We start from the raw sequence: 288358 nt of genomic DNA, 5'->3' as shown, positions 1-288358 counted from the left end.
AAGTTTAGATAGGTCTGCTGTTAAGTCATAAGAGTCATGTTCACAGGAAAAGAAACACTGTGCAGCCACTCAGGGCAATCTTTGCCCAAGTAAATATTTAGCTCCTTATGCAGGAGCTGATTTTAAGAAGCTATCCATCAGAAATAGAGGCCTTGTCTGCCTATGACATGTTTTGCATCTCTGAATTGTAATTCTTTGCAGGATCTAAATAATCATAAAGGAGGCAGAACACAGAAGAACAGTGTTGACACAAAAAACCCACACACAAATTGGTCTTTAATATATTTTGGCTGAAATGATGAAGGATTATTTTTTAAAGTTTCCTGCTTAATTTCTCACAAGTGTTATGTGCTGTGAGTGCCTCCAGCAGCAGCACAGCCCTGCCTTGTTCTATTGGGCCCACCCTGGGCACAGAGCATGTACCCAAGGGTGCGGTGGTGATGAGGGGCTCACACTACAGAGTGATCTCAGCTCTGTCCCATGGCTCAGGCTTGTTGCTCATGTGCCCCATGGGAAGCTGACACTGGAGCAGGCTCTTGATAGCATCTGTGACTCCATGTAGAGAGGAGCCTGGGCTGGAGGAGGTTTGCTGGCAAGATTTGTGACCCTGAAGGGTCCCCATTCCTGAAGCAGTCTATTCCTGAAGGACTGCACCCCATGGAAATAAGGAACCCACCCTCGAGTAGTTTGTCAAGAACTGCAGCCCATGGCAAGGACTCAGCTTGGAAAAGTTGGTGGAGGTCTGTCTCCCATGAAAGGGACCCCATGCTGGATCAGGGGAAGAGTGTGAGGAGGCTTTCCTTGAGGAGGAAGTAGCAGCAGAGACAATATGTGATGAACTGACCACAATCCCCATTCTCTACCACTGCAGGGAGGAGGTAGGGATTTTGGGAGTGAAGTTAAGCATGGGAAGAATGGAGAAAGACGCTTTTAAATTTCATTTTTATATCTCATTATTGTATTCTGTTTTGATTGGTAATAAACTAATTTTCCCAAGTTGATTCATCTTTTGTCTGTGATAATGACAAGTGAGTGACTTCTCCATTTCCTTATCTTGACCCACAACCCTTTTATTATATTTTGTCTTCCCTGTCCAGCTGAGGAAGGGCATGATAGAGCAGCTTTGGTGGGATCCTGGTGTCCAGCCAGGGTCAACCCTGTATTCCAGTAAATGCTGGGAGATGTGCAAAACTAATAACCTCCAGGTTCAAAAGTGAATTTTCTGTAAATCTTCATGACTGAGCTGGAATTTATCAACTCTGATAAAGTCCTGACAGAAATATTTAATTTATCCAGTGGATGGGATTTTTTTAGTTAATCACCTTTACTGTGCTGTTACTCAGAGCTGTAGGACTTTTAAGATTTATCAAAATAATTGCAATCTTAATCTGGAGCATGGATATATGTTGCCATCACTCCTTAGCAGGCTCTTTTGGTTGAACTGAAAGCAAAGTTTGTGCACTATTGATTTATTTATGTGGCTAGTTTTAAAATACACAAAGCAGTTGATATGAAGAGCAGCAGGAAAACATTATCAATATGCACATGTGGCTTTGAAGAAAGAAATTTGTGCTTCTTCATTTAGCCCTAATAGGAAAACTGAGTCTAAACTGGGACAGCCACAATCTGCTGTTAGAACAAATGATTCTCTTGAGATGGCCTATTTTCTTCTAGACTTTGATTTACTTGTTGTTTAAGAAATCTGACAGAGACATCTATGAGATCTCTGTCATACATGTGTGCTCCTGTGATTGATGAGCTATGTAGCAGTCTGCTCCTTACTTGGGCCAAGATTAGGCCTTGCCCCCTACCTGCATATAATACTTGCAGGAACTTAATTATTGAAAGAGTATTGTTTTTTGCCAGGTTTGGCTGAAATCAGGCAGCAGGTGCAGAAGCTACTCTGCAAAGGAGAGAGAGAGACAGACAGAAATATGGATCTAAATACACATTCACACAGAGACACATTGGAGTCATAAGACTGACTCCAATGGGAAAGGAGTGTAAAATTACTTTTATTTTACTTTTCTATTACAGCACTAAAATTGAGAGACAGAAGGATTGAAATAAATCCAGCAATAATTTGACATAGCTGCTGATGTAGAAAGTCATAGAAGCAAAAGGAAGATATATACTCCATTTTGACTTTTGATACTCATTTTTTTTATGAGTGGGGCACCAATAACCCAAGTAGTTGGCACATGTTAATAACTGTCTTGTTATGGGACAGTGCCCTGCTACCATTAAAATTTAACCCCTCCTCAAAGTAATTCTGCTATTTTCTGTCTCAGCCACAATGCAATGAGAGAATTGCAATGTCATTTGTTCACACAAGGATGGTATATTGCTGCTTATGACTCTTCTGCCAAGTTCATTAATTAGTTCAATTAATTGTCCCTCAGTAAATGGAACTGTAAAGAGGGGTTTCACAATGTGGCACCTAGCAGGCAAAGCAAGAGTAACTCCTCCAGCTGTCACCTCTAAGAGACAGAGATTCTGCTCCTCTGGCACACAAATAGGTACATTCAAGGCCATGAGTGCCAAAGTGTATGGACAATAAGTTATGGGACACTGATAAATCAGTAATGACACTATGACAGCTGATTTTCTACTTCTAGCAATGGGCAGAGAAAGGCATAGGGTTTCTGCTTAACACTGTACAGCAGATTTTCCAGAGGAGGTGACCTTCCCATATGAATTAAAGCTACTGGAAATAACTCCCTACAGACAACCTCAAACCACACACAGCTAGTCCTGCAGCACTTTGTGTATTTGATATTGAACCTATTTGATATAATTTTAGGGTTTAGGTTTGCACGTCTAGCATGGAAAATCAACTTATTTTGTTTTTTTCAGTAGTTTTAAAATATTATTTTCATTATTGACCTCTTTTCCTTTCAGAAAGACATCAGAAAAAAGGCCTTACAGACAACGTTTTGATTCCTCCTACATATTGTCACTCTTTCAGAAATGGCTGCAAACTTTTGGTGCTAAAATAGCATCTGAATTATCCAAATAAAATATAATTTTAATCCATGTTAAATGGCTCAGAGCATGAAAAGATGCATTTCCTAGGTCATGAGAAAGTTAATTGTGTGTGGATGCTGGCCCTACTTGCCGAAGCTCTGTTGTCTTCCAAAATACCATGTCAGGCTGAAAATCATCTTTTAATGCCACTCATCCTGCATGGAGAAAAAAATACTGCCTTTTCTTGTTCTTTCTAGTTTTGTCTTTGTAGTTGCAAAAGTATTCTTCATGTGTGTCTATTTTTCTTTCTGATTTTACTAAGAAACTTCTAAAAATTAGACTCTAAAATCAAAGTTGGTTTGGTACTTGCATAAATAGTATATTAAACTTACTGGTTTTTATATGGCTCCCCTTTAATTATTTTTCATTCTTTAAATTTTGGAAAGACTACATTGCTTTCTAGCTATTGTTATTTTTAATTCTGATGTCCTACTTCCTTTCACTTTCCAAACAAAATAGTTGTAGCATATTTAATCTTTCCCCATATTGAGGTCTCTCCAGTTCCCATGACTTTAATTATTTTTGTAACTTTTTCTTTGGATATAATCTGCATATTAGGCTTAAGCTCTAAAAAAATCAGTCATTGCCTTACTAACCTCTGCTCAGTTTCCAGTCCTTCTTCAGATGCTTTCTCACACTTCATTAGGCCAAATCTGGATGCAAAAACTTCAGAGGAAGATTCTCCAAGCAGAGCTTCCCTTTTTATCATATTAACTGCCTTTAACTGCAGCTGAGGAACATACTCCATTGTCATACTCCTGCTCTTCCAACCCATGCACTTCCCTTCTTTATCTTTCATTCCACTCTTTACTCCGCAAGGTACAGGGAGTGCTACTATTTTTAGCACCTGAATACATCATTTAACATTTGCTCACATTGAAAGTCATCAACTATTTCTTCAACCATTCCCTTAATGTGTTTAAATATCACAGAGAACAATCTATACCACTTAAAGTATTAGTGTTACTTAAGATTCTGCTTTCATCAGCAAAGTTTATCAGTGTATAGAAAGATCATTAGGATCAGCTGCTGACGCCTCTTCCCTGACAATACAGTGAAGTGATGGGCTCAGAAATTTACTGACTGATAGTTAACAAGAGATATCTGATGTAAATTAAAGAAAGAGCAATTACCTCTATCATGAAAAAGAAATGCATCTGAAATTTATTATAACCGCAGAAACAAGCTGGTTATAGTTCTAGTTCTAGCTTTATAGTTGCATCCCTCAAAGTTTTTCATCAGGCTGTTGAGACAACCTGAAGTAACTGTTTTGTTTCTTGACCAAGAGGATTGAAGTTGTATCCATCTGTATGTAAAGCTGTAAGCTCAGAAGGTGAATGTTCTATAGGGGAAAATTCAAGTAAAGGAGTGTGTGTGTGTGTGTGTGTGTGTGTTTGTGTATAGAAATATCTACATGTACACAAGGTAACTTCTTTTTCTCCATCCTAGAACTCTACCTTTACCCACTACTGCTTTGATTCGTATGGTGCAAAGCAGCATACAAATCTTTCTTCCAGAAGGTACACTCCTACACAGCTCTTTTCTAACTGCATTACATATGAGCATCTTTCTTTCATTCCCTTCTAAGTAGATGCAGAATGTTACGTAGATGATGCAAAGCTGAATGCATTGTGCTTGCTCCAGGGCACTTGCTCCCAGATGTGTTCCAGCTCTCTGAGCAAGGTGCTTGATTTTCAGAAGAGACACAGACACCTGTGGACAGGCATGAGGATTATTTCCCTTCAGGCAATAAATGTGGGAAAACATTGAGCAGCATTTTAAATCTCAGTATTTGCCAATATAATTTGTCCTCTACTTGTGATCCTGGTACAAAATCTTTTCCTCGCTTGTTTTTATAGTCAAAAAGAACAATATAATAGTTATTTTGAAAAATGAGCAGGTGAGAAAAGATTAATGGACACAGCTGATAATTAATATTCTAGCTACTGAGGCAATCATATGAGCTGTGAGTGGTCCAGAGCTTCAGATTCACCCTCTTCAGCTCTCACACATCTCCCTGAAATGTTCCATGAATCCAGAGACTGTTTTGAACCTCACATCTTCTGTTTCCTGTGTCTACTGCATAGGAAATACTTCTCTGATGAGGCCAAAACAAACTCCTAAGAGAAAAAGTGCATATTCCACCTAGTAGGAGTGCAAATCTTCTGAACCTTTGTGAGGAGTTTTAACATAAAATGAAGAACAAATCACCAAATAGTTGTAAGAAAAAGCGGACCCAGAACTAGAACTTTGCTACTATGTACACTCTGAGTGACCTAACCTAATTGGTGAGGAGCAACCTATGTGCCAAATTGCATACAATACATGCAGTGACCTCACAGCCAGGGTTTCTTCTGTAGAACCTTGGATTTTTGTCATTAAAGACAATAGAATCTGGCTGACTGCTCTGGTCTTAAAAAAAAAAAAAGACAATTTCTTCCATCCCAGCTAACCAATATAAAAAAAAAAAATCAATAATTACTACAACACTTCATGCAAAATTCTCATTCATTAAATATACTTAGAAAACTTCTACTAGCTTGAATTCTTAAAGACACTTAAGCAGATAAGCTCCTGTTTATAAGTGTCTACTGGGTGTCAGTACCTAATTTGAGCAGTGATACCTGAGGAAGTTCATGAGAAGTTGGAGAGTTCTCACTTGCAGAGTGAGAACATGGAGAATTTGAGCAGAGCTGCAGAGCAGTAGGGTCTTTATGGTAGAGCTATTTTCAAGGCTAGAATTTTGAACATGTGATTTTGAGGAACACCTAGCAACATGTTCAAATCTTTTTCAGGTACCTACATGCTTTTCTGAAGCAAAACAAAAGTCATACTAAAACATGTCTGGTTTTTGCATGTGAAAAATAAATGTTTTCCTTTGGCAAATGTTATTAAATCATTTACTACACAGTTGCTCATCTGTTCCTCATAGGGTAGAACAGCCTTTTATTCCCTAAGACCCTCGAGATTTCTAATGTAGCCACTTTTTTCCTCACCTTCCCATCTCGATTTATCTTCACAATAATTTAAATGATCACCCAATATACTACATCTACATTAAAAACATCATGTTAATAAATAAAAATCTATCTCCAAAACCCAAGCAAAATTACCAGACTTTGCCATGTAACTCCCACAGAGCTGGATTCAGTGCTGACTATTGCAAATTGATTAGCAGACTCTTAATGGTTATTAAGTTATGAACAAAGTATGTATTGATTTAAATAACAGCTTGAATTTTGAAGGCTGCATGCATGAAAACAAATACAGTATGCCATGATTCAGAAATGCAGGGCAATTAATATCGAGACCTAGGGGACTAAAATCTACCTTGAAATAGCCAAACATATAAGCACTACTAAATCAAGGCCTTTATTTTCCTGCCTTTGTCTCTCCAATGTTTAGTTTCACAGTAAATGAAAGGGCTATTTGAAGTGAGGGAGAGAAGAAGACAGGTCTGTGACCTCTAGATAGACCGTGGAGATCAAAGGCAGTCTCCATATGTGTTAGATATTATCTTTTTGAGGCAAGTGGGCATGATGTTTTGTGATGCAGCAGTGTGGAAACACACAAATAACCTGGCTAGTGACTGCTGAGAGAAGAATGATTGACATTGTGTTTGAAAAGCAGTAGTAAAACCATGGAAAAAAGATTTAGCTTTAGTTTACAGAAGGGTCTTTCAAAGCTCTGTAGTGCTCAAAAACTGGTTTAATGGAAAATTCCTAAGCTTACATAAATATCATAATTTATATGTTAAAAAGAATAAGTTGCTACAACTAACAACATTTGAAATTCAATGTCCTCTATAAATTTATTCGTTTAAGGTACCTATCAAACTACAGTTTCAGCACATAGATCTTTTTGTTGGTTCGTTTTTTTCCTTTGAAAAATTAAATGCACAGTTAGACTGTATCTGCTTGAAGGCAGTTTACTGGTTGCATTACAAAATGAGCAGTGTCAGTAGAAAATGACAGAATTACTGGGAAAAATATGATTTTGTGGTCAGAACAGTGGATCAATACAGCAAAGCAACTACCCCATTGCTGTAAACACAGAATAACATTCTCGTGTGGGCATCATGTGGGGCACATATGTCCCACTGCATAGAGATGTCAGTATAGTTAGGGCTTTACCTAGATGAGGCTCTAGCTCAATTATGACCAACACATTTAATCTGCCCCTATTGACTTTTCCTCTCTGTGTAGGGGTACATAGTAGTATTATTCCCTGAGAGAGACCATGAAAATTCCTTTGTGTAGTTTTCCAAGTCCACTCTGAAATGAGGGCAGTAAAAGTGAAAAGGATTGCTGCAAAGGATATTCTATTAGACTAAAAACTTTGACAATTGCTCAGGAAGCCATGCTGCAAGAGAAAACCTCTTTGTTTTTGTTCTGTTTGCCAAGTATGTTAAGAGGAGAATGTTGTCAAATAGCTGAATATCATCAAAATCAGCTTAAGAAGCCTTAATACCTCCCTGTCTGCACAATGTCAGTCACCAGTCTGCGCTTTTGAAGTTCCTCAGTTCAAGAGCAAACACAACCAAAGGTGAATATTGTTACAGACCCAAAGTTGAACTTGACCTTTAAGTAACTCTTTCACTTTTCCCTGCTCTCCTTTCCAATTTGTCATTCATTTTGCAAAGCTGGAAAACGCATTGTACCTTTTTATTTTCAATATGACTTTTATTGGTGCTATTCTGAACTTTCATTTTAATCTTCATGTTATTTTTCTTTAAAATATATGCTTTTTAATCCAGGACACCAGACATATTGATTTGATTATATTGGTTATTATACTTTTGGTATATCCAGGCTGCCCAAGCACTTGCGAATTCCATTTTTTGTAGTCACAGAGAATTCTGAAGTTCCCTTTAAGAATGTATAGAAATAGCTGTAAAGTATGTTCCTTTTTAATATCTCTGAAAATGAACATTGAGGTCCTCTTAATAATTTAGAGTGAGATGGAAAATACAGAATGCTGAAACCATGAATTATGTGGAATGCAACACACATTCTTTAGTAAATCCAAAAAGAACAGAGAACAGTTCATAATCTTTTTACACTAAGAAAAATCCAAGAAAGCCTTGTCATTTTTGTTGACTTGAGTTTTAAGAGGCTGATGCATCCCATACTGCAGTGTTCAACCAAAATTTATCCATAGGACATGCCTGCAGGATATGCTTGGCTCTACATCAACTCTGCTTTCTGTACCTGTTATATACTTTGGGCAAGGTCAGGCCCTTTTACAAGCAAAAACCACATGCCTGTACAGAAATGCCTAGCCCTCAGAGAGGATGTGTGTTCCCTCCTTAAAGACTATGTGGATGGAAAATAATGGAGTGAACCACAGAGAAACTTGGCCTGTAGTCAGTCACTCACTTGCAAAAGAGCAGTAGCATTTAACAGTTACCACATCTCATCAGTTTATCATAATCCTTCACCTGAGATGATTACATCTCCTTGTGACAGCTCTTCATCCGTCTCAGCACAGAGTCAAAAAGATTAGATTAATTCATTGCTGAGAGAGATTTGAGCTGACTGATGTTATTTGCACTGAAACAGAGCCAGTCTGTACTTGGCCTTTGCTAGAAGAGTGTTAATTAACAAATAAAGGATGTAAAAGGGCACCTTTAGCACTGAAATTTTGCCTCTTCAAATCTTATTTTCATAAGAGTTGATAGTGGCTATTTTGAAAAATGACAGGGCTTAAATTATTCATTGAGACACCAGGAGTGTCTCCTGTGAGACTTTCAAAGACAAATAGATATTGGCAAATCAGGCCTTGGTACCTGTCCAAAGTTTCAATAGCGGCAGAGATATGACCACAGTTTCATCCTCTGTCTTTAAAATACTGGACAGAATATTGTGAAGGAAAACAGCCACATACTTCAGCATCAAGTGTTTTAGCTAGTGCATGGGAAACCATAATTCTGCCAAATGTTCACTAGAGGTAGAGATACTTCAACTTGTTTTGTTCAACAGCATTGTCCTCTGTCAATTAGTGAGATGCATCAATGAGTTCTCAAGGGAGAAAGCTCAACAAGCTCTTAGCATCCACAAGGATGATTGTCACAATAAAGAAATCTTAAAACTGAAGACTGGAGTAAAGAATATTCCCCTCAGTGAGAATAAAACAAACCACTTTATACATATGTACATATATATATATATATATATATATATATATACATATATACGTATATATGTATATAATACACCCACAGCAGTATTGAGGTTCATTCTGTGTAATATGTTTCTAGGGTACAGACAGAATATGGAATTATTTTCATTAAATGCTACATAAGGTCTATTTTACCTTCTGTGAAAATATTTAGAGTATACCCGTTCAAACTTTACAAGCAGCAATAAATAGCTCACAGAACAACAAAGTGTGAACAAACACATCAGCTGGTCTTTCATGAAGAAATCGACTCTGCAGAATTAGTTCTACAGGAAAGACTACAACAACATAAAATGAAAAAGTACCTAGCTACAGGAAATTTTCAGAAGCAACTGCTGATTTTTTAACCAGGAGCATGACACTTCAAATTCATTAGTAAAGTCAGTCTTGCACTTAACAATAAAATTGATATCCAGCCTACTATGAAGGCAGCCAATAATCTATTTGCAGAGAAAATTCTCTTGGCATAAGCAAAAATTCTCCTTTTTCCATCATGTTACAGTTCTACAGAATGACAGGCCGGCTCCAAACCTTCATTGAAACACCTTTATTCAAACATCTTTAAGTATCCTGTTTCTTGCTGCATGTTCATGACAAACTTTTTCTGCTGATATAAATTCTGGATAATTACATTGAATGTGGATTATTTTAGATTTATGATTAGGTAAGTATGAATCTTTAATATCAAGCCTCTATTAACTCTAGGCAAGATGTCATTGATAAGGTCAACATTGATGGTTGACCTTATTAGAAAAAGATTTTTAGAGTGAGGCAAACAGATAAATAGATACTAAGTTTTTCATCTTAATACATAGAAAATATTATTAAAGACTTATACAGAAATGGTGAATGGAAAATCCCAAGCAATGCAAGTCAGCAGTTTAAGAACAAGACAGAGGTATGAATGAGCTTTATGTTCTACAGTTTGACATAAATCTTTAACTGAAATGTGAAGGGAAATACTAGGGAGAAATGGAAGAAATTATGAGACTGTGTCTGAAATTTCCACATCGCCACTTGAAAAGCTTCTTGATAATTTTGGTGTGATCATCTCTCTTGTATAGTTCATATTTTGGTCCTTTCTTCAGCACTTTTGTACTTGTATTTATTTAGGAAGATCATGTTGGTCAAGTCTGACAGACAACATGTCCCAACCAAAGTGCTATGTGGAATTGTGGCCTTGCAGTCTGACAGTGACAGGGAAAATCTTCTGGCTCAGGTTTAGTGGCCCTCTAAGCCCTACAGAGAGGAGGGAGTGTGAAGCTGGTTGCACTTAGCACAGGCAATAGCCAGCATGTTTGCAATGAGATTGCAAACTAATTCCAGTTTGGCAGTCCCTCTGTCTCTGTTCTACAATCCGTACCATTCCTGGAAAGGGTCATTCACCCTTGCTTTGTAGTTCACTAGAAATTTAAATAGACAAATATAATTCCTGCTATATAAACAAATCAACATAAACAAACTATTTAAAAGATGACAACACATTCCTGCAAATAATCCTAATGGCTGTAATATACTTCACCTCCTCCACCCCACTGCACTTCCCTCATGTCTTTGTGTTTTAATCCTCTGGTCACCCTGGAAAACCTTTTTTCTCTATGTTGTGGGCAAGTATTAATGTTTGGGTGGAATTTTTTATAATTGTGTCTGTGTTGGTAATAGTTTACTCACTTTAGAGAAATTATTATTTATCAAAGCAGGTCTGATAGTCCTTTCTTTGCATCTAAGTAGTTTATAAACAAGGCAAACATGCTCGGACATCAGGATATAAAGAGGAAAAAATCTGCTCTAGCTGCAATAAACTCTCATAAATAGCTTCTCCCTCTGAGTCTTCTTTCACAGATGCTCTCCTATGAAAACACTGCAGTTTGGCAAACCTGCATTCTTCAACAAGCCCTTAATTAACAGAGAGTTAGGCATGTCCTTTCCCAAAGCCTGGAATGCAGTATTATTGGCCTGCCACACAAAGTCATCACATAACTTAATGAGCCATTGGCACTTTAATTTTATAACACACTTCCCCAATTAAGCTCTCTAGATCCCAGACTTAAACAGCTGTCCACAGCTGTTGGAAAGTGATTTATCATTGTCAGTCTTTGCAGCCAAAACATTCAAAGGTAAAAGTTTTCAATATCATTCAGCAGATAAACTTTTGTCTGTTTTCATTCATTTTAATGCTGTTTCAGTAAACCTTTGGGCATCAATTAATATAATTTTTGTATCTATTCTATAATATGCAGATCCATGTTAATTGTGCATTCCCTTCATGTCTCCCCAAGTATGTCAGGGAATACAAAAAGACATAACCTCTAACAGTGTTTTGCTTCTGTTTCTAAGTGTGGAGTGAAAAGCTCCAAACTTTCAGTATGGTTGGTCATACACAGGCACGCACTCTTGAACACGTGTTATGAGCAAACATTTAGACTCTAAACATATACAAATGAAGTTTTGCTGCAAAGTGCTGACCTTTCCTTTTTGAGGCAATCTTCTAGTCATGTGATACTGTATTATAAAATAGGCTGTAGAGCTTCCTGAAGAAAAAACCTAACAAATGGACTTAAAAATTCCAGTTGGCAGGATTCCCTACAGAAACATTCAAAAGAGTGGTCATTCTGGATATTTGATTAGACAAACATTCAACTCTTCTCATCCATTTCAATACTGTTGCAATGACATTATGAACATTAACCTCACTTTTCATATATATCTTGCCTTTTCAACTTTAAACACAGTATGATTTTTTTCTGCATTCTTGTATACTATACTTTCATATAGTTGGTCACATTGATTTGGTATGTTACACTCTACATCAGGGTAAAGTAGAAGATATTTTGATTGGAGTAGGAGATAAGTGAAAGAGGCTACTTTATCTGGCTACCAGAATTTAACACAAATAGAAAAGGTCTAGTGTTGATTTTAGCAGGTAACGTTATTAGAGCCAGTATTGATTTTTCCATAATGTGACTTAATCCTCTCAATACAGGTACCAATATATTGATAGTATGGTAAAGAGTTACACCATTGCTGCATTCTAGTTATGTGACTTTTCTTAAATTAATTCTTTAAATTAATTCTTTTATTGCCTTCAAATTCAGAAACAACAGAACGAATATAACTCTGGAAGTAGACAATAATCACCCTCAGCACTGCCACTACAGTTGAAAACATTTGTCAATAATGCTTGGGCAGTGTGTGGGGTTAGAGTTAATGGAAAACTTTTTCCAGTTCTAAATGCTGTGTGGCAAAAAAAGCATAGAGGACAGACAACTGGACAGTTTTCAAGATCTGCAGAGAGAAATAAGACTTGTTCCTTGCACATCTCTAGTATTTGTCAGTCATTAGTCATTGTGTTGAGCTAGTGGGTGGTCTGGTCTCAGTTACAGGCTAGGCATTTACCAGTGCCATATTACAGAGGATACCCATAAATGTAAGGTTTTATTCCAACACATTTACAGTAGAAGAGTTTCTCAAATAGTAACTGAAGACATTTCTTATACACTTACATTCCTTATACATGGTCAACAAATCAGTGTTTGGACAAGAAGCAATAGAGTTTTTACAAAGAAAGACACATTTAATTCTTACAGAGTTGGTGACATCAAAAAGAGAGACTTGACACAGTGATGCCTACTAACAAAATGTCATAAACAAAGAAAAATCTGTTTCAGCAGGAACTTTTTTTTTTTTTTTTTTTTGAAAAAACCACATAGAATGGCCCAAGCAGAACCAAAATATTCAGGTCACACCAGCCTGAATTGTCACAAAGCCATTGCTTGCCTTTGGAGGTGGGATAACCTTGAAAGGTGGGGAGGAATTGTCTTATTGCCCATCCACTTTTCAACCAAGAAGACTGGGGAGAGGTGTAGATTTCTTTCACTCTGATGTCTTTAGGAGGATGTTCTGCATTTCAGATGATAAAATTAATTTCTACAAGGGATTTAAATACCGGATTATGATCTTGCAAGTTCAAGGATGGATCATTTAATACGTCTGTGATTGCAAAGGATCTCTGTTGCTACTGTTTAAATTGAGGGCTGGGCAACATGAAGTTTCCTTCCATTTGCATTTGCTTATATATCCCCTATCTGTTAATTTATAGATGCATACCAGGGCTATGGGAATAAAGCACAAGTTAAAACTATATGTGGAATTCAAGGGTAGCTTTCAAACAACACTGGCTGGTAGAAGCACATCAGGCTTATTTTCTTCTTTCCAGCGTGCCTTCCTGATGCCAAAAATTGAGCACACCAAGAAAAACGACCAGTCAGAAGTTTTAAAAGAAGCAATCTCAAAAGAATTTTTTTTGTGTTCAATTACTGCAGGACATAGTAAATATAAAAAATATGAATATTTTAATATCTAGATGGAAAAAAAATGTGCATAAAAGTCTGTCAGCAGTTCCTAAGTACAACAATGCAGATTCAACTTTCAGCTCAGGAAATTCCCAACCAGTAAATTTCCAGAAGCTGTAAAAGAGGGACTAGTATCATGTGAAGTAACTTTCTATACTGGTGCCATTTCTAAGTATTCAACTCTGGACAGTTTCCAGAAAGCTAGAGGACCCAGTAGCCACAGCCATTAGTAAATTTAGCATATCTTTGATGTGATCCACACAGACATCAAGTTCCCACAGACTACCCAGGAAAACAAAGATACATTATTTCAAATGCTCAGCACATATGCATAAGCTTTTTAGTAAGCTTGTTTCCTTATATCTCAAGCACTGCTTTGCACAAGATGATTGCCAAGAAAACCATATCTCAAAACTCCATAATTTCCTACATAGGAGTAAAATTCATCTGCAGATAGAAGAAAAATCCTTTCAAGACTGCAAAATATGGCCCTACTGTTCTACTTACCTTCAATGCAGCTTCCTTCAATCTTACCACAATTAATGTCAGAGACACAGTCTTGTGTACAATGAAGCAAATAAAACCATACCCAAAAAATCACTCTGTGCCTAAACTTCTCTTCCTGAGAGAAAGCTGAAAAAGCAAAGTAAACACAACATCAGCCAGTCAAGGTACACAGCACATTTCTGGGAACCACTTCATTGAAATGGCCTCAACAGTGAACTTCATTATGTTCACAGTTGTGTTCCAAGTAGAGAAAATGTCCTGGTTTGAGCAAGGTTCATTGTCCTGCTTCCAGGAAAGGGACTATCCAAGGCAAGGCAAGGTGCAGAAGCTGGAGTGAGAAAACCTGATTTCTAAAAGGAAGGAAATTTTTTTCTGGAAGAAAGTTTCAATAGACAACACTGACAACATTGAATGGCATAAGAATTTTGATCTCATGTGGTAGAAGTGGATGCAGTGTGGTGTTCTAGTAAAATGAGCATTGCTTTAAATATATCTCAGGGTAGCCCAAAAACTGACAAAGTGAGAGTCAGACTCTATTGAATTTGGTGTCTTTTTAGTATGCTTTAATGCAAAGTTACCATGAAATGTATGGATCTTGGTAGACAAAATTAAAATAAATCTGCTCTGTTTTTTCAGTTTTAAAAACAGTCTTTCCAACAAAATTTTCCTCAGCTGTAGAATTAAGATGAATCATAGCAACATTTTATCACACATGCTTCCTTCCATGTAAAATTTAACATAATCCACTGAGAGTAGTAGACTAATATCAAAATTTAATTTTCAGTTCTACTCTGTGTTTTACAAGATATTATCCTTTTTCTTCTTTAGTCAGCTGGCACCTCTGAATGACATTTTCCCACTGAACTATTTTTAGTTGAAGTAAAATCAATATTAGTTTGAAAAACTGAGAAAGGAAAAAAAGACTTCAGCATTTTTCGTTAGCAGATGTTGGAGAGATAGGGGGAAAGTTTTTTGCTAACATAGTGTTTCTCAAGGATAAACAATGATTCAATAACACATTGATCTAAAGCAAATTTTGCTGAGGAATTTACAGTATCTTTATCACACCTATTTAAGTTACATGTGCCTGAGGTGAGACACTGCAGCCGAGAAGTACGGGTGACTACCCTGTACAGGAGGAAGCTTGCTGTAGACCTGCATTCAGTTTTCTACAGCTTTAACCTGGTCCTACCAGGACTGAGGGACTGAAAACTCTCAACAGTGACTGAGTGGACAAATGAGTAATGTAGGAACACAGCTACCACCTTTGTCTTGAGCCAGAGGTGATCACACAGGCAAATACTCTTGCAGCACAGCCTCATAGTGTATGGGCTCTTACATCCTCTTAAATATGACACATCATTTGCATCTTGTGTGGCTACCTCAGATTTAATTTCTGAATTTTCTTTTTCACTTGAGAAGAAGGATATGATATGATTCTATGATTCTATACTAGAATCCAATTATTTTTGTTAACTTCCAAATAGCATGCAAAGTCCCTTATCCTTGCAGACAACGGCCAAAGAGCAAAGCAAAGATTTATTTTTTTTTTTCTTCTCAGAGAACTCTGTACCTCTTTGAGCCAGGACCTAACTAAAAAACTCCTTCTTCAAATTTTTCCTTTGTCAGCCACTTTCAGGACTTGTTCTAGCTCTCTTTCCTGGCCTTATAAGTTTTTCTTCTCTTTGTCACATACAAAATGTCACCCAACTGATATACAGTCATGCTCGCTATATCCTTGGGTTTTGAATCAAAATTCAGTAAAACATTAGTTTGCACCCTTGGCTGCACTTTTATGTGGCCTGTGATTTTAGTTGCTATTTTTTAATTGTTTCCTCATTAATGAAAGGATTTTGACTGTTGCTTAAATGACAGATGTACTGTTTGCCTGCTTGAAGAGAACCAATTTCTTTCAGGCTCTGCTCTCTACCCTCACATGACAGAAAAGACTTTTATGCCTACCTTTCTCAGAGAAAGACAGAAAAAGACAAGAATGGCTGTTATTTTCCTTACACTGGTCTGGAAATTACTTTTGTACCTGTAGCCAGGTCTCCTAGGACAGGGTCCCAGTTCTTGCACAGCTCACCTTGCACCATGTCACAGTTACTTCGTATGATTAATTTTTCAATATAAAAAATGTTTTCATCATGATGTTACAAGTTTTCTGCACATTTGCAAAAAAGTATGGAAAGGGTGGCTGCAGCAGTCAGACACTGCTAAGTAATGCTGTATTCATTTTAATTAAGAATTCATTAACCATCAGTTCTATTTACTGAATCTAGGTTGGGATGGCTCAAAATTTCTTACAGACTGATGCAAACAGGGAAAAAACAAAAAGACATTTGGAATTCATATGAATTGGCTAAAATTTAGGAATGATATATCAAATCCATTAGAGATTTAATAAAATACTTCTCTGTTGGCCATCAAATCAATTAATATTTAATTATGCTCAATCAAATGAATTATTTAAGCATGTAAAAATTGCAACATGTGAGACTTGGCCTTTCTTGATTTGTAAAATGGTGTGTAGAAGCCTCTGAGAAACTTCTGGACTGTGAGTATAAAAGTACTGTATTCCTCTGCACAAATACTCACTCGCATGAACATTTGTGGAATCTGAGCTTTTCCTTGTAGATTTTGGCTCTTTGTGAACATCCATAAACTGGGATTCCAATAATGCAAACACTTGCATATCTGAGTTAACAATGTGCATATGAATAATCTAATTGAACTCACATGCACAAAATTATTCACATATGTTTGTAGGATTGTGGCCAAAAGAATATTGATTCCTATGACATATATTTATTTATTTCATTTCATTTTAGATGAGCCTGAGCCACAAATTGCTGGCTTAATGCTGCATCTTCTCAAAGTGTGGGAGTGTTCTGAACAAAATCTTGGTCTCAAACCACTTCTTGGACAATTAACATTTTATATATTTCATTTTATCACTTTATTGTCTATTCTTTTTTTTTTTTAATTCATCAGAACATAATGTCCAACTCCAATTAGTAAACAATGCCCAAATTATTTATCTCAACTCCTTATGGTTAAAGAAAACATAAATGTCTATACCCCAGTATAATAAGAAGCTCAATTTAGTAACTTACTACCTTAGTGTAATGACCCTTTTCCTCTGAGAACTGGCTTTTACTCCAACCTAAACTAAGGCAGAGGAAACTCATTTTGACTGTAATGGCTACATGTATAATGAGATTAGGCTGACAGAATCCTGTTTTCTCTTTGCAGACCAAAGGTATTCAATTCAAAACCTCCCTCTTTGCTTGGAGGGGGAAGGCGCTAACATTGGACCTGCTGGTCTCTTACCAGTCTACTCAAAACACATTTTCTTTTTTATTCCATCAAACTGAGTACAGTAATGAAAAATACTTTACAAAAAAATTTATCTAATGCTAAATCTCTAGATAAAGTTGTCTCCTTAATCAATAAACTCTGTTAAGCTTTCTAAGAAACCACAAAGAACATGCTGTTTTATGGTATATGAAATTAGGGCCGTAATCTTTCATTTCCTGGAATTCATATATACTTAATTGACTTATTAATTTGGTAACTTCTACCCACCCCAGCAAGCATGAATGTAAGAGAAAGAGAAGAGATTTTCAGTCTAAAGTTGGAGAGTGTATGTAAAATTTTAAGCTTCTGCAAAGCATTTTAACAAAGAGGGTTGCAGAGATGCAGGTGTGTAGCACAGCAGCCAGACATTGTGCTGAGACACAGGGTAAAACTCTTTTACTCTGTCCCAGTGTAACCTTTTCTCCAACTCAAAGAAGCAATAACTTTCAGGACAAGAAATGCCCATTTTGGTAATTAATTCTACTTCTTTGACCTAATTATTTTTTTGCACCAGAACCATCCTAGTTTCAGTTGCAGCCTCACTTTGTGAAATACATCTTACCCTCAATTAAAACTTCAGTATTGAGGAATCAGCCATGCATTGAGAGGGATTGTTTCAATTCTTCCACTTCAAAAAATACTCGTCTTTTTGACTGTAGCAGTAGAAATCATTGTGCTTTCTCTGTGGGATTAGATAGCTGTAGGAGAAATGCTTTTCACATCAATACCTCTAAATTGTTGTCAACAATTGCCGTAAAGACTTGTGATCCAGGGCTGCAGTCAGTGCATCATCACATTTCCTTGGGACAACATCATACTGTCACATAGTATTACAGGAAAGGATTTTTCAATTTTGGGACCAGCTATTTTAGCAGGTTTCTATCACACCTCTTTTAGTATTTAATTAGGACCTTTTTTTTTTTTTCCAGTGGTTTTACATTATTTAAAGAATGATCATCAGAAAAACACGTACTCTTTCTGCATGAAAATGACTTTTTTATTTTGGTGAAAAGCAGAGCACCACTATTATCTTAAAACAAAAACTACATATTTTACAAAGAAATAAAGTACAAAAAATCAAAATACTACAAGCTTCCCCAATTTCCTTCAGGAAGAAACATGCACAATGGTTGCTGAATCTGTCAGTTCCTGTGTGAAACAAATAGGAGTACTGTTCAGTATAGAAATTCTCCAAGCACTAAATCCATCAGACAGAACTTATTATTCACAGGTTCAGATTTAACATGTCGTGAATCTCTTATACTTCCCAACATTCTTGTTTCTGATCTCCTGTGATCAGTGTTGCTTCTTAACATGGCCTGTGGTGCACCACAGACACCATCACAAACCTGCTGTTAAATCAATCACTGGGTGGCACCCAAGAGCCAGCTAAGAGATGTATTGAATTGCAGACACTCTCTAATACACATATTTTAACAATTTCCTCCGTCTTCAGCGAAATTATGCTAATATTTTAGTTGAGTTTCCTTAAGTCTGGAACTCAAATTAAGTCTGTCTGTTTCGTTTTTATGATAGTGCTTGAAATCACTTGCAGACAAGGGGTTGTTGGACCATGAGATTTATAGTGACAATGCCACAAAGGTGAAACACATCCTGAGGAAGAGGAAAGCAATCTGTATAGCCAGTGTTTTCACTGCAGTAAAGTTTATAGCAGTATTAAGGGAATAGTTACAAATCAGTTTGATGGTGTTGATTTCATTGAGAATAAGTATATTTACACTTGCAAGCTTTCTCTTAATAATTTTCAGTATGTTTTACACAATGGGGTTAGTGAAGGTTGAATCTGAACATATTTCGAGAGTGACAAAATCTGTTTTTCTTTTTCCCACCCATCCTCTACTTTACTTCACAAAAATGGTTTTATAACAGATCCTAAGGGGCTGAGTCAAGGTTCAGATATTTTACTGAGGCTCACTGATATTTCTGAAGATGCTGCAGAATCTTTTATGTTCAGATGCTTTTGGTTATGATGTAGACATGTAGAAAGTAAAATAAAGTGCATGAGTACCAAAAGTCATCCACTTCCTCTATTGGCTCCTTACCACCAATTAATTACCTGGAAGGCTGGGGTTAGATTATATGATCTCCAAACATAAAACTTTCTAAATGATGCAGGTTATAATAATTTTTCTTCCCTGCTGGCAATTGAACTGTTCACACCTCATTGTGCCTCTATAGCATGCAAACTTGTCACCTGCAGAATATCTCTAAATTCAGTCACTTTGGGGCAAGGGGGAACCCTTAACACATAAATATGTAACAGATGTGCAAGTGTAGTTGGGGATGATTATATTAGGTAGGGACAATAAAACAGATGACTTCTTCAGATAATATTCCAGTTAAGAGATAATATTTCTCGAAGGACACTTGGGTCTGAAAATCCTTTTCAGAGTAAATGAAGAGCTAGCAGCAGCAAAACCAGAACCATGGAGTAAAAAAAAAGGAAAGGTAGACTTGCAGTGGGGGTTTAATTACTATTTCCAGCAATGGCAAGAGAAGGGTACATAAAGGGGAATTATGCAACAGCAGCTGCACCCAGTGAGAAGGGGCAGATGGGGAATACCCATTACTTGAGCAGGGATGCTGTTCAGCAGGCAGAAAAGGGCAGTGGAAAACATCTGTCAGATACCCATTTTGAAGGTATGTTATCTAAAAATGCATCAAATGGTCAGGGCTGTGTGCCCTGGACTGCAATGAACGTAAGCCCATTTTCTCTCTCCTTCTCTCTTCAAATCCGTCAAGAGCTGTTCTGCAGCCAAGAATTTTACACTGTAAGTCCTTCAAAAATTGGCTGTTGTTGTGGTGTCCTTGCACATCGTGTTCAAAGTCTGCCCTCAGCACAGTCCCAGTCCTGAGCAACACAGATATTACACTCAGCACTTCCCACTAACCACGTACCCCCCCTGGCTTTCCCCTTGGCTTTTCCTCCTGCTTCCTTCACATAAACCCAATTTTTGTCTCTTTCCTTTCCTAACTAAAACAGGCTTCCAATTAATGTTTGCCTTTAGGATGGTGTACCCTCCACAGTGTGGAGCAAGGCAAGGTCACGGACCTCACTTCCTTCCTTAAACTAAGTAAGTGCAATTGTACGGCCACACAAAGATGACTGTCCTTGTTCCTCCCTGCCTTTGTTCATCCATGCAAAAGATGCCTACAATCCAACACTGAAATAGGAAGGCTAAAACACATCTGAAATTATGACAAAATCATTTTTGACACTTATGAGAGGTCTGATTTAAGATATAGCCACCACATGCTTAACTTCTGTCCCGAAATAACGTGTAAGAGAAAGTTAACATGCCTGCTCATACACACTGTTTGGAGTATATTAAATAGAACATCAATAGCCTGAGAAATGAGAATTCTCTAGAGATAAAGAGGTTAAGTCTTTTCATATAACAAATTAAGCTCCTATATTATTCTTAAGCTTTTTTATTTCAAGGGGTAGGAAAATGGTCTAGTTTTAGAAATTAAAATACTTTAAGTTAAATCCTTTCAGTGATTTTCTTTATAATGGAAAAATATTGTACTTTTATAGAGAGCGATGAATAGTTATGGTAGTTGCCTTTTTCCTCTGATTTTAAAGAACAATAGGTCTATTCAAGAAATGTGTTTTTGTTCTTTTTATTGAGTAATTTAAATATTCTAGTTTCCAGTTTCTTTATTTTAATGTTTGCTCATTCCTTGGAGTAGAAAAGCAATACAAAACACTTATTTCAGTATCACAACTTGGGACATTATTTTTCTTCGTATAATCTTTTAAGAGTAAAGCAATCATAATATAATGCCTTTATATTGAAGAGATTTCTTCCTGTTCCAGCTCTTACAAAAATATAATTCATAGTAATGAGAAGTATAATGTCAGCCTCTGTAAAGTTTCTGTGCCTCTGTGCAATACGGACTCAAGGTTGGTTTTTGATCGGCAAAACCGGACTGAAACAAGAAAAAAAAGTTATTTTTCATTCCTAGAAAAAATGCTTAAGCCACAGGGATGTGGATGTCAATTGTGCATGCTCATCTGTGGAAGAGTAACTTTGCTCTTACCACTGTAGAACTGTGTATCACTGAGTTTGGGTTTATTTCTGACTCATACCCTCCTGGGTGACACCAGAGCCAGTGCAGGTTAAGGACTTTAGAAGTGAATTAGAATAGGAAGCGCAAAGCCTGAGTATATGTTTGACTTTGGAACATAAGTGCCACTTACCAAGGTATGGTAATACCTGATTCACTCATATATGCACTTTCCAGGTATGAGTTAAATACAAATACGTTTTTCTACACTATTAACTTGAAACCTGACTCTGGTCTGACTTCAAGAGTGCACACTGCCAGATCACAGTAGGACTGTATCCCTAACATGAGTATCCCAATGTACCAGTTTTCTGCAGCTGAGGAACTGGCCTATTTCCTCCAAATTCATACTTGCAATGTGGCAGTGAGTGGTGAAAAATCTGTACACGACACAGATGTCCTTTATGTTGTGATGTTTTAATCAAATTTTAATTAGCCATTGGCCAAAAGTTATTGTAGTTTCTAAGTTCTTTATTTGACACAATGGTTATGATAAAGATGGAAGAGTCAAATTAACAAAATCCAAGCATTATTTTCTTGAAAACTTACAAGCACATTTGAACCTGACTTTAACGTGCTATAGAAATTACTGAAAGCAATAGTTTTAGTTATTTCTTGGACTGCAGGACTTCATTTTCTTCCTTTGCTTACTGCTAAGGAACCACATGACTTGTGAGCCCTGTGTGGAGTCAGAGCACACTGTGCCTTGAGGAACAGCAGAACAGGAAATCTGTCTGGAGAGGGCTCTTTCCCTTAACACAACAGCTGCTTCTGTTCAATGTGTTTGTTCAACCTTAGTCAGATCTGGTCATTTAAGAGGTTGCATCTTACTATGATAACAGGTCCAATGGCATATTGTCGTGGTTTAACCCCAGCCAGCAGCCAAGCCCCTCAAGCAGCTGCTCAGTCACTCCCCCACCAGCAGGATCGGGGAGAGAATCAGAGGAGTAAAAGCTAGAAAACTTGTGGACTCAGATAGACAGCTTAATAGAGAAGCAAAAGTCATGTGTACAAAGGGAAGAAAAACAAAGAAATAATTCACTGCTTCCCAGGGGGCACTCAGGTGGTCAGCCATCTCCAGGAGAGGAGGGCTCCCTCATGTGCAGTTGTTACTTGGGAAGACAAACCCTGTCACTCCAAAAGTACCCCCTTTCTCCTTCTTCTCCCAACTTTACATACTGAGAATATTGTCCGGAATATCTGGTTGGTTGGTTGATTGGTTGGTTGGTTGGTTGGTTGGTGGGTTGATTGATTGGCGTAACCTGTCCTAGCTGTGTCTCCTCCCAGTTGCCTATGCATCTGTTACCAATAACTATTTTCAGCAATAAATTACTCATTTCTTCAATGAAATTACCCATTTCTAACATTCAGTTCTCATATTTGTCTCACAGATGTCCTTCAGTGATGCCAGATTTCCCCGTGACCAAAACAAACTGTATCTGCCTCTGTAGTACCAGTTACATTTTCACCACATTTAATTGAACGCTCAGACCTTCTTTCCTCTCCACCTCTGTGTTAATTCTGCACTAGATATAATAATAGCATTGATCTTTTCCTATTTTATGTAGACAGATGTTTTTCTATCCCATTTCTGTCTATTAGAAGAGTCTGGCAGGGGCATAAGATTCTTTTCTCCCTTAGGAAGTCTAATCCATAAACTCACCATCCAACTCCATGCCAAGAAGTAATATATCCTAAGCTTTTTTGTCTAAACTGCAGTCATTCTGCCATCTGCTAGCCTATACATATCTAGCACTAGGCCAATTATATGGAGAAGTTCCAAGGCTACCACAATATTTTCAATATCAGATTGGAAATATTTTATTTCTTACTAAGCCAAAATAACATACCAAGAGTACCCAGTTAGTAGCCACCAAAGAAAATGTTAGCCCTCTTCTAACTGAGCTGAGTAGAACACCTGTTTCTCTCTGAATGTCCACTTCTCACCTTACAGCTGCTCTTATCTCAATGCTCTTGTTTAGGCTGGAAGACTTTTAAACCTCTGCTCCCAGGTATCAAAATTCATTTTTGTTAATTTACATCACCTGCATGTACCTAGCAAGCTAGGTTTTTTCTGGGACTTTAAAAGGAACCACATGCTTCATTTTGTCTGCCAGTCAGGTTAAATAAAATTAAGGGAAATAGTTCAATACTCTGTGATTTCTGTGGAGACAATCAGATGCTCCTTAAGTTGCAGTAGCTACTGGACACTCCCTCTCAAGATCATGTCTAACCTTAATGCTTTATTTGTATGGCAGTTCTAATAGGCTGTCAAAATTAGCCAGATAGCCAAAAGTCATTCAAGCTCTCTCTTTGGTTGTTATAATTTTCTTTCCTCTAGCCTAGATAATGCATAGTGCCATCACAGCTTTTTGGGATACCTTGTTGTTTTAATCAGTTTAATTAAGACCTTTGAGTGCATAAACTCTTCAATGGGGTTACTCACTTCTATTGAAAATATATGAAAAAATAATATTTACCTTCCCTTTCAAAGCCATCATACCCTACTTCCAGCCTACTTATACACCTCTTTCACCACTAAATTGAGTACTTCAGCAATATGCAATTGTAATCTCATCAGTCAGGGACATTTTAAAGCAAATTCTATGCTTTCTTCCAGAAACAGCAAAATTTTGCCTCCATTTCCCCATAAGGGTATCTTGGAGTCTTTCCTCAAAGATCTTATTTTCTGGGATGGCTCCCAGAAGTGAGCCATGTAGTTGGACCTCATTTACTGTTGTCTTGCAGTTGGACTGTGAGTTCTTTAGGGCACAGAGAAAGATAGGGATTCCTCATATAATGCAGTTATAGTCATTGTTCCTAACTGCTTTGATAGCACAAATAATAATTCAAAATAGCAGCTGCAATAGCATCAAAGATTTGAAGCTGTCTAATTTATCGAAAACACTAAAGGATTTTTCAACAAGGCTTTTCCAGTTGTGAAATTCATCATGAGTCACCATATCAAGAGTTTCTTACTGTTCTGGTCACACAACAAAACCATTCAACCAGCTGGATTTTAGAAAGAATGTGTTGATAGGATAGCTTTATTGTCAGGTGATTTGACAGATTATGAACAGTCTCATTTGCATATTTTTATCTTAAATGTTTGATATGTTTATAAATGGCTCAACCTTAACTAGATCAGGCATTTTTCATTTTAAACAAAAACATAAGTGATTGAAATGGAAATAAAAGCTTTTTTTTCCATGAAGATAAAATCAATACCATATATGATGCCTTGAATATTTCAGGAAAACTCAGAAGAAAAATGTACACAGAAGAATAAATGTGCTACATATAAAGGCATACTTGTTTTGGATGTTGGCATTCAATCTGTATTATTAATTTTCCATTGCTGGTATAGGTATTTCCATAGTAAATTTTACACAAAATCATGAAAAGCTTCTATACTGAAATACCAGATTATTAATTGATACAGAAATTTAAAATTCACTTCGCATCTCTCCTTATGGTGTAGATACTCTAATGTTCTTTCCCCATTACTGGAGATTTTCATTTTACATTAAAAGAAAAATCTAAGGTTTTTTTTTTTTTTTCCTCCAATATTCTTGAAAAGTGAAATTTCTGATGTTACCATAGTGTTCATATAATCTATTGGGGAAAAAATAAAGTAATAGGAGTAGTTCAAAGTCAGTGTGAACTTTCTGCAAGGTAGCAGTGCTCTCCTTCTCTGACTGCCCACTCTTCAACTGTTTTCTTGTCCTTGAAGAGCTCAGACCTTTCCCTGTAAGACCTTACCCCATGGTGGGTGCTGCAAATGAAGGTGGTGCTGAAGTCCCCCACAACTCTTCCAAGCTATGACCCTCCTCACCCATCCCTCCCACAGGACCCACAGGCCCTCACTGACTCTGCATGTGAGAATGACTGGAAGCAGTGATTCTCCAATATTCATCTGAGGAAAAAATGAACAAAAATTCCAAGCTGTTTTTTTTCAATAAAGATGGAGTAAAAGCCACAAGCTGGTAAGTCTTTTGGTAAGGTATCACCCTGCCTGCAACCCACAACACCTCCAAACCTGTCGCTTCTTCCAACTCCAAGGAGAAAGAGTTGCTTCCTAAAAATGAATTTGTCTTTGATCAAAGCTAATACGTCATCTGCTGCCTACATCCTCCAGGGGCTTGTCATGCAACATGCTCAGGAAAACTACTGTGACTGGTGTTCACACAGACTCAGCAGACAGATCCAGCTTCCTCCTCACAGCTGCATCTGTTACTGTGGACAAGAGAATTCACAGTCCATTTGGATCTCTCAAATTCACAGGACAACTTATTTTGTGAGCAGAATTACTGAATACATACATTATGAATGAATAGTTTCTAATTGTTTAGGCAGAAGACTGCTGCCTGACAGAATTTCAAGTTGGTAAGTTACATTTTGCACCGCTTTTCTTCTCATTTTGGAAACTAAGCAGAAGTTTGAATAGTTACAATTGAAGCAACAATGTGATGAAAAGTATTATCCACTTTAGATCTACTTAAACTTGTCACATTCAGTAAACACAGTGCAGAAAGAACAGATAGGAAATTTAAATGGCTTTGCAGTAAATTTATATTAGTCCAAACTGCTTTGTCAAATAAGGTCAGTAAGGTGCATTTTCCATTTAAGAGAGCCATCCAGACTTAACAGAAGACATTATGCACATGTTGGATTTTTCAAAGAAGAAAAAACACAGTTGGCAGGCAATTTAAACAAATACTAGGTTGTCAGTTAATCCTTATAACTTCATAGCAGATATTTATTGCAAAGTAGGGTTCACATTGTTTAGACCTGATTTGATATTAATGTTTTTAATATCAAAGTAGTACTGGAACACAGACTGGAGTGTATACATAGTACTTATCTACCTAAGGATCTGTCAAATTTTGGGGTAGGAAATATGCCACTACTTCCATTCTGCTGTTAACTGTGGGTGGTCAAACAAAAGGCTTGGTGATATTAATGCATTTAAAATTAAACTGTGGATAACAATCACTAATAAACATGTACAGTCAAGATATTCACCCTCACACTGGTGTAAATTTGGAATAGCTCCACAAGTTTAAGTGTGTGGCTCAAATTCACAGCACTAGAAAGAGAAGCTAAATGCAGTCCTGGTCTTATCATAAGTAAATTAAGAATCTCTTGCTTTACCTTCTCCTTACCACAAAGCATTTCCAAATAATACCTCCTGAGATATTAAAAATAAAAATTTAAGCTCTCTACTCTCCTGTCACAGCTGACCATACACTGTGACTGCCTTCTCCTCTATGGCTTGCAAGCAGTGACAACAATTTTATTAAGCAATGCAAAGTGGAATACCAAAATGGAGAAGCACACAGAGGTGATCTGATGTGGCAGAGTACAAGGAGAGTAGCCAAAGAAAGTGTTACAAGAAGAAGAAATGCAGGCAACCTGTGTTCTTCCTCTCTGTGCATTTTTAGACATGCCCTGTGTGAGTGGTGAGAAGTGAGGATGAAGGGTACTGCCAGGACAGATGGCTGCAGGAGAGAATGAGGAAAAGCAAGATAATGTCCTGGGGCTGCCTGCAGCAGTTTCCAGCCCCTGAACACCCAAAGAATACCTTACAGTGCAGGAATTTAAAAGTAAGGAATTTTAGCATGTACAGCTCAGTAGTTCAGTGAGTTGTCCTCAGTTCTCAAGTTTTCCTCTGGGGCTCTGCAGGTCTTCCTTTCGTAGGGGCAGCTGCTAATTGCTGCCTCTTCTCTACCTTCCTACCCTTTATATGTGAAGAGTTTTCTAACCATGTTTAATCCTATCTTGTGTTAGACAGAGGAGTGAAAAGTTATGTGAATTGTGCTTCCACAGGAATTCCCACAGTGAGGGAGTGATCAGTGCTGCATAGCTGTCTTTTCATGCTTTATTAATAGATATTTATGTTCCATAAATACCATCTCATACTCTGCCCCTTTCCTACAATACCACCACTTTACTGGGAAACCTAAAGCCCCATTGGTCCTTTAACTCCCTTTTTACTCTGAATCCAAAGTAAATAGCATTGCATTGAGAAAGATTGTTTGAAAGATTAGGTTACTCAATTAGAGGGATTTATTCTACCTTACCAACTTCCTTATAAACATTTTCATTTGAATTTTCAAGGGCAGGAGTCCATTCTCATAACAGGCATGGGCCAGGCTCCACATACCATCTGACATTTCTTCATGTGGTTTTTCTTAATCAAAATTGAAAGCTTCTTTTATCGAGTCACATGTTCACATCAGCATGGACGTAGGCCACTACGGAAAGCTCAGAAAATCAAGGTCTCTGTCAACACATTTAGACATCAGCTGATGCTCTGCATACATGGGAAGAGTGGGTGCTGCTATTATCCAGGGAGGTTATAGGTAAGTATTGCTACTCAGCAACTAAGATACAAGAACAGAGATATGAGCATCATAGAGTCCCTTACTAAATTTCTTCCTGGGAGACAGCCATCATGTCCTAGAAACAGCAGTATTCAAAGCTCAACAGCTCTGACCCACACAGAACTGTGCATCCAGAGTTCCCTACACTGGTTAAGACTCCTAATAATGTTAGGAAGTGTTCTTTACAGGTTTCACAGATTCACAGATTTCAAGGACAAAACAAATCCAACTTTCCTATGCAGTGTGGGCTACCACCCTCCCCTGAAATTAATTAACTGGAGCAAGTGGAAGTAACAATCTCTGTTTGCACAGTTAGGACTCAGTAAACAATAAAACACAATATCTACAGTAGATGATGCAGGAAACCAGGAGAGCTGAGCTCCATCCCACTCCCCCTGCTGTGACCCTCCTAAATGCCCACCATGTTCAGTCCTTTGGCTCTCTCTGCCACAGGACACTGCAGTGCTCCCCCTTATTACAGGACCCTTGCACGCTTGCAAATTTCACTTCAGACTTCAAAAAGAAGATACCAGGGAGACACAGAGCACTCATTTTCAAATGGTGTGTTTTTCAGCCACATTCAACAGGCTTCCAGTGAAAAACTGACACTTTCTCAGGAAGAAACAGTGTATTCTGATTTAAATTATGGCACCTTCTAGTCACTTGCAATGCAGAGTAGCCAGTCATAGTAATGGACATTTTTCCCATTCAAATAAAGATTGTGTATTCAGATTGCCTTTTACCTTTTTATTTTCCTTATTCTTTTACCAATAACACATTCATTGACACTGATTTTTACAATGTACATCATATCAAGCCCACAGACCCTTGGAAAGGACTGAGTAGTATTTTACAGAGCAGTGCCAAAATATTCATGAAGGTATCAGTGTGAGTTTTTAGTGTGAAATGTGCTATCTTCTGCCCAGAAGTTTCCACCCTCATAAGAACTAGCTACAGAAGAGGCTTTATGAAAAGTACAAATATTCTATTACTGTGTGACAAAAGGATTGAATAGATCCAAGCAAGGAAATATCATGAATAACCACATGAGAACCTGTGGTTCTCTAGGAAAAAAATGGCAAGAATCAGCAGGAGCCCTGTATATTCCAGGGTCCTGCCTAATTTAGAGGTCTGCACATTCATGGATTTGTTACAGTGCATCTGGGAAAGAAAAGACAGAAAGAGACAGACAGAAAATGGAGACAGAGACACAGGCAAAAATGGAAGATAAAATAAAATCCTTTTGCATCGCTAACCAGCCCGATAGTTAAACAAAGCTTGCCTTTGCATCCCCAAAATCATTTTTGTTTTATCAGTCAAGTAAATAACATCATTTGCATTCTCATTTGGTTGGCATTGACACAGTCCTGCTGCTCCAGTATTAACTATCCTGGAACTGCTATTAAGAGATTTTGATTAGAAAGGTTTGTAGTAGATTTCTTAGCCACTGAAAGACCGTTGCATAATGGCCATCCACACGTGAGATTAATGCCTATTTTGGGCTTACTTAGAAACAGAGGCCAAAGTTAAAAGGATAAAAGCAGATATATTTAATGAAGGACCTTCAGGTACATTAAGGGCAGACGAAGCTTCCCCAAGGGGCTACACCCAAAATGGATAATGGTCATGAGGTTTTTAGACAGATACAACTTTGGTCTATTTGCATATCAGGGGTTAATTCTCCAATTACAGCTTCAGGTAATGAAGTCATATATCCCCAGTTTGCTCCTCCCCCGCTTCACTTTTGTTTTGACTTTTCAGTAGGTCTGAGGCAGAGTGTGTTCTTGGGTCTCAGGCCCAGAAGGATTGTTCTGTCTGATCAAAATGTGAAGAGAGCTTACTAACACTCTATATGGACTTTAGAGTTATACACTAATGCATTACTGGATCTGAAAAATACAAAAGCTAAATTCTTAAGGCATCAAGATATGTCCACTTTACACAGAGTTGAAAGGGAAAGCAGTGAACAGCATATCAACCCAGCACAGGAAAAGAAAGATATATGGTTCTCAAGAGAGCATCCATATGATTAAAGCTGAGCATGTGTATAACATTTGCATAGTCAGAAGCTTACAGAGGGAAAACTATTATTTTAAAGTTAAGATAGGCCACCCACTCAAGGTTAAGCTCACCTGTCACAAGGGAAAAAAAAATGTATGCTATTTTTGAGATAGCATTTTTTCTCCATGACAGCATGTCCATTTTCGCTTGTCCATGAAAAATACTTTTTAAAAATTGCTGTTGGTTTTACATTTTATGTTCATGACTTATTTCAAAAATTCATTCTTACACCCCACATCCTTCCCAGAAACAGGAGACTTTTTCTCTGTTTTTTATTACTGAAAGTCCACTTGAGCCCAGCGCTGAATCTTTAATGGCATTGGTTACAACAGGGAAAAGTGTGTAGCACAAGTTTCAGGAAGCAATCTATCCCTTAGTACACTTTCATAATTTACTGGAAATGACTGTTTAGGAGTTTTCTGAGTCTGCATTTAAACATGAACAATAGTATCTGGACCTATCCCCTAGGAACTTGTCTAGTCCCTTTGTGAGCCAATTCAGGGCTTTGGCCTTCTCAACATTCTGCCCCAATGAGTTTCATCATTTAACTGTGGTTTAGTCCAAAATATTACTTCTTTGATTTTCTTGAAATGCAGTGTGTAATAATTGCATTGAGTGCATTGTTATTATAGAAAATAATCATCCTCTCTTTGTTTTTCCATACTATTTGGTAATCTTACAGACCTCTATCAGCCACTCCTCTCATATTTTTTGGGAATTCAGACACGATTCTTTTCCCAGAAGAAACTCCTACCCTACCTTTCCTCTCACTTCATGGAAGTTGGTGAACCACTCTTGTTTAGTGCAACAGGGTGCCAGAATGCAAAGGGTATTCAAAAGATGGAAATGTCAAGCTTTGGCATAATTGTGTTTCTTGTTTCTAATTCTTTCTCCACAGTTGTTAATATTATAGGGCTTTAAGACCAGTCCTGGACACTAAGCTGGCCAATTCATCTAGCAAATTATGACTCACAAACATCTCTTCTGACTGGTCAGATCTAATCTGGAGCTTTTGTATGGGACCATTCAGGTTGTCTTGTTGAGTACAGACAGTCTCTGAATTGCTTTAGTTTTTATCAGCCTTGCTATCAAGAATAAGACCAGGATGAAGGATTGAGGCATTATCACTCCAGGAATGGGAACAGCAATTCAGAAAGGGAAGATAGGAAAAAGCCTTTGTCTCAAGCAAAGAGGATATAGGATAGTTACCTGACTGATCTGCTCTTTTTGAGACCTAAGATGAAACATCATTTTGAAAACACTGTAAGATATCAGAATGGGCCTCAATGACACATCTGTCCCAGTCACTCTGACATGCCATACTATTGCCAAGTGTGTGTGCCAAAACACACCATACCCCTCTCCTGCAATGATTACATTCTTGGGCTTAGCATAGTCAAAGCTGTTGATCTTTGGGACACATTATAAGCCTATTTTATTCATAGTCATTAGTGGTTTTCTAGGGAGCTGAGAGCAGTTAAAATGGTAGGAATGAGGAGTATTGGTGGGTTGCCTGCTGTATTTTTTAATGTGGATCTTGGTTACTTCAAACTGTATTTTTGTTATTTTTTTCTATTCATAGGGGTGATATTTGAAAATTTCTAAATCACTTGGAACCCCACAGAGGCAATTCTTTCTGGCTAGAATAGTAGAAATAAACAAATAAACATAATCTAGCCTGTTGCTTCCCTCCTTTGTTTGACATCTATGGCTGGAGTCAGCAGGCACCACACCAGTGCCCGGTGGTGTTGACCATCCTGATGCCACCAGAGCCAGCAAGTTGTTTCAGAGCCTGAGCCAGCAGAACTGGCATCAGGCACCATTTGCAATCTCTGCTCTGCCACATCCCTGAGGGGTTCCTAACAGAGTCCAAAAGTACAGTTCTTTAGTAATACATCATCATGGTGATGAATGTAAAGTCTTTCTTCACTTGAACAATCCCCTATTATCTAAAAGCTCCATGTTAAAAAGAAATATTTGTCTTGAAGGAAAAACATTTTACTGTTTCTCATCTGTTTTTACAAATCCACACTTAGTCTGGCAAAGATATCCACTGTCATTATAAATGAAAACTGACTGAATGTTACATCAGTTTAAAATTAACTCATACTGCAGTTAGAATTTATTGTAAGGCAGATGGTTTTTATTCCTATTTTTTGAAGAGAACATATGGATTATGACAGAACCTATTAAATATCTCTGGAGTGTATGTGGGAAGCTGTGTCATTTTACTCTGAACTCTATCACTGAATTTCTGTCTGAACATCTTAGTCTCCTGTAGGCTCCCATCAAGTTACAAGAAGATAGAAACCAGAAAAGAGTTTTGTAAGCCTGCCTGAAAATAAAACTGGGTGAATGGAGTTTTCTTTCTAAGGCTTTGTCTTACTTGCACAGCTGACATTTGAAATAAGTCCAGGCTGTTCCTTTCCTTGCCACAGTTAAAAAAGATGAAATGTGCTCACTTGAATGTGTGAATTGGGGATCATCAACTTTTCACCTCAAATCTGCATTATCTGATATGATGGATAACCTGTTACACAGCAGTATATTTTGCAGAGATTAATGGCCTGGTTTACCAATGCTTTTATTAGCTTACTTGCTATTCCTAAACTTTATGGCAAATATATTCCTGCCACTTTGTTCATTTTATTGTGTTATGGTAGCAGTGTTTTCATATTCAGTAAAGCAAGAGAGCATTAAGACAGAACACAGCTGTCAGCCCATGCCTGCAACGCCCTCCAGCAGCTCCAGTAAGAGGCTGAGTGAAAATAGCTTACTCAGTGGAAGCTGGATGGGTGATTTCTAGGCAGACAATTACCTGGCTGGGAATTTGTGGAGGAAACTGTGGTGAATGCCCCTCCTCTCCTGAAAAGCGTGGGATCTTTAGCAACCACAATGGTCAAGATTTCAGGGTTTAGTTTAATTATGGGGAGACGCTCTGTACCATTAACACAGAGGGGGAAGGAGGGGTAGAGTTTGGTATGTATAATGTGTGTGTGTTTTAAATGCCATTTGATAGCCTTTAAAAGCTCTATGCTGGAGCAGCTCAGATGCTTTCTTGTTTAGAAAACTTATGAAGCAGAAATTCTGTTGAAAGAAATTTCACTAGAGTACATTAAGATCTTTCATTTGTTGGCAGCTGACATGAATCTTACTGGTGTTTACAAAGAAGAAAATGTAATGTTTCATTTTATTAAATTGCAGAATTAGTCTTACTTGTTGCACTGTTGCAAACTTCTCAAGTGTTTTGCTCTGCTTTTTTTTAAAGTATGCCTTGTGTTACTACCTGGTAATTAAGGCACTGATTCTATAAACAATGTCCCTGTGAGTTGCCGCTGCCTTCCTTGTCTGTACATTTTAAACACAACATCTGCTGACACTAAAGGCAAATATTCATTATTATGAACTGTATGGGTTTTGACTTATAAGAATTTATAGAATCCTTTGTGTATGAGAGAAAAAAGCAGAGTTTGACCATTATGTTCAAAGCTATTTTCAAAACTGGGATAACAACATTCAGGCATAAAAACAGGAGCCCTTTTATTTTATGTTTCCAACAATAAATACAATATTTCTGAAGGAAAACGCATTTTTCCAGCATTGATTTTCAGCAGAACAAATCACCAATTCATCTTAAGAAAAGAGATGCTTAAAGAAATACAAAGAAGTTAGAAGGAAATTAAATTATTTGAATACACTAAGATTCTCTTAAGGTGAAGCATTAGTGAAAAATTTCATCATGCTGACATATCCACCACCACTTTTAGCACTGATCACACATTTGTGGCTTAAACTCAAGACATAAATCAGACTACTGCTGACAAATCCAGTTAAATTTTGTGATCACAGAAAAGCTGCATATCTTTCTGGCACAATTTGAACTTAAAACAAGAAGGCAGAGAACCAGCATGTCTGGAAACTTTTGCAAATACAGCAACATGCTGCTGCAGATCTACAGAGTAGGAATAATTCTTAAATTTGCATGAAGAATAGCTGCAGAAAAAGCTTTCCAAGGGAAAAAAAAAATTGTAGGAATGATAGTCTCGGAAACTGGTGTGCTAAAAAGGCATAAGGCTCCAGTGTACTAAGCAATCCATAGTCAGTGAAATTTATGTGGTGGGATGAAGTCTGTAAATTGCACTATTCACTTTTAAGGTTTTATAGTTCAGAGTACTGTTCATATTGTTTCAATATGTAACTGTGATGAAAATAACTTTTCTTTGTTTTATCTGCATAGGAAGCTTATTTTCCACAGATATTCCAAAAGTCAGTTTTATCCTTTAAATATTTCCTACTGTGCATCCTTTTTTCTCCAATATAAGTGATTCAGTGGTTTGAATAAAAGCCCAACAGACTGAGTTTCACCATGAATACAGCAGTTGGTGATCCCCTCCACACATGACCAGGAGATGGAAAAGGATCAAACCTTTTATAATTGTAAATCATACAGCCTCTCTGGAGAGGCAAGGGAACCACTGCAAGAGATACAAAAGGGTAAAGGAAGTGCTTCAATTTGCATTTTGCAGTACTACAAACACATTCTCTTGTCCACAGCAGAACATCTGCTCTCCCACCACCTTCAGTAACAGACCAATTACCTCTGAAATCAGTCCTGCTGTAGTGGAAAGACAAGGGCTCTTTGTAGTCAAAATAAAAATAAAAGGTAATGTATTTCATGAGTTACGTTTTTAATAAATCCAAAAGTGCTAAAATATTTTAGTAGAACACCATTGAGTAATCCAACCACTGAATGCATCTCCAGTCCAAGATCACTTGGGCTTGCAGAAGGGGGCAAGAAGTGGGCTTTTTGCAGTCAGTCCACTTTATTCCCTCTTCCATGAGTAGAGCATTCTCCACTAATTAAGGGTGAAGGAAACTTCAGAAAAACAAGGGGAAAACCATATCACAGCTCTTTTGAACTGCCTTTGGACCAATGAGAAATAAAGTTTTGAAAATTTCCTTTGTTTCATCGAAGAATATAGTGCAGTCATAGTCTTGCCCATTCTTTAACACTTATCTTCCATAAGTCTTTTAATTTATGGGGATGTAAAGAGAGAAATAGAAAAAGATTGGATGGGTATCCATTAGAATATGAACAAAGGAGCATTTTATTTCCCCAGTAAAAGTAAATTCATTCTCACAGAATCATGGAATGTTTTGGGTTGTCAGAGACCTTAAGGATATCTGGTTCCAACTCCTTACCATGGGCAGGGACATCTTTCACTAGACCAGTTTGCTCAGAGCTTCATTCACCCTAGTCCTGAACACTACCAGGGGTGGGGCATCCACATTTTATATCTAATTTAAACCTACTGTCTTCCACTTTGAAGCCGTCCTCCCCTTGTCCTGTCACTATGGCCTTGTAAAAAGACCCTCTCTCTCCTTCTTTCTTGTAGGCTCCCTTTCAGGTACTAGAAAGTCCCATTTAGGCTACCTCAAAGCCATCTCTTCTCCAGGCTAAACAAACCCAATTCACACAGATTTTCCTCGTATGAGAGGTGCTTCATCCCTCTAAGTATCTTGGTGTCCCTCCTGTGGACTTGCTACCACAGGTCCATGTCCTTCCTGTGCTGGGGACCCGAGCTGGACACAGTTCTCCAGGTGGGTCTCACAAGGGCAGAGTAGAGGGGCAGAATCCTCTGCCTTGACCTGCTGACCACACTGCAGTTGATGAAGCCCAGGACATGGCTGGGTTTCTGGGCTGCAAGTGCACAAGGCTGGCTCCTGGCCAGTCTCTCACCCACCAGCACCCCCAAGAGCTGCTCTTGATCTCTTCACCCGCAGCCTGTACAGAGACCAGGGCCTGCCTTGACCCAGGTGCAGCACTTTGCAGTTGGTCTTATTAAACCTCATGTGATTTCCATGGGCCCACATCTCAAGCTTGCCCAGTTCCCTTTGGATGGCATCCCATCCTTTAGGTATGTTCTCATTAAATTACTCTCTAAATTGCTTTAACTCACTGCTTTACAGTGCAGTTTTGGAGAAATTTGTATTAGTGTAGAAACACATTTTAATTTTTTTTTTCTTTGGCAGCTGTGAATGAGAGTAGATGACTCTGCAAGGCAGACAGATGTGTGACTATCAGTTTCTGAGGCTGTTTTTAATTTTCTCCTTAATAAAATGTTTTCTTAGAAAGACACTGAATGAAATTCAGCCTTACTGTGGCAACAGGAATTGCACAAGTGCCAAAATGAACAACTTGAATTGCAAATGATAATTTTTCTATTTGTGGGTCACAATGCATGTACTATATTTGGGTTTCCCCTCTCCACTGCAGATTTAGAGCTATAGTTGGATATTCTCCTAATGGTGGTGCGCTTATTAGATGCAGTCTGTCACCCAGACCATCCTCCCTACCTGTAGATTATTGTGGATCTCAGGAATTTCTCTGAATAGTGGATAGGAATTTCTCTGAATAGTGTGAATAGGAAAAACAGATATTTTGCTTGCAGACTGTATTACGCAAATTATTCTCCTTTTTAGGCGTGATGGAAGTTTAAAAAGGGTATCAATAGGCCTCTTAGGAGTTTTCATCTCAATCCAATGCTAAGCTTAGCTGTTGTACTTGCTAATTCTCAGGGCAAAATCTCATTTGTTCCACAAGACTCTTTTTCTTGTTTGACATGTGTTCTCCAGTGGGAATTCCATCACCCTTTGATTTAATTCTTCCAGATGTTTCATGCATCCTATTAAGAGCCTCTTCAAAGAAAGAATAGTCATTGGTCTAGAAACCAGTTTCATTTTCATTGTTCCAGGGAAGGCAATAATTTTATGCTAGGAAACAGGAGCAAAAAACTGGATGGGTAGTTGAACATATATGTGTCTATATGTATATATATAAATCAGTAATGAAGAACTCCCTAAAATCTTGTCAGTTAAACCCAATGGAAATATACTACATTTAAGCAGTAAATACATACATAAAAAAAAAATACATTCTATCTGAAGGTAACAGTATCCTTGGGAATGGAAGATTTAGGGCTTTTAACTTCTCCCCTTTCCACATAATGATTTGCTTTGTGTTTATAAAGGGGTGTTGTTACAAAGAGGGGTAGTTTATTGCACCTGAAAGCCATAATGCCCTCATGAAAGACTGTAACTAAACAGACATTTGTAGAACAGATTTTACATTTTGGTACTTAAGGCATTGTTACACTTCAAATAAGAAAAGTCAAAAGCATGGCTGAATCTTTGTGCTCACTCAGAACTTAAAGGTTGTTTGTATAGTAATTATTCTGTCAATGTTTCCATATTGGCTGTTTGTGTTACTTCCTGTAAGCAAAATTACTGTATACATCATTCCACTCCTATCTTAATGCTTTTTCATCTTTGCCATAAAACTATTATTCAGGGATCATTACCTTTTTTTTTACCTTTTTTAAAAATTTATTCATGATTTTTAAGTTCAGGAGCAAGGGTTAATTAGCTTTGTTTTTCAGCACTTTTGACATAATGTTATGCCTTTCCTGTTGCTCCAAAGAAAACACCCTTTCATAATTCACTAGACTGACTACACAAGCTCAGATCACTGGGTTATCAATTAATTATTTTTCATGAGCCTCTTCAATTCCAGCTACTTTTCCTTTCAGGTATTCTGGAAAGGCACAAATTTCAGAAAATGCCAAAATTTCTGGTAGAAATTTATATAATGAAAAACAGTCTAAAAAGTACCTTTGCTTTATCTCAAAATTTAAAAAAAAAAAAAAAAAAAAAAAAAAACACTAATCAGGGAAAATATTTGGTATCATAGGCTGCGTCACCAAGTCCTGTACCTTTCCAATTTTGGCTCTTCATCTCCAATAATTTGTCTCCAGATAATATATGGCATAATAGTATGTCCTGTATAATAGGACAGATTTTGCTGTCCTGGGGTTTCACCAATAAATCAGGTGAAATTGCACTGATTGCATGAGATTACAATTAGTCATTGTTTCAGCATTCCTTGTGACCTGACTATTGTAAGAGCAGAAGATGTTTCCCTCACTTATACATGGTACAGTGAGACCTGACCTGTAATGACTGTAGGAAAGATGTGCTGGCCCAGCTGTGCTCAGCCTCCATGCTGCTATCCACAGGTCACCTGGATCTTGTCCTTTGGGTTGCAAGGAGGACCCACCTTTCCATTAGCCATGTAAGAAGGTCTAGAGCTGAGAATGCTCAGTATCCTATACCGGAAGAATCACCCTCAAACCCAAAATACCTGCAGAAGAACATCAGAGCCACACATGGATTTTTTTTTTTTAGTGCCATAAATGTGTGGAAAATTGAACTTGGTAATTTTTGCTCAAAGTGGGCTAAAATACATTTATCAATATTTCTGTGAACTTCATGTTATGAATATTAATCTTTCTGAAATTGAGTATATGTGCCAGACATATATTTGTCCCTGTAGAAATATAGCAGAAAGAAACATTTGTATTTAACTAATTTGAGAGTCTTCCCAAAACAGCAGCTAGACACAGCATCTTCAGACAATCACATCAAGGACAATGTTCCCAGGTCCTACAGAAACTGCAAAAGCCTACAAGCATCAGCATTTTTTCCACCTTAGTTGCTGGAAGATCTCCAGTTTCTTTGCCATACAATTTCTTTTTGACAAAAGTGGAAATATTTTAGAAAATCTGGGTGAGTGCACCCTGTGTCAGCAATAAGTCAAAGTTTCAGCTTGACAATTATTGACTTAGGTACAGAAGGAGACGACTGAAACCTTCCATGTGTGACTGGCAGTTAGGTTGTTATGGATTATTAGGCTCACAAAAACAACTAGATCACAATCTGTAATTACTTGCACATGGCAATAGGGACCTTTTTGGTTTCTAATACTAGAACATAATGCAATCTAATGGCTACAGGTGGGACTAAAATTACTTTTTAAGTGTGTAATTGTTCCCTGAAGCAAAATAATTCCTTATGGCCTTTGTCACTTGAAGCCTTCCAGATGAAAACTCCTCTTCATTCACAAGTTACTGAGTTTAATAACATTCACTAATTTTGAATCTGATCCAATCACTATCAATAAGGGTGACACAAGGAAATCAGTTATTTAACAGGAAAGAATGAAAGCCTGTGATCTGGAGAGCTCTTCCAAATAGGCTGGGTTAACACAATAGTCCCTCCTGAACGAGAAATTTATGGATGCAGCCCATATTCCCACTGCCTTATCTGAAGTCAAGTTTATCCTTAAGTCTTTTTAAATATATCCTATGTTCACTGAATATGTGTGTTTGTATGGGTTGTTTATCTCTTCAGGTTAAAAAAGGTGTAAGATATTGCACTAGGGTAAATAATGTCAGTCTTTAGCTCCGATGTTTTTATCTCTTTTCCAAAATAGGAAGGTTGATAGTGATTAGTGACGCTGTAGATATGAGGATCCAAGTATTTTATTGGGGTACAGTCTGAAATTAGTTCTTCTTATTAACTTTTCTTCATATTTACTCTTCAAGCCTTACCCCTAATGATACTGTTTTTATTTAGCTCTTAGGAAAATAATGTGATACACTCTGGAACGCAACCATCTCTGAATTATTTGAAATACTATTACTTACAGCTTATCCATGTCCTGAGGGCCAAACCATATTTGGGTTCCATTTTAACAGATTAGAACTTTTCTTAAAGAAGGGTATGTTAGGTTAAATGTTGAGTGAGCATAACACACACTGGTAGGGTAAGATGGAAGGGAGGAGCACCTAGGAGGAGAATGTTCCTACATAGAAACGAAGGAAGTTGTATCTCACATGAATGGCAGGTTTCTTTCTTGAGAAGAGCAGATCAGTAGCAGTGGTCCCCAGCCTTCACCTGCACCACACGTACCCAAGGCAGTGACTCCTGATTGCTCTTTTTTTGTCAGCAGAGGTTTTACTCCAACTTGGAAAGAAGAGAGATGACCCAGTGTGAACTGAGTAGGGGGTAAAATGAGTGAAAGAAGGATTCAGCAGTAATTCTGCATTTCCTTGATTTTGTCAGTTTAAAGTTGACCTCTTAGCATTAACGTAGATTTTGTCATTTATTTTTTATGCCTGGCGTATCTACCTTAATACAGGGACAACAGTTCATGCTGAGTGTTTTATACATAATTTATATCCAATACTAAAACCCTTTGTACTGCTTTAAGGGGTTATAAATTCAGTGCAGCTGAGTGGATATGTTAATGCAAAACTCCTGGCCTACACATTTTACTTGATGTGAATTGCCTATGATTTTCCACCCTAGACATTTTGCCAGCAATATACATTTTTTAAAAAGTTACAGAATGTATCAATGAACAATAATAAAAGCTACCTTCTTGGGAATATTCACATCTCTAATAATAATTATCCAACAACGTTTGGATCAGATATTCATTGTTCACATTATTTTATTATCCACAAAGCAGTGTTATTTCCAAGACTTGTACACCATCCAAAGTTGTGGTTGTAGAGAAGTTTAACAACACTATATCCAATTTTATTGTGCTCCATTCATATCAAGTTAATGAAATACTGAGAGTTCTATTTTTTCTTGTTTGTTTACATTTTGGCTAAGATGAGATAAACCCACTATTATGATACTTAAAAGTCCTCCTAAGTGTATTACATTGTATTCTGTGAAAGTAATACTATAAAATACATCCACTTCATCCTTACTGCTCTATTTATTATTGGCCCTTCTATCTCTGCACAGTGACATTAGTGGTTAAGATGCTTCCTCGATGCAACAAGCATAGTCCATTCCCACCAGAACTTGAACATTTTGGGAGCTGTTCTAGATTATGCCCCTTATACTTCTTGGGTTTCACAGCTTGCAGGACTAAACATTAAATTATGATGTGACATAACAAAATAGGGAGAGAAAAGTAGGGAAAAAAGCATATGCAGAGCCAAGACAGAGCAGTGTGTGCTATTTAAAGGAGCTGTATTTGCAAGTTTGGAGTTCTGCTCTAGGTGTTGGCACAAATCAGTGTGCATGGATAGGAAATACCATGTCTATCATGGGATCGATACTAAAAGGAAAACACAATAGGACTGTGTGTTTGTTTGGAACTCTCTGGTACTGCACTCTATATGTGTGCCAACATGGTCCCTCCACCACCTAGAGGGTTCTTTCTTCTCGTGCAATCTCCATTCTTTGCATGTCTACAGTGGAGCCCCTTCATAAAGAACATTCCAGGTGGAGACACAGCCATGCTGTAAAGCTGGTGTGGAAGTAGACAGGCAGATACCAAAGGTAGGTTGTGGTAAGAGCAATACAAATGTAGGAAATTAAGCTGGGCCACATGCAGCCATTTTAGACTCTCCTTTTGCAGCAGGAGCTGGAGGAGATCTCCTGCTGCTTTAGCCCTGCTGTGGCTAAACAGAAGAGGGTCAGAATACTGCTATTAAATCTCTGGGTCCACCAGTTTCCCCTTCTTTCAATAGCAGCTCAATGATACACAGGATCATGGCCTCTCTGAGTCCAAGAAAGGATGGCTTTCTCCCCATCAAAACTCCAGGGGAATCCATTCTGTACCACAGAGCCAGCTTTCATCTCATGGAGAGGGAAAAGTAATGAATCCAAGAAAACTGTAAGGGAAATTCAGGAAGCCAGAGCATCATTATTGATGTTATAGCTTCTCATGAAAGGCTGTAAGGGATCTTCAAGGTTTAAAATAAGCTTTCAAAGCTTCAGTTTTACGTTCAAATAAAATAAAACAAAACAAAAATTAAATGAAAGAGGGATTTCCTTATAGACACAACTTCACTCGAAACCACACAGGAACTTTGATCAAGCACAGAACCTTGAGAAAATGTATTGTAATATGTACAACATTTTCAACAGCCCCCAAACTTTTCTTTGCAGCCTCTCATCCAGGTACTTAACCAAACCAAACATGTCTTTAATTCATCCAGTCCTGCAGTCTCTCGGTCCATCCTCTTAAGAGTACAATCCTTTAAGAAATATATAAATTTACTCTGTAAGTGCTGTGGAAACATGTCCAATGTGCCTTGTAGTGAGTGATATGTACACAAAAAACTGTCATCCCACATAGAGTTGAAGCAATACTCCCTTTCTTGTTTGCCAGTGAAATTGTTTGTTTGTTTTCCTGAAGGGGAGCACAATTGCTCAGACTATTGTAAACTGAGTAAAAAGATATTTCAGCAAAGAGTTACATTTCAATGAATTATTTGTGACAGTTTTGATTAATTGCAGATGTGCTAATCAGATTTTTTCAATCTCTTATTAACTACAGTACCTTTTTTTTTTTTTTTTTCAGAACCTGATTTTCCTTCTTTGCTGGTGATAATGTAAACCTGACCTGAAGGCTGGCTTTGGTCCAGCCTTGGCAGCTTTCAGTCACTGCACAGAGCAACAGGTAGCCTCTGGCTCTTTGTTTGTTTTAAAATTTCTGTGATGATTGTGATCTGGCAGAAAGAAGACAGATCCAGATCTTGTTTTAAACAACTGTTGTAACGGGGAAGTTTTGTAAGATCCCTTAAAGCCAGTGATGAAAACAGGACAATGCTCCTCTGTCATTACACTCCACCAAATGTCAGAGATCAGAATCTGTCCTGTGTATTTAGGAAAAACTCCCCTTGAAAATTAATTAAGACCTTGGGTTTTAAAATGTCACCAATATATATATATATTTAAGAGATAAAAGGAAAAAATTACTTTGAGGTTACAATCAACACTTGAGTTAATATAAGTCAATTCTGTTTATTTTACTTACAGGCAGCAAGCAGTATCAGATTTCAACACATCACACACCTGCATCTTCAGGGTTTATTTGCTTTCCATCCCATAACTGCATTCAGTAGACAATAGTAACAGTCAGTAAAAGCACAATATTTTCTAGGCTAAAATGAATGAAAATCCACATCTGAGTTTCTAGAGTTTAAGTAAACATTAGAGACAGTAGGCGAAATTTGGGATATTGCAAACAGCCCACGGTTGTGCCCTCAGATTGCACAGAAACCACATGAGTTAACACCAAGGCATGATCAGAAAGTGCTGATGTTTGCCATTGGGCTGCTGCTGCTGCTCCTGCAAGTCAAGTTGTCACCTTTAGGAGTTTGTGTACTCCTACTTCAACATGGAATTAATGAATAATTCAGATTTTTTTTTTTCAGGGCACAAAAATGTCAGCAAGAACTAATAGGTTTTTTGTTTCTCTTTCCTCAAATTGCTTATATATGAGTCTTGACCTCCTGAAGTCAGTAAAAAGACTTTGTTTTTATGAAGCTTTGGATCTGCTCATTAAGTGCACAAGGGCTTTTGAACAGGAGGGCAGAGCACAAAGGTCCATGTGTGGACATCTCTACAGCAATGTGCCTGTGTATACATGCAAGGGGCTCAGGGGGAGAATGCAGAAATGCTCTTGGGTTTGGGGGTTTTTTGGTTTTATTTCTTTTCCTCAAGGAGAGAGAACTCTTCAGCCCAAATGTAATTTATCAGTTCAGCTTTTAGAGCAGAGTTACATAAAGAATAATGAAAGTTGTGATAAAAAATGTTAGCTTTTCAATGCGTCTTCTGACTTTTTGTAAGTAATTGAGGCCTATTGGGAGGAGACTTTCCTCTATTTATCTTCCCTTCTTAACTTGAGGTTAAGAACCTAATAAATCTCTCCAAGTAGTGCCCCTTCACCCCACAGACATCTTGAGCAGTACCACTGAGTTTCTGTGGCATGCAACCAGAAACTACCACCCATTGCGGCTACTTCATAAAATTACGTGCATGCTGTCTTTCTGCTTTTACTGTTTTCCCCTTAAATTGGTTGGAAAATGTAAAAAAAATAGCTCAAAATAGAAAGAGACCATGTGGTAAAAATGTGGACTATTTGACTGTAAAGAGCACCCAAGGCACTGGAAAGAGTTTCCAGAAAAATACATAGGAAGCACCCCCATCTTGGGTTTGTTTTTAAATGTCTTTAAGCTGGGGACTTTAAGATGAGTGCCTTCTTAAAAGAGAAAGATTTGTTTTCTTTCAAGAAGGGCAGGAGAGCAAGTCCTTTAACACCCATGAAGTTCAGGGATCAGTAGGGCAAAGCAGCTAAAACCTCCTCTGGCTTCCACATGAAAAGCTGCTTGACTTCAGACTCCCCTGACAGTTGGTATCAAGGTGTTCTCCAGACATGTTGCCACCAGGCTGTCAATTTTCTGTAATATGCCATTGGAGCTTCCTGCTACTCCTGCTCTAAAATATTCTTTCTTCTCCCCATATGAGGCTCTTTTCTTTGTGGGGCTGCTAGCAAGCATCTTGGAAGAGGATGTGTGTTCAAGAGCAATCCCTTGCACATCTCCTCCTGTGATGGATGTTCAGAGATTTCCTTTTCCTCCTACTACCATGAATTCTTCAGTCCCTGAATGTAAGGGTCACAAAGAGAATACCATTATACAGAAGTGAACTTCAAAAGCAGAATTATTAAACTATGTTTTTTCTATATGAACTTGCCATGATTTGTATGGAAGATATTTTCATTTCCCAAAACGAAGAACAAAGGAGACAAGAGGAACAGTTGCAGTGAAAATATACAGATAATTTTCTTACTGGCAACCTATTCTGCCTTTCTGTAAAACTGAAACATTTGAGAGACTCATGTTTTCTGTCTCTCTTTTTCTCTCTCTCTTTGATTTTTCTTGTCTAAGCCCCTTTTATTTTTAATCTTCATTTGCTATAGCAGGAACATTTTCTGCAGTACCCCCAGCTTTGTCAAGATGAGATCAGTGATGAGGTCTGTGAGATCAGATCTGGCTCCTGATTGCTAACACCGGCTGTTGCTACCAAGAAACCTGGGGACTTTTCAGGCGAGGTGTGGCAGATTTCAGCATTGTGCTTTAGATATTGAATCCAGTACTAGTTTAGACCCTGCTGATGCTCAAAATGCAGAGTTGGAGAGGACTATTTATCTAAACAAGAAGTAATTAAAATATTCAAATGCAGGATTTTATTTTAGTCATCCCCACTTGAAAGTTTTGACCTGATAGTAGAAAAATCTAGTCCTTCTTTAATCCTCCTTCTTTCGTATGTTTCTTATGGCAGAAGAGAAAAATAAACATTTTGAACTTTTCTTACCTACTCCACAGCTAAATTTCTCATGTTGGAAATTTGGCTTACAGGTCATGTAGTAAGACATGTAAAAAAAAAAAGAATAACCTGAATAATAGAGGATACTAAAACTATTTATATCTGTAGAGAAAGACAGTTATTCTAGTTGCCTGTAAAATGCTTGATTATCATTTGATTATTAATCTTCTATTTTTATTCCTAGATCACCTAATGTTTCTGTGCCATCAGTGATGGATGATATTTTTCTGCATTTCTTCTGCTGCTGCTATGTGGTGAAGTTCAGCCACTCTGTACAAAGGTTAGACCCAGTTAAAACAGCCTGTTAATTATTTATGAGACAGCAAGAAGACCAATGGGACTTCCAGTTGTCCTTCTGGAGCAATAATGAGACCATTACAGTCTATTTAACACCATGAAAAACAATATCCACAGGTGACCTTTCAGAATCATTGCCAAGTTGGATTTATGGCCATCATGTACTCTTATTAAGGAAGAATATCAAAAAGGGGCTTAAAGTTAAATTGGCACTTCAGTTGGTAACTGTGTCCTGAGGTTTGACAATACTAAAATCTCTTCATTTTCCTTAATTTTGTTTAAGGGAGGGAATGGATCTCACAGATAGAATCTGATAGCTGGTGTTGTTTCTTATAAGTTCTGGGAGCCTACCGAATACTTTGGGCATGTGCTGTGATATGACATAACAACAACAGTGCTGAGATATTTCTCTGTCTGTTTAAATAGTCAAAAACATCTGTATGCAGAGAATAACATCAGCACTCCATTCCTTCAGCCACACAGTCCCTGACAACAATGCTGGATATTGAAAGATTAAAACATTTTTCAGTAGTGGTCAGGACACTGATGTACAAAATCTGAATATCACCATCATCTCCCAGGGATGAGAATTAACTTAAAAATAAAAAATACATTAAAAAGTTTGTTTTCAATTAGTAACTAAATCAAACAAAAAATATGGTTTGCCTGTCCTTTATGTTAGCAAATTATACTGAGGTAGATACAATTTCAGTCCTGATCCCTAGGTGGGCTTGAAGGGACACGTACATCTCTCAGAATGGTGGCTATAGAAGGAATTAAAGATTTAATCTAAATGCTGTCACTGAACAAAACAGCAGTGTGTAGGACACATACAGCTGCGAAACTGCAGATGGAATAACAAGGAAACAGAAGCTAACTGCATGTCTTGAAACAGATGTGAAGCAGAAGGGGCATGTTCCAAGCAGCTGATTAAAAAAAAAAAAAAAAAAAAAAAAGCTGCATTCAATGAATTATTGTATCTGATTGCTTATCTAAAAAGAAAAAAAAAATGGAGATAAACAGTTTCAAAATATAGGCTCAGTCCTTCTCTAAATGCCTGCACAACAGCATGGCTGCAACTTCTTCATGTGGCACAAGAGCGTGACCCACAAGTGTCAGTGCCATGAGAACTGACAGAGAAGCCAAGCCTGGCACTCAAGGAAAGCTGAACTCAAGCAGAAGATACAAAAGTAACAAGATGTTTATTCATCTTCTGTCATGAGCATCACACTCAGGGTCAAGGAGGTAACACCTTCCACCTTCTGTCTCGTCTGTCTATTTTTCACCAAAGGACCGATAGTAATCTTTTCCTCCCCTACAGAAAGGGAACAGGAAGACAATAGTATTCTTCATTATAAGGATCTGCTCAACTCCTTTAGTCATAAGCCATTTCTTCATGTTGTCTCAGACTTCAGATATGAGCAAGACTGACTCTTTTGCAGAGCTATACCCAAGAAGCTTCCTCCTGTGTCCAATAATCCATCTGCCGATGCAGCTGCACAGCCCCAGCTGTCCTTGCTGCTGCTGCTGCTGGCCATTGTGTTCCTAACTTCTGTCCCTAATTCCCTTCTGCATCACCATCTACCTCTGCCTCCAAACAGTCCCTTTCAGCCTATCAGAAAGGGTTGCAAATCTCAAGCATGTATCTTCTCACTAGTGCCAGAGCCTTTAACCAGTTCCATAAATTCCTGTTTGTGCTGCCTAATGCTGTAATGGTAATATACATATTATCTATAAATAATTATGCAAACTTCCAAGGCTGAAGTGACTGCAGATTCAGCAGAAAATTTTGTGACTCTTTTCATATTGAATAGTTTCAAGTCCCTCACACCTTCTGGAAAGGAGGAGTTTATTGAACTCCTAGTCAGAAGGTGCTTCACAAGGAGCATTCTGAGGGTAGAATTACCAGATTTTGCTTTAGGGCAACAGAATCTGTATTCCTTTTTGCCTTTCACAGTCCAGATGCTAGAATGACTGCATATCCTCCTATAACTCATTAGCTGTAAGGAAATTGTAGGATTAAGCATAGTATAACCTCCTTCTTCCACTTACTTTTAAAATCCTTGAACTTCATAATCTGGACTTCTTTTCTTTTGTTTTATTTTCTTTTCTGTTTTTCTTCCTTTCTTTTTTTTTTTTTTTTTTTTTTAATCCCACAGTATATTAACTGGAGACTATTCACAAGTTAAATATTAAATGCTCTTACATCCAAGATCACCTAAATCCAAGGAACAATGTTGGCTGCTTTCCAATTCAAAGGCCCATAATCTGTATATTTTTTTCCAGTTCACTTTCAGAGCTCTATTTAATTCAGTGTAGTATAGTGGTCGTCTGCAATTCAGTATTTTAAAAGTCAACTGACATTTTGGAAAAAAAAAAAAAAAAAAACAAAAAAAACCTGAAAAGTAATATGCCTATTCTTTTGAGGGTTTTTACATGAGCATTGTATTTGTGGTCTGCTCTTAAAGGCCTCCCAGATTCATCCACTTTTCCATCTCTTTGCAGAACCTGATACACCATGTCAAAAGCAGAGCCAATATTTGAGGAATAGAGTATCTGTCCAAATGGTTTCATCTGAGTTTTCACTTTGGATCTGTAGAGTACCTGCTGACAGGGAGCAGATTCCTCATTTCCTGCTGTTCTACATACAACTGCATCATAGCAGCAGTTGTATGGAGCTCTTGACATTGTCTCTGTTACTAAAATCGGGCCACATCCTCCCATCAAGTGATCTCTTCCTCTGGTGCTCATTTATCACCTTCATATTCCACTTTGAAAGAAACCAAACTTCCAGGGAGCAAAGTACCAGACAAAAACAATCGGGAGAGGATGTTTGGGGAGCAAATTATCCACACAGACCATCAAGTTTTGTCTATTCATTTTTACAGGTTCAAGAGAAATCCTGATTAAAGGCTGCTTACTCCCTACCCTCAACCCCCAAACTACAGCAGAAACAATTTTTAAAGAGAAATTGATTTTTGAAAGATTCTGCTTGTTTGTTTTGAAAGGACCACCACAATGTGTGAGTTCTTCAGAGGCCACTATTCTTCAAGGCAAGTTGCTGCTTTGCTTTTCCAAACTAGTGTTCTCACCAAAATAAAATATTGTATATTTTTGATCTGCCAGAGTTTGCTTCCAGAGCACAGGGAGCTGTTCTGTCTGAGCAGCAGCAGTCACCCTTTCTTCCTGACTAGCAGACACATGCTTTTAGTAATTGAATGCAGCTGTTCTCCTCTCTGCCCCTTCTTAAGCTTTTGAAGGAAATCCTACTTAGAGAAATGCCTGTGCCTCCAGCAGGGATCCAGAACACAAGGGAACACTGACTGGAAAGACTACATTTGCAAAGGGCAGGTACCAGCTGACCCTGTTCTTAAATCTCTGCAGAGAATTTGGGATGTGTGATGTCACAGTATAAGTTCAACTACCTGTATTTTAGATTCTAAACAGACAACTGGCATTTCCTTAAAAGAATTCCACTAGTGAGATATCCTTCTGGTGTCTTGGATGGAGGTGGCAAATTACTTTTGCAGTGAGATAACACAAAAAAAGACTTCTGTAGGCATCTATAGACACTTCATCTATTACCTGTTTGCAAAGTTGCACTCAGAGAGAAGTCTAGGGAGTAGAAAAATCCTCAGTCATGGAGCCTTGGGTCTACATGGCCTCTCCCATAGTATCATGAAATTATTGATGCAGGTGAGCCACCAAATACAGCCATAAAGAGAAAGGACTGAAATGAACTTTAAAACTTCTATTTGTTATTTGTAATGTCACCAGAAAACATAATTTTATGTTTATACCTTCACATGTAGATGAGACACTAAATGAGGACTTTGGACTTTCATAAGTAAACAAATATTTCAGCATTGCAAATTTTGGAAACAGGCTTTTAGAACAAAAAATTTATTTTCTATAAATACAAATGAATATACTGTGACAGCTAATGGAAGGCACAAAATTAATATCAGAAATTAAGTCTCAGGAGAGGTAATAATAACAATAGCAAGACCTCAATAAAATAATAGCTTTATTTAAATTGTGCAATTCTTTAGAGATATGCCAATGGAAGCATGAGTGACAAGGGCAGTGGAAGTGCTCTAACTTTTAAAATGGATTTTAAATTAGGCACATAGTTTCATTCTCTCAGGCTACAGACACAGGATCCAGTAGACAATGCTCAAGCCATAAGCCCAGATCAAATCTTGCTGAAGCAGCAGTATAAAAAGGAGCATAGAACAAGCAGTCAAAAGCCTGCTGACCATCCATTGAAGTGAGGGCAGTTGAAAGCCCCTATTTGCTTTTGTTTCAGCCAGGAGTACAGTTCTCAGCTTATGGGTGACGCAAAAATAACTCTTGTGGGTTGTGTCAAGCATCCATCCACAGCATTTTAAATAAAGATGGGCTGATGTTCTAGAGATTAACTGCACTATAAGCATGTCTGCAGTACTCTGTGGAGTTAGGTGCAGTGTTTCCTGAGGCAGGGTTAAAATGTTCTTACTCCTGCAAAATTACATATCAGCCAAACTAGTGAACAACAATGCCCAAAGTGACAACAAAATTCTACTCTGAACACGAGGAAGGCAGACTTCAGGCTGCTCAGGGAATTAGTAAGTAAAGTCTCCTGTGAAAATGTTTTTTGCAGATGCTAGGGCCCATCAGTGTTGGTCACTTTTTAAACATCACCTCCCGAGGGCACAGGAGCAGGCAATTCCCAAACTGAGAAGTCAAGCAGGTGAGGCAGAAGACTGGCTTGGTTGAACAGAAGTCTTATCTTGGAAATAAGGTGAAAAAGGAAGGCATATGCCCAGTGGAAGCAAGGTCAGGTGACATGGGAAGAATACAGAGACACTGCTCATGCTCACTACTGCTGGGAGAAAATTCATGTGACCAAAGGTCAACTGAAGTTGAAGCTGGCCAGAAATATGGAGGACAATAAAAAGAGTTTTTTCAAATATTCTGGCAAAAGGCAATGTAGAAACAGCATCTGCCCATGACAAGATGGGGACAGTCTTCTCACAAACAGGGACAGATACAAGGCAGAGGTATTTAATGCATTCTTTTATGCCTGTCTTCAACCAGAATGACAGACTGAGGTGGTCTCAGTGCCCTGAGCTGGAGGACAATGACTGTGAGAATGATCAACTACCAGCCAACCCTGAAATTGTGTGAGATCTGCTGCTTCATCTGGATCCCTACAAATCTATGGGACCTGATGGGGTTTATCCAAGAATCCTCAAAGAACTATTTGATATTATTCTAAAGCCTCTCTTGATGATATTTGAGCTGTCTCAGGATTCTGGAGAGGTCCCAGCTGACTGGAAGCTGGTTAACATTGTCCCAGTTTTCAAGAAGGGCAAGAAGGAGCAAGAAGGCAAGGGCACTGGAACAGGCTCTCCAGGGAAGTGGTCACAGCACCAGCCTGACAGAGCCCAAGAAGAGCTTGGAAAATGCTCTGAGGCAGATGATGTGACCCTTGGGGTGTCCTGTGTAGGGCCAAGAGCTGGGCTCAATGATGAGAGTCTTTCAATTTAGCATATTCTATGATTCTGTGATTTTTATAACACTGAAGTAGGACTGGCTTGGGCACACCTACATCATCTCAAAAGGCATTAGCTACTGTACACAGGCAACATGTATCCATAGTCCTAAAGAAAACCTTCCACAGGTAGTTACTGATAGTTTTACTACGTTAAAAAATCTGTCACGGTGCTTCACGTGACTCTGGCTGAATTTTGCCCTCTGACTCTGGTAGCAAACTCTTCTGTAATTAGAAATCCAGGAAGAATTAGGGCAGCCTCTGAAGTATGAGCAGTTCTTAGAGGAATTGTTCTCATGATTTGATGAATATCAGTGAGACGGCACAGCTCTAGGAGGATAGGTCACAGCTCTTGAATAATTATTTATGGGAAGAGAGGGAGAATCTGTTAATAAAACAGAACTTCTTGGCCTCCACTAAAACAAATGTTCTCAAAAGCTGAGAAAAATGCCAAATTGCAGAGGCCAGAATTTCTTGAGGGAAAATAAACATTTTTCCATTGTCTTTTTTCTTTTACTCCTTAATTTTACTTTTTGACAACGTTTGAGAATCTTTTGGCTGCAGCAGCAAAACTGTCTGCAGGAAAGAAAAATAAATTACTGATTCCTTCAATTTACACTCTGGCATGAACTTTTTAAACCTTGACTGTCTTTATTGCATCCTGAATTAAAGCATTTCTGCTGAATGTGGTGATTTATTTATATTTTTGTTGTTTCTGTTGGCATTTTTTGTTCATATATTTTTGAACTACTTAATATAAAATAAACTCACATGCTGATAACTTTGGATCAGTGCAGTATTTTTAAAACCATATGTTTACAATAAAACAGTGAGAGCTTTGAAATCAAAGATGAAACTAAGAAAAATGTTAGAAGGGTTTCTGTGCTGATGAGTCTGATTCTGCCTGAGTTGGGCCAAAATTCTTTTCTCATCGAAAAGTACTCAACTCTGCTCTTTCCCCAGTAAGTCGGTGAAGATACTTCACATATGCTCCTTTCAAGGAAAGCAGAATTCAGGCTTCTGTCTCCCCTTTTGGTCTAGATAATGAAAAACCCCAAAAGCTGAAGAAATTGAACCATGTGGATAAAAGACTGCCCTGTAAGACCCAAGGTTTTAATTCTTTCAGTCAAAATGTGAGTTTTCTCCCTCTACTCTTGATTTTTTAAATGCTCTTTGCATCCTTTTACAAGCGGACTTTGAAAGTTGGGGGAGAGTTTAAATAAAAGTCTCTTACTAGCTGCATTAAAAGTATGAAATACATTGTATCACATCAACTCTGACCTGATATGCAACAGCATTTTTCATCTTTACATTTCTGGTAGATTTGTATTGTGTTTTGATGGTGAGAAAAAGACCAATAAATGGCAAAGGCAAAAACATCACTCGCTGGTAGCCAGACCTTTTCTGAGAAAATATAAACTAAATTAATGTTCTCTGAAGATTTCATCTTGCTTTAATTATAACTTAATAATGTTCTGGCAACTTAGTTTGAGAAAGGTAAGAAAAGTTAGGCATGTATCAGCTACAAAGATGTCCCACACTTTTAAAACTCTAATTTTATAACTAAGAAAAGGCATTTTTGGTGTGCAATTTGTCTCATTTTTAGTTACTGGTGTCTGGTTCACTGAATTTCAAGCTCTGTGACTGCAAGCTTGGCCTGTGCTTTCTGTTCTGACCACTTGAGGGAATCATTCTGTAGCTGTGGTCTATATTTTTTTTTTTTTTTTACACTAAGGAAGTAAGAAAAATTATATTTGTCGCAGAAAGTTTTCCAACTTCACTTCAACATGAAAGACATCACAAGGCACCGGCTCAGAAATAAATTACTCCCTACGTACTAAATATCCAGGAAGGGAAAAAAATGTTGATAAATGAGAGTCTTGGGAGTTGCTAAGTGAGGTCCCTGCACACAATTTATGATCATGCACTCTTGGACTTCAGAATGATTAATACAGCTAATTCTCAGTAGAGTAAGAGCTGTTTTAGCCCAGGAGAGAACTGTATGCTATTGTTTATAGAAGCAGATAACATCAAAGTGGCCCACTGCTTGTGTTAAGCAAATAGAGAATTCTGGGTCAGTGCAAATTAATCCTAAAGGAGTAAGAAAAAGTTCTTAATGACTGTTAGATCGGTGTGTTATCACTTTTCATACAACCAAAAATGGTAGAACTGTTAATGAGAATTACAAATGGCCTTGCTGGCCACAGCGTGCTGGCAGCTGTCTATGAGCATGGTGACCATCAAGACCTCTGGCAATCTGTAAATATGACATTTGCTAATGGAGTGAAGAAGATTTAGGCAATTCTCTGAGATATTTATGTGATTTCAAAATGGTCCTTGGCAACAAATACATGAAGTGCTTTCCACTGTAATTAGCAGAGTGGACCGAAAGCCTTAAAACCTTTAACTTCTATTCATACAGTAAGATCCAGTTTGCAGAAATAAATTAATTGAATTTACACATGTAGTAACTGTGGGAAGAAAAGAAAGTCTTATTGGCTGTGGCTCTTAAGATGTGTTTTCAGACAAAGGTAAGTGAAGCACACTCTTCATATTTGTTTAGAAGGAATTGGGACTGACAATATTGCAAAGCTACAAACTGCCTTAGAAGCATTGTTTTGCTCCCTTAAAGCACAATTTAACAGCTTGACCACATGAAGGTCTGAAAAATAAACATCCTTTTTATGGTTTTGTCAGATGGTTTGGGTTGGTAATGATTTCTGCACCTCTGAACATATCCCAACATATTATAATTCTGTTTCAGTCCTTCTGACATGATCTATGCACCACATTACAGGATGTAGCATGGCTGCTGACAGGTAAGGAGTGAGAATGGGCTGTAAGGGTACACTGGCCTTGTAAGCTGTGGGCTCCTGAGCTCTGCTGGCAGAGTAGAAGGGCAAAAGTCTCCTCAATTCCAGTTGGCAGGTTCATACCTCTTCACAAGTCATCATAAAACAGTATGAATTTTGTAATTCAGAACTCTGTAAGTTCAATTACTACAATTTAACTCTCCCGCTATTGTCACCAGAAAATTATTTGTCTATTAAATTTGTTTTGAAATAAATTGCCTTGTTTCACACAGGATCATTGCATCAAGAAATTATTCACATAGTTATTAGGTCCTCTGATATATTGCCCTCTGGTAGGGTGGTTTTCACTCAGCAAAGTTCGCACATACATTTCAGTGCTTTGCAGAATATTTGACCCATAAAGCAAACCCTTTTCAGAATGCAGTAACAGCAAAAATAGGCTTCACTGCTTGACTTACAGCTTTCCTTTCTACTGCTTCACATCTGGGGTGCATTTTTGCATATGGAGGTATTTTCCAGTGTAAGCCAAGGATGTGAAATACCCCTCTGTGGATACGCAGAGGGAAAATGTCCTGCACAGGACACCAGATCTTTTTCTTCCTTACATTGATACCCCTACACGGGAGAGTTCTTTGTTCAGGGCATGCAACAGAGCAGAGCTGTAGCAGTCTTGTTTTATTCTAGTATCAAACTTCCCTGAAGGCCTCTAAGCTCTTTTGTACATATCTGGATGGGGAGGTAACAGAGATCCCTATGTATCCTGTGTGGAATAAATGAACCAACGTTTTAGCAACAGACAGAGGAACTCAGATATTTGCCAAAAAACTTTGGTGGGAAAAGTTGCTGACTTGCAAAATGAATAGCCTCCCACAGGAGACTTTATTTAGAAGTGACAAAAATCTCCCTTACACAAAACGAAAATTCATCTTCTGTTCCTTTTTTTAGACCTTCTCACTTAGTTTGAGGAAGGTAAGCAGCTTTCCCTCTTATCCATGGTAAATCAGTCATCTAACCAGGAGGTAAAATTGCACAGCCAGTTTTCTATGTCCTAGGGAAAATGACTCTAGGTGTCTCTCATGCCCACTGTCCCATCAACGCTTAACCAAGCCATTTGAATTTAATTTTTCTAGTCTTCTCACAGGAGTTTGTACATTCTGCCATCAATCAGATTTGATGTTTCTCTCTGAATTCATTCCAGTATGTCTATATTTTTTTGCTGGAATGTATCTAGAACTAAACATAGTGTAATGAGTGCAGAACAGAGCTACAGTGTAATGGGCACACAGAAAAAACACAGCTCGTTTTGGACTTGGGTAACCACTGTCTAGCAGTCAATTTACAAAGTTTATGTCTGAAAAGGCAAAATGAGCTATTTTTCATTTGCAGATAAACTTCTGAAATCTTCCACTTCCACTCTAATAGAAAAGAGAGGAAAAAAAAGAAAGCAACTGCTTGTGATTCATCTCTGTCTGGCTCTCAGAACACTGTGCACAGACCCCTTAAAATACTGTGCAGACTTTCTTGGTGCCTTGCTTGTCCTGTTCACCCTTCCTAGCATCATCTGAGAAATACACTGTGCAACTGGCCAGTCCGACAGCTTTCATGATGCTGAAGTTTATGGCAACTGTAAATCTATTAAGCCACAATTTGCACTTAATAAAATGAAACAGCAAGTAGTTAAATGAAAGCTCAATCTTAAACTGGACAACATTTTTCAGGAAAAGTCATTGAGCCTGCTGTTGCTACTGCTGCCTTCCTCTGAGAAATTCAATCGTGCTGATTGAGGAAACCTGGAGAGAGCCGGCTATTCCTTCCTTTGGTTTGTAATTGCTCCGTAGACCATTTAATCATCTGTAGATGAAACAAAGCCTGTGCTGTGGAGTCCCGGAAGGGCAGGCATGCGCTTATCAACTCCTTCCTACCCACCAAGCAGAGCTGGGAGCTCATCCTGATGCTCTGAGCAGCCCTGCTGTCGAGGCAAGGAGCTGAGAGCAGATGGGTTCTTCCTGCTGTCACTACGCCAGCCTTCCTGCCTGCCTTGATTTCATTACAGCAAAGTCTGTACAAGCCAATTTTTCAGGACTGGGGTTTGGATCACAGAATGAAGGTCTTTCTGCCTGAGAAGGCAGGCAGATACTGAGACACCCGACAGGACAGGAGCTGCTTGATGCTGTCTGGACGAGAAGAGATAAGCACTGAAAGTTAAATAAGATGAGCAAGGATTTACTGGCTCCTGTAAAACACATTCCACTGTCAATCTTAAAATGTCTTTCTTCATATCACTGACTCTGAATGTGGTCCATACTGCATTGCTGCTGAGTGACCAAGTGGATGGCCCTGTTTCACAGATGAATAGTCTGGTCAGAAACCATAGCCCCAGTTTCATTAACTTGAAGAAAAAAAAAAAAACTGGCCAGAGAAGGCACTGAGAGTGAGCTGGAAAACCAAAAACCACATCCATCATACTAATTGGTTTGGAATATTAGCCTTTATTTGAGATTTGAAATCCATTTCCTCCTGAATATAGGTAATTTGCCTAACGGCTCAGGCACTACACATAACCAGGTAAAGCTTGACACTGCCCTCGGCTCCTAGCTCATATTTTTTGTACTACAGCAAGAGAATGCAGCACTTAAAATAGTTACAAGGACTGACTTCTCCTGGGAGGGCATTTCTGGGCACATATCTTCCCCCTTTCCAAAACTTTTGTCAGTAAGGATTCTTACGAGGATTTTTAATTCACAAGAAACACTCAGTGCTGACTAATGCTTGCCAATTAAGTCAGCCCATTGAATCAACAGTTTCCTGTTACCTGTTCCTTCAGGTAGAACAGCGGCTGATACCCCTGCCCTTTCCCAGGCTTCTGTGCAGGGACCTTTCCTGCCTGAAAACAGTGGGGACACCTGTTTTCTGAGCTCGGAAGGCCAGCACCTGAAATCCTAGGAATGGGCCTGCTATTGAGTAAAGGGTGCTTGATAAGGCAGCCACTGTGATAGGCAGCGGAAATTTGATGATGAAAGGAGATGCCTAATAGATTAATCTGGTGTGATTTGCCAAAACACAGGGTTTTCTGGAAGATTATCCACACTCGCAATAGGAAGCCCTTTGTTTGGTAAAAGTCCCCACTTATCATGGTATTCTTTATCTCAACAAGAAACATAATGGTTTACTTGTTTACATGCATGGCAGATATATTCAGAGCTGGGCTTAGGAACTGTGAACTCCTTTTCATTTGAAATGCTTCCAGCAGGCAGGTTATTAGCTGAGGGGGAACAAGCAGTTGGACACACATAAAATTTAAATCTGCCTTGCTTAGATTGGCAAAAATGAATGTTATTTCATCCACTGGGAAAATGTTTTACTTCCTGCTCAGATACTTTTGGAAGAAAATCACAAGCTCATTTGTAGCCATCATATATGTATGTATATATTTTTTTAGAGTTAAGTGGTATGTCTACAGAAACGTATTTGTTACTTTATACCAGTTATTTTCCACTAATATTAATTATTTTATTAGCTTGTCTTTACTTCTTCAATTTTGCTTTGCTTACTGTAAAATGTGACTGATGGTTTTACATTATTTATACTGAATGTGTGGCTGGAATCTAGCCCTTGATGTACCTTGGATAGAACTGCTTTGGTTTCTGGAACTGATTTTTAAATACCTTACACATCCGGAACTGCAGAACTACCAAAGCACTGTGTTCTTGAACTCTGAAAATAAACAAAAACTGCCGTGTTAGAAAACTGCTTTATTAAAGCCTTTTTTAGCAATCTTATGTTCCCAAAGCCTTTCATAGCATGCAGTATTAAGCTTGCTGGATACACAATGCACATGCTGCACAAAGAATGCACATTTTATTAAAGGAGCAGGAGCACAGGAGTCTGAGGGAGTTATTTTCCTGTGCTCTTTGGTGGTAGTGTACTGTGTGTACCATATAGGATTTAAATTCACTGCAGAGGCAGCCAGTTTCCATATCATACTAAGTACAAGGTTGGGGGGGTCACTTCAAAGAGGACTAAAAGAAAGAGAAGGCAAGTGAGTGAAGTGTTCACCCTGATGCCTCAGGATTAGTTATGTGGACCTACCTCAGCAATCTGCTGCAGCCAGCACAAGAGTGAGGAAGGAATAGAAATTGCAAAGATGGGGAAAATGGGTCTGCAAATCTGATAAATCCACCAAGAGAATAGATGTGCAAAGATTTTTCTGTCTAGACCAGTGGACGGCTACAAATGGGGGTTAGTAGCTCAGGCAAATGGATACAGTGCAATGAAACATGACAGAGTAATGTTTGGCATAGACAGAGGATTTTATCTTACTTATAGGACATACTCTATGGTTTATGAAGACATTGGAAGTCTACTTTCTGTTTTCTTCTTCCATGTTCATAGTTTACATTACTTATTTTACAATGTGTTCAGGCACACATTGTACTTTTTTTCTGTCTGCTCCAAACTTTCCTATAGCTGAAACTGTACTTAAAGCCAAGCCCTACAATTCAGCCTAGTCGGTGCACAGCTAAAACTGAGGAGTACAGGGAAGGCCTTCAGAATTTGTTTGAAGAAAGTGTGAAATAATCACAATCCTTGCAAAATTTCTTCTTTGGGCTCATGGTGTCAATATATTGTCCATAAAAAAAAAACTCAAAAAAAACCAACTTTCTAATGTCATTTCCCACTGTTAAGTTTTGCACTATTTTCACAAAAGTGTCTGAATAAAGTCACATGCTGGAATATAACAGCATCTTCTGTCCACAATCAATGGGATGCTTTCAGAGGAAAGCTCTTAGCAAAATGAGTGCAAGCCATACTGAACTGTGGCAGTACAGACAAAAAATAACTTTTAATGTGTTTCTTGGCACTTAGTTCTTTCTTCACATTTATTAAAACAATTGCTTCCAGTACTTTCTATATTTTTTTATTTAATGATTGAAACATTCTAAATCATTCTGGTGATTAAAACATTCTAGTAAAGTTGAGATGATTAAACATTTTAGCCTATTAAAGCATGTACTTCCACTAAAAAATAAAAACACCTCTCATTAGGGTAAGTATGGTCAGTCTTATTTTCACACCCCTCCCTCATCTTGAACTTTTCAGTGGAGGCTTCTAAAAGGTTCCTTGATTTTTTTTTCAGGGGATGGGGGTATTGTTTTGTTGGGTTTTTTTAACTGGTTGGTTTGTTTGTTGGTTTGGGGGTTTTGTTTTGTTTTAGTAAATGCACCACATCCATTTGCTTGTTATTAAAAGCTTATGGTTACATCACCAGACACTAGAAACAGAATATTTCCTTTTGTATAGATAGTAAAAATATTTTGTCTGACTAGGACATCTCCTAAAAAGTACCTTCTGGGTTAATCAAGTTTCTGCATGCAAGTCATAGATAGTCTATGGCTTTGTAACCCAGCCCCAGGGATAAAATTTGCCTGGTGGTGTTAGAGTGTACTCAATTAAAAGATAACTTCTACACGTAACTTCTGTCTTGTTATTGTGATGCTGGAAGAAAAAGTGTCTTTCTACATCCCAAGTCACCTGCAGGAACATGTGGTTCCTTGAGAAAAGGAAATACAATGATGAACTGAAGAAGTGCTGCTGCACCATGCTAGAGCACAGTGCACTCCTGAGGAATCTGCAGCAGTGCTACAGGGCAGAGCAGAAGTGAATTTTTGAACAAACCTCCTGGTTGTTCCCATTCACTGCACTTTGGTTCACAGCACAGAGTGGGCTAAGAGCACATTCCATAAACATGTTTTGGATGAAACTAAGCCAGATGTACTCCAGGACAGTACCTAACTCACTCCAATAGCTCACAGGTAGCACAGGTCCCAGACCCAGTCACAAGCTGGACCAAAGCAAATCCTCTCTGACATGCCTGGTCCTTGGCATCAACAGATTTGCTCCACTGATCTGCTCATACCAGCCTGTACTACCTGCTACTGTACACATAATGTGTGACCAGCACTAATTCTGCCATATGGAAGGATGTCTATGTGAATGAAAACACAGCAGTGGATTTCAGAACAGGTTAAGATCTCCTGGCACAAAGAGAAGCACTGCGTCCTGAACAGGGTGGTTTGCTGGGAGTCAAGGCTTCAGCTGAAGCAAAACATCTTAGTAGATGCATGGAAGAAGTCTTGACAGTCCTGCAGTCCTGACTGCACAAATAAAAAAGCTCTGTTTCAAATCACTGCCCTGGGTTGTTATGAATGTCCAACACAGGAAAATACCCTAAGGATGCATGGAAAAAAATTACATGTATAATGATAAGGTGGCAGGCGATGGCCCATCTCTGGAGAGTAACACAGGCCCTTCAGTATTTCTGTTTGCCATTAGAGAGGGACAAGACAGACCTTTGCTGCTGAAGCTCATGGACTGCTTTTTTGCTTTGTTGCCCCAGTTAGGTCTAGTAAAAGATAGGCTCTGCTTGCAAGCCTTGACTCGGTTGTAAACTTAGATCATCCAAGCTACAACAACAAAAGGACAAACTCCACATAGTGCAAATGTAATTTGCAGGGTCAGCATGAAACTGATCCTGCCTCTTGGATGAAGAGAGAGCTATATATGTTGTGTCACATCCACGGAGCTGCCAGCACCTGCTAAGAATCTTCAACACAAACTGAAGCCAAAGTGAGCTGAGGTCACGCTTCAGGCATGCCAGGATGGATGAAGTCATTGTGTTCAGCCACTCTGGCTAAATGCAGTGGCGATGTATACATATCACACACCCACGGTCCTCTGCCCATCCTGTTCCAGTTGTCCTTGGTCCTGCATGATGGAGGCTATGCAGGAAACGTAGCCTCTTGGCTGTATGAAGCAGCTACAAAACTTATTTCCACAATGTTAGATTAGGTACAAACATTATATACACAGCCAGAATTTAGGCCATCATATTTTCAAAGTTTTCCAGAGGATATTAAATATGGCTTAAATTCATCTTTGAAACAAGTGGGTGAAGTATATAGTATAATAGTAATTTAGTTCTACTGACATCCCTAATGGAAAGACAAATGTTGCAGAAATCTTTACTAAACAGAATAATGATTTTGGCATGTCAGCTCTCCATCTCCATCTGAGGAAACAAAACATTTATTGTTTCCAGGTCTCTGAGATTTAAAAAAAAAAACAATCTTGGACTTTTGGCAGCTGAAAATAAGAGCTTTCAATTCAGACAAAAGAATTATTGTTTCTGATGCTCATCCAAAAAATTAAACACAAAATATTTCTGTCTGTACCTTAATACCGATGAAGTGTGTGCTCTAGTTTTCTACTCATCTTTATTCATGGATAGGTTTGTCTTCTTTTGCTTTGCTCATCTTCCCTGCATCACAAGAACACATGATGTATGACATCACTTCATCATTTGGCTGCACACATCCAGGAATTGACACTGTAGCTAAAGGTCATCAGAGCTATAAAATTAGTATGGTCTTCACACAGAAACTCACACTCTTTCATGTTAAAGGTACAGCTTCTATTATGCTGTTTGGTGTCTAGCATATCATAGAAGTAAATGCAGCTGTTTAATTTTGGAGCCAGTAGACGGTTCCCACAAGCAGCAACAAAATGACAACTGTTAGACTCACACTATCTGCTTGTCCCCTCCATGTGTTTACTTTCCTATTCCTGGCCTCTGCACCCTGCCCATGGCTCATCACAGCCTGCAAAACTTGATGGAAATGTGCTCAGTTCTCTCCTCTGGAGAGGAGTCACCTTCCTAGTGTCAGCCTTGCAAGGCTCTTCACTTAAATCCAAACCACCACTGGAGAGAGACCCCTCCATCTCTTCTCTATCCTCCTGCACAACACACATGGCAGAAGGATCTCAGTTATCCTCTGCCAGTTCAAACAAAGGCTGGTCAGGAGGAATGAGCATTGCCATTGCCAAGCTTTTCTACCACACAAAGGATGATCATTTAGAGTAATTTACAATAATACAGCTTTGGAAAATGTATATTGGAGGGGAAAGTGTTGTTTTAAGAACTACACAGAATTTTCAACATTCAACTAAGAAAAGCACAGTCAAATTTTAGTGGTAAATTATTTAAATCCCTGCATTCCACGTGAATGATAATGATTTGTTGTGTCACCATAGCAGCTACACATAAATATATACAGTCTAGTCTGACTTCAGAATAAAGTAAGCTTTATCTTTATTACCTGGTACACCACCAAGAATAGAAGTATCCCTTTTGTGTTCTTGTCATACAAGATCCAAAGTTTGCCTATTTTTTCTTTCACTTAAATAGTGAGAAAATTTCAGTGTAAGCTAGCCAGAAAATGTTGGCAATTGCATGTTGGATAGACTTGAGGGGTGAAATATGAGAATTACAGAGACAAAAATGAAGGATGTTGTCAAGAACAGAAATTTAGACTTGGTAGCCACCCTCCTGGAGATGGTAAAAAAAAGTCATGAAAATAAATTAAGTTTCCAAGGAGTGAGCTAGAAAGGGAGAAAGGAAGCAATGAAAGAAGAAAGCCTTGAGACACCATAAGAGGAAGAGGAGAGGCAGTAAGTGAAATGAGCAGAGGAAGGAGGAAGTAGAGTGGCTTCAGAAGCATTAGGAAATCAGAGCTGGGAGCAACTCAGTTGACCAAAGGAGTGAGTGACCACAGATCAAGGAAAGAGAAGCAGCAAGAGAAAGCTCCTTGAGGAACACGAAAACACTCCAGGAAAGCTGGTGTGGAAAAAGGCATATGAAAGGGCAGCCCCTGAGACAGGGAATGAAGAGGAGATAGAAAATGACAGAACCCATGAGGGAACCTCTCAGTCCTCTCTGCATGTGGCCATGCCAACTCTGCCCCTCTGGCCTGGTCTGGGAGGAGATGTGATGGCAAGTTGTATGGCTGTTAAGGTAGCTGAAGATCTTAATTTCCTTCTCTCACAGAGAAATTTTGTTGCTTTAGGTACATCTTGAGGGGGGGAACAAAACCTTTTCTTATATTGTTGTGGCTGTTTATTTCATGCTGACAGCAGGGTCAGAATGAGCTCCTTTTCCACTTAGGCTCTCTACACCATTCACCTGAAAGCATTTAAGGGTAGTGTCTAAGCTGGGGGTCAGGTCACTCCAACTCCCACACAGCCAGCAGAACAAGAGAAATTGCTCCAGACTGCAAGTCAGGACTCCCAGCACAAAATTCTCTTGACTTCCCTCTAGCCTGTATAGAGGACCTGAGGAAGACAGCTCCCAGAGGGATCCCCCCTCTGAATGATCAAGTGAGGAACCTGATCAGGGTGATTAAGCGTGGAACAGATCCACCACCAACTCTCCCAAGCCAGCTCCAGATTTCTTATACTGAAATCAAAAGCGATAGGCAAAAAGTAGTTAAAAGCTTAAACTTGTATGTCTACCATGACTCTTCTTTTTACTTTTTTTGAGCGTGTCATTTCTTAAACACTCTTCATTGGATTAAAAATGGTGATACATCAATTGCTTCTAAATTTGAAAATACTTAAAATAAATATACAAAATAATAGGAAGCTAACTTTAGTCACTTAAGTAAAGCTAACATAAGTATTTTGTGGCGTAAAGTTTAGCATGTTGTCCTTTAAAAAAACCTAACATTGTACACATTGGTGTAAAAATATCATAGATCTTGTTTCAATTAAATTACTTCATTGAAAAAACCATAGCATGAAGATTGAATGCTAGTATTTATTGAAAGTGATAAATTGTCCAAGGATTATACTTTATAAACATGAGACTCAATGTCTAGGAAAGAATGTAATAACTACTTTAAGTATATTTAAGAAACAAGCTGTTCTGTGAGTAGTTAACAGAGCCTGAGCCCCTGCATGTTTGTTTCTTATATCCTCTGCACGTTCCTACTGTATTAACCCTACTGATCTCTCACATCCCCACCTGACAATCCCTTTTGGCAAGAGAGAGAACAGCCTGAAGCTGTCCCAGAGCCCTGGGTGAGCTGGCTGATGAGCGGCCATGAGCATTTGCGTGCACCCAGGCACTGCCAGGCAGAAGCAAAGCTGACTTTGCCAAACAGCGGCCAAGTTACCTGGAAAACAAATATCCTTCTTCTCTGCTATCCAACAACAAATGTTCATGGCAGTTATTGGAACTTAATGATGTTTGGGATTTCTCCTCCTTTCTCAAATGTGGTTGAAATTGGCCTGAATTTTTCTGAGGAGATGAAGGGGTGGTAGGAGGGAGAGAGTGAGAGAAAACTGGGCTAAAAATAACAATGTTTGGATTTTTCCAGATCATTTATTCTGAAATATTAGAAAATGAAATATGTCAAGCAAGACCTTTTTTCCCCCACTAAAAACACAGAGTAACAGATACAAATGGATTCTTTTTGTTTTGATCTAGGAATACATTTTCATATAAAATTACATCTGCATTTTCTTCAATTCAGAGTACATACACTTTGAGGTCTGTATTTTTCAACTTCTGAAATGATGGAAAACACTCTAGGAAGCCATTTGGACAGTGGGGGAAGACCACTGTCCAGTGTGTGGATTATTATGGATATAAGCCCATAGCTGTGTGAGGAGCACATTAATAGAACCACATCTGTTTACATCAGCTGAGGATCTGTAATTTATCTGAAACCGTATGTTTCCCAAGACTGCCTAAATGATTTAGATTTAATACTTGATTACATGGTTATTTTAATAACTCTACAATGGCCCATAAGAAAAAGCCTGCTGTCTTCAGCAGTCTTGTCTAATTCATACTCTAGGTTCCACAACTCTTACTGATACTATGTCTTTACAAACTAAAGGGACTCTTTTTAATAGTCTGTGCCATGGTGCTCACACTACCCATCAGTGAAACTAGCTACAATTTTGGGGAGTTAAAAGCCTTTATTTAAAGTAACCATGGTCAAAGGCTGGTGCATGGGCATAACTGACAGTAGTAGGGCTTGAAATGAAATTCAAGTCCTATATACTTGATAATGTATAATTATGCCAAATAATAATGCCAAAACCAAGATAGGGTAGGCTCAGGACAGCCCTGACTGCTTTTGACATTCTGATGCCATAAATAAACATCAGTTACTGTTTGTGAGAATATTACCTTCCCTCAAGGTCATACTTTCACACTAGTTTCAATTTGGCTACTGCCTCTTCATTACAAATCTGTGTTCTCTTTTCCATGCCTGCCTCCATGGCTCTGATTGAATGTTACAGAGGTGCAACACACCAAATCAGCATGCCGTGGATGAGATGCAGATGCATCTAGCAAAGGTTTTGATATTCTGCATGTTGTAATTTATAGTTTTCACAAGTGTCATTTTAAAGGAAGATATTTACCCCCATACACATTTATTTCTGCCTTTCCTCTTACCACACCACCTCCTGTATTTCTTTACTTTCTTCTTCTGATTTAGTATCTCTCTATTGTTTTGCTGTCCTTGTGTCCTTACAGAATTTTATACATTTAGATGTCTATGGTGAAAAAAATGCAAAAGAAAATGGATCAGTATAAACATTGGCTTTGCAGAGACCTGTAATGGGCAAATGGCCAAGGAAACTGCTGCAAAGAAAGTGAAGAAGCCAAAACATTTAAATTTCACTGCCTTCAGTACACATCAGTCTAAAGTTCAATTCATCAGGAAAAATATGGATGACTTAGAAATCTAATTACATTGACCTTCAGGGGTGTTTTTTACTTGCTGTCACTCCAAAGTCAATAATACAAACTCTCAGAATATGATCTTAGTGCCCATAGTCCCTTGCTCTCACTTCTAAAAATTAATGACAGTGCATCTGTCCATAGTCCAGGTCTCAAGATGCCAAACTTTTATTCTCTTTTGTGTTCCCACAGGAATGTTGCTGGATGCATGGATGGAGCTGAGAGTTTTCTTCAGATCAGCTTTTTGTGTATGCACTGTTTCACACTGAAAAAAGTTAAGAAACGTATGTATGGAGAATTAACAACTTTATAGGGAAATAATGGTTTTGTCTGTTCTTGATTTCTTACATATATGTCTGTTCTTGATTTCTTACATATATACATATATATACATATACATATTGTATATTTCTTACAATATATCAATACATATATTGATTTCATACATATATGGTTACTTTCTGAATATATCATATGGATTATTGTACTCCAAATGCACTTTGGTGCAGACATCTACCAACACAATAATCAGTAGTGTTTACATTACAATCAGACTTGACTCATGCCTGCAAATTCATCCCTTTTTTTTATTGTATTTACACACAGATTTTCTCCCCACTTTTCCCCCCAACAGACCACATAAAATGCAAGGAATGGTTCATAAAATCTAAACTCAAATCTGCAAAAGTTGCAAAATACCGGGATAAGACTGCTGCTTAAGGTAGAAAAATAACTGGGATTAGGAGGTGGTCACCTGTGGAACAACTCTGGAGGAAAATCTGGGGTACTCTCAATGTATTTGAGCACTAGAAACAGAAAGAAATTTGAATGGTGACCCTCAAGCATCCCACACCTCAGTCCAGATTGTGAATCAGCCAAGATAAAACGGGCTTTTAAGAAATGGCAAAAGAGATCAAGTATCCACTGACATGGCATTTTACATAGCGGGTTAAAATCACTTCAGGGAAAAGTAAGGCTTGGTCGTGCAGCTTTGGGAGCTACAGCTACCTGTATTCCAATTCTCATTCAGTTGTATTTCAATGTGTGGAAATGACAACTGCAACTCTTGCTCTCTGTGGACAGATTTGCTCTTGAAATTCTTTAAAAGATAGGAGATTTTGAATAGCAATTTTTAATGAAATCTGGATGAACAAAAAAAGAAGGATCAGAGACAAGCAACTAGACCAAAATTATTTAAGGCAGAGACACCATTTGAAGCACTGAAATTGCCTTTCCCTAGTCCTGCCACAGTTACTGTGTGCCTGGTGTGGAGAATTGAATTTCAAATAGATCCAAAACTGTGGAAAACACATTGCACCCTCAAACACGTCCCAGTCTATCTGGAAGGCCAAGTGACTTGACCCACAGTACAGCAGTTTATGAAAAAGCCTGCACCATTGGAAGCACAAACAGTCTCCTGATTCGAGGTAAAGCACTAGGACGCAAAATCATCAGGCAAAGATCACAGGTGTTCACAGGAACATAAATTCAATGAAAATTACCCAGAGGTTGAATTTAATTGCTGGCAATCACAGCACTGTTTTGTCAAGTCTAATAGTGACTCACCATGCTAAAAATCTAAATGCAACGGTACAGCAAAATAATAATAATAAAAAAATATGCGGTCAGGAAAAGCATCATCAAAACCTCACAAGGAAATATATCTGGCACAAAAGTCTCAAAATAAACACTTTGCCAAATACTTGTTGGCAAGGACAAGTTTCCATATAAGTTTGTAAAATTACAAAAAACAATCTAGAAACTATTATTTGTTTTCTGTGTAAACTTTGCCTATATGAAAGGTACCATGCTTTTTCTTTATTATCCGTTTAAATTGGTGAAGTTTAGATTTTGTTCCACTCTGAAATTATCCTGAAACATACCCTGCACCAGAAGAACTGTGGATTAAGAGTAAGCATACAGAGTTTAATATCACAAACATCACAAAATGTTAATTAATTTATGTAAAATTCTATAATAAATGCACATTGTAAGATTGCAGCATTGTAGTAAATACATTTCTTTAAAAATTAACACTCATGCTGCAGATTATCTTTTTTTCTATATTCTTTAAATGTTCTGACTTCAAATTTCAAAACGCTTTTCTATGTCAATGACAATCTTAATAAACTACAATTAGTTCCACAAGGCACTTTCTGATGCACAAGCCCCTGGCTTGATTGCGGTGAATGGTGGGTATTTCCTGTGTTTAAGTCCACATATGGATTGAGTAAGGCAGTGGCAGAGAGACTACTGTTTTCCTTCACTACATCTTCATTTCTTTTTCAGAGGGTAAGCCTTTTTTGTTTTTCCTGGCTCTGTTGTCAAAACATTGACCAGAGTTTTGGCTCATGGTATTGGAATACGAGGCCAAAACAATCCTCTGAAACACAGTGAGGCGAAATGTATTTTAAATCTATACATTCAACATTCAACCATGGGAGTAACCACGCCCACTGCCCCACTCTGTAGTTTAAAAACAACATGGGTTTGCCCCCAGAACGGTTTGATTTATTTGACAAGCTTTTTCAAGCTGGGTATATCAACATTTAAACTGTTCTGAGGCTTGGCTTCCTACATCACATGTACAGCAAGTATTAAAACACACTCTAATCATTTTTTGCCTCTATTAAACTAGACAAGGTGAATGCATTGTGCATTCTGCAAGATTTCTTTGAAAACCTGTCAATCTCTCCAAAGACAGATAAGCTAAAGTGATTTTTTTTTTCTCTGAAACTTACAACCAGGACCTTTCAAATATTATCTTTATTATAATAAAGATATATAATTGTAATATTATATTACATCCTTTTTGGAAAATACATTGTTATGATTAATATGTAGACCTGTTTTTGACACGCTAAATTCCAATGCAAAACAGTAAAAGATTACACATTATAGAGAGTTCTTCATAAAATGTAGCAGAATGCAGAAGTACACTGTGAGAGTACAAAATATTTTCCTGCATTATTAGAGCAATTCTCTTTCCTCGGGGCTCCAAGGAATACAAACAAAAACTTGGATGTAAAAATGAAATCAGGACAAGACCAATTTTGCACACATGACTGGGAAAATTTAAGTACAGAGATGGTGGGTGGTAGATTAAATAATCTATCCAAACAGAATCTAATATTCTGAGTATTGGGGTGTTATTCCCCTGAACCAGAATTCTGGTATAATTTACTCCCAGGGTTTTTTTGTTCTGTTTTTTGTGGTGGGTGCCACATAACTGAACCGGGCCTCTGTTGGTGTTGCTCACATGGACATTATCTACTTAGCAGTCACAGAGAGAAATATATTCATAGACATGCAACAATTAGCCTAAATCTAAGGTAAAGTGGTGGCTCTACCTTGAACCACCTATAAATGATCCGTGTGACACTTGAACCAAATTTAAATATCCTGCCGGAATTTACTCCCAAACGGCACGGCGGGAAGGAAAGAGCAGGCCAGGAAGCGCCTCTCGCCGTTAAATCAAACATAAACTTCACAGCCAAACCTGTTCCGCTTGTGCGTGCTGCAGAAAGCTTTACAAGGGCTGGCGGGGGGAATATGTGTGTCTGTGAATGCAGCGACACGTGTTACGGCTCCTCTGCCGCCCGCCCTCCCTCTCTCAGCGCAGGGCTCCCCGGCCCAGCCCCGGCTGAGGGCAGCGCGCCGGGAAGCGCCGGCCCTAATTGAAAGAAAAGCAAAAGCAATTAGCCCGCGGGGAGGGCACTCCGCTTGATTGGCCGCTGCTGATGGATGTCCCTCCGCCCCCGGAGGCCGCCGCGGCCCCAGCCCCGGCCCCGGCCCAGCTAAGCCCTCGAAGCGGCGGCGGTGGGACCGGCCGGTCCCGGTCCCGGTCCCGGTCCCGCCTGGGGGTGCTCGCTCATCTCTGCGCGCTAATTCCCTGCCCCCAGCGCGCCCGTCTGTTCCTCCTGCAGCGGATTCCCGACGGCCTTCCTCACGAAAACCGTAAAATCCCAGCGCTGCTTAAAAGAGAGACCTAAAGGGGAAAAAAAAAAAAATTATATATATATATATATATATATATATAATCCCAAGATTCGAGACCTAGACAGAAGAGAAAGGGGGAAGTTCGAAAAGCTGAAAGTATCAGCGGGAATAGCAAATAGCTTCGTTTTCACTCCAGACACCATAACTTGTTTTACGATTAGTGATCTGTTTAAAGATTTGTCCTGGAAGTACTTGATATTGGGTTACAAAAGGTTACGTTAATTGCATTAAGCCATAATGACCCATGAAGCACTGCAAAGGCTTAGAGAAATCACGCTTCTTCCTTAAAGAAATAAATGTAAAAAATAAAAAAATAAAATAAAATAAAATAAAATAAAATAAAATAAAATAAAATAAAATAAAATAAAATAAAATAATCGCAGCAGGGCAACGGGGCGGGACTCCCGGCCGAGGCAGCAGGCGGGAGGCAGCGCCCCAGTCGCGGTGGGCTCCAGCCCCGGCCCCAGGAGCCCTCCAGGGTGCCCTCGCCCCCGCCCGGCACTGCCCCGGCGGGAGGGCGTGTGTCGGCCCTGGGCGCAGCCGCCTGCGTTATGGTCCGGAATTAAATGTGTCTACTAATAATCTATAGTCTCGCTCGCCGGGGCAGAGCAGACAAACAAAATCGTCATTCCAAATGAAAAGAAAACACTATTTCTTAGAAGTGTTTAGAAGGGTGCACAGCAGGGCATATTTTCTTTCTTACTGGCAAGAGTTTGTAACTGGATCCCTTAACATTACTGAGAACATGAAAACATGAAACAAAAGTATTGATCCAAGAATTCGCCGAAGAAAAGTATCCAAGTACACACTGGCTTATTTGATTTTTTTTTTTAAGGTTACATCAGATGTTTACGGGGGAAGTCCAAGCTTGAGATACAGCCCCTCCGTGCCCCATTCAAACATACGCGGAGGAAAGTGTCATTTGTGTTGTTAAATTTACATTACGTTCACTTTAATTGCATCAGCTCCTAGATAGATCTAGGAATAATGGCATTTAAGAGGAAAATAGCAATCATCTTCAGAAGACTGCAGCATAATGGAGGAACCTAATTAATTTAACTTTGCAGTCTTCCATAATGGCTGCACTTTATCACTTCCACAGATGGAGCTTGAAGGAATTAACAATGCTGTTTATCCCAGCAGACGTCTCTGACTGTGGTTAGCCAATGGCAGATTTCCCACTTAAAGATGCATTTCTTCACTTGAGGGAAAACCAACCCGAGCCCTGGCAATAGCTGTTGAAACTTGCTATTACTATATGTGTGTGGGATATTGAAAACCTGAGAAAATGCACAATATGTGTCTCTTTATGGTCTCATCAAGTCACGCTGGAAGAAGACAGAGTGTTTCCTCGCTTACCAGAGCCAAGGTTTTTCCAGTACCATTTCGGTTTCTCTTCCCTTATTTTCCCCTTCACTAGGTTTTTTGGTGGTTTTTTGGTTTTGTTTTTGTTTTTTCTTTCTTTTCTTTACAATGTATCCTGCAAATCTATTTTTTTCCCTTTAAAAAATCAGTGCGCGTCTTTTTCTAGACGCGTAGAATTCAACCCTTCTCCTAGATGATTTGCAATGTTTACAGGCATTTAATGCCTGGGAAACCTGAGTAGACTTGAGGTAAGCACTCCTCCACACACAAAACACAGTAAAAACCGGATTATTTGAACAAGTTGATCGTTTATTATTTCAGGAAACAGTGCATTTTCTACGCTGCCATATCCTAGGGTGCACATATCCTCACGCCCTCCAGTCACCCGTGGGTGTCAGAGCCCTGAGAATCGGAAGGGAGAGATACCAACCTAGGGATGACCCACAGCACTTCAATGCTCCACACTATTACCCGCATAGTTGGGGTATTAAAAAAGTATTGTTTGGCACCTTTGAGAGGGGTATTTGTTACCCCAGCAGCAGGGACCCGGGGAGTCAGCCACAGCAGTGAAGCAGTGAACCAGACGAGCACATCGTTGACACGATTGTCTCTACCCGCTCCTGGTCAAAGAGAAACGTTTTGCGGGGACTCGGAGCCAAGGATGGTTCTGCGTTCTATGTGCTTATGTATTCGAGGCGGATCTTAAACTGTACTTTTTTTTTTTTTTTAATAACGTTTATTGGCATCCGGGGTTTATTGTTGCTGTTGATTTGGGGGAGGGAGTGAGGCGGGGCGGAAAAAGTCAGGTTTGCACACTTCCAAGTGCCTGGCAAGCAAAACTCCCATCCTTGAACTTAGACCTTACCACTGCCCAAAATTACAATCTCGTACCGTTCTTACACCCTGGCAGAGAAAGTGTCTTTTCCATCCCTCGTTTGTACTCAGCAGCGTCCAATTGAAAGCGCCTCAAGCACGGAAAAATCCAGGGCTGCTGTTAAAATTCATACAGCTCTCAGTTTTATAAAGTAAAAGTGAATGGCATGGCAGCCCAGGAGCACACCTTGCGCTGTGTTATTTAGGAAGGCAGGTTTGGATGCAAACCTGAATTTGTTAACCTGGCAGGTATCTCCACCACCAGCCAGTGGCGTAACAGTGAGTATCTAAGTCATACTGTCCTTTCTCTCCTTGTCAGGATAAGTCCCCGGCTGCTGAGAGCATGGAGGGGAGAAGCGCCTGCCTTTCACCCCCATCTCAGGGTTCCGTCAGGCAGGTACGGCAGGGAGAGTGCCGGGATTTGAGCTGGTGACGTGCGCCGTGACGCAAACCCAGATAATAAGGAGATAGTGATGCCGCTTCGCTAACCGGTTTGAAGTCCTAGGTACTGGTCATCTGAAAACAACCTGGCACATCTATGTGTCCATACTTCCATTGGGAAGATGAAAAAAACTTTAAAAATGAATGGAAAGAAGAACGTGCACAGGAAGCAGCGCAGAGGACCTCAGGCTCCGGCTGGCGCATAGCTTAAGTCGGAGCGAGGGGCAAAACGTGAGGTGCAACTACGTGGAAATCAGTTACACCAGAAAAAGGGAAAGAAAACAAACAAACAGCAGCCAAAACTCGGGGGGACAAAGATACTAGACACGGCCGCACGGTGAATCCCGCAATAGCACGGCAGCGCCGGCGAGCCGGCTGCACCTGCTCTGCCCGCGGACCCCCCCGCGCAGTCCCGCCGGGCCCCGGGGGTGCACACAGGCTGTCGGGGCCCCTGCGGCGCTGCCGAGCCGAGGGGGAGCTCGGTGGGGACAAGGGTGGGGATGCTGCCGGGTGTCCGTGATGCGATGGCTGCGGGTGGTTGTTTTGCTTATGATGTAGGATAACGCCGCTGTGGGACCGTGACTCTGCAAATCCCGCCCGTGTTCCAGCCCCTTCCTTACTCTGTAGTCACATATTCCCAGTGAAACTGATTTCACTGAACATATAGTTATTGTTTTGTTTTTGTTTGTTTTTGTTTTTGTTTTTGTTTTTTAACCGGCAAAGTGTAGCTGTCAAAAAGAAAGAACACAAATCCCAGCGGGAAGCTTTCCCGCATGCTGCGGGTTCCCATTGTCCCCTCGGAGGTGCGGGAGGGCCGCGACGGCTCCCGCTGCCCCCGTGTCCCGCACAGAGTGGTGGACGGGAGAGGAGCGGCCGAGGAGGGAGCAGAGCAGGGAGCGGAAGGTGACCGCTCCTCCCCTCGGCTCGGGGAGAATCGCCTGGGAATCCAGCAGGACTTTCCTGTTTACCCGGCCCCAGTGGCCCCCGCTGGTGCTACCTCTGGTGCCGGCGCCCCAGGGAGGGGAACAGAGAAGCGGGAGCACGGGGAGGTTGTGTCGGCCATGGTCGGCCAGGAGAGGGGAAGGCTGCAAGGCTAGTTGCTCTGTAGCTGGGACCTGAGCTGTTCTTGTTCTGCTCAGCCAGGGAACGGAGCTGCTGTGCGGAGGCAGCAGCATCCTCCCCCTTCCTTGCCTGAACAGTCGGAGGCCAAACCTCCCTGGCGTTCCCGCAGAGCTGATCTGCACCTGGGTCATCAGGGCCGGAGCAGAAGTTCTGACGCGCCCTCCGGTATCACATTCCCCCGTTTTCCTCACTCATCCCCCTGCAGCTCAGGCTCCCTCCGGCTCCATTCACAGCGCAAGCCGCTCCTGCAAAGCGGCCGGGCTGGGGCAGGGCTGGGCCGGCCCCAGGTAGGCGCGGAGCAGGGCGGCTGCCGCGGGCGGGGAGCTGCGAACGCCTCCCCCGGTGCTTCCCGCCGCCGAGAGCTCTCCGTCCAGAGTTTAAAACGGGGAGATCATGTAAATCTTAAAATCTCCTATGAAAATTAATAAAAACACACGAAATCCTAGACAGTTCATAGCAACTGATTTTTATCTACCGTTTTACGCGCTTCATTATCCACCTAAATATAACCACCCCGTGATTTAATGTAGTTCACGGAGACCACAGGCATTTTTGGCTTCTCTTAGCCTTTTTATTCTAGCGTTGGCAGTGGTCTGAATTCAGTCTTCTCTCAACATCTGACTGTGTTTGGGGGTTGGGATAAGACCAAGGAACAAGAAACAGACTGCATTCTATGTGTTTGTCTCGGTATTACTTCCAACCAACTTGGGGAACCCCTAGCGCTTCAAACCCTGTTTTTCGGTAATTGTCCCCGTGCCTTCGTTTTCTGTCACCGTTATGTCCCGACGAGCAGTTTCTTTGGAAGCTGGAGACCCCGGTCGGGCTTGCTGCAGGCGGGGATTGGCTGTAATCAGCGTAGTCAGAGAACCAGAATCAGGTGTGGATTTGTTTCAGGGCATGTTTGCATCAATCAGTATTTTCGTTACAATCTTGTCAACAGTTTTAATTCAAAGCGTATGCTAAAGCCGAAGAAACTGAGCCATACAAGGGAAAGAGTTATTTTTAGAAAAATATTGTTAAACAAATTGGCATGAATGAAATATTCTGATGGTACTAGAGGCTAATGTTTTTTTTCTTAGCTATATCAACAACGAGATGGCTCGATGCTGTGTGGCAGGGTGGTCTGTCATTTTGGCGAGCTTCGACCGTGGCCTGCCAATCCATAGCAGCGCATCCTCTCCTGAACATTTCCCTGTCCGTCTGTGCCAGGCGCAGATAGAAGCCTGCGCCTGGCCCAGCACCAGGAGCGGCAGTGCGAGCACTGAGGGTCTGCGAGCGGGGTCACAGCGGCAGCTCTTGCGCGCCTCGGGGCGTTCCGCGCCGCCCGCACCCCCCTTCCCTCACCGCGCCCTCCCGCGCAGCGCCCCACATGCAGCTCCCCGGGGACCCGCGGCGTCACCCCGATGCTGCGGGCAGAGAGGGGTGGGAGCTCTCATGGGCTGCCCAGGCTTTGCGCGGCAGGCGGCGGAGAGGTTGTACGCGGGTTTGCGGGAGCAGCCGATGCCAGGCGCGGCTCTCCGCTAGGTGCATCTCCCGCGGAGCCAGGGCCGACTCAGCCACCCCACCGCCCCACTCGGGAGGTTAAACTCACCGGATTAAAGGCTAACCCGACGGAGAAGCGCTCCTAGCTGCGCTGTATTTTTGGTTTAGCTATTTGCGTGGGGTAGTGGGGCCCGGCTGCGCGGACGCCCTGCGTGTGTCTGGCCGGTTCTTTTCGCTCCCGCTCTCCGGCATCCCCAGCTCACTTTTCACATCAAATAGGCCATTAACTTTTGATCCTGCCTGTTACATTCCAGGTTTCCCAGTGATGTTTCCTGCACACTGAGTCCCCCCCACCCCCGTTCCCCCTTCTCTCCCACTTCGCTTTTAAACACGACCCGGTAGATCTGAATTTCTGTCGAAAATGTAATTTTGAACATATGCACTCATTCGTCTCCCCGCTTGGTCTCACACCGAAGTCCCCCTCGGAGGAGGGACCTAACGTTTTAGATGCCCCATAAGAGCGTTGAAGTTTTGGCTTGCTTACATCTTTCAGCGACCGAGCCAGAACGAGACCGATTAAAGCACTGACTAATGCCTGCGAAGACAATATCCGTAACTTCAAAGTCCTTACGCGACTATTGGCAATGGCTGCGCTCAAGCGCTGCGAACAGCCAAAGGGATCAGCGGGACATTCTCTGCTCCCGTTTAGAACGTTATTAAGCGGGGGCAGTGACTCAGACTTCAGCCGAATAGGTTTTGCGGTTTTTTCTCCCCCATATGATCTCCTAGTTTCCTCTTTTGGCCGTAAGAAAGCACTGGAGTGACCGAACAGAGTTGGAGGAGCATCCCTTGGGTGCCACAGGAGGTCACCTCAGCGAAACAGGGGTCGGTCCATGGTGGGTGGAAGGGGATGATTTCACGCATGGTTGCACCCTAGTCCCGGCCGACCATCCGGCTTCCCCCAAACCTCTCTGCGGGGGACCGAGGCGGCAGACGCGCCGGGTGGGTTCCTGCCATGTCCTTCGGAGAATCATTCAAGGGCTCCACGTCCCTCGTGAGACCTCAAGCCTGGAAAGTCCCACCAAACAGCCAGGGAGGGGAGTGTTCAAAACACTGGGCTCAGCATCCCCTGCCCGGCTCCGCGCTTCCCTGGGCCCTGGAGGCGGAGCGGGGCGGGCGGCGAGCGCAGCTCGGCTGGGGCAGCTGCGCCCGGGAGGCACCACTTCCCCCTGCTCCCTGGTTTGTTCCTAGCACGTTTGCACTGTCGAATTTCATCGTGGGAAACTATTTACTTAAAATTCGCCGTTTCGTTAAATTTTTAAACCAAAAAATTCTCTTTCTAGAGAATTTAAATCATTTCCCAGTATTTCCTGGGATCAGAAGGGACTTGAGCAAACTCGGAGATGGTAATCTTAAATTCAAACATTTCTCCCCAGATATCTAAGGATGATACTTTTTCCTATTAACCTGTCAGAAATGCGTTGCAATGCCTTCATATAATTTTACTCATTAAAAGAATACAATTTTTTAAAATTTTGTCATCATTGCAATAAATATTTGCCTTATATAAATATTTAATGTTTTCTTCGAAGACATCTGAACCTGTTACAAACACTATTTTCCTCAAATACACTAAGAAATTTTCTTTATTGAACCTAGTGAGGATACAGGTAATGACAGATAAACGAGACTTTAACATTGTCAGCAAAAAAGATTAAATTACATAGACCAGCCTCTTGGACTGCTGGGAGTTAAATCGAGTCATAATGTTCTAAAGGAAAACAAAGAATGTGAAATACATAACAGTTTCCCAAGACTCCATTGATTAAATTTCTGTACCTGATAAACTGCACTTCAAAATTTGCAGTAGTGACTGCACTTAACTACTTTTACGAACGGTTTTATGTTAAATAATGCACAAGTCCATGTTGGCAGAATACGACATTAAACAAGCGGCTTGTCACTCTGAATAGTTCAGCCTCCCGTTAGTACCTATGTCAGGTACACAGGCTTCTGATTTCAGGCCTTACTGCTGAAAAACCTCATCTGGAGTTGTGGAGAGAGCAAGGTTAAGGGTGTTCTTTCACTGCACATGGAGTATTCAGTTTTAAGATCTTAATGAGCTAAGGCATACTTAAAATTACCAGACAGTTTAAAATACAGGATTTCATTGAAAATTTACTCTATAATCTGGTTTTAGCCAGTTATTTAATGGAGTAAAATGCTGTAAATTCATGTATTCATAAATAGTTCGGTGGGTAGTTTCACTAAAACGTGTCTACATTGTTAGACCTTAGCATCCGAGATTAATTTTCAGATACCGAAAAAAAACCAGTGCTCAAAAGTCATTGGAAGTCAGAGGGACTTCTCCCACTGACCTGGAGACGTGGGAAGTTTCTATCTGCAGCGACACAATTAGCAGATTATGAAACTGGAAGACGATCTTATCTGCTCCTCCACACAATGCTAAACGGCTGCTTTTCCCACCTACCTCCATCTTCATTAATTCTAGAAAACCACCTATCAAAAAGATAGCGAGAAAATAATGTATTATTGGGGGGATGGGGTGGGGGATGAGCAGCATAGCAGAGGGAAAATATTTTAAATTATATTTAAATCATCCAATCACATGGAAGATAACAAAGATTGGAGCTATTGAAAAATAAGCATCACATATGAAAATGGTTTCTTTTGAGGAGTTTAAATAAAGTATAATCAAGAGTTAGAGGATGAGACAGATTAACATTTGAATGGACTATTTGTTATTTGTCTTCTCGTGGGACCTTTTAAAGGAGTAGGTGATCTGTTGTCACATGTGGCTCACCAGCACGGCATTATGGGTGCCAGTTTGTACTGGATTCCAATAGCATCTGTCTCAGAAATGTTTCCAGGTTCTATTAGAAGCCATTATGCATCATTTGAATATTGTCTTTTTTCGTAGTAATAAAAATCTTGCTTTTAATTACATCTACATGTAGCTAAGGACAGCATCTGACCCTGGAACTGAAAAGCTGAGTTTTCTTTATCCTTTGCATGGATAAGTCAGGTTTATACTTATGGCAGTTCTTTTGTTTGTAACAAAACACCCATCGGTGACTGAAGGAATCAAAGTCTGAAAAGACTTTGAGAGAGACAAAAGAACATTTACCAATTAAGGAAGTCCCATTTTATACTTCCTTTCTAGTATGAAACTTAAGTGAAACATATTGTAGAAACTGAATGTAAGCTTGAGATGCTTCTAGAAAGTTAAACCCGAGTGCTGGGGTTTTTTTAACTCATCAGGGCAAGGTAGCAGCAAACAACAGTAGACCTGATTCAGAAAGAAAATGTCATACAGATAGGACACAAAAAAAGTCCCTGGAAATGAACTCGAATCCTCCAGTCTCTTAAACCACACTGTATTCTTGCATGATGAATTTTGTGTTTGGATCCCTTGCTTAGTTGAAAGAAGTGTAAAGACAGCTCCCTACTGGCAAAGTATCTGAGGAGGTTACAGAATGCTGTTTATTCCAGCTAGTGTCTGGAATAAATTATGTTCAAGAAATTGGCTCCTGATACTCCTGTTTCAGATGAGAATTTGTACAGAGTGCTAAGTCCTAACACTTCTGGCCAAACCATGGGATTCATTAGGATTTGCCATTCATCATACCTGCCAGAAGTTCTCAGATTTGGAAAGGTGCTTGTTTTGAGGAGTGAAAGAATAACAGAAAAGAAACTGTTTACCTTGGCATTACTGTCAGTTCTCAAAGGCACCGGTCTTTCAAATTTCAGGGCTATGAGTTGTCAGACCTAATATGCTTTCTTACTATTCCTACTGAAATTCATTAGCTACATAAGGAAGACCCACACCAGTTTTAGCTGACATTATAGGTCGAATAAACCACTTAACATTTCAGAGGTTTCTATTGCAGATAAGGGGATAAATGGCAGCAGGTGACCTGACAGCTCTTGGGGTGGGAGGGAGTTTTCACAACTGGTTTTTAATCCAGTAGCAACAGCAGATGCTTGACAACTCATTAGACTGGACTCTAGGAAGCAGGATGGCAACCTCACTGCTATTGTAAACATTTTGATTTATAAACCATGCTTACCAATTTCCTATTGTGAAGGATAATTATGCTGATTTTTTACTTAGTGCCTAACTATTATATAGGCTTCACTTGATTCTTCTCACAACATTAAGAGTTCAAAACCCTGCAGAAAAGGAAAGCTAACAGAAATACTGCTAAGCCAAATCCAAGACAGTCCACATCACTTACCACCACAATGTCTAGGGCTTCCCGTAGAAAGGCGGTCCACACTTTTATAAGCAAGTTGAGGACTAGCATGGTCCTCCTTGGAGCTGTATTGCCAGCATTCTCACATGCCTGTGCAACAATTCTGCTCATGCTGCAACGGACATTGGCATTTTATTCTGAGGTATCCAACAAAAAATTAGGAGCACCTCTGTGGAATTAAATGTGCTCTGGCAGAGACCTTCTTAAATATTTTAATAGAATTTTTAATAGAGATTTTTATAGAATCATATGTGCTGTTCTCCATTACATATTCCACTGCAAGAGAGTAAGTGGATCTGTGACTTTACCTTTCTTGAGTCTTTCTCATGATCTGTGAACCAAAATTTTTACAGCCTATAGATCACTTTCTCACCTCAGGTATGCTACAGCAATTTAATCTTTCCTGCAGTGTAAAAGTCCATTATCCCATTGTTGTGGGTCAAGGTGCGTTTTGGCTACTGGATTTAGTGGGAATTAAACTCGGTTTTGTGCTTTAAAATTATATTGAACAAGAAATACAATGTTCGAGTAATACAGGTACAATGAAAATTAAAAAAAAAAGAGATATAAACATCTCATATTTGTCAAGTCAAAATACAGCCTAATGGATTCATTTAACTTCAGAAGAGTGTGGACTCCATCTCTGTGAGTATTTTGTATATGGCCACATGTATGACTTTTTAATTAGCTCTCACCCTTTAATTTACAGGACTGGAAAAGAAACATGTGGAGGAAAAAACCCTTAAAATTGTTAAAAAGTTAAAATGGATGTGATTTGCATCCTTCAGGACAAACATTAGATAGTCTAGTGATTTAAATGGCATTACTTGTATAGCTACAAAAATGCTTGTGGGGACATAATTTCATGTTCTTTAAAGGTAGAGATACGTTTTTTACTTTCTGAAACTGGCATAAAAGCACACCAAGAAAGCTGGGAAAAGAAAACAGTGGAAGAGTATGTACTCAACACAAAGAAGTGGAATGGAAGAACTTGAAGCAATGCCAACTTTTTTTTTTCCTTTCTGGTTTAAGGTAGAAGAGAGGGAGGAGGAGAAGGCCTGGACTGCAGTGTTCATATTTACAACTATAGGTAAAAAAACCCCAGCGGCTCTGCTTGCTTCAGTGTCTGGACCAGGTTGCCAGACTGCACAGGGCTTTCATCTGTGTTATACTAGGATGCCCGTGCTATACACCTTATGCAGGGTCTAAGTTCATGCCTCTGTGATGAGGAAGTGAAGAGGATGTTCTACCACTGTTCTGCAGTAACTTTATAACTGAAGCATAAGACATATGGAATCTGACCCGTGCTTTCTCTCTTCATGGCTAATGAGGAGGGGTGGATGCGTACAAGCTCGGATTTTAGGGATGATCCGAAGTCCGTAGGGTCAGGTGCTGCATGCCTAGCACAGCTTCTCCCAGCGCAGCATTCCCATGCAGACCTTGACGCCTTGACTCATTCTGTGCCTTCAAGCGATGGCTTTACCCACAATGGTGAGGAGCGGTGTCAGACAAGCCCCTGGGGCCGGGGGATGCTGCCGGTACCTTTCCGACTGCCCACCCTGCGGGTCCGGCGCTGCCAAGACAGCGACGGAGCTGCCGGCTGGGCTCGGGGTGTGTAACCGGCAGCCGTCCCTTACCTCCCGGCAGCGCTGCAGGAAGCCGGCATTCCTCAGGGCCCATCCTTCCCTCGCTAATAACATCTTAATTCTTAGAAATAAAAAAAAAAAAAAAAAAAAAAAAAAAAGAAGAAAAATAATAATTTTAAAAGCGTGTGTTGGTGGGGCGGGAATGGGGGGGGGGCAGCCAGCGGCGCTCTCGTGTGTGACGGCGGGCCGAGAGCGGCGGCAGCGGGCGGCGCGGCCGGGCAGGCGCGGTGCTGCCGCCGGGCGAGGCGGCGGCGGCGGCAGCGGGAGGAGGCGGAGGAGGCGGTCGAGCCGCTCCAGGGAAGTTTTCTCGCCGCCGCCTCCTCGAAACCCCTCCCCGCCAAGCGCGGCTCCGCGCTCCTCGAAACTTACCGCCGGGCGCCGCTCCTGGGGAGCCGCCGGGCCCGCGCCGCCGCCCCGGAGGCCCCGCGGAGTAAGTGCGCGCCGGGCCGGGCCGGGCCGGGCCGAGCCGAGCCGTGCCCGGGCGGCGGGGCCGCGGCCGCCGCCCCCGCAGCCGGGGGGTGCCGGACACGTGGGGCCGGGCGGGAGGCGCCGGCTGAGCCCCCGCTGAGCGCCGGGGGTTGCGCGGGCGCGCAGTGGCGCGGGGCTGGCGGCGGAGGGAGGGGCGAGGCCGCGGGAGCCCCGGCGTGGGAGGGGAAGGGGCGGCGGAGCGCGGCTCGCCCGGCGCCGCGGGAGCCCCGTGCCGGCCGGGGCCGCCGGGCGCTGCGGCTTGTCGGTAGCGCTGAACGCGTGTTTTTTGTGTCGGAGGGTAACAGTGTGTGAGACGCTTCGCCGTGGTGTGAGCGTGTCCGCCTTCGCTCCGCTCCCCGGGGCTGCCGGCTGTGGGTACGGCAAGTGTCAGGGGAGCGAGGAGCGCGCAGCTGCTCTTCCGACGGACGGGGAAAAGACACCGGTGCCGCGGCACCGACGGCCACCCCGCCGACCGCGGCCGCACCGCTGGCCCGGGCACGGCCCCGCTGGGCGGCCGCCTCCCCGCCGGGGGCCCGCTGCCTGCCTGCCTCCAGCGGGTCGGGCACGGAGGGATGATCTCCGGTGCTCCGCGCATCCCAGCACCTGGAGAGGGGAGTGCTGAGCAAGGGCAGTGGAGAGGGGGTGCACCCACAGGTGTATCCTGCCTCAGTTCGCTTTCTGGGGTTCTTACTTCTCCCGCCGTACCTAAGACCTTCAAAGAGATGGATGGATATAGATACTTATGAAATGATTTTGGTCTCTGTTGTCCATCCTAGGAGATAAAGCTTTTTTTTTTTTTTTTAGGAGATACTCTGTTCTTTAAGACTACACTCAAATTGGCAGTTTTTCTATAACAAAGTCAAAGCTCAGAGTTTTCTTCAATTATGAAAATATAACAGTAGGCTTCCCCCTTCACTCCCCCCCCTTTTTTTTTTCCCTATGCTCGTAGGAGCATAGTGTTGTTTAAATTGCAAGGAGTAGTTCCCATTGACTTTTAGTAGCAAAACACTGTTATTGTTATATATGTTCCAGCAAAATGCAGTATGAATAGCAGCACCAAACAGTTGCTATGTTTGAAGACTCACACTTTCCATAATACTTTAAAATAAAAATATGGTTATAAGAAGAGAAAATGGTCATTCAGTGCTGTCAGAAGTTCTTTAAAAAGAGTGGTGTGTGGAAAGTCCCTATGAATCTGCCAAAAGTTGTGTAAGCATGAACCGTAATGAGGGTAGTTGTAGGATCATGGAGTAGGCACGGAGCAGGTAGTCCAGCTGCAAAGTAAGAAAGTAAGAGACAGAAGGGCAATATGTATGGAAATGTCCCTAATTGAGGACTGCAGCTCGTGGAGGTAGTTGGCACATCTTCTGAAGGCTAGTCTAGATACCTTCCTCCCAAACCTTTGTTCTAGCTTGTACACACCTTGTTCTACTGTAGATGTAAGTGTGATATAAACCACAAGTATGCGTGTTCTTCAACAACCTTTTAAAATGTATGAATTACTCTTTCTGAATGGTTCACCAGTCCTCAAAATTTTAGAAATTATAATAGCATCAATAAAAATATTTATAACCATCTAAGTAGAAACTGAGTCACTGGTTCCTTATGTGACCATAAGCAATGGTTACCAGTAGCACCAATAACTGGTGTTATTCATTCCAAGCTTGATGTTTCATTACCAGTTTTCTTCATTAGCTTAATCTTCCCACGTGAACTGAATTACAAACAGGGTAGGAAGAGAAAGGAGGAAGCAAGTCACTCTTTTTTTTTTGTTGTTGTTGTTTTTGTGGCTCTGTCCTCCTTGTGCTGCAAATCTTGTTGCCATGGGCAAAGTGAGGGATGGACTCTGGCAGGAGAATTGTAAAATCTTCAAAGGTCATTTGATCAGTTTCTCCTAGTCAGCTAGAAACTGGGGCCTTCTGGCATCCTGCGCATTTTTAGAATTTTACATTATTTTCTTTGTTTCTCTCATTCAATTGCTTAATTATAGAATCCAAAAATGTTATTGCTCAAAATAACCTTTCCTTCTAGATTTAGAGAGAGGGAGAGTGATGCAAAATTAAGAGTTTAAATTGAGTTAGGAGGCTTGAGATTTTTTTCCTTTCTATCATTATTACTCTCTTTGATTGTTTAATCTGATATACCAAACATCATAAGATAATGATTTCTCAAATGTCTGGAGACTTTTAGTGCTTTTTTTTTTGCTTTTTTTTTTCTTTTTTTTTAACTTTTTTTTCTTTTTCCTTTGTGACACAGAGTATCTTCTCGCTCTGTCTGATACTGCTAATCCTACTGCATGGAGCTAAGAAGTAAAATATGAATTTACTGTTGAGTTCTGTGATATGGTCAAACTACCATGGAAAGGCTCTAATGGTTGGACCAAGAAAAGTTTGTCTGGATTTGATGGTGTGACAGTGAGCTGTGGCTGCCTGGCAGTGCCACCCAGAGGGGCAGTTCTTGGGGGAGCCTGGGGGCAGCTGCTGTCCCTAATCAAACCCTGAGCAGGGGCTGGGGGCGTGGGCAGTGCAGTCAATGCCCCAGTCTGCCCACGGCCCCACTGTGCCGGGCTGCCTGGAAAAATCACGGAGGTCAACTCCCACCCTGTGAGGTGGGTCTGCATTTTTGCAGCTCCCACTATAATGAAGTGAGCTAGGAGAAAGCTCTTTTTATTTATAAGAACGGAAATTGTGTGTAAAGTCCTTAAAATCAAGGAGGCCACAGCTGGGTACTTCATATGCTTTTAAAAGCTTTTCCAACTCGAAGTTGTTTCTCTGTCCTTCCCATGCTGTTTCCATAGCGAGTCACACCTACTGCTACTTTAGGCAATTGGCCTAATTCCTGAAAAATTTGAATTTTAATTACTCAGCTCAATAGCTTGATCTCTTTATCATCTGAATATTGAAGGGGATTGCATGGTGTTGTGTGAATAAATTTTTCTTTTTTTATGTTTTAGGTTGTATTGTTCTCAAAAGAAAGTGAAATATTCAAAATGATAGTGTAGTTAATTATTCACTTTTTCCTTTATTATGATATATTATTTATAAGAACTTAGCTATGGCATTATTTGATAAGTTAAACTATTTTTATAATAGCTGCAAAAATTATGTTCTATAGATAATAACCATTGTCTGTTCTGTTCTTCCCACTTAATATATTGCTATAGTCAGTAATGTTTAATAATAATTAAAGTTTCACCTGGACCTGTGATGGTGAAAAAGATGGCAAGACTATTAGGATAAGCAAACACTTAAGAAGTGTGCCTGTTGCTAGAGGACAGACTGATTTATTTAATTACTTCATTTCTACTGTGTTTTGCTTTTGAGTGTTTTGGTTTTTTTCATTAATATATATAAAGTTCATTCTCATTGGTAGATAGAGTTTTGAGACATGGAGAACTGAAACTAAATATTGTTGTTTGACTAGGTGCATTTTTTGCTGACAAAAACCACAAAATGCATCTTTGTGTAGTTGTGTAAGCAAAACCTATTTATCAAGGTTCCAAATCCTTACGTTTTCAGTTTTTCTTATGTTGAAAATGAGGAGTTACTGAATCCATTTTCTTGAAAGCATAGTCTGGAAGGAATCAGAGGAGAAGGATGTCATCTGTCAAGCACAAGTTATGACAAAGTAGAACAGAACAGCATTAAAAAACAAAAGTGTTTTAGCATTGTTTTGCAAGGAATTGGGAGTCCTGTAAATACTCCTACAATAATTTTCTTCTTCTCCCCTGTAATATTCCAATGCTAATTGTCCAAATTTGTCAACAATTTATTGGTGGGGTTTAATTTCATAAGGAGTGACTGCTGGCTAGAAAAGAGAGAGAGGTCCCAACCAGTGCCTCCTTGCTTGACACACTGACAGCAGGGATGATCCCAGAGGGAGCTGGGCAGTGCCTTCCCTGGGATTACTCCTGAGAGGCAAGAGCTTGAGGATGTAGAACAGAAATGCGAAGGAAGGTTAGCATCATTGTTAGGTAAGAACAGTATCACTTCTGCCTTAAAACTAGTTTTCAGTTAGTGAATTGTGGGTATTTCTGGTCACCATGGGCCGGGCTTCCAAAGGGTATTTAGGTGGCTAAAGGTGTAGCTGGACCTTTACTGTAATTCACAAGGGTGCTTGCAGTATAAACCAACAGACAAACAAGGAGCTGTAAATGGCTGTAGATGCTTAGGCTGATGTGGTGCCTTTAAATAACCCATTGAATTTCACACTGACAGATTTGACAGTTCAGTGGTACAGCCTTCTGGTTTTCTCAGTATTATTACCATTCATGTTCTTTCATTTGGACTTAACAGAGGTTGAAAAAGATCCCATTCTCAGAAATGAGTCCAAATGAAGAAAATAGACTACTTGCACCTACTAGTGAAGCTCATCCCAATTTCGAGTAGGTACCTCTACTGCATGAAGAGAAGCAGAATTATTTGTAGATATTGATCTGTTGTAAATACAGAAAATAAGGTGCTCCTTGCAGTGTGTGATTGTTGTGACTTACCAGTGAAAATTTTGGTTGACCTCAAGAGACAGGGAAATTTTCTTATTGTAAAGAGGAGAGCAGCATCCTTAGCCTTACTGCAGAAGGTGTGAGAAAGGTCACTGCTATGTGCATTTGGTGGATGATCTATTGTGAGATCTGCAAGTGGCACTCCCATAGAGGCACCAGAGGCATGGCTCTGAGCCACACAAGGGCACCTACACAGCTCCCAGGGGCAGGGGGAGTCCAGAGGCAGCTGGGTGATTCTCAGAGAGTGTAGGACCTCAGCGGGCCCTGACACAGCACTTGGGTTCCATCTCACTAGGAGATGCCAAGACTTTGGCCTCTGTGTTTCCTGGTTGAACATTATCTTTCTACAGCCTGGGTGACTCCCTTGCAACCATGCTTTCTGTAACCCATCTGTCTGGATTTTTCTGCTCTTGGGGATGCTGTGGCACCCACTATTGAAAATACTGCTGGTATACTTGAATGCTTTTACCAGCTTGGGGGAAGCCTAGGTTTTAATGAAGGTTGTTACAACTTCAGACTCAAATTTTATCTGATTTATTTGAAAAAAATAATTAAAACTTTAAAAAATTATAAAATGAAGACATTTCACCTAGAGGAAAATTACTTTAATTGCTCTGTGTAAACCTTAAAACCTCTACATGTGACCTGTATTAATTATAACTAGCAGACTTTTACCTGTTTGCACTGAATTATGCAGAAACAGGACAAGTTGCTTGTTGTTAAACCACAAACTTTTATAGACTGCATATATTTTACAAACTACTTTAAAAGCACATGTAAAATAATAAGCAATGCCCTACCTTTAATCTAAATTTATAATAGGTGTAGAAAGGCTTCTTAAAGCACATATATAATTACTACATTGTACAGAACCACACGGGTTGAAAGAAAGCTTTGTTTGTAAAGTATCTTACACTTCTTTCCTGAGCTAGGTAAATATTCCAGTTGCAAGTTATGATTCGTAGCTCAACAATTTTCTTGTACATAGTTCATATACTTTATTAACCATGACACTTAACCTAATAGTGATAATCTGTTCATCCCCCCCCCCACCTTTTGTAGTCTGTTTGACGCATAGAAAGCAGAAAACAGATTTATTGCTCAAAGACATGATGACAAAGGAATTGGCTGTTGCATTCTGGTTTTATTCTTTTTTAATGATACATAAATAAAACCAGGGAAATTCTAACTTTTTGATGATAAAGATCCTATGGAATGCTATAAGAGAAAAGCTGTTTCATCCTTATTCGAGGCAAAGTTCACCTTGTAAAATGTAATTTTATTAATTTTTAAAAGCAGATTTTTTATGTTTTCACCTTAAGAATATTCTTTATTTCCTGTCCTAAACTGTTAGAGTGTTTTTCTGCTGAACAGTTTCAACCTACATTTCAGATACAAATAAAGTTGATCCCATTGTGTAGTTTAAATGTAGTATTAATTTTGTAAGTAATTTAGAAAAGAAATTCTGGCAAGCAAGTAACCAGTATAATTTTTACAGCTTGGCTTTTGTGTCCATTTAGTATTCAATGAAAAATATCATCTTTTGCTATGTTTGGAGAGCTCTGGTTTTAGAATAACATTATTGCTTTAAATTTTTGTATGTGTATGTCTCCCACTTTAGACTTTTGTGGAGCTTCCTGACTGAGGCTCCCTGTTGGGTGTTTGTGTGAGGGAGATTGAACTTAGAAATCTACCCATTGCAGGCACCTGAAACACATACCAGGTCCTAATTCCTGTTCAAAACCATTCCTGACCATTTGATGCGCGAAGCAACTCAGACTTCATCAAGACAGTTTTTGAAACAGTTATATTTCAGGTTTGGATCTTGTAAAAGCAATGGCAAATTATTTACTTCATTTTTTTCCAGTTTTCCAGTCCTATTACCCTTCTAAATTTTGAACAGTACATCATCGTCAGGCATCTGTCTCCACCTCAGGAGAGTTTTCTTTGTATTTGACCATCTCTTCCAATGCTGGGAGACCAGAGAGCTCTTCTGAGCTTGCTGAAATTAGCAACCAGGAGATTCCCATAAAAACATGCCAATATCTTTTGCCCCTGATTGTTTCTTCAGGTTGGACTTTTCTGTTATCCTCACTCCACTCTCCAAAGGTCTCAATAAGTATGCTAATCAGGCAGAATAATTTTTGTAGATTTCTTCCACTTGAGGTGAATAGCAAGGAGAGTGGTGAAGAACTGCTTAAGTACCTTATGAGACAAGTCAGTAGACAATAAAATGACAACTGAAATTCTGCAGCTATAAATGTGAACTGCTAAACCTCAGTTAAAATGGTTGTAGCTGTACATGGAAACTGATGGCACTGGGCTGACCCTTTCAGAAGTGGGGTCTTGGCGTCTAAGATAATACCAAGTAAATTCGTTCAGTTCTCAGTAATTCCCCCAAAAAATGAATGTTCAGAACTGCTAGGAACCAAAAAAAAAAAAAAATTACATAGGCTTCAGGAGGAGAATGGACAAGTACTTCAGAGAGTTGTACTGAGGATTGCTACACAGATGAACTCCATCTGTCTCAGGAAACCCTCTGAGCTGAAATAGCAGGAAACTGGGAAAATGCCATGAAAATGGCATATGCTTGTTATGTTCTTGCTCTTCTGTCCAGTTATGGTTGTTGCTGGAGACAGCATCAGGAGGATTGTTGGTTTCAACCAGTATCGTGGCCCTTGTGTTCTCAACACCTTTTTCATGTTCAATTTAATGGTATATGGGAGAAATGGGGCACAAACTCTATTGTTGAGTAGTTCCTTCAAGACATACTTAGGCTTACAGTGTGATAGCAATTTTATAAATGTAATCAGCATTCAGAAAGTAGCACAGATGTATTTCTGAGACTGTCACTGATATCATTTGCCTGTGATATTTTTTTTTTGTGCTCATAGTGCTTCATTTCTATCGTCTTTCTTGCTTCCTTTTGCTCTTGAGTCTCCTTGGTTATTCTGGTCCAACACCCTGTGAGATTCCTGTGTAGGCAGATGAGACCCCATGTTTCCGTACCGGAAATTTAACTTCTCAGTGAAGTTAAAAATGTTAGGGAAATACCATAGTTTTAATCTTTAAAATAAAGAAAAGTGATTACCTAGCTAGCAAAACAAAATTCATGATACTAAATTTATATTATTTACTTCTAAAGAATGAGATTAATTTGGTGTTAGACCTAGACCTGACAGTGAGTGTAAGAGCCATGGGTTTTAAACATGCCTGTTCGGGACATCAGAGTGCTTGTTCTATTTTATATGAAGAACCTTACCAATAACACTGAAGACTTTCAGCCCCCTCTCCCACAGGTTTATTTCAGCCACAAGTCCTGACACTCCATGTATTTCTGCTTGATGATAGTGGAAAAAAAGGTCTGTTGAGATGAACGTGGATGTTTATTGGGATACAGAAATAGTGACCTACCCTCTGTGGTGTTGTTCAGTTTGTCACCTACGTGCTGCATGGCCACAGAGTGGTCTGGGGGTTTGCACACCCCCATAGTCTGTGTCTGCTCAGTGTCAGCGCTGCAGTTGGTGTGGGATGCCTTCCAGCAGATGTGCATGGTAAGTTCCACACATCTGGGCACCTATCTGTTTTGCTGGAGTCCCTGAGGCTCACTGGAAGGCAAGATACTGTATTGCATCTGCAGGCGTTCCAGGCTGAATCAGAGGTGGTCTTCAGTCACAGCTCTGGAGTTAATTGTTTATAAAGCTGCTGAAAGGTCCCTACCAAATTTCAGTTTTTAAAAATACCTTTCCCTCTTCCATTTTATTTCCTTCCTCTTTTTTTTGTTTTCCTTTCTTTTCGGTTTTCAGCTGTTACACTTGGCAAGTTTCTTTCCCAGCATTTGGAAATAATTGTTTTCTAAATGCTACCCAGGTTATCTGCCAAATTTAACACCCTAAAAGGAAGCGGGGGTGGGGGACAAGAGACCTACCTGGGAATGGAGTGAATGTAGTGAGTCTTTAGAAAGTGCTAAAAAGGAAATTTACCAAATATAGCACCTAAAATCAAAACTATTGAGTTCCCTCACATTAACTGTAAAATACAACATGCTATCATCTACAGGGTAAAAAAAGGCTGTTTCACCCAGCTTCATAAACTCTTTTTTTAATTTTCTCTACCAAAAGGTAAAGCACGTATGGCTTTTTGGGTTCTTTTTCCTCTAACAAATGTGTATAGTTTGGGGGGGATACAATTTTTTTCTAAGTGTTACTGGAAAAATCCCATCAGTTCCTGAGAAAACATAAGAAAATAAGAGCAAAGCAGAAAGCACTGATGGCACTAAAAATGACCTTATCTTGGAGACTTTGCAATGGCATAATCAGCCGGGAGGTTGTAAGACAGGATTGATTTTGCTGGTGGCACAGGAACAGGATGAAAAGTTTAATTCCTTCTCCTTGGTGATGGAAGGGCTAAGGTAGCCCAAGGTATTGTTGTGTTGGTGCTGTTTCTGATCACTGTGAGTTTTGTCAGGGGCCCAGTGCAGCTGAAGGTGTGTTACAGCAGCCCTGGGACAGCTCCAAGGTGTGGATTAGTGGCAGTGGAGGTCTTGCATGGGAAATGCACAGCTTTTATGAAGAAAAGCTTGGCAAGCATAAAGAATCAGGTTCCTTGTCCTTAAATGTAGGTGTCTAGGTGCGAGGGTCAGCCGTGGCCAGTTACCTTTTGGTCACCCTTGCGTTTGGTACTCTCTCTCTGCACGTGTTCAGCCTCTGCTGGTACCTCCCAGCCCTAAGAGAGTATTTCTCAGTGACTGTGTTTAACATCTGCTTCCCGGCTGATCTGCCACTGGCTTTTGCCATGTTTTCAGGTGGGTGCTCAGATGGGGACAGGGGACATGGGCACTTCCATGACAAGGAGCTCGTTAAAGCTCCTGCCACCTCCACAGCGTGGCTGGGAGGGGCTGGCAGCCACGCTGTGCCTGGCGGCAAAGGCGCGTGTTGAGATCCGCGTGCGTGGGGAAAATTGCACGGTGTTGGCTAACGTTTCAGAAAGGAGGAATAAAAATCCCCCATAAACCACTTTCTGTGCTTCTCTGTGGGCTTTTTTATTCCCTTTTAAATGGTAATAGCTGCTTGGAAAAGAGGACTGCTGGTCATTATGCCTGGTACAACAGTACTCTTTTAGCTGGTGGGACTCTTAATACTGTTATGTATTTAATGCTAATAATATTTTACAAAACAAACAACTTCCAAAGAAGTAGAGAAAAATAAAACAGGATATGTGCTTTCATGACTTCCCTTCAATTTAGATTTTGTCTTTTTCAATAAATTGAATTTTTGTCCTACTCATATTTGACAGCATATTTTGCATATAACAGCTTCTCTGTAATAGATACTGTGTAATTTGGATATATTTTTTGATACATTAACAAGTCAAGGGAATTCAATTAGTTTTTGTAAAGATTTACTAAAAGATAAAAATAACCTAAGATGACAATTAGAATCAGGATAACTTAAGTTGCTCTAGTTTAAAAGTTGAATTTTTCAAAATTAAAATGACTTAATTATTACTTAATTATGGATCAGCTGTTCTGTATTAACATCTAAGCCCTCATGTTACTGTGACTTGATTCTGCTGCCAGAAGTCTCTGGTGTCTTCTGAGCAAGACAAGTCTTTGCCCCTAGCAGTGTGGGTGGGTGCCCACATATATAGGAGCTTTTTGTAAACCTTTTTTGCAGTGACATGAAGTGCAGCATGTGTCAGAGCAGAAATTACAAGAGTAGGCTCTTTTAAAACTGGTGTGTCATAGGAATCTTTCCCAGAGAGAGAAAATATTTGCAACAGCAGCTCCTGCAAGTTAGGTCCCCTAATTACGGCTGTACTGTAATATACACTAAAACATACATGCTTTTTCCTTCTGGGCTTCAAGAGAAAATCACCAGTCTTTGTGAAGTTTTCTTTCCATTAGTAAAGAGAGCACTGCTGATCTGAAAATCCATCAGGTCATCCATACCAGCATTACATCAATTGACTTTTGAATATTTTTCCATTAGAAAAGGCTCCATTTTATTCCCTCGCTCAAGTGGCAGACTTTCAGTTTGTGCGGTTTTTCCATTTATTGAATTTTGCGATAAAAGAGTTTTTGAAACAGATGTCAGTCATTGCTTAGGAGTGGGGTATTGTTAGAGGGCTGTTTTCTTCTCTGGTTTTGGTTTTTGTGGTTTTTTTTTTTTTTTTTTGTTTTTTTTTTTTTAAGTTATTAGAAAAATCTTTTCCTTTCCCTCCCTAACTTTAATTGTCACTTTTTAAAGCCATAAATAGTTTTCTAACCTATAATCTGGTGTCAGAACAAATATAAGCACCAAACCCTGATTTCACAGAAATATTGCAGATTGGCCATTGTTCTCAGCAGGAGCAGGACTGGATTTGATCTCTCAATTGTAAACCAGAAAGAAGGGAGTGGATGCATTGCAGAAGCATGGTTCATATTAGCATCTTCCTTAGGGTGTGGAGTGGACCTGTTAACACTTTCTTAATGCTTAGATTTTATAGAAGTAGCCAAATGTATGCAAAGAATAGTGTCCAAAAAACTGGGTTGGGAGGGATTTTTTTACTTTCTTGCTAGAGTCTTATCCAGGTAGAAAGATAAAGAATAAGATTTTGGGTCCTGATCCTAAATTATATGTATTTCATATACAGAGTGGTTTTAGGACAAATTGAATTTCTTCAGACCATATTGTCAACTGTCACAGAAGAGCAAAGTGCTAGTCACGTTTCTGTGTATATAAAGTGTATATATATCTATATATATACCCACTTAAAAAAACCCAGATTTTAGTTTTTATTTTTTATTGACAGCATCTTCCCCATGTATTTAAAAAAAAGCACCAGTTTTTTCTAATGAGGATTTTAGCTGTGTTTGTTTAAATTACACCAATGAATAATTCTGAGTTTTAAGAGGTTTACAGCATTTTATTCTAAAGGAGGAAGGAAACCATATTTTGGGTTGATATCTGTTTGGTAGGGTAAGCCTTTGTTGTTTCGTCTCAGTACTTCACTGTTACTTTAAACATCAAAGAACACCCTTTCTGAAGGTGAGAGAACACAAAGCATCCCATATTTATAATTTATGAGGCCTAAGATTGTGACCTAATGTAAACTTGAAGAGACTAAGTACAAAAATATCCTTAGCTTGAGGGCAACGTTTGAAAACTTTGTGGATTTTCTTTTTTATCCTGGCTCTGTCTACAATCATATTGCTTTGTTATTATTTCCTCTTAGCATTAAAGTACTATTGACATTGATAGATATCAGGGGAAGGCTGAGCTTCCTAAAGGGGAGAGAGAAAAAAAAAAAAGAAAAAAAAGAAGAGATGTGTTGTTGGCACAGAAATAGTGGCGGTAGAAGTGTTTGTGGCTGCCTTTTATTCTTCTGCAGACAGTGAGCACAACGGGGCTCTCGCTGCCTGCTTTTGGCTTGCATGGATTCTCAATAAACAGCTCAGCTGTGTGTTTATTTTCAAGACTGATTCAATTCTTCAAAGACAACTGCTCCCAACTTGTGAATACTTGTTAGTTGCTGGAAAGTTGCAGAAGTGAAGATCAGCTCCTAGTTTCATGCCAAAAAATTAATCCGACGATGTGGTGCTGTCTTTTCCACAGGTGTGTGTGTGCTAGGACTGTCTGAACCTCCCTGTAACTAATAGCCCGTATATAATTTGGAAGGAGAAATCTTCAATGGAAGACCCCGAGGGAATAAATGGGAAGTCTGTAAGTAAACAACTTGTCAGTCCTGAGGAAAAAAGTTGTGGCTTTTAAAGTGGCAATTATTTTTGTGGCAACCAAGTGAATTAAAGTCTTAGAGAGGTACATGCCCTTTTAATGATTGGAAGGAGCAGGGAATGATGAAATTAATTGAGAGATGGAGGATTATGCTAAAGCTACAGAAAATTAACTATGGCTTTAAAAATATTTGTCTTCAGTGATTCATATTACAAAATGATACTTTCTCTAAGAAATATTTGGCCTATTGTGTTTATGTTGTTAACATTTTTATCTGTTAGAGAGTTTTCTTCCCATTATTTGAAGATATTTATCTTTGCCTGTGTGAATGTATGCAAATACTGCTTCTGGGAGAAGTGAGTGCAACTCCTAGCTGCAAAGTCTTAAGAACAGTAGCAAAAAAATGTTGTAGCATTGTTGTTTGTTGTAAATGCCTGTTTTAGAGTCACAATAATAAGAAATTTTGAAACTGTCAGGCACAATTAAGAATGTTTCATCCATGGTCAAATGATTAGTTGTGTGTTTTGGATTTGTCAGTTTAATTAGTGACATCATTCTTGGTACTTGGTGAAATTCAAAATGCTACATATATGTTTTTATTCAGAATTGTTACACAGAAAGTGTACATATTGAGATTACCTTATTTTTACCAGTTGTAAAATAAATCCGAAAGCTATTTAGTAAATTCAATTAGATTTATTTTCTGCATTTTTTCCCTCATGTGTTTATTTTCTACATTTGACAGTAGTCTATTCTCTCTCACTCTTCTCTTTGTATTTTATGTTTCTATACCCAGTTTCCCTGATGCTTCCATTTCATGTAGCAACAGAGTAGACAAAACCAAGCCCTTGATAATAAGCCTGTTGTGTTGTGTGTTTTTGTTACACTTCATGTATAGTGTAATTTTTGCTGTCTGAAGCAATATGGCTTTGATTATTTTCCAATGTTCATTTGTTCCAGTCTTGTCTCTATGTCTATGTTTGGGTATTTATCCATCTCTGCTACCACCATGTGTGGACAGGACCAGTTAACTCTTAGGGAAAGAGTGGCCATGGTTACCAACAGGCACTAAACAGGGATGGTTCTGTTTGCAGTTGCAGTGCCAGAGCTTTCAGCACCACCCAAGCTCCTCATTCTATTTGGAATCAGGCTTTCCTCCATGCATGAAAAGCCTTTCCCTGAAGCTGTCAGGATTTTCTGTGGCTTCCACTGCAATGCTGCACTCTCTGTGCCTGGCATAGCCTGGGCTTCATGTGCTGTGGAGGGTTTGGGCTGGGTAATTGTGTTCTGGGGCTCTATATAATGACAAATGTAACTGTCGCTTAACAGGAGTATTAAGGGAAATATTTGTTCATGGTTTGGCACCACCAGCACTCCTGTTGGGGTTATTCATTCCATTCCTTCTTTTCACCACTTAGTCCAGAGAGCCTGTAAAACACTTCATCTGCTCAGAGTTTCCCTTCACATTACCCAAGTGGGTGGTAGTTGTTGATGCTATCAGGATTATCAAAATCTAAGCCAGTAACTGCTGAATAGACCCACTGCTCTGAGCAGCACTCAGGCTGCTGTAAATGAGGACTGAGGTGCCCAAAGGTACATGACACAGGGCAGGGTGTGATTTTCTGACTACAGTGTCATTGGAGAGGTTTAAAATTGGGGTATTAAACCCTGGAATCAGATCCTTCAATTAGGTCTCACTTGAAGTCATTCATAACTGGACAGTCTGCTGTGTTTGCATCAGCCACTTGACCAGCAGGGAGATTTCCTAAAAGCAGTAGTCAGAAAGCAAAATAGTCTCAGTGAAAATAAAGATGATGGCATAAACATTGTTTTTGTTTATTTTGCTCTGTGTGTGTGCATAGAAAGAAAGAGAGGGTGAGGGATAGATTAGCACTCTATAATTAGAAACCAGAAACCAAAACCTGTTTGGGATTTAAGATCCCAAACACATGTAGTGACTTTGAAAACCTGGTGCTAGTCCATAGGAAAAGAAGAAAACTTCCCTACACATACCAATTGAAAGGTAATTTAATTTTGCAGCTGGCCAGTGCAAACTATGAGGTGGAAGCAATTTCAGGTACATGTGGATAAGGGAGGAGCTTTATTCAACAACTGAGAAATGAAGCTGGATAATGTTTTAGGAAGACAGAGCTAGATGGACAACAGAGAAAATACCAAGAAAAGGAGAAGGTAAAGGCAAATGAAAAAAGTTGTCAGACAACAGTATGAGAGAGTAGATGAGGAAGTACTTTGCCATTGTCTTTGGCCAAGATTTTTCTTTTGAGGAAGAGGATGGTGCTGCACATGCAAATACAGCCTGTCAGTGTTGATGTGTACAGAGGTTATCATAATAAGCCCAGTAAACTCACTTCTGCACTTCTGTTACACTCACACAGCTGAGAGAGTATTTTAGCCATTTCCTAATCAAGAAATGGTTCTAATTGTACTAATTATCATGTGCTTGCTTTGCATTCTATAGGAAATTAATTTCAAACTTGGGCTTGCAAACTTGAACATTACCTCTGCCCCTGCCCTTCCTTTGCTATGTGCTTGAGAGAGAAGCACAACACAAACCTGAGGCTGGCTGGGCAGAGGATATCAGTGTGTTATCATGTCTGAAAATTTCACTGAAGTTCTGTTGCTTTCTTTCTAAGTCCAAAAAAGACTTTGAAGCTTGTTTACTAATGATATATGCACCTACCAAAGATGGTTCAGTCATGTTTCATCAAGCTAAAACAAATGGTTGGGTTTTTTAAATTAGTATTTTCTTCACTATCCTGAAGGGGCTTTTCTGTCTGCCAGTCATTTGCAACAAGTCCCACTGTTCAAATATACTTGAGAAATAAAAAAAACCAACTTCTTGTTTTAATTGTTTTTGAGATGAAAATGTAATTTTGGGTGTTAGAGAAATTCTGATTGTAAGGAGCCTAGGGCTGTGTAATAGTACCTCTTATACCAAATTGATTTTAAAAAAATTATGCAAAATTATCATTGCTTGTATTTGTGATAGGCTAAGTCTACCAGTTCCAAACTTGGCATTGGCATGAATCTATTGCCTTAGAAACCCTCTAGAAGCCCTAAAAACATGACAAAAACTGATAAGATTCAGCATGATAACCCAGGTGATTAGAGGTACCCTGATGATGACTTCTGAAAAAAACTCGGAAAGGGCAGTGTAGAGGTCAGCAGGTATTTTATTTCATTTGATTTGCCTGTGATTTTTTTTAAATGCATGGGGTTTATTTATTTGCAAAATTCAGCACAAGAAAATTTTCACAAGTAAATACTGGCATGTTTTAAGCAATTACTATATGCTCTGGGGATATTTTGGAGGGCTTTTCTTCTATAACTCTCTCTCTGGTAGCAATATTAAGTTATTATATAACAGAAAATAATTTTCATTCCTACCCTGTCCAGGCTCATAATTGAAAATTCTCATTGCAAAATTGCACACCAAGAAGTATTTTCAGCATCGAGTGGTGTTGATGATGGAGTTTGCCCATCTGGAAAACAGAGCGAAGACTCTGAGGCCCTCAGCAGTCAAGGTAGATCCAAATAGTGTGTACCCAGTGAGCCAAAAAAGGAGGTGCTCTTGGTCCACTCCAGCAGTTAATTTTTTCTGATTCCCCCCACGGCCCCCAAACCTCAGCTTTCAGTCAGCACTCTGAGCAGCCTGGCTGCCTATTTCCAGCTTCTTTCTCCTCCCTGCTGCTCACTGGACACTTCTCCCATGCCACGTACCGGAGAGCGGCACTTTGCACCGAAAATTCACCTCCTACCTCTGTTAGTGGAAAGACACAGAGCAAGTAGCTGGTTTCAGCAAGAAAGGGGGAGGGAGAAAATAAAAACCCAAACCAAAAAACATCCAGCACCTGGCTGCAGCAAAATAATGAATTTTGCAGCAAACATGCGAGATTCTGTGGAATCTTGGAAAAATGCCAGACTCCACGACCACAGAAATGCTGAGTCCATGGGGCCCAGAGAGAGATGGCTGGGGCAGTTCACATCTCTCTGTCTTTGTTTCGAGCTCCTTGCAGTCTTACTGAGGCATCAGATTACACTCTCTTCACATTTTCAAGGTTATCTTCACTACCAGAAGGGCTAGAAAGTTCATTTTGTTTCAAGGCGAGCCAGGATCCGGCAGCACAACTCCTGAGCTGTTTCAGAGGCCACTGCCACGGTGGTGGCGTGGCTGTGCCTGAGGGCATGGCTGGTGACCTGCAGATTTGAACAGCATCATCAATGACATGTTTGTCCTGCTTACTCACATTACCTGTTTGTCACATTAGGGAACAAAGTCTATGAGGAGGAAGGGTGAAAATAGAAGTATTTTACCTTTGGTAGAAAACTTAGAGCATTGTCACTGTGGAAGTCATGCATGTGCTGCCTAGTTTTTCTCAAAGACTGGCAAAGTTCTCCTCTCTGTGTTCCCCTCCCGTTCTGAAGAAATGCGTGACACGCTTCCTTTTTGGAAAGCTCTGCAAGGCAATAACCAACAAGCACCATGCAATTGCAATCTGTAACTGAGCCTATAAAATGTAATTGCCTGCACCCTTCCCACTCCCCTTCCCCTCTCTATCTGCAATTGGTAGAATATTGGAAACATAAGCCACAAAACCCACTTATTACACTCAGTAAGTGTCAAAAAGAATGAACAGCCGGAACTAGCTGATGTATTTAAGTTCCCCAAATTGAAGTGAGCTGCTGCTAGGCCGTCTATAGCAACTGCTCAATCAGTTACTATTGAAAGAATTGTTTCTTTCAAAACATTTTAGTGAAAATACCCTGAAAATTGTAAGCTGTTTGTGGACAGTTTGAAAACATTATTCGCTACAGGCTCTTCATTCATCTGTGTTTGCAGTAACACCACGGAGAAATTCTTGTCACTAAAATGACTAAAATTTCTATTTTCCTCATTGGTGGCAGAAAATCAAAGGTGCCATAGGCAACAGTGCTTGGAGCACTGACAGAAGTACTGCTACCCACAGCTTGTAGTGTTGGACATACTCCTCAAGATCACAAAGACCTTGCAGGGGTTTTGTTGGGGTCCATCAACAGATACCACACTTATCTTGGTTACAAATCCTTGTTTCTTCAGAGAGGTGGAACTTTTGCTTTGTTACAGTGTGAGGCATTTTTAGATGACTTGTGAAAACAGATATATGAGAAATACACGATCCATCTGACTTTTTCCAGCCACTGTGTGCCACTGTTCAGCATGGAGTCTCTTCTTGAAAGTCTTGATGAAGTTGTAGCTTAGCCCTTAACAGTAAAAAGCAAACTGCCAGTGAAGTTTATTTTCTTTTTTATTAGGTTTTCTGGACCATTGTTCCGCTCGAGGAGCCATGTTTGTTAGTTTTGGCTCTCTGACTTCTCTTCCTTAAGGATAAACTCTCCTTAGGCAGTTGTACAACTATGCACTGAAAGACTGCATAGCAGTTTATTCACAGCCCAAGCTCTAGCCGAATTCAACTGTGTGACTTCCTGGCTTAAGCAGGGGTGCATCCGTAATGTAAATACCTACTTGATTCTGTGGAAAACCAGGAGGTTTTTTGTTTGTTCTTGTAAAAGATTCCTGCGGGAAGCTTAACTTTAAAGTTGGCATCCAGCCTTCTCTGCTGTGACTCGGATACTGATCTGATTTTGTGCTTTCGTAGACATTTTTATATTTGAAAATTTTTAATTCAACATTAGCTTTGCTTACAAGCTACAGAGCAGAATAAAATCACATTACAAACATTGTAGTATTAGATTTTATCACCATTTATTTCTTCTCGTCTGCCCAGGGATTTCTACATGTTCGGTAGAACTAATTTGCAGTCAGACACTGAGGTCTTCTAGAAGGCCAGCAGGCTCCACAAACTAATTTATCCAAATAACCAATCCCTCATAGGCCAGCCATAGAAGGACACCAAAATGGCCTAAGCAGGCAAAGCCCCCTTTTGAAGTCTGGAATGTTTTGACTGACTTGAAACAGGCGGCAGGAATGAAGGGATAATTTTCAGTGACCCATGGGACTTTTTTGCCATTTTCAAATATTAGGTAAAACAAAGAGAAATTGCTTGTTCTAATTTAGAAAGACTTAACAATCCGGAAGGTAACCAGACTCAGAATTGAGTATTAAGGTATAGAGCTGAAGTTTACTTAATGCATTGAAGGTTTGCATCTGGGTATATGGTATTTACACACCCACACATACACAGGCTGCTTTACTTAGACATGCACATACCTAAACTGTTTTTTGAATTTGACTTCTATAAAAAAACTTTTAGTACAAAGTATATTTATGCAATATTAAGTGGACTACCTGAAATGCTTTTTTAAAGTACATACGATTTTTGTCGAAATAATAATTTCTAATTAAAAGGACGTGTTTCCGTTGCTGCTTCAAAAGCTGGGATAGTCACTCAGATGCCAAGACTTCCATGCCATCCCCGTTTTCTTCTACCCCCTGTCCTGGTGCCATTTGAGTAAATGTGGAAATGAATACAATTTTAAGTGGGTTTTCTAGTCTAAAGTACTCTTGCAGATACAAAGAAGTATTTTGATGCATCCATAAACCCAAAATTTTCTAAGAATACTTCTAGGGAGAAAGAGAGAATGTGAATATTTAGAAATAAAATGAAAACTTTACAGATCAGGTATTTCATGTTCAGCTACTTGAATGTGCATTTTAAAGACAGTAAGGAGTAATCACATGGATTTCAGCAGATTTTTTAGAGGCATTCTCTTGTAAATTTGGTCTCAAGTTTACCATGCATATTTATGTGATAGGTCGAACCCTGTATTTAGCAACACTAATGGCAGAACAACTCCAGCACTCACCTTCATGTCCATGACATTGACTTGTAGGTAAGCTGGAGCTTCCCAGCAGAAGGAATGTTGTCTGTAAGAAGGGTCACTAAGCTGGTAGTGAACCTGCTCTACCTGTGCTTAATAGAATTATGTTTCCTTAAAGCAGTGGGATATTGAAATATAAGTTCCTCCCAATTTCAGATTTCTCTGAAATATTCATTCTTACTGTTGTCCTATGGTAATAGAAAATACAATAGAATGACAAAGAAATCCTGTTTAAGTGCAGTTTTCAATCCTGTATATACTGACCTCATATTAGTGGATTTCAGAAACATGATGTTTAAATTAATGTTATTTTGGTGTGAGTTTATATATGTGTGTCTGTGTGTGTCTGTGTGCATGGAATGTATTAGATTAAATTAAGTTACGTTCCAGCTTTTACTTGTGGAATATAATTTTGTTAGTAGTTAATAATGTTAATGCCATGATTTTCTCATATTATGTTTACGTATATGGCTACAGTAAAATCAAATTATATTTGCTGGGGGTAAGATTAGTCAGTCAAGGAGCTGTTTACAACAGGAGAAATTTAAATTCAGACCTGGTAGGAAAGAGATTCTTCTCTATTTCTGTCTGCCTTGCTGTAGCTGTACTGTCTAGACTCTCCTGGAAGTTGTAGACTCAGTGGCCTCGTGGTCCATGCACAGCACAGCAGCAGAATCTGGCAGTGAATAGAAAGCTTCATAGGGATTTCTCATCAATCACATAGAATTTGTCATTTCTGCTTTTTTGGCATTCAAAGCCTTATATTCTGCCACCACCATTCACATGGGGTGGACTTTCCATTGTACTGACAATGCACCTCTACAACTGTGTAGTGTAGCAGATGGGAGAAAATTTCTTCCCAGCTTCTATGGAGGTCAGCTCCTACCCCAAAGCACAGGATTTGATTATCCTGATTATAATTTACAGAGCTGTAAATGCTGTTGGTGGTCATGAGACAAGGAATGAAATTGCTTGAAGAGAAAAAAAAAAGTTATTATCTTTTTTCTCGTTCTATTTTAAAAGAAGAAAATAGAAGAGTAAGGAATTTCAGGCACACTTTCATACTTTCCTTATGCCGTGGAGTAATTTTAAAATATAGTCTAGGTGTAGCATTTGCGCAAAATGAATGGGAATTCAAAGAGTGAGAGCTTTTAGAGTAAGCACTGCTTTGGTGCTCATAGATTCAGGAATTTGCTCTTGCTGAATGTGTGTTTAGTACTGTAGGTATTTTTAGAAAGTAAGCATGATCTATTTCTTATTTTATTTTTAATAATTGGACATATTTTTCATGTTTGACCACCCTTTTAGGCCTGTAAATAATTTAAAAGATCTAAAAGTATCTCAGTATTCAGAATCAACTAGTTAAATGCTTATATGCCTGGCTTTCACCTTCAGTTATATCTACTTGAAGAAAGAATCTAAATTTAGGCTTGCCTTGTTCCACTTCTATTTTTCTACTCTAGTTTAAAGCATTCATTTTTTGGGGGACAAGCGAGGTGTATTTAGTGGTAGGCTGATGAGTACCTCAGACCTTTGTCCTTTTCAACAATACTTTGAAGAGGGAGAAGGTGCAGGGTCTATGTTATATTTTTCTCTGTTTTTCGCAAGGCTTTGTAAAAGCTAAGTGGCACATCAAGCAGGTTTCTATAGTGCAGACACTGCACAAATCCTCTGCTCAGTCCCTGTAAGGGCTGTATGCTGCCATTATGCTTTCTATAAACAGAAGACAAGCACACTGCCAAATCCTTGCAGCACTGGGCATCAGCTCTTTCTGTTCTTAGCTTGTTTCGTTTATTGATGCTCAAAGACTGTCTTATTTGCCAGTATTGCATCCGCTTTTGATCATCAGGAGCAAAGAGTATCATGCACTTCTTGGTAGCTTGGAATCTCCATCTTTGCAATTTCTTCTCCATCTGCAGTTTTTTAAATAAAATAATTACCTCTGATGAGTGTAATTAATTTGATTCTGTATTTTGGTCTGACTAGTGAGACTTAAAGACAAAAACTACTCAGAAGCAAACACTTTCAGGGCTGGACAGAAAAACAAGAGCCTCGTATGACAGCTTGAAGAACCTCAGACTAGGACTAGCAGAGAAGAGCAAGAGGTAAGTGCCACCAGATTGGGATAGACAACATAACTTAGCCTGGTATTCTGGGACTGGTGGCAGACAGTTAATGAAAGTAGGAGAAAGAGAGCAAATCCTGCTTGTGAGAGGATGGAGGATACATCCAAAATATTGTGTTTAATGCTGTCCTTCATGAATTTACTTTTGGCTATGTGTGTGCTTTGATTCTCTGTAATGGTAAGTTCCACAACTTAATTATGCCTTCTCAAAGATGCCTTTTCAAAAGATGCCTTTTCAAAATAACTGCAGCAAAAACATGGGGTTGTTAAGTTTTCCTGACATGAGAAATAATAACTTGTCAATCTCTGTTCACTTCCTGCAGTCTCTTTCCTGATTTGGTAGAATTCTCTTGTTTTCATGACACAAAGGTGTCTCTTTCAAGCTGAAGAGGCTTGTTTTTTCCTGAGGCTGCTGCTGAACTTTGTGTGAGAGATTCAAGATATGAGCAAAGCTTTGTGATGTTTTCTATTTTACTCTGTGTTTCCTTCCTAATAAGTTTAAACACTACATCCACCCTTTTGACTGCCATTGGCCACTAAGACCTTGTTTTCAGAAAATTATTGGCAACAACTGCAAGATCTCTTCCTTGGGAGCAATAGATAATTTAGCACTTACCCTTGTCCATTCTCAGTTTGAGTTGTCTTTTACTTTGCATTTATCAACACAGAATTTCACCAGCTCTTGTCATGTGTGGTCACCATAAAATCAGTTTTCTGTAGGCAGATTTACTTTGAGCTGACCTGAGTTATGTAGCAAATTTATAGCCTTGCTGTTTGTCATCTTTTCCAGGGCATTTATGTTTAATAGTCCAGGTCATTTTGCAATTCTACTAGTAACACTGTGAAAACTGCCCACTTACTCAGTTCCATCCTTTAAATAGTAATTAATGACAGATCTTTTATTTTACCTTATGACAAAATTGTTTAAGAGCTTTTGGCTTGTGAGAGCTTTTCAGAAATCTAAATATACTACATTAACCAAATCATCCTTGTCCAAATAATCATTAACTCCTTACAGAAACGCTAGTAATCTTGAAGTTATGGCTTCTCTTTACAAAGCCATGCTTTCTCTTCCCCATTACATCATATTCCCATGTGCCTACCAATTATCTTGTTTATTACAGCAGCTGATTTGATCATGCTTCCATTGTTTTAGAGCTCTTGGGTGAACTCTTGAATCTGGCTGGTTTGTGTCTCTTCATTTTGTTAATCTTTCCCAAAGCTTCTGCTGATATTTTTTTTTAGAGCTGTCAAAGTCTTCTCTCCTTGGATAGTGAGCATCATGCAAATAATTAATTTAACTGTTTCTGCAATGATCTTGTCTTGACTGAATTTTTCTTTGTTACTCAGTTAAATGTTGGCTTTTTGCATATTTTTAAGGAAGTTTTTGTATTAATCTGAGACAATAACAAATGGTTCTTCAGGGTTGGGGTATTTTTTTGGCCTATGTTTTCCTGTGTTTGCATTTGAATCTACTGAACATGAGCCCTTTTCCAGTTTCAGGTATTTAACTGTAGTGTGTGGCACTCAGCTTCTGTAATGTCTCTGACAGACATTCAGAACCTTTCTCACTGAAGCTAATCAGAAAAAAAAAGTCTTGGAAGCTAAAACTCTGTATGAACTTGTGATGAATTAGGTTAAATAGTTTTTGCTAAAAAAAAAAAAAAACAGAAACTGGGGGCACTGGCATCAGTTGCAAATCAGGAAGATATGATTCCGCCCCCTCTTCACTCTGTTCTCTGGTGATGGTACTTTGGGATGTCTGCCCTTGCCAGAGAGTTTGGGCCGGCGGAGAGAGGTGAATGAACACCTCGCCCTTACGATCAAGTGTTCCGCCCACTGGGCTACAGGTGTGCAACTTCTTCAGACAAACAAGAGGAATGGTGCTTTCTTGGAGGAGCAGTTTGGATTCTAGCTCTAATCAGGCAGAAATGTGGTTTAAGCTCTCTTTTACATTCTTTGACTTGTTAAGATAGAGTTGTAGGAAACACCTGCCTCAGCCACCTACCCCCTCTTTCTATTACCATCCAATCTTTTTGTTAAAAGCTCTGTCTCCAAAACTTTCTTCTCCCCTTGCCAGTAAAGTTTCTGGATAGTTCTGATTTATGGTCTGACTCAAAAGGAATAGACAGATAGGTTTTGGGAGAGTGGGAACATAACTTTCCAGAAGAACTTGCATATGGGAGTGTATTTTGCTTTCATTTTGGAACTTGCATCTCGCTGACCAAGAAAAGATACTGCTGTGAAACATTAAATTATTTATGTAATATTATTTTAAGGTAAATTAGTAGCTTTGTGAGTTTCAAAAAATATATGTCCTTTATATGTAGCAGAAGATCAAAGACCTATTCCGGCAGGTGGCACAGAGAGAGGAAAGAGAAAAGCAAGCTGTCGCCTAAAGAAATTGTGTGTTTAGTTTAGAGCAACATATGATGGAAGAGTAAATTTTAGAGTTTAAGCCCATCTGTTCTAAAAGCAAATTCTGAGAGTTTAATTACTTAATTTATCTTTTTAAAATACTATATTTTTTTAATGAAAAATGAATTTATTCAATACTGTTAATGAGTAATTCAGTGACTTCTTTTTCTTATATTTTGGTTGAACAGATACACTATTTGAAGATTGACTCTTATCAGGGCTTTGTCCCTGTTGTTAAAGATCAGTAACCAATCAGATCTATTGAGACTCAGGATCCAGGCAATTTAGCACCCCTGGCTTCAGTGGGCACTTGCAGCCAATGCCTGCTGCAATGTTGCTGGACAAATCTTAGAGCTTGGGACCAAAAAGACAGTTGCATCATCACTCGTATGCACTGTGGCCAAATCCCAAGCAAGTCAGTTGGAGCGTAAAATGTGTGGTTCTGCTCTTATCTTGTGCTCTTCTTTCTCCACTTTATCCCTCCTCTTTCCCATCTCCGTTGCCTTCTGTTCAAGAAAAGTGTGTCCTAATTAACATGCATGATTCCTCTAGCACATGAGTTGTTAATCCTCAACTGGCAAAGGTGCTAAAACCATACCTTACACTGTCTGGTACTAGCATAGTTTGTAGATCTGAGAGCAACTGATAAGATCATGAGCCCAACTTGGTCAACATATTACAATTAAAGGTGTGCAGGTGCCAGAAGCTGTTTCTATTTTAATTATATCTCCTTCTACTCTTGTTTTTATTGGGCACCAGCAATATAGCAGCTCCAAATCCCTTTTGCTGTCTCTTCCTAAGCTTCTTCCAGGGAAGAGTTAATCCAATGACCATTGGATTATAATGGCATAACAAAGATTTTATCCACTTGTTGACCTCCCCATTAAATGTTTTGGCATGTAAGTGGGAAGAGAACAAGAAGTGTTAGCAGAAAGAAAGCAGTTGTAATACCTTAAAATTCTGAAAGCATTAATTGCTTTTCTTTATTAAAGATTTAGACAGTCTCTGTGTGGATCAATATGATGGTGGCGTGTGATGACCCCTCTGTACTTGAAATGCCAAGATGTATTGACTGCTTGTCATCATGAAGTGAGAAGGGTCATGCCAGCACCTTTGAGTCCCTGGGCCTTTTAGAGCATCTCCTGTGTGTTAGAGCTGTTACCTGCATGTTATGCCATTCAGTGTATTGTGCAGGAGGAGGCTGTGCTGAGCAAAGGTAGGGAGGAAGGAGGGAACTGCGCTGTTTAGTGTAATCCAGGAGCGGGTAATAACATGCTGTGGAAGATACTCTGAATGGTAAGTGAGGCAACTAAGTTAGGGAAAAAAAGAAGGATGTCATTTGCTCCTTCCTTTTACCTCCAGCTGAAAGTACTCCTCCACTTACTTGCCTTTCCCAGCCTTTGATTTCTCATCTTTGTTCTCATGTTTTACTGGCACAGAAAAGTCCTTTATTTCAGTTGACTGAGGATCATAGCAGCACATACCTGAAAAATTATTTGTACCTCTGAGCTCTCCCATCTTTTATAGCCTGCCATGAAAATAAAAATGGATGTTAAATATTTTTCCAGCATGACTTTGAGAGTTATCAATTATGTACTTCTGCTGATGAACATTTTGACTGTTTGCTTACTTCATACTAATGCCAGATTTACACTGATGCTGTTTAGGTCATCCTGACTCCTTTCCTTAAGCACTGGTACACCTTTGGCTTCACTCCCATTGACTGTCAGCTGGTGCTAATAATAAACTGCAGACCTCAGCTGTCTTTGCTGAAAAGCCAGTGCTCTTTTGGGGACTTTTTTTTTTTACTCTGAGCTCATCTTATTCAACCACTGATGTTTTGTGCCACTCTAGTTTCTCATTGTCAGTGGCTAAGTAGGAAAACATTATTCGCTGCGAAGTGTTCACAGGGCACTCAGCATTAGAGACAGCTGCTAGAAATAGAAGTCCTGTCCTTCTTGGTTTCGCTGAGCAGTTGAGGATTGTATGTGTCAAAAGAACTCAGTGGGAGATTTTATGTTGTTACTGCTGTTACTTAGAGAGGATTGCAAACTCTTGCCACATTTTTTTTTGCGCATGGCTTTTACTGTCATGGACGTCTTAGTATTTTTTCTTTGTACAGTATTGCTTAGCAAATGTTTCATGCTTAAGTATCTTTCATACCAAATCCTTGTGAAATACTAGTTTAGAGGGCATTATTATTCTTCCTGTAAGCCTTGCACCCTGCTGGGAAATTGAGAGAGTTAAATTTATAAGTCAAAAAGGATTGTCAGAAACAAGTGGTGCTGAAAAACACAATGTGTTTTGTGTTTTAACATTTGTTTTCTGTGAGTAATTTGTAGGTATAAAAGTAACATTTGAGTAAATTAAGTGATAGGAGCTGTTACACAGGACCTGTGTAGGTCTGCCAAGAAAAATAAACATGACTGTGATGAAGTGTGTGATGGTGGTGTTAGCAGAGCTGTAGAGGCTCTTGGAGGGATGCTAAACAAGCATCATTGGGATCATAAACAAGCTGACCACGTGAAGTCCAGGAGCTGGGCTTCTAAAACAGACACTCTCTAAATCCACCACAACCTTTCATTTTACTGTTCATAAAGGAGTTTTAAAACTTTGTTATTTTTATCGGTTCTGAATCAGTCAAAATTGGAGGACTAGATCAATTGTAACATCTGATGTGTTTAATCCAAGATTTTTGTGTTAGCCTAAACTGTCACTAAAGGTTTCATGATTGCTCTGCTGACACTTTTTAACCATTTAGGACCAAAGTAAGGAGGAAATGAAATTTCTCTGCTTTGAGATCTCCCTGTGTAATTGGATGTAATGTTCTGGTAGTAAGAAGGGTTTTGTCATTAAGACATCGATCTGACTTTGGGAAAAGAATCCTCTCCACAGCTGTCCTGCAAACTGCTTCTGTGACTGTGATGCCCTGTAGTTTGTCTCTGCCTATTCTTTGTCTGCAAAATGGGACAGTAATGTTTTCTTTCTCATCATATTAGTCTAAATAATTTTAGCTAGTTGTGGTAAGTTTCTGTTATGTATAGAGGTTGCACAAAGCACTGTCTTATAGTACTGAGCATTGAATTTATCCTTTAGAAAGAAGAGTGCCAGGCACAAAAAATGAGCTACTTTAAGCTTTTGCTTTCAGTAATCAAAAGGATGAAGCTCAAAATATTCCTATGAAGATCTCTGTGTAAGTGCTCACAGCAACTATATTCCAGTGGACAAATACAAAACACACAGAGACTAACCAATATGGTTTTGAAGTGATGAAGAGCTGAAGTCTAGATTTGAACGCTGTATTATCTGTCCCTATGGAGGGAATGGGAACTGTGTGTGCAGGGCTAAAGCTGTGAATTTGATCCAGAACTTTCTTCTATATTCTGTAAATGCAGTAATTTCTCTAAAGGCATATTATTTTGTATGACTTCTTCCTCTTTGTGAGTGCACACACTTTTTATCATGGTTGTTATATTGTTTATGAAAAAAGGTATGCTTTGGTGCTATTTAAATGCTAGAGCAATTCTTTTCTATAGCAGACATCAACATTTTAAAATGCTAAGCACATTTTCAAGTGACACTATTCAATTCTTTCACATTGCTGTGTTCTCATCTGGTCAGAATATAGTGTGGGAATATTCTGCAATAACCCAAATTATAGAATATATTTAGTAGTTTTTTAGTATATAGAGTAGTTTAATGCGAAGTGATACTGAGAGGCAAATGAAGAAAATGCCAGCATAAATAAAGCAAATTTTAAATTTTTTCTTTAGCTGTTTTTAAGATCGGACAAAGTTAGTAGTCTTACTTTTAGTTATCTGCTGTTGCTACTGTGTACAAATGATACTACATGAACAGAGGGCTACGTGATGCAATTTTAATAGCAGCAAGAATCTATTCTCTTGTTACTTGATTTTTTTTTAAGCAATGCAAATTTTAGAATCATTATTTTTAAATTAAAAATATAAAGTTAGTTGCCACATATATTTCTCCTATTTAATTTATATTTAACTGTGGTTGGTCTATTAATCTTTGTTTCGAACATTAAATGCCTTCCTCATGGCAGCTGTCCATTCACTAGTACCATGACTACTGGCATGTTAAGTTCAAAGTGGAATGTCTTGGAGAATTCAGATAATATATTTAGTTCCTGTCACCAGACAGCACAAGGCACCAGTGCGTCTCCTTCTCTGAAGAGAAAGCCAGATACTTTCTCTGCAATGTTCCCCTTCAGTTGATATAATTTGGAGTGGTTTTTTTTTAGCAGAAGTGGTAATCAAGTCTATCAGCATGATTTTTGTTTCTGTAATCTTTGGTGTTATTAATACCTGGAAGAAAGTTTTAAACAAAATAATTTTAAAACCAGTGACAGGGAGAATATGAAGGAGATTATATGGGTTTTTTTTCTCAATACTTAAATATATCTGTGACAAAAAAATAAGCTAGAAGTGGAGTGGATGCAGAACTCTGGGTCTGAATGATCAGCCATTTTAAAACAAATTATAGAAGCTTATAGAAGAGAAAACTTTCCCAAGAGCATATTGAAAGGCTTAATCCGTATTTCTAGAAAATTGCAGCTGTCAGGCTTTCTTTTATTACCCTAGCAAAATGCTCTGTCAGGTGTTACAAAGAAGTTTGGCCATGCATTTAGAAAATTAATAGCTTCCTTACATCAGATGTGTTAAATAGAAACATGTCTGGTTGCACAGCTAATTGTCATATTTTGATGTTCCTACTGAAAGTTATTTCTTTCACTGTATAATTTATGGTCAATAATTCAGCTATAAGGAAAGAATCATCTTCATGCATGTAAAAAACATTTATAGGATGAGACCTTTCACTATGCCAGTCTTGCTGCATAAAGTATCAGGTGCTCCTGAGAGTGTGCCATTCAATCACAGGGAATGCCAGTGTGGAACAATAAAGAATTGCAAATTTACCACAAGGGAAAAATTGGTATTGACATATTCTTATGTATCCTTATAAACTGTGTTCATTTTGTCCAAGGAACAAATTGACAGCCAGTAGAAGTATCTTACAGTGATGCTCTGAGAATTAGTGATTAGCATATTGAAAACTGCACTACTCTAATGGTGAATTTTTTTCTTCTTGTATGTAATTTCCCATGTTGAAGCTGATGTTTATTGTCTCTTACCTTGTCATTGCACACCTCCAAGAGGAACCAGGCTTCATCTTCTTATCTTCCTACTAGGAAAAAAAGGAACAGTAAGATCAAAACCAGTTCTCTCAGCCTATTCTCATAAGGAATGCTCCCCCTAATCTTGATAGACTCCTGTCAGGCCCTTTCCAGTGTCTTATACTGGGAAGGCCAAAACTAGACACAGTAATTCAGATGCAGTCTCTTAAGTGCCAAATAGAAAGGGGGAAAACGTTCTATGATTTGCTGCTTGCACTCTTGCTAATACAGCCCCGTATTCTTTGGCTTTCTTCACTTCTCATAGCTCATGTTCAAATGCTCTCTCATCCTTTCATGCTTTTCTGTAAATCTGCACCCAGTCAGCTCCCAGCCTGCACTGTTGCATGGGGGTATTCTGTCCTGGCATGGGACTGGGCATTTCCCTTTGTTGAACTCCATGAATTTCTTACAGACCCATATCTCTAGTTTATCAATGTCCCTCTGATGAACTGCAGCTCTGCCCTACCAGAGTGGGAGGGCAGAGCTGCCAACTTGTAAACTTTGGACTCTACAAGCTTGTTCAGAGTATACACCACCCCTCTCCCTGCTTCTTTGTAAAACATTATGGGCTGTATTATCAATGCCTGATAAGATGACACTGGCACCTACCTGTCAGATGGCCTTTACGTGGCTGATCACAAACCTTCAAGCCCAAATGTTTAGCCAATTCTCCACCTGCCTTGTCTTCTACAAATTTGTCTGAAAGGATACTGTGATAGACTTGCAGACTCTCATACACAGAGCCAGTTGTTTCATCTTGCAAGCAATCAAGTCAGTTAAGCACAAATCATCCTTATTAAATCCATGCTGGCTATTCCTTTCTATCTTCTTGCCTGTCCTTTGCCTGAAAATGATTTCTGAAAGGTTTTGTTCCATAATCTTCTTGGAGACTGAGGTTAGCTTGACTGGCCTGTATTTTCCCAGAGTTTTCTTGTTCTTCTTGATGATGATATTGCATTACTTTTTTGAAGTCTTAAGGAATTTCCTCTAATCATTGTGACCTCTCAGAGATGCTCAGTGATGCTGCTTTTCTGCCTTTATCCTTACACACTTATGCTGTGTCTCTATACTCCTCGTGCGTAGCCTGTTCCTGCCTCCACCCTCTATGTTCTTCATTTTTGTGTTTAAGCTGAGTCAAGGATGTCTTTTTCATCCATGCTGGCCTTTTGCCTTTCCTGCTCAGATTCTTACGTGTTGGAAAGGCCAGAGCATTGGGGAGGTTGTTGTTGAGGGTAAACCATCTTTCCTGGGCCCCTCTACTCCCATGGGGTCCTGCCAACAGATCCCACCTGCTCTTCTGAATGATCAGATGGGGGAGTGGGGCTGTGCTGTGTTCCTGATCTTGCCCATCACTGTGCAGTACCCAGTGCTGAGTCTGCCAAACCTGCACTGCATTCAAACCAGGAGGCTCCCTACGGCAGCTTCCTCCCTGCCCTGATAATGGATTTGAGACGTACTCCTTTCTCCCAGGAGGAGAACAATTTTTCAAGGCCACTCTTATCCCTAAGCTTCAAAGGAAATAGCTTTGAATAAGCAGGCATTTGCCTAGAAATTGGCAATAATTAACAGTGGCTGCCCATTTAAGCAAAAAAGAAATCAAACAGTAAAACATGAGTGTAGATTGTGGATGTAAACCATGGCTGGTTAGGTTAGGAAATTGATCTAAGTGTGCTCTTTTCTGTTTTTTTTCCCCTTTGAAGAAGAATGCAAAGTAATTATTGTATTTTGAATGACTATTGTTCCTGTGTAATGCTTATGGCATAAACACACTCCTTGACTTTTGAGAGCATGATAGAATTTTATCAATTCCTGAGGGAAGTTCTCGCTTTTGAATGACCAGCAATTTTCTGTCGGTTTATCTAATTGATAATGTTTATGCCTGTACAGTGTACATAACAGAAAACTGCTTTTGTGGCAACTTCTAAAAGCTGAAACTAGGCTACAAAATTTGATAACCACAAAAACTATTTAATGTAAATAAACACCAGGGCTGAAATATTTTCCCTTTATGTAATGCTCAAAAAAAGTTCAATACCCACAACATTAAAACAATGCTTTTCCCTACTTCCTGGGATGCCTCCAGTTCCCTGCCTTTTATATTGAGGATTTTTTAAAGTATTCAATTTGTTGCCCTTGTCTGCAGAGAAGAACAGTAATCACTAAATTAGTAAATTTGCTGTTACAGTGACAAAAAGTCGTACCTGTCAGTGGACTTATCTTTGCTCACATTGTGAGATAAGTTATGATGAGGAATACAATACTGAGTTGATGATTGAGACATGAAGCTGAATGTTGCAAAGACTGAATTATGTAGATACAGGTGATAAAATGTTTGCAGTTCCTCTGCCTTTTCCACCTTATCCACTTTATGCTACTGAGTGCTAAATGTAACATGATTAATTCTGAAATTGTTCAGGAGGTACTTCAAGAACAATTACCAAAAACTAGTTTAAATTCTGTTGTCCCTTCTGATTTGCAGTCAGGTTTCCATCAAGTAAACTGCTGCCCTGTTGGCCTTAAGCCTGAGGGTATCCTTAACACAAAATGCTATTTGTTAAATTATAAAATCTTAGTTTTATAAAGTAGCTTGCATTATGTAGGGCTTAAAGTGGGTTCATCACAGATTCTTCCTTTAAGGTCTTAAATTTGTTGAACCTATTTCAAAATAACTTTATGTTCTAAAATATGCAAAAATAATAATAGTAATAATAGTAATAGGCCTGAAGTTTCATCTCTTCTTGATCCTTTAGAGGTAAAAATTAGACTTACTCAGTGATTTCTGGAATAGTTGTGGTAGTTGAAACTCTATAAAGCAACTCAAAGACCTTAATAAATGAGCAGGTTTAAGAAGACTACTTAAGTTACAAATGGGTGTTACTGATGGATTTTTGAAACAACATTATGCCGAAATTTTTTTTGGTATCCCTTACAGTTTATCATTAATAAAATTTATACAACTATTCACAAAGGGAAAAATTAGGCATGTAGTTGAATATTAATGCAGCTGTTTTCAGCTGTGGTGAAGCTGCAGTTCAGCAGTATCCTTGATGAAGTGGTTGATTTTAAAATTTTTGTTCCAGTGACTTGCCTTTTTCTGTAAAACACACCTGAATAAAACGTATGTTTTGGTACATGTATATATAATTATGTTACATAAATACATATGTGTGTTATTTATTTTAGGTAAACTGGGAAGATGTTTAGACAACTTCTCAGTAGTACTGTAAGTGTAACTATCATCAGTAGAGAATGGATCTCAAGTTTACGTAAAAGAAAAACAATCTATTAAAGCAAATTTCATTTTAAAAACGAATTGATTTTTTTCAAGAATTTATCCCTAATCCCTTGCTTTAATTCCTTCTGTATTATCTTTTCATCTCAGCAGAAGCAAAGTGTTACAATCACAAAACCTTTCAAAGTTAGTACATTGCATCTCCCAAAAGGAGACTTGTAAAAGGGGACTTTTACACTTAACTTTTCTGGGTATCTGATTGAAAAAAAATTATTGAGGAAACTCTGCTAGTGCCAAAGCTCATTTTTAAGGTAGGTGACATTTCTGAACGCCAGCCAAGGTGAAGATTAGGCAGATCATCTGTCACGCTCTTTGATTTTGCTTGATTTTGATTGTGAGCTTTCAGGTTATACAGGGAAGATCTTCAGAATGAACCAAGTGTAAGTGAAAAATTTCAGTGTTACTATAGATAGTCCTATGAACAAACAGTGCTTTTGCAGACCTGTTCTTCTGTTTATGACCTATTGTTACTTTGTCATAATACAAACAACATACATGCTGTTCAGCCTGGTGTCTAGGGCTCTATTCACAGACTGTGTCTTTCTAGGTAAATGAAGATATATGTATTTATTTTTAATGATTGGAACCTAATGCAGATATCATGAGAGAAACTACGACCATGTCGAAATCAGCAAGAAATCATTGATTTCAGAGGGATGAGCCTCCCAATTTTTTTTGCAAGTGTCATTTTTGCTTACTTGAGATAACTCCATGGCCCAAATTCCTCCCTTTATATGTATGGCAGTTTCTACTAGTTGATAATTGGTTTGTAGTGGATTAGTCTATTAGTCTGTTGTGCATTTCAAAGAGTATTATTTTGAATTCTATCAGATTAAAAGTAGACCTTTGGTGCAATTTATGAAGCTCAGTTTTCAGTAGCTGTCTCCTCCTTGGATTTCCTATTATCTAAAATCTGACTAAGGTTATGAGGCAGACTTTCCACTTATGGGGAAGGATCTCTCGTCCACTTAGGCATCTCTGTCCCCTAGCACTGTAGAAGCTGCCCTCTGTCTATCAGATTCAAATGTTACCAAGCAAAGAATGACAAACACATGGCCTGTGTGACAGAAAAATACTTGGTGGTTTTTCTTTTTATGTGAAGTTAGATTTTTGTTTGCTGTAGAATTGAAAAAAGAGTCAAAGTGAAAAAACATGTTAAGTTTTAACATATACCCTTTAACATAATAACCTTTCTCTCATGTAAATATAAAATATAAGTAATAGGTATGTCAAAGTAAACCTTTAAACATCATCCTGTGTTGAAAAGATACCTCTGAGGAAAATAAATTAGATGTCAAGTAGCATTCCATAGGATCTTTTTAAAATTCAGCTCACATATATGTTAAAAGGAAACTTTTAAAAGGAAAGGATCTTTTGCATCATCGGATTATGAAATTGATAACTTGGATAACACATCTTGGGAAAGCAATTGTAAGCTGTTTAAGATCCTAGAAGAAGTAAGATGGGGAATGAAGGAAGGTGTAATCTCCACTGTGTGACTTCTGTGTGCTACATGTTTTGGTGGGAACTCATGTAGAACTTCTGTGTGTACCACAGCAGCCCTGAAAGTGAATTACCAATGTAATAGCCAACAGTAATAGTAAGAAAGAAATTTATTGATGTCTACTCACTGGAAAGTGACTAAGAGCAGAACTACTCATAATTAAGAAAAAAAAAAAAGAACAGGTCCTGGCCAACACAAAAGTGATGCAGAACCATAAAAATTTTGGATATGTTTTAATGTTTGTTTCCCTTTTTGTTATACTAAACAGTGCTAATAGACCAACAGACTTTTAAAATTCATCTGCAACTGTAAGTGCTAGTTAAAACTGATTACACATTATCCAGATATTTGTGGGTTATATTCTCACTTGCAAGTTGCCCCATTTCATTATGCACATTCCTGAAAATTAATGTACAACATGATTGATTTTATTTTATAAGATTTGCTCTTCCTTTATAAACACTCTATGTGTTATGTAGATAACAATGTCTAGGGGATTTAGATGAATGTGCCTGGAAGACAGTTTTAACCATCCTCTTTCAGATGAACCAGAGGGGACAGGCTGACTGTCCTGAGGAACAGAAAATGTTTCTATGTCTAGTCAAGACATAGAAATTTAGAGGGATCAGTGACCTAATTAAAGAACATGAATTCTTCTAGTGTTGACGCCTAAAGTTCAAATGTCCTTTTTATACAGGAAACTCGCCTGCCTGGCTGCTACACAAATATTAAAACAACTCTGTGTGAGACCAGGTTTTTTGAGCATCTGGTCTGCAGCACTATGAGACAGTAGCTAAATCTTTGCTATGCAAGACCTCCTTGTCAATCTTGAGCCTAAACATAGTACCCAGTGTAATAGAATGTTTATTAGCGGAAACAAATAATTAATGTCTTGAGATAAACTCCTAACAGAGACTACATTCCTCCTGCAAGTTGCTCTAAAATGACTACTGTATTTTCTTCCTGGCTATATTCCTTTCAGGAAGAGACTCGGCATGCCTGCTAAAGTCATTTGTAGCCTTGTCTTCCATATAAATGAACGTCAAGGTTGAATAAGATAACTAATGAGTTGGACGACTTCATACTTGAACACCAGAAGAGATGCAGCTCCAAGTTTCCTTCCTCTAATCCTTGGTGGCTTGCTCATATTCTCATAACTTTTTCTCCCAACCAACCTCTCACTGTGTGTTTCTGGAAAAAAATACCTTATCTAGGGCTTATCCAAATCAAATCTACATCATTACCACATTCACCTTGGGACAAAAGCCCTTGCTAGACAAGAGTAAAATATGGAAACAGTGGTTTCCAGCTGTTCTAAATCTTTACATTTTTATAACTCAATATTTAACTGTCTGAAATATAACTAATAAATTGAAAGCTTTCAAAATCACAACCAGGAGGTATGCTGTACCTTATAGCACATGTTTTAAAAAGGAAATGACTGAATAAATTAAAACATAGGAAGACAATCTGAGTTACATAATAGCTATATGTATTAAATCATTCAGGAGAAGTTGCAGCTGAACTAACACTCTGTAAAAATGAACTCTCTGTGGTGGACTCTTCACTCACTGAACTTATTTAAAATGTAACAGAGATGAGAGAATGGTTGTACAAAATGGAAAATTGCTGCCATGGAAGAGATATGTTCAGATTTATTCCTTCCAGAGGAGAAGATGATGATTCAGTTACATACAAAGGAGAAGCAATTAACTGTATCTTTCAGTTTGAATCTGATGCTTATTTGAAATTACATTTAACCCCTAACCAATTCTTTCCTTCTTATCTAAATGCTGATCTATAAAAGGAAGAAAGCATGATCTATTCATAGAGAAGGCATTGTGGATGTAATTAGAAATTGTTTACGGTCTGCATAAATGCCAGGTCTAAATGCTTTCCCCATAAATGCTCATTTAAACATCCCATTGATCATTTTTTTTTCTCAAAATGTTTAATCATGTTTTCGCTTCAAGTACATGACATAACTACAACCCAGCTAAAATTAAAGTCTTGATAGCCTAATATGCAGTCCCTTACTGGGGCCCCCTTACAGACCAACCAGCCTTATGAATTCAGATCGTACTGTTTTATCTAAATTAGAAGCCAATGAGCTGGAACACATAATTTAATTTTATGATGCACTGAAAGTATTTCAGTAAGTAGTCATACCAGACTGCTACAACACTCAATCTCAGAAGGACATTTTACAGGTTGCCTGTATCATAGATTTTAAAGGACAAAAGTTATCTCTTATCAGAAAATGTAGAAATATTTTTAATCTGGCAGAAGGGTACCTTTATTGTTTATTAAATAACTTAGTTTGAAAAATACTTTGCATTTATCAGAGCAAAACACTCCTGTTAGTGTGTGGAGAATGAGCTCTCTTCTTCTCTTCTCTTCCTTTTTTTCAAAAAGGATACTTGTCAGAGCTGCTTTCCAGTAATCTTCCTTTTGTAGCTGGTATAAAAATATTAACTTTTATTTTGTCAGAGAAAGAAAGATAAACATACATCCTATTCCCTATATTCATATGCTAAAAGCATTAGCATTTCATTTTTGCACTAGAACTTACAAGTTCAAGAGATTGTCCACCCATACATCCTGGAAAAATGAATCCCCATACCAAGATGGATGCAACTGGTAATTCTATAATGTATAAAACTATTACTACAAAAATTACTTTAACTGAATTTACTTATTTAGAAGAAATGCACAGAAAACAGTAGTATTAATTGGAAGGAACCCATTGTATTTTCTATCTTGCTTTCTAATCAGTAATTTAAATAAAATCAGCGATATTTTGCTGACATTTCAGGGAAGAGCTTTACCGTGTGAGATGGCTTCAATGGTTGCTCCATCTCCTTCTGGCTGTATGCTGCAGCTGGGGCAATGTCAGTGAAGAAGGAGAGCACAAATGCAATGTGTCCTGTATGTGAGGAAGCAGCCGAGTTGAATCTGTTGCAGTTAGGCTTGTGAGAATGTAGAATTGGCTGAACTGTGAATATTTAAGTTCATTTCATTCAACAGGTCTCCAAATTTTAAACCAGGGATGGACAGACTTCTTCACTGTAGGACCCCCATCCTAAAATCCCTAGGGATAAAAAGCTGCCTGGGGTCCATTGCATACTCAGGAGAATCAAAGAGAGAAGGAGTGTGATTCCCAGTAAGAAGTGAAAGAAGTGTCCCTGTGCTTCTTGCTTCTGAAGCCCAAAGCAGCCGAGAGATATCACCTTTAGCAAACTGGACTCTCCTGGAAATATGGATTACTTGGCAGCCCAACTAAAACCCTTCTGCTTGCCTTTCTATTTAGCAGGGAAATCCTTTGAACATCCATTTCTGTCTAGCACCACATCTTGGCCAGCCTTATCTGATTGCTTTAAGAATCTGAGTCAGCTTAAGCATTAACCTCAGGAGTAAATGGTCTCATTATAATCAGTGCAGCTACCAACAGGCTAAACTTATGGTTTGTGATTTAGGACCCTCCATTAAGGGATGAATAGAGTGGATTCTAGTGGTTCCATATGTCCATTCATTTTTTATTTATTGAAGGGTACTGCATCAGCCACAGTTCAAACCAAGTGGCTTTACAACACATTATTATAATCTATTTGAGCAAGGAACATACAGTATGTTGTGAGGTTAGACACAAGCCTTGTTCATTTGAAAAAATACAGTTCATGTGGGAGTGAAGTGAAAACATGTTTATTGAATTTAGAACTCCTCTATGTTCCATTCAAGGATTGAAGATTATTTATTTTGCTAAATTTTTGTAAGTTTTTTCTACTAAAATCAGTGCTTGAAATTGGGATTTACTATTTTTAGAGTTATAGAAGAGTTTTCTTTAGAGACACTTATCAGGAATGGGACTACTCTGTTATATAGAAATCCAGGGAGGATAAAGTCCATTCTTGGCTGATACAGTAGTTTAAGTGGTAATGCTAAATATAATACAAGATGATTCTTAATCTTGTTATCAATACTTGCTTTACCATTTATCTACAAATAACATTTGTTATACATGTATGTATATGTATATGTATATATATGTGAGGTCCACGTGAGACTAATTATCTTTGATCTATGAATAAAATAACTCCTTTTAAACTTTTAATGGACTTTTTCTTTACTACATTGCATACCACCATTTAAAATATGCTGACTATAAAATGAATAATCTTGATAGAAGCATGGATGAGAAATTCAATAGATTGTTTCATCTCTCACTGTCTCTGAAGCAGAATCAAACATCTTAATTGCCATTGTACCACTGGGGGACACTTATCTAACATGATGGTGGAGTTTGCTCCATTCCCATTTCACAGACAGTAATTCACTGCCTTTGTGGGAGATTTTTAGGAATCAGTAATGATATAAATCACATTCTTCTCCTCAATTTCAATTTTCTTTCTAGATCCACCAACCCTAGATCCACCAAGCCCAGTTCTTTGAGTGATTCCTGATAGCTCATGTTTCCTCAGCTTTATTGTCTGTGTTGCTTTTTGCAAGGTTCACCTGCTAGGGAGGATTACTTTGCATGTCACAATAAGATAAACACTTTTTTTACACATATTGCTTATATTTGATTTTTGATCTGCTCCAAAACCATTTCTCCATAGCTGCAACTTATGCAGTAGAGGCTTTCTCATATCTTTGAAGCTTCTTGTTTAGATGTTGTAGTTGTTTCATATTAAGTATAATTTTAGTTGATGATAATTAGAAGAAATAAAAAATATAAGCTCAATTTTCTGACCTGACATTTAGGGAATTCTAAAAATTTTCAGTGAGAATCTTGAATTTCAACTTTTGTTTTTATTTCACTTGATTTTTGTATTTTATCACTGTTGTTGAATAAATGTTCAATACAGTAGAGCTTTACCACACCTAGAGTGGAATCACTCATTCTGCATTTGAAATGGTTACAAGTTGTATATATTTTTTTAAATGTAGCTATATTACCAGTCCTGTTTTACTGAATTTTTTAGTGGAAGAATTGGAAGGACATTTTTTTTCCTGGTAATTTCTAGACTTTATTTATTTATTATTTTATTTTATTTTATTTTATTTTATTTTATTTTGTTTTGTTTTATTTTATTTTGTCATCAGCTCAGGCATAAACTTTTGTTTTTGATTATGTTCTATATCACTGCTTTCTTAGACAATGTTCTTGCAGATATGCATTTGCATGTACCTAATGTGGTTGACTTTGAGGTGGCATACAGTTAAACAGGTGTTTGCATCTTTGGAGAACTGAGTCTTTACTTTGAGGTCTCCAGGGAAGCAAACCAGTCTGCTTTCCTCCCTAGGGAGTGTCTCCTGCATTATAACAACAACAAATAATATGAGAAATGTGTATCTTTTTTTATTCCAGCATATTATTCAAGTGCCTGCAGATTTCTTTGGCAAATACTTTTGTTGTATGATGACCTTTCCATCATTAGTATGAATTTCCCTTCAAGGCAGGCATTTTTCAATCAACAGTAATTTGCATATAATTTATCAAGAGAAAAGAAAAGCAAAATAATTTTATTTAAAGATTTCCCTTTGTTTTAAGTGTCATTAGCAGTTCTGACTAATCAGATTTTTACAATCTCATCAGACGCTTTTAGAAATTCTCTATGAACTCATCTAGAGGATGCATTTATTCCTAAGTGTCCTGTATTGCATTACAGCACAGTAACAAGTCACCGACTGCTACAGATGTTTATGTGAAATGCAATTAACACTCTGCCAATTTAGTTTTTATAGGGACACAATCAATTTTTATTCATTTTAAAGCTGGAATGCTTTATTTTATTGTGTGCTGCCTCTCTGCTGATTATATAGCTAAACAAATTATTCTGTTTGTAGTAAATGGGGGTGTTTAGACAGACAGTACTGTGCCATGGATCACATATAAGATAGGAATTAAATATTTGGATTATGTAGAATGTGTAGGAACTAAATGTATTTAAATACATTTAAGTTATCTTTATTATTTTAAAAAGTCACATACAAATGTGATTGCTGGTATTTAGAAACAGTTTCTTAATCCCAGTCTTGGTTCTCTGATGTGCTTAGTGTCCAGAACTGCCGTGGCTTTCATTATTTGGGAAATAGGAAACTCAGTTTGTTCAGGGGCTCCTTTAACAATGACATTTCGTGGGTGCTTGACTTAATTAAAGTGTTTGCAGTGAACAATACTAAATTTTTATACAATAATCTTTGCTGCATAAAGATACCAAGAGTAAGTGGTATGCTCAGGAAACATGGGAATGTTGTTGTGGGGAAGGGCTTTCAAAGAGTTGTGGAGAACGGAGTTTTCTGGATGGTCTCTGTTGGGTAATATTTTTTGGGTATTAAGGATGATGTCAAATCAAGTAAACAGAAGTCAAAGAGGAAGACTGGAGGTGGTATGAATGTAAGGAAAAATTTTTCTTAGAATGAGTTATCTTCTGCACTTAGCAAAATTATTGGTAAAATTGGCTTGTTCTCATGCAGAAGACATTTTTTTCTAGGTAATGGTTCCACCCTAAATAAATACCTCTTATCCTGGCTTTAGTGATCACATGCAAAATCTGTAAAAATAGCTCTTTCTTACTTTAGCCGCATGCCCATATTACTTCCTATCCCTTCCTCATGCATTCGTTTGCTTTTCTTCCTTGACTGTTGGGATATGTTGAACTGCTTTTATGAAAGCTTTTCAAAGAGTTGACCCCTGCCTGTCCTCAGTGTGTCGAGCTGTATCACCGAGCTGGCCAGGGAGACACTTCAGCCAGGCTGCCCACGGCCACCTGCAGGCGGCTTCTGCTGGGGAGGGCAGCGGTTGATCCCCTGGGCATCCCCATTGTGTCTACTCCAGCAAGCAGTCTCAGCACTGTCCTTCTGCCAATAATGGTGTCTCTTCCTGAGTAGATCCTCCCGATCACTCTTCTTTCTCATGGTTGGTTCTAGTGTTCATTCCCACCGTGTTCCCACATCTTGTTCTTTCATTTTCCAACCCCCGCATCGCCGCATTGCCCCTTACAGCCTTGCATCCCCATCTCCTGTCCTTACTAATCCTTACTAATCCTCTACTCACTGGTCTGCCTGTTCTTCATGCTTTCTCAGCCACAGAGCTAATTTTCCCTCTCATCTACTCTTCTTTCCCTGCATTTGAATCAACTTCTTTCTCTGTCCTTTGTAAACACTAGATAGAGAATGAAGCGAAAAAAAGATCATTAAAAAGAAGATAAATCTCATTCCTGACCTAATTTTATGAGACAGCTCTCAGAATTCCTCCAAGCATGCCAAGTGTGAACAGATTGGTCCATAGGACTGACTTGCTAAAATGTGATATGTTGTCAAGTCTCTCCCATAAGCTGCCATTTTCCAGGGTTAACTATTTTTTTATGAGATTCATAGTAAAGTTAATAATTGCTGCCCTGAAATAAAATTCACATTCCTAATGTATTGCTCAACTTAAAAAATTATAATTATTTTGAATATGGGTGGAATTGCTTTCTTTCTTATGATTCTAGAAACGGCTGAACACTTTTGCTTGACATTTTATATCAATCAGTTTGATATTGGGAAGCTGCAGATTTGTTGTTGAACTTGTTCACCTAGTAGTTAAAACACGTGTACACTTAAAGCTTTCTAGGCTTCTGCCAGCCAGGCTGGGAAGTAACTTGAAAAGCCATTTCTTCTGCAACTGCTTTGCTACCCTTTCCCTGTCAGGCTGCAAGGCTTTTAAGTGTTTTTACAGCCTCTGTCACTCAGAGAATGCTTTTATTGTGCCTACTGGCAGAACCACCTCTGTGTAACCTGTGTAACTATTAAAATACTTTTAGTTTCAGAGAACATAGTAAGCATGTGCATGCTATATGTGTTTAAACCCCATATTTACATCCTGTGAATTTTTGCTTGCTGTGCTGTACCAATGGTAATTTACTTAGGATGCAGTACCAGCATGTTGCTGAATTTTCTTGACCTCAAGCACTGAGACAGAAATGTAGCTTAAAGCACAGAAGTAGTTTTCTTAAATTTAAACTGTGACTATAAATAATGCGCATTCTTTTGTGCAATTAAATAATTGATATTTCCCTGTAAATTTAAACTACTAAAGTTAAATTTTTAAAGGTAAGATTTCTATAAAATGCATCTAAGAACTTTATAGAGGACCAGAACACAAATCTAAAGAAAGCATTTACAGTTTATATTAAACTCTTTTACTTTAGATTGATCATATAAGGGTGTTTATGTGTTCAGAGAAAATGTACAAAGGTTTTGTTTTCTTTTTCCTGTGTTTTTCACCTGATCTGGCTTTCTGTGACAAGTAACAGAATTAGCACCTTTGGTGCTGATACTAATAACTCTCAATGCAGAGTTTTCTGAGGCCTCCCTGCAGACAGCATGAAGGCTTCTTGTTTCACTTCTTAAAATTTATTAGTATTCAAGTTCAGTGAAGCCTAGATGAATAATTGCAGAAAATAAACACCCCTAGGAAGTATGAACAAGGTGAGTTGTGGAAGCTGCTCTTACACTGAAATCAGATGAGATCTGCATTTGGTTCTTTCATGTTTCTCCTGCAGTTTTTCAAAAGGAAATGGTACAATAACAATGACCATTTTTAGTAGTGCGTTGTAATTGCCAAAGAGTTAGGACACAAACTGTTGTGAAGCAAGCAAAAAAAAAAAAAAAAAAGGCTGAAAATGACCAACAAGGACACTTTAATGAACACTTCATTGCACCTCAAATGAAAACCAGATGTTCTTTGTTAACTTCAGCAGCAAGCCTTCTGTTCTGATGGAGGAAATTGTACCTTCATATTTTTTTGTAAGTTTAATAGATAATATGGCAGAGGTATGTTTCTCTACCTTTCTGAACCTTTATGGCATATTTAACATTGCTGATATAAATAACAACCCATGGTGCTGGAATTTTATCATTTGAACTGTACAGTGCTTTCTTTAAGAAAGCCCTGTAACACAATTTGCGTAGCAAATGGAAAATATTTCTTCAAAATCACTATTGAAAAACTACAAAAAAGGACTATTTCCTTACCATTTCACTGCACCAGAAGGGATAATGCAAATAAAATGATGATGTAAATAGATTTTCAGCATAATTTTGATTTAATAGGTCATAAATACGATTTTTCTGAACATTCTCCAGGTTCTAGTGGGACTGCCTAGGTCTGGCAAATCAACTGCTGACAGGAAACTAAAAATTCCTGGGAGAATGAATCTCAACTATTTATGTGTATGTGTGTATCTATATCAATACATGCCTAGACATTCAGAAATAGATAACATTGCATATAATCCCTGGACTTTAAAAGCATATTGGCTTGTAGAGCACCTACAACTGCTAAGTCAGGTATTAGGTGTTTCAGTTACCTGTGTAAGCCCGCAGTTCTACTGCAGACACAGATTCAAGGACACTGCTGGAGCCTGACAATGTTAAATCTTCAGCCTTTAAGGAAAGGGCTTAATCAGAGATGTCCAGAACTGATTCTGGAAACCCGTAGCATTTTAAAAGTTCACCTCTTATTTCTCCTGGTCTTCAGGTTGTTCTGCAGGACATGGTATGTGGCCACCTAAATCCTTAGTAGGTAGTGAGGATCCTGTCCCTGCCCAGAAATGGTACAGATAATTTTCCTGTACCATCTGTTTCCTTTCTCATCAGGAAAAGTGAAACTAGAAGGACAGAGAGGTCATGGTGAAACTATCTGCAAGTTTCATTACTTGTTGGACTGTGCTAGTAAAGTACAGGGTGGGCTGCTGTTTGTTTTAGCTGGAGGTGAGGAATGGAGAAGAATAGTCAGCTTCTTGGAGCTGCCCCTCTTCACTATGTTTGAACATAGTTTTAGGATTATGTATATTGTACTATTTCATGAATTACTAATGTAATATGAATCATTACAATCTGACAATCAAGGCCTACTGAATGGAAATGTACTGTAACATGCCAAGATCAAGTGGGAGACAATTTAATTTATGGCTTATTGACTAAGATTTGTTACCATTTTCTTTTGAGCTTTTAATACATGCTAAGTAAGGCTTTATCAAGACACTTGTGTAATAAGTGGTGTAGGAAATCTGAAAGCCAGCATACAGTGGCTAACACTAAGCAATATACTAGAGCTACATGTTCTTGCTTTGTGCATTAACTCTTCTGTAATTAATATTTAATTATTTAGCCATTTATCTGTTTTAACAGTTAATAACTTAGGATTATAGGAAGATTCAGTTTGGAAGGCAATCCAGGAGGTCCCTCATTCATCCTCCTGCTCAAAGCAAGATCATCCATAAAGCCAGACCAAGTGGCTCAGGGCTTTATCTAGTCCAATCTTGAAAAACCTCCAAGTTTTTAACCTCAGGGTGAAAAAGGTTTTCCTGTTATACACTCTAAAACTCTTGAGTTTCACCTTGTGCCTGCTGTCCTGAATCCCCCCACCAGGCATCAATCAATGTTAAGAGCCTGGCTCTTTTCTTCTTGATGACCTTCTTGCAGGTACTGGAAGGCTGCAATTAGGTTCCCCTTTACCTGCTAAACTCGGTAGATTTTGTGTGATTTATTCCACTGGCAAAGCCACATATTATTTTGAGAGATAAAGACCACATTTTAGCTTTTAAACAACTCTTAACAGTTCTCTGTTGGCACGTTTAGGTCCTCCAGATTTTTTTGCCCTCTCCTTTATTTGTTAGGACCATGCCCTTCCCTGCTGTACCAGTGTTGGTCTGACATCAGTGAGTAGTTGTGAGTGTTGTGCCCAGAGGTTCAGTTTAGGAAGAACTGAAAGGTTGGGACGGATATTTAGGTTGTGGATACGCAGAGCACTGTGTTGCATGCATAAGTTTTGAGTGCCTCTTCACATGATAGGACTAATCTGGTGTTTATATTAATCCCACAAGGTTCCTCCAAAGGTCAGGTCTGCTCTCTTCTACTGTTCCCACTTAATCTATTCAGAAGGACATTGTGCCTTGGCATCCTTTTTTGCTTTCTGCCCTTTGATGGGATTTTAAACTTTAAAATGAAAGTCAGATGTACAAAGCTACTGGGAACACAGATTTATCTTCAGAGTACTTCTGTTTTGCTGATCTTCACCAGATTATACCATTTGACTACTACTTAGTATTTCATATAACTCATAGGACATCTGCTCCTTGATTGGTGTCTGATTTGCTGTGCATTTTTTTAGCACAGTTAATTTTCAACACGAGGTGTCTCAAAAATATTCATACTACGAAAAGTGGTTCATCTGCTTTTATGAACGCTTAAATTTTTTTTGCAAGTGAATGAATCTCAGCCTTCTAAGGATGTATTTCAAAGTTGTCATCAGCTGTCTTTGTTACTTTGCATTCAAGAATGTTTTGTTTATGTGTCTGGATTAAGACTGGACTTAAGGGAGTGGGTGGGGACATTCCCATACATGCTCAAAGGGCATGTCTTGTATTTGTTTCAAAGAAAAACGCAAAAATAGAGAAAACATAAGCATTTAATGTATCAATCACATTTCTTACATTTCCCATTTGAAAAAAGAGATCCTGAGTATGCCTAGAGAAAGAAGTGAAAATCTGGTACTTTCCAGCCAGTAGTTTGAGAATACAGAACTGACCTGTCCAGCTTTATTAACAAGCTTGCATTCAGCAAGTACAGCACACCAGAAATTGCTTTGTGTAAGGTGTTGGAAAGACCAGATTCATAGATTTTTTTTGAGCCTTGCTCATCTCTCACAACTTTTTGCTTGGCTCCAATGTTTCTGTCCTTATAGGGCTGCTGAGAACTTGTAGCTGGTTTGTGTGAAGCTGAGGCTTTCATAAAGTCTTAATGAAATATATCCAACAGATAATTTCCAGCACAAACTGTTGGCAGGAAACATAAAGAGTTCCCTGAGATTCTCTGATAGTTTTATGCTTGGTGTCTAGATTTTTCCCCCACAAAATGTGTTATTTCTGCTGTAAAGACTCAATTTACAATGGTTATGTGTAGAGATAGAAAGCTTTTCCTTTTGATTTCTTTCTTTATGGATATGAACAGCAATTTAGAATTTTGTTCTCATCCTTGGAAGACTTGTAGGAGATTTAGTGCCACCTGATACTGTGGAGAGATGTACTAGATGGAGGGAGAGAAAAGCATGAGGCAGGAAGGGAGCAGATCTTCGTGTCCTTCTGAATATCAAAAGTTGTGATCATTTGGATTTGGCAACAGCTACTGAATTAACAGGATCAATGTATGGATAGATTGACAGTTTGCTCTTTGACTGGATTACTTGAATTCTGTCTGATTCAATCCCTGCAGTGCTTTGGGAAGGGTTCATTTAGCAACATGTAAGCAATCCAAGTTCTACAGATTTTGGCCAGTTTTACCAGAGAATCCCTCCCATGCTGCAAGCAGGAAAAATATTAGTGTTTTGGTTTCTTCCTATTTTAAGTAGATTTTTTTCTCCGGTGTAACTGAAGTTTTGTTGTTCATTATGCCAACTAGTATGTCACATGGAGAACTGAGGTAATGGAAATCGGCTGGGGAAGGACTTCACAGCGGAAGGAAGGAGTCCAGAAATGGCAGTAAAACTGCGATTTTTCATTTGGTTATTGAGGCCCATTAAATTTATGTTTAACTAAACAAACTTACAAGATATGGATTGATACACTGAGGAAAAAAACCTCTGGGGTCATTCCTGTATTTCAGGTTGCAGTAATTGAAAGTGTAAATTCATGTGCTGTTTCTTGGATTTTTTATGTAAAAGCTAGGCTAAAATAATGATTAATGGGACTTGTGGAAATAATAAAATACATACTTATTTGGGAAGTCATTCTCAGGTTAAATTTATAAATTTTAAATAGTTCCTGCACAGTTTATCCCAATGTCATCATAAAAGAGATTCACTTCTTGAAGTGATAATACTAGAGCAAAATTATGTTCACAGAAGTAGATTTCAAAAGAAACATTACCTAAATCAAAAAAACCCCAAATGCACAATAACTTAGGTACAGATGCAGTTTTAGAAATGAGTTTTGGTTTGCCTTTAAAAGGGCCATATCACATGTATTTCTTCCGTTGCCTCCTCATTCTTGTGCTTTCAGGTTCAGTAATGCAGGCGTGCAATGAGCAGAGCTTCACAAAGGCATTAACTGGTGCCAAGTACTGACTCCTCACTAGCAGATGCTGATGTGTAGAGTCAGGTTAGAAAACAAACTGCTGATGCAGCTCAGTTACAATATTTCCATACTGTACTGTGGTGATTTGACTGTTTTAGAGTACACGGTGCCACTATTCTGCCACATGTGAATGTTAAATTCTGCAAGTACTGGAGTATAGTGTGAAAACTCTGACTGCCAAAGTTTGGACTTTTAGGTGGCTGACAGGAATTTTCTTAAAGAAAAAAAGCCATGAAAACAGAAATTTTTCTTCTTAGGTAGATTGCTATCAAAATATCTCCATGTCACTTTCTTATTTGAGTATTTTTTCCCTTTTATGACTTATTGGAATTTTATCATACAGGCTGGGGAAGCAGGAGCAGATTTCTACGAGTAGAAATCATGGATTACAATTCAAATCTATGGTATGATCACTATTGCAACATCATGTGTAGAAGGCTGCTGAGGTTTTGGGGTAAGAAAACTACTTCCTGGAGGCAGGGGGAATGAACTTTGTAACTTAATAAGAAAAATAGAAGTCCCACTCTTAAAAAAACAAAATTCCTCTGCCCCGAATGCCTTAAACTTTGGATACCAGTCAGCATATTTCAGCATTGAATTTATGCTCCAATAGGACATTGTGGAAATGCAATCTGAAAAAGGAAATAAAATTACTACTGTATTTGTCCTGTATTTTATATAAAACAGGGGAACTCTCAATTTTATAATGCCTTGTGTGTTTTAGCTTGGTTTACTGAGGTCTCTTTTACTGGAGATCTCCTTAGAGAAGATGGGAAGTAGATGGAGAACTTCATTAGTTCTTGAAGGACTATAATCATCAGAGATCTTACTTCCCAGTCATTTGAATTAAATAATCTGTAATAAAATATACACAAATTATTTAAGTAGATTTAAGTAGATAACTGATATTTAAATAGATAACTGTGCCTGAAGAAGTTTGTTTATAGAAAAAAAAATCTTAATTTCAGTACATTGTCTCTGAAACTTCTTTCATAGACACCAAGTATATCTAGCACTCATAGAAATCAAGCTACTGAATTGTGGGCACCTTAGACAGAAAACACAGCCACTTTCATTTTCTCAAGACATGTATATTTTTGTTTGTTTGTTTGTAAAGAAATAGATGCAAGAGGGTATCTTATAAATAACAAAAAATATTTTGTGATAATTTTTCTTAGAATCCTTTTGCAAATTCCCACTAGAATAAAAACCTTTTGTATTCCAGTTATTCCTTTTGTAAAAGCCAAAACATTAATCAGTGAGGCTATTAAACTGTAACAATCTAAATATTGAGAAGGAAAGAGGCACTACATCTCTGTAATGACTCGTGAATGATTCATTTGTGTTAGTGTAAAATTAAACACCTACTTTTTATACAAAGTGAGGAACTGTTTGTGTTTTCAGTGCTGAAGGAGGTGCTAAACCAAATAACAGAGCAGCAGCAAGAAAGCCAAATGGCATTGTATTTGTTCAGCTTAAGAAGGGGGTGGTCAAAAAACATGAATAACAATACTGAAAGCACTGAGACATATTTTTGTATGAGGTAACCAGTGAGTGTGGAAGTGTAAATCCCTCAGAGAACATGTGTGAGACACAATGAGGTTTCTGCATTCTTTACGTGAGTCACTGAGAAGGTGAACAAAAACCAGACAGATACAGTGTATTTGGATTTTTCAGGAAAGGTTCAGATTCTCACAAGAAATAATTCAAGAAATATGTTACTGCTAAACTTCCATGTGGATCGAAAAGTGTCTGGGAGATTAAAAAACAAATAGAAATAGGAGATTGATATTCATCATGCAAAACCTTCAGCATCTATAATAAAAGTACTTTGATTAATGTACTTATTAATCAACTAAAAATAGGATGACTGGAGAGATGGCAAATTTAAGATAAGATAATGTAGGTGAAGATTAGGAAAGGCTGAAGAACTCCTGTGGGACCTCATGTAACTGGCAAATATGATGCCAACTATTTGGTGGGACCATGTGAGCTGCTGTAGTCATATCTCCTAGAGACATTTGAACATCATTTTGTGTAGCTCTTTGCCACTTCTACTCATAGCACAGCACCAAACAAAAATTAAAATAGTTTCATTGATACTAGAAAATATTTTCTTTGTGTAAGTAATAGGCCTGTGTTACTGGTAGAAGAAAAATCACTTTTAAGGTTCAGAAAGATTTAGAAGGGTACTAACAAAGGTAAAACCAATAATAAATGCAGTAATAAAATTATTTCTTTAGGTATGTTACATAATCCTTTTGCTTCAGAAGGCAAAATCATGGGCAACTGTATCCCTCTGTTTTTCTAAAAGAGTGATTGTTATCTTTCTGATAAAAATGTCTGGTACCATCAGACAAACTGCAAGCCTGCTGAGCTACAGTGGTCATTGTATTCCGGGTCTACTAGTAAAGATAAAAGTTTCTAAATGAGAATGCTTGTGAGTGTATGGTCGTTGAAAAGTGAAAGTTCAGATTGCAAACTCATCCATTTAGCTTTTGGGTCTTTCACATTTATTGTGTGCAAGGTGACACTTCTGTCTTATCTGTAAAGATATAACCTTCAGTATTCATATTAATTCATAACTGATCACCTCCAAATGAGCTAACTACTTAGACTTGTATGGTTTTAGTATCCTACCCTAGCTAAGTGCTTCTGGAGACTTAAAGCTCAAAACTCAGCCCACTCAAAAAGCTTGTTAATGGGTCCCACGTGACACAGCTATCAATTTTTTAGTATCAGATATACATGCTGTATCCATTATAACTTTCACTTAGGGGCAGGCTTGCCCTAACTGTACAGAAGCTTGTAAGGCTTTGCTTTTCTTTTTGGTCTGAAAGAAGGAAAAAAATTAACAATGCTAGATGAGAGTGAAGCTGCATATTGCAAAAGGCAATGTTTGCTGTGTGTCTGGCAGACAGAGGGCCTGATGCACTGCAGAGGCTTGCAAGATTCTCTCTCTGTTTTTAACATTTCCCAGGTTGTTTAAATGTGCATTGTAAGCAATGATAAAATGACAAGTTATCATTGATCTGTCCTTTCCTCCATCTCAGAGGGATTCGTTAAATAATGCATGTACCCATGTGAATTACCCTTCTTCACTATACCATCCCCAGACCATTAGCCAAATATAGCATCAGCAGCATCTTTCAACCCCTAAGAACCCTTTGGCTTTCATTTAATTAAATTATCCCATTATGAAAACTCTTATAATGAGATTAAATTTAATTATTTATTAGACACTTATTTGCACTAGGGAACCTATCAATTATGCATGGTTGTGCTAAACATTTTTCAATCCATCACCTTTCCTTTTCATGGAAGGTGCAATTTATTAAGTGCAACTGAAGTACTGTAACAGAAGAGCTGGAGCAGAAATGTGCATGCCATATTAGTTCAATTAATTGCAAATGTAATAGGAAAACAGAAATATGAAAATGTATCCTCTCTCCTTTTGAAATAAAGAACATTGACAGTATTGCATATTTTGCAATTATTTGGTAGATCTCATTTTTACATCCTACCTAATAAAATTAATGGACAGTCATTTTAAATCATGATTTTGGTTGTATTTTCTGTGTTAATGGTTCCTAATTGCACAGAAAATTCAGACGTAAAGCACAATTAGAATAGTTCAAAGAAATGTTTGCAGCACACTGTGACTTGTTGTTAAGTGCATGCAATAATTTCTTAATTGTTTATTGAAGACTCTAATGTTCTCTTAATATAAATTACACAGTCATAAAGATTAGATTTTAGGCAACCTGTTAAGTCATATAGCCATAAAACATTGTCAGTCACATATCTTCTTGATAAGCATTTGGATATGAAGGCAAAAACTCTAAGCTACCAATAATTGTTTCAAGCAGTATGACATTTTGTAATGAATTTAAGAAGAAGATATAAATGTCAATACAGCTCTGAGCTTTTCTTTTATAAGACCTTGTCAGTGTGTAATTAATTATTCAGCTAGAGTTCTGTGTGGCTCAGGGCAGCATTTCAAAGAGTTTTCTTTTATAAATCGCAAAGTCATCATAAGACTGCTTTTAATTGATTCTTCTTTTTTCCCATTTAGAAATTGTGTGTGTATAAAAACTCATGGACACCTGTGAGGTGGCATATGCAGTGCAGTGATAAAGTGAGGAGCAAGAGGCTTTTTAGTAGCAGTAGGCTTCAGCATATGCTTTTAATACATTGCAAAATTCTGCCTTGCTTTAAAAGTGCTTGTGTTTCATGTTCAGATTTGAATGGGGGTCAAACAGAAAGATTTATTTCCTTTTTTTTTTTTTTCCTCACTTATGCATGTAAGAGGATGTTTGCTTCATTAACTTTGAAATTCACTGGCCAAATAGACTGCATATTTTAGAGGATTTAAGTAAATGTGCCCCAAAGTTCACACAAATTATTATAGAGCATTTCAATCCTCATCTTGAAGGAATGAGACATGATGCATCTGTTAATAAAAACAAAAGAGTATTGCTTGTATTTGGCAAAACAGTAGTATTTTGTACTTAAGACTTTATCAATGTCACCTGTTGTTATTATTTGGTACTTTCTTCCTGAAAGTCAGGATAGTTAATTAAATCTCAGTGTACCCTAGTGGGTTTGATAGAATGGCTTTATTCCTGTGAGGGAGATTACATTCATTAGGACAACTTTCCAGATCACATTCAGAACTTAAGTTTGCTTTTTGGTATGCTGCTTTTGCCAGCTGAGAATTTAGCTCATATTTTGCAGAATAACCACTCATCTCCCACTTGGATAGATATGGTCATGTGTAAGATTAAGATGTAGTTACACAGAAGTTGTTTCTTCTGTTAAAGTACCAAGATCTTATGTGAAGCAAGTGATGGTACCATAACTGGTAATTTTTGGTTTCCGACACTTCCTCTGCAGAACCAAACCTCTGAATGAAGCTTAAAAATAGTGTCTACAGGAAAACCTTTGCAACATTACAGGACAATGAGATTACCATCTGCAAATCCTTGAATAGTGAAAGGGTGAGTTACATCTACATCTTCTCAGCCTAAAAGCAGCATTTTAATATATTTTTCAGCAAGTTGCAGCAAAAACTTCATTTAAACTTTGGCAAAGATTTCCATATTTTGCATTCTGAAACGTTGTTGCTGCAGTTAGCTGTGGAACAGCCCATCTTTGTCTGTGTAGGGGCCTGGTAAATTGGCAGTGGTTATTTTCATTTTTCCCACTGTATAATCAATTGGCAGCTTTGAACTCTTCTTTGAAATCTCCTTCAAGGATCATGTACACTACACACTACAATATGTTAGCAAATAATTTTAAATGCATACTTGAGACATGAAAATGAGATTAAAATAAAAATGAACATGAAAAGGCATGCTTGAGATATGACATCTGTCAGCCACCTGCTTAAATTATAGCTATCCAGTCAGGCCAGATGTACTGGTAGGTGTATGCAATTTTTACACCTATATTGCACGAAAGTTTCAGTGTTTGCAAATTGACTGTGGTTACAACTCTCTATATACTCCTTTCTTCCTTTTACATGTGATGATACCTTTTTTTTTTTCAGGTGAATAAAAGTGAGCTTTCTAAGAGCTTCAAAGGCTGAAGCATTACGTGAACCCTAAAACGAGCTTATGTTGTGGAGCAGAGCTTTTTTGATACATCTTCTCAATACTTTGAATACAAGTTTTGACAGTTTTACTTGAGCAAAGACATGGTCTATGAGGAAAAGTAGAATTTCAGTGATGAATTCATCATTGGTATGAAAACCTTGTAGGCAGGCTTTTTATTTACATCTTGCTAATGACTTAACTTTCTTCAAAATCCCTTATCTTTTGCATTTAATAAAGACCACAATTAATAGAACAATGCATAGATACCAGTGTCTTTAAAATCTACTGATTTCAGCTGTGTTCAGCTTTTGAGCTTTATTTTTAATGCTGATGGTGAAAACAAATTACATGGTCGAGTCTAGTTGGTTATAATCTTTGGTCACTTATCTTTATTAATAAAGGACAGAATCAATTTAGTATGGTTCTGAATTAATATAATTTAAAAATGTTTTTAAAAAAGATATTGAGTTTAGTACTAATATTATTTAGAGGTGTGAAATTTTCACCTTTGTTGCTTGTTTAGCGCTTTCCCCTTCCATTACTGTTTGACTAGAAACAGGTTTCTGAAGAGGAGTTAAGATAGTTGTAAAAATAATGTTGTATGAGGGAAATGATACTAAAAGAGAAAAACTTGTAAAAACCAGAGGGAACCATGGGTTTTCAGAAAATTGCACCATACAGTAAATTTTTAGGACATTCTAAATGCAAAGACTTTTCAACTTTTTTTTTATTTTCACACCTTTTAAAATATTTTTGATAGTTTAGGTAAAAAGATTCCTGAGTTGAGACTTGCTTGTTTCCAGAAAAAATCCTTTTCTACAAAGCATTGATAATTTTCCCGAATCAGATAACTCTAGCTGGAAATCATCAAAGCATCAGGTCATTAAGCGAGGATGAAAGACTCTTGCTTCACCTCTCCCTGATGCAAAGCTCTTTCCCACCATTTTAGGCTCTGAGGTTGCCAACAGTCTTCCCTTTTGCTTTGAAACAAGCTGACAGCCTCAGGCATTCCAGCAGGCTGTGTAACAAAGCCTTTTCAAGACCTACTTGGTGGAAAATCAGGTTATTCATGAGCTCATACATGGTGTCCATTGTTGTTGGCTTGTAGTTCTTTTCTGGTGGTCTCATCCTTCCCTGCATTGCTATAGTGCCTTTGATTTTATATTTTGGTACCCATCAAAGTAGACTGAAAGAATGGGTGAAGAAAGATGCTCTTCATTGACATCACTCTTGCTTATCATCTGCTGCTATGTGGTGAAGAGGAGAAAGTCAATCTGACCCACATACGAGAGAGGATAGTCCAACTGTTAACAGCACCAGGTCTGAGACTGAAAAAAAAAATTCAAACAATCTATAATATAAATAAGAAGTGACTTTTTGGTTGCAGCCATAGCTGGTCCCTGAAAGGAAGCAATGCACAATTTTTGTCTGTAGTGTTGTTTTCCTTCCTTCACCAGCTCAATAGGATGAACCTGATTTCTTGAGGTACAGTTTTACTTTTGTAGGTAGGGACTGAAAGGCTCTTGTGTGACAACTGACAGATCTTACCCTCTGGGGAACTGTCTTTCTATGTAAAATGAAGTTGCCCTGTCAGCAAAATCAAAAACTTCATTAAAATAGCTGAACAGAACTGTAAATGGAGATCAGGCAGTTCTTGTTATAACTTCCAGGCAGTTTCTTGGTATAACCTGGTTTCCTAAAGCAAAAAGGCTTTTGCAACCACATTCTTTGTATGTGTCTGTCTAGCTGCATGTCTCCTAATAATAACTTCTCAATTTCTTGGGAAATCTCAATCCAGTCTGATGGAAAGCTAGCCAACCTCACACATGTCACACTCCTTTAAGCTTTAGGAAAAGACAAAGATGGATTGTGGAGAATGTGTGGAAGTGCCCTTGGCTGATGAGAGGCTAAAGACAAATTTGTCTTTGGGTGGACACCTGTGAAACTCCAGGATAGGGCTGCTGTGTGCTGATGATGGTATGGTTGGAGGCATGCCGGCCTCCAGTGCAGGCAAGCTGCCTTTTGGTCCTGAAGGTGCTGTTGATGACACAACCCCTGTGTGTCCCTCTCCCCAAACTAGGGTGTTGGTAAGAGGTACCTGGTTGGTCTGTATCAACCCCAAGCCATTGCACCCTCAGGACTTCCAAGCCTAGAGAATTCACTTTTAAGCACCTTGCATCCCAAAAGCCAGACCCTTTCCTCTCCAGAACTAGACCAATCTCATCAGCAAACCTCTCCTTCTTCCCTGCCACTTGAGTCTCTTCTCTTAAGCCACCCCATGATCTTCTCTTCGGGTTTCCCAACACGGAAGCTCCAAAGCCATTGCAGCTGCTTCACCACTAGATTTCAGCCTGCATCAAAGCGCTGCTTTGAGCCAGCTGCGCTGCTGCTGGCTGCCCATGTTCATTCCTCTGCCTCCATGGGTGCTGGATCTCTTGAAGTTATCTCTGTTGGGAAAAATGTCCTCCCTTCCCCCATTCTGGTTTTCAGGAGATGAAAAAACTGGTTAGAAGCAGCAACTGTGAAAATTGAAGCCTGTGAGCTATAAAACAGAGGGAATCTCTGGCAAGGCCCTGTAAGTAACTCTAAGCCTGTAATTCTCTCTACTCACAGCCTTGCTCTAAAATACCCTGGCTGACCTTCCTGGCACATTGTGGGGAAAGTTCAAATATAGTCAAATGCAGAAATACTTCATTTATACTAGCTGTCATTAGCTTCTGGAATGTCAAAGCACAATTTCTCGGACTACTTGATGGGTTACAGGTTGATTATCTCTTATTCTAGTTTTAGTGGTTCTTTTGATCCTTTTTTTTTTTTTTCATAATTGTACTTCTAATTATTTTAGAAGTTCCCAGGATACTGATACTCTATGCATCTAAAGGGCATTTCAGGAAAAATAATAATGGGAGTATCCTTAGAGATGAGGATTAGGAGCAGCACAAGGAATAGAGTAACTCTCATTAGGCTGCAGACTTTTTCTTCTGGGTATAAAATGCTAATGGAGCATCCTGTAGTATCTGTATGAAAAGACTCTATGTTCCTTCTGTATTTATAGATTGCAGAGTGGGAGATGCAGACAGTGCATACCCAGAATTAGATAGTTATTTTAGATGGTGGAAAGCAGGAGGGAAATTTATGTGTGAGAACATAATCATGTGACTTATTCAAATTAATAGAAATTGCATAGTGTAGTCTCTATGCAGCACTTCGAAAATTTTCCTGGGTGTTTTTATGCAATCAGAATAATATGCAGGCAATGAAGCAAAGCCAATGTAAATACAAAGTGTTCATATAATTTTGCATGTTTTTAATTATTGACATAAACTCCACTTTTCTCCAGAAATAAAAAATACACATGAATGAAGTAGGCAAACACAAAAGAAAACTGTTTCAGCAATTATTTAGAATGGAAATATTTTTAAAATTTACTTTCTAATGAAGTCACTAAACTTGCTTGCACATTTAGAAAAAAATATTTAAAATCTTTACTCCCATATAAGTATAAAAACCCCCAAAATACAGATTATTGCATCACTCTAGATGGGATATTTATGTCAATCACCAGGTATCAAACAACCTTCTGGTAATGTATCCAGAGTCTTAATTTGATCTCAATATTGGGTTAAATTAATTCTTTGTGTTCTGAAGACTAGCTGCACTGCAGGATGATACGAGAAAGGTATGGGAGGTAAAAGGAAAGGCTTCTGCATTTGCTTCAGAATCCATCTATCCACTGTGTCCTGTGTCCAGTTACTGCTGGCTTAGTAAAAGACAAGTGGTGCTTATCATTAATTAAGCAATGAATGGTGTTAATTTTATTATCCACTGGGCTTTCATTCAACATCATAAATCCAAAGGAAAGCTCATGGTTTCTGATTGTCAGTTCAGTTCAGGGAAAGAATGAAAGATGAAGCTGTTATGTCTGAGAGCAAATATCATATGGTGTCTGCATCCCCTCCAAAACTCAAGAGTCGCAGAACTAATTTCAGCTGTTAGTAAATTGCTGTACCACCTTGGCTTTCCCAGGACAGATGCAGCAGGTCAATGCCTGTAAAATGAGAATAATTCTGAATCAATATAGCCTTTAAAAAACCTGGCATGAAAAGTAGGTATTCTGCAGCTTTCCCTGTCTACCAAGTACTTTTCACATTTTGAAGTCTTGTCAAACCAAGCAGTAATCTTCCACCAAATAATTCCATCACCAATTAGTCTGTCATGGGCTTTGTCAGTTCATCTTAACTTCTCTGCCCTATAGACTGAATGCTGGATGCAAAAGATCAGAGAAAATAAATGTTTTGCTTTCTCTCTGTATAACACAGCTTTAACCCAAAGATCCTCAACTGCTGAAGTTGTGAAGCAACAAAATTCCTTCCAAGACCCCAAACTCAAAAAAGAAACAATCCCATCTCCAGCAGAACCAAGAATCTCACACCCTTCCTAGCAAGATGCGGTGTAGGAATGGTTAGAGGGGTAAGGAGGAATAAATAACAAATTGATCAGTATCAGAGAGAGTGATTCCCTACATGTCACAAACGAAATAGAAACACCTTCTTGATTCTATAGAGTATCTAAGAGAATAAATTCCCCTGGCAAATACGTGTGGGTATTCCCCCAGAGAAGGAAATTTTAACAGGCTCATGTAAAGAAAGACAAACTGTGCAAATTGAGTAATGAAACAGTAAATTGTGAGAGCTGGAAAATCGTGCAAGGTGAATGTGTCATTGTCAGCTGTTGCTGGCAGCTCATGAACAGATGGAGAGCAAAACCTTGAGCCACCCAGCTTGTGATGCCACAGGAGTGTCCCCACTGCCAGTATAATTCAGAATATCAGTGATTCCTGCTTCAGGGGTTCAGATCAAGAGAGATGAGAGACTGAACACAGAAATGATCCAATAAATACATCCACTCCTTTCTCTTATCTGCAGAGTCAAGAGGAGGGAAGTAAGCATGTGACATGCCATAGGGCAGTCACCCCTGCGTGACAAAAAACTCCTAGGAAGGCATCTGTAATGAGCTTAGGGGCGAGACACCGGCGTGTTGGACAATGCGTTGACTTCTGTGATAAATGTGTTCTGAAAAGTAATTTCCGGAGCTAGCAAGGAATTATGTAAATGGAGAAATAATCAGATAAGGTGATCAAGAATGGAGAAATGAAACAGTCTTTCAGGGTTCAGTTATGAAAAGATTATTGGAATGCATTCAGCAGTATTCAGCTAATGAAGTTAGAGTTGTAATTGCAGGCAGGTGAGGAAACCAAACAAATTTTAAATGATAAATCAGTATTTATGTTTTTTAGACTTGGAGGAAGTCAGTTCAGTTTTTTTCATTTTTTTAAATTTCTATTTTGTGAATCCATTTGCACATTTCAAAAGTACATTATTTGGGATTTTCAAATAATGGAGCTAATCCAAGATCAATTCAAGTGACGAAAATTTGCTGGATTTATGTTTTTCAGTAGAACTAACCCTACAGAGAAGTTAATTTGGATAGCAAGGCATTTGATGCTAGGCAGGGAAGGATGCTGTGGCTTATTAGTTCTTCTGGGATGGAAGGAAAGAAACACATTGCCAAATGCTAAAGGAGATATTAACTGTCACTCCCCTGAGCACATGACATCTATGTGGAAATCTTATGAAGTCTGGGTATCACTATTTTTATTACATATTAGGTTATCACATTTCCACTGATGTCTGCCCATGTACTTTCATGTTTATTGACTGTTAGATGACATCACTGCTTTCTGATTGCAAATACTTTGTATTACTACTAGTTCTTAGCTATTTGAGGGAAGATTTATTGGTGTTATCCATGGATCTTTCTAGCAGGAGAAAAGCTACACATGCTTAACAGCACTAAATTTGGAAATTTGGCAGGTATCCCTAAGCTGTGTAGTACAGTTTTATTAAACCAGAGAAACTTACATCTTGCAGAGTTACAAGCAAGCTCAGGTGAGTGTAAAGATTTGGCAAATCAGTGTCTCAAACCAATGTCTTAAATCTCTGTGATTTATTGGGTTTTTATTCATAGTCATGATTTTCTAAACCAAATGTAAACAGAAGTCTTCAAACCTCTTATTCAGGCTCTCTAAAATCTACTTCTCTTATTAATTATTAGGGAACATTTTTATTGCATATTAACTTACAGCTATTTTCTCACTGCCATTCATTTCAAGTAATTTTATTTTACCCATTCAAATTTTGAGGAACTGGTATCTTGGTGAACTTCAGTGCATCCAAACATGATGAGATAACTAGACCTGTTTGCAGCAACATGGACTGTGAGGATAGGCTCCAGCCAGCAGTACACAGCCCTCTTGAGGTCAGAAGGACAACTGATGGGGTACCACAGTCCACCTTTGGACTGCGCTGCAGGGCAGTGGCCTGGGCTGAAGCAGGCCCCAACACTGGTTGACAGTAACCTTGTAATGTAGGACCTGCTCAAATGCATTTCATCCTGCACATTCGTCAGATGGTAAAAAAATTTTAGGCAACCCCACGTTACATTGATGTGAAAAAATAGTTGACCTAAAAGTTGTTGCTTTAGTACACATGCTACATAACTATATACTATTATTTACTTATCAGAAAAAACAGAGGCAAATCCTGTAATTAATCAGCTAGTAGAGAAAGATTTGTATGAGCTTCCTGCTGTGCTTGGTATACCACATTTGCCTAAGACCAATTGCTGTGATGCTGATTCTGTTTTAATTCAAGTTTTAGAGATGCATACACAATATTTTATAGTATTTTGAAGGTGAAGATATTATATTAAGAGTGTTTTCTCATTAAAAAAAAAAAAAAAAACAAAAACCAAAAGAAAAAAAACAAAACAAAACAAAAAAAACCCAAAACCCAAAACAAACTATAAAAACCCCAGCTGAAAACAATGAGTATTTTATGAGAAAGGAGACTAGAGAAGAGAAATTAGGGCTATCATTGCTGCTTTGTGGCAGCTTTTTTGGGGTTTCACAGAGGAACAAGAGCCAGCTGAGGGGCAGCCACTCTCCATCCCTTGGATTTTCCATTTTCAATGGTTCCTGAGACCACCACACAGTTCCTGAGACTATTTTTGAATTCAAAACTATTCTAGATACAGATTAAGGTTCAGGAGGGGTAGTCTTCATTCTGGAGGCTTGAGGGGTGGGTAAGCACTTCATCAGTGGCTGCAGGGGCTGGGGATGCCTTAGTGTATGGCCAAAGCCCATTGGGGCTTGGTGGAGCAGGAGATGTCCTCAGCCAGGGCAATGAAGCCCATGTGTCCCGGGCACCATAAGGCATCACATGCAGCATTCAGTCTCCAGAAGTTTAATTCCGGGTTTTTTTCAATAACCAGTCATCTGCAGTGGAGTACATTGGTGGAATATATTTCAAACTATTGCATTTTCAGGCTACTAACACTACTAAATTTTTCAAGGTGTCTCTAATTTTGGCTTTTGTGCTTTCCAAAAGAGCTATTAAAAATCAGCCTGATTACAAAAAATATCCTGCTTGTAATTACAGTGGCCCTAGATTCAACGAAAACAAATAAGCATTTCTGAGTTGCACTCAACACATTCCTTATACTAATAGCAGACAGATTGCAATTCTTTAAAAATCAAATTATAGGAGTTAAAACTAGGTTTTTAACTTTGCTTCAAGTTCTTCATGCAGTTGCCTGCTGTTGTGTGTAGCTGTGTGTCCTGTTCTCCTTATGATATTGCATTCTTCCAGTACCACTGCAAGAAAAGCATTCTGCCTCTGCCCAGTGTGCAGCACCCATGCTGTGTCTCTCAGCTCATAAACTGGCATCCAGTGCAAGATGAACTTTCATTTGTCTGGGCCTAGTTTAGCAACACTGTTTACTGGAGGTGGTTGTGCGTGGAGATTCCTGCATTGTGCAAGGCAAGGCATCCCTAAAGATGCATTTTCAGAACTTTCTCAGGTGAATAGCTTGGGTGGATATGAATGCTTTGCTCTTTTGGGCATGCAGATGTGGTACAAGACAGAGGTATAGGATTTAGTTTTTTAGGTACTGGAATCACAATTTTGCTTGTTCTTAATTCTTGTGAAACTCACTTGAATTTTTTTTTAACCTATTTCCCTCTTAATTAGTGACAGGTTTGCAGGGACAAAATTTCTGACTGTTGTCTGTGACTTTTTTTCCCCCTTGAGCCCAGGTTTGAAAGGGATCTATCATCTTCTGGTTTTTGGCTCAAAGTATAATTATGAATAATTGGTTTAAGAATTAAATATTTCCTCAAAGGTATATTTTAAAGCAGGATATATATGTAGAAGATCTGTATAATGCCATTAAAGTAAAAAAAAAAAAAAAAAAATCCTTAGTAGTAGCCTGGAAGTATCCAAGCAGTAAAAAGACTTTAAGCTTTGTTTACATTTTGGCTGCAAGAGGTGCCTCTCTTTAAGTATTTAGATAAACAAACCAAAGCTGCTGTTTTCATTAACATGTAACACAGAGCCCAGTTTCCTTACCTGAGAGAGCGTTAAACTAAAATTCAGTGGCAGAAAGCAATTTGATCTCTTGCAAATATAAATCTTGATAAACCTTATGCTATGGAAAAAAAACCCAACAAACCAACCTTCAAATTTTGTACCTATTGACATTGCTTAATAAAAACATCTCGAGTGCTGGTGCTTCTGGGTGTGTTTCCAATAGCAATGTGATTGCAAGGCTCCGTGGATAAAGTTACCAATCCTTTGAATTCTGACCTTCAGTCTAAAACAGCTTTAGAGGTTACTCTTTTTCCTTTTTGTGAGATTGCAGAGAAAAAATTAATGCTGCTGGAAGGAAGCGGGGGAGGGAGCTGGGCTTGGAGATGAGAACTGGGTCTTTGAAGCCATCTGAGAAGTTTTCCTCTGGCCTTGATTTGCAACAACAAATATTGGCAGTCTGAGTCAGTAATTATGCGAAGTTTCAAAACAGAGCCGAATGCTCAATTTTGAAACTTCTGTGAATACAATTACTATTGAGACCAAATTGATTGTAGGGGAAATTGTACTGTTGGGTTCGACAAAGTCTGGATTCTTGGGGCAGCTGTAGCCACCAAAACCTGAGAGTATCTTAAGTCCATCATCTGTGTCTGCAGGGAGGGGACACCTCAAAACTGAGTTCCCTGCATTGACTGGAAGTGTCTCTTCTCTGAGGATAAGGGTTTGGATGATCACCTTTGACTAAATCCTTAATTTTAGATGATTACATACAGGTGAGAATCTAGCTTCTGCTGAACAAATGATGCTCATGATATAATTACTGTAAGGTTTACAAGAATTTACTGTGTTAAATTACCTAAAAACAGTTTCTGGGAGAAACATTGTTGCAAGTATAAAATAAATCACAGGACTATTTTAACTTAGACTTCCACTTTGTCCTTTTCTTTACAAGGCCCACAGTGGGGAATATTTATGCATGTCACTTTTAGAAGATACTCAGATCACCAAAAGAAAAATTGTGTGACTGAATGCTTCAAAGTTAAGGATGTACGTATTTACTGCATTCAGCTAATGCAAGGTTTGTAATTTGAATGTGTATTTATGAGCCACTTATATTAATCATTAATGCAGGTTTGTCTTAATAATATGTCAAAGTGAGCTTGGGTTGCTGTTCTTTCAATATTTTTTCTAATTCAAAATGCTTTAATCAATAATTATTTTCTCTATATAATAATTTAGGGTTTCTTGTGCAACCTTATATGTCAGTAGCTGAAAAATTATGTAATAATTGGCATAAATAACTAAAATACTGTAATGATCCACTGCTCCATCTACTGTTGAACAGTGACATGAATAACACTCCAGAAAAAAATACAAAATGCATTTAGGAAATAATAACAAAATGGAATTTAAAACAAAAAAACTATTGTTTCTATGGTTAGAGAAAAAACATCTTTTCCTAGCAGACTAAAGTATTCTGACTTTCAGAGTTGAAAAACAGAGGAACTTTTCATCTTCTTTTTCACCTTATAGGAGGTGCTGAGAAAACTTTTTGTTCATGTTAGTGGGAAAAAGTTGGAAGAAAGACAGTCTAATATTACTGAGCTGACTCATGTCATACAGTGCACTGTATTTATATCACTGGCAAAAATGTAAGTTATTGCTGTGGAAAAAAAATTTGCAATGGTTTCTAAGTTCTACCTTTATTCTGGTAGCACTAAATGAAAGATGAGGAAGGTCTAAGCAGTCGTGGGAGGATGAACTATGGAAAAATGGCATGTGTGTGAAATGATGTGTTTTATAGTCTTTACAGAACAACAGGAGTTGATTATTTTGTCAGCTCACTGGTAATCTCTCATTTGCAGTGTGCTCTTCCTGCAACACAGTCTTCCGAGGATCTACTGATTATAGCTTCTGTCACCCCTTAGAATGCTAGCAAGCTGCTTCTCATCATCAGTGGTGCATTTGATTTGAATTGTTCATTTTTATAAGAAAATTATTATTCCCATATCACAGTGAAGGATGATTATTTTCAAAGTTTAGGTAGTTATGTTTCCATGCTGAGCTGGAGTAAAAGCCTGAATGTCAATTAGAAAAATTAGCTCTTTCTTAAGGAAGCTCATAGCTTGTAATTTATTCCCTTCATTCACCCCCTATCTTGTCAACTGATAATTCTTCAAATAACTTTCTTCAGACACATATTTGTTGTCTTCAGCAGGACTTCTTTTATAAATAGCTACGTATTTATGTATCTTTTGAGCAGAGGTTTTTGTGCGGCAAATAAAAGTAACACTCTACTGATTCTTAGGTACTGCAGAGAGTATTAAAAGTCCCCCTGTAAAACTCTTGAACTTTATTGGAAAATGGAAGGTAATTTTCTATAGTTCAATTTGAAAGCTGAGACATTGCTGAAATGAAGACTGTTGTATCTGGAAAAGCTACATTACTCTTAAACCTGGAGTAGATCTCAGAGCTCTGCCCTCAGGATGTCACAGACCCGGTGTCTCAGTCTTTAGGGAAAAGCCATCACTTTTGGGTAGAACATCTACTTCAGATGATCTGGAGACAAAAGCTTTTTAGTATTTTTGTGTGCCAATCATTGCCTCCATGAGATTTCTAGAAGAGACAAGTAATGTAGAGTGCTAAAAAATACCCAAATGGGAATGATAATATTAGATACATTTAAAATTTAAGTTCAGCTATGAAACCTTTCCTTTACCCTGCCAAACTACTTTTTTATTTTGCGTTTGGAGTACTGAGTATATATATAATTTACACTACTGGTGCTTGTAAACATATATATATACATAGATATATACACTATTTTTTTCTCCCTTTAATACAGTGCTTTTAGGATGCAAGAAATCTACTGAAAAAACAAGCATAGTTTCACTCTGGAGAATGAAAAAGTGAGATACACTAAGGTATTGGCTTTCAAACTAGACTTCGAACGCTTTCTGTGGGCAGTCTCTGCATCTGTTTATGTCATAGCTGTCAACTATTTCAGAATCATTTGTAAGTCATGCATTCATTCACAAAGCTAAAGCAGCATATACTAAAGATTAATAAAGATTACTATTTCCTATTTTTAATTATACTAAATGGTTCTGTAATTTGTACTGAAGTGATGGATTGAAAACAACTACAATTGCATGCAAACTAACAAAACCAGCAAACTGGGGCCAGCAGTTCATACATGTTTTGGCTAAGGACAAACACAGTACATACCTTTTCTTATAACACATTGCACACAGACCTTAGTTCAATATGAATTTTATCCAATATATCTTGAAAGAATATAATTAAATTGTTCTTAGGCACACTGATAGTTTTTGGACAGAACACTTTAAATGGTTGATTTCTGTCACTTTTTTCTGTTTCTATTTACCAAGGTCTTTCTGCTTTCGCTCACATGAGTAGCATGAGACAATATGGGCTCCTGTCAAATGCTGCAAACTTCTGTTCCAGCCAGGGATGTCTCCAGGCAACAGCTGCTATGTGTAAGATAAAACTTGTATGGAGGCATAGGAGGGACAGTGCTGCTTCAGAAGGTTCTGACGTTGCACTGCAGTTGTTATGGGAAGAGCCAGGTGGTGGCTCTCAGGAGCAATGGGATACATCGCTTGCTTTAGTGAAGTGTGGTCTTCCTAGGCCTATTTCTGATATTAAATATTTCAGTAGTATTTCCTACTTGGAGACAAACATATGAACATCCCACTGTTCCATCTTACATCTAATTTTTCTTAATTACCACAACCGTGGCACCTAAGCACCAAGTAAATGTTGTGTTCCAGATGGACCCATTTTACTTGTGCTAAAACAAGTGTGTGACACTGCATATGAAGTTAAAACCATATTGCATGAGTAATGGTTGTAGTAATATACCCAGTAGCTTGTTGTGCATTTGATGTTATGTAATAGGCCCGGTCCTTTATTTCTTAGGACTCTTGAGATGCCAGCTGCATCACTGGGAATGAAGAATTAGGACAAATTTAGGCATGATGCAAATCCCACTGAAATCTCTGTTCCAAAACCAGTGTTAGTGCAATTGTGGTTTGAAAATGATGTTGGGTGCCAGTGACCAACAACGCACCCTGCACTGATTTGGTATGTAGTTACTGGGAAGAACAAACCCCAAAAGATAAGTAAATAAACCTCTTTTAAGTAGATTTCAAATCGGTGCAGTACTCAGCTGTCATAATTAGATTACCTATGGAAATAAAAAGAACTGCACTCAAACCAAATGAGGATCTGGTCCATGGTATCAGCTGTAGGATAAGTTCATAGGTTAGACCCTATCATGGGGTAATGATATACACTGATCTGAAGTCCAATCTTCAGACATCAGATAAAGAACTTTAAGGCACTCTTTAATGGCTGTATAAACACAGAGGACCCTACTTTATCTCATATCCCCCATCTAGATCATTTATATGGCTTCAGTTCCCATACTGCCTACATGCCATACTACAGAAGAGATTAAAAATTCAAAGCTGATTCTTTTCTTGCAATGCATTGTCAACACCCTTTTTCTGATCATCTTAGCCTCTGTGTAATTTATCCCATGTTTATTCTCACATCATCAAGCTCTCTACGTGTGTGTGGGGATCTGTCTTACTTTAATTAAATACAGAGACTGGGCACACTCCTGAAGTTATTACTTAGATATAACTCCCAGTAGGGACTACAAACTAAGCAATAATAAGCCTGTTTTAGTCATCTTTGCATTTAAAATACTCAAATTTATTCATTTATTTGTTCTATTTGATTTTGGTTTTTCTTTTCAATAATGGAATGAAATAGATTTATGCTAAAATTTGCATGTGTCATTGAAATCACAGTCTTCTTTTTAAATACTTTTTTATTTCCATACCATCATTTAAGTATCACTATTTTTGAGAAAGGGTTTTGAGTTACATTTTCCAGTGTTAGATTGTATTTCAAATCAACAACATGATATTATTTGATTTCTTCTAGAAAAAAAATGAACTTCTGCTTTGTTAAAGTGTGTGCCTGATATTATTCTTTTAATAGATGTAGCTCCTACAGTCAGTGAAGCAAGATGTGTCTTTATATCAGATTGGGTAGGACTTTGTAAAAAATGATCTTATTAACACTGGTAAAGAATTCAGTGGTAAGCCTTTTCCAGAAGATCGTGCCTGTTCCAAAAAAGCACATAGTTCAGAATGATTGCATAGCCTTGTGCTTCAGGGTTTCAGTGACTGTTACCTGACAAAACTGCGTGGCTCCATAATAAGTAATTTGTATTTCTTTCACAGTTTAATATAGAACACGATAAATAGTTTTCTTGGCGTGAGATGTGGTTTGTGACTCCGAAGAAGTGATGGGATTGTGTTTGTGCTGGCTACGCAGACGGGCCCAATCGAAAGCTGCTTATGTTGACCTGGGTTCCCATATATGGTGTGTGACTGTCCCGAGATCCCTTTTCTCCGCTAAACAAAATGAAATCCTAGGTGCGTTTTCAGCTCGAGGTTGACTTGTAGCTTTGCAAACCGATCTGCTTTCCTGAAGTATTCCCAATGTACTTGCTACAAAATAATGTCTCACTTACTGGGATGTAGTAGCCAGAAGATATTTCTCCTCTAGAAGTATTGCTTTCACATTCACAGATTAGTTAATTGAAGGTAAGGATATATGAGCAGTGAATAACCACAGGTTTTTGTAAAGAGAAAAAAAGTTCTGTTTCAATCTGTTTGTACAGTATAAAGTCGGGGGGGTTGTTGATTTTTGGTTTTGTTTTGGTTTTTTAAAATTTAGTACTTTAGACCTGGCATTGTATTAAGACTTCTTTTTTGGTACTACAAATAGTTACGCTGTTTTCCTCATCATATTTGGATTATGCGCACTGAAAAACAGTGTAGAAAAATTAGTGTTACATGAAGTGAAAGATTCTGTCTGCATAGTGGAAATACTCTGGAGAATGCTGGTCAAATTTAGTTACTATGTATGTTATAATGTTTTTTAACATAATGTATATATTTTTGAAAGAGGTTTTTTTTTTTTTAATTATGAGCAACTAAAAGTTCTGTAATAGAAAAGCATCATAAACCCATTTCAGTTTAATGGCTTACTAATTAAATTACTTAATTACCTATTGATTGGTAAAAGCTAAGGTTACTTAATGCACAAATTTAACTCTATGCAACCATCTCTCCCTTCTTTGGAAACATTTATACGGTCTGTGGAAACGGCCTTTATACAGTTTCAAATTTTAAAAATTTAGTAAGTGATTAGTAATAATTAAAATACAAATTTGACTATATTTACAATTGTTTTTAGGCATACAGATGTTTAATGGTTTAAGTGGTTTAAACCATTTTAAAAGTTCCAGATATGTTATTTAATAAATACCCTTAAATTGGAGAAGGCTAGCTTAAATAGTTTTAGCAGACCCTTTCTTTACAAGGTTGCAAGAATCTCAGATATTTGAGAACAAATCTGTTACATATCCAATCAAAACGGCATGTCCGGACGTGCACGCTGGTTGTATGCTTAAGAGCCTCTATGAGTATCCCTATTTAGCTTCTCTCATTGATATAATGTTGGTGTAATTCCAGTTATTCTATTAGGACGGCTTTAGCTTAAACCCAGTTTAAAAAAGGGGACGCATCTACGGACAATTCAACTTTCTAAATGAGGAGGGACCCGAGGGATTTTCAGGAGTTTTTCTGGGGCGAGGCTGAGGAAGGTGCAAAGAAGGGGGGCCCTGCCGGCCGGGCAGGGGGCGGAGGGGGTGGCCGGGGGCCAGGGGCGCGCAGTTTCCGCGGCGGAGAGCGGCAGCCCCGGCTGCGTTTCACCCGTGCAGGAAGGCTGACTTCAGACCGCGCAAGCCTCATTGCAGTTGTTGCTTTTAAACCAATAAGGTTGGGACAAGAGAATAGCTGCGGTTTGCATTACAAAAACAAAAACAAAACCCAAAGGGGAAAAGAAGAAAAAAAAAATACAAAAAAAAAAAAAAAAAAAAAAAAAGGCGAAGGGGAGTGAGAAGGAAAGCGGGCGCGGGAGCGGCGGCGTGCCCCCAGGCACTGCCTGGGCAGACACACACGGCTGAGCAAACAGACGGCGGGGCTGCCGGCAGCCTCCCTTGGCCGCGCTTTGTCTGCCCAGCCCCGGCCCGGCGCGGCCCGGCCCCGGGGCGCTCCTGCCCCGCCGCGCCATGGCAGGCGCGGCCGCCGCGCTCTGACCCGCGGAGCTGCGCGCCGGCACCGTGAGTACGGGGGGCACTGACAGCGGCCGCGGGGCAGCGGGACGGGCGGACCGGGAGGACAGCACCGGGGAAAGGGGGCCGCTGCCGCAGCCCGGCTGCCCGGGAGCGCGGGGTCCCGGGCGGCGCGGAGGGGCAGCGGCGCCTTCCGCGCCTTCTGCCGCTCCGGAGGAGAGCGGCGCTCAATTCTAAGTCACTGGGTGCAGCAGTTAATTTTGGCCGTAGTTCAGGCTGGGGTTTGTAGGCTTCCCACAAAACAGATGTTAGGAGATTCTGTTTATTGTGATCAGCCAGGTTTGGGGATTCTCCTGTTTGATTTCCGAGTGCTAATGGTTCGGCAGATAGGAGTAACGTGATGGGGAGATGTTAAATGGGGAGTGGAAATAGGCACGTACGGTACGAAACCAGCAGCCCTTGTTGAAAGAGACATGAGAGCGTGAGAAAAATAATAAAAAAATTGGGAGGAAGAATGCCTGACAGAGATTTTGACAGTGCTTTCTGAAGCAGGAAATCCTTTTGCTTAATATGTTTAAATTTTCCAAACACCAAGGAAAACATGCAGATCCCCACAGGAGAACTTTTCAAGATGACAGAATAAACATCTACACAACTGAAATATTTGACGTTTATTGACATTTTAGGTGGCTTATTCAGAACGGTGAGCTTAGAACAAGGAAGTTAAAGACCTTCTGAAGTCTCGTTAACTTTACATCTTCCTTTTGAGCAACCAAGACCCACCAAACATTCTCTTGGTGTTTCAAACACCAAGAGGAAGGACTGGTCTTTACAGTGCAAGATTGATTCTGGAAAAATAAAGGTGTTAGTGCACTTAAAAATGCTTCTTTGAGGGTGGTAGGGGTTTGGTGTGTTTTTTTCTTTCTTCTGTAAGCAAACATTCAAAACCAAGGTAAGCGGAAGAGATAAAAGCTTTCCAGGAAAAAAAAAATGATAGTATGTTTCATGTAGTTTGTTTAAATATAAAAAATGAGCACCGGGGGGAAATTTGGAATAAGAAGTGGAAATTTGGTGTAGTGTATCATTGGAAGTTTTTAACATTAGATACCATGTATAAAGATTATTTTGTTTTCCAACCCATACCGAGATGGTTCGCAAAGCATCTGCCAGAGCACCGGCTACTGTTTTGAGGTGTCAAATAAATTAATATTATTTCTATGGATACGCATTGGTAAAAGTACATATATGTGTGTGTAAACATGTTACAGAATTTTAGGTATATAAACACGTACGCACACGGAGTTTTCATGTTGCTCACAAACCTATGACATGCAATTTTTAGCCAAGCAGCTTGCTGCTGTCAGAGTTTTCCCAGGGCTTGGAAGGGTCTGGAAATGAGTAGCCATCCCCTCTCAGCAGTTCTGTGCAGTGACAGACAGCTTGAGTCATGCTTCACCTTAGGAGAAAAAAAGAATGAGTAATCATTTTGTTTGAATTGCAAAAGGAATGAAATATTTCTCAGGAGCCAAAAAAAATCTTGGAAAAGCAGAAAGACATTCTTAAATGGCTGGTCATAATAGAAGCATTGTCACATTGTAGTATTTCTTTCTTAAGGGGAAGAAAGTGTTGGGATTTCAAAATGTTTCATTCATGAGTGTATGAAATGAGCACACAGGATAGCACTTTAGAAGAATTTAAACTGGCAATTAAAAATTTAATAACTGCAATTACTTGCTTCTGCTTTAATAAGTAAAATTTGTCTTTGATGTGAATATCTAGTGAAAAAGCCCAACCTCTTCCCTTGGAGCCCAGCAATATATGATTATTGGAAGAGTGAAAGTATTACCAAGTTTCCTGGGTTGCCAGCAAGGTGCCTTTCTGCAGCCAATTCGCATTTTAGTTTTGTAACCTTTTGGCTGTTGAAGCCATTATGTCGGTAGATACCGACTTCGTCGTTCTTTTAGGGAGGTAAAGAGTGCTCTTGGGAAAAAGTCCCTTTCCCTCCCTCCCTCCACCCCTTCCTAAAAATGACAGATTTTTTTTCCTAAGAAGGAACACCCTCGTTTGAAAACTGCCATTGTCTTTGAAATTTGCTTCTTTAAAGCAGAACTGTATTTTAAGAGAAAATGTGTGTGCTGGCTATAGTTTTCTGGGTTAAATTCTTATTTTCACTTTGAAAATTTCTTTTCAGCTGGAAAAATGTTTTAAATTATAGCCATTAAAAAAATTGCTCCTAGCAAGCAAAAATACTGTGGAAAACCTGTAATTTAGACAAGTACCTACATTTTATTTGCTCTATGCTGCTGAAATTTAGAATCTCTTCCCATTTACAGTTTACTTTTCATAGAACATTATTAACTTTTTGGCTTCATACATGATCTTCTGTCAGATGCTTTTGATTTGTAATTTAGCAAAGTATAATAAACAGTGCAAAAGTCATGAATTTTCCTCTGCATCCTGAGCTCTGTGGTAGGGAAAATGTGATAAAATGTGTACCTTAAGTCTTGTTTGATGATCTCTCAAAGCAAGTTTGCCTTCTGGAAATAATTTCTGGGGTTGAAGAGCATGGTATTAACAGATTTAATGTGGCTATTCAGTGGATTGGTGGAGTACTATGTGAGGTTTAACAAAATGAGAGAGACAAATTGAACATCAACAAAACCTACATCTGTGAAGAATTATAAATTTAATTAGAAAAAAGGGCAAACTTAAAAGACCTCATTAACTAATCAGAATTTGATGTTACTGATTTAAGATTCTTAAATGGATGAATTTTAAGTAGCTTTGGTATCATTGTCCTTTTTTTCTCACCATGTACTACATAGTGCCCAATCTGCAGTCTGTATTAAGGAGAAAGATGTGAACGTTGCTGACAAAAATCAAATTATACAGAGTAATATTTTTGAAGTATTAAGAAGGACGTGTATGCCATTTAGCCTATAAGGCATTTTTAGTTTAAGCAGAACACTGAGTATGAAGGGGGTGTGACAGCTCCTTTTTTTTTATGTGACCCATTTCTGTCTGGATAAGGCCAGGCATTTGGGTTTTTTTTCCCCCACTTTTTATTTGATATGTGAGTTATGTTGCCAAACTTCAATTATCCAGAAACCTGTTGACAAAATGGGAATATATGAGAGAAAGCACAAGCACACACCACCCAGAAATGTTTTTATTCTATGAATTAACTGGTCGTCATAAGTGTGGTTCCTTACTACGTTGTAATTTTGTACTGCACATAAAAAACTGAAAGCATGTGAAGTGTAGCATTTTGTAAACTGTAACTAATTTCAGTCACATCTGTGTCTAATTGTTGTCTGCATTCGCATTCTTGAGAGTAGATTTATTTTTCCTGGACCACTCTGTGGATTCAGCTGACCAGCCTAAGTGAGGATTAGTTGTTTTAAAGTTATTTTGATTAAAGAGTCATTTTTAAATTTGGTAACGTGCAACACATGGTTTAAATAATCCTTGAGACACAAAGGAATATATCTAAAGTATGTCTAATGAAAATGAAAATTGTGGATATGAACTTTCACAAATCACAGAGTGTTTGAGGACATTTAAGGTATATATTTAATTCACTGTGAACGAGCTGGTTATTTTTTTTGCCCTGTCCCACAAATACATAAATGAGATCTTTCATGCTATGCACGTACATGAACATGTATCTATGTATATAATGTATATATTTTCAAATGTACAGAAGTTGCTATTTTTGTAAAAATTTGGTGCTTAAAATAGTGAGGATTGCATTTTTTTATTTGAATCAAGTATTAATAATTGTGTAGTGCATGTTGGAAAATATCGGTTAGTTAAAGCATCCATTTGAAAAAGGAAGTTTTTTCTATTATAAAAGATGGGTTTTATAAGATCCTGTGCAAGAGGGAGTGAAGATAGCTCTGTAGGCAAACTTAGTTCTCACCTATAATTTTTTCCAGGTGTTTAGAAGTAACAGCAGAAGCATATCCTAAGGCACTCTGCAGCAGTTTCTGGGGTAAAGAACTAAGGGGAAAAAAATCCTTAAACCAAAATGCAGAGTTTTGACTCTATCTGCTAGTCTGGTTTGATTTGGCATGCAACGATGTATTGAAAAGCGTGTTATGCAGTACTTTAAGTACCCAGTTATAAAAAGATTGATGTTCTTCAGCATGCATTATTGCATGCTTCTTGACATCATTTGTAATGTTCTTCCTTGCCTGACTGCCCCTAGCAGTTGTTTACTCTTGCTAGTAGTAATTCTGTCTGTGATTAAAAATAACAAAAAACCCACCCTACAGACACATAAGTAGGATTTGCTTGGATGATTTTTATGGCACTTAAAATGCCTCATCTCCCTTGTCTTTGCTCTGTGATCATTTAGGAGATGTCAGTTCAGGTTGAATGGAAACGCACAAGAAAGATCCTCACTGCAGACATTAAGAGAATATATACCTTGCCCAGAGAAGCTTTCATGTGCTTTTAAGCTAACAGTGTCTAGGAGTATATTTCCACCTGAATTTTATCACCTGCTGACAATTGTTACTGCCTAGAGTTTGTTAGTGAAGCAACAGCATTTTTCTGATGGAATATGAAAACTGTTACTCACCTGAGTTATAAAAGGAATAATTTAAACGAAAAAATATTGGTGGGCTTTCCAGTGGAAAAAGATTCCTTTTCTTCATGAGCGACCTCAGAGGTAAATTCTACAGCTTCCTCCCATTTATTTAGCCAGAAGTGTCCTTTTAAGTAATTTTATCAGAAATCTCATTAGCAACTGGAATTTTTAGGAGTAAGACTATGCAATAACTCGTGGAGTTTTTATTTTAATTTGACCTGGTTGGAGATGGGCTTCTTTTAGAGGTGGTTCTGTTAGGCTGTGTGCTGTATAGTGAAGGTCTTTACCATGGGTAGACTCGCCCCTTGCTATTCTCTACCCCTCCTCCCCAAAACACAACATCAGCGTCTCCAGCTTGCCTTTGGGGTGAGCTTGACTTGTGGGTTCCCTGTGGCCCAGGCACAGAGGAAGAATGGCGAAGAGCAAAGGGAGAAGAAAACCGGTATGATGAGGGCAAGAATCTGTCAGGACCGAAGGAGAAAGGAGGGATGAGAAGAGGCGAGAGGATGCTGAGGGGCCCGGGGCAGGAGCAGCTGGTGCTGCCCTTGGCGGGCGGCGCGGCGGGGTTACCTTTGCGGGTGCAGGCAGAGCCGAGCCGAGCCGAGGCGAGCCGGGCCGGGGGAGGAGTGAGCCCCTCTGCAGCTGTCACGGGCCCCTGATGAATCACTATCCCGTCACTTGGCTGCCGTCCCCTGGCGCGGGGAGGAGGGAGAGAGACCTGCCGGGGAAACAACAGTTGAGCCTTCAATTTAAAGACAATATGCCTTTCAGGGGCACCGCGCCCTCCTCCTCTCCCTTTGGATTTAAAGGACAGAATTGTCATCCATAGTGATATCCTTTCTTTAAATTAAGGCCTCATAGTAAACTGGAGTAATAGAAGCTTCTGTTTGTTTCCCTGGTTTACAGGTGCAGAAGTCCCAAACCAGTTCAGATGTTGCTGTTTCCTCAAGCTGCAGGTAAGGATTTGACCGAAAATTGCTAATTTTTTGCAAGCCTTCTATTGCTGGGGATTTTTTTAAACTTCAAGTGATAAGTAAAATATTTATTCTTTTTTCTCACATTAAGCAGATGAGTAAGTGCTGGAGCATAGCCTTTACGTGTGTGCAACCAACCAAGTCTGTAAACCATGAGCATGTAACTTTTCCACTAAATTGTTCGAGTTTATATTTGATGCAGGCGTTTTGAACTCGTCGCAGTATCATCTCCTTCTTTTTGTCTAGAATGTTTTAGGTAAAGAAATATTAAAAGAAGGATCTGTATTTAGAGTCTGTGATAAAATTTCAGTTAACATACAAGAGCTTTGTACCTGAAATGACACTTAGAATATTTATACCATTACTGCAGGAGTAATTTTATATATAATTTTAATAGTCTTTAAAAGAGCCTAAGAATTTCTTTTAAACTGAAAAATTGCTAGTTCACATGCCTTGGAGGCACAGTAACCTATGAAGTTTCTACTGGGAGCAATTACTTAGAAATAAGTACGTCAAATAACAATATCAAAAGTTTTAGGTATAAAGGAACAGAAGGATAGGGAACTTCAGTCATAAGCCCAGACAAGGGATATGTCATAGTGGTGATGACTGTTGGCCTGTTATTATAGGGCTATTGAAAGCACAAATCTTAAATATTCAGCTGCTTTTGTGCCACTTAAACATTTAATTTTTGCTTTAGATGGGAGTTGCTCTTTTCTCATTTTGACTAAGCGACAGCTGCTGAGGTACAGCAGAGTGCTAAGGCACACTGACTAACACCTCTATGGACTCACTGTATGTCGGTCAGATCCCTTTCCAATTGGGCACGCTTTATGTAATCCACAAAGCAAACAAGTGAGCAGACATAATAATGTTTTAATGCTGCATTTGTTTCAAAGGAAACAGAGGAACAATTAAGTAGTTTGCCAGAGTAAACACATACATCAGGAATATCTCATTCCCTGTCAGTAGATGATAGCTTTCCACAATTGCTTCAAGTGTTTTATTTGTTTTGGAGGCCCATTATATTGCCACTGAGTGGTAAATCTTGAAAAAGCAGAGTGTTAATTTGTTTTAAGAGAATATATGTCTTCATGTGTTGGTGATGCCATCTTTGTACATATTTTAAAAATACAAGATTGCATCAATTTTGAAAGTGCCGTGCTTGGAATCTAAGTTTTATTTAGTTGCAAACTGCGAAAATAATTACAGTAGCTGGCCACTCGTGTGGGGCTACAACATGAGTTAAGCACCGGAAAAGATCAAGTTGGGAAAAGTAGTTAATTTTTTTACTAAGTGTTTCTGGGATGTTGGTAAATAGCAGGCTGCATCTCATAAAGGCAGTTCCTCTGTAATTCATGTTGACTTATGTCACTAAAACAAGTTGCATCTTGTTTTCAGGTCTATGGAAATGCAGGATCTAGCCAGCCCACACAGACGACTAAGTGGTAGTAGTGAATCCCCCAGTGGTCCAAAACTTGATAACTCCCATATAAATAATAATTCCATGACACCCAATGGCACAGAAGGTGAGCCAGACTTTTTTTTTTTTCAGTTTTTCTTAATTTGTTTTTTCTGCTTTTTTGCTTTGGTGTTTTTTCATAATGTTTTACTATTTTAGGTGTTCTGTGTTTATTCATATGGTACATAAAGGCAGTGCTCAATGTTTATCAGTAGTTACTATTATCAAGTTTCAGCAATAGTTTTCATTAGGTTTATGTTTCTTTCATGGAGTTAGAATGGACTGAGCAGGTAGTATGTGCAGAGCTTAAATTAAAAAAAAAAAAGTCCAAAAACTGAAAAGGAAGTTTAATGATGAGAGCAAATAAATAGTTGTTTACAATTGCCATAGTACAAAATGTAATTTTTCAGTCTTTTTTTACTTTTTGGTATTTCTTTATGTTCTCACTTTTTGTAAGCTCCTAAGGCTATGAGAATTTTGTCAAGTAGGCTAATAAAACTGAGTGTTGAAAGTTCCTCAGGCTAGCTTGCTGCTCTGATGGAGTGGCCAAAATTCAAACAGGTGTAGTAATTCAGTGGGGGAAACTGATACCTATTTCTCAAGAAGCAGTCAGGCAGTTGATAAGTTATGTTTGTTCTCAGTAGAATACTAACAACAACCTAACAGCTTTGCCAGTAATATAATACATCTATAATACATATAATAATACATATAATGAAACACAGAAGGGTTTATGCAACAAGCATCAAAAAATGCTCTTTCCTGTAGCATTTCTATGGCAATAGTGGGAAAGATCATACATGACATTTAACTGGCTGTGTGAACAGAGACTTAATACATTACTAGAAAAGACAGTCATGCAGATTCAGTATTGCTCTTCAGTATAAATGTTTAGGTAAACTGCTACAACAGTTGTAGCAAAGATATGCCTTTTTTTCCTAAGGATTGGGTTGTAGTAATGCTGTCAAACTCTTTAGGATTATGGACATGCATTACATTTTTCCAGGAAAGGCAGATGTCAGTCAAACAGATGTTGTCCCCCCTCCTCAATTCCCCAAATATCTCTGTTATTCATTGTAATTGGAGTCCTTGGTAGTGAGGACAGTTTATGGGTTATCAGATTAACAGGGACTTGTGCCAGACTTGTGTGTAATTTACTTTTTGCTATTGCTGTAAAAGTATTGCTTCAATCGAATATTAAGTATTTTGAAAAAAAAAAAAAAAACCACCTTTTTAAATGATAAACAAAGTGCTTACTGTGCTCATGGAGTTAAGCATGAAAATATTTTATGTCCATAAATGAATCTTTTTCCTTCAAAATATACAAGTATGTTATTATATTTTTATATCATATTACCAGGTATATACCACTTTTGGTATAGAATAAAATTGCCCTTTCAAATTAAAATTCCTCTAGCTCACAGAAATCTTTGTTGTAAACTTCATGAGTTTTTCTACCTTCTATAACTTGAAGGTTCTTTCATAGCAAAAAAAAAAAAAAGGGGTGTTCCTTAAAACACTGAAAGATGTTCATCATCTGACTTGATTTTTTGTTCAACATGTAGTGCTGTGTGCATCCACTCTGAGAAATGCTTAATATTACTTCATCAGGAAATGAGGTATATGTTTTATCTATTAATGCATTGATCTCAGGTAGCAAATAATTTTGGAAATAATATCTCAACTTCTAGGTAGGTATCAGAGTTTATTGAAGGAAGCCAATTAAACCATGGTAACTTCTTTGTCTGACACTAGAACCTTTCAGTTTAAAAGCATTTGGAGTGAATTCTACCCAGAAAGCTCTAACTTGCAATAGATCTTTGCCTCCTGAGATGAAGCCAAACGGTTTTCTTTTGTTTGCCCTTTTCCCTCAGGTGACATGACCCTCCTCAGCACTGCAGACTGGTTGCTCAGCCCTAGCACACAGAGCCCCACAGGTTTGGGTGCTGCAGTGGGTGCAGCAGGCGTGGGCACTCAGCATGCGATTTCGGATGTTGTTCCAAAAGTGTCCTGAGAGACAGGACACTTGTGCTTGGCGGTTCTGCTCTGAGCTCTCTAATTTGAAAATTCCTGTCTCTGATTGCTCTTAAGTGACAAAGAAGGAAAAGTTTTTCAAAGAAACTAGTAGAATCATTTATTTCTGAATGAGATGTGTGCCAAGAGATAAAATTTATGAGTGAAGCAGATGCCTGAGATTCTGAAGGTGGAATTTTTACTGCTAATCTGTTTTATCTTGAGAAAATGTTTTGTTAGGCTCCTTGAGCTGCTAAAGAGTCTTAAGAAGGAGTGGAGTGAATGAAGCAAATGTTTCCTATTTTTTTTTAATGAAGGGTGAAGTAAAATTATTTTTCCTGGGATTCTTGAAGCAGAATCCTGCTGAGACACAAGTGGCTGATTGTAAGGATGCGGTTGTAAGGGCTCGCCAAACACCTCTTTCTAGATGCTGCAGTGTGGTTTGCTTGTTTGTTGCACATGGAGTGGAGATGTGGGTTGCTGAATCTTCACATGTCAAATATAATATGTGAAACCAGCTTCTGGTCTACCATGCACACATTCTCACTAATGTGAAAGAGCCCTCCTTCTCTAGCATAAGAGATCTTCATATGGCCGAGCAGCAGGGCCTCTAGGTATTTGCATGTTATAAATATCTTGTAAAGATATGTTAAATTTGATTTCACTATGGGTGTGATTTTTGACAGGTTTCCATACCCTGAAGCACAGGATATGTTCACTAAATGTGGGGAGGGGAAGAAGAAAGAAGAAGGGAAAAAAAATACCTGTCCCAAAGTGAAATGGCTGCATTTCAAACAAATGTTTATTAATTCCTCTAAGGCACATTTTCAGACTTGTCTTCTATTGATGTTTTTCTGCAAGAGGATGTGGTTGGAAGATACTTCACTTTGTTAGCTAATATTTTTAGCTTCACACTTAGCTGAAAGTTTTCAAAGCACTGAATGGGGATTTAGTTGTACGATTGAGTCTGAATTTAATCTCTACATGCAGCTTATATATAATAACTCTTTGTGTGTTTAATTTCACCTTGAGAGAACAAAATTCTTCTCTTGGTCTGGCAGCATGGTCTTCACTGATGAGGAAGTAACAAGGAAATTACAGGCCTTGACCAGACAGAAATTTCCCAGGATCAAATGCAGAGGACTAAAATGTCTGGCTAAAGGCACTCAGAAAAATCAGGCCTAGTATGCCAAGGTGATGCTGACTATATGAATACTACAGTATTTGAGGTTTTTGTGTTCTCTTTAAGTGTATTTCCACAACATACCCTCTATTGTAGAAAAGAGCAGGCGCTGGACACTATAAAAATTATGGCCTCGTAGAAGTTGCCAAAGAAAATATCTTAAAAAAATTATTGGAGCAGGGATTAAAATGTTCATAGTTTTGCCTTATCTCTAATCTTCCTTTGTCAGTGAATTGCCATGGTGGGTTGATACTGAAGGAGTTAAAGGAACAATAACAACAGAAGCTCATAAAATTGCCATTCATTAAGTTTTATCAGACAGCTGGTGGCTTTTCCAACACAGTGCCCACTTTGGTAGATACCCTTTAGAAGGGAAAGGCCGTGAGTAATCAGTAAACTTGAAAGGAATAGGAAATCTGTTTTCCATGGCAGACAACTGCATCCAGTTTCTGCCTACGGTGATCTTTACTTTTATCTTAAGAATGTAAATCAAATCTGATGGATGGCATAGAGTGAGAAACAGAAGCCTGTGGCCCATCATGATGATGTTTTATGCAACTGGAATGGAAAAGAATAGATGAGGACTGGGAGAAGGAGCTGTTATTTTCTGAGCAACTACTCTTCATTCATTTAAGCAGTACAGACCTGCTACTGCCCTTTTATTTGAGTGTTCAAGAAGGAAGGTGGGAAGGCATTGTCATATCAAGTGGGAAGGGAAAGTGGATAACAAATTGAAGATCAGATTTTCAAAGATACATAGGAAGGGAGGCTTCAAAGGGAGTTGGACATCAAAAATCCTTTGGAAAAAAATGATTCTCACTCTTTAAGTACCTGCTGCAACATGAGAATGAGATCTGACACAAAGGCAGTCAGAGCTCTCCACTATGAGACTATCTGATTTGTGGCCATTAAAAAGGTTGTTTTAAGACTGGTGAACATAAATCCATCTTTGGGGTTTCAAAAGGCAGCACTGTGTGGTATGTTTGCTGTCAAGTTGCAGTATTACAGAATGGAGAAAAAGTTGTTTTCAGTATTTCCTAAAGTAATGGGAGAGTAAGATGTTAAAATCTATAGAAAGGGTAGAACTGGTTGTTGTTATGGCATGTGATGTAGATTTCTCTAAGTAAATTATATTTCTATAAATTATATTTCTTGAAATTCTAGCAATACTTTGTAGCACTCAAAATAGTCTTTCAGTATTGCAATTAAGCAATTCACATTAGCAGTGAATGATTTTTAATTTATTCCTATTTTTTTTACATTTCTTGGTTTTTTGTGTGCTTTGGGATCCAAAGTTGTGGTAGGTGATAGTAATCAGACAAAAATATTCTTCTTTTGGTGATTCTGGTTGGATTCCAGTACCTTTTAATTACTCATTTCTGGAGTTCCTGCTAATTATGTAGGCTGAAATTTCTATACTTGTGTTTGCACTAAGGAGCTTGACGGTATGAAACTTGTAATTGATAGCTCCGTATTTAGACATCCTGAAATAATAGCATACTAAAGGTAGATGTAATATTTGCCTTTTAGTCAGGTACTAGCATCAAGAGCTGTGGATGCTGGTTTCTTTACTCATCCCAGAAAAGTGCAAGGGGACCATTGTTTGGTCAGAGGCAAAAACTGCAGAGGTGCTGGGCTCCCAAAAGCAAGCTGGGGGTCTGTAGAGGCTAGTAAGAATCTTCCACCTGATGTCTCTTCTGGAGGATAAAAATCAGGTGCAGCTGATTTATGTGAAGGCAAGGGGCTGAGTTGGACTATCCTTTCTTTCCTGCTTTTCATCTTTTTTTTGTTGCTGTATTACACTGGCTTCCTTCCAGACTCTGTCTTACCTGTGCTTTTATTTTCCTGCTTCACCAAGAGTCTTTCTGTCCTGAGCACATGTAGCATAATGCTCCCTTATTCCTCTTTCATAGGCACTTGGCCAGTGAAATAACTTGTCCACTTCTCTGCTGACTCAGTCAAGCAACTCCTGTTGCAAGATCTTGGGGAGGAGATGGGCTAATAAATATTTATTTACTTACTGTCTTTTCTATATGTGTGTGCATCCATTTTTGAAAGAGTCTCTATTTCAGTTTCCTCTGTAAGTTTTTCCTGAAAGAAAGGACCTCCTTTAAGTGATAAGTTAATGGCAATACTGGTTCCCACAGGCATTTGAGGTAAACAAAATACTCCAAATGACAAATTACTTAAAAAAAAAAAAAGAGGAAAATCTTAGAAGCACTATTATTTTAATATCATTTATTTTGAAAGCTTCTTATATAGATGTTTACAACATAAGCTGTTTCAGACAGTGAATGAAGGGTGGTAGTGTGAGAGCACCCTCTGAGTGTGTCCAAGGGCACCAGAGCTCCACATGCACAGTGATTGTGCACAGGCTGTGGGGTTTCAAGGGCCTCTAAGGATGTCCACTTCTTTTCTGAAAACTAGCCAACAATACATCATTCTAGGGGTGGTGTCTTTCCAGTGGGACCAGCCTGTTATGCACGTGTGTGTACAGTTGTGTGATTCCATACAAAAATGTCATATGAAGTGTCATATGGCCAGTAATACAGATGAGAAGGAAATCCAGCCCAGCTGTCACTCTGCACCTGCAGAAGGAACAGAAGTAGAACATCTTAGTCAAAGATCACACCTTAGTAGGGTAGTATTTGAAGAACCTTAGCAACTTCAGACTTGTGGCTTGATGATTTAGCATTTGCATTTGCACCTTGTAATCTTCTGATGGATTTTGCTTGTCCCAAGTAAATAAAAAAGCGTGGAACTTGGTTACACTTCGGGGTTAGCTATGTCATTTGACCCCTGGTCAGTGAGTGAACCTGTGTCGCCATGTTCAATGAAACAAGCAGGGAATTTGCTGCTGCTGGTGCTAGCTGGAGGGGAACAGAAGCTGGCACTATCTCTCTTTGTCCAGGTGAATTTGGCTTTAAGTCTGTCGTTCCTGGAGCCAAATGTAGAGCATATTATTTCCCATTTATGAAAAGTCCCACCTGCTTTGTCAATGTGCTTCTGTCTTCATGAGATAGTCTTGTGTATCTTGTACACCTAAGTGGCAGAGCAGGCTTGACTTTTCCATGCTGCTCTCTTGTTCACATGTAGATTTCCATGTTCCCAGAAGGTGGTGAAGGCAACCTTCTTTGCCCTTAATGACTGGGCCTGTGATGACCTGTGGTCATTTTGTCTGGCTTTGGTTAAAGAATATGAATACTGTCTGGGAACACTGCAAGTTGTTAGACATGTGCATGGTCAAATTCCCAACTGAAAAGAGGAAAGTAAGAAAGGAAATAGAATAGTCCATGACACTTTTAAAAGGATTGGTTTTGGATATATGCTGCCTCCATTTGCAGGGGAGAGATACAAACATTTGGTGTAATTGGACATGTGAGTGTGAAGGGATAAGAGCCTTAGTTTGACTCAGATACTCTCATCTCCCAGCTGCAGTGAATTTTAACCCATGACTGTACTTGTCAGATAAATATCCAAATTGAATCTTCCTTAGCAGCTACAAATACCATCCACCTTTGTCTCTATCCAGATGTTTTTGAATTTTCTTTCTGATTTTGCACCTTAGCAATGACACCATTTCTTTGTAAATGTAAGGTATTTACTGCTAGATGAAGAGATACAAGGATGTTAAAACTCTTTCAGGTGAAATTCATAACATAAGAGGAAGAGGGTCTTGGGGGTGTATGTGGTAAAACCCAAGTGTTAACCACAGGCCAAATATTGGAGAAGTTTTAAAGCCTCTCACATCAGAGGATGGGAAAGCAGGGAACAGTCTGGGCTTGAACTAGAATGTGCTGCTTTGAGCAGGGACTTTTTTTTGAAAACCATACAAAAATTTAGGCTGGAAATTACCTTCTGGTAGTTTCCAGACAATGAGACTCAGGAAGAGTTATCTTCTTTGAGAAGCAGTAACAAGTAAGTTTATCAGGCTTCATGGTCAGAAGCTGTTGATTTGATAATATGTGTTAGAAAGAGACAATAATATCCTGGATATGAATTAGTATAATTGAGTAACCCATAACCTTTTTATAATTCCAAGATTCTTCACTACAAACAAAGGGCTATTTGAATAAAATAATCTAAAATATAATCAGCTTAGAGGTTCAAGGTAGAATTTTTGTCTTGTTGTTAGTAAAAATTATCTTTATGCTTCTAGGTGAACTTTGGGCTTCTATAGTGAGTACAGAAACAGGATGATGTCAAGCAAAACAGCAACTGATTATACATAAAGTACTTAATCAAGATTTACATGGTGTTTAGTTACTACTATTATTTGCAGATGCCAGTCAAAACAGGCCAAGAGATTGTGTTTTTATGTATGTCTATAAACAAACTAACTACCACACTTTGTTTGGTCTCTTGTAGCCCATGAACACTGAGAGCTATCAGCCAAGAATAATTAAATTTTGCCCACTTTTTTGTAAAATACAAAGAATATAGCATCATAGTGTTAATTCAATCTTAAAACTGCAAAATTAAAGCCTATTTAATGTCAGGCATGTTTGCAATATTTTTATTCTGATTTAATGTATACAGCATAGCTGCTAACAAAGATGAGTTCAGTAGAGCAAGCCTTATATGCATTTACTGTAATAAAAGCAATTTTTAAAAGATATTTTAAAACCTTGCTTTTTGCATGCTTGAAGGTGCAAATCTTTATGAAGTATTCCTACAATTTCTGTGCTAGGAGTAGCCAAATATTAGGTCTCAAAATCCATATTTATAATAGCCAGCATCTCATTCCTCATAACACCCTTTACTGAGATATATACCAGGAACTGCATGACAAGCTGTGAACTCAGAAAGTTGTTACTTGGCCAATGAACCACACAAACTTGTGGGTTCTAGTCTGAAGTTCTCTCTCTCAACAGAGTTCAGAAACTGCCATGTAAGTAATTTTTTAACCACCTTTTGCTATACAGCTGACAAAACAGGGCATATTGCACTTTCAGTCTTTGAGTTCCTTTAGAAGAAAAATCTTTACAATCTATATAACATTAGACCAGCAGTTGCGACATCTCTGAATTTTTTTGCTTTACTTCTCCAAGCTAGCATTTGTGCTATTATCTGCTACTCCTACATTTTCTACTGTTCCATGTGTTTTCTTACATAGTTTCTTTTTAGGTCTTTTTAGAATCTCAGATGACTAGGAATAAAAAATAAGGGGAAAAATCTCTTTGTTGATGTAGTTTCTTAAGCTCCTTGGTATATAAACCAAATCTAAATCACTAGTTCTAAATAAGCATTGACTTTTTGCAGCAGATTAGGAAGACATTAGTCTGCTTCTTGAACTTCTTATTGATAATCTATTACGTGAGTGGTTTGGGTGGCACTAAAACTTAGTAGTACATTGCTAAATCACAGTCTGTCTCTAGAATTCAAGTCTGATAATTCTGCACCTCTGTAAAGGTCAGTTTTGATAAAGGAGCAGCAAAAATGGGAATTTTCCTGTGTCACTTTCCATGGTTTCTGCCACGACTGAGCATGGTGCTGGCTGTACTGGCAAGCTTGCAATGTGTGTTGTCTAGATGTGACAATATTCCCACTCATTTCCCAGTATCATCCTGTGAAAGTTAGGACATGTCGCAGAAATGTTAATTGTCATGGAAAATGTGAAGAGCTGAACTCCAGAGCACCCATAAGCAGCATGTGGTAGGACCAGATCTGTGCCCGCCCAAAGCCTGGCTTCCTTGGACAGCTCCATATGTCTCCCGTCATAGATATGGATGACTCGTGCTGCTGGGATAGACTGTGAGACTTGTGTTCTTAGGCAGTGCCTTTGCAGTTCTCTTTCCCTGTGATTCTGGCTTGAAATATGCTCCATGGCCAGTCAGTTTTGCCTCAGACAAACAAGAGACCTTCCTTTGCAGTAGGAGTGCATGTAAATATTTCCAACAGGTAAACCCATGGCTATTCTTCCCAGTTTATTTCTTTGTATAGCAAGATTTCATCCTCTTAAATGTTCTTAGACTGATAGAAGGAAATACACAGTAATTTTCAGGCATTTTGATTAAAGTGCTTGGGGAATGGAGTTTTTCAGTACCTATTCATCTTTATTAAATTCCCAGCTATCTGTGACACAAAGGTTTGTTAAGGTTGTGGTTGTTTCTAAAGATGGCATTCTAGGGCATATTTGTTATCACCCAAGTAATGGGTATCCAGATCCAGGGATCCAGGAATAATGAGAACATCCTTTCTTATATACTTTTTTTTTTTTTTAATAGTCAGGAGATAAAACAGCTGAGAGAGAGGACATAAAGTTTTTATGAAAAATTGTTGAGAGCCTCAGTCAGCAACTAGAATTTCTTCCCATGAAGATGGCACTGTACTGTATTTCATATGTTTTCCTGTATCTTCAAAAGTAGTATGTGCAGTAAACGGCATTCAGTTTAAAACTGTGTTGCACAGAAGTGCAACAGTTTGCTCATTAGTCATAGAAACAGAAATTAGATTTTGGTGATGTTTGTCTGAAAACAATATTTAGAACAAGGATCCAAATAGGTGCTCAGAGGCTCATCTAACCTGTCCTTGAACATTCGAGTGATGGGGCAGCCATAGCTCCCCTGGACAACCTGTTCCTGTGCCTCACTGCCCTCAGAGTAAAGAATGTCTTCTGGTATCTAGTGTAAATATACCTTCCCTTTGGATCAGTTCTCCCTTTTCCTGACACGACATGTTCTTGTAAAAGGTCCTTCTCCATTTTTCTTGTGGGCTCCCTTCATGTACTGGAAGGCCACAATTAGATCACCACAAAACCTTTTCTAGGTTCAACAGTCCCAAATCTCTAAGCCTTTCCTTGCAGGGGAGGTGCTCTACCCCTCTAATCATCTTGGTGTCCTTCCTCTGAACTTGTTCCAACAGGTCCATGTCTTTCCTGTGCTGGATGCAGTACTCCCAGTAGTGTCTCAGAGAGCAGAGCAGGGGGCAGAAACCCCTCCCTTGCCCTGCTGACTGCGCTGCTTTTAATGCAGCCCAGGGTGCAGTTGGGCTTTCTGGACGTTTCCAGCTCTCACCTAATTTCTTATCCTCCAGAAATCCCAAGTCCTTTTCAGAAGGGCTGCTTTTTATCTAGAACAACTGACACTATACTTCTCTATATTGTGTGAGGCAGTTCAGCATAATCCTCAGGCTGCTAATTTGCAGTAATCCAAAAAATGAAGAATATGGAATGTTATTTCTCCAATAGAGAAGAGGAAGAGTTTGGAGAAAGCACATACTGAAAAATTCCACCCTTTACTCCAGGTTAGGTTGATCTGTCTTATCTTCCTCTCTTTTCCCCCACCACAAATACCAGCTGTAGAGGAGTCTCTTTCATTGTTATTCCCAAATTACAATTGCATGATGGAATTTAGGTTCAGAAGACTTGCAAATTCTGGGGAAACTTGGAGTAGTCTATGAAAGAAGCATGAGTCTGACTGTAAAATGTAGCTCTGATAACCTTTTAAGAAAAAGCAGAAGACAATACAGCTCCTATCATTTTTCATATCTAGATTGACAAACTGTAGAACATGCTGTAAAAGCGTTTCTGAAAAATTGTTTGTGAAAGACACTCTGCAATAAATATTTCATTGTATCTGTATGTTAGACTTTCAGTATTTAGTCATTAAATGGATGGTGAATAACTTACATGCTGTGTTTTTAAGAAATACCTTTGTATTAGAGTTAGGGTTCAAATCATGAGTGCACTTTTGGAGTGAACTTTGTGGCCACCTTTTCTTACCACATTAATTCCCCTTAGGGAGTCTCTTGGACTTCACTTGTTTCAAAAAAGCTGCTTTGCAGAAATGCAGCTCATGTTCTCAAGCTGAATAACCGCTCTCAAAAATGTCCAGCCTCTGGACACTGGGGCAGCCCTCTGGCCCAGCCATTTCACTTCATGAAACTTTCCTAAATGGACTGCATTGCTTGTTAATGCAGACACAGCAGAGTTTTGTGTGCAGCTAAGCTTTGACCTCCCAAGTTAGCAGGCAGAAATCCTGCATGAGAGTCAAAAGAAAATACTGGACGATTAGTAAAATCTTGAGGGATTTCTTACAAATCAATCCCATGGAGGAGGCTTGGTGAAGGAAATAAAACATGCAGAAATAACAATGTGGACTGGCAATGAAAGGAAAGGTTTTTGTGAAAAGAGGGAAGTCCCTCTGCCTCACCCTTTTCAGACTTGGTACCAAAGTGCTAATGCTAGTGATGGTTGTAATTCCTGAACACACATGTATAGACAAACTAGGCACTATTGGTGCCTATTTTGTATCCATGCCAAGTCAGCCCCATCCTTGCTCTTTAGATCAGGATACTGTCCTGATCTTAACATTACGGACTTTGCACTGGACTGAAAGAAAGAGAAATTGTTTATTTACTTGAGGTTTTATTAAAAGTCATTAATTGATTATTGATTATGAATCAGCATGAGCCAGGCAATAATCTCTTGGTCTCTTCTTTTTTTACTCTCAGACAGCCGTGTTACGTTGTGGGTACATAGGGATAAAATGTAAAAGCATTCTTTGAAGTATTTGGTGAGGACTGTGTCCTCTTTTTTTATTCAGGGTTGTTGAATGTAAAGTTAGTTTTCATTTTGAGCGGAGAAATCCACCACATGAAAAGTGTTTTACTTCATCACAAATCCTTAATTTTGCTCTGAAAAATTATTTAATTGGAAACAAAATCTGAACAGTCCTCAGCAAAAACCATTTTAAAATTATTTCCTCTTTTGTCTTATTCAATTTGCTGTCTTTCAAGCCTATAAATGCTGTGTGACCTGATCTAAATGTGGATCCTTATTGTTGGGTCCGTAGGATTAAGAGGAATCAGGACAGGTGCAGAGAGTTGCATGGGGACTTCTGGTTTGTTACAGTGGCTCTTATTCCTTGGGGACAGGAATAACCCTCTTGATCATCTTATATTTATGTGTAAATCATAGCTGCCAGTATTTTGCACAGTTTGTATACACAAGTACATAAAATGCAAAATATCAATAGCCATGATTTAGAACGTTTTTGGCAGATTTTTGCTTTATTGAGTTTGTGTTTGTAGTGAGTGTGTGTGCATGCGCCTGCAAGAATATTAGGAGCATATAGAATATCTTCTGTTTATATCTCTATAGTTAAAACAGAACCAATGAACAGCAGTGAGATCGCTACTACTACTACCACAGACGGGTCTTTAGACAATTTCTCAGGATCAGGTAAGGAATAAACAAAACTTTTAAGCTCAGATATTTAATTTATTATTTTCTTATCCCATGTGATCTAAACCTGTGCACCTCTCTTAAAAAACCTTTTGTACTTTCCATCTTATGCCTATTTCTGTTAATTTTAGTCTAAGTCAACTGGAGTTTTCCCCAAGTAAGGAGCATTACAGTATTAGGCTTATTAATGTCCATTGATGTCTTTGGTGGGAGTCTCACTAGGGAGTATTCTTGCCCAGAGTAATTACTTTTATTTTCTGTGAGTAAACATACATGCCTCTGTGATTATTATTCTAATTGAGGGGTAGGTGTTCCTCACTTATTGTAATTTATTATTACCAAAGTATTCATTCTTTTGTCAGGCTTCTTAGAGGAAGCCAAATGCATCTTAGCTTCTGACATGCAGGATACAAACACTGTGAGAACAACCTCAGGTGTTTTGCACACACGTGGACTAACTGTGGTATTTCTAGCACATTGGTTTTATTGTGCAAATCAAATCTGAAAAGGATCTAATAATATATTGTGGGATTGCGTTTCAGTAGTAGCAAAATTTGACAACCTGTCAGACTCCTGATAGCCAGCCCTTTCTTGGTCTTGTCACAGCCTCCATTTTCTGTAAAGGCTGTTGAGTTTGAAAGCAGCAAGCCTGAAAACCCAAGGAAAGGTTTCTAAGGTATTTTAATTCTCTGAAAGAAGAAAATACAGTGCGTACCTAATTGTAGCTACTTACATCTGTGGTGATCTGAGTAAAGGTTGGAATGTAACACTTGGCATATCTGCAGCCTCACAGGCCACAGAAAAGAAAAATTATCAGATGTAGAAGGCACAGAAAGAGGCTCCCTGCTTCCCACCCAGAGTGTAAAGATGATGGATTTTCCCTGTAGCTGGCCAGGAAGGGGGTAGCTGGCAAGGGGTAATTATGTGTGCCTTGTTTATTTCCAAGTACTTAGCAGTAAGGCCTGTTGTTTCTTGGCCTGTCTGATCTTACAGTAGCCTCATTACCTGCTGCTGACCCTTTCCTGGCAAAGGCTCCCAAGCCCACCTTGGGACCTAGAGGAGAAGTGACACCCAGACAGTAAGCAGAGAGGGAAGGGCTCCCAAGAATATCATCCTGAGCAGAGGAGGCCAGCAGAGCTGCCACGCTCTCAGCAGCACCCAGAAACGCTGACAGAAGTGAGCTGTGCTGGGGAAAGGCTCGGTGTCAGCAGCGCTGCTGGGGCTGCGCCTGCAGGGAGCGGCTCATGCAGCCTCCTCCCCTTGCCTGTTTCACTAACTGCATCTGCACCTTGGACATCCTTCTGCAATACTGATTTGAAGGGCTAAAAGCATTTTAGACAGCAGATAAGGTGGAAGAAAATAGAAGTGTAATAAGGTAATGCATAGTCTGTATTAGGAATTTTTTTTTTTAAAGAGGCACGTGCTCTGAAGCGGGCCATATGTTTTCAATTGAGGCACGCATAAAGCTCCTTCATAAAATGTAGGTCTTAAAAATTCTAAAAGTTAATAAAAAGTTGCACTTGAGATATCAACAATCCTTTGAAAATATGAAGAGAAATGTTTCCATTAGGAAATAGATTGTTTGCATTGAAAATGTTGCCTGTGTGCAACCAAAGAATAAACTGTGGCTCAGGAATTGTACAAAGGGGCAATTTGGTATTTGAGATTTGCAATCAAGATTTTAATGTTAAGCATTCCTGTATAGCTCCTCATAAAATACTATTTTCTATCTAAGGTATCAATGAGATTTGAATTTAATTAAAATCTTGTTAATACTCTGAAATTCTATTAGGAAAAATAATATTTATCTTTGGTGTGTGTATTTACACTTCTGTATGCTTTCTTTTCTCCTTGGTGCAGCAATTGGAAGCAGTGGTTTCAGCCCAAGACAAACACACCAGTTCTCCCCACCACAGATTTACCCTTCCAAGTATGATATCTTTTTAAAATAATAATAATAGTAGTAGTAGTAATAATAATAACTGGAATAGGCAGATTTCAACCTCATTTAAAATATATAATTGAGTCCATCTGTTAAGTCATAATTTAAACTGCAGCAGCTTCTAGGGAATTTTTTTTTTTAATGCTAAGAACGTATTTGAAAAATATTTGTAAAGTTCTTATTTCACTTACTATTTTATTACTGATTTCTTATTGTTTCTTTATTATTATATTATTCTAATTTTTTTTTTCTTATTTTGTCTCTTAAAGTTTCCATTGTCTAGCATAGCCTATGATTATGTGTTAATGAAGCAGCAGGATTATAATAAGGCTAAAAATAACTACGTGCATGTCTGTCTAATGCAGTGTCTGTCCTATTTTCTGTCACTTGTAATCAATAGCAGACCCTACCCACATATTCTCCCTACCCCGTCTTCACAAACGATGGCTGCCTATGGGCAGACGCAGTTTACGGCGGGAATGCAGCAAGCTACAGCCTATGCCACTTACCCCCAGCCCGGCCAGCCCTACGGAATCCCTTCCTATGGTAAGAAATCACGGCCGTGCTCTTTTATTCCTGAGGTAAATGTTCTTTAGAGCAAGCCTGTGTCACCCTTACGCTAGTGCTTAGTGGGACAGCTGTGCTCTAGAGCATTTCTTGTGGACGACTGTTAGTTTTCTCACTTTGGATTAAGTGATGCTTAGTTTATGTATTAAAGAGCTAAAAAGGTACTCAAGAAAATAAGCCCATTTTGGGGTCAGGAGGAGAGGCTCATCATTAGCTTCTTGTTGGTGACATCAAAAATACAGCAGTGAAATGGGAAAAGAGATCTCGGGGTTTGCTTGACACAGGCCCAGCCCCTGGCGACTTGCTCAGGGCTCTACTCCCAGCAGTGCATGAGGTTACATTGGGAAGTAAAAGTCTGAATTTCAGCTGATACAGATTTCTAGAACTCAGATGAATCTGCGAGGCTGTGCTGATTTTCAGAAGGCAAAAAAAACCGATTCAAAAGTGCCTCCATCAAAAAACCCTCTCTTTCCAATGTTTTAAAACTCCCTGGAGGTGAAAATTGAGGTAAATTACTACTAAAGCTCTGTCTGCCTGATGAAGGAGATAGTACTAAGTAGCAAATATTTCCCAAAAAATTTAATTTAAAAACAAGCTGCCATGGGTGAGACCATTTTCCTGCCAGACTGTCTGCTGGCAGACCACATAGCAGTGCAGCAGCAAGGATGCATTATTAGAAAATAGGTCTTATATTTCTCTGGGGGAATATATTAAAAATATACAATCCACATGCTTTGAGCAGTATATTTTGTAAAAAATATGTTCAGATAATGTAAGTTTTATACCAAAAGGACAGAACTCGCCATATAGGCTGTTCACTTTAAAAGTATTAAAAGTTTTAAGTGCAGAACTGGTGAATCATCTTGAAGTCTGCAAGTTGAAAATCCACTGGATCTCAAGTATATCCTGTGGCAGATTATGGTGAACACTAGGTAAAATACATTCTTTTCCCCCTTACTTTAAAATAGGTTTTTAAGTATAAATTGGATATTTCAGTTTCAGTTCAAATGTACATATTTTAAACTTACACTATGAGATGGGGTGTCTTGGACACATGCACACCCACACCCACATACACACACACGCATGAGAGCTCCTGTTGCTAATGAGAGCTTGTCTGCTAATTCCGCCTGGATCGGGGGGATGACAACAGACAGTCCTTTTCCCCACCCTGCTTTTGTTTTTGACCTGTTTCTCCTGTGGACACCTCATGTTCATACTTGGCTGACTGCTAGGCTTGGGCAGCCCAAACAGTGACTTTTTTGTTTTTTGCTTGGTTCTTCTGGAATAAATCCTGACCTCACTGAAGTCAGTTCTTAAATTCCCACTGACTTCAGCCAAACCTTGATTTCACTACTTGAGTTGAGCTGTCTCACTGTCGTCGGAGCTGTAATTGAGAGTTGCTTTACTTGGCAACTGCTTGTGGGGGTTAACATGCTTGCCCGCTCTTTTGTTTTGGTTTGGTTTTTTGCCTAGTCCATCCCCCATGCCTAGAACTTCAGATAAATTTGCAATGTTTTACATTGCAGAACTACTTTTGACCACTGAAATCCTCAGCTCCGGAGCCAAGAGAATTTTTTTGTGTTTCGTTCTTTTCAGACTTGTGCCTTGTGGCTGGTGCTAAGGTGCTCCTTGCTGATGTACTTTATAGGAGTAATATTTAAAAGCAAATAACTATTAAAAAGTTTTAGGACTTAACATGTATTTTTTGCATAGTTAAGGCATGCCATATAATCTATGTGCCCAAATGAAATTGGGGAGCATTAGGACACTCATTTGCAATAGGCAAGAGCTGAAGCTTTGCTTGGAGCCAAAATTCTACTCTTTGATCTGCAGTTTAGGCCCCATGTACCCTCTGTCTTGCCTTTCATCCAGGCAGAAATCTTACAGCAGTATAAAGGGAGAAGACTTAGGCTTATGTGAAAGGCAAAACTGAGCTGAGGCCTCTTTCTTTTTGTTTCTTTACTCTGGGTCTACTGGAAGAAAGATAATTTGTGAATTCCTGTACCAGCCTGCCTCAGGTTTTCTCTCTAGAGTGGAGTTTGGGACGGTGCTGTCTCAACTGTACCTCTAGCCTCTTCATTTTTGCAGTTCCCCACCTCCACAGCCATGCAGCCATGCAGGCAGGAAGGGGGGTGGAGGGGAATGCCATTGACAGCTGCTGCCCTGGGGCTCCTGGCTCTGCTTCATCTGCAAAGCCTCTGAGGAGGCTGGAGAATTTCCTGAAGCTCTTTCCTCCTGCCTGCTCCAGCACTAGCATCTAGCAAAGGCTTTGCTTACCAACTTCTTTACCTTCCAGATCCTGGCAGTCCTCTTGTGTCACTGTCCCTTCCCACTTCCTTGAGTACATTAAACCTGGGAGAAGGGAGCATCAAGGCTTGATGAGGGAAGGCTTTGTGGATGAGAACAAGTGTGAGAGTAAGCCCCAGGAGATGAAAGCTCTTCATAGCATGGAGGTTTGCAGAAGGGCATGTCAGTGCCAAGTTGTCTTCACTCAAGTGGCATCCTCCTAGTGCTGCTTTTGATCATCTCCTGCTCCATCTGAGATGGAGAGTTGGATCAGGCTGTTAAAGGAAATTTAGATGAGAAATTTAATGCTTGATTTAGTTAAACGTTCTCTAAGCCATATTTAATCAGCATTTCTTAAGCCCTTAAACAGACAACAGATAGGGATTGTTGATACCAAACCATCCACAGCAGGAGTTTCCCCTTGGAAATGAGGTGTCAAGATTTGTCATTTGAACTGCTTAATTGTAACATGAAACAGAAGAATCAAGTAAGCATCAGGGAAAAACAAGCAAACAGGTTTAGCTCAACAGTTAGAAGGTCTGGCAGAAGGAATTGAGGTTAATTAATGACAACAGTTGAAAAATAATTACTTAGATGGTAGAAAATATGCTGCCATTTGTATATAGGGAGGTATTGAAGTTCTGCCAACGCAGTAACTTCTGAGCCCTCTCCTACCTTGAAACCTTGTTGGATATTGTCTAAAGAAAAATCCAACCAGGAAATGGACTTAGATTAACAGTAATTTTCAAAGGAATGTTACTAATTCACACTTAGTTAATTCAGTTCAAATATTGTTGGTTTCTGAACAATGAGGTATCACTGAATGCCACAGTGAAACCTAAGAATATTGTATCACTTTTCCATTACTTTGGCTATAATTATTTTTAAATGGTAGTTCATGTCGGGACAATGTTGTATTTCAAACTAAGAGATAGGGGCAGAATTGTGTGCATTTCCTCAGTATTTTGCTTGCTGATATTTGCTTGCTCGTTGCCTTACAAATTGAGGGAAGAAGAACTGAAACTGGGCAGCATTTACTGATCAGACTTTGGATTATTTTATAACTAAATTTAGAAAGGAGAGAGTAATGTGGTATATAATGGATTTCTCCATCAGTGCAGATTAATGACTCTGCTATGTTTTTCTCAGTTCAGGAGATTGCTTCAGGAATAGTTCCCGTCTCTTAGGTGCTTATTTGTTAAGAACTGAATTAGTGTTTAATTACCTTTGAAAAATCATCATTGCACTTAATACTGCTAGTTCTCTTTATCCACCTCTAATTCTTAACAAAACCATTCTTGGAGCTGTGTAATTTTCATGTAAGAATAATATACAATGCAATTTTCATTTATGTCATTAATGGGTAGATGGCAGGAGAGCTTGGCTATGCTATGCTTCATTAAATTAATATAAAGTTGCTAATCTACCTCTGCGTAATGTCATGAATATATGGAAAAATTTGCCTCTGGCAGGAAAGGAAAAAAGGAATAATGCAACTTCCTGTTCATGTATAAATTTCTTTTGCAGTTATTGGAAACACAGTTTTGAATTTAACCTCTCCCTGGTGAACTTCAGTTTTCAGTGTGCTTTTAGACTGCCCTTGGCCTATTAATTTGTGCATGCTCTCAATATTTGTTCTCTCAGGCAATAGTAGGTATATGTTGAAATGGCTGTTAATTAAGTGATTTTATTTTCCATCCCTGTTTGAATATGAACAAATAGATTTGCTGTCACTAACTGATTTAGGTGCATTGTGGGCAGGCATCAAGACAGAAGGTGGATTGGCACAGTCACAGTCACCTGGACAGACAGGATTTCTAAGCTACGGTGCCAGCTTTAGCACACCTCAACCTGGACAGGCTCCCTATAGCTACCAGATGCAAGGTCTGTATAAACAGATATTACCATTAATTGGATGTAGCATGTAGCTAATGCTGTGGTGGGTTTTTTTTCTCCTTATTTTGTTATATTCCTAGAACAAAAATGAATCTTTGCTTGAGCACTTAACTCTGATTTTATTGCAGTAGGAGATGAAATGATGATTGCCTTTGCTGAGAGAGCAACAGGCCAGCTCTCAGCAGTTTAGAAGAAGCCTTGCCTCATTAAATTTTAAACAGTGAAGTATTCTAGTGTTGTAACAGTAAAAAAAATGTATCTCTGAATAGCAATAGTTTAGCAAATAGTGAATGAGACAAAGCTAGTCCTGTAAAACGTGACAGGATTATGAATTTAGGAAGTGCCAAATATAATTTGACACCTGAGCATGTTCGAGGAGGGAGAAGATAAAAATACCTACTGCAGCTGTGGAGGTAGCTAAGTAATGATTGAAGTCTGTTTCTTTGAAGTCTATTTAAAAGCTGTAAGTCTTTGTATGTGCAGGCTATTATTATCAATTATATTTTGTAGCTGTACTTGCCTGTTTAGTTTATTTAATGTGTTTCCACCTTGTTCTCCCAATTCCTTTTCCCTCTTCTGTATTGAGAAGTCGCTGGGTGTGCCTGGTTCTGGATTGTTCAACACGTAACGGATATTTTAAAAAATCTTTGTTTACCAGAAATAGCTAATTTGGGATGTCTGCTGCAGGCCTTTTCACCCCTGAATTTGGCAGTAGATATCAGGTGTGTTGCAGATTTTGGAATTGTTGAAATAAGTCATCAATCACAGAAATGGACCATATTTTCTTACAAGTTTAGCACCTTTGTATATTATCAAGCTCAGTCCAGACTGTGTGCCACCAAGTAAACACTCCATAAAATATCTTGAGGCAAAAGTGCTTTCAGAGGCTGAGTAAATAAGATTTTGCTTTTGTTCCACAGCTTTAAGAATATATTGATCCAGTCCTTTGCTCAGACACAAGAGAGATGTTTTTTGTTGCATTTTTTAGATCTCCTTTTGAACTGCGTGTTGAGTAGCTCCATAGGGCAGAAGTGACCATCTGACATCTCAAATATTGCTGATTTATAGTGTGCTCTGACAAGCACGAGGGACAGGACCAGAGTAGCACATGGATTTTCATCTGCATGCTGAATAGTGATGATCTTCTCCTCATCAGAGTAAATATAACCAAACAAGCTTACTGGTTTTGCTTTCTGCAGGCAGCTACACAAAAGAACTCAAGCAAACACACCTCCACACCACCTTCCCCCATCCAAAAATCCTACCTCTCTATAGGAGAAAGCTCAAAATCCTTGCCAGCAGCAGCTAAAATGAACTTCTGAATCAACATTTCAACTTTTAAGGAACTGATAATTCACAGTTGCTAGGAAATAGTATGATTGAAAAATCATGTCTGTGCTGCCTATAATTTCTATAGCAGTAGTGCCTTCATGCCACAGTCATATACTGGGAACCTGTTGTGTTAACTTCTACAGGCAAATAAAAATATAGTCCATAGAAGTTGGAGGCTAAAATTAAACACACAGGCTAGAAGAGCCTAATGAAACAATAAAGCTGACACTGTTTATATATAATAAACAGCTGGCACCCCATACTGGTTATCTAACAGCTGTAAAGGTGTTTTTTTGTAAGATCTCAAGCAGAGGGATGTCAATAAAAAGGGATTTTAGGGAGGACAGGGAAATAGTTTTGCAGATGTCTATTGGAAACTCATTCAATAGTGGGAGGAAAGAGGGAGCAGCATAGGATATAGCGAGTGCTTGGAAAATTTTAAGTGAAAGCTGTAAGTAATGTGAATGTTGGCATTAGTAGTGCAAAGCTAGGACTCTGTCAATAGACTGCACAGAGTCTGCCATAAAGGGTATTGCTTTTTTTTTTTTTTTTTTTTTTTTTTTTTTTGCTATATGCAAAATTTGTATCACAATCAGAATTGTCAAGCAGAATCACAATCAGAATTTGTATCACAGTAGAATTGTCAAGGTCAGCAAAGGGTGACAGTTGTCAAGAGACGGAAGAGTAACATCTTGGAAAGCATTTCAGCTGTATACGTTGAGAGGCAGGGATCTTAAAATATTCTGCAAAAAGAAATATGTTAAAGATGACCCAGTTGTGAAGCTCTAATAAGAAAAGGATCAGAAGCATTGATTTAATGATGGAATTGTCTGCAGGGCTTAGCGGGGAGTGGGGTCTTAGCCTGGGTTGTGCTCGAGCTGTGCTGTGCTTGGGCTGAGATCTGCACACCTGTGGAAGTCAGTGGATCACTAACAATCTGGCTTGGGCAGAAGAGCCACAGGTCAGACTTAGAGTGTCCCTGTGGTGTGTATGCCCTTTCTGTTGTGCTCATAAACAGCACAATGTGTTTAGCAGGGTGAGGGAAGGACTGGTCTTCTACAGAAACCTTAAGAGACCATAAGAATGGAAATAAGGAGAATATTTCAAATGAAAAGACTGGAGGAATTGTTAGTTGCTAAGTAAAAAAGAATCACATTTCTGAACAGGTCTTTCTTGCAGTTAAATGTTTGACAATATATGTCTATACTACACATGTGAATATATGTCTTTGTAATATTTTCATTAAGTAAACTTGTGTATTTGAAACAACTCTAAATTGACTTAATTCTTCTTTTGATTGAACAGCTGTTAAAAGTAAACAGGAACATTTGTTTCTCTTTCCTGTTTTAATTTTGGAAGGAGAAGCTATTCATAATTTCAACTATTATTTAAGGACAAAATTGATTCTCATGACACAAGACGGGGTTAGTGCTGCTGCTGTTCAGTTGTTTGTGCAGAAACCTCCAGAGAGGAAAATGAGTTTATTCTCCCTTTTCCCTCTAGCAGTATATGGGCAGACTGCAGCCTCAGCCTTGTCATAGCCTGCAATAGCTGTTCTTCATCTCCTGCATGCAGCTGCTGAGCTGCTAAATGGAGATAATGGATCCCACAACCTACTCCACAACCGAGTGTTAGATGACAGCGGCTCGGGGCCCTGCTGGCATTCTTGCCTGCGGCAAAGGGGATTTCCTAGCGGCCTTGCAGTTGTCCTGCTCGTGTTCCCTGACTGGGGTTACCTCGCGCTCCAAAGCTTTGGAGTTAATTCTGGTTCCTCTCCCTGGGATGAAAGTCTCCCTGCAATGTAGAGACACTGCCTCGCGGTGCGTGTGCAGCCAATTAAACCCAGTGCTTTTCCTGACCCTGCTAAAATTACAGTGTCATTAGTCATTGAACAATAGTGGGGGGAGTGGCTGCCAACTTATGAAAATTATAAGGAGAATTGCTGCTTGTGACTCCTTGCTAAGTTTATTCTGATAATTGGATTTTTGTTTGTCACAAATTTATAATCTCAATAAGGGAGTGTGCTCAGGGGAAAGGGTGAGAAGAGGACTCAGGCGGTTCTGCCACGCATCTCCCCACTCCCCTCTCCCCCCGCCTTACTTTATTTAACGAGTGTGTTCCTTAAGCTGTTTTTCATATAAGTTGCTTCATAGATGTTGAAAGACCACTTACATGACTAATAGCTGTGGGAATGGGCCGTTGTTCCTATACTGGCAGATTTATAGGGATTGCACAGTGAGGATAAATGGAGTGGAGAAGGGCTGGGGGAAACAGCAAGGAAAGAGCTCCATTTGCAAATGTCTTGTTTGGGTCTCTTTTGATTGTGATAAAAAGCATGTCTTGTACCCTCCACTAGAGTACCCTACCATTGGAAGGGTGCTAGACCTGTGATGAGCACTACCATTGTTTTAGTTACCAAGGCTGTGATGATCGAGAATAACTATCCCATTGGTTTGGGAATTCAACCGTAAAAAAGTAAACGTTAAGGTATTTGGTTATTATTATACAGTATAAAAATATTGTGCTGGATGGCTAAGCAGTTACTAGGACAACAAGGGGGAGTTTGCCAAGGATTTTTAAACACTGTAAGCAAACGGAAGAAACCTTGAGTTTAAATAGCCCATCTGGCCGTCTAAGGCTTTCCCAAGAGAGCTACACTAAACTTCTGCCACATACCCTGATGATAGACACAGCCCATGGCAAGGAGACTGAGCTAGGGAAGCAAATGGGCTTCTGTGGCCAATACACGGGGGAGGACCTTATCCCGTGCCTGCGGCGGCACAGGGCGCGCCCCGCACCTGGAGCGCGCCCTAGTCCCAGCAGGGTCCGGCCGCCTTCCGATGCTGACTGGGATTCCCAGCTTTAATGTGGGTCAGAGCTCTTTGCAAAATAGACCTTTGACCTGCAATTTACAGCTTTTATCACATTTTAAAGCTATGTAGCCGGCCAGTTTAGGGCAGTAAATCTCACATGTTTTGTAGTGATTCTTATTTTTGTGTTTGTTGAGCTAAGGCAGGATAGCGGCTCTATGCCATGTTATGGCTGAATATTTAAAAAACAATTTGCAAAATCATGAGTATTTTAAAAACAACTTCAGGCCAGTAGTTCTGGGTGGCCCACAGAACTGTTTCTGAGAAACCTGCTTCATGTTTGTTACGGTCTAGGAGACCCTTACCCCTCCTCCATAGAAGCCAGTGCTGACCATGAGATGAAAGAGAGATCTGCATGTTAGTGTGTGTGTGTCTTTGTCTGAGAGGGAGAGATGCTGGCTGGCATGTAATTACTTTTCTCATTTGCTCTTGCAAATTATCTTCCAAACCTTCTGAGGAAAGATAATGTATTCCTCAAACAAAGTCTGGAGTTTTTTCTACTTATAACTATGAGAGGCCTTTAAAATCTTTTTAGAGTGGCTCAAACTGTGCGCCTTTAAAACCTGGGTTTGAATGTATTACTGCATCTTCCAAAAACCCTATAGAAATAAGAAGAGACACAGTGACTTATATTTTTCCAGCCAGAACACTATTAGAAATAAAATATTATTTCAAAGTTTTGCAATTTAAAATATTTTTCAGCTGTATTTTGGCTTTTGTGTTTGTCACAATAAAAAAAATAACATCTGCTTTCCAATTTTAAATTAAATTTAAAACAACATGTTTTTCTCATTAGTACTGTTTATCTGTACTATCTGCTAAACTTGGATGTCAACTCTTCTGCTGAAGTAATCTGATTTTAGTTCACAGGATTAATAGCATCTACCAAGAATCAGGGATTTTGCACTAGTAGAAGATAGATGATAAATGTTTATAGTCATTTCATACATTAAGTTTAAGCTTCATCCTTTACTCCCACTGCTGTTGGACTTCTCATCTACTTCTTTGAGACTTCACTTGTATGTGATTTTAGTAACTTTTGCAGTCAAAACATTTAAATATTTTTCCTTCTGACTTCTCATAGCTACAATACCTCTTGGTTTGGTGATATTTTGTTTAAGAAAACTAAATAGCTCACAAATGTCCTTCAGGGGTTGTAGTAAGTATGGACCCGTCTGCATTCTGTCCTCTTGGGAGTTGCAAGAAATGTTGCTTCTCCCAGTGAGTAACCTCTTTTTGGATTCAGTTGCTAATTGGGTTGTGTTGGGTACATCAGAAGATTGGTGCATCTGTGTGCCTGACTCCCTGTTGGTTTTCATCCTTCCTTGTCTCCTTTGCTCACCTGCAAGTTTTGCTCCCAAGGCCTCAAAGTATATCTTTGCACTGAGGCAGATTTTGATGGTGAGAGAGGCTGTAAACAACCTGTGCACTTTAATAACCTGCGCTGACTGTTGCTCTCCTGATGGATGAGTTCAATAGGTTGCCTCATTACAGACTTTGTGGTGGCTTATGTAGCTTCACCCTGTGCGTCCATATGTCTCAGCTGGTGGCTGTGTCACTCCTGGGTTACAGCCAGCGAGGGCAAAACAGCTGAAAGGGGGTTGCTGCCCTTTTAGAGGAACAGCTTTTCAGGTTGGGTTTTAAACGAGAGCCCCATCTGTCTATTTTTGGTGGATCATGAAAGCTGGAGGAGGGAGATGAAGGCAGTAATTCAGTCTCTGGGCTAAATTCCATCTTGGGTCTCCCTTTTCAGAGAGGTACTTTTTTGTCTTTTGTGTCATGCCCAGCACGCTCTGTCAAAAGAGGAAAGGTTTGCAGCCCAAGGCTGTCTCTGATCGATTAGTGAGTCCTAATGGCTTTGCAGTCGGACTGAGCTGTTTGGAGCAGGGAGTTATGGCTTTTGCTGCTCCTGTCAGGGGCTGAGGCTCGGGGAGGGAAGAGGACACAGTTCTCAAAGGTTGCAGGAGAAACAGGTACCAGGTTTTTATGAGGGGTGATGGTGTCTCTTGGGACAAGGCTTGCCCTTATTGTTCAACCAAAAAAAAAAAAGAAAAAAAAAAAAAAAAAAAAAAAAAAAAAAAAGAAATAAAAAAAAAAGAAGCAAAGAAACCCTCATTACTTCCACAGTGCTGGGTGTTATTCAGAGGGGTGCGATAACCAAATTTTCAATCAGACCTGAGGTGGGTCCAAAATTCCAGTCTAAATTTCAATGGGATTTTTTTATTGCAATAATGAAACACAGAGTGTAAGAACTATGAATTATCACTTTCTATGTATTAACATGTTATAGAACTGAATCGGTCAACATATGGGAAATATTACAAATATGCCATAATGTTATGATATAATTGTGTGATAGAAGTTATTTTACAATACTTTGTTTTAGTAATTCACATAATTTTTCATTTCATTTCAGGCAGCAGTTTTACAACATCATCAGGAATATATGCAGGAAATAATTCACTCACAAATTCTACTGGATTTAATAGTTCACAGCAGGTAAATTTGTAAATAGGAGCTCAGCAAACTTTGGCAAACTTAGAATTCTCATCCAGTGAAAAAATGTAGCACTTAAATAGCTTCTTGAAAGAAATTGTCATCTTTCAAGTTAAACTAAAGTTTTTCTTCAATCTGTCATCTTAGAACTAATTGTCAGAGGTTGATGTTCTTATTCACACATCTTCAGCAGGGTGTCTAATAAACTGCTTGTATGAGAAGACATACTAAATTATGTGTAATTTCGATTTCGTTTTACTGCCTCACCGTTTTAGGTCCTACAGCATCCAGTCCAGGGAGCATCCATGCTCAAAGTCTGACATGTGTTTGTAGTTATATTTTGTAATTTATACTAAAAAGTAGCAAAGCTTTGATGGACTGCTCAGTTGCTTTTTTGTCTTGCAGGAATATCCCTCTTATCCCAGTTTTGGCCAGGGCCAATATGCACAGTATTATAATAGCTCACCATACCCTTCACATTACATGACAAACAGCAACACCAGCCCTACGACACCCTCCACAAATGCAACATACCAGCTTCAAGAACCGCCATCTGGCATCACCAGTCAAGCAGTTACAGATCCTGCAGCAGGTAATTACATGGATTTTATGGTCCCTATGAGGCACGTTTTTGTAAGTTGAAAGGGGATTGAATTGGATTTTTTTTTGTGTAGTTGTTGATTTTTTTTTTTTTATTATTATTATTTCTTAATCCTGAGCCTGTGACATATCTTGGACAGATTTTAACAAAAAATAGACTAAAGAAAAAAGAGGATCAGTAACAGTTTTAAAGCTTATCTGGAATAGAAGTTGTTTGTATTTATTTGTAAAGTGTGTTAAAACTTGCAGGGTATGGATAAATCTTTTTGGTAAACAAGAACCTGGTGCTTTTAAGCTGTGTACTCATTAAGATAAACCCCTTTGATTTTTCTTAAATAAGACTGAAATCAAGAGGCCTTCTAACCATAACCCAGCTGTCTACTCGAAAGAGAGCTTTTGAGTTCTTGATTCCAGAGGACGTAATAATGCTTGCTATGGAGAGTTGAAATTGCACAAGTGTTTCCATTTTAAGAAAAGATTTTCAGTGGCTTATTCTTTTTCCCACTCATTTTACCTTTCTTGGTGGAATTTGGCAGTCCTTGACTGGTTGAGCTATTTTTTGACATTTATGCCAAACTGCTCCAGCTGTTTTTGGAAATGAGGGGTGAAAAATAATTTTCTCATTATTAAAAAAAAGTTAAAATCCATCTTTTTAACAGATCAAGCATGTCAGTCATTAGTAGATGGTAGAAGTATGAAGTCTGTCAGAGAGAAAGTCCAAGGTTGCAGATGTGTTTCTTAGTAATGCAGGAAGAAGCAGTTGTGATTTGGCAGTGGTATCTGGTGGTTTTGTTTCAGACTTCTTTGGGATGTGGTTGGTTTTAGTTCTCTTGAAGCACTTGATGGGACTGATCTTCCATGTGCAATGCTAGATTTTACTACAATTTGCTAGGCCTCTGTTGCTTTTCTGCATGAGTGTGTGCCTGAAGAAAATGTTATGCAGTGTTGTCTTTTTCAGACATTTGCTGCAAGTAGGGAAGAAAATACAGCTGCCATATGCATTTATATACATGAGGTCATGTGTGTGCACTGTATTTGAGAAAGAAATCTTTCTAAATATATGAGTGCTTATTGGGGTCAGTGCATTTAGGTATGGATGCGTATTGATGTCTGCATAATTATCCTGCTCTTCACTTTTTAAAAATTTTTTGCTTTTGTTTTCTTGTGATTTTGTTTGCTTTTCTTTCTAAGTTGGAAGCGGTTAAGTTCCTCTTAGCCCAAAACCCTAAGGTGATCAAGTTTTAGCTGTTACCAAGATACTAAAATTGAATCATTATATCATCTGTGTCTTGATCTTTTGCAAAGTCTTTGCATGTGTTTTTCTAAAGTCATTGATCTTTACTATAGCATTTACTGCCTAAAAGCTATAGTAAATATGCATATGAAGAGAGGAGGTATAATATTCCCAAACTCAAGCTTAGTGGCTTGAAGACTGTCTTCCTATTTAGTTTTCTGTGCCCTATAAACCTGAACAGAACTTTCCTTAGTTCCTTTTTAAGAAGTCTTTCTTTTCTCCCTCACATCTTCCATGTTCTTTTTATGACAGTTTTGTCTAAAAATTTGAAAGAATTTGGTGAGCTTTCTCATGGATGAGTTTTGCACCTAATCCTTCTTCTTAATTTGCTATTTCATGTATTTAAAGCTGTTCATCTATGGATGCCCTACCAGTGCTTGCTTAGCCCTTTCTCAGATGTGTGCACACCTCCTCTGGCATTGCTGGGCCTTCCATTTCTTTTCCCAAGATATTAACATTACTGATTTAACAATTCTGAAAATGTTCCTTCTAACAGTTTGCAAATAACAACTCTTAATGTAGCTTTGGGGTTACCATGGGCTGGCTGCCTCTACCAGAGGCAGAGGCACATTTAGGAAAGTACCTGCTGTGGACCACTCTATTAGATGGAGCTGATGAAAGTCATCTCCGTCAATGTGCAGAAGGCATAGGGCCAAATTTCTCCATTTTTCTTTATGCATTTTTTTCTTTGCAGTTAGGTTAGGATCAAGCCCATTTAGGCTCCTTCTGTATTGCCTGGAGAGATGAACACTTCTAATTAGAGTTCAGTTTAACAACAGTCTTAATCCTGAGATGCCAAAGTCTCTCCAGTGGAATGAAAGCAGTTTAAAGTGGCTGACATGCCAGTGCTGGCTTCCTAAGGAGAAATTAGTCAGGAATCTTCTGCTGCCTCACCTTCAACGCTGGTAGAAAGGAAAGAAGGACCCATCAGTGAATCCAGTGTGGTGCTTGCCATTTCTCCTTGGACAGTGTAAATGGTTGTACTTTTTTCTTGTTGAGATTTATTGCTAGCCCTCAGTTGAGCTCATACACAGTCTGCTTGTAAGACAAAGCAAGGCTGGGCTCAAAGAAAAGAGGGATCAACATGTAGGAAGGGAATGCTGGTGGAGTGGGGACAAGAAAAGTGGAAGGCATATTCAACAGAAGGAAATTCATAGTTGGGTCAAAAACACAGAACAAAAGATCAAATTAAACAAATTTTTATTACAGTTAGTAAAATTTCTGTAGGCTGTTTTGCCACATCTGCTCAAGTTAGGTTTCTGATTCTTTACCACAACTGGAATGCTTCATATGAGGGATGGTGGGGAGCAGTGCAGAGCCATCACATTTAGTAGGATAGACTCCAGCTGCTGAATTGCAGCTGTCTATCCTTAGACATCTTCTATATTTAAAAAAAATATGTAATCCGTGTGGTTATGAACTATGCCAGGACAAGCACAGAACAGCCTTCAGACTTTACAGAGGCACCAGAATAATTTGACAGACATAGGTGGTTTCTATGAATTTGAGCCAATAAGTGAAACAGAAGAGTCTGGTAAGAAAAATGTGAAAGGGAGAAAGTAATTATGTGCTCTTGTGACATTTTTAGTAGAGTTTTGCCGACTCAGAAATCTCAGATAATTTCACTTGAAATATTTTTAATTCCTTGTCCAAATATAAAATAATCCTTTTATGGTTTTCCTCAGTTACTAGTTAAATTTTAAAGTTTTTGCCATGCAATCCAGAACATGCAGGGATTCTTGCAGAGAAACCTGAGATTTTCCATGCTCAGTGTTTCTTCTTTCTCTTCACTTTCAGGATTTGAAACTTTCTTGTACCACAGTCAGGATAAAATCTTTCATTGCCCACATGTTTATAGTCTTTGTATCCATAAATCAGAAATACAAATTAATGTTATTTTTTGTGAACAAAATTTTCTTAGTGATGTAATCAGAAAGTTGCTGTTTTTTTTTGTCTAAGCTGTAGTATCTAAGAGAAGTAATAAGAACTAAAATTATTACAGAGAAGTAGATAAATGAGCAAATATTTGTTCTCCCTTCCAATATTTAAATTCATTGAAATAGGTTGAGAGTGAGCAAAAGCAATATTTCTTTATGTTTCATGTAAGTAAGCTGTGTAGCTCTTTGTTGCTGGATGTTGTGTATGCAAAAAGTTTATGCCAGTTCAAGCATAACTTTGACAAGCTCAAATATTAAATTTACAGAGACAAGAAATTTTTGATGTACAAGATCACTGGAGACTCGGGATGAATGAGTGCTGTGTGGATGTCTGTCCTTTTTATGCTTTCTTACTTAGTTTCCAGCTGTTTGCCAATGTTGAAAATTACCCTGGAGAGATGGAGTTATGCCCCCATCTACTATGCCTACCCTGATGATCAAAAATTCTTAGTGCAACATTCATAACATTATTTCTAGGAGTTAATGTAGAAAAAACTACCTTTTCTAAAGCAATAATAATTTTCTCTTGCAATATTTCAACTCCATCATTACAACCGGTAATAAAAAGTTCTTGATTTGTGCATTTTTTTTTCATTCAGTCAGGAATTATCTATTTCATTTGATGCTGTATTTATAATTTATTAAACAGTGTTTCTCACAAGTGAGACTTGCATTGTTCTTGAGATTCAATCTCTTTCATTTTTCTTGGTTTCTGTAATAAGTGTGTTTAATATATTACTGGAAGGTTTGGGGGCTTTTTTGTATTACTCACATACTTCACAATGCAGATTAAAAACCTCACAAGGGCTGTGCCAGCCAACAAAACTTGGTCTCAGACATGGGCCACTATTTTGCTCTTAAAGACTAAACTTCTTTTTCCTTGAGTACTATATCATCTTTAGTATTACAAAAGGGAAAGCAACTTTTACAGTTTCTTCTTATTGTGTCTCATAACAATAAATTAGAGACAGAAAAGCCAGAGGGCAAATAGTTAATATAGACAACTTTTCATTAACACCTGCATGGAAAGAAATGCAGCTATATTCACAGTACATTTCTGGTATTCTAATGTTTGTTCTTTTTCATAAATATAAATGAAGACTAAATCTAGAGGATATATTTATAAAAGGAAGGAAAATCATGAAAAATTCTGTAAAAACAGAAATTAAATTGGATACAGTGATGAATGGCAAAGTGCAGTACTGGTTTTGCTTTTCTCATAATGGTTGTTCTCCTGGGATGTTTATCTTTGGTTTTGGTGGGATTAAAAGTAACAACGATTTCAAATTGTTTGAAAACTGAGCTAATGAGTAAGGAAGAAATAACTACAAAGGATACAGGTACTACTGGCCCATTATGGATTGCGTCACCTTTTTTCTTCAACAAAGAATGCTGGAGAAAAAAAAAGCAGACCACTGTAAGTTGTGGTCATATATAGTTTATAAATACTATTATATATGATATTTTGTCATTATTTTAAATATGCAATCCTAAATCAAAACCTCAACCAGGCTTTGAAATAAATAATCATTTTTGCCACTATTTTTGACAGACTGTTGAGAGCTTCTGTCAAGTTTATAATAGCATGCTCTTAATTCTTAATATACAAACATTTAATTTGTTTTTCAAGTGAAGATCTTGACATTCTGTTCAAACAGCACTAGAGATATACTTCTGTGATCCTGCCAGGAAGCATTATTGTATTTCTTGCAATATTTACTTAGTGCTTTTACTTACTACTAATACAGTACTATTTTTTTCATAGACAAGTGAAAAAAGAACATCCACAAATACACTTGATTCTGCTGCATTGTTTAATCCTGGTCCAGTTGTATGCAAGTAGAAGTTTGTATAGGTGCTCATGGAATTTGTGTTTAGTTTTATTTATGCAAAAGCAAACTTTAATTATGCAAAAGTAAGAAAATCATAGCGTGAGACTGGCATATTCAAATTACTTGAATCTTGTATTTTTATTCTGGTACACAGGAGTTGAAATAACACTGGCAAAATGAAGTATAAGATTTAAGGGGAAGCCATTAATCTGGGCACAATCTAAATGGAAAATTTTTTGTACATAGCTACTTGCAGAGACATTTGACTGTGCTAACTACCCAGGACCCACCTAATGCATGTAATTTACATTGTGACATGAGATATGATTACTTTGATAATGCATGTTTACTCTTTTTTGCATAACCTTTCAGTGTAGTAGGGGAAAAGTCTGATAAAATTTGCAATGCCTTTGTCAACAGCAAAAGCTCTACCCACACATACACACCAGCTGGATTTACTTAGAGACACACTTGATTTTGGGCTCTCTGGCATAGCCAGTTTGCCCCAGATTTGTCATTGAACACTATTGCTGTATATCAAAATCAACAGTAAGAAAATGCAGCAATTACTATGGGGGGATTTTCATAACAAACAGAAATGAATTACAGAGTACGGTGTTGCAAATGCTGTCTTTGCAGCTGTACTGTCTGTTCATAAATAATCAAGATGTTTTTATTTTTGAGATGATGGAAAATTGTTCTGTGTGACAAAACCATCAACACTGCCCAGTGATGTATAAAGGGAAGTATAAGCTGATGAACTCTTACGTCAAGTTGCAGTTTCAGGGTGCTTTGAAGAATAGAGGAAAGTCTGATACAGTATGGTTCACATATTTTAGTTAAGCCAGAATGTAAACATATTTTATTACTCACAGTTACATTTTTGTCAGGCTTAATGTCACTGTATGCTGCAGGGGTTGCTACCAGGTCAGAAGCAGGGCAGTACCAGTCACACCTGGAAAATAAGATATTTATAAAATCTGGGCTTAATTTTTTTTTCCTGACTTACTGTAGAAGTCAAGAGTGGGTCTTTTACACTTATCCAAGGTTCAGAAGAGGCTGAAGCAGAAATAACATTTAGTGTCTGCCTGGAGCAAAGTACAGAGAGTTGCTGTAGCAGGGAGATCTAAAATTATGTGTTTGTCCATGGATGCAGAAAAATAACTGTTGCTACATTATTGATACAGTTTTGTGAAGGCATTGCAACCCAGAGCCACTGCACTGGCTGTGGCAGTCCAGACTGATGGATCCAGCGGGCTGTGCCCTGCCTGCTGCAGGGGCCATCAGCAGGCATCTCAGGAGCATCAAGGAAAGGCTAGGCTTGTGTAAGATTTGCCCTAAGCACTTTTCCAGATCCCAGATATTTTTATCTCAGGGGATTTCCAGACCTGCTATTGTTTGTGTGTTTAGGGTGTGCCTGCATTAGCATTTTAGTTTTGAGTAGGGTCTTTTTTGATGTGACGCTTTGGCTCAGCAGAACGGTCCTAGGGCACCCAAGCGGAGTCCTACCAGTCAAAGCTAACCTGGAAGGTGACCTCCAGAACAGCTCCTAATTGCTCCAGCCCCTACTGAGGATGCCCAGGAGATTAAATCAGAATGCACTTGCACTGAAATAACCTCTCAGAAACAGCCAGTGGAGCCTGATGTAGTTGCCACCACTTGCCTGATCTCACAGATCCAACTTTCTAATGTGGTGCAGCTATAGCACCCCTGAATGCTTCATTTCCAGGGATGTCTTCAGGCTCCTCTTGAACCCATGTAATATTTTGGGAGCCTGTCATGGTTTTTTTTTTTTGGCAAAATGTGTACAAATCTCACAGCTCTTATCTGAACTCCTTTTATTTAACCAGGCTGCTGCCTGCTCCCTTTGGTGATCTTGCTTTTGTGTTGGACAGGCGATGGATCTGATCCTCACACTCTTCTCTACTCATGATTATGTGGAGAGCAGGCTTTTCTCTTGCACTTTCCTGTGTTTGTGATGCTCAAGGACAGGATAAAATTGAATTCAGTGCTTTAGAAAAATCATCATTTCACTTGGCTAGTATTAAAGTATGTCTGGTTGCGGCAACCCGGGATGCAACATCTGGTACCATGAAGTCAGCTGAAGTTGAACAAATTAACCTTCTCTTACCAATGATTATAGAGTAATGAGTATAGTGATAACATGGATTGTGGCTATGTAAATTTACTTCAGCAAGTCTTCTGATGCCCTGGCAGTTAAATCTTTTCACTTAACAATTTTAAAAGCAAGCTAGGCTAAAGCAGTTTGGCAGGAATTACAGCAGAAGGTTAAAAAGCTGTTTAGGAAATCATGTCTAGAGAGAAGTCAGTGAGAGCTCACTGTTAAAACAGAGGGATGGCTACAGCAGCATTCCTCAGTGTCTGCCTTGGGCCTAGCACCAGACCACATTTTCATTAATCATTATGTGACGGAACAGAATGTGTTTGCCTATTAAATATGTAGATGACACCATGCTGAGAGGGGCTGCTTTGGAGACGGGATGAGAACTCAAAAAATGGAGATGTGATCTGAATAGGAGCAGGTGTGAGGTATACATTTAGGCAGGAATGATGAACTGCACAAATGTGGGACGGGGAATGTTGGCAGCTTCTTCCAGGCTCTACCTTTCCCTGCAGACTGCTCTCAGTACTCCAAATATTAGTGGCACACAGAGTACCCTCAGCCACTGTTGTTTTTCTTTCTCCAGAATTTGTCAGGGCTGGGCTTGTCGAGGCTCAGGGCTCAGGTGGACACTGAATTCTTTAACTGGGTTTCCTTAAGAGGCCCTGAGAGCGACCACTGGACACTGAGCTGGTGACGCAGCCATGCACACAGAGGCATTCCCATCACGTACTTGGAAAAAGTTTCTTGTACACAATGTCATGTTTTCCCCCACTGGTTACTGCTGTCTGTCACGCTGTTTGTAACACTGATCTCCTGAGCAGGCTCAGAAGTTGCAGGTATTAGCAATGTTGTTTGTTCAGTCATGTGCAAGGTTTGGCCAAGTCTTTGAGAAACAACCAGTTCAATGTCACTTCTTCCTCAGAGGATGATCTAGGAATGCCCAGTCTAATATTTATGGAAATACTGTAGAAAATGCAAATTTCTGGCCAAGTGGTGTCCAGGGTAGCCTGCAGAACATTTCAGGAAGCCAAGCTTTGCTTGATTTTGCTTTGCATTATTTTGTCCAGTTTGGTGAGACTGTAGAAAATGAGAATCAGAGCCTAAAAAAGAAGATTGATAGGGAAGAGTTAATCTAAACAAAGGGGATCTGTGGACAGTCTTCAAATGCATGCAGATACAATGAAGGAAATAATTTTCCCCCTACTTTCACAAATTAAACTTCTACTACTGTAATGAATGCTGAAGTTGTATGTTCTGATGATGCAGCTGTCCAAGCAGCAGAGATTTCCTGGAGAGATCCATAAGAGCAGGACAGATAAATCTTTCTTGGGAATGATGGAAGTACGGTGGTCCCAAGAAGGGGTCCTGAGGCAGGGTTGGGAGTCTTTCTGTCAGGGAAGAGACTGGTGCATCCAAATAGATAACCTGTGAAGTGGAAATGGAAATGAGCCTCCACCCAAACTTACAGCCCTGTGTTTGAAATTTTGAATGAAATATTCATAAGTGAAAGGTGTTTGCAAAGATTGAGAACTGGATGCCTCTTACAGACAAACTTTCATCCCTGCCCCCACCATGGTCTGCTCTGTGTCCTCACTCATTTAGGTTTCCTTGTTTGTTTATTTGTCATGAAGTCTTGTTTATACTCTTTCCCTACTTGTTTTAGTATTACTCCAGCAAGTTTAATACTTAAAACTTTTAGGCATAGCACGTCTGTAAGAAAAATTTCTAAAACTGGGAACTAAAGCCACACTCCTGAAAACAGTGTCAGAGACCAAAAGCAGCTGTAATTTAAATTAGTCAATAGGAAATGCAATTTTTCATTACATCTAAGTTTTGAAGTACATATTTAGAACATCATTAGCCAGTATACCTGTTGAAGAAATTCTGGTCTGTTTATTTTATGGGGTTATAATTTCTTTCAAGGCTTTTGTGCATAATTTTCTTTCTCTTTTCTTTTTATTTAAGATTTTAATAATCAAAATAGTGTACAGCAGAAAAATTAACTGGGAAAATTGGTACTATTTGTTATGATTTCTTGTTCATGGTTAAGTACAGTAGGTGAAAGAGCAGTCAGCGTTCAAAGTTTAAATACTTCAGATAAATACTCTGAAGTCTGCATTGTCATAGGAAAATATGCATATTATTGGGATGTATAGATAAATGTGGCTGGATAACTTTTGTTGTTTGACACATACAGAATCACTCTTTTATTGTAGGTCAGGTGTCTTCAGAAGATTCTGTGCTTAACCTTGGGTTACATCTTAACTTGTTCTGCTTTGTTTGATGTAGTCTGATATATTTAGGTAAATATATAATGTGAAATATGTAAGCTATGCTAATTCTCAATAAGTGTGGATTTGATGGCTGAGCATGAGACTTTCAAGACCTTTTCCTTTCATTCAGCACAAGTAACTGTTATTATTTGGAGTAATTGTGCATATGTGGTGCTACACAGATGTCCAGAGTCTCCTCCTTAATTTAACCTTTGACCTCAACAGGATGTTTTCCTAGGAGAGAGAATCCCTTGTGTGAGAAGTATACCTGTCTGTTCAAGCTGGAATGCCATGGTCTAGGCAGATTCAAATGAAAAATTTTGTATCTACTGAACTCTAAAGAGTGGTTAATATTAACTGAGCAGTAAAATTGAGAAACATAAAAATTGCAGCTGCCTTTACTAAAGTAGTGTTTTTACGAAAAACAAAAGTAATCATAGAGACCGTAAAAATAAAAGTATTTATGAAATTCAGACTATAACAGGAAGTTTTCAAAAGAGATTTAAAAATGTGTTGTTACATTTCTAAGGACTATGGTACTGCTAATTAAATTAATGGGAAGGGTGACTGATGCTCGATGTCTGCTTTGTTAATATACAAGCATTCACTATGATAGAGTCTATGGATGTTAAGAGTAGCAAAATGTCTTCAAAGTTGCATGTTAACTGCATGAATCATCACCCTCTTTTCATCTGTTCAATAACAGTAAATATTCTTATAAATAAATGTTGCCAGAGCATAATAATTAGCATGCAATACTGTTTGTAAAGATTTGTATCCTGTCTTGAAGGTACTCATTGGAAATGTTCGATGTTGATTAGGCCTTTGAAAAACACTAAAAATGTCATCTTCATAGTTGATGCATATTTAACGCTTATTAATTTAAATTATCATAGGAAAATAAATATTCTAATTTATGCTGTATTTAGGAATAATTCTGTTCTTCTGGCTCAAATGTAGCAATCTAAAAGAGTCTCCAACCAGGCAATTTGGAAGATTTTTCAATTTATGTATGTCTGGGTTTTTTTCACGCCTGGTTGGATTTTTCTTATGCGTCGCCATGACAGTTATTTTAAAGCATTTAAGATATTTAAGTTTGAAAAGCTAGAGTTAAATTAATGATGTTTTATGAAAAACTGGTATCCCTTGAAATTGTTTGCTTAATCTTGTAATAATTGAAGGAATGAAACAATGAAGTTTCTTTCTACTAAGTCTTTTATAGGCATTTACTGAAATAGTTTATCACTCTTTTTACATATAATTTGAGCTAGATATTATTCAATATGAACACTTACCATTTTCTATTTAATTATTTTACTTAGGACTGGGTTTGGTGTAAGCAAGCAAGTTGAACATTTTGAACATTGAACTGAAGGGTAAAAGTGTTCTTTCTTTACTACGACAGAATACAGTACAATCCACAGTCCATCAACCCCCATTAAAGATTCAGATTCAGATAGATTGCGTCGTAGTTCAGATGGGAAATCACGTGGACGTGGCAGAAGAAACAACAATCCTTCACCACCACCTGACTCTGATCTGGAGGTACTATATATTAAATGTCTTTGGCCTATTACAGAACTTTATTTTTATAATTATTTTGCACAAAGTGTTATTTACATGTTATTATAAGTGTTACTTATCCAAAATAAAGTGGCATTGAAGCTCCCTTTTTTTCTAACAGTATTTTCATAGACAATGGGATTTTTCTTCTAAAGAACCTTCTTCAGAAAGAGCTCCTACTTTCTTGGAAAAATACTGGGTGTTTCTTTCTCCTTTTGATTAAACAAAGCAAACAAACAAAACAAAACAAAACAAAAAGGAAAAAGAAAAAAAAAATTAAAAAAAAAAAGCAAGCTTTTCCCAAGGCAAAGAAAGGTTTTCATTTGGACAAGAGACACTTCTAGCACAATAGTGGGGTTTGTTCTCTCATGCTCTGCTTGCATTCCTCCCAGTGGCCCATGGTTTATGTTGAGAACACATCTCCAATGACACACCACAGCTATAAGTGTCCACACCGCATTACTTTTCCTTTCCAGAAGCTTACCCCATTTGTCATCATGGGAAATACAATCTCACCAGGATTTAAAATGTTTGTATTTGAACACTTTATTTTTCATTAAGTTATCATTTTGTGTGTGGTCAGAGGACAAATTTAAAACATGTATTTTCCATTGTCTCTAAGCAAAAGAATTATTTACTGATGCCAGAAATTTTATACATACATCATCCAGGCTCATTATTTTTGTTCTTCAGATGCCTAAAATGCATTAAAATTAACATAAGTTAAGGGAAATAAAGTGCTTAGCAGCAATCTGCTTTGTTTTGGTTTTAGAGATATTTTTTAAGGGCACTTACATGAATTTTTGTAAGACTTTTGTTTTGTAAGAAATTCAGAATTCTAACCCTGAAGATTTAATTTTCAGATGCTTCTCTTTGTTTATTTCAGTTTCTATCTCACATCAAGCTTCAAAAAATTACATTGTACAGTCTCATTTTCTGTGTATATTTGACTATACTATAATTCTATTCTAATAGAAGGATTTGATATAATAGCAATTGTAGTAAAAAGCTAACAGATTGTATTACCCTACCCCGGAAAAAAAAAAAAAAAAACTTGTTTTAAAAATAAATGGCAGGGAAGCTATGGTTTTAATATGCAACCATTTCAGTACAATTTTCCCACTTGTGTGCTTACTGATTCAAATTTTAACTTTCCATTTCAAGTATTAGCTTCACAAAGGAACACATTGATTTGATTCTCTTTTTACAGAGAGTATTCATTTGGGATTTGGATGAGACAATCATCATTTTCCATTCCTTGCTTACAGGGTCCTATGCTAACAGATATGGAAGGGTAAGTGTCAAGAAACTGATGGAAATGTTCAGTAATATTTGCTGGTTTATGGGTGGTACACAAGGAATACCAGAACATTAGTTGATTTTTAGAGTCAAACTGGTTCTGGTATTACAAGACAAAAAAATATCAAGCTGTTTCACATGTCCATGCTTTGCAGTTGCTCAGCTCTTGTATTCAGTGCATATTTAAATAGTGTTGGGAGTAATACTTTGACCACTTGAGGTTTGGTGTGTAGATACAGGTTGATATCATCAAAATCTCAAAGGTCTACGTCCCCTCAGAGAGTGAAGAACTTCCAGGAATGATTGCTGTGACGGATTGGCTATGCTCTGTATTGAGAGGGAAAGAGGAAGAATGCTTTTGGACATGGCCACATCAGTCTAAAATTCTTTACCTTTGATTTTTTTAAAATCTAAATATTGACTGATGTTTTCAAAAGTCTGCTTATGAGTTAAATCTTTATATTATGCACAGTCTGTAAATCATAACTGAGCTGATGAATATGTCTACAGACAGCAGATTTCCTTGGTAATTCTCAGAAGAGAAACATGATTTTAGGTGAATAAGAACAGTTTATGAATGGAATGTCCTTATGAGATCAGACTTCTTTTTGTCAGGATTGTATTTGAAAGCTAACAGCTTGTGCTAAAATCTGTTATAGCCTTTTATGTTCACCTCCTGGGAATTACAACTGGAATGTGATTTTTTGTTAACCTCAAAAATTTCTACATGCAAAGAACAGCTACTTAGTTTTGTCTGGCTTCATGTAATGCCTCCGTCTTCTTGTAAAGCTTCTATTTAGCACTAAAAGGTTTTACCCTACGCCCAGCTGAGTGAAGGACAAAGCTACCTCCAGTTCAGTCTGTGCCTGGGTCAGGTTCTGAGTTTCTCTCAATAGCTTTTTGCATTATAAAAATCTAAAGCAGTACTGCTTTGCAACCTTTCTTGCTTGTTCAGGTATGGTTTGTTTGCAGAGGTGTTTAGTGTAATAACAGTGTACCAGTTTGAGGAATGTAATTAGTTTTTTTCATTATATGTCAGAAAAGCAAGTTAATTCAGCAGCCTTGGTTTCCTAGGTGTAGTTAGTTTATATTTAGTTAATTCAGCAGCCTTGGTTTCCTAGGTGTTGTTAGTTTATATTTAGATAGCAAAAAGAAACTAGAACTTAAATGTTTCAACAATTATTGTATGGATATGTATGGACAAAAGCACTATAGAAGAGTATTAAATATTTACCAAAAGTTATTTTCCATTTTTCAAACTAAAACCAGCTTTTGTGTGGTATCCCAAAATCTATGACAATTTAGTTCAGAATGAGGAGAACAAGTCCCAGTGCTCACAAAAAAGGTCAGTGACAACAGAATCTCATCACAGGCTTTTGGCCAACAGAGTAATGCTGGAAAAGCCTAATTAATTAGTCACTGCCGTAGAAGTACTAATGTGAGCATATTTTTTCCATTTGTTACTAGTGCCCTGTAGTGGATACATTAATTGTGCCCTGAACATAAACACTTTATTGCTGGCTGGTTGAAGTTAAGGAAAGTGGCTGGGATTCAGTTGCAGAGAGATATAAATATGTACTCTGCAAGGAGGGGGCTGACTCCTGCTTGCAGCTCCATCACTGTTGGCACTGTTTGCATAAGATGTAGCTTTTGTGCAGCTGGCTCTGGTTACATGGCATCTGGAACAATATTCCTGCATTTCTAAATGACAGCCAGCTGTTGATGTTGAGAGGAATGATGGCATTACTGCTTAATCTTTGGATAAATACAAAATCTTTTTGGTGAGGGGTAGCAACATACCTGTCCATGGCTCTCAGATGATGTCAGGAAACTGAACATTCTGGTCTTGTTTTCTTAAGGTTTCATTCAAATCAGAGTTTCTCTTGGGTTATTGACAGCTTCAGACAACAGTTAGTAATTTCCAAGGATGTTAGAGAAAGACAGTGTCAAATGTTCAAAGCAAACATGGTAAAACATGAGAATTTTAGGGTTTATTTGTGGCAGCAGCAGGTGCATGTTTTTAAAAGAGTGCTTGCCTGTGATTAATGGTCTTTAAAATCAGAAATCCAGATCATAAGTTAATCAGAAAAGGAAAGAAAGTTGAGGGGAATTATTGTTCTTTTCACTTGTATTCTTGTTTATGAGCAATCTTAACATCGTGTTCTCTTATAATATAAATCGCCACTATGGTGAGGGCTAGAAATGCCCTTTTAAAAAATTAAATCTAGGGTGATCACATAATCTTTAAAATACAAAAGCTGGATCTTCAAACAAACAAAAATGTCCTAATTAAATAATAGGGGATTTGGCAACTTGGCATTCAGTTCTTTTCATAATGCCTGAGCAAGTTTCATGGTGAATGACTATGAATGATGTGCAGCCTTGCTGCTGAAGGGATTCATTTTCTTTGCCTAATTCTCTGCCTCATTCTTCCTAACTTCTTCCTTGTGCCACCTTTTTCTATATCTTCTTACTTTTCATCTGTTTTTATCACCTGCTCTCCTTTAGCTGCTATTGTGCTCTATTTTCCTCCTGCTTTTTTCCTTCAGTTTTGTTGTAACAAAATAACACCTTTATTTTTCAGTTTGCGCAGTCATGGCAAAAATTACTCCATAAAGCACTACATTTTTATTTAAGGATTGTTTGAATTTAGTGAATTTAATGGAAATGTATGAAACTCTAAGAATATGCCCTTCCAGAAGATTAGACAAAAAAACCCAAAACATTTCATTTGCTTTTGGATTTTTTAACTATGTACACAGAGAGATGTATTGATCAAATAGAACTTACCAGTTAGTTTAATTGACATTAGGACTGATTATGTTTGGTCATTTGGAAAAAGTTGGAGCCCCTTAGGATCTTGGAGCAGGTGAAAATACATCTCAGAATTGGCACAGAATACTGTGGTCTTTGCATACATTTCCATCCTCAGTGAAAGCAGTTATATGCAGAGGTTTTAAAGGAATTTTCCTTTAAATTATAAGCTATTTTATTGTGGTTTAATGTACTTTAGAGATAGAGAAAAACAAAGCCTGGTTTCACTTAACCCTTCATTTGTGACCTGTAGGCTTAAGTGGAAAATAAGCCTGGTACCCAAAGTGAACTTTCCTGTTTTTCAGCTTCTTGTTTCTCCACAAAACAAAGAAATCAAGTAGGTAGAATTTAGAAATGACATACAGGCAATGTTTTGGCTCCAATGCCAGTATTCAAAACAAAAGGCCTACTTAAGCAGTTTGACATTGGTATTTCTTTTCTTTAGTTAAACTGTACCTCCCTCAGAGATTTGTACCTGATTTTGACCATACCTGAAAAGACACTGACTGAACCTGCAAATCCCGGGCAACAAGAAGAGATTGTTAGCTTTCCTACTCATTGTGTGACACCTCACAATAATTAGTTAGCAATTAGTGGCTTAAAATTGCAAAAGAAGGTTGGGTATGGGATTATTTTTTTAAAACCTTGTTCTAGCCTTGTCTTTTTTTAAAGTTTACAGCCCCCACTGTAATATCTGATGGCAGAGTTTGATATTGGATGATGCTTTAAACCAAGGTTCTTGTGCGTTTCATTAGAGCAATTGCCAGTTTGTGACTACACAGATATTTAAAATGCTAATGCAGATAAGGTTTTTGCTTCTATTGAATATGTAGCTACAGAGAGCCACAGTTCAACATAGTTTTTATGTTAAGTGGAACTAACCTATACAAAAAGATTGTATTTAAACTAAGAGTTAAGCTTTCTTTGAAAAGCAATCCATTTAGTTTGTGTTATTTAATCTGACACTTTCAGTAGGTGCCAATGAGTTTCTTATATTTTTTCTGCCTAATTAAATTAACCTAATAAATGACATTATTTTAGTATTAGTTTGGAGAAAACCATCCTGTTTTTTTTCTGCCATGTAAGAATACCTTGGATTAAAATGGGTAGAAAGCTTTACAAAACCCCCTTTTTACAGACTCAGAAATGTTATAAAAATGGTCAATAATAGAAAAAGCAAGTTGTGTATGCTGAAATATAAAATATATATTTGCAGCCATCCATTTAAAATTAGTCAAATGGGTTCATAACCAGTATCATGCTCTGTTGCCCGTTTATTCTACTTTTCAAAATGATGTTCCTATTTAGGGATGGAAGTCAGAAGGGAATTATTTCTACCTTGTTGCATTAGTAGTTGATAATCAAGATGTAGCTAATGATCTTCATTTGCATCTTAGACCTTTAGCCCATCTAATTCCTTTAATAACTAGAGCAGAGGCTCCTGTGAGGTGTCTTCTGTTACTGCTCAGGCACAACAGAAATCTTTGTTTAAAAAAAAAGAAGTCCCATGAACTTTGTAGGATGATGAGCTACTAACTGGGCACAAAGATAAGCAGAAATGTCAAAGGGAGAAGAAGCCTCAGGTCTAGCTAGAGAGAAAATACCACCTGCTTTCCACCTCACATGCCTACAAAAGTAAAGCAGAGGAGTGCGTAGGTCTAGAAATAGAGCAATGTTAAAACAGAGAGACAGAATACTTTTGTTCATATTTCAAAGTCTTTCCATTTGAACTAAGAAGCCAAATATTCCTTTTTTTTTTTTCTTTGGCTGTGCCTGTTTAAATAAAAGACTTATTTTTAAGGGCAAAGTTCATAAAAATAGCATGTTGCAATTTTTTCCCCCATTTATAAGGGCTTTTTTTTTTTTTTATTTTAAAAACTTACTCTTAATGAATGTGAGTTCAAGAATAGATGTTTTGTCTGATCAATGTAGCTTTGCTTTGAAATTTCAAAAATTCTTTCTCCAGATAGCAGTTCTTGGGTTTTGGCATTTCCAGAAGGCAAACAGGCTGCCAAATCACCATTCTTTTCCAGCTCTTTACTATTGACACATTTTGTCTTTTTAACCAGTAGTTACAGAAAAATGCTTGAATGTTCAGAGATCATGTTGAAGCACCTATTAGTTTGATTGAGAAGTGGAAAAAGAAACTAAGGACTACATCTTTTGCTTTTTAACTGTGACTTGTCATCAAGTTTAGAATATTAGCTTATTTTAAGTAAAATATGGGTTGCCACTTCTCCAGTTCTATTTAAAATATAATTCCTAACAAACTAACATTATTAATAGAGGCTATTACAGGATAATATATATAACATGTTCTTTCAAACTCATGCTCCTGTGCTCTTGGATAGACTTGGCATTATAAATGAGAAACTTTATATCAAATGTATGTATTAGGCTCTCTTTTCGATTTTTCAGATTGAAAATATATAAAACACCAAAAAAATCAAAACAAGACAAACATCTGTAATGCATTTGGTAACCACAATGCTGAACATGCTTTTTGAGTTTATTAGCTCAGTAAGGAGTAAGTTGTTACGGTAATTTCTGTAGAGAAGTTAAAGCGTGTGATGTATTAATAACAAACAATAGTTTTGTTCACTCTGCATGGGTGGGCCAAACTGGAAACATAATTAAAACTTTTTTGACAATCAAGGAGTGGTTTTAAATATAATTACCATTTACAAATAAAACATCAATCGTTCTTTGCTTTAAAGTCGCTAGGTATTCCCAGAACTGAATCCTGTCATTTGTGATCAGTTTATTTTGAGTAACAATAGTATTATCATACCCCTGCTTGATCATAAAACTTGGGAACAGTTGTAGAATCTAGAGAAGGTTTAGGTAAAATGGATTTGCCCATTCTGCACAGAGAGCAAAGAGCCAGGGATGCATGAGGGTGACCACAGAAGTCCCACTGCAAAATCAAGGAGTCAGTTGAGTTAAAGTCATATTTTTGAGTGTTACTGGGAAGTGTTGTAGTACAGGGTGGGACAGTTACTGAACTGAAACTGACAAAGCAGATGTTGCATTTGATACAAGTAGTATGTTATGAAAGGCTGTTCTTCCAGTCTGTATTTGGGTATGTATGTTAGGCACAGTATTGATGGTGTACTTGCTTAATTTCTTTTTTAAGGATCCTCCCACTTCTGTGTCCCTTGGACTCCGAATGGAAGAGATGATTTTCAATTTGGCGGACACACATCTATTCTTTAACGATTTAGAAGTAAGTGTTCATTATTTTAAAACACACAGAGATGATCTAATATTTAATATTTGTCGGGTTTTATGTGTTGTTAGATGGTTTGACAATTATTTGCAGAGTTTTAATATGGAAATGCTTAGAAAATAGCTATATCATTTAGTCATTAGGATATATAATAATATCTACACTGGCCTTCAAAGGTTACTACAGTTTAAATGGTAGAGTTTTGTCCTCACAGGTTTTAGCACTTATGATGACAGTAGACAAGTTTCAGAAGTGGATACACCAAAGGAACCTATAAACAAACAGAATTCAATAGTCTGCACAGGCCATTAAATATTAAACTCCAGCTTCTCTAAACAGTTGATGGCTGGGTACAGGTTTCTTGCTTACATCCCACGGTGGGCGAGTGTTACCTTAACCCCAAGGGACATCATAAATGTTGTATGGGCTGTCTGTGGGCTGTTCCTGGGGCTGCTGTGCCTGCAGCAGGCAGGGGCTGTTCTGTGCCAGGGAGCCTCTGCCTGCAGCGAGGGGCTGCGGGTGCCTTGCCAAGGGCTTTTTTAGCCTACACAGCCTATGGTTTGGCAATGCTTGGGAGATTGTTCCAAAGCTCTCCAAACTGCTGAAAGAGACTGTCACTGTAATGCCTGGCTGTTTCATCTTAAAAGGGAAAAAAGCAATTTCTGATCACATTTTAATAACGCAAAAACATGAAAACAGTCAGATTTCTTTCCCATCATAGTGAAGACAGCTGTTTATTTAAAATCCAGCTGTTAAGCAAGCTTGTGGTGGGGCTGCCAACACACATTAATCATCAAGTTGTTGTTTTGCTAGATTTTAGAATAGTGTGTTATTCCAGACAGCAAAAGAATCTAAAAGATTCAAATGCAACTTTTGCTGATCAAAGTTAATTGGCAGCAATTGGCCTTTAAATATTTCCTGATGTTTCCCTTTTCAAAATCAAGCAAAATACACCTTATTCAATAGATGAGCCAAAATAATTTGAAAAATGCCAGTGTGTGATAGACCTCAAATGTGGTTTGTCCAACATCTGTCCTATATTTTGATTTCTTTTCATCTAAAAAGAAACCACTCACAGATGATTTGGCATCTTAGGACGTAATGAAATTATTGAACGTGCTTTTTTTTTTCTTCTATTCCTTAGAGGATTTATTTTTTATACTTACAGTAAAATAGCTGGTTTCTTTAAATTTTAAAGTAGCATCTTCTTCCATTCAGGTAGCTGTATTTAAAGATATAATTGTTTTGCATATAAAAAGCTCCGTCAATGAGTTGCATGTATAAGACTTATTTTTCATATTTGTCTAAAATATAACAATGCTAGTTATTTTCCAACTCTTGTTTCTGATTTCTGGTTATATTTCATTTTAATCCGAGCAGAATGAAAAAGTACTACTCTCTCTGTATTTAAGTATATTTAATAAAGTTCAGTGTGTTTTCATTTGCAATGCAGAGCCAGATATGTGGCTACTTCATACACAATTGTCAACCTCACTGACTTTAATGGAAGTTAATCAATCACATCGTAGGGGTTGTAGATTATCTTCTGCTAATAGACATGTTGCAGCCATAACAATACAGCACAGTAGTTCATTCATTCAAGAACCTTGAAGCTGTGTGTGAAAAAACAACTGCTCTAAGTGGTTCATGAAGGCAGAGGAGCTCACTGATAAGCCTGATTCTTTGCATTTCCACCATAACAAGCCAGTTTATGTTGTATGTCCAAACTGAAGTGTAATAGTTTGTGTCTATACCCTGGTCTGCCTTCCTCATACATAGGAGGAAGGAGTGAGCAGTTGTGTGCATGTCCTTGTACACAAGCCCTAATCCTTATGTCTGGGGAACATGAGCTGCAGTCTGAGGGATCATGCCTTGTCCAAGGAGTGAAGAGCATGTTGGGTGTGCACAGACAAACCTTCAGAGTACGCAGTGAAAGCGCGTAAGAGAGCCTGTACTTTGTGGGAAGCAGCATGTAAGGACTAGGCCTCATCACAGACTGAGACTTTCAGTTCACCAGCAATGACACAGTTTTTGAACACGTCATGGAAACGTGGTGTTCTTGAAGGAGCATGTTCTCCTGGAGCCACAGTTTGTCATTCTTGTGAGCATCACCATTTAGCTAGCAGGGCCTGCCAGTTTCCCAAGGGCTGTGACCTCAGGGCAGATTCCTCACTTCAATCTCAGGAACTCAAAAGTTCCTCGCTTGGTGGTTTGGAAGTTCAGGCTGCTCACAGCTTGACAGGCTTTCAGGAAAACTCTGGACAATTTGGTTTGGATATGCCTCAGGCTTAAAGCATCTATTCTCACTGATGAAGAACTGAATCTAAAAGATGTAGCTCAGGTCAAAGCTTTCCAGTTCATCAGCACAAGTATCTGGGCTGTTGGGATTGAAAACATTTGTAGGCACCATTGCCAGTGAGCTGTAGAGGTTGGGTATCCTTGCCCAGCAGTAGTATGAAGAACAGCAAAGCTGGATTTGGAACATATCTAACCCACAGAGTAGATGTGTCTTTGAGCCTGAGCTTAATTCAAAGTGGGAACGTGAAAGCTGATGCCCTCTGTCTCACCCAGGCTCAGAGGGAACCCTTCTTGGCACATAGAGAGGCAGCTTTTAAAGGCAGGCAATCGTCTGTCATAACTTTGGCTTATGATGCACATTTTTTCCAGATACCACAAGTTAATGTTTTTAAATTAAAAAAAAAAATCTTCTTTCATCCAACACATTCCAGAAAACTCTATAATCAGAATAGCTCTCTTGTTACCCAAGTGAAAATACTTTTTCTGCTTATAAAATGCTGGAGACTGATTGAACATTTTGAATGCAAAGGGCAGAGTTGCAGCAGTGATCTCTGAAGCACAGTTTGATTCATGTATGACCTAACTGGCTTTTCAAAGCTCAGCCTAGAGATTTAGTAATGTTGTTAGGTTAAATTCTAAACTTCAGCGGTCAATTTTTAGTCTGTGTAAAGTGAATCAATGCCAATGTGTATCAGTTGAATTTAGTAGGGGGTACAGCCAGGTAAATGAATAATGTATTTTTATATATGTTGTTCTTTATGTAATAATAATAATAATAATAATGATAATAATAGTAATATTTGTAATTGAAAATTTCAAATTCATTGAAAAAATTCAGTCCGATCTCACTATCTAGCTCTGAAGTCAGTATTCTGTTTCTGGATGGGTGAGCTACAGTTAGATTTGCACCCTTGTACTAGTACTTATTTTATTGCTTTGAAAAATAAAATAAATTGCTTATTTCCTTCACTTTGCACAGATTTATTTGGAGCAATTAATTCCAAAGTGATGTAATAGCAAATAATTTCCGATCTTTAGGAACATTCCTTTAAACAGCATGTTAAAGGGCTATGACAAGATTTTAAACATACTGAAAAGAAAAATATTAATGTTTATTTATGTATAATTTGATCTAAGTACCATAATAAACAGTTGTTTCATGCATTAGTGGTAATTTCATAATGAAATTATAGAAATGTACTAGGCTAAACAGTAGAAGATGGCGCAGTCTTCTAAAAATTTTGATTCCAAAATCTGCATTGGGCTTCCAAACAAGAGCTTTTGGTTTTCAGTATTGAAGTTTTTTATTTAAACGCCTCATATTCTCTGTTTATAGTTGAATTTAAATTGTGTGCAAGAGAGCATAACTACATTGATGTAGTACCCTCAAGAGAACCACAGTTATCTCATCTGAAAATAATGTTTGATTTTGCATGCTGACTATGTTGTGATAGGGATAATAAGGTATAATATTTTAAAGATGTATATGGAGCAATTATACCTATTACGTATTTTAGGAGGTATGCTCCAGTGTTTTAGGGAAATGAGCAACTTGATGATAGGACTGAAACATGACATCCACTGAGGTGATCAGCTCTGGTGCAGGTGTATTCTACAGCAGAGCAGGGGAATGTGGCAGCCAGGGGAGTTCCTCAGCCAGGGAAGCCCCAGGGGAGCACAGAGACCCACCAGGAGCCAGCTGCTCTTAGGAGAGTGGCTTACTCTCCTGGCATGTGTGAGGCCAGGAGTAATGGTGGCCATTCCCTCTTCCCAAAGTAGGCAGCACTGTGGCCAGGAGCTCCGTGGCCAGGGCAGGCAGACAGGTCATGGTGTGGCAGTTTGCTCAGCAGGGTGTGCAGGGAGGGTGACGACTCAGAGGAGGGACATCCACTGGCCAAGTGCAGACACATGAAGTCTACCAAGCAACCAAGCACATTTTGTAGCCATCTACACAGGTCAGGGGCACCCATCCCACCTGACTGCCAAGGCAGAATTGTGGGCACTCATCTGAGTGCAAAGGCTGCAGCTCTGATGGGAGATCTGCACCATCTGTCCTGACAGTGGCCAGTGCCTCCACGCATGGGAGATCTGCACCATCTGTCCTGACAGTGGCCAGTGCCTCCACGCAGACAGGGATGATGAAGGAACTGATGAAGTGCAGAACTCAGACTGCAGAAAGTGAATAGAGGCTTCTCCTGGGGCAGGGACAGGACAGCAGGTGTGCCAGGTGGAGGAGTTCTGTGGCAGGTGGCTGAGCTGCAGGAGGCAGCAGGAAGACTGCATAGCATCAGGGTGGCTGAGGAGTTGTATAGCTGGTTTGGTGTAGTTGCATAGCTGCTTCCAAGTGCAGTCTGCAGCAGACCCACAGCCCATGGCCAAACAGCCAAAACCTTCCCCACTGGCACACAAGGGAGGAGGAGCAATAACATTACAGAATGTAAGCAAGGACCTGCAGGATGAAGATGCCTCCCCAAAACTTGAGGTGCCCCTGCAGAACTGCTTCACTGCTGTGCAGACTGAAAAGGAGAGACACATCACACAGGAGAGATGCTGGAGCTGAGTAAGGAGCCTGACCCCATAACTCCCCCCATATAACAATGAAAGCAACTAAGAGAAGGAGAGAGGTGATAGTAGTAGGTAACTCACTTCTGAGAGTCTTATTTGCCAGCATCAGGTGCACTCTAGAGAGATGTGATATTTGCCAGAGCCTTGTATTAGGGGTGTGTCTCTCGGGCTGTGACCCCAAGACAGGATATCACCAATAGACTACCAAGCCTCGTACAGTCCTCTTCTGACTTCTATCTGCTGCTGTTATTTCACATGGGCACCAGCCATACAGTCTGAGGAAACAAAAACAGTCAAGATGGATTACAGAGCCCTGGGAGCAGCTGTAAGGGATTCTGGAGTGCAGGTAGTTTTATCATCAATCGTCCCAGCCATAAAAAAGGCATTTGAAAGGGCCAGTCAAATCTGGTTGCAGAACTGGTACCCCAGAGAGACATTCAGGTATTTTAGAGCATGGGCTTGCTTGAGAATTCTGGTCTGGTGGGGCTGATTGGCTCCATCTGTCAGAGAAGAGCATCTTCGGACACAGGCTTGAGGAAGAGAGCTTTAAACTAAAGTTGCTGGAGGACAGGAACCTCAATCCATCCCACTCCTACCAGTCTGATACCTGTGGCAGCCATAGGTGTCCAGAGTCCAGAGTGAGATCACAGGTGAGCAGAAGAGCACCTGAAGAGCAGCACAAAGGAATTCCAGCCACTCCAGCCAGTAAGTTGGCTTCACCAAAGACCCATCTTGAATGCTTCTACGAAACACACACAACATGGGGAGTAAACAAGAGGAGTTAGAGGCATGTGCATGCCTGCAGGTCTCTGATCTTATTGGCATCAGAGAGACTAGTGGGATGACTCTTGTGATTGTAGTGTTGGAATGAAAATATGCAAGATGTTTAGGAAGGACAGGCAGGGGAGATAAGGAGGGCCTGCAACCCTCTGTGTCAGTGGATGATCAATGCTGGAGTGCATGGAGCACTGCCTGGAGATAGATAAGGAGCTGACTGGGAGCTTATGAGTCAGGATTAAAGGGAGAGCAGGGAACATGTGACATTATATGGGGGTCTGCTACAGACCACCTAACCAGGAAGACTGAGTGGATGAGGCTCTCTATAGACAGGTAAGAACAGCCTCACATTAGCAATTCCTGGTGCTCATGGTGAGCTTCAGACACCCAAATATCTCTTAGAGGTACAACACAGTAGGCCATAAGCAATCCAGGAGGTTCTGTAATGTGTTGATGATGACTTTGTTCTGCAAGTGATGGAGGAGACAACAAGGAGACGTGCTATGCTGGACCTTGTTCTCATCAACAAGGAAGGACTGGTGGGAAATGTGAAGCTCAAGGATTGACTGCAGTGACCATGAAATGGTGGTACTTGGGGCAGCAAGGAGGGTGCACAGGAAGCTCACAACCTTGCACTTTGGAAGAAAGACTTTGGCTTCTTCAGCAATCTGTGTCTGGATTGGGTAAATCCGGAGGAGACTGGGTTGAGAGCAGTCCTGGGTGGAAGGACTTGGAGGTGTTCACTGACAAGCTAAACATGACCTGGCAATGTGCATTTGCAGCCCAGAAAGCCAGTTGTGTCCTGGGCCACATGAAAAGCATGACCAGCAGGTTGAGGAGGTGATTGTTCCCCTCTACTCTGCTCTCCTGAGATCCCACCTGGAGTACTGTGTCCAGCTCTGGGGCCCCAACTAAAGGAGGGTGTAGAGTGAGTCCAGAGGAGGCCACTAAGGTGATGAGAGGATTGGAGCACCTCTCGTATGAGGAAAGGCTGAGAGAGTTGGAGTTGTTCAGCCTGGAGAAGAGAAGGCTCCAGGAAAACCTTATTGTGGCCTTCCATAGAGGGAAGAGCAGGAGAGGGACTTTTTACAAGGTGTCATGTAGTGACAGGACAAGGGTTGATGGCTTTAAAAAGAGGGTAGGTTTGGATTAGGTGTTAGGTAGAAATTCTTTAGTGTGTGGTTGGTGAGACAACTGGAACAGGTTGCCCAGGGAAGTTGTGGATGCCCCATGCCTGGAAGGGTGCAAGGCCAGGTTGGATGCAGCTTTGAGCAACCTGGTCTAGTGGAAGGTGTCTCTGCCCATGGCAGGGGGCTTGGAACTGGATGATCTCTAAGGTCCCTTCCAACCAAAACCATTTTATGATTATATCTGCATCTTTAAAGATTGTATATCTTTATACTGATACTTTTAAAAGTTTATTCATTTTTTGGCATATCAGGTGCATATTATAACTAGGTATGTTAAAGGTATAACTAGGTATCAGTGGCAGTGAATTATTAGGAACATCGTATTTGAAAAAGTTAGTTCAGTGCTTTGCAAACTTTGTTCTAAAATGACACCATCTCATTAGATCTACTCCTTTAGAGGTATGTACTGAAGCTGAATATGTCACTATTAAGTCATTTCTTGTCTAATCTTACCTAACACTTAGAATACTTTTTTTTCTTTTGGTTTGTGTTGAATTCTATTGAAGTAATTAAAAGCAAATCAATTTGTAGTTTTATTACATGTTTTTTTTTTCTTCTAGGATTTTTATTTCTTTTTGTTCATTTCACATTTTTTGGTGTAGGCTTTCATGGGAAGGTTCAAAATAAGATTCTAATGATACTATAAAAAATCAATTTTTCACATATTTTTTCAATATATCTATATATTTTGACAAATATATAGATGCATAGTCATGATTAGTATTAATTTTCCTGCCATTTGTGAAGGATATATAATGCACACCCATGGGTTCACAATTCACTTCTGTTTGTGGAGTCTGTGCAAGTGATGATATGTGTGTGGGAGTCATTTATAGTGAATGGCAGTGTGGTATGAGTTTTCAGGCTACATTAGTTGATATATTTCTCTTAGTGATAAAAGATCAGGGAATAACATAAGGTACTACTGTCAAGCAGTAACTTTGGTTCTTTGGGAAAAAATTAGAATAGTCAATTATATTCTAAAAATTAAGGATCACGACCTTGATTAATTTCTTCTGAGATTGTTACTTAAAATCTACTTGGTGTTCCACATCTAATATATTTGTGATAAAAAATTCAGAGCACAATCTCTTCTTTATGTCAAAAAGAGCTGCATAACTGTTATGACATCAAGAATGGGGTGTTACTTCACTTCCATGAACCTTTAAGACACCACATTATCATATGTGGTGCAAGGACCTTGCAGAGGTGCAAGGACCCCTCTGGAAAGCTGCCTGTGTTGGAGTTGCAGATGATTTCCATAAGATGCAACTCTGTCATTAACCACAGCTGGCTGGACTGTCAGCCCAGGACAAGCAGTGGCTGAGGTGCTGCCATCCCAGCCTGGCTACCAGGCAGCACCTTCACTTCTCTGTCCTGCCCACCTGCCACCATCAAGGTCAGCCAGTCCTCAGGCACCAAGGAGCAGAACAAGAACAGCCCATTTCTCTGCCACTTCACTCCATTAAATAAAGTTAGATTAATACAGAGACATTTTACAAATCCTGCATTTTACACATATGGGAACATTTCCAGCTTTAATGAAGCATTGAGATGCTGTCTTCCACAGATGCATATTCTCACAGTTTAAAGCAGAGAATAAACAGAATTTATGTCCTTGCACTCTCATGCTCTGCATTTGCTTTGTAAACCTCCTTCCTCCACCCACAGGGCAATAAATCCTTCCAGGACACCTGTAGCAGTCTGTAACTGCTAGCTTGAATTTACTTAGATCTAGAAGTTGATAGGGAGAAATTAACTATAAGATTTTTTTAAAATGAAAACTGCTTTTTGTGGATTGTTTCTTGTATAATTGACTGTGTGGAAGTTTTGCTCTTGTTTGTGGGCCCCAGTCATTAGACTGTATTTATCAACTCTACCTCTCCCTCCTATTCCTTTTCAAGCTCAAGACTGTGTGTAGGACAGCTTTTTTACTTGAAATGTGATGGAGATGTCTGACATCCAGCAGTATGCTGAGCCCTTCTGTTCCCTAAAGGAACATAAAGGACCACTAAGGCCCACATTGCAAGGCCTCCCATGTCACTAAAGCAGATGGGGATGCACTCTGTACTAGCATCAGGCACTACAGGGATTTCCAAGAGCAGAAAGATCATCATCAGAGCTCAGGGATAAGTAAGGGAACACCTAATACTCAGGACAGCATCCATAAACATAAAGCCTGATCATGGAGGAGAACTCCTTGAACGTTAGTTCCTTTTTGGCCTTTGCCTTCAATTCTTACAGGTGAAACCTGGCTGCCTCCCTGCTGCTGGAAGCAAATGTACCCTATAAATCACTTCTGGCACTCAAGGAGACCTTTTTTCATGACAGGAACATATATCCTCTTTTCATCAGCCTGAAAATTTCTCCTTTGTAGGTATCAGTAACACCACAGGAGACTAAGTGACTTTCCTCACAGGTCCTTCAGTGACCGTGCACACTGCTATGTCCCCAGTGTACCACGCAGGGCCCTGTAGGAATGCCTTTGAAGCAATACAGCCATATGTTCTGTTTCTTTAATCTGAAGGAGAAAGGGAAATCATTTCCCCTCAGACCTGGATACTTTAATATGCCACAGACTCTGACTGGTAACTTTTAGCACAGTAGCACTACAAAGGATGATTTGGGATCCTGGGCATTATGATAATACACATTATTGAATTCATTACTGCATTCAGTAGGCTTACCATATGCAGATTATTGCACATCTCAAAGAACCATGACCACTGTAGGATAAAATGCTCTTCTTTCTGAAAGCATTTTAGCACATCTGGTCCTAGATTCAAATAATCTAACAAATGAAGTGCTTGGATGCAAGCCAGCTCTTAAGTGCAGACTTTGAGCAAGCTCCAAAGCAAGCTGGGAGAGCAGGTTGGCCACTGTTAGCAGTGTAGAAGTCCATCATTTATTCATCCACACCTTGTAGCAATGTCATGGAGCCAGCTTTGGACAGCAATGACAGGTATGACATTGCCTAGATTTATAGAGATCCACAGTCAGTGATAGGATCTGGGGGAGCTGCAGTCAGACCAAGGAAGTGCAGAAGGAGGATTGTGAAACACCATTACCAGAGAGAAAAGCTTTCTCAACTTCTCCACAAAATAAAAGTCAGATCAAGGTCATTTTGTGTCTAAAGCTGTACTCCAAGCCCTGAACATTGATAGGGTGAGCCTTTGCTGGCATTAGGTACTAATCACTTGTCTGGTGCATATTTGACATACATATCTATGTAGGTGACACGACATGAGGTCTGTGTTTGTGGTTGCCAATGCTTTGTAATTCCTGATCACTGTACCTTAGTCTTCTCATCATGGTGATGGTAAGGATGATATTTACAGATACAAGGGTCATCATTCTGTCATAAAGTACTCAAGAGAGAAAAGCTGCAGTTGAGTCTGGTGATCATAGCAGTTGTTATTGTGTACAATTGTACCTGTCTTTCTAACAAAGTTTCTGCTTTGTCTCTTTAACTTACTAGTCCTCAGGAACATGCTGGCACAACTTTTCTCTCTACTGACACAATAGGAAATATGTGTATTCAAACAAGGGAAAGAAAAAAAGTACCAAAAAATTGCAAATAGCCAAGAAAGCTTTCCAGTTTTCTGTTGTGTTTAATTTTTCTATTGTTGGGGGAAATTTTGTTTTGTTTTTGTTTCTTTGTTTTGTTTTGGTTTTTTTTTTAATGATTTTTGTAAGTTGTATTTGTTCCAGTTTGAGCTATTCATGCATTTTAGGTAAGGTCTGATTTTTAAAGACACAGGTTAAAAATCACCCCAACATTTAGAGCAAAAGGGCATCAGTCACACTAGTCATGGCAGTGTTTCAGGTGTCTGTGCTTGGGAGCTTGTAGCTCGTAAGAACTCCATGTAGTCAGCTGGTACCAGGGCTTCTGTTTGGGATACCTATATATTCCTGTAGTATAAATCAGCTAAAGACTAGGCAGGCATGCTTTGTGAAGAAATACCTGGACATGCAAATTGCCCAGTACAATATAGAGCATTTCATGGAATCACAGAATGGTTTGGTTTGGAAGGAGCCTTTAACAATAATCTAGTCCAACCCCACTGCCATGGTCAGGGACATCTTCTATTAGACCAGGTTGCTCAAACCCCCATCCAACTTCCAGGGATCCACATCCACAGTTTCTCTGAGCAACTTGTTCAAGTGCCTCACCACTCTCGCAGTAAGGAATTTCTTCCATGTACCTATCCAAATCTGTCCTCTTTCCTATCCCTTATTCCTTGTCCTGTGGTAAAAAGTCTGTCCCCATCTTTCTTCTAAATCCACTTTATATATTGAAAAGCCACAATTAGGTCATCCCAGAGCCTTCTCTTCTCCATGCTAAACAACCCCAGCTCTCTCAGCCTGCCTTCACCATCTGCCTCTCTTTCCTTTGCTGAGGCCCCCTGAGCTGGAAACAGTTCTCCATGTGGGATCTCAGCAGGGCAGAGAAGGGGAAAGGGGAAAATCACCTCCCTCAATTGCTCTTCAGTTACACACCTCTTTTGGTGTAACCCTGTGTACTATTGGCTTCTGGAGTGCAGGTTACATCCAGGGGTTTTTATCCACTGGAATCCGTAAATCTTTCTTAACAGGGCTACTCTCTCTCAGTTCACCACCCAGCCTGTACATATGGGTGATTGTCCCAGTCCAGCTGCAATACCTTGCACTTTATTGCAATTCACGAAGTTCATATTAGCCCACACCTCAAACCTGTCAGTGTCCCTCTGGATGGCATCCCACTTGTCAGTGGAATGCATGCTAGTGCCAAAATGTTTGTGGTAGGCAGCGCACTAACTTTTAGTGGTATGAGACCCATCTCCAAGATGGTGTACTAAAAGTAATTTCTATCCAAATATCAAAACATGTTTTGTCTATGTATTTTCCTAAATTATATATTCAAAAGTGTTCCTTCCAGTGACAGAACATTCTTGTCCCTTTCCCAGGAAATAAAATACCAAATGCTAGCATGCTTTTCAGGTAGCAATTGTACCTCCCTGTTGCAGCTAGGTTCTGCAGGGTGTGCAATATCAGATTTAGGATCAGCTAGTTCAGGAGATAATGTATTGAAGGACAGTGGTAAGGCAGCTGGAAGCCATTGCAATACCTGTATCAAAGCTGAGTATAGGCAGGGTCTGGTACTGGAATCCCAGATCCACCCCACATATGTCAGCTTCAATTGCAGCAGAAAGCTCAGGGCTGGGCTGCAGAGGCAGGCTCTGAAAGGCCACGTGCAGATTGCTACGTAACGAAGGACATGAGACAGCGCTTTGAAAATTCTCTTACAGCCAGTAATGAAACAATAGAGCTGTTTTAAATGGAAAATAAGAGATGCAAAACTGACTGCAAGAAATGTAACAGATTGAGAACTTTGCAACCATTAGCAGATTCCAAACACTGTCTTATGTTATATGGCTGACACATAAAAGCGTCCTTAATGAATTTTTATTTTTGAGTGGTTACAAAATTGCTGTTGTGTGCCATGGAGCTTTTCTACAATGCAAATAGTTCCCTAAGCACAGATATGATTCACTGCTTGATGGTTCATCATATTAGATCCAATACTAGGTAATAATGTGATTCATCCTGGAGGCCTCTTAGTGCCAGAATTGTAATTTCAGATTTGAATAAGTTCATTTTATTAATTAAATTATCCGAAACAATAGAGCAATAATGTCAAATAAATTAATAAATAGTTGATGCTAATGGTAAAAGCAGTTAATGTACTAATTATGGTAATGTTTTCCTTTTATTCTTATGTAGAGAGGCTTCACTTTGGCTTTTAATATTTCATGGAACTGATGTGAACAACTTTTTATTAAACATTTTATTTAAATATTATGAATTTGATAATACTGAACAAAATCCTATGTACTATTATAGATGTCAAGACTTGTTCATAACACTAAGTATTCCATTATTAGTTTACAATCTAAAAAGTTTAATAAATTAAAATAACATTCCTGAACAGTAGATTTGGTGTTTTGCTGATTAAGCTGACAGATGTGTAAAATCTTATATAGCCAGTCAAGTCCCTGGTGCAGCTGCGAGTGCTAAAGAGTGCAAGTTATTCCAGCTAAGATCAACATTAATTCACACTCAAATATCTTTCCCAGCCTGCCCTTTCTATTCACGTAATGCAGTTCTTTTGTGGTGATTCCACTACTTCGTGGAAAGTTTTTTTTTTTTCCTCACTGGACTCTTCCAATACAAAAACCCAGAAGGCAAACTGAAGAGAGTGTAATAGTCAACCTTTAGAAAAAATATTTACTGAGTGATGTAGGAACCATTTTAAAATCTCATATTTGAATTAATTGGGTTGAGTTTTTGAGTGGATTAGTCTCTGAAAATTATGTAATGTAATTATTTTAGGAAAGCTTAGTGAAACTAAGTGTCATCCTGACATGCTATTTTGCCGAGTGAGGGTACATTATCCAATCCTCACATAAGTACAGAGATTTGAAATCACAGCTTAAGCATCTTAGCAATATGCATGGTAGGTGGTTTCTATCATTCTTGTCAGCCGAGGTTTAAATTTGGCATGGATTTACAAAGCTGTTTACAAGTTGTTTAATATCATGAAAGCCATTTGTGCTGGTGTGGTTATGTGTGAGTGCTATAACTGATGTTTAAATGTTATGAAAATATGCATACATATGAATTTTAAATATATCTGTGCTGGGGTTTTAGGGGTTTTTTTGTTTGTTTGGTTTTTTTTTTTTTTTTTTTGTTGCAATTATATTAAAATGTTTTCTCAGGGAAAAAAAATAGAAGTTTCTTTCTTTCATTTTCTTTTAAAAGCACGAAAAGAGTGCTTGAAGTTGGTTCCCAAAATGTTTGAGTTTCACAGTCTCAGGAGATTTCTACTGTTTCAGTGTGGTTACAATAAGGCCTCTATCTGAATTTCATCCAGTTCAATGGTCTAATGAAACTGTAAAGAAAGGGGGCGAGCATTATTTCCTTTACTCATTGCAGTATCACTTCTATTTTTCTGTGGCTTAAAGTAAGATTTGACTGTTTTTAATTGCATTTATAAAATTTTTCTTCAGATATGTTCAAGAGGCTGGGTGATCCTATAGTAGACTAAAGCTACCTTAAAGTGTGCTGTTAAAGCATGAGGCATTAACGAGGACTTAAAAAATGTAGACAAAAAGTTTAACAAAAGAAACAATGAAGTATTGAAGGAATGGAGCATTTATTTTATTTTTTTGGGTTTTCCAAGATCCTCGTCCAGTCAGAACAAGGCAGTCCAAGTATTATGTGAAGGTTACCTGTGGCACTGTGCAGTCAGGGGATGAGAATTCAAGCGTGTTCACTGACAGCAGGAGCAGACTGCAGAGTACTGGCTCAGCTGAAATGCTGGCACGAGAAAGATCAGCCTTATCTAAGCAAATGATGCTTTCTGAACAGCAGAAAATCCCTTCAATCAGTTAAAAGATCTCTTTTTCTTCTGCACATTTGTATAATTCACAGTGTGAATGTAAAGTATGGATACACAGGGGAATCACTCCTTCCCTAGCACTGTTGGGCAAGGGGGAGAGAAAGTTGTAGCAGCAGTTAGAAGATGAGAAAGACAGTTTCTAGGAATTTTCTTTGGCTTTAGAAAACTTTAAAAATACACATATTTAAATTCATTTATTGGAACAAAATGTATATCTTTTTCTTGAAGGTGTGTTCACAAGTCCAAAACTCCCATTATTGCCTTGGTCAAATGAATAAAGCATAAATCAAGCTGTGATTACCTACACACAAGGATTTACAAGCAGAATAAAATAGACAGTGAAAACATACACCACCTTTTTTTTTTTTTTGTTCTGTCAGTTTAATAAATTCAGACAGAAATTTGAATGCAACCTCTGACTCCCAAACTGTCGAGAGGATTAACTAACAGAACTAACATCGCTTTCCTGAATCTAATCTCCATTAGTTTGGTATTTAACACAGCAAATATAATGACCAGCAGAAGTATTTTCCACAAAAAAATCATAAAGCAAACAGGTTTTAGTTCTAATTTTTTAATTATATTACAAATTCTTAAATCTTTCTTTACCATAGGAGGGTAAAAAAACCAAAAAAGTTTTGTATGGATGCAAATTTTTACTTTATAATCAAAACCACACTCAAATGGTATGTAATATTTCATGTACTGGGAAAGAGTATCTAACTTTTAATACAACAGTGTATACTGAGAAAAAACCCTGAATACTGCTTGATTAATTCAAATTCAGTATTTTTAAAAAATATTACTTAAATTTTACTTAAGTGAAGTACTGTGAAAAGATAATTTTAAAACTTTGCTAACAACAGAAAAGCTTTTACAATGAAATTAAATAGCAGTGTGATAATATAGCTTTTATGTATGAACTACATGTGGTTGTGCAAAGGGTTAAAGCTGTGTGATTTCAGGATAAAAGGTTTCCTGAGTTGACTATTATTCCTATGGTCTGCCAACAACTTTGCAATAAATGGAATGATTTTTATGGGAATGTGGTTATTCACAGCAAGACTACAGTTGGTGTCAGTATGAAAAATTCTTCTTTAGTAGATTCTCTCAGCAGGAATAACAGATCTGAAAGAAAGGCAAAAAGTAGCTACAGAGAACTCTGGCTGGTGTTGGTGACAAATTATGTTTACAAAATGATGTGGTAACCCATTGAAAAAGAAGAAATCAGAACAACAGTAAATCAGAGTATTGCTCTTCTAAATACTGCTGTTCTAAAACAAGTTACCTGTGATTGTGAGTATTGTTTAATAACTCATTTCTCTTGACCATAAAGCAAGTGAGACTTCTAGGCTTTCAGTTGCAGGGGTGTGAAAAAATGCTTCAGAAATCAGTAAAATTACCTCAAAGTTATACCAAAGTCCATGGCAGAACATAAAATATTGGTAGATATGAATTAAAAGAATTGAGGAGAAAGGAAAAAAAAAATCACTGAATCAGAATTTAGTATAATTTTATAATTATTTACTTTATTTATATTTTTTATAAATTCTATTATTCCCTATATCACTTCTCTATTTTTCACATCTTTATGGTTTTTGAAATGATATTATTAGAAGAAAATTGTGATGGAGAATGCATTAAAATATTTATGAACTTAGTATTAACAGTTATCCCGTTTACATTTGATTTGTGGTAATGTTTCAGAATGCTAAAAAGATTAACCCACTGATTAAGTCTGCAGCACCACCAGTAGAGCTGGTATTGTCTTCCATCCAAAATAAGGATTAAAGTTACATAGAATTTAATGATTCTCTTACAATCATAGAGCAACTTCGTGGGTTTTAGTTGTTCCAGCATTCCTAAGTTAAGTTGTTGGAATACGAAAGGGGTTGTTATTATTTTTATTGTTTGGTTGGTTTTTTTTTTTAAACTAAATAAGTAGTAGCTCTTTTAAGAAGTAAATATGACAGATTTGCTTTGAGTGTTTCCTGCTCTTTTTTTTTCCTTGTGGACAAGTACCCCAGTTCTATTTAAAGCATTTTGTTTGTAAATTTATCTCGGAGCGTTGCAAAACCTGTTTTTTTCATGATGACATAAATTTGCTTTGTTGTGCTGGGATCACCAATGATGTGCCAGCAAGGAAGAAAATCAGCCTAGATGTGTCAATGTCAGTAAAAAAGAAAAAAAATCCACTATAAAGCAACTATGTTGTTGATAAGTGGAGGTCAACCACTGCTGAGATAAAGGGATAGGTTTACCAACCTAAAAGTAAATATTGACCAAAGATGCTAAATAAGTAAATATTGACCAATGATACCAAAGAAAATAAATTTCTTAGAAAGTTACATTTCACATTCTCTCAGAATAGAAAAATAATGTGTGCATTCTTTAAAATGCTAAGAAACGTTTCTTCAACAGAAATATTTTAAAAACAATCCATGAAAGAAAAACTTTTTGCTTGAGAAGAATTTTCAAAAGAGTATAATAGTTAAAGGTGAGCTGAAAGTGGAATCAGCTCTTGGTGACTTGAATGTAATAATTCATGATTGTTTTTGCCAGATGACCTTCATTTAGTAATAAAAAGTGGACAGAAGCTCATATTCAGACCTCTAGGTCTAGTTCTGCTGCTGTGAGAAATATCTGTTTTCCTTGAGGCATGAATGTGATTTTGGCAGAGTTGGTCTGATTTGGCTGTGATTGGAGGATGGATCCTGGAAAGTCTTAGCAACCCTTTGGCTCTTCATTTCCTAATTGGTTAGCTAGATGTTGAATAAGGGGCACCTGAGGTCACTTCTTAAAAAAAAAAAACCACCATACATAGAAAGGACTGTAGAACATACTGAAAATAGACTTCTGGGCCATCAGACTCAAAAAAATAAGCAATTGCATGAAAGATTGTTGAATAAGCCTTATTCCTGGTGAGATACAAGGAATGGTTTCAGGGAGAGGAAAGCTTCAAACAGAGCTGATTGAATTATTTTCCTCCCACCCCCAAATACCATAAGGATGGCAGCTGAACAAATCTTTGGTCACCCAGAGCGGAGTCATCAGGTCCCTACAGAGGAATATCTATTCCAAAATTACTATTCTCATTTGGTTGAAATAAGAGTTCACCTCCTCCTGATTTTTGTGATATCTGTAATGGGAACCTCCTCACCAGATAGTGGCTAGGGATGCTGTATGAGAAGCATGTGATTCAACTTCTGATAGTTCTTCATCAACTGAGAGTTCTGGGAAAGCCAAATGTAATTATTCCAAAACCTTTTAACAGCATTAAATTTATTTTTAGAGATATAAACCTTATTTTTAAAGTACTATAAGTTCTGTGAATAGTTGGCAAAGACAAGTTCACTTTCTAAGGAACTCGTCAACAATTGTGAACTCCCTTCCAGGCATCAGAGCAGTTCCCTGTGCTGAGGGACAGGGAACATTCAGACTGATTCACAAAGCCCATGTATTTGCATTTAATTTTCCACAGTAGCAATTCAAGAACAGCTCAGTTGCAGTGCAGGAAGGAAGGGTGGAGAGAGGAAAGGAAGTACAAATCACAGCACAGAGTTTTCCCGATAGTTTCTCATCTGTGATACTACTACCATGAGTGACTAGCAGAAAGTTAATGAAGTTCCACTTCATGGATGTGGGACTAAATTATATCACACATGTAGGTAAATGAACAAAAATGCAAAACAAAGTCTTAATTCAGGCAGAACTGTGGCTTTGCTGGTGTGTGCAAAACACAGCTAAAAGCCTCAACCCGTCTGAAATGCAAGATGCCTGCCTGTTGTGGAATGTGCTTCTGTAGTTCCTGAGTGTTAGAGCTACAAAGAATAACAAATACCTCCTTTGCTCACTTGAGAAGACCATTCCTATAGGCTTATGCAACTTATTAACCACTTAATTTCTTTCACATGTCAAATGACAAGTACCTTCATGCTAGGTGCCACTAAAAATACAGCCTATATGATTTCCTTTCTCAAGAGGATCACATGGGTTGTTCTTTTCAGATGTACATCTGAGCTGAAATATGCAGGAGCCTACCATGCTCGTGGCACTTTATCACTTTATTCACCTTTCTGTTGCTTCTCCCTGGAGTTAGACCACCACAGGCTATAAGGTGGCACAAAAACTCTTGTCTCTCTAGCTGACACTCTTAAAGCTCTGACAAAGGATTGTTGTCCTCTTTTCTGGCTGGGCAAGGCAGTGATGGGTCAGCTCACTCCCCACTTCTGCCACTGAGCAGCAGCACAAGGGCCAACATCTGCCCCACAACACTGGGAGTGGGAAAGAAAAGGAAAGAGAAAAACCAAAGGGTTCTGGGAAGGTCTTCAGGCTGCCCATAAAAAATGCTTTTGCTGTCCATACTGGCAAGGCTAGTAGAGAGAATGTTAAAGCCTGGCTTTGTCTCATTAGCACACAATTACAAAGATGGGAGACTCACTTCCTCAAAGTATTTCAGCTTTCATTTCAAACATATGCATTTAGAATATTATCAACAGCATCAAGGCCCTGCAAGTTTGAATTAATTGGTCATGTGGAACTGAAAGACTCAGCTTAGGTTACCTTGTGAAAATTTCCACATGAACCCCTCATTTCCAGAGAAATGAGACATTTTAAGGCTTTTGTGGAAAAATAATTATTTTCATAAGTTTAATTTTTAGGTCCTTTAAATTTTAAATATATTTTAACAATCTTTAGTGTATATAGTTTCAACAAAATCTATATGTTCCTAAAAGTGTACTTTCAAGTTAATGAGTTAGGGAATAATTCATTACATTTTGATGAGATTCATGGCTTTTTTTTCTTCTTAAAATATCTTCATATTTTATTTTCACTGTCTCCCATTAATCACAGAGTTTTTTTCTCTTTGCAAAAGTATATATTAGCAGATAATAGGAATCATATAATAAAGAAAGTATTTACATGTGAAGTGCCGGCCTTTTAAAATACAATTAATTTGACACTTTAAACTTAACACCACTATCTCCAGGAATAAAACACATCCTTCAAGCAGATTCACTTGAGTTTTATTTAGCTGTTTCTATCTATTGGTAAATTTTTTTCTTTGACATCCCCTTCCTCTTCCCTTCCTGCAAAATATACAGAAATAGAATAACATAATAGAAAAAAACAACAAATTACATTGTCAGAGTTGGAGCAAAAACTGATTTTTAGAGAGACACTCTACTCTACCCACTGCAGTTGCCGTGTAGATATTTCCTTATGTCATGTTTTATTTTAAATAGGATTCTTCCAGTTACAAGATGTAGTTGAAATGAAAATGTAAACCTTGATTTTAGTGTAGCTAGTTCAATAAACACAAGTTGCAGAATAAGATCTGTATTTTGGAATATACACTGTTTACTTCAAGAGTATCATATTTGATCCAAATGCATTTGTTGATATGAGCAAGCAAAATAGAATTTTAATCACTTTTTCTATTAGAAAAGAATGGCATCCATTGTGTGCTATAAAAGGGTTACATGTTCAGTGCAGGAGAGTACTTTAAAGTCATTGGCCATGAAAAAGAGTTTGTAAATAATTCCAGTTCTTAGTCCTCAGTATTTATAACAGCTAATATAGATATAATAATTTATATATATAATAAATTTATTTAGATAATTTATATAGATAATAATTTTTTTGTTGTTCTGATGTTCTATTTAACAATAAAATATAGGATTTGGGGGATTTTGGTAGGGTTTTTGTGGACTTTTTTAAAATAATAAGCTTCTCTTTATAGTCTTAAGTTTAAAATGGGAGCATTTTGAAAGCCTTCACAGCCCAATTTAATTCCTTGACTGTTCATCCACAATTGTCAGACAGAATGAAGTGGATTTCAAGAACACTCTTTGTTCTTAATATCCTGTGCCTGACCCACAGGTAATCTGCACCTTTTTTCTTCAGCACCGAATAATTGTGGTGGGAAAGAAGAGAAAATGTTAGGGTCACAAAGTGCAGGCTAGACAGAGATGACAGGTCCTGCCAATTGAGTGCCAGCGTTGAGAAGCTGCGAACCGCAGTGGCTGCTCTTTCACATGGATTTGTGCTGTGCGTTAGCAGGCGCTCCGCGATGACGGCTTAGGAAGCTCAGCACTTCAGCCTTTGTTGCCTTGGCTTGAAAGGAAGTGCAGAGGGTTTTGTGTATTTAGCAAGCACAGAAGTACAGTGGGGAAGCATTAGGCACATTTCATACTATACATATGTGTATGTGTATATATATACACACACACACAGAGGATGTAGATGTGCTGTTGTTCAATTTTCCAACCTGCACATACCAGAGATTTTATCCTTCTAGTCAAGTGAAAACCAAAGGTTGACTGCTAAAGCTTAATAAATGCTGGAAAATAATGTTGGTGCATGTGGTCACAACTATGAGTAAAAAGATGGGGGCATGGGGCGTTCACAACCTAGCTTTGAAATACGTAATTGTTGCCTGGCAAAAAAAAAATTCTGACAATCTGTAACTCTGTGATTCTGAAAGAAGCACGTTGTGATGGCTAATAGGAGTGATGAGTATTTGTAGAGTAGATAATAGTCTTAAAGGGTATATACAACTAAAAGCGTATATATATCTTATTCCTGGAAAAGACATAAACAGAGGTACTGCTGTCATAAAAAGCTGCATTAAAATCACTGCAGTGTACACTTGGGGATTTTTTTTAATTTTTTTTTTTTTTTTACAGATACTTCATATTTATAAAGGATTGCATCTTTAACTTGTTTTGCTAGATCTGTTCTCACATGTACATGACCAAATTTCTCTACTGTTCAGTAGGGAAAATGAAGCAGTGGATATAATTGCGTAATGACAGATATGAGAGGAACAGAGAATCCCAGCAATCATTTCCTGTGAGTTGGCCAGCTTCCAGGATGTCTCAATGGGCCTGCTGATGTAAAGGCAAAATGAAAATAGCTCATTCTGAAGGGTAGTTGTTGGTTGGGGTTTTTTTCCCCTCTCTCGTTTGACTTTGCAGTCTAAGGTATTGGAACAATTAGTTGGCAGTGTGGTGTTAGTTTTCTCACGGTAAATTAAGCAGATTAACCAAATGTGAAAATGTTTTTTAGCTACAATCAGCAGATTTGAAACTGTAATATTTCAGCATCCTATGAGGTTATGTTAATGTTATTCATGTTATTCCTCTCTATAATGTGCAGACTTTTCCAGAGTTACCTTATGTCAGTGTTTATTCAAAGACAGCAGAATTATTAGATTTATTTTTGTTACTTTTGTAACACAGAAATGTAGAGGATCAGCATGCTAGCTGTTGCGTCACTCCACTTGGCATGTAGTATTGGCACAGATAAGAGAACTATTATAACAGCCTTAATCTCTCTTTTTATTATTATTATTAATTTTCCTATAGTAAGTTGAGTAGTGAAGCATATTTTACATAATTATGGCAGAAGTACACAACCTGACGGGTGGTAGTGAAGGAGCAAAGTAATATAAATATTTGCAGAACATTTCTGCCATAAGTTAATGCTTTGCATATGAATCTTTATAAAGATCCTAAGTTAGTTTAAAGGAATGATTATAGAGAACTACATAGGTCCAGGCATTTTAAGAGCTGTGAATGATTACTGTGGAGCATCTCTGGGAGTTTTTGGCTTGTTGTACAAAAACAGAAGAGAAAAGGAGGAAAACTCAGCAGGAAGAAGTTAACAAATGCTTTGGGAATGGAGCGGGGAGAAGACATAAGCTTTCCATGTACAAATCTTGGGCTAGACTCACCTAGTCATTCATTTTTGATTGCAATTTGTCTTTGCCTTGCTGCATTTCACTGGAGACACTCACTTAGCAAATGGTTGCAGCAGCTTTAAGTTGCTCTTGCAAGTGCGTATCTGCTGCTGCTTCGAGCCCCAGAGCAGAGCTGATAGAAGGGAATGGAGGAACAAATCTCAGCTATTCCATGCAACATCTGTTGGTTTAATTGAGCTGCTGCAGGAGATTCAATCTAAGCTACCAGCTGTGGCACAGAAAGGTCTGAGGGACACAAACACATGGATCCATGCAAGCCAGCTGTGTGAAAGAGCAAAAAAGGACAGCACGGGCAGTAACTTCTTAAGCTACTATTGGTAGATTTGCCAGGTTACGCATGCTGACAATCCCCTTTTCCCTCAAAATATTACTTCTAAACAATACCAAGTGGATTTTGCTTTCCAGGGATTGATCCAAAAATGCAGAGCTGTATCTCAGCCTGTCTGGCTGAAATACAAATCTTCAGTACAAACATGTTATCACTTGTAGTTCCTCCTGAAGATTTCAAACTGGATACACTGAAGTTGCAAGGTCAACATGTTTAGGAGCAAAACACAGCTAGCTGCATAGGCTTTATATGTAAGCCACAGGATATTTTGCTCCTTATTTGCCAATTCAGCCTATTTTAAGAGAATCCCACAATTTTAATTTTCTGCTTTGGACTTGACTGATAAACTGATCCTGTCATAATAAAATACATCTGCATAAATAACAGTGTTTCTACAGGGACTCTCAGTATTTGTTTCAGATCTCACTTTGCCAGAGAATTAGAGGGAGAATTCTAGTACTATATTTCCTATGAAAATTTTACAAAAATGTCAAATACATTTATGAAAGTTTGAAATGGTGAGCCTGCAAACAAACTTCCCCCCCCCGCCACCTCTGGATGGCCATTTAGCTATAAGTCATCTCCCCTCACAGAAGCTTTTCTGAGAAGTACTTGAGGATTTTAGAGTCTATGTTTATATACACACCTTTGTGAAAATGTTCTGGTTTGAAGGGCATACTTTATCTTTTGGGCAGTATTTTACCATATCCCTGATTATGGTGCATATTGAGCTAACTGTTATTTTAAGTTGTTGACTCTGTGTGTGCTTGCTTATATCTAATCAGAGGACTGAGTAGTATCTCAGGTAGCTCACAAATAGAATGTTCTACACAAACCAAGCAGGTGAAAACAAATACAAGAGGTTCTGATGGAAGAATGGACCACACCAATTAATGATGAGTGGGTAATTGGCTTCTTTGAAGAATTACTCTTAAATAACTTCTCTGCTAAAAGAGCAATTGCTAAATGAATGTTTTTCCTTACCATGTTAAGGGATGGAAAAATGCAGCCATCACTCATTAGCCCAAAGCCGAAGTCAGCTAGACAGCGTGAAAAAATACCTGGCACTCAAAGCTCACATTTAGCCTCAAAGCCGTGCCCTGCCACTCAAAAGGAACAAAACAGTCGTGCACTGTTTGTGACCTCCCTTTAGCTGTAACATAGTGTCAATCACATTGGGCTTTAATCCTTTCCAAATTATAACATGTATCTCTTGTGCTTTGTTCCCTTCCTGACTTTTTTTCTCTTCTTTTATTCCTGACAAAAGAGGACTATCTCTCTCTTATTATAGTAAATATTTTGTCCAAAATTTGCAGTGCTTGTGACATTTTCTTCCTTTTTCTTCCTTTCGTGACTCTGTTTCTGTACCTTTGCCCTACCAGTTTTTAGTCTCAGATTTATTTTCTGGGCATTTCTCTCCAAAATAATTCTTTCTTTTGATGCCACAACTTCTACTTCTAATATATCACTGCGGTTCTCACTTTCTACCTACCATGCAGATGGTTAGACAGAAGGGGAGAATGTCATGATCCAAAGCTTGTGCTGTGAATTAAAACTCCCCAGGTTCTCTCTAACTACGGTATCTAAGATGTAGTGGTCTCATTCTTCCTGCCTCCATCTTTTCCCTGAGAGAGTTGAATTTGGAAATTTTTTGAGTTATTCCTTCTTCCATCTGCTCCTTTGAGAAGATGAGCTTCTACTCCTTCCTTTAGTTTTGTGGTTACAAAAAAAAAACTAGTTTCTTATTCACAGATTTCTATTTTGAGTCCTCTTCTCCAGCAGCTTGTTGCAGTTGTCATTCATAGTTTCGAAGCTGGGGAAGGAAAAATCACTGAGCAGTAGAAGAATAACTAAAGTGGGAAACTAATGAATTCAGGAGGGTGTTGCTTCTTTAGCTTACACTCAGCTCATATTTGAATTGTTAATGTGGTGTGCTTTTGGATGGGCATTTGCTCTAGGTTTTAAACAGAAAAACAGTAAAAAATTATGGGAATTTGATAACTTGCTGAAGAAGCTTCTGGCTCTTTTTTCAGCCAAGTTGATTTTCAAAGCCTGGCAGCATATGCTCACACTTGCAGTTTCAGCTGTGAATGTACATCTAATGCATTTTGTCTGCCTAAGGAGGAAATTCACTGTATGCTGGTTAAATATGAGCAAATGTAATATTGTCTCTCCTGTGCTGGTTGTCACTACTACCTCTCTCTTTAGCACAAGCTACCTATGTGTAAGATACAGAAGAGTAAGCATTATAGTAAGAATATGTTGTACAAGTGCAAAAGACCACACCTTCTTCTTCAAAACATTTCAGGTTTCTGAGGCATTTTTTGTAAACCAGTGTTTTTAAAAATCTAGAATCCACAGCCACCATGTGAGGCCACATAGGCTTCTTCAGCTTTTTTCTTATCTGAGGTTGTTGACCTCAGGAGAGGAGGAGAAGGTTACAGGGTCAAAGTCTTTTCCTCCTTGGAGCTTGCTGCTTGCTGGGAGAGGGTTGGCTGGAAAATAGATGTTTTAGAAAAAGGGTTGAGGGTCATGATTTTAATTCTGTTAGGGAACAGCTGGTTTGAGTTTCTTTCCACTTCTATCATCCCTCCCTTCCTCACAAATCCATGGAGAGAGAAAAATTTGTTCAGAGGAAAGCAACACAAAAATAAAGGATTGCAATATTTTCATCTTTAAAATAGATCATATTTGTTATAGGACTTCACATTAGGAGAGAAAAGAGGAAATTATTAAAATAATTGAAATCCATTATTGTTACAAGCATTGAATTGATATTGATCTAGAGTGTCAGAGGTTTATTTGTTTTCCTGCCAACACTTAAAATGTTAATAGTAATGTTTCAATGAATTTTTGTGCATAAACAATATACATTGCAATTTTTAATTTAGTGATGGACAAAGCTAATTTTTAATGTGTTGCGTTAGTTTGCAGGCAAGCAGCTGAAGAAAGATGGTTTGATTTGGGTATTTCTGTTCAGATTTTCTTCATCTTTGCATGCTGCTTTCATGCACTAAGACCAAAGAGAGAGAAGGAAACTCACAACTCTCAAATGAATGGCAAACTAGGAACAGATTTTTCATCTGCACTCCTCTGAAACACTGGCCTCAGGCTGTGTTGGTGTGTGGCTCAACAGCAATCAGAGGTCATAATTTCATTGGCGGTTAGCATCAGGTTTAATTTTTCTAATATGTTACATTTACCAAAATGTCTGGTTTCAGTTACACTTATGCACTGACTGAATCAGCTTTGAGCAGCATGATGTTTTAAGGTACCTGAAAAGCTACAAGAACATTTATGGAACACATATGCTAATTGTTTTTAACCGCTTTCCTTTCTAAACACAAAAATGTGTTTTTGGAAAGCCATTTAATAGTAGTAGCTAATGACGGTGTGCATTTATTCTAAGAAATGAGCACAAGGAATAGGTAAAATAGTTGTTTTAACAAGACTGCCATCTACTGATTTCCACAATTAAAAATATCCCTGATTGTTCATAGATTTTTTTTTTTATAGCTTTGTTTTCAAGATTAGCAAAATAAAGAAAACTATAAAATCTCTCTGTCACCTTAGGAATGCGACCAGGTTCACATTGACGACGTGTCTTCGGATGACAACGGTCAAGATTTAAGGTACAAGAGAACTCATTAAGATAAAAAGTTGCTTTGCAAATTCCTTCCTGGGCAAGGGATGGGCTGCTGGAATGCTCACAGTAGCCTACTCTCTTCTAACTGTCTTCTTTGCAACCCAGCCAAGTGGGTAGCTGGTGGTTCAATGTAGCCTGTTGCCTTTTATTAATCTGTGGGGTTTTTTATCTCTGCCCAGCACATATAACTTCGGAACAGACGGCTTTCCCGCGGCTGCCACCAGTGCCAATCTGTGCCTGGCGACCGGCGTGCGCGGAGGAGTGGACTGGATGCGGAAACTGGCCTTCCGCTACAGACGAGTAAAAGAAATATACAACACCTACAAAAATAACGTTGGAGGCAAGTGACTCTGGAGGGTCTAACAGACACGGATTAGAGGTCGTAAATGGGAAGACCTGGTTTCTACTCCTTTTTAGGAGTGTTTAGTGAGTGTTTAGTTTGCACTGTGCAGAAAATTGTCTGAGCTGGTGAAAGCAAAGGAAAATGACAGAGCACTACTTAATACCAGTGCAGACATGCCCTTGTCTACTCCACAGGTCTTCTTGGTCCAGCAAAAAGAGAGGCTTGGTTGCAACTAAGAGCAGAAATTGAAGCTTTGACAGATTCTTGGTTAACACTTGCACTGAAAGCACTCACCCTCATACATTCAAGGTGAGTATTAAGAGTAGGAAGGAAGCTCTAGGGTGTCTGATGATGATCTGGAAGAGGCTGTCTGGTGTGGTGGGCAAAATGCTGAAACTGGAGGACCTTATCGTAATTTTTTATTCTGATCTGACCATGCCGCACCTTGTTCCTCAGTACAGTGTTAAAAAAAAAAAAAAAAAAAGTTCTTTTAAAGTGGTAATAATAATGTTGAGGGGTTCTTTTGGGAGGGGTAAGATTTTCCTTCTATTGTTTTTGTTTGTTTATTTGTTTGTTTCTGTTTAGTTAAAAAAGGATATTTGCATTTTCTCTTCCATAGGACAAACTGTGTGAACATTCTTGTAACAACTACTCAGCTAATTCCAGCTCTGGCAAAAGTCTTGTTGTATGGACTAGGAGTTGTATTTCCCATAGAGAATATTTACAGTGCAACTAAAATAGGTGAGCTATTTTCATCATGTTGTGATACATTTAAAGCTGTATTTCTAAAAAGAAAAGTATTGTAGTCTATATTTAATTCTAACTTGCTTTCACTGTAGCAGATACAGAGATTAGTAACACCTGATCCTCATGGAACGTTGCTAAAGCATCCTAAAAGTGCTTTTCGAATGTGTGATGATCCAGCACAGAAAGCTTTGTATAGCTCTATTAACAGTGGTACAGCCTCTATTAGAAAGAAATGTAGCTGCTTTTTTCTCATCATTTCTCAAAACTGTGGGGCTGTGTAGCAGCTGAGAAGGGTTTTAAGAAGTGGTAAGTACAGAACATTGAAGTCTCCCTGGAGTAGCAGTAGGAGAAATTCTGTAAAGGTAAGCCCTGGCTTCATTTCTTTTCATGGGCTCTGGAGAAAATTTTGGTAAACAATTTACCAGAAGCAAGAATGTTTGCAGCAGAATGTAATTATTTAAGTTTCTTCATGCTGACTGTAATAAGCTTCAGCCAGGCAAATGTTTATTTCTGTTTTCTGGTTCAGTATAAAAGATGTTATTCTGAGTATGTGGAAGTACCCCAGACCAGATGGCAATGGTGTTTGTAGTTTTTAATGTGATTATGACATATCTGTTCTGTCTCAGATTCCCTCATTATTGTGGCACACAAGAACACATTTTTCATGTGTTCTTAAGTATCTATAATACAGCAAGCTCAAGTGGGATATTTTTGATTTTTTTAACAAGACAAAACAAAAATTGGTTCAGAGTTTTACAGAGAAATTTGAAAGCATTCCTATAAAATGCTTAAAATGTTTCCTGAATATTAAAGTTACAGTGCCCTCTGTCAAAACTTTATAGTAAATTATAGCTTTGAAATATAATGCTTTAAATACACATTTTAATTAAAACATATTTTAATAAATCTTCACTTGTGACTTCAGGTACATGGGATAGAAGGGTGGTTTTGGAAAAATGCGTTCTGTCACTGACTGTCACAGGAAACCATGGAGTTTTTGTAACATGACACGATTTGTAATATTCAAGCACTGTTTCAACTTAGTGTTGGAGGTTTCTTACACCTAGTGCCACTGTTAAATTATATCATTAAGTAGTTTGGCTTTTAATGGCTAGAAGATTTCATTTAATTTCCAGCCTACTTTTTCTTATGCTTTTATTGCTCTTTAGCTGAAATAACTATCTTAAAAAAACACAATTTTCCCCACCCAGTGCTGTAGACACACAGGTTAGCATGTCCCATGGCCAGACTTTGAAAGTGGCCAGACTTTTCTGAAAGTGACCTTTCAGAATGGGGACATTTGAGAAAACTCAGTTTTAGGCTTTTGCTTTCTTTTGTCTTCTCAGTACCATACCTGAAACTTCCCAGTATGGCTACAAATTGAAAGAGAGGAAATTTAGGTTAGCTATTATGAAGAAATTCTTTACTTGTAAGGATGGTGAAACACTGAAACAGGTTGCCCAGGGAGGTTGTGGATGCCACAACTCTGGCAGTGTTCAAGACCAGGTTGGGCAAGGCCTTGGATAGCCTGGATAACCTGGATAACCTTAAATAACCTATTATAGTGGGAGTGTCCCTGCCAGGTTGAATTGGGAGTAGATGAATTTTAAGGTCCCTTCCAACCCTTAGCATTTCTGTGCTTCTGTGGTACTTGTGCATAGGGCTGGAGCACTGAGATCATTTCCCTAGATGTGTGCAGGAATGACCCATATGAATGGATCCCAGTGTAGGATCAAGGACATGGCCCATGTATTGGATTACAGGCATTTAAATCTTAATCTTTTGCATGACCTTGTAAGTCAGGGTACTACTGTTTCAGGAGCTGTGATTAATCATGTCACAGGTTTTGGAGAAAAAGCTAGAATTTCAATTCAGCTTCAGTCAATTTACTGAAATCAAGCTACTGGTTATAAGCAAATGGTAGATAATTTTCCTGGTGGTGAAATTCCCCACAAAACCTGTGTCATATTAGGGAATGAGACACGAAAGGTCATACTGTGGACCTCTAGTATGCTGTCTATGCTGCAGTGGGCCTTGATACACCATCCTGAGGGACAGACTCTTCTCATCTTGTAGCTCTGCTTAAGAATTCCAAAGGCTGGGGAGATCCAGGCTAAAAAGTTATTTATTTGATAACATCCCATCACCACCTATCTTGAATAGTCTGATCTTTTTCTTTCAGGAAAGGAAAGTTGTTTTGAGCGAATAATTCAAAGATTTGGAAGAAAAGTAGTGTATGTTGTTATAGGAGATGGTGTCGAAGAAGAACAAGGCGCAAAAAAGGTAATGGCCTTCTTTCAGTGGGGGTTGGTTTCAAGAGTCTGGAAAATTGTCTTTTCTTCAGCATGGGACAGCATGCATTGACATTTAGGTTGGATGTCTTTGCCTTACAAAGTCTGTGTTGACTATATCTAGTAGAAAGCCAGGTAAGATTATAGATAATGATTTGCCCTGCTGTTCTCCAAAAGACACATTAAACTATGTATGTTTGATGCATTTCAAAAAGGGGCCAGAAAATGGGCCCTGGCTTTTGTGCCAAGAACTAACAGTTCTGTTTTCCTTGGCAACCCAAAATACCACATAGGATGTTATGAATGTAAGCAAAATATGGTGATTCTTAGTGATCAAAGGCAATATGCTGTTTGACTGTATGAAATACATATATGTCACACCTTAAAAAGACATGTAGGACTGGAGTAGGTATACAGGAATTTCCGTTTTCTTGTGTGTCCATTATTTGGATTCTTCATTCAGACAACAACCTGTGGCTTGGCATGCATTCATAATCTCAGATAACTGAGCAGAGGATACTATTTGACTGTCTATTATTTTTTCCTTTCCACTGAGAAGAAGGGAAAAAAAATCACTTTTTTTTTTTTCAATGTGAATTAAGCTGTATAAAAAGCAACACTTCCCATTCACAAATAATAGGCTTTATTTGTAGTCTTGCTTGAAAAACTACCCAAGGTAGCCTGCAGATACACACTCTTTGCTTGGAGGAATGAGGCATAACCTCAGCTATTTGAATAATAGGAGAAAGAGCAAGAAAACGGGCATTTTTGTTCTTGCTTCCTTTCACAGATAAATTGCTTTTACACAGCTGCTTTTTCACCACAAAACTCTCTGTGATACTTCTATCTCTTTCCACTGTGACTTTCTAAATTGGAGAAGTGAAACTAATTAGTCCACATGGCGTTTTAACAACCATTGACTGGTTTTGCTTCATGAAATCTGGGTTTTGTGCCCCTGAAGCCTTGCGGGTAGGTTCCCGGCTTGTCCCAGCACTTTGCAGAGTCTCAGTTTCATATATCCCTTTGGCGGACTGACGGGAACAGTTTGCTCCTTTCTCCTTCAGAAATGCCTTTCATCTTTGCAGAGAAATGTTTTCCCGCTGCAAATGATTACATTTTAAAAGCTGTATTTAAGATCGGGGTTGGGGGGAAAAAATTCCTTCTCTTTGTTCCTTTTCTGTTGCTCGGTAAGTAGTGTTGTATATGATAATGGCAGGAGTAGTCCTTTTGGTAACATTATCTATTCCACTGCTTTTTTCAACAGGAAACATGATTCAGAAAAGCATAAGAGAAAGCCTTTCCAGTTGCTAAGAGGAGTAGCAGTATAGAAAGTTCCTTTGTGCAATTACTTGTGTGTATTCTTTCCTGGTGGAAGGAATTTTCAGGTTGAAAGCATGTTAGATGCTCTGGATTAAATTATCTGCTGCAGCAATGCCAGAGAAGTCAATAAGTAGACCAGCAGCCCTGCCTTTCTGCATAAACTATCAATCTGATTTAGGAAAATGCTTCTGTGATTCTTGTCCTGCTTCTTACTCCACCAAGTAAGAAATCACCATTTCACACTGTGAATGCAGGATTTGCCTTTTTAGTTTTTTCCTTCACATCCTGTAAGAGTAGAAACCTTCTCTGGAGAGCACACAAACAAAACAGAAGCTTTGCCTCCCCAAAACTACCCAAACCATATCAATCCATAGTGGCATAACTGTCCTGTGATGTACCCCATTGTCATGCTTACCCCTGAATTTTGGTAGCTGGTTCCTTCTCTCCTTGCTTCCCATCAGCATGTCAGGTTTTGTGGTATTCTCCAGAGAAGGGACAGGTCTTCTGTTACCCCTTTGCACAGCACTTTTCTGTAGGACTTTGGCCTGTGGTGAAGTCATCAGCATATGTGTGTTTCTTTACACTATTTAGAACATAAACAGTACAACCTTCTTTAGATAGCACTTCATTGTCTACGTGTATACTGTAATGAGTCTTTTCAAGCCTATTTAATTAGAGGTTTTTTTTTTCTATGTTCATTCAGTGGATAAAAAAAAAAAGGTTGAACTTCCAGCTTAGGGGGTAAGAAAGTTAAGGTTTATTATTAAAAATAATTTACCAATAATTTATAAATTCCTTCATGATAAAACAAGATTTTCATGTATGCCCTTCATTCATGGAAAATATTGACTCAATACAGCAGTAGAAAAATAAAAGAAACATTTAAAATATTTTTATTATTGTCATTAGTATAAAAATTCAATAATAGAAACTTTTTAATGCCACTTAAAAGATCATTGCTTTATTGAGAAACCTTTTTAGGATAAACAGTTTGTTCACAAAATGCCTGTTTTGGTTGATGTAAGTAAACGGAATACACTGTTACATTTCTGATAGCATTAGTCAAACTATGATATTGACACCTTTGTTTAGCTGTCATTTCCAGCAAAATATTTGATGAAACAATTAAAACTCTCAAGATGTTTGCACTGTGGATTGAGGAATGATCGTACCCTTCTGGGTCAGTGCAGCAGCCAGTGAGCTTGGCCGTAACACCAGGGTTCACACAAAGGTTGATATCAGCTTCCCCAGGAAAAGAGGGAGAGGAGGGCACAGAGAAACCTGTGTGAAAGTCCAAAGGGTGCTCTGGGTGCTGGCACCAGTGCCAGTGTGGGTCAGAGCCACCACCTCAGAGTGCCACTGTGGTGACACAGCTGTTCTCAGTACAAGGGTCTGGGGTTTCTGGCAGAAACTCCGTTGTCACAGCATTTTGCTTTGCTTTGCTTTGTTTTGTGTTTTGGTTTTGGAGGTTATTTTGTTTTGCTTTGTTGTGTTTTGTTTTGTGCTCATCTTTTGCCTTTGTCTTTGGAGACATATTCAGGAAATACTAATAAGACAGAAAAACCCCAACTCCTGAGTTTTTCTGCTTAGGAGAATTCTCCAAAGGATTTCTAATTTGTGAGATGAGACAAAGGCTTCTCTGCACTGAGGAGCTGGATTTTACATCAGGTGATTCAGGAGAATCTAGGCAAATGGGCTTCTCCTTTGTCTCCAAAATGGTCATGCTGCCTTGGAGGAAAAATCATAAATCTTTGTGGAGCAATAAATAGAATATAAATGGGTATCCAATATGCCATTGCTTTTAAGCTCAGAGTCACACTGTGCTGGTCAGATTTGGGGTAGGAAGTAAAGACGGCTGCTTAGCAAATCTGGCAGGAATACAATAAAAATACTGTGAAAGATGACAAAAACTGATGAGTTTTCTATTCAAATCCATCACAAATCTCGGGAGTAAGTTTTTATATAAATATGTATTCATTTAAGGGAAGGAGGATAGAGGATAATCTGCACTGTTTGGTGTTGCTATCAAAAAATGGATTTGTTTTGCATGTGTATAAATAGCAACAGTATTTTGTGGAGTAAAATAGCTGAAGTTTTGTACATTTAGTAGGTACATGCTGACAATAAAATTATTTCTATTTCAGAAATAAAATAGCCTAATATCTTAGGTTATTTAATAATACTCTAATTATTAGGCTTACTAAATTTGTAGTTTCATTTTTATGCTTTTTACATCAAAACCAAAATTTTGCCACCATATTTAACTTCAAAATGTCATCAAAATCAAATCATTTAAAAGTTCATAGATGTTTTATTGCTAAGTATCATCTACCAAACAATTCATGATTTTTAAAAGACAAAAGCTTCATATTTACTTGGAAGATGTTGAAATAGTAGACTTAGAGTTCCATTAGATACTAATGCATCCAGTTTCACCACCTATTTATTAGTGGTTAGCATTTGTCATCCATTCTCCCGCAGCAGCAAATGCAAGATTAGCATTTCTTGCTTGGCTCAGAATAGAAGTGTTCTGCATGGCATGGGTGTGCTAAGTGTTGGCAGGGATGGCTTTTTAAAGGCAATATTGAGTACATATATGTATACAACGGATCTCTTGCTCTCTCAAATGATCTCAAGTCATTTGGCAAGAGAAAATGTACTTCCATCTCACGGGTGTGTTGCCACTTTTGACATGGCTGAATAGTTGTGAATCAACAATGCATGTTAATACAGGAATAATAGATAAGGTTTTGTATGATAATTTTGTTACTTTAAAGGTTCTAATTTCATACAAAATCATTATCTTAGATGGAGTGAAAATTAATGTACATGCCTCATGAAAACACATGCATATATATGAACATGTGTGTGAGGCTCTATATATACACACAAACATACAGATATATATAGATCTGTATCAGGTTTGTTTTGCCTCCTCACAGCTCTGAAGGCCATACTGTAGGGTCAGACTGATAGAAATCTGAATTGGCCACATTCAGCCATGCCCAGGGCATCAGAGCAGATTCCAGCCCCATGCAGGCACCATGTTCTTGGCATGCTTTATTTCTTGGGTTTGTGCAGCTGGCCTTTAGACATACATGAAGGAGCACTGAAAATAATTATAATCCTGAGAATTACACAACCTCTTTTTTTTCGTGAGACTCTGTTGTCATTCCACACTTCACTGCAGTAACTGCATGGAGTATAGGTATACTCCTTTCACAGACAGACAGACATAAATAATGTAGAGGGCACTTAACTAAATTTGAGATAGAAATATATAGTGAAAATTATGACTGCTTACAGTTTTGGTTTAAAATCTGAACATCAACAGCTGACCCATAAACAGGGTAATCCAAAACTCAATATTGCACATGGGCATCTAGCAAGAGGTGCTGTAATTTGATTTAGCAGAAGCTAAACCTTCTGTTAAATCAATCAGAGTCTTTAACTGCGCTATCTGCCTGGTGTGTGTATGCTCTGTGATGCTGAGGTTGTTACTAGGGAAGCAGTTATAAAGCTGGAGCTGCATGGAGTGGGAGCTGGAAGCCAAGAATTTATTCCTATAGTTCTCCCTATTCATTGGTTTGCTGTCTGACCTTGGAGGGCATCTATGCCATTGACTCTTGGCTTCTGCAGAGACTCTTTGCAAAGGCAGGTGTCCACCAAAGTCTTTGCCAGCCGCATCATAGGTGTGCTGTTTACACCTCCCTGACCCAGTGGCTAAAGCAGACCTGCTGCCAAGCTGACTAAGAGGAGGAGCAGGGAGCAATGGCTGCTGTCAGGGAGACCAGCTGTGTCCCACCTGACAGGGATTTGAGAGAGAAGAGGGAAGCTTCAACCTCCCATGAAACGGAGGCTGAGCATCTGTTCAGCCTGACTGCTGAGCGTCGCCGACCTGTGCAGTCATCTGGCAAACACAGCATGGACCTGCTGCAAGCACCCATGACTCTTTGTGCTTGATGTAGTACCTCTTTCAGATATTTCAAATTCCACCAGAATGATCTTGCAGCCTAAGTTAGAGATAGGTGCACAGAAGCTTTTGCAAAATCCAGAGAATGGCATGACTAGCAATTTTTATTTCGTATTGGTCTTGCTGGTTCATTTCCTGAACATGATGCAAGAAGTTCATCTTTAGGAAATCTGTGAGTTGGAAAGCAGCAGTGTCTGGCCTGACAGAGCACAGAGGGTAGGCTGCCTGTATAATGTAACAGGGAAGAAAGACCCTGGGACATGGAGTTGTAATTGAATGAGCTAACTGCATCTGCTTTCTGTAGCTGGTGGAGCATAGAGATAGTACAGTGGAAGTCCAGATTGAAGATGTAGGGAAAAATATGTTCTAGTGTATAACATTTCCTTCTTAAGGAAGAGATCCATCTATAAAAGTGTTTTGGAAATATCACAAGCATTTTTTTCAAAAAAATATACCTCTATTGTCTCTGAATTTTGTTTGGTTTGTTCTCTCCATTGTCAGCCATTGCTCATTAGTTTATCTTCAAGCTGAGATTCAGTTAGCTGTTTCTCAAGGCTTTCTAACACTCTAGAGCAAAGCAAAGCAGAACAGAAACTGTTACAATGGTGTTTTCTTGGGGATCATTTTGTTTTCTTCCTTAAGAAATTCCTTGCTCTAGAAGCTGGGCATACTCAGCATGTGGACATGTGTTGACGCATCCATATTGCATCTTCATTCAGATCAGGAGTGTCATATCAAAGAGGATGTGATAGGCTGATTGTTAACGTGTTTGTCTTCTGAGACAGGTATAAAAATTACAGTAAATGTGCAGCTGGAAACAGTGAGTTTAACATTGTTTTCAAAATTTTTCTCTAACGTAAAATTTGAGAAGACGAGAATGAAAAAAGGAGAGCAGAATAAAAGTCGCAGAGGAGATGGGGTTTCACCTCTGATTTCAGTGGAATTAGGAATTTACTCAGGAGGTGCTAAAGTAGGATGATGAAAGCCTCTTTGGGAAATCATAGATAAGATGGTTGGGAAACTTAGAAGCTAATGTGATAATAAATTGCTTGTGGTTTGCCTCCTAAAGATGCCAGGACACAAACTGACCCAATGAAAAGGTGAACACAATCATGTTAGCCTCCAGAATATTGTTGAATTGAAACTATTTTCCCGTTGGATTTATAGAATAATTTCCTGACAAAAGCTGATGGTTATCTTTTTCCTTTTTTTAAATTTATGCAAAAGTTCTTGTTGACATTAGAACCCCTAGTTTCAAGTATAAAGGCAGTTCTTAAGTAGATTTTTGCCCTTCATGGATGAGGTAATCTGTGCTTTTTCCTGAGATTTATGCTTTTTGGTTTATTCAGGTTCTTTGCAAAAGTATTTGTGCCCCAGACAGATTTTATTACAACTAATAGGAAAAAAATATGTATTTATTTTAATGTCCCATATGGAAAAGATGCTCTAAGATCAGTGTTAGTAATGACCAGTGTTATACAAGCCACTGGGATAAAAATCTTTTCAAAGTGATGTGACACATCACACATAACACGAGTTATTCTGAATCACCATTTCTCCGTTCTTAACTCATCTGCCAAGAGTAGTTTTTTACAAGGATACACATTTTGATAGTAAACAACACTTTCACTTTATTTTCTTTCTGTTTCCTTCCTCAAACTACCCACATGCTTCATGTGTGTGTTATTTGGTTTATTTTTCTCCAGAAGTAATATTTTCTTCTGCAATGTTCTGAAATCTGTTTTTCATATAAAGAGATTAGAAGCCCCTCCCTTCCTTATGATCTCCTGATGTGTTTGCTGTAGTTCCTATTGTAAATAGATTTGCTGTTATTGAGAATTTATGCTTAGGGGGTGGGTCAGAGAAACCAGACTGAAGGACTCAAAGTTTTAAGAGCTCTTTCTCTCCCCTAAGTGTTCTCATATCCCTGTGAAAGACAAAGGGTCTAAATACCGGAATGCTTGGGGTTATTTTTACATGTTGTCTGTGCTGTTCACAGCATGCTATGCCATTTTGGAGGATCTCGAGCCACTCTGACCTTATGGCCCTTCACCACGCCTTGGAACTGGAGTACTTGTAGCAGCTTAGCAGCACTTTCAAACCTCAGAGCCTCCTTCTGCCCGTGGATGAGATGCCTGTGTCTTGTGTCAGCATTGGACTACAGAACTTTGTGATTTCGACATGTTGACGTGCAGCTGCAATCGGTCTTAACCCTTGCCCTTTCAGAGAACGGAGGAGCATGTCCTTTTCTTCAGAACAGCTGTTGGCTCCGGTACTGCCAGTCCAACGAAAATAAGCCATGCGAGTGTTTGAACAACTCATCGTTACCGTGTTTGCTACCAAACAAGAAATAGAGGAGGAAAAAATAAAATGGGGAAGAAAAAAAAAAAAAAAAGAAGAAAAGAAAAGGAAATAAGAGGTTCAAACCTGTGAAGAAAAGAAAAAGGACCTGCAAATGCTTTGTAGTTTTTAGCCTCTTCAATGTGACACACACAATTTCTTCAACACAGCAAACTTGATTGCACAATGAAGACTGAGATTTTACAAAATATACCAGTGGAGTAATTTTCTTATAAAGAAGGTTTACGTTTTGGTTTCTCATACCCAGGGTACTCTGTACATCTTTACTTATTTATGAACAGACTGTATTTTGACATCATATAACTGAGGATATGTGTAATAGGATTAAAGGCTATTATAAGCCTTTGCCTTATGGTACAGCAACTACTTTTGATTTTAGCACATTACAGAGTAGTTTAAAATATGTCTAATTTAAACTAATAGGTACATCACTGAGACAATCATGTACAGGAAGAATTTTTTGTGTAAATTTGTAATAATGAATGATTCTTTTACATATTGTTAAGGTAAATGCTATTGAAAGATAGTAATGCCTTGTTGGTGAAGAATGAGGCCACGTGTGCACAAATTTGTGCAGTGCCTTATCAATGTGTTGGATATAAATATGTAGATAATGAATTTTTTTTAGATAAATTTGTCAAGACCAAAAGCATGGATGTCAAGTGTCAATAGGAATTGGGTTTTGTTCTCAGCTGTTTCTCTGCCATTTTCTTCTCTCACCCACTCTGATTATGAAAAGATTGATTTTGTGTGTCCCCCTGGTTGAAGCAAATACAGATAAAACCCAAGTGAAGAGGAAGCCTTTATTGTCTTTTTGCTTCCTCTTTTAAAGTTAACATATTAACTCTTTCTTAGAGTATTAAAAGATTAATTAGGAGAGTCATTCCATAAAGAAATAGAGAAAGAACACAATATATTTTAAGATGTAAATTAAACTGGAACCTTGGTACTGAATAGCCTTTGTCTCATCCAAAAATGAAGGAAACTATCATCACTAATATTTTTAGAAATTAGAAATGTGAATATTTTGGAGAAATTAAACAAGAATGCTCATATACATTTAAGTTTTTTAATCCTCTTCCACCAGGAGTCAGATTTTCCCAAGACATAACATCCATTGCCGGCAATGGAAATGCTGAAATTATTATCACCAAGGAGTTAAAATTTGCTTTTGTCTGTACTAACTTAAAGGACAAACCTAGATCATGTCTGTCTGTGACTTGTGACTTTTCTGATCTTGAAGGCTTTGAGCTACTTGGTTAAATAAACTGTTAGTCTGACTTTTTGGCTTGAATTGTACCAATTCCCTTGGCCCAGTTAAATATCTTATTAAAAAGAAACCTCACCTTTGTTGGTTAATTTTCTGGTTTTTCTTCTTTCAATTTTTTTAAAAAACCACCAGCCTCGAAACAGCTACCTGCAAAGCTACAGAGCACCAATGTAGGTACAAATCAACACTCTTCTCTATTGGAGGAATCACACTGCTGCTAGAATAAAATATTTGTGGATTGCCTTAGTACCAACAGAGAGGTTTTTCTCTTACCAAGACTTGCACGTGTGCTTCACTTTACCCAGTATGACTGCTGCAACTCGTGCAGTACTCACATACGTGCATTAAGCACATTGTGGATAGTTTTTAGAATTGAGACTATCATTAGCCTTTTCTTTCCTCAAGCAAATTAGACAGTGATGGGGGGGAATTGGTTGTCTTTTTTTTTCTTTGGCTCTTTTCAATTTTTAGTCACTTGTGGACTGAAAAAAAAAATAACAAAGTTTATCTGGGCCTTATTGTACAAAAAGTGTGTTGTGTCCACAATTGTGTACAGAATTTTTCTTCATTAATTTTGTTTTAAATTAATAAAATTGATTTGTGAACGTATTAAACAATTGTCTTGTATGCAAGTCTGTGATATTTCTGCCCTCTGGGTTGGGAATGAGGAGACATCTCTCCTCTCTTTGCTGTCCCAAGACACAGAAGTTGTTCACCTTCTGGTGCCCAACTGATATGTTAAACAGGTTAAAGAATACTTGCAACTAGTTCACAGAAGGCTCAGTTAGATGAGCAGCAGTTGTTTTGCTTATCAGCAGCAGCTAGAGAAGGTCAGTGCAGAATAAGGCCTTGGTGTCCTGGAAATGTCTCTAAGTGACTCACAGCAAATGCCTGAACTTCATGGTGCCTCTATCATCCAAAGCAATCCACGTGCTGAATGGATAAGTCTGCCATTCAGACATCTCACTCAGGGCTACAAGTCCCATCCTCTGAGGTTTAACAGGTCTGAAATCTGGGAATTCAGAATTGGCATTTAACTTTACCAAGCACAGAGCAGGGCTGTCCTTTAAATTGGGAAGAGTGCCAGTGACCACCGATTTATAGCAGCTTTATAGTTTTGTTGTACACACGTGGTCTGGTGAAGATCCCTCTTTGCTTCTCTGCCCATCAGCGAGAGCCTTGGCTGCCAGCAGGTTATTCCTTACTCTCACCTTCTGGTCTAGTGAGACCTAACAAATGGAAGCAAAACCAAGGATCTGCTTCTACGTACTTGGCACCACCATGGAAGGTGCATGCTCAGAGTTGAATTAAATGTTTTCAGCACAGCACCAATGATGCTGGAAATTAGTCTGCTGAAGTAAACATTTAAATGCCCCCTGAAATCAGTGTCTTTCTGAGCAACTAAATTCTCAGAAAAAAAAATTTTCTTTAAGGAGATCATATGAAAACCCTTCTTAAATCAAAATCTTGTAAGAAAGCAAGGAGTCCTATAGAGTGAAGGAGATCATGTAGGCGGCTCATTGGGGTCCACTTTTTGAAATATGTCAGTACTGCTTGAAGTTTTCATTTCTTAGATGCTCACTGATAAAAATGTTCATCTCTAATGGTTTTTATTCTAAGAATAACACACATGTAACTTTGAGGTAGTGCCAAGAAAGTGAAATTAAAAATAGTAATTTTTATTATTTATGTCTCTCATGACTGGAATGCATGCTCACTGAGTGGTCCCTTTGTCTCAAAACTGCTTGCAATGCAAGCCAATAAAATATTGTTAGAGATTCCTTCTGCCTTTTCCTTCAGTTTTCTGCTTCTCTCAGTGTTGAATTCTGCCGTGCAACATGAGTAGAGGATGGATATCAAGAGACACGTTTCTTTGTGTCATATGCCAAGGGAGAGGTACAGGCCTGTCCCAGTCTTCCTGTTCTTTGTCAATGGCAAGGCTGCACAGCTGCCACTTTTGTCATTCTCTGTTTAGCCAGGGACTGGCTCTACCAAAACTGTCCTGCTTGTGCAGGCAAAGGGCTAGAAGGAAATGGGAAAATCCATGGCAAAAAAGTCATCTCCCAGGTTGGAAAAAACCAGAGAAGAGGTATGAGGGTTACCAGGCTGCAACTGCAAAGAGGGTCTGCAGGTAACCAGAAAGAGTTGCTGAGTGGAGCAGAGCACCCAGTACTTCTAGATGGACCCCCAGCAACTGCTCAGGATTATGCTCAAGAATTTGATGGACAAGGGACCAGTGAGAGGTTATCACAGTCTCTTGGCTACCCTATCCCACGAACTTCATGGTGTGGATGGCAGGTTGGCCACAGCATGGTGGACAGCAGCACATAACTCCATATGGGCCTCAGGGGAGGATGGTGTAAATCAAGGGTGGCGCAGGGCTGGTTGCCATCCCTCTTCTGGCTCCTCCTGAAGTTCTTGCCTTGTCCCCATTACCTCTGTGCAGCTGGCATGCACCTTCATCTGCCAGAAAGGACACAGCAAAGATTGAAATCTCTGGAGTACGTGTCCTGAATTCCCTCCACAGCCTATTAACTGTGTGAACTCCTCTGTACTATATATGTGCACATATACATACACATATATACACATACACATACATATACATATACATATACATATACATATACATACATATAGATATATAGCTAGATACACAAATGTAGATGGACATATTTGTTGCTGAGCTTTGTTATGACAGCAAAATTAAAATGGTATCTGACCGAACCTGTTGCCTAAGTGACTTTATGCAAATGGTTTGCAATATAAAAGGCCCTTTACTCTTGTTCTCCAGCAGAGCTATGAAAGATAAATAAAGTTCTTATGTTTGACTACTCAAATCATCCATCTTTGTAACCCTCATTTCAGTTTGTGTGAGTATAAATAAACTTTCAGCAGTTCAGATACACCAGGGAAATGTTTCTGTTTGTATTTTACTAATATTCTATATTGCTATTTCTGGGTTTTAAGTGCCTGTTTGTTCCTGCTAATGGTAATAGAAAAACAGCAGAAGAAAAATAAAATATTTGGATTTATCTAAAGCTAAATACAGATATGCCAGCTCCCATGGAAGCCACATGATGTTGCCGGCTGACGTGGAAGTCAGTATGCTGTTAGCGATCTGCCCTTCCCATCGCTTCACCAGCGCTGGCAGCATTTCGGCTGGGAAGAGGTATTTGTGGCTTGGGTTTTGTTTCTCACCCTCACTTAGAAATGTTTCCCATGGACTGCTCTCTGCTGCTTCCTGAAGGGCTGGCCTTTGACACTGTGCTGTTTCCATTCTTATGCACAGGTGCATTGTTTTGTAAAGTGGGAGTTGAATCATTTGCAAAGGAAGCTCCAGTCTGCTTCATTTTATTCATTGCCAAGTCATGTCAAATTTGACATGGAAGTGAAGTAAGATCTAGATATTACATTAAGACTGCAGTGATAGATGGTATAGTGCAGAGAAGGCGACAAATAGTTAGAAATAAAAAGACAAAACATAAATTGATTTGAAAAATGTAGGATAATAAATCTGGGAGAAAATAATGCAAAGCAAGGAGTGAGGAAGAATGCTGAGTTGTCCGGAATGGAGAAAATTATGTTTGGGAAGGCAAATGAATTTCTTGGCTCTGCTACAGAATAACCCAGGAGTTGTTAGGACTCAGGCTCAGTGAAGCTAAGTGTCGCTGTGGCGGGCCACCTGCAGGACAGCCAGGGCTTCCACTGGTCATGCATGGTCTCCATGGAGAGAACTGGGAGCCTCAGTGAGGAGCTGTTGAAGCCAGCTAGTGGCACCAGAACTGTGCACAAAATCCTGCCCTTACCAGGAGCTTGGGCACCACATCTTGCCCCCTAAGTGATGGCTGGAATCCTTTCCTGTGCAGGACAGGAGGCTGCCCATGCTGAGGAACATGGCAGGAGCTGTCCATGTCCTTTGCAGCGCTCGCTGTTCACCCTCTGCAGAAGCTTAGTGATTAGTGACCACTTGCACAGGATACAGGTGACTTTAGTCCAAGTCTGTTTTCAACCCTATCCAGAGCTATGTGGGAGGCTGCATGCTGTTAATGCTCTTGGAGAGCCGGAGGAGTTCTGTGGGAGTGGAAGAAAAGAGAAGTGCAAGTGTGCAGGCTCTCACACAAGGATGATGTTTGCAGAGCAAAACCACTTTGCCTCTCTGTAACTGCTTAATGCAAAGTACAGAAAGTCCTGGGAACTGGCACATAAATCAGGGCTCCTGACTCTGAGGCATGTGCTCACACCACCAAATCCAGTGATGCCCTTAGCTCTCCTCAGAAAAATCCACTGGATGGACTGAATACCTGTTTTCCTTCCTCTTGTGGTTTCAGTCCAGCAGGTCACTAAGCCCCATGCAGCCACTCACTCATTCCCCTCACATTTGAATGGAGGAGAGAATTGGAAGAGTGAAAGTGAGGAAACTCATTGCTTGAGACGAGGACATTTTGATAGCTAAAGCCCAGGCTGTGCACACAAGCAAAGAAGAACAAGCTCTTAATTCATGATTTTGTGGACAGGCAGGTGTCCAGCCATCCCAGCTGAAAGCAGGGCTCCATCACACATAATGGTGACTTGAGAAAACACCATCGCTCCAAATATCCCCCCTCTGCCTCCTTAATTCCCCATCTTTGCATGCTGAGCATGATGCCATATGGTAGGAAATATCCCTTTGGTCAGCTGTGGTCAGCTGTCCCAGCGGTGTCCCTTCCCAACTCCTTGCGTAGCCCCAGCTGCTCACTGGCAGAGTGGGGTGGAGTGAGGCACAGAAAAGGCCTTGACTCTGTGCAAACACTGCTTAGCAGTAATTAAACCATCCCTGAATTGCCAACACTGTTTTCAGCCTAAATCTAAAGCACAGTCTCATACAAGCTACTGTGAAGAAAATTAACTCTATTCCAGCCAAAACCAGCAAAGCACCTCTCCAGAGTAAACAAGTGCAGTTCTCAGTACCAAGACAAGCGACTGAATAGAAACAAAACCATTACATTCCCCTTTACCTCAAGAAATGCTATAATTCCAGAAGGGATTATTAACTTTGCATTAAATTCATGTTCCAGCTCCTAAATCTATCTGTGCAGTCATTATTTATATGTGACTCACTTAAAATTCTGTAGAGCATCTGTATCATAGATATCAGAGGTCTACTTACATGCCATTTGGTATTTGTCACTAATCTGGGGTCACAGGGGGTCTGCCCAGTAATATTTCCACTGCACAGCAGGTAAATCCTCTCAGACTGCTCCTGATACCTTCTTATAAAATTGAGAGTTTGAAATTCAATTTGAACTATACAGATTTATACCTAGTAGGAGCCTTCCTGGAGCCCTTTTGTTTTAAGACAGAAAGTTTTTAAAGGGAAGTTGGAACAAAAAAACAACCCTAAGCTATATATTTAGTTCTCTAGAAGACAGGGAAAACTCAGCAAAATAAAATTAGAAAGGTTGCAAATTCCCTTTTAAACAACAATTATGTGGGGGGGGAGGGGAAGTCAGGTCTTGTGAATATTAGCATTCTCTTTGATATTTCTATAGTCCAGCTGTAATCCACTGTTCTGTAAGCTTTTTGTCCAGAATTTCTCAAACACTTGCTCTTATGTCCTCTTTCCATTTCTCCAGTAGCTGTGTGAACCAGCAGATCTGAAGATTCTGCTGATTGCCCTTGGGCATTTCCGTGCAGAAGAACCAAAACAGGTGATGGGTGTGCCAAGAAGGTAACAGAGCCAATGTTACAATGCCAGTGCCTCTTGGGAGTGAAGGTGCCCTTGTTACTTTTGGCTGTTCTTGCTTAACACAGGCAACAGGTGTGTGTTAAATGACGCTGAGAAATTCAATTTCTGTACTATTTTTTTGTGATTTTCTTTCTTACAGATAACCAGAATTGAAATTCCTTGAAGTCAAAGACTACATTTCCATCAATACCTGAAGAGAAACTGTCTATTAAAAATTCTAGGCATTGGGTTGCCCATAGGTTTCAGTTAAAGTTATGGGCAACTGTGCAGATCTGTAGCTGTAGTACACCCTTAAAGCTTACTGGCCAATATTAAATGTTTCATATTTGCTCTTTTTTTTTTCCACTAGGAATAATAGCATGGCAAATGTGATGAGTGCTATGGCAGCATGAAGCCAGAGCTTTGACTAGAGACTTTTATTTAGTTCTTGAATCATGTTTTGCTTGGAAATGTGGTTTGGTGTTTATCCTCCTTCCTGCTGAGCAGTCCAAGTCCTGAGGTGGGACACTGGGTGATGAGAGAAGATACTGATCTCATGCTTCTCTTTTTTTTCCTTTCTTTTCTTATTTTTTTAACATATTTTCTCCCACATTTGTCTGTGAAGAACTGATCTTTCATGACCTTATTCTTGCCATTTAAACTTTTTCCTAATCCATGCAATGCCCTCCTCCATATTCCATGATACTCCAAAGTTTTAAACGTTGACATCTGAGACAGAAGCTATTTGACACTTTCATAAGACTATGTAGTGCATTTCCTTCTCTTCTGAGATGGAGAGTACTGCACCTGAAATGTGGAGAAAAAGTTACAGTTTGGATACTAATATTTTCCACAGCCTTCTAATTACTCTTTCATCTGTACCAAATATAAACTGATGTTCAAACCTTTTGTAGGTCGCTGGCAGGATTTTGAATGGTTATGTTGTCTCTGGTCAAGTTTCTAAAACCATTCTAGTAATTTTGAAAACATGCTGGCAAAAGGAGTCTGTCCCACAAGGCACTTGGTTTAATTCTTAGACAGTGGCTTTCTGGTGAATATTTGTGGTATCGTTCTAAAGTGTGGAAGTACATGGGATTTCTAAACCCTCAGTTTCCTGGTGGGAATAATTCTGGACAGATGGTTTTACTATCCAGATGACAAACTAATTGCCAGCAATTTTGTAGAAATAAAAATCTTATTTGAAATTATGACCTAATTGTTATGTAAAAGAAGAATAGACCATTGTAAATGCATTATTGTGTAACATGAATCTGAATATGAGCTAAGAATGCTGCCTTCAAATCAGTCTGTTAATTACACTTCCTTAGACTTGTGAGTTGACATTCTGTTCATTCAGAAGTCTAAAGTATGGGGAGATTTTGGCTCTCATAAATGGAAAAAAAAAATTTAATCAACTCCTTTCTAAAAGGAAATGGAAAGTTGACCCCCTTCAAACATACTTTGAATCAAAATGAGGGACAGCTGCAGTCTGAGCTTAAATCCCATTATTTCAACAATTTGGTAAAGAGACTGAGATTTAAATTTTGGCCTTTAAATTTACTAATCCACCTAAATAACCAAATGATATTACTTTTAATCTGCAAGAGAGTAACTAAGAGAGCAAAGCTAAGAAAGATGCAGTATTCTTGTGGTGGAACTGATGCCTTAAGTTTTAGCTTTAATATTTTTCAGATTCTGTACTGCTTTAGAGTCTCACTCTGAACTTCATGGAAAATGTTAGCAAGCTCTTCACAGTCTAGTTAGACAAAACCATCCTTTTCCAGCCTAAGAACCAAGGACACTGTTGCAGCTTTGGGCCCAAAAAGTATAAACAGTGAATTGAGGAGAGCAATCTGGGAGCGTGGGACTTCATAACCTGAAGCTGTAATTGGACAATTAACCCCAATATGTAACTGGACCAAAACTTATAAAACTGTGAAAACTTGTGACCGGTCGTCCATCTCAGGCCCATCTTGGGCAGAACAATGGCCGGGCTCTTGTACTGCCCAAGGTGTATTCTTTGAAGGCTTTTTAATAAATACCTACTTTGTTCCTCTAACTCTGTCTAGCCTTGCTTCCAGGTAGCCTCTCTAGGCATCAGAACTGGCCCATGAACATGCTGAAACACATGTAACAAGCGTTCCCCAGACCTCTAACCTGTGTGCTTCATTCCCTGTCACTTGGATTTCACTTCCAGCATTAATTGTGGTCAGTATCAGTGTGGATATACGGAGTTCCCAAAGGCACCCAGTGCCACTATGTGTCCTGCCACCCATCATCAGATACTCTGTTTTGATTCCATGTTTATGCAGAAATTAGTATTTTAGCCACCCATCACCTGCTTTTCTGTTATACCAGTCAGGTGACACCATGAATGGAGCACCAGAGCAGCAGCAGATGGCTCTGTGCCCATCTTGCTCATTAACAGCCTCAGCACCAGGTCTGCAGGGTCTGATCTGCCACAGCTGGGCTCAAGCTATTCCATGTACAGCCCTACTTCACATATCTGCAGAGTCCATGCCTCAACTCCATTGACCATGGTCTTTTGATATTATGTAACAGTAATTCCCTGTGTTCACAGTGGTTGTAGTAATGATGCAAGAACATGAAATAGCAGAGCTATGTCATGTTGTCATGGCATATTATATCTTTTACACAGGTTGGATTCCTATTAATTAAATTTGAATCAAGTCACTGAGTCACATGTCAGGTCCTCATGTCTCATTTTATATCATCACTTGAAGGAGAATTTTCTGTTTTGTCTTCATGTTCAGTGATTCCAAAAGGCAGCCTGCATAAAATAAACAGAATATAATTTATTTATGTCTGTAGATAGAAGAAAGGTTTTGTTTCAAACTCATTACAGTACTTCTTAATAACAGCATGCAAAATTTAAGCCTGTCTACAGATACAATGCCAGGAAGAAACAACTGCATTGAGTTTATAAATAAAATTAATCATCTATTCTCCAAAACATATATTAACTGTGATGTTAGTGACATAACCTATTAAAAAAAAAAACTATGGGGCCATAGCTGTCAGACTCTAAACGACTCTGATATCCTTATATATTCTTATAAATCTACGGTGGTTTGTAGTTTTCTTTGCTTCAAAGAGGAAGGCAAACAAATACAAGTGAAAGACACTTCTATGATTTGAAGCAAAACAGCCAACAGTTGAATCTGTGCACTGTGTTGTTTTATTTATCCACCAGCACTGATGTTCAGTTCTGCCAGAACTCCCCAAATCTTCAGGTCTGTAGCACAGACAGTAAATCTAAAAGAACCACACTTTAGTAACACTAATCAGGACAGCTGCAAAACACCAAAGACCCAAAAAACAGATAGGGTAATGGTAAAAACCTCTGCCCACAAACCTAACTTGTGGTGTCTGCTAGTTTGCCACAGCATTTAAGCTTGCCAAATGCTGTCTGCATCTGTCTGCAAGCATTCTACTATTCCTTCATTTAAGAGCAGTTTAGGATGCATGGTGTATAACAACCATTCTGGATCTTTAAAAATAAAAGGCTAGGCCAGGCTAGGCTAGGCTAAAAAGCAGGTTGAATAACATAACTGATGGGAAAACATCAATCATTACTTGTCTCTCAGAAACTAAAAGACAGGCAACAGTCTGGGAGAAAGGATCAGCCAGGCTAGGAGATGTTCTTTGGCTCAGAGAGCACGTTGCATGCCATGCCAGCATCTGTGGTTTATTTCAGAGTGCATGTTAGCTGAAATATCTTGTCATAATTTGCCTAGGGGTTAACCAATCCCCTGGAAAGAAGAGCAAGCAGTGCTCCATGGCAGGAGCAGCCAAGCTTACGTGATGGCAGCACAGCCATGTATGACCCTCCTCTGAACTGGGGATCTTCACTTACACCTCTGCTGCTCTTGCAGGGACAGCTGAGCCCATGCAGCACCAGAGCTAAAATACTGAACCCCAGGCAGAGTTGTTCAGCATGTGCATCCCCCGGATGTATATAGCCAGCAGGAAAAAGTCCTTATCCTTGTCAACTGTTGTGCTCCAATGTACCTCATGGAAATACATTTTCCAGTTTGAGCTGGTATTTTGTGGGTCAACAGCAATGTATTGGAAGGAGTGCAAGTACAACTCCAGTATCGAGGACAGCCAGATTGTACCCTCTGATTTCCCCATGTTATGCGAGGTACGTGACTTGTTGACTGTATCTGATGTCTCTTACCTCTTAGTAAGGAAAACATCATACATAGACCAGTGTTGGGACAATGGGAAGATTACAGATGTGAAGTATTGTGTATTTCTCCAACACACAAAAAGGTCAATTGGCTTCAGTGCTGTCCATATTTTATTGTATGTACATTTTCATTTTAATTTGTAGTATTATTTCTATTTCAATTGTTTGGTTTTTTTTTTTTCTTTACTCCCCACAGATCCCAGTAGGTCAAACAGACTTGATGTTTTAGAGACAGTCCCACTTCTCCTTCTCCTGATGAATTTCTGTGTCCCTTTAGAGGGTACTACTGTGGCCTAAGTCTGGCTTTCCAAATGATGCGTAGAGTGCAATAAGAGGTAGGGAAAATTGTCGTCCTTGTTGACCACACAACAAAAATATATGGAGATGACATTTCCTGTTCTCCCACCCCTCTAAATTCAAGGCTGGTGGCTCTGCAGGGAAGGAGGAACCTCATGTCTTGTTGAATTTGGTAACATGTCTGGAGGAGAAAACTTCTTACAAGTAAAGCTCCTAAGTCCACTTCTGCTCCTGACCATGGCTCCCATGTTGGCTACTGTCATGGTGTGTAACAGATAATTACTGTCCAGCAGCCTTTCACATCTGAACTGGAATTGAATCCTAGATCTACTGTGCCAGCTGAATGGTAAAGGTGTTGTGAAAGGTTTGCTTTTTTCTGAAGGGAGTGATCTGATTCTGGGGGAGGGAGGAAGAAACCATTTTACAGCAAAAGCTGCTTCAAATCCAGTATTATTAGACCAGTTCTAATGCACTTGTCTCCCTCCCTTAGTAAATGGAATTCTCAGCTCTTCATCAACCTATTATCTTCCTCCTTTTTTTAAGCCTGATAGGCTACCCAGTAATTAAGATGTCTGGACAAGGATCAGGGGAGTTTATTTTGTTTTCCTCAGTGTCTGTTTTTTTAAAAACTGTGAGGATAAATGAAAGGAAGACTTGACAATACGAGCATTTGATTATACATCTGTTAAAAAGAGTATGTGAACACTCTTCTGTGATACTTGTTCTAAAATATGGTATCTAGCAGGTAGGCTTCTTCTAAAGTTGTAAATGAGTCTTAGTGATGCATCTCAGCAATAATTAGTGCTTGGCAGGTTCTCCTGAAAAACTTAAAATATGAATTCACCCATTAAAGAAATGTGAACCTTTAAAGACCTGACAGGCACTGACATGAACTCCATGAACAAAAAGGTTATCCCTTGTGCCAGCTGATCTTCATATGTCCAAGGAGATTCCAGCTGTGGCAGGTTGATCCCAGCCGGATGCCAGGTGCCCATCAAACATGGTCTATCACTCCTCTCCACAACAAGAGAGAGAAAATATTACAAAAGATTCATGAGTTGAGATAAAGACAAGGAAAGATCACTCACTAATTACCATCATGGGTAAAACAGGCAAAACTTGTGGATATTAATTGAATTTATTACCAATCAGAATTCTTCCTGGGCTTTGCCTTCTCGAGATGGGGAACAGGGGTCACGGTCAGTTCATCACACATTGTTTCTGCTGCTGCTGCTCAGGGATAAGAGTCCTTCCCCTGCAACAGAGTGGGGTCCCTCCCAGAAGAGACAGTTCTTCATGAACTTCTCCAGCATGAGTCCATCCCACAGGCAACAGGTCTCCATGAACTGTTCCAGTGTGGGCCCTTTCCCACAGGATGCAGTCCATAAAGAACAGGTTGCTACAGTGTGGGTTCCTCCACAGGGTCACAAGTCCTACCAGGCAATTTTCTCCAGCATTGGTTCCTCTCTCCAAAGGTTTGCAAGTCACTGCCAGGAGTCTGCTCCAGTGTGAGCCTCCCATGGCATCACAGCCTTCTTTTGAGCATCCAGCTGCTCTGGTGTGGGCTGCAGGTGAATATCTGATCCCCCATGGACCTCCATGGGCTACAGGGGCAGAGCTGCTTCACCATAGTCTTCACCACGGGCTGCAGAGGTGCAGCTCTGGTGCCTGGAGCACCTCCTGCCCCTCCTTCTACACTGACCTTGGTTTCTGCAGAGCTGCTTCTCTCACATATTCTCACTCCTTTCTTCCCTGAGCACAAGTACATCTGCACAATAACTTTTCTTCTTAAATATATTACTGCAGAGGCATTACCACCATCTCTCATTGACTCAGCTCAGGCCAGCAACACATCCATCCTGGAACCTTCTGGCAGCTTCTCACGGAAGGCACTCCTGTAGCCCCCTCCTCTACCTGCCATGTAAACCCAATGCACCAGCACAACAGCAGAATCTAAGGAAAAGATCTAGAAATCATCTCTCTCTTGATTTTATTGTTAGTATATTTGTGGGGGCACTACAGCCTGGGTCTTTTAAGGAGGTTGGGATGGCAATACCTGTCTCACTCAGGATGATGTCATTCCTGTCCTAATTTAGGATAATACAAAGAAGCTCGCAGGTTATAAATTGCCAAGAAGAATATGCTCAAAAAGACTTTTTTAGGGGTTTTCCTTGCCTGTTGAAAGATAAATTGGGAGCAGAACTGGTATGTGGAAGAATCATTCTAGCTTTTCTGGAACATTTAGGTATATCCAATTGCCTGATGCCTATTTTGCCTGTGTAATTTCTAATATTTTTGGTTTAAATCCTACTTTACATTTGATGTTTTAAAATGTGATATTCCATCAGTATTGCTGTATATTTTTTGTTGCTCCCAGTAGAACTTAATTCTACTGCTATCCATAGTTGTCAGTTAGGGAAAACAAAACATCTCTTATGCCAGGTGATATTTTGCATTCCCATCTCCCCACCTGCTCCACATGCCTACAGTCACTGCCCCCACACCTGTACTAATGGCACTCTTCTCCAGGCAAGCTCTCACCCATCCCAGGTGCTGCTTTTATACTTCCTTCCTTCTTTCAAAGCATTCCCAAGCAGAAAGGGAGACCCTCTCAGTGTATTGCTTATAGCATACTAGGAGTTCATTTTCTATTCTGGAAAGCATCTAGTAAAAAAAAAAATAAAAATAATTTCAGCTATTTACACTCGTAATCAGAAATTGGTGGCTTTTAGGAGGGAATTGCATAAATCAAGTGGAAGTTGCTAAAAATGTTTTATTCTTATCAGCATGGAGTAAGAAAATTTGTGTTCTGATATTGGCAGAACATGGCTTGCCTGGGTTAAAATATACATTTACCTCTGCTACTGGTTTAGAAATGCTTTAGGAATACACAAAGGATTTTTAAAAATAAAAGCATGGTGCCTCAGGGAGTACCGCTAGTTTAAATAACACATGAAAGTATTTATGAGCCTTTTTTTATGAGGTGGTCAAAGCAAAGACCATCCAGCATGTAACATAAGACTGGCTAAAGAAGAAAGATTTTTCAAAACCACACTGGAGAATTAAGCATGAATGGAATTTTATTTCAGTCTCTATTGCTTATTTAAATTAATGAGGTTTTCAGGTGCGGTCTAAATGATAATACAGACCAAGGTGAGTTTTGCCAGGGAGCTGGACTCTAGTTTATTATTCAAAGAATGCTACTGACTAATGTTGATGTAATCCTAAATAGACAATAAGTTTAGTGAAAGTAAATTTTTAAAGAGTTTCAAACACTTTAAGGGACGCTGGAATTGCATTGACTCATTCATTAGAAATGGGGATTAATATTTCTGCATTGTCCCAGGTACCTCCCTAGCAGACCTGCCAGTATCTATCCAGTGTGTCCAACCACAGAAAAGTGAAGAATAAAGATCATTGTGTCTTACTTGGTTGGGTAGTACCACTCAGTAGTTCCTGCTGCATTTTTGTAGAGCTACTGAGGTTTTTCCTACTGTAGGAAGAAGCTTCAGTCCATCTCCATGTCAGGAGAGCACTTCTAGGTCTAATTCCTAATCTGGCAAATCCTTGCCCATTTCCTGGAGCTCCTAGGGGGATTTTAAGTACTACAACTCAAAACTGGTCTCACACTCTCTCGTTCCACTTTGTACACATTCATTCACACTCTGGTTCCAAGTCTTCTCTTTCTGATCCTAACTTTCCTATCTCCAGATAGGCCTCCGAGCTAGAAGATTGCTTTCAGACACTTGTAATCCCAGGTATTTTCTGTTTACCTGACCAGAGTACCTATTGACCAAATGCACCAATCTCAGTGAGATGAGCCTCTTGGATTGTACCTCAGAAACCAGAGAGAATTCACTGACTTCATATTATTCACTAATTCTGTGTTAGGCTTCATGGCAACTGTGCAAATGCTTAAAGGATTTGCATAAGTACAGAATGATGAGGGAAAATTTTGAATAGACATTCTCGTGTTTCTGCCTTAACTATGCATGTACATATTTAGTTAATTAAGACAGTTATTTGAAATCACTTTTGCAATTACTGTACTAGTTAGTAAGGCAGAACTGAACAAAATTGATTACAATGGGACTATCCTTAATTGCTTACAGTAAAACATGGACATAAAACCTCAATTTTTCTAGAACAAACTTCATCAGAAAGAGAAGGAAAGCTTCTAGCATGCTATTTGTGTAACTTCATTGTGCATAAGTTTGGTGAACTAATCTGTTTGCAAAATCAGTTAAAAATACTTTGGACCATATTTTGCTTTGGGTCTTTTGGGGATTTTTGTTGTTCCTTTTGTAACTGGGGAAATTTCTCTTAAGCTGGTATCACTGTTGTCCATTTTGTAACATCAAACCACAGCCTCCTACGGGAAATGTAAATAAATCCCAGTGGCATGGAACTTCAATAACCTTAAACTATTTTACACCTAAATGAGAGCATCTGTGGAAGGGATTAGCATGCTGTAATTTATGTGCAGTACTTCCCACCTTGAGCTGGTTTGCCTTAACTTTCCCCCGTGTCCCTAAGCAGACAAGCAAAGACGGAAAGAGCCTGGACTGCACTGCTTCAGTCACTTCATGGAACAATTCCATAGATCTGAGTATTTGAAAGTGATGCTGCAGAGAGACTCCTAGATTTTGGTGTAGGAGCTTCAACCAATGGACTCAGATCATTCACAGCAATGCTGCAGCTGAGTAGGTCTTTCAATGATTTATCATTAGTGATGAGGACAGTACGTCTGTCCTGGTAACCGTTGTCGCTGAAAAGCATGTTGTTGGCTATGGTAATGGAGATTAAAAGCATCTTAAAATGAAACAGCTGCAGCCTCTCAGTTGTTATTCATTAACATTTCATTGTTCAATCTGTTTTATTGATTTTCATTGTGCATAAAATACACAAAATGTGCAGAAAATTTGATACCAAATGGAAGAGCAATAGAGAGAGAAAATCACGTGGTGTGAGGAGCTGCTACAGTGAAACAGGCAGATTGAAATGAGGTGGCCATGAATTCACTGAAGGAAGTGGACTAAGCTGCCATCCTTCCTTCAAAAAGGCTGGAAAAAGAACTATGAAATTCCTCTGTGGAAGTGTGTAAAAGAAATGATAGCAGCCTCTCAAAATAGGACACAAGCCTGTGAGTCTACTCAAAGGGGTCTAAGATCATGCTCAAAAGCATTAATGTGTTTGGCCAAAACCAAAGTTGTCTCCCACTGCTTAATATTACCTGGGTTTAGGAACACAGGGCTTTCAGCCAGAGAGAACTGCATGCAAGTTATCTGACTTGCATGCAGTCATCAATTTCTCCTCTTAAAGAGAATAACCTTCAAGCCTCCAATTTTTTTCCATAGCTAATCAAGCTGAAAAGGGTAACAACATAATCTGTATGAACAGTACAAACTATGCCTGGTGGTCAGGGAGCCAAATTAGCATTATCCAAATCCCAGGGAGACCAATGGGATGACTCTGATTTCACCCAAAGTGTGCCTTGGGCCAAGCAGTAGCCCATGTATCTTCTAAGCCTATATTGCTTCCCTCACAGGGTACCCATTGTCTTCACTTTAAGTGTTTACAAAACACTTTGCAGCACTCTGATAGCAAAGATGTTATCCAGGCACTCTGCTGGTAGGTAAAGACAAAGATGCTTTATGACAGTGAAGCTCTTCTGCCAAGGACCACTCCTGCTTCATAAAGCAGGGGCTGTCTCAGTGCTGCCTCTGTCCCTGACAGTGGTCAGGGCCCTGAACATGTGCAGTCAGCATGTGCCCTGACAGGGATGGGAGCATCTAAGGCAAATCTCGTGAAGTTCCATAATGTGATTCCCAGGCCATTTTGTCTTCCCTTGGACTGTATGCACAACAAAGCCATAATGGGATTCTCAGTATGCCTGGGCTCACTGCCATATGAACAGCAGTTGCATCCTGGCAGAGGAATAGTCTAGCCCTGGGCATTCCTTTCCTGTAGTCCTGTAGGAGTATTCCAGGTCTGGCACCTGCCTGCACTTGGTCAGGGAACAGGGTTTGCCCAGGTGACCCAGGCTGAACACTTGACGTTCTTATGAAAGCGCCTGCCCTTTCCTGCAGCCATGCAGTGAGTTTGCAGTGCAGCCCATCAGCTTTGCTCTATGGGAGCCAAACACCAACCTTCTTCTATTTCATTCTCCTAAAGCCTCTTTTCCTGTGATATTCATTTGCATTGCTGAGTAGTCCAAGCATATTTAGACTATTATCTGTCCCTCTCTAGACTACAACAAGCACTTATCTGGCACTATAAATATAAAAATTATAATAACAGAGCTGTCTCTGAGTGTTCATTTGAGGACACCTCATAAACACAAGGGAAAGGCTGAATGTAGTGACATATTTCATTAAAAGACAACTGATGTTTTATTTAACTCAATAATTAGAAGTTTTACAAAAAATCACCTCAGGGTGGTTTCTTAATAGCTTGGTTTCAACTTAATGCCCAAGTCTACATAGCCCAAGTCAATATGATAATTGTCCAAGAGAATAATTTTAATATAAGTAATAAAGGTTCTTACAGATTCAAATCTGTTTCCCTCAAGACAGTAAGTGTTTCTATAGAGATTATGATGACTGTATCAATTAGTCCATCATTCTTCTGTGCACAAACTATAGAAGACTCCCAGATGATTTGAGTAGGCAGCTTACTGAATCAGGTCAGTGATGGCATGGAGCTTTTAAACAGCGGTATTCAGCTGGTTTAGCTCTCATTCAGAGAATAATCTTGCCTCTTGGAACGACAGTGTACTGCTTAAAGTAGAACATGTAAAGAAAAGCGATTCTGGCTGCTCAGTTAGCTGACTTGGTTTTTTTTAGTTTTTTTTAATTGCTTATTTTTTATGAACTGAAGAATTTTGGAGGGACACAAGAAAAGAAGTTAGCAGGGCAATGTCTTGGGAGCAGTTAATTAGTGAGAACATGATATGACAGGGGGATTAAACTTCCCCTTTGTCTTGGTGAAATGGATTCTAGCTCCTGCATGGTCTATTCCCAGTCTGATGCAGAGGCTTGACAGCTCTTCTCATGCACTAAGAGCTATAAAATACATTGTCATGCTGCCACTTTAACTTCTGGTATCAACTCTGTCCTTTTTATGTCCTCCCAGTCTTAACTTTTTTTCCCTTCATGCTGCTGTGTCCTAGATGAAATAGTTTCCTAAGCCTTTTGTGACAAATCACTTCTCTTTTCTGTCTTCCTAATGGAAGAACCAGTTTTTATGTTTGGGCTCATTTCTCTTATACATGACACATTTACCTTGCAAACCTTGTGGTACCAGAAGATGTTATTCACCCTGAGAGATGTTTGCTATGCCAACACAGTCTCAGCAGTAAGCATGGGGAGTTTTTCCTAATCTACTTCAGCGCAGGGTTAGTGCATCAACCACGTTGATGAGTTTGGAAGTTTCTCTGGGCTCATTTACTCTGCATGGCCTGCATAGCGTGGAGCTGAGGGCTCGGAGAAGGTCCAGTGAACTGGCAATGGAGAAATGAGGACAGTTAAGTTTTCAAGTACTCTATTTTGATCTGGCAGAATGCATCATTCCATGTCCCAGACTTTCTTTACAAGCAAACTGTGATCCCTTAGTAGTTTGTGCCTTGCCTTGTACATACTTAAATATGGCTGAAAAAAATATTTGAAAGGCAGGGATTTCATGCAAGAGTCTGGGCTTTACCCAGCAGCAGTAGTTTACACCGTTATTGACCAAGAACTTAGGCCTCTGTATTTTAGGCATATGTATAATGTTATACATATATAAGTGACTACATGTGAGCGTTGCTGTGAAAAGTAGAACAATCATGATCCTAGTGAAGCATGAATGAGAATTGTTATAGAATTACCATAATAATGTTTATAGTAGGAGGTATAAATGGTACCATGAGGCTGATTAAAGCTAAAAAGCTACTTCTGCTTGCTGATTACAATTAGCTTTTCACTGAATTGCTTGCCAAGGAACGCCATTAAAATACAGTCAATTGATCTTACAGGCTGTATTTTTTGTGTGTTTTAAATGCACAGCTCCAGATTTTCACATGGAGAACGAGACATATTCTGACCACAGGTACAGTGAGTTGAGTGGAATAATCTACCTGCAGCAGCAGGAATAGCTGGGACTTTGTACAGATTGTTACTTTACACATTTGCAAGCTCCCATAAGCTTTTAAAAGTCCAAATCTATCACCTATTTCTTTAGCTTGTGGGTAAGTCTCCATCAGCCTGCTTTAACATTTAGGTATGTCATAGGATTACATTTCAGGAATTTGAGGGGATGGAATAATTTCGGTTTCCCTAAGGGCCACCAATTGAATATGTGATCTGGGTGTTCAGTTTCCCAAGGTCCACACGCTACTCATGGTAACTTTTAAGACACAGTGTTTGTATTTATTCAGTCATTACTTTCAGTGAAAGAACAGAATCTTTCACCTCACAAATCTCACTTTCTCCATTTCTTTCCTCCAAACAAAACCTTCTCCCACTATTCTGGTTACAGTTCCTGATACTGTAGTTGATACATAGCCAGCTCTGTATTTTGCTGATACCTGCTTTTGCTTTCATAACTCAGCAGGGTCCATTGCTTCCTTCAAGTCCCACCAAAATTTGACACAAATTTTCACACCCTTCCCTTTGTTTTAATACTCGATACCCCCAATCATCTTCCCTGCTGATTCTCTTAAAGCACCATGAAAACTGATTTTGATCTCTCTGTGAATCTGACCAAATAAGATTAGCATTTAACAAAAAACTCTTGTAGAAACAAAGCCCTGAAGACTAAATGTAATCGTGCTCATTCTGAGAGCTGCAGTCATTTGTCCTTGGCTTGTTTTTTCCAGAAATGACTAGCACAGGCTTATTTTTTCATCAGGGTACTTGGCTCTGCTCTCACTTGGCTGGTCTTAGGAGATGATTTCAGTTACAGTTTCATCTGCCAAGTCCCATATTCCCTTGTGACCTAGTTTGGATTTTAGTTTTCCAGCTAGACCACCTGCCTGGTGTTAATTAGTTATGGTTTCCTTTTCATATGCAAAACTGTTTTAACTTCATGAGCTGGCACAGATTTACCTGGGCTTTCCTCCTGGTCCTACTGTACAAGCAGTGCTGCCTGCCTAGACCTGTCATCTACACTATAAAATCAGCCAGCCTCAATCAGATATGACAAATTGTTCAACAGGAAGGGCTAGGAGAAGAGAAGCAGCAATTAAATTTCCTGCTTCCCACTTTGAAGCTCTTGTTGTCTCTGGAATCAAAAATCCTTGTCTGACTGAGCTGCTGGTGGCTTTTTCTAAACTTGATGGTTTTAATCCAAAGCAGGAGAGGCAAAATGTCTTCAATAAGTACTAGTGCCCACCTATTTATAGTCAAGATATACAACTCTGACAGGGCTGCTTTTTCACACCCAGACTAATTATTGTGTGCTTGTTACTATATCAGGCTGGACTGGTATCCTGTTACTATGATAGGTGCTCCAAGTAACCTCAGTGCAGCCTACCCGTCTGTTCCCGTTGCAACTGGTGTTATGGAAATTATTGCAAGCACACTTGACAGAAGTTGCATGGTGCTGAGGATGTCCACCAGCCTGGTCCTCATAGCAATGCCACACTAGCCTACAATATTCTGGGCTACCTCGGGTCTGAATAAATAGCCAGACTCCTCTTTGTTGCTTTTTTTTTTTTTTTTTTTTTTTTTTTTGACAGAGGTATTCTATCTGCATTTCCTTCATAGCAACCTTGTGCCTTTGGTCCTGAACAACAGGCTTCCCTGCAGGCAATACAGATTTTTTTTGTCCCCTGGATTTTATTTCTCTACTTCTGGGGATTCAAGATTTGCAATTCATTTTTTGGAGGTTTGTCATTTTTGATAAATGATGATAAAAGTGGTAAATAACATTTATCTGAAGAAACAATGAGGACAACCAAGCCCTGCATTGAAAAAACAACATGGTCATTAGGGCAGTTTGGCACAAAGGCTGTCCAACACCAAATCATGCCATATCAAATGCTGATGCTGAATATGTGATCCATGTGTTTGTAGTGGGCAAAATCATGCAGAGCCATCTTTGTGTATAGTCTGCCTACTTAAGTCTTGCTTCTGTCATTCAGTGTGTGTCATCTCTGCAAGATTTCATAGGCCAGTAGCTTTTAAACACAGAGGTACTGTTAAATTCCTCTAATATGAACAGAGACCACAGGATTTCCCTGAATGACTCCAGACACATTATATCTAACTGAAATAGCATCTATTTTCCAGAAAGATGTAAAAATCCTCAGGTGAGGAGTTAAGGTAGGATTCTATTTTAGCTATGTAAAATTGGGTACTTAATGCACAACAACCTCAAGGTCCATTCAGAAGCCTTTCATTTCAAGACCACTCCTTGAGGTGTCTTTAGTGTTGTTTGTCTCTCAAATGAAACCTAAGCTAGGTTAGGTCAGAGACGTAGCTTTCAGATGGTAAATAAAGGCATACAAACTTTCTCTCTTTTCATCAATAACAAATGTACCAACTTTTCCATTTTATCTTTAAGATGTGAATAGCACATGCAAGTTTTGATTCAGACATATCAGCTGTCATCTATGTGGTTTTTGTCCCTAAGCTGTGCTATTTTAAAGATGCTAAGTTGGATGACAACCCTGGTGCTGTCATCAATCTCCTGAGACAAGTGACATGAGGCACCAGCTGGTGCCTTTTCCTGTTTCTACACCATGTAGGTTAGATAAAGAGTAACTGTACAAGTGGCCAGAAACCAAATATTTCATTGTGGCTAGAGAGTGTGGCTGTAAAAAGAGGCCTAATGTTTGAAATTGGGCTGAATTGGTCTGTCTCCTCAGATACTTTTCACAATGTAACAGGAGACATCCTGTGAAGATTCAACTTCAGTGAGGCCAGACAGCTCCAAACTTACATACTTTAGGCTTCAGCCCAGAGATGTGATGAGGATGGAGCTGACCTCAAGCATATGAGTTACACTGCTGACTGTCACAGAACTACTTACGTGGTTAAGTGTCTTTGTATATCAAAGTTTTTGTGGGTTCATTATCAGTTTCTTTGAAATGGGAGAGGTACCTTAAATGCCCTTCAAATACCAAAGAGGTAGATGACCCTTAATACCACTCAAATTGTATCTGAACTAATAAATTAAACATGCTTGGAACCACTTTCTGGCAATGAGCACAGCTGGTACTTGGGTTCACATTGTCACAATCTTGCTCTTCAAAGTGGGGTCCCTGCATTCAGGTTGCCACTGGGAAGACTTTCCATCCCTTCTCACCCTCAGATCTTGTCTGGATATTTAGTGTGAGACAAAACAATTCCTGGGACCTTTTTAAAAATTTAGAAGTAAATGCAATTGAAGCACAGTGCCTGGGAACATCCCTTGCCACTTTTTAATTTACTAGAATAGTCCTAGCCTCAGAAACTGAATACTCCTCTAAGGTTACTTAAACAAGCATGCACGGGTGCAGGAGAAAATTAGTTAGTTAGGAAAACAATCACTTTGTGCTTTCTACAAAAGCCACATATATAATGTGATAATCTAGTCACAAGGAAATAGACTTTCACTGGGCTGTTGAAATGCTGAAAGATTTCAGACCATGAAGCTCCCTACATGCCAAATCCAAATCTTTATCCAAGAAGTACTTAGAAGCTTTGTCTGTTTTGAAAATTGAATGTTAATATTTGTTATAAAATATTATTTTGTGCATTTAAAAATAAATAAATAATTTTTTTTGTAAATGAATGGGAAAAGGACAAATAAATGACTGCAAGGCAAAACATTCCTTCAGAAGTCTAATCCAGCTTGAAAGATTAAATGTAAAAAAGGAAAATTCCTATCAGCTGTAAGCTTCTGTTAAATCAGTAGCATTACTGTCCTTATCACACAGCATTGACAAACCACCTGCTTCCACTGGGTTAAGACTGTACGCTCATGAAAAAAGACCATTTGCACCGAAAACCCCCTGTTTGAAACAGATCAAATACAACATCTTTATCCAAAGGTAGCAAACCACTGCAAACAACTTACTAAATGATATACAGCCAAATTCCACTCTGTGAAATGTGTACAATTTAATAACTTTGCAGAGTATCTTAGCAGAATATGGCCAGTTTTAGCATATGCTATAATTTTTGAATTTTCACAGAAATTGTGTGTTCCTGCTCTAAAACTGTGGCAGTCCCTTCCCTTCTACATCAATGCTCACAGTGCATTTCAGGCTGTATAAATAATTTGCTGACGTGCAAGATACAAATGCAGCCCTGCTACTGCTGTAACTGAGGCCATTGCCTGAAACTTCCCGCTTTCCTCAATTATGTGTACTTTGGTGAAACCAGATACATTCATCTCTGCATGCTTTAAGAGTACCAGTTCTTTTGAAAACTTTTCAGAAAAGACATCAGAGCTGATGTACCTTACAGTATATGACTCTATTGAGAATAAATGAGGGGGGAGCAAACTGAAAGAAGGGGAAGAAGAATAGCTGAGAGCCCCAGCAACAGCACAGAGCTGCAGGAAGTGGCTAATGAAACTGGATCCCACAGCAGCTGTGTGTCTAGCAGAGATTTCACTGGACTGTCAAGAGGATAACAGGAGGATGTACAGCCTGGCACACACGTAACAGTTTGCAATTAAAAAACAGTTAGAGGATTTTTTAAAAGGACTACTTCATAGAAAAAAATGAAAATAAACAATGTGTGTTTGAAAAAAGTAAGCATATACATATACTTGAAATTACCTCAGTCCTGTGGGGCATTTTCAAGAAAAATTTTGTTATATGGGTTTTCCCCTTGCAGTATTCATGCTGATAGAGAAGGTGCTCAGTTGGTCCAGTTGAATTATTAGAAATGTAGTTACATTGTTTTACCAGCCAAAATCAAAGAAGTGGTCTCTGAAATTCCAGAAGTGGTACAAAATGGAAACATAAGTGGTCCTGAGATATGCTTCAGAATTGAATGTGGGGAACTTTTAACTTCTTAAATTCATCAGTTCTTGAGGAGTTACCAAACTATCCCATGCACAAGACAGGCTTTGAAATGCTTTCCAGGTCTGTGGGTTGAAAGGAAGGAATTTTTCACAAAGAAGAGTAAAATGAAACCTGTAGTGTGAGGAGGAACCATCCCACTTTCTAATTCATCATACATAAAAGCCAAGCACCAGCCACAAATTGAGCTGGGGTTACTGCGGGTCTTTAATAAATGACAGCCTTTCTAGGCCAGAGGCTTTGTCAAAGACTAAGTCTCATTTGAGAGGGACAGGGAGTAAGATCGTGCACATTTCATTACTGCATAGGTGACTTGTGTGGTAGTCTTAGGTTTTGGGTAGATAATTGGTACTGCTGTGGATGTAGCCCTGCTTGAATGGAGTTCTGGTATGAGAATTTGACAACATTTTTCATAAAGCAGGTTTTTCAGCATGAACTGAGGTCCCTGCTTTTATAGCTATTTGCTATCTTTCTCTGAGCTATCCATTTTAAAGCCAGTGTTGCCATGTCTATACCATATTTATCCCTTAAAATGCACCTAATTTCCCTGGATTTTAACTATTTGAGGTTTCCAAGGTAGTCTATTCTACACACCTGCAATACAACAGCTTGATTCTGAGCACTGGATTAACAGCTATAATGGGAATGGCAAGCATGTCAGGGAGCACGATGGGCAGAAACTTCCTGTCCTGCTGCAGGTTTGAAATGAGTAGGAGTTGCTAAGACTCATACCAAGGAGGAAGACACATTCTAGATTAATCTCTTGCATTGAGTATTCCTCTCAAGGCATCAATTCATGTTACTGAAATCTGGACAAATTAATATCTTGAAAGCTTTCTTCAATCCCCGGAATTCCAGACCAATCCATACAGCCTGGTTGCCCTAATCTGTAGCTTTTACCATCATCCAGGGAGACAGAGTCAGATGAGTGGCTCTGAAAGTACCTAAGACAGAAGAAAATCCCTCTGGAGGTGCTTGTCTCTTTTCTAGACACTAACAGGAACTTAGCTTGTGAGCTAGAACAAGCTTATAATTTTTAGCTAGATAGAAGTATGTAAAATGACTCCAGTGTGGTTAAATCCCTCCAGTTCATTGTTGCAACAAGCCAAGACAGTTATGGTAGACAAATTAAGTCAACTGCTACTGATGCCCAGTTGCTTGCTCCTACCCACCTCCCTGAGGCTATTGCCTCCTCAGGTCCAATTGTGTAAATAATTGTCAATGAACTCTGGGTTTGTGAATGAACCAGAGAGAAAAAAATGGCAGAACAGAAAAATGGCATTCTGGGGTGGAAACCCACAAATGTGGATTGGCAGCAGCTGGACTACATCATCTGTCCATGACTGAAGTTTTAATTATGTGGTCTTGAGCCTCAGCCCTGCATGGCAGAGTATTCTGTATTATTATGGAAGTTGTATTACCTAAGGAAAGGGGGAAGAGTGTTTCTCCTCTGTATGTGAGCACAGGAAAAGCAGAGACAGCCCATGGAACTCCTTAGGCAGGCAGTGTGAAGCAACAACCCCACAAAGGTCCTTCCATGGCAAATCTGAGAAATCAGCTCCTTTGCCAGTGTGACAACTTAGCACCATACAGCAATAAAAGAGGAGGGTTTAAACAATTTTAGCTCACCGTTCCTCTCAGATAGTTATACTGTGACAGATTTCCACTGCAGAGAAAATGCTCAGTGGTAGGTCATGAAAGAAAAGCAGAATGTGTGTATATTCAGTTCCAGCTGAACAGCTCTTTTTTTTTCACTGGGTTTCTTTTATACACAAGATGCTACAAACAATATTCTGATGATATTACGTTGCTCCTGGTCCCTGAATCCCTAGTGGGTTAAAAGCTGCAAGCTCTGTGTGCTCTCACATCCCCTGGAAGAACTACAGTAATATGCAAATGGAACATGTCATCACTAATTCCTGGGAAAGACAGAGAAAATATACAAAAAGTTTAATGAACGGAAGAAGAAAGAGAAGTGGTAACTGACATTTCTAGCTAGGGAGTATGACAATCAGCAGCAGGGCTACCAGCCAAATCCTCTTATAGGCCAAAAAATGCTAAAAGCTTTAGCTGAGTGTAAACAAATGCCATGTTCAGTGAAAAGCAGTCTTGAGGGACAGATCTGTTAACCATCAGTGGGCATGTTTCATCTCACCGCTCCTTCCAGGCAGTTAAAGGGAGCTTTGTGTACCTGCCTACAGACAGGAGCTGCAGTTCTGTCATGCAGGAAACCATTGCCTTCCCCTCAGGCCTAAAAGGGAAGACTATAGCTACTGCCTACATATATAAAATATAATACAGACCATTTATAAACACAGAATTCTTCAAACGCCTTCCCTTAGGCTACCACTTTTAAATTTAAACACAAAGAGAACAAGGGAAATGTCAAATTCAGGTGAAAACTGAGGATAGATTTATTTTTTAAATTTAGTGTATAAAGTGAACCCGTCTTGTTGCATTAGCCTGCAATAGCATGAAGTATTGTTTGTTGCTTAAAAAAATTAAATCATGCCTTAAAAACAAGTGCAAGGTGAAGCAGAAGCCCAGGAAAGCATTTAACTTTGGTTTCACCCCCAGCTCAGGAGCAGTGCCGCTGCAGGCAACGGCAGCGCTCGTGTACTTGATGTCCTGCCCCTGCTTTGATGTACCTTTGTCTTGGGCCTCAATGACCTCCATCCATGAGAGAAGCCAGACTTTCCCCTCTTTGAGTGACTATGTTCTTCATGCCTGCACACACCAAAAGCCAAGTCATTCAGATGACCTGGAGTTTCCAAAATGTTTATTGAAATGACACTTTCTTACAGTCAGTGAGCTGTTCAGCTAGTGAATCAAAGCATCTCAAGGCAGATATTTAACTGCTTTGGTTGATTTTATCAGTTTTTGTAGATTTCTTCCGAGTTATTTAACTCAAAGCAAATATTTACAGAAAGGGACAGCAAAGTCTGACTGCACCATTTTGGGGGGAAACATCACGTTTTCACTTTCTAGCACTACCTCGGAGGAGGCCTAGCAAGGTCTCAGTCTCTTCTCTCAAGTGGCAAGCAATAGAATGAAAGGAAACAGCCTCAAACTGTACCAGGGGAGATTTAAATTGGATATTAGGAAAATTTTCTTACCTAAGGGGTTGGTGAGTATTGGAACAGGCAGCCCAGAGAAGTGGTTGAGTCACTGTCCCTGGAAATATTTAAAAAACATGTAGATGTGACACGTGGGGACTTGGTTTCGTGGTGGACTTGGCAGTGCTGGGTCAACAGTTGGAATCTATGGTATTGGAGGTCTCTTTCAAAGTAAACTATTCTGTTAGTCTATTGTTCTATGACTTGGTGATCTCTAGACCGGTCCCTTCCAACTTCATCTGTTCCGTGTATATTTAGAAGAAACTCTACAAGAAGATAAAACAATATTGAGAAACTCTCACAAGGAATTGCTCAGACTGTGCTTGCTGTACTAGGCAGTCTCCTTGCTGCAGCAGTAACTCCCTCCACCATCATGGAGCACCATCACATCAGTGAGGATCTGCACAGCCACCACAGTCAGGGGTGCTGACCAGAGTTTGCTCAAGTATTCCTGCAAGCCAGTTCCAGGGATAGCAGAGTCCACTGGAAGCTGCTGCACTTGCTTTATTTGCCTATCACGGTCATAAACCTGTGGTTAACCTACTGACAACCTGTGGTTCAATACATTAAAATAATTACAATTCAATGAACAAATTCCCGAAAAAAGTGTTATCAGCAAGAAAAAGATGTGTTTGAAGAGTAACACAAATCATACAGTCAGGTCAAACCAATTTAAGTTTCTGGGATTGTGTGGCAGTAGTTTGAGTGGAGTTCTCTCATAGCTGTGCTTTTTTTATTAATCCAACAGTGTTTTGAGGATATCTCACCTGCAGACAAGGAGTGTTTTTTTCTTGATGATTTCCCAGTGCTAAAAAGTTAACTTTGCTAGTTTTTCTCTACAGTGGAAAATTTTCTTGTGATACCTAAAGGTAGCGTGCTAATGACTACTGACACAATCTGAGTCCTGACACACAATCTCTGCAGAGATTCACACTGCTTCAGACTTTTATATTCTAATCTGAGGAAATGATTTCATGGTTCTTCATCTCAGGCCCCCTGGACTATAGTGATATACCTGTGGGTTACCCACAAAGCCTAAGAAGTCACCCACATGGATGAATTCAAATTAAATAATCAATGATGGCCAGTGTCTCCTGGCCATCTTTGACCTAGCTGCATAGTAGGCAGTGGCTGGGTGAGATTCCTGGGATGCATCCCAACCCTAACCACATGCTGCCTCTTGCCTTCCCACAGCATGACCTGTGTCTCCTACCCCTCCTGAGACATCACTGCTTCTTGCCAGGAGAACAAAATACAGTGCCTGCCTGGCTCAGACTGCCTGGAATGAGCACAATTCTTTCTGCTGTGCATCCTTCAGGAGAATTATTCTTGTCCTCTGTTACAAAAATGAAAATAAAACCCCAAGCCTGCTCCCCTCGCCTCCACCCAAAAAAAAACCTGAGAAGCACTACTAACAGGCATTTTGTTACTTGAAAGCCATGAGCTTGCCTTTCCTGACTGCCTGTCAGAATGCCCCATCTCTGGCAAAATGTATTCACAGGCCAAAAAGGTAAACTCAGGCCAAACGTATTCACTTTGAGAGCTATGTCTGTACTCAGAGAAAGTGACTCCGTTTTAAGGTGTTGTCACCTGTAAACATACAGTTGCATTTAGGAGTTGTAGATCTACCTCAGGAATAAAGTACACTTTGGATTGGTCGCTAGCTTCATTATATCCACTAATCCATCTTTCCTAAAAATCCTTCTAAGAACTGGAACCATTCTGAGAAATTTAAAACAATTTTTTTCATGTACAAAAATTATTAAGCTCTCCTTCAGAGATAAACTTGCCCTACAGAGCTGGACAGGAAAAAGTCCTCTTGTGCCAGTGATTATCTGGCATAACCTTGTGCATGAAGTGTCACAAAATTGACTGAGATAATTTGTGGAATAGCAGGGTGGGGAGCAGGATGTAAGTTTCTTCTAAAATCAGTGAAACTTTGACTAGTCCATAAAATCACACAAAAAGGCATCCACCTTCTGTTTCTTACCATAAATTATTGTGAATGCACAGCCTTAATGACTGCAGACATTCCAGTGAGACTCAAGAAAAGTTCATTGAGTTAGATAAAATACAGGTCAGGAAAAGACTTGTACTACAGTCTTATGTTGCACATTGATTTTTATTATTTTTTCCTGGCCACTTCAGTTTTCTTTAGGAATTTTACCTGTATCAAAGAGAAAACAAATCAGGTAATAGCAAAATATTCTTCTAAATGAGCTGTATAAATAATCACATACCACTGATTTTCCCCTCCCTCTGCCTGGAAATGAGGAACTTTTTTATTGGCTTCTGTTGATGTCATATTCCTGTCACCATTATGAGGCATATCAATAGTGTGATTAATGTTGCATTTTTCTTTCCTATGTAAAAGCCTGGGAGTGATAGAACCTTAATATAAATTGTATTGCATTAGAATAATTGCTAGGGAACGTAGAATGGTATTGACACAAACACTTCCTACCTACTCAAGGAATGGAAAATCAGCAAGAGACAAACAGCCACTGTAGTCCAAATTATAACATTCCAAATTATGAGGTGATCCCAAAAAGAAGCATTTTTTTCCCCAGGAAAGCTCTGCTTTAAGCTGTAAAATCAAGGAATAGGTCAAGGAAAGCAAAATGTATATTGGCAAATGGTCATGAAATGTGTACAAGTATGTACTGGGTTTGTTCTGAAAACCTTCCAAGTACCTGATGCTTTAAGTGATCACTGTTGGAATGTATTATTAAATTATAAATATATATTTAACAAACAGAATAAGTCTTTGAGTGTTTCAGTCAAGTGTAAGAAAATACCTAAGAGAGCATAGGCAAAAGGAAAGTACTTTCCTATTTTACAGTAATAGATGTGTGTGGGATTCAAAACATAGCACTGAGGTAACACAATACCATGCAGTGCATGACTTGCAAAACTACAGACATACACTGCTCCTGACATGGCTGAGGATATATTTAGCAGAGCTCTAGAAGATTAAATAAATTATCTTAGGTCAATGGACCAATTCATTTTCCATTCTGAGAATGTACAAAATAGAGAAGTATAATCTCTCAAGACACTAATTAATTTTACTGAGTTTTTTTCTCTTGTGGAATATTGCAATTAGAAAAAAAAAATTACCATTTCATTTTCATGCTTAAAAATAGATATCTTTCTATGCAAAGGTCCTTTGTTCAAGTAATGGATTACGAGGGGGAAAGCTCAGATTAATGGTATAAAGAATGAGCACAATAAAATACAATTCTCTCTAAATGAAGATTAACTCTTGTCTTGGGTAAATTTTGTAAAAAGTAATGAAAGAATTAGGAACAAATGGAAAGGTGCCTTCTGCACAATTTAATATAGTCTTCTGTTAATTGCAGAATCAGGTTTCATAGATTCTTGGAATTGCAAGGTAACATTTCATTCAGATAAGGAAAAAACCCTAATAAAGATCTGGATCTGGATAGAGGATTGTGACTTTTACTAAGGGAGGAGAGTGACACTTATAATTTTAATGAAATAAATATACAGTATTTAAGGCATGTTCCATGAACTTGGAAGAATTTAATAAAAGGTTTGTAAGAGCAAAAAAGGATATTTTTCACGTCTTGAACTGAAAAGAAAACATGCTGGCATGAGAGAAGCTTTGAGAAGAGGTACTGATAATTTGGCAGAAAAAAAGTAATTTTTGAGAAACATCACAAAACAATGTCAGGGTAGTCCAGCTGTAGGAATTTTTGCCACCGAAACCATCAAGACATGAGAGCTTTATTATCATATTGTGGGGCATCCTTGCAATTGCTGGAAACGGTGATGGCTTTCTGATTTCTGAGAAACAGAACACTTCTGATTTTAGCTATTCCATCTCATTACCTCCAGCTCTTCACTTTTTTCCTTGAAGATTCTCCATGATTCATCCAGCTGAAAGGGGGCAATAAGGAAAAGGCTTTCTTATGATAAGGAAACCATTGTGGATGCACTCCAGCCACAATCCCCATCCCATGAACGTGCCTTTCCTATGAATGTGCCTTTCCTCACCACAGGAGACGAAGGCAAATTTTTATGGCCCTTTTGAACACCTTCCATCTGGCCAGGATGTCTCTTCAGTGGCAGGGGAGGAGGAAAATTCCAACAGAATCTCATTGGCAAAAGGTAGTGTCTGGTCTTCACAATTCCCTTGTGGAAAAAGCCATCATAGGATGCTTTAATTTTGATGGGAAGCTAAAAGAAAGCAGTTCAGTTAGCAACAGGTTGCCTCAGTCATGCATGCCTGCTCCCTCATCCTTTCTTTCCCAGCTACCTGTTCTCCTGTATTGCCTATTCTTTCCTATCCCAGTGAAATGAGGGAACCACAAAGCTAGAATTATTTTTAATTCAGGATTTATAAAGGCAAAACTAAATACATAAGTTTTATTAGCAACTGACATGTGTAATATTTTCCCTCTGTGTTACAGTATTTAAATACCTTATCGGCCAGAGCAACAGTGGATCCCAAAACCTCAGTATTTTCTCTGGTGGTTCTGTGAACTGATGACTCCTAAGCCACGGTCAAGTAAGAGATTTTGATCAGATTATCTGAAAGGATGCCAGGAAGCATGATAAATGAAGGTAATTAGTCACCGTCCCTACAGGTCTGCCTGGCCTGTAAAGACGAGACAGTCTGCTCTTCTTGCAGACAGGAAATCACCAAGTATCCCAACCCCATGGCAAGAGGGCTCTGAATGCATCACCTCCAAAATTCACATCTTCAAGACAGCACTGAGAAAGAAAGAGGGAGAAATTAAGAGAACTTTTTTAATGTCTTGATTTTTCCCTTATTTACAAAATCAGCCACAAACACATTTTCAGTGCAGTGAATTTAGATATTTCTTCTAAATAATACCTACCTATGACTGATTTTTTTGTACAGCATGAACAGAGGCAGCCAAAGCTGGAACTAGACCTGACCCATTGGTTCAGACTGAGGACTACATTCAGCCTCCTTCAGAGCTCAGGGCTGCTCAGAGTGAGCCATAGCTATATTATTACAAAGGGACTTACAAAGCCACTGCTGATCTAAGACACATATCCCTGCAGTAATAAGCTTAGACATTTCCCGTAGATCAGGTTACAAGTGAGAATTGTACATGCATTTCTATATATTTAGATTCCTACTAACTAGGAGGTGAGTGTAAGCAGTAACCACTCTGCGGGGCCAGCTGTCCCTTTATGGTTGTCAAGCCATAAAGTTCTCACATGAGAAAAGGTGTCAGTATACCCAAAGACAGCAAATCATGCAGAGGTGTTGAAGAAGGTGAAGATTTACTGCAGACATGTGCAACTGGGCATTAACTTGGCTGGAAGTCATTGATGCCGTTGAAGGAGGAAGGATTTGTTTGGCTCACAGGCTGTGGTATTCTACCCATTTTCTGATGTGATATGCTGATTTCACTTTTTCATAGCAGAAAACCATGTGTAAATATTCTTAAAAACATGGTAAAGATAATTGTTGTGTCTTGAAGGTGCAGGAGAGTTGCTGAGAGCTGACTGCTGGCAAAACCATGCCAATGGGATGGCATGAGTGGGAAGAGGAGATGAAGGTTTTGTCCAGGACAGCCATGGTTACACAAAGAGCCTGCAGAGCAGAGCAGGGGCTGGTTTTCAGTCCCACTGTAGATGAACCATGGTTGCAAAGCGGCAGCAATGCCCCTTCAGACCTCTGAAGGGTGCAGGTATAAACACAACCTCTTGAACCTCTGCAGAACCCTCTCTGTATCCAAAATGAGAAGCCTTAGACACCTTTATGAGATCAGATAAAGAAATTAATGTGTGGAAGGGCTGTGAGAATCCAGATTTGAGATTTTTGATTTTTATATGTGGATATAGCAAAGAAACAGGGCCAAATGTTTCTCTGTTGGTAATAGTGTAAATCCTTATGGACTTCCTGGAAGCCAGTGAATCTTGTTCCAGATTTATGCAGGCTTCTCCCCCTGTGTTTGCTAATATACTTAATTAAATCTTGTTCTAATTTAAGTGGCATACAGGACTCGAAAACTGTAATCAAAGCTAGCCACAAAGTTATAGAAATATACATACTAAACACAGAACAAGCAAAACTGGCACTTTATTTTGCAGGAAATGTGTTAAAAAGGCAAATTTTTTTAACCATTACATTTGCTCCACAGAATGCAGTATTTTGTTGAAATGAAAACTACTCAGTAGGAATTATTGTAACTCATTATGTTTAAATAGTATTTTTTCAGTGCAAATTGAAGACAATATATTTGTTTTGAAATAAATATTTGAATTGCAGCACTGTGATGTTATCTAAAATAAGGTCTTGTTATAAATTCGAAATATGACAGTCGTTCTTAGGAACATAGTAGTCTTCTGATAAAAATGTCCACCTTCTTGGTGGACCAAACAAACAAAAGCCCAAATTGTTCAGCACTTTTCATACCATTAAATACTTCAGCTATTCTTAATTTTGGTCCAGTAATAACACATAATGAGGTATCATTTAATGAACCTGTTGTAACAACCAAATTATCTTTCTGACATGAACCAGAGAATTATATTGCAATTCACACACAGATAAAATTGTTAACAAAATTTCCAAAAAAGACCCCGAGGTATTTATTCCAGGAGAAATTCCTGTGGGAGATGCTGATAAAATTTATGTTTTACAGAATCAAGATCACTGGAAGCCCTCATAGTCTGGTCTTGGTGTGCTCAAACTCAGAGTAAGCTGCATGTGTGCTACAGGAAAAATAGAGTATTAGGGCAAAATTTATGTTAAATATTTCTGTAAGTATTAGAGCACTTATCCCTGTAGGTCTGGATTTCCTCTAGCAAAAGATAGTGCAGAGTATATTTAATTTTAAAAAAATTCAAAACCGCAGTGCCCATTGTATTTTTGTCTCAATATTTTTAGGTGAAAAATAACAACCTTGACACATTTTTTTGCATTTCTCAAATGCCACCTCTTTTATTAAATCCTCCATGTAAAACCACATCAGTGTTCCTGAGGGAAAATTATACTGCCACCAATTTAGATATAGTCAAATCAAAACCATTTACACAAATGACTGGCAGATTTTTTGCATTTGGTTTACATGATTGGGCATGTTTGTTTTCATTACTCCGCTGTTTCTAATGAGTACATTTGTTTAGACTATGAGGAACTAAAAATAATTGTATATATTCTATGGTTATGGAAAGGAGAACTCAAATACTTATCAGAATATATATATATATATATATTCAGCATAAGAAAGTGTTGCTTTTTTGTTTTTTTTTTAATGTAAGGGCTCCAACATATAGGACTTTTACATGCTTTTGCTAAACCAGACCTCCCCAGGGCTTTTCAGCAAATACCCAGTTGAAGGGGATTAGCTGGAAAAGGGAAATAGCTAGAAAATCTGGGAGCAGCTCTGATCCGCCATTCCAGCTTCCACCTCAACATGGACACAGGCATTCATAGGTTTTCCTAGATTATTCATAGGTTACTATAGGTTTATATTTACAAAGTATACCTGTGACTACTAAGTTTCACAAGGATTTTCCTTCACAAGCAGTTGCAAAGGTATTGGCTTTGTCCCATTCTATTCTTGCAGTGAATATAGCTTCGTGAGTCTGAAACTAATTTATTTGCCACAATAAAATTATCACACACACAAAGTCTGTCAGACCCAAGTTTGGAAATCCCTACTCAGATCTAATTAGGCAAAAGCCTGGCTCTAATTAGAAAAAATATCATATATTCCCAATTCACCTACAGTACTTCACACAGAACACAATTATATTCTCCAGTGGAAACAAATTTTAGTCTTCCACCACAAATAAGAGAACCCACTGTGTGAAAGGTAATCTGCTGAAATGAAGCCCTCTTCAAATTATTTGAGTTCTAAACTAACATAAATATTCCTAATATTAGATTTTATGTAAGAAGTAAAACTTCTAAACTGTTTAACTAAGAGCATATGCCTGAGAATTCTTGTGGTTATACACCATATTTCTGATGCTTGTCCTTTACATCAGGCTTCCCATTAATTCCTTTGGAACAAGGATTTCCCTCATAGTGCTCTTTATGACACTAAACAGTTTCACTAAGTTCCCTTCCCAGTTTTTTTTATCTATGTCACATTCATTCACAGCAAATGTAATAAAAAACTCAAGTCTCAATTTTTGCTAATATTTATGTGCTATACCCACAAAAAGTAATTGAACTGCTCATGTGAGTAAAAATTTGGCCTCCTGATTTGTATCAGATTTGCAGAAGACAGTCTCAACATTTCATCACTCTTGTAATTTAATAAAATTTTCTATATCCTAAAGAGAAAAGGCTGAATACAAGAGATTCCTCTGCCAGGCTGGTAAAAGCTTTGAGCAAATGTATGGATTTATACTGAAAAAACACACAGGCACTTGTGCCATGCTTCAGTTCATCTGGCATGTGCAAGGAACCATAATTACAACTACAGGAATGCCTGACATGTACTTGCCCACTAGTGCTGTTGTATCTCTGCCAGAACAGGCAGTAAATATATCACTGGAAAGTTACAGTAGAGATAACATGAAAGCAATTACCATGGTAGTTTCAGGCCCTTCTGCAGGGTAGCCATGTTTGCTGGGCCATAAAAACTCATTTTCCCCAATTTCAAACCAATTTGGACACGATAGGTTTGAGAGTTTAGCTTAAACACCAATATGAACCGATTTTTCAGTTGTCAAGAAGTGATTAAAAGAGGGGGATGAAGAAGAACAAAGGGGATAGGAAAGATTATTAATCACAAAAATGCTATGAATTAGGCTGAAAGTCAGCTTCAGGTGACTGAAAACTGTTTTTAATGGAGCTCAGCTATACCAGCAAAAAAATAAGCTGGTGAGCCATTGTGTTGCTAAATAATCACTAGAGAAGTAGAGCCCACCAACTTGTGTGAGCACACCTGTCTTTTCCTGAAGACTGGAAGAATGCTATCCTATTGTAAAACCATTACCTAGGCTTCCTCTGAGCTGGAAATCCATTTTCTCAGACAGGGGTGAATTAGCATGAGTAATGAACAAGATGGCAAATCTGGGGGCAGTGGGAGGATGAAAAGTGTGTAAAACTTTCTAGCATTTTTGAAGCTATGAAGAAACATAGGAAAGTTATCAAATATAAAGCTCCAAGACAATTGTCTTAATATTCACCTTCACATGCACATAAATTGGTATTAAGAATAGTCATCAATGCAAATCAAAATGGAAAAGCCACTGAATTGCAGCCACTGTCTCTCAAAATAGATGAACATTTTCCTACACATAAACAGAACCTTGTATTATCATAATCAGAGTACCTATCTACAAAAGACACCCCCCCAAAAAAAAGGGGGGGGGAGAGAGAAGTCCCTCTCTTTTATCTCTCTTATCATGAGATAATTAAGTACTAAATTAAATTTACTGTATGCATAATACAGATATGGTTTCAGTAGTATCTGAGATTTTAGGGAATGGTTGAAAAATATGCATGCCTGTGAATTGTCCAGGTTTTGTGGATATTAACAGTCTCCTATAGGAAGTCATATAAGACTATTTACGGCTGCAGGCAAACTAATCTGTCAGTAGCCTGGCTCAGCTTTCAGCGTGTGATTACAGGACCCAAATAATTTTATGTAGAAGCCTGAACCTTTATGTGTATTTTACTGTGACATGTGCACTCATAGTGTGATGAGCACAGCTCTGAAATCACCCTGTAGTCAATATTTTCCCAAATTTATTAAACTGAGAACTAAGGTTTGTCATACTTGTCAGTTTGGTGGATGTTTGTCAGATCTTCTATATAGGTCCTGAGCAGAGTGAGCAAAATACACACAAATCATTTAAATACACAGGGTTTGAGGCGTTACAGATAAATTGCCAGAGATAGGCAGGCCCGCAAATGAGTCAATTGCTCTTGTAGGGCTTTCTGCCAAGTGGCCAATGCTGTGTGACAGGCACCTGCCCTGGCAGGGCGGGGTGCAGCCAAGGATCCCCAGTTATGCAGAATCACCTGTCTGTGCAGGCATGGGGCTCTGCTGTCCCAAGCAGCTGCAGCAGAACAGGGTGGGGCCAAGGGGAGCCGCCTCCCTCAGAAGGAGATTCAGGCCACACCAGCCACCCGCTGAGCTGGTGCTACCAAAGAGGTGATATGTGACCCAAAATCGATCTGCTTTCCAATATTGTTAATATCATGTTCAAAGCATATTGCTGAGCTGGTGGAAGAATACACACTACTATTCAGATTTTCAAATATTTCAAGATCGGATGTTGGGCCCAGATCTTTCTCAAGCTCCTATTCAGACACCCAAGTTTTTATAACATTTCAAAACCAGAGAGTTGTAGAATGGTTTGGATTGAAAGAGACCTTAAAGATAATTTAGTTTCAAACCCCCTGCCATGGTCAAAGACCGCTTTCACTAGACCAGGTTGCTCAGAGCTGTATCCAACCTGGCCTTGAACACTTGCAGGGATGGGGCATCTGCAGCTTCCCTGGGCAGCCTGCTGCAGTGCCTCACCACCCTCACAGGAAAGAATTCCTTCCTGATATCTGACCTAAACCCACACTCTTTTAGTTTGAATCCATTCCCCTGTCCATTTCCCGTCATGTTCTTGTAAAAAGTCCCTCTCTATTTTTCTTGCAGTCTCTTTTCAGGTACTGAAAGGCCACAGGTCACCCCAAAGCCTTCTATTTTTCAGGCTAAACAACCCAGACACTCTCATAACCTTTCCTCATAGGACAGGTGCTCTATCCCTCTAATTATCTTGGTGGCCCTCCTCTGGACTTGGCTACAGCAAGTGTGATACAGCTACAGCTGATGTGCTGGGGACCCCAGAGCTGGATGTGGCACTGCAGGTGGGATTTTGCCAGAGCAGAGTGGAGGGGCAGAATCCCCTCCCTCACCTTGCTGGCCATGCTGCAATGGATGCAGCCCAGGATACAATTGGCTTTTTGGGTTGCCAGTTCACTTTGCCAGCTGGTGTCCAGCCTCTCACCCACCAGCACTGCAAGTCCTTCTCAGCAGAGCTGCTCTCACTCTGTTCATCCCAAAGCCTGCGTTGATATCATGGGTTGTCTTAACCCATGTGCAGCACTTTGCACTGGGTCTTGTTAAACCCCATGAGATTCTCAAGGACCCACTGCTCAAGCTTGTCCCTCTGGATGGCTTCAGGTGTGACAATTGCACCATTCAGCTTGGCGTCATCTGCAAATTTACTGAGGCTGAACTCAATCTCTTTGTCTGTGTCATTAAAGAAGATATCATAGAATCACAGAATCACAAAATAAGCTAAGTTGGAAGGGAGTCAGAAGTATCATCGAGTCCGACTCCTGGCCCTTCACAGGACCATTCCCAAGAGTCACACCATGTGCCTGAGAGCATTGTCCGAACACTTCTTGAACTCTTGTCAGGTTTGGTGCTGTGACCACTTCCCTGGGGAGCCTGTTCCAGTGCCCAACCCTCCTCCGGGGGAAGAACCTTTTCATAATATCCCACATAAACCTCCCCTGTCCTCGGGACCCACCACTGGTCAGCACAGAGAAGGGATTGTTAAATTATGCTGGTCCCAGTATGGACCCCTTAGGGATGTCACTGATGTCCATCGTGACTCTCAGCCATTGATTGCTGCCCTCTGGATGCAACTGTCCAAACACTTTCTTATCCATCTAACAGTCCAGTCATCAAATCCATCTCCAATTTAGAAAGCAGGATGTTGTGGGTTTACAGAAATACAATTAAATGTAATCTGTAACCCTTTGCTTGTCCACTGATGTAGTCCCTCCATTGTAGAAAGCCACTAGTTTGGTCAGGCAGTACTTGGTGCTGGTAAAGCCTTGCTGGCTTTCTTAAATCACCTTCCTGTTCTGCAAGTTTCTTACCTTAGTTTGTGGAAGAATTCCATGATCTGCCCAGGCACAGAGGTAAGGCTGCCTGGTCAGTAGTTCCCAGCCATCCTCCTTTCTACCATTATTTAAGAACGGTATAATTCCCTTTTTTCAGTCACCTGGGACTTCACCTGACTGCCGTGACATTTCAAATATCATGGATAGCGGCTTGACAACTACATCAGCCAATTTCCTTAGGATTATGAGATACAGCTCATGATGTCATATAGACTGAAGTACAATCAGGTTCCTCAGGTAGTCATGATCTTCTCTTACAGTGGGAGGAACTTTGCTCCCCCAGTCCTCATCCTGCTGTCCACCCACTCAAGGAGTGTGGGGAGAGAGGTTAACACTGAAGACTGCAGCAAAAAAAAATGTTACCTCAGCCTTCTCCTCACGTGTTGTTACCAGTATTCCAACATTTTTTTTCCACAGGGAACATTTTGACCTCTTCTGGTTAACATACTTGTATAACATACTTGTTAACATACTTCTTGTTATTCTTTTAATCCCTTGCCAGGTTCAATTCCAGCTTCATCTTGGCCCTCCTCACCCCATCCCTATACAACTGTACTTCATCTCTATACTCTTCCCAGGTTACCTGTCCTTGTTTCCATGCCTCTGCATGTGCTTATTTCCCTTTAGTCTGACCGGCAGTTCCCTACTCAGCCACACTGATCTCTTGTTTTCCTTGACCAGTTTCTTGCTCCTGGGAGTTGCTAGCTCTTGTGTTCCATGGAAGACTTCACTAAAGCCAGCTCTGTTTCACCCACTTGTCCCAGAGGGCAGTCTTCCAGGGGATCCTATTGACTATCTCCTTGAAGATACGGAAGTTTGTTTTCCTGAAGCCCTGCAATATCGTGTTTGCAGTCAGGCTGTCACAGGAACTCGGTTTGCAGCACAGATCACACAACATGCTGTCCTCCATGAGGCTCCAGAATGGAAACAGCTTTATTGAAAACTGTCCCCTAGTGGATAACAGGATGGGAGAGGAAGGAAAGTATACTGCAATCAAGAATTGGTCATGAAAAAACACGTGGGCTGGCAAATGCTGGTTCCAGGAGCATAGCATTTTAAATAAGTATCAGACTGCACTTTCACCATATCCACACTATGTGCACATGTGCAGTAGGTCTAATGTGACACAGAAGTTCTGGATTTACTGTGCATTCTGTAACATTCATTAATGTCCCTGGAGTGAAAGTATTTGGTATTTGGGAGGCAGAATTTGAAGAAACAAGAACTGAGACTGGGAAGGCAAGAAGTCTGACAGAAAAGCAAGAGCAAAACTGGGGACACACAACCCTCATGTGTCAAAACTTTCCACAACCCAAGTAGCACAAAATTCCCACTGAAAATCTGGATGGTAAGTACTCTGCTTGCTCCTAACTACTGATTGTGTCATTCTAAGAAATGAGATTGCTAGAAGCTTTTAGAAGGAAACACAACACCTTAATAGCACCTCCCATACTGAAGGATATATCACTACCTCAATGATTAAACACTCCCAGGGTTGACAGCGGCAGTTGACAACTCTGCTGAAACTAACCCCAATTGTCCTAATGGCACAGACATGTCTGTTCACACTGGAAATGTCTTTTCCGTTTCCTTCTCTATTTGGCAAAAAACATTTTTCTAGCATACTTTTCAAGTTTGGGATAATTAGAGCATTGATCCTGAAATCTGAGCCACCGTGGGATGGATACAGAGCAGTAGTTTGTGCAGAGTCTTGTGGGTTTCAGGCTCCATAGTCCCATATCTGATTGTAGATTTGGGACATTTTATTCTATGTTCACACAGAAATATTTTCATAGTAAGTGCTAGCAAATACTCATATGTTTTATAAGGATGGGAAGATTCCCATTTTTATTAGCTGCAGCCCAGATTGTAACACTCTGTCCGATGTTCAGCATGCCAGAAGGAAGTTTGGTTTCCAGGAGATTTATTTTACCCTCTGTAGCTACCTTTTGAACTGAGAATTACTTGTAGTCCCCTCCAATATACTGTGATTCAAGAAAGAAAGACAATCCAGAGCGGAAATCATCTAGCTTAGAAGTATTTTTTTCTTCCCAAAGAATATTTATTTTCCTTAGTAAATTCATGTAACTGTGCTAAATGAATATGAAATCTGTCAAAAATAATGCACTACATGTTCACTTGTGGTTTCATTTTCTCATAGCATGATCTTTCTATGAGTTGTTTTATTTATTTGTAAGTAAATTATCCATCCAAGAGGAATTGTTTAAATTCACAAATCATTTATACTGTGTGATTTTTGTCTCACTTTGTTTTACAACCTGACATCTTTGTCAAAATAGTTTGAAATAATCCAGTACATCAAGGGTTAGCTGATTTCTACATCTTACATGACTAATCTTGACCAAGAAAGGAGGAAAATGGATGCAAAAGGGGCTGTGTAGGGTGCAAGGTGTGAGCTGAAAAGGACAAGCAAGTCTGAGCACATCTATTTTGTGTTTGGTTCTGAAAAGAGATAAAGCAGGTTCAGAGGTGAAGGTCAAGGTCATGAAATATCCTGAGCACTTTGTCCTTTTGAGTGAATTTGACACAGATGTACAATGCAGATTTAATCTGTAGCTAATTTGATCTACACACAAATTTGATCTGTAGCTAAGAATATGGAACAAAATGTGACTGTAAAAATTCAGTGAAATTATACTTTTTATTTGAAAACTCAATTTCCTATAAGGCAGACATCTTAAAAAGAAAAAGTTCCTTTTTTGTATGGAAAATGTTGGTATTGGAACAGCTTTAATCAGTTAGCAAGGGCATAATAAGAGTGATTCTGGGCTTGCGAAATCTCATCAGTTGAATTGCTTCAATACCAGAAGCCAGAGCCAGCTTGTCACAAGATACCACATCTCTGCATCCTACTGCTCAGATTCCAAACAGCCTGTAAAATATTTCAGTTTTGGTGAGGCTCCAGCTAGTGTTTGCAATATAAAGCTTGTTATCCATGCAATTTTGATGCACTTGGATTTTCCTGAATTTTTTTCACTAAGGATGGGGATGTAGCACCAAGTCCTGAAACATGGAGCACTGCCTGGTATCTGGTGAGGAGCAAAACATCTGACTACAATGGATAGGGTTTTCTGGCAGGGCTGGTGTCCTTTTGAGGAAAGCCAGAGCTGTTTTGACTGCCCAGAACCAGTCACCACTGCAAAGGCTTCCGATCCTCCCTGTGCTCTCCTTAAAAAAATGGAGCTGCCCTGAAGCAAGCAGTTTGCCACACCAGGGATTGTCATTAACCCTCTGGTGCCAGAAGTCACAGCTGAAGTTTCATGAACTTGCCCGAGGCCTAATCCCTTGCTTACATCCTACACCACGCCGCACACCTGCAGAGAGCCCCTGCTCCATGTCCCAGTTCCCACAAGTGCAGCTGTCAGAGCACATCCAGTTTTCAGGATGAGGGCCTGAGTGAGGCTTGGGATATGGCTATGCAGCGAAACAGATTCCTGTAGCTGTTTTGTTTCCCACTTCCACACCTCTGTGACTGTCTTTGTACCTTTGCAAATCCTCACTGAAAATGTCTTCCCCATTGTTTAAATGCTCTTCTTCCATCCTCTGCGCCAATGAGATCTGCTTGTTGCCAAGTCAGTTCTTTCTCAGTTTACTTCTAGATTTATGTGCCTTTTTCTGTGCCTTGTCCAGAATTGTGATGCAAAGAAAATTTAGTGAAGATATTCAATACTTTTCCATTAGCCTTGTCACCCTATTTCCTTCAAAACTCAACTGATATTCTTTTTAGTCACAAACACAGTTGAGAATAGCTGATCAAAAAAGGTGAAAAGTGAAGCAATCAACTTACCCACAAAAATCCAACAGCCTAAATGAACTTTCTACCTTTCCACAATAAAGCATTCATAAGCATGGTAGCTAGATACTCCCATTATTAATGATTCACTAGCAGTGTATTCATTAGTAATAAGCGCTAGTGTCATGTCAATAGTGCATCTAAATTGAGCTAATTACATTACCTGATGCCTCATACTTTATGTGTATAATTTATTCCCTGTGGGATAAAACCCTTGGCTTTTCTCCAAAGACAGGCAAACAGGCCTGGTAGTTTGCTCTCCACTGGAACAAGAGCAAAGTAAAACCCTTTATATCCCATCACAGTCAACACCCTCAGATCTGTCCAGTGGTCCAAATTTTGCAGGAACTGTGACATTTACCACTTTTTCTCATGTAGAGGGCTGTGAATGGTGTTTCTGCCTCATGTTTGCTTTGCTTTTGTTCATGCCCTCACTCCTTAGCCCAAACCTCTGAGACAGCTGCAAGTCCGGGGGAGAGGAAGCACCTCAGACATCATTTACCACCAATACCTCTGGGAAGGAGCTAGTATTGTCCTTGATCAGTATCTCTGTGTTGCTTTAATATTACCACAACTGTCTGCAAGTTGGCATGCTCTTTGAAAGGCTTCCAGCCACTGAAAACCACACAAAACTTTCTGAGGTGTCATTTTGTCTCCCAAGTAAATTGAAATAGGCACCCCTTCCAGATGCAATGTTCTTGTCTAGGTAGTATGAAGGCAATGTTCACAGTAGGGAAAATCTTCAGAACATTTTCAAAGTATTTTTTAATTAAAAATAGGGACATTTGCCTTTGTAGATATGTTGACTTAATTTCTTCACTCTTTGACCAGATATGATTGCTTATGTCTTTGCATCCCCACCTGCTGAATGCCCACCTTTAGAAGTCTAAAGACTAAGACAGGAGCAATAGGCAATAAAGGCAGTCCTACTGTCTAAGTTCAGGAACCTAATTTTAGTGAATAATTTATCGCAGGCAATTACCCTGGACTTTTACTGTAGTCAGTGGAAAAAGATACTTCCAAGCATGTATTCAAATCACTTAAATTAGGTTCCAAAGATGGCACACCAGATGCAATCTTCTTATTTACATTTGGGGTGGTAATTTGCTTTCAAAGGAAAATTCAGAGAGCTTGTGTATGCAACCTTGTGCACAGTTTAGCATCTCTATTTTTGCAGTGCCTTGATAGATGTAAGTCTAAACACAGTACCTTTTGACTAATCTATTAAAAATAGTGTATTGAAAATAAAATTATGGACTTGTATTTCTGAAAACATGTTACGTCACACCCCTCAAACAGAAAGGAATACTCCAGAGAGTGTAATACGACATGACTGTGTGGATTTCAGGACTAGCCATGTAGCTGGGACACCACCTCGAGTTTATACATCTTCTCCTAGCACAGATTTTAAAAAGAGTTCCTGTAAAACTTATGTCACCTGGACAGAGTACTACAGTTGTTTGAAGGCTCCATTCTCCCCAGATATTCCTGCAGAACTCCTCCTATCTACATGGCAAAGACATCTATCGTGTTAGTTAACTGTTCTGATTTATCATACACATATGAAACTTTTGCTGGTGCAATTCTCCTGGGGCTCTGAGTAGGACTTCACACTCTTCTGAATCGGCAGAAATGTTATGAGAGACAAATTGCTCATTAGGGGATGAGTCTTAGACACTTGGAAATTCAGATGTGATGAGGAATGAACCCTGCAGACTTTGACATATACTGTGTGCTCAATATCTAACACGAGTTCAAGAAACACCCTCCTTAGTAGCATGTTTTGTGTTTCAAACCTCAGCTTCAGTAGTAGAAAGAACATCAAAGAGCAAATTTCCACAAAGGCTGTCAGCTGCCTGCTGCATGTTGCTGAGGGTCATGCTCTAAACCCCAAAACCCAAAGAGGGTCCTGTGTTTTCTGCAGCGGGGCTGGGATTTTTCTATCAGTGACCTCTCCTCTCGTTGCTTTTCTCAAAGTACTGGAAACAAAAGAATAAATGCTTAGAGTAAATGGCTCAAAACACAGGAAGGTTCATTCTGCAGGGACTGTATGGAAAAATCTGAAGGAAACATTGACATAAAACAAATCCAATACCTATTCCTACCAAAGTCTCATATTACAGTTGTACTGACTGACATATTATAGCTGGCAAGGACTAATGCTACTGTAAAAATATCCATGATGTCATTTTGACTGTTCAAATACTCATGAAAATATTTTTTGTAAAACTTCCTATTCAACTTTGACTACAAATACAATATAACCATCTAGAAGTGAAGAAATTGCTGTTTCACTTTAATTGACACAATAGAAAAATACCATAAACTGGGGAATAAAAGCATGTTGTTCTAGACAAATATTTTTCAGTATAACTTTATTCTCTTTTGCTGTCAGCATTCGAGACCTCATCATAAAAAGTATTTTATTTGATTTATCCATTCTACTTGAGACTATGAATCTTGAGTTCACGTAGCAAGGTCAGAGAAGTTTAGGAATTCAGTGGTCTCAAATGATTGTCAGTTAGCTAAGAGGTGCTCAAGGAGGGGCTATTAATAATGAAAGCTCCAGGCAAATGTATAATGCAAGCCCTGCAGATCACAACACAGAGCTCAGATTCTCTTGAGAGTCATCTGAGGACAAGATGCTTTGTTGTAATGAAGAGAATATAATGTACAGTGACAGGAACAAAAATCTATATTGTGCATTCTATATGTGTGCTTTTATATCATAGTATTGCTACATAAATAATAGCAAGAGACCCATACAAATAGTGAAGACTTCAAAGGACCATTTTCTAGCATGCAGTTTTTGATATTTAAAAGTAGTAAAATATGTAAAAAGTCCAAATACACACTATTGTATATATGGTCCTAATCTGCATACAGCAGTTTCACAAAAGCCCAATCCTACATCTGAGTTAGGAACAAAACTGACTTCCAAGAGAGGTATAAATGTATGAGCGTAATTGCCAGTATATAATATGCTCAAATCAATTTATTTAAAAAAAAATTAGAACGTTTTAAAAATTAAAAAATAGTGATTGCAATTTTACTAGTTAGGAAAATAAAAAAGATATTTTCTGGATTTTTTTTTTTTTTTTTTTTTTTTTTTGGAGTGCATGAGAGTAACATAACAAATTAATGGGATGGTAGGACTGAAGGAGAGGTTTTGCAGGTACCTAAGCCAACATTCATACTACTGTTAGAATGTCAACAGATGCAGATAGGCAGAAGTTTTTTGGGTTTTTTTCTTTGTTTAAGGACATGCATATCCACGCTGTTCTCAAGAGCTGCATAGGTGCTTCCTCTGTTCCAAGACCATGGATGGGTCCTCCAACTGCTTGACAAGAGTGAACCAGCTCTCGGTGCAGCTACAGAACCAGTTCAACCCAGGCTGCATACAGGCAGTTCCCATGGTCCAGGCATGTTGTTGAATGTACATTCCCAGCTCCCCTCCCCAGGAACTGCTTCTGGTTTACGTGCAGGGCTGATGGCCCAGGTGGACAGCACCCACACCTTGTCTGCACATCCAGGGCACCTGAACGCAGAGACAATCAGCTGATGGGTCAGGCTTGGGCTGCCACTTGGGGTGGACTTACTGAGGGATTTACACAGTGTGTACTAACGAGGCTGAGACCTCAGCAGACACGTCAGCTCACATATTTTACACATCCAGCTCACATATCTGGCTCTTATTTCTACCCATAGCATCTGGTGTGTGCACTTCAGTAGCCAAAGGCTGGTTGTGCTCAGCTGTAGCCAAGAACCATGCAAGTTTTTTGGCTGAGCTGTCAGGGGACAGTGTGCCTATGTGACCCAGCATGGCAAGGATAACTACACCTTGTCCTGTGAGATAACTGCAGCCATCCTGCTGTACAAGCAGCAGTCCTACTTCTGCCTTCACCCATTACCTCTCCAAGCCACTTCAGGCTCTGGGTGGTGTCAGGGTTATATCAGCTTTGCTCATGAAAAACTGAGCTAACACGAATCTTGTTCTGGAGTCCCACTGACCCCAGCCACAGCTGTGTGTGAACATTTATAACTCCATTTCCCAAAGACAACAGTAAAAGCATTTCTTATTTAAAGTACTAAGTAATAAATATTTGTTATTATTGTTTTCTACTACTCTTTTTAATACCAATCCACAAGAAGAAAGAGTGCAAATTACTGAGGAGGCTGCTCATCGTAAGTCATTCAAAACTGCTTAAGTCTCACTGCAAATCTTGTCCCAGGCTTCTGTACCCATATTTTCTCAGGCAACTTTTCAATTCTTTTTTGGTTTAGTTACACCAGTGTTCTATCTTATCAGCTTAATATTGCTAAGACAAAGGAATTCACAGGTATATCTTTTAAGATAGTTCACAATCCTAAGAGCTTTTAGCCCTAGACAAGAAAGGATGCTGGGAGATTGTAGTTGCCAAAGCACGTGAGAGGTCACCTTCTCTAGTCCCTTGTGGTTTGTCTGCTGGCTATCCTGGTTTTGGGAAATGGAAAGAGTTTCCCTCCTGGGATCTAGCGAGAGGCTCATGATACATTTATGTCATAGAGATCAGAAAAAAATAAAGAACAAATGTTTCTAGCCAGGATCAAATGCTTGGGGAATATCCAGACTGGTGTGATATCCAAGAACAACTGCCTAGAAAGCTCTATTTTACCCTTTACCAGCTTGTAGAGGAAGGCCAAGCATTTGTCACCTAGTTTTGCATGATATTTTAAGATTTTTATGCTGTTATTAAAATTGGTTCTAACATGAACTTATGAGATGGAACACCACCTATACATGCCAGTTGGGGAATGTACTTGTCAGCTTACATCTACTGTTACAGCAACATGGTTTATAAAATCAAATATAGGATATAACCATAATCCTTCAGAGTCCATGTAAGTGCAAAAAAATCTAATATAGACATGTAAGGGGACATGTAAATAATCAGAATTATGAGATTTTTCACAGCATGTGGTAATACATTTACTTCAGTAAGGGCATGGACAGACCATGTCAGTCAGACCCCTACACCTATTAACTTCTCACAATCAAGCGGGTTACAGATGTCAAAATACTGATAGTACCTATAAAACAAGTAATCTGGTTAGTAGCATTTCATGTTGCAATGTTCTGAGGACACAGATTAAATTGGCACCTCACAACATCTAGGAATTTTATTTACTCATTCTCTACTTCATTTCAAAATTCTTCAGTGACCTACTAATCCCTTGTGTACACTTTGCATCTGATGACATGCACACAAGAGAAAAGTATTAAAGGTTTAATCATTTGCCAGTTGGGCTGTGGAGAGACAATTGTTTGTTTCAAATGCAACATCAGACTTTTTGGAAGTGTTTAACATTCCTACTTGCAGCTGTTAAAAGTTTTAAATGTTATGCTTCCATTATGACTGCTGTAGGGCACCCCAGAAGCAGTTCCACGGTGTGAATGTTTAGGTCTGTGTGTTGCAAATCCATTTCAGAAGTCCCAAGCAGATATCAGCCTTCTTCCCATACCCTACTTTCCACAGGTGCTGATCCCAGAAGGCACCTGCATCAATTCCCAAAATGTGCTCTGCTTTGAACGCAGCCGTCACTGGGGCCCAGATTAAGGAACATGCCACAGAGTGCCTAATCCTTGTAGACTACATCAGCATTTAAAGCATCCTAAAACACAGGATTATAAAGACAACTGGCTTTTCCCCTTGAGGCAGAGATAAGACAATTCAGAACTCACTGAAGCACCTTGATAGGATGTTTACGTAGAAAAATGCATTGTGGGGAGACAATCTTTTGCATACCACCATGGGCATGTCATTTAAATTGTATAAAGAAGTTCTTCATCACTTTTAATGGGGAAAAAGCAATGTGCCTACCTTTTCCTCCACTCATTTCTTGACCTCTAGTTCAGAGAGAGATTGGATCTAGGAATCAAAAATTCATTTTTACAAATTGCACTATAAAACCCACACAGCCACTAATACTAGATGCCTTTTTTGCTGTCCATATTCCTCTAGCAGGTCTAAAAAATAAAGTCATTAATAACTAAGTATTTAGCATTAAGCTAAGGAAAATTTGAAATGTAATGCTTCTCTAAAGATGTTTACTGAAGCTCCCTTGATGTGATTGCCTTTGGCTATATTACAGCCATAGCTTGTTTTGAGGAGCTTGAATGTCTGCAGTCTGGAAAAAAGTGCTGACAGGAAAACTTAAATGTAACAAATGTTGTATAAAAAAGGGCTAAATCTGTAATGGTCATTGTTTTGTTTCCACTGTGACTTGAAATGAGAAATAAGAAGGAGGTTTTGGTTGGGGTTTAATGAGAGATTTTTCACTTAAAAACATAATTAGTATATTGGAAAGTCTAACAACAGATAAAGACTCAAACAGAATGGAGTTGAAGAGCAGTGAGTGGAGAGCATTTTGGGGCATGGCTGATGAATAGCAGTCCAAAGAAAAAGGATGGATTAGAAAAACCAATGGTTCTATTCATACTAATTTCCCCAATTTCACTGTAGTCTTTGCAATGGGGATTATTATTAATTAGGCTCTTGCAGCTCCTTTTGAACACTTATTATCTTGCCTAAGAAATACCATAATTAAACACAAAATGAAAAACATGGTGTTATGGAACCATGAAAAAAAAAGCTTTCACAGGACTGGAATGCACCCCTTTTAGCTTTGCTACTATGAACCATTTATTTCTAGACAAGATTGCTAGTTCACTTACAGAATACTTTAACCACCAAAAGTTTTTAATTTTTGAAATCAGAAACATTTTATAAGTGAATGTCTAAATACAACACTTAACACTTCCACTGTAGATATTCAAAGCTATTGGATAACCACTTTCGTTTAGATGCCAATATACAGATGTAGGAGTCAAAACTCATCAATCAGATTTTAGTATCTGTATTTCAGACTACAATTCCTATCTCAACACTATTTTTAATAGAAAAAAATAAAAATTAAAAAAAAAAACCAACAAAACAAAACCACAAAAAAAAACCAAACAAAAAAAAAAAACCTAAGACCTGAGCCAAATTGAATTCATTTGGAATTTTCTTGCACTTAGTGTCATTAAGCAAATAAAAGATGATGATTGGAAAGGGAAACCAAATTGGAGATTGAGGAAAGGACTCAGAGAGAAGCATGAGAAATTAAGTATGAAGAAGGGACTGAAAAGGTGAAGACAAAAGAAGCAAGATTAAATGGGATAAGGTCCGGGGGAAAAATCCTTTCTGGCCAGACCTATGGAAACTGATGGCCTAGTGATTATAATTTTGTTTGTAGATTGTCTGTGAACCACTGCCAACATCAGATAATTTAGCCATGGCTGGAGTTTAGGAATGAGTTACCTTTTTCCTATGTGGAAGGAAAATCACTTTGCAAGACACTTTGTAGGGCATTTCATTGATTCAAATTGT

The 288358-nt window shown here is 38.9% G+C and overlaps 1 protein-coding gene and 1 long non-coding RNA gene across 3 annotated transcripts; both read left to right on the top strand.

Moving 5' to 3' along the window:
• Window positions 1-80810: 80810 nt before the first annotated feature.
• EYA1 (EYA transcriptional coactivator and phosphatase 1) lies at window positions 80811-238931 on the top strand. 2 transcript variants are annotated; one of them, XM_053957106.1, is made up of 19 exons: window positions 80811-80878; window positions 93016-93123; window positions 154336-154385; window positions 155805-155932; window positions 168165-168245; window positions 170109-170178; window positions 170591-170736; window positions 174793-174930; window positions 181561-181643; window positions 182046-182232; window positions 193107-193246; window positions 194475-194558; window positions 200514-200603; window positions 226544-226602; window positions 226796-226956; window positions 227154-227268; window positions 227579-227700; window positions 229889-229989; window positions 237290-238931. In XM_053957106.1, exons 2-19 carry the CDS (start codon window positions 93091-93093, stop codon window positions 237368-237370), a joined length of 1869 nt encoding a protein of 622 aa, XP_053813081.1. In that variant the 5' UTR covers window positions 80811-80878; window positions 93016-93090; the 3' UTR covers window positions 237371-238931. The 2 variants fall into 2 exon arrangements, with proteins under 2 accessions (XP_053813081.1, XP_053813089.1); XM_053957114.1 differs by lacking the exons at window positions 80811-80878; window positions 93016-93123 and adding an exon at window positions 148800-148883.
• LOC128795962 (uncharacterized) lies at window positions 96563-133411 on the top strand. The gene is made up of 3 exons (XR_008433679.1): window positions 96563-96680; window positions 132529-132632; window positions 133184-133411. It is a non-coding gene; the product is annotated as an uncharacterized LOC128795962 (long non-coding RNA).
• Window positions 238932-288358: the final 49427 nt, after the last annotated feature.

The sequence above is a fragment of the Vidua chalybeata genome, chromosome 1, assembly GCF_026979565.1.
Source record: "Vidua chalybeata isolate OUT-0048 chromosome 1, bVidCha1 merged haplotype, whole genome shotgun sequence".
In the NCBI taxonomy this organism is placed as follows: Eukaryota; Metazoa; Chordata; class Aves; order Passeriformes; family Viduidae; genus Vidua; species Vidua chalybeata.
Note: the sequence above shows the minus strand (reverse complement) of the source record. Positions and strands in the feature narration are given on the sequence as shown.

What these genes read in the sequence shown, in the direction of transcription:
- EYA1 (XM_053957106.1), top strand. Translation starts at nt 93,091, where the DNA reads ATGGAAGACCCCGAGGGAATAAATGGGAAGTCT. An exon ending in AGTTACAGATCCTGCAGCAG is followed by an intron (nt 182,233 to 193,106) that starts GTAATTACATGG and finishes TTACTACGACAG; the next exon opens with AATACAGTACAATCCACAGT. An exon ending in TTACAGTGCAACTAAAATAG is followed by an intron (nt 227,701 to 229,888) that starts GTGAGCTATTTT and finishes TTTTTCTTTCAG; the next exon opens with GAAAGGAAAGTTGTTTTGAG.